General features: G+C 42.6%; 7 protein-coding genes across 25 annotated transcripts; 5 read left to right on the plus strand and 2 right to left on the minus strand.

Moving 5' to 3' along the window:
- Positions 1–7,477: 7,477 nt before the first annotated feature.
- LOC118393411 (electrogenic sodium bicarbonate cotransporter 4-like) lies at positions 7,478–68,390 on the plus strand. 2 transcript variants are annotated; one of them, XM_035786056.2, is made up of 27 exons: positions 36,580–36,669; positions 38,775–38,904; positions 39,321–39,481; positions 40,014–40,169; positions 40,459–40,539; positions 42,937–42,992; positions 44,390–44,547; positions 44,987–45,074; positions 45,200–45,354; positions 45,533–45,661; positions 49,664–49,838; positions 50,413–50,546; positions 52,681–52,861; positions 52,962–53,052; positions 53,722–53,786; positions 55,586–55,777; positions 60,099–60,212; positions 60,364–60,525; positions 60,998–61,176; positions 61,342–61,414; positions 61,676–61,744; positions 62,427–62,600; positions 63,077–63,244; positions 63,338–63,396; positions 66,468–66,564; positions 66,643–66,713; positions 67,679–68,390. In XM_035786056.2, exons 1-26 carry the CDS (start codon positions 36,654–36,656, stop codon positions 66,694–66,696), a joined length of 3,117 nt encoding a protein of 1,038 aa, XP_035641949.1. In that variant the 5' UTR covers positions 36,580–36,653; the 3' UTR covers positions 66,697–66,713; positions 67,679–68,390. The 2 variants fall into 2 exon arrangements, with proteins under 2 accessions (XP_052317718.1, XP_035641949.1); XM_052461758.1 differs by lacking the exons at positions 36,580–36,669; positions 66,468–66,564; positions 66,643–66,713 and adding exons at positions 7,478–7,541; positions 9,140–9,379 and having other exon boundaries at positions 67,679–68,388.
- A 3,132-nt stretch (positions 68,391–71,522) lies between these two features.
- Positions 71,523–76,132, minus strand: ogfod2 (2-oxoglutarate and iron-dependent oxygenase domain containing 2). Of its 3 annotated transcripts, none has more exons than XM_052461768.1 (7): positions 75,989–76,132; positions 74,339–74,395; positions 74,137–74,247; positions 73,919–74,018; positions 73,680–73,804; positions 73,286–73,543; positions 71,523–72,997 (listed from the first exon to the last, which is right to left on the minus strand). In XM_052461768.1, exons 4-7 carry the CDS (start codon positions 74,007–74,009, stop codon positions 72,740–72,742), a joined length of 732 nt encoding a protein of 243 aa, XP_052317728.1. In that variant the 5' UTR covers positions 74,010–74,018; positions 74,137–74,247; positions 74,339–74,395; positions 75,989–76,132; the 3' UTR covers positions 71,523–72,739. The 3 variants fall into 3 exon arrangements, with proteins under 3 accessions (XP_052317728.1, XP_035641954.1, XP_035641953.1); XM_035786061.2 differs by lacking the exon at positions 75,989–76,132 and adding an exon at positions 75,130–75,251; XM_035786060.2 differs by lacking the exon at positions 75,989–76,132 and adding an exon at positions 74,503–74,772.
- On the plus strand, positions 75,177–93,453 carry abcb9 (ATP-binding cassette, sub-family B (MDR/TAP), member 9). Of its 10 annotated transcripts, XM_052461760.1 has the most exons (18): positions 75,177–75,325; positions 75,459–75,652; positions 75,759–75,870; positions 76,653–76,676; positions 76,847–77,308; positions 77,626–77,739; positions 77,992–79,426; positions 80,573–81,312; positions 82,405–82,519; positions 82,708–82,838; positions 86,925–87,130; positions 87,334–87,531; positions 87,781–87,909; positions 88,059–88,247; positions 89,382–89,555; positions 89,802–89,961; positions 90,344–90,480; positions 90,944–93,453. In XM_052461760.1, exons 8-18 carry the CDS (start codon positions 80,625–80,627, stop codon positions 91,178–91,180), a joined length of 2,364 nt encoding a protein of 787 aa, XP_052317720.1. In that variant the 5' UTR covers positions 75,177–75,325; positions 75,459–75,652; positions 75,759–75,870; positions 76,653–76,676; positions 76,847–77,308; positions 77,626–77,739; positions 77,992–79,426; positions 80,573–80,624; the 3' UTR covers positions 91,181–93,453. The 10 variants fall into 10 exon arrangements, with proteins under 10 accessions (XP_052317720.1, XP_052317719.1, XP_052317721.1 ...); XM_052461759.1 differs by having other exon boundaries at positions 75,759–76,976; positions 77,064–77,174; XM_052461761.1 differs by having other exon boundaries at positions 75,759–76,791; positions 77,064–77,308.
- A 156-nt stretch (positions 93,454–93,609) lies between these two features.
- Positions 93,610–119,292, plus strand: LOC118393415 (vacuolar protein sorting-associated protein 37B). Its single transcript, XM_035786062.2, has 4 exons — positions 93,610–93,819; positions 101,264–101,435; positions 115,669–115,751; positions 116,093–119,292. The coding sequence occupies exons 1-4, from the start codon at positions 93,715–93,717 to the stop codon at positions 116,552–116,554; spliced, it is 822 nt and encodes a 273-aa protein (XP_035641955.2). The 5' UTR covers positions 93,610–93,714; the 3' UTR covers positions 116,555–119,292.
- A 6,989-nt stretch (positions 119,293–126,281) lies between these two features.
- Positions 126,282–202,072, plus strand: LOC118393418 (serine/threonine-protein phosphatase 2B catalytic subunit gamma isoform-like). Of its 7 annotated transcripts, none has more exons than XM_035786067.2 (14): positions 126,283–126,993; positions 146,819–147,016; positions 150,248–150,372; positions 176,858–176,969; positions 181,376–181,521; positions 183,042–183,181; positions 185,511–185,588; positions 187,260–187,354; positions 188,093–188,218; positions 188,448–188,525; positions 189,132–189,219; positions 191,421–191,518; positions 196,749–196,775; positions 198,813–199,091. In XM_035786067.2, exons 1-14 carry the CDS (start codon positions 126,924–126,926, stop codon positions 198,953–198,955), a joined length of 1,524 nt encoding a protein of 507 aa, XP_035641960.1. In that variant the 5' UTR covers positions 126,283–126,923; the 3' UTR covers positions 198,956–199,091. The 7 variants fall into 7 exon arrangements, with proteins under 7 accessions (XP_035641958.1, XP_035641960.1, XP_035641957.1 ...); XM_035786066.2 differs by having other exon boundaries at positions 126,286–126,993; positions 189,129–189,219; XM_035786069.2 differs by having other exon boundaries at positions 126,286–126,993; positions 189,129–189,219; positions 198,822–199,091.
- Positions 202,073–202,342: 270 nt separating this feature from the next.
- Positions 202,343–215,843, minus strand: LOC118393416 (zinc metalloproteinase-disintegrin-like brevilysin H2a). The gene is made up of 22 exons (XM_035786063.2): positions 215,679–215,843; positions 214,418–214,497; positions 214,146–214,222; positions 213,778–213,856; positions 213,599–213,675; positions 213,322–213,505; positions 212,990–213,052; positions 212,671–212,742; positions 212,168–212,337; positions 210,336–210,417; positions 209,017–209,150; positions 208,565–208,742; positions 207,610–207,699; positions 206,940–207,135; positions 206,158–206,263; positions 205,879–206,035; positions 205,668–205,754; positions 204,818–204,911; positions 204,467–204,575; positions 204,219–204,306; positions 204,022–204,111; positions 202,343–203,910 (listed from the first exon to the last, which is right to left on the minus strand). The coding sequence occupies exons 1-22, from the start codon at positions 215,734–215,736 to the stop codon at positions 203,881–203,883; spliced, it is 2,301 nt and encodes a 766-aa protein (XP_035641956.1). The 5' UTR covers positions 215,737–215,843; the 3' UTR covers positions 202,343–203,880.
- Positions 215,844–231,820: 15,977 nt separating this feature from the next.
- On the plus strand, positions 231,821–232,852 carry LOC118393419 (transcriptional and immune response regulator-like). Its single transcript, XM_035786072.1, has one exon. The coding sequence runs from the start codon at positions 231,952–231,954 to the stop codon at positions 232,255–232,257; it is 306 nt and encodes a 101-aa protein (XP_035641965.1). The 5' UTR covers positions 231,821–231,951; the 3' UTR covers positions 232,258–232,852.
- The last annotated feature ends 55,506 nt before the right edge of the window (positions 232,853–288,358 follow it).

Genomic DNA, 288,358 nt, shown 5'->3' on the forward strand with positions numbered 1-288,358 from the left:
CAAAGTGCTGTACAGAAACCCAGCCTAAAACCCCAAACAGCAAACAATGCAGGTGTAAAAGCACGGTGGCTAGGAAAAACTCCCTAGAAAGGCCAAAACCTAGGAAGAAACCTAGAGAGGAACCGGGCTATGTGGGGTGGCCAGTCCTCTTCTGGCTGTGCCGGGTAGAGATTATAACAGAACATGACCAAGATGTTCAAATGTTCATAAATGACCAGCATGGTCGAATAATAATAAGGCAGAACAGTTGAAACTGGAGCAGCAGCACAGTCAGGTGGACTGGGGACAGCAAGGAGCCTTCATGTCAGGTAGTCCTGGGGCACGGTCCTAGGGCTCAGGTCAGTTGAAACTGGAGCAGGAGCATGGCCAGGTGGACTGGGGACAGCAAGGAGTCCTCATGTCAGGTAGTCCTGGGACATGGTCCTAGGGCTCAGGTCCTCCGAGAGAGAGAAAGAAAGAGAGAAGGAGAGAATTAGAGAACGCACACTTAGATTCACACAGGACACCGAATAGGACAGGAGAAGTACTCCAGATATAACAAACTGACCCTAGCCCCCCGACACATAAACTACTGCAGCATAAATACTGGAGGCTGAGACAGGAGGGGTCAGGAGACACTGTGGCCCCATCCGAGGACACCCCGGACAGGGCCAAACAGGAAGGATATAACCCCACCCACTTTGCCAAAGCACATCCCCCACACCACTAGAGGGATATCTTCAACCACCAACTTACCATCCTGAGACAAGGCCGAGTATAGCCCACAAAGATCTCCGCCACGGTACAACCCAAGGGGGGCAACCCAGACAGGCCGACCACAACAGTGAATCAACCCACCCAGGTGACGCACCCCCCCAGGGACGGCACGAGAGAGCCCCAGCAAGCCAGTGACTCAGCCCCCGTAACAGGGTTAGAGGCAGAGAATCCCAGTGGAAAGAGGGGAACCGGCCAGGCAGAGACAGCAAGGGCGGTTCGTTGCTCCAGAGCCTTTCCGTTCACCTTCCCACTCCTGGGCCAGACTACACTCAATCATATGACCCACTGAAGAGATGAGTCTTCAGTAAAGACTTAAAGGTTGAGACCGAGTTTGCGTCTCTGACATGGGTAGGCAGACCGTTCCATAAAAATGGAGCTCTATAGGAGAAAGCCCTGCCTCCAGCTGTTTGCTTAGAAATTCTAGGGACAATTAGGAGGCCTGCGTCTTGTGACCGTAGCGTACGTGTAGGTATGTACGGCAGGACCAAATCAGAGAGGTAGGTAGGAGCAAGCCCATGTAATGCTTTGTAGGTTAGCAGTAAAACCTTGAAATCAGCCCTTGCTTTGACAGGAAGCCAGTGTAGAGAGGCTAGCACTGGAGTAATATTCTTCTCTGGAGATCCTCTCAAGCTCTGTCAGTTTTGATGGGAAGCGTCGCTCCACAGCTATTTTCAGATCTCTCCAGAGATGTTCAATTGGGTTCAAGTCCGGGCTCTGGCTGGGCTACTCAAGAACATTCAGAGACTTTTACCGAATCCACTCCTGCATTGTCTTGGCTGTTTTCTTAGGGTTGATGTCCTGTTGCAAGGTGAACCTTCGCCCCAGTCTGAGGTCCTGAGTGCTCTGGAGCAGGTTTTTAATCAAGGATCTCTCTGTACTGTCTCTCTGTTCATCTTTGTCCCGATCCTGACTAGTCTACCAGTCCCTGCCGCTGAAAAACATCCTTCAGCGTAGGGATGGGGCCAGGTTTCCTCCAAACGTGACACTTGGCATTCAGGCCAAAGAGTTCAATCTTGGTTTCATCAAACCAGAAAATCTTGGTCTGAGAGTCTTTAGGTTCCTTTTGGCAAACTCCAAGCATCCTGTTATGTGCCTTTTACTGAGGAGTGGCTTCCGTCTGGCCACTCTACCATACAGGCCTGATTCCCCCTTCCCCAGATCTGTGCCTCGACACAATCCTGTCTTGGAGCTCTACAGACAACTCCTTCGACCTCATGGCTTGGTTTTTGCTCTGACATGCACTGGTGTGCACAGGTGTGTGCTTTTCCAAATCATGTCAAAATCAATTGAATTTACCACAGGTGGACTCCAATCAAAGTGTAGAAATATCTCAAGGATGATCAATGGAAACCGGATGCACCTGAGCTCAATTTTGAGTCTCATAGCGAAGAGTATGAATAAATATATTTGATTCTTTATGAATTTGCAAGAAAAACAATTAAAACCTGTTTTTGCTTTGTCATTATGGGGTATTGCGTGTAGATTGAGGACGTTTTTAAAAAAAATCCAATTTAGAATAAGGCTGTAACGTAACAAAACGTGGAAAAAGGGGTCTGAATTATTTCCAAAGGCACTATATGTTATGCCCTGGTCAGCAAAAAGTTACAGTATGTGTGTGAGTGAGGAAATTCCCATGGTCACATGTAGAATAGTCATATAACTCATGAATGTTGATCAGTCAACCCTATCACCACTCAAACCAGCCCCAATACCAGTTGTCCTGTTATTGAGCCATCAGAGGGGGAGAGGGCAAGGTTTCAAAGAGAAAGAGGGGGTTAGGAAGAGAGGGTCAGAGAGAGAGAGAGAGGGTGCGAACTGAGAACAACTTTTCCCCATTGTTCGGTTTGGTGTTGTCAATAGTTCATTCGAGATACAGTGATAGGCTATGTTATCATTGATGCATTCCTGCAATTAACAGAAGACCTCTCTTTCTCTCCATTTGCTCATTTCAGGCCAGGAAACTACGCCAGGTAAGACATCTTATTGTACATATATTAACCTGTGTTCTAGGTGTAGTTTAGTATGATTCCATTTGCAGAATCAAGACTTCCCTGCTGGAGATGGCAAATAGAAACAAACGCAACTCTGGCTGTTACTACTTGCTGAAGTATAGACAAGTGATGATTTCCTGAAGTCTGTATCAATTGTTGAAACTTGATGATTTATGAAATGCATTTTGGAATAATGTTTTACTTGTAGACTTTGATTTCCCATTACATAAATATACACTGGCGTCTGTCAATGGATCATATCTTTTTAATGTTCTTTTGGAAATAATGTTTGAACAGAAAATTGTTCTGAAGCAAAGCGTCTAAAGCAATTTGGTTTAATGGAATTGAATTGCTGCTAACTGATTAAGAATGTACTCAACCATTTTCATCTCAATTACTATATATTATAATATTGTAAGCACTTCTCATGATACTTTTTCAACAGAATATTTTTGGGGTGATAGGTTTGTGATTGTTTCAGAAACAGACATTGTAGTCTGTTAGGCATATGTGACAATTGAATGTACGCCAGAGAGAGGTGGGGTGAGATAGGAGGGGGGGAACTGTGACAGGACTGTGTGTGTGGTGCACGTGTGAGAGAGAGAGAGAGAGAGAGGGGGAATGATGGAGAGACAACGATAGACAGAGAGCAGGAGGGCGAGAAAGAGAGAGCCAGAGAGAGAGAAAAAGAGGGGGAGAGAGAGAAAGACACATCGTTACAACATTGTACATATACATACTGACATTTGAAATGTCTTTATTCTTTTGGAACTTCTGTGAGTGTAATGTTTATTGTTCATTTTATTTTATGTTTATTTAACTTTTGTATATTATCTACTTCACTTGCTTTGGCAATGTTAACATATGTTTCCCATGCCAATAAAGCCCCTTGAATTGAATTGAATTGAAAGAGAGATGAAGGGAAAGAGAGGCAGAGGGATCGAGAGAGAAACATAGAGAGAGGGGGGGGGGCATAGGGAGGGTGAGTGAGAGAGAGACCAAAGACCTATTGTTTGTATCTATCAGTGTGGCTGCATGTCCACATTAAGTGGGTTTGCAGGCCCATCGATCAGGCTGGCAGAGCAAAGAGGTGATGGCCTGTAGGTCCCACTCATCCTGCCCACTGGGTGTGAAGGACACTGATGTGACAGAACTAATTACACACACAGGAAGCCAGCAATAACAAGAGCCACACAAGCTCAACACGGCCTCAACACAGCCTTAACCACCTACGGCCATAACAAACATATTCCCCTAATCCACTTAAAAATTATATATATAGATTTTTTAAATTCGTCCAGTGTTGTAACATTCCCAAACTGTTTTGCATGACAGCAATCAAGTTTAAGATATAGGACTTTAAAAAAGCTAAATGTAACTTGTCTTTATCATTGTGATAATGCAAAACGCATCATCATAATGAAGTGGCATCATGATGATGTGTTCTCTGGGAATACTATGCCACAGTAACATGAGTAGCCTAAGTATTGCAAATAGCTTTCCCAGTTTACCCAATATCTAGTGGTATGTCATGTGCTGAAGTACTCTGCTTATCTGTTTTAATTATGCATCTTTCCATTGAGTTAGCCTCCAATTTAATTATTTCCTCATTGATCTGTGATCATCAGAAGTCAATGCAGCTGGGTCTCTCTCTCTCACACACACACACATGCACAGACACACACACAAACACAATAGCAGTATGCACACGCACACAAATACAATAATTGTACACACACACACAAAAGTTGTACACACACACAGACACACAAACACAATAGTAGTATATAGTCAGTCACAACCGGACACTCTTCTACATATACAGTATCTACACTCCCCTCCATATGTATTTGGACAGTGAAAATATATATTTTTCAATTGTCTCTATACTCGTTGGATGCATTTGCAGTTTGTTGTGGGTTATGTTTTGTGCAATAGGAGCTGAATGGTGAACGATGAGTGAAGTAAAAAAATAAAAATAAGTAAGTAGATACAATGTTTCTGAACACTGCTAAATGAATCCTAAGAATGCCATGATGAAGAAAAATCATGAATTAATAGTGATGTGGGAGAAGGTTACAGAGGCTACAACAAAACATGCTAACCTCTCACCATTACCAATAACAGGGGAGGTTAGCATTTTTGTGGGATATGATCTTTATGCCTCTAACATTCACATCCATCATTAATCACTATTCATTCTTGGTAATCCAAAATGTTCCAAAATATATTATATTCTTACTTCGAATAAAGGTGACTCCAAATGAAACATTATTCACCATTCAGTCGCTATTGGGAAAAATATAATCTGAAACACAACTAAAACAAAATGCAAATGCATCCAACATGTAAACTTGATGTAGTCATTGAGTGCAAGGCATATTGGGACCAAATACTACACGTTTGACTACTGTAGTGCACTATAAGTGAATTTGTCCAAATGCCTACAACTTCACATGGGGGGACTAGATACAAGTGCATTCATTTCTAAACAGGACCACAGATATGTATGAAAAGAACTTGAAATAAAAGGTGACATTTTGTACTTTTGCCTCATATGAAACACTGATCTCAAATCCAAAATGCAGGAGTATCTAGCCAAATTGAAAATGTTTTCTTCACTGTCCAAATATATGTGGAGGGGAGTGTATTTAAAAATATATATAAAAATATACATGTATATATAAACTCAGCAAAAAAAAAAACTTTTTCAGGACCCTGTATATCAAAGACAATTTGTAAAAATCCAAATAATTTCACAGATCTTCATTGTAAAGGGTTTAAACACTGTGTCTCATGCTTGTTCAATGAACCATAAACAATTAATGAACATGCACCTGTGGAACGGTCGTTAAGACACTAACAGCTTACAGACGGTACGCAATTAATGTCACCGTTATGAAAACTAAGGACACTGAAAAAGCCTTTCTACTGACTGAAAAACACCAAAAGAAAGATGCCCAGGGTCCCTGCTCATCTGCGTGAACGTGCCTTATGTATGATGCAAGGAGGCATGAGGACTGCAGATGTGGCCAGGGCAATAAATTGCAACGTCCGTACTGTGAGAAGCCTAAGACAGCGCTACAGGGAGACAGGACGGACAGCTGATCATCCTCGTAGTGGCAGACCACATTGTAACAACACCACAGGATCGGAACATCCGAACATCACACCTGCGGGACAGGTACAGGATGGCAACGACAACTGCCAGAGTTACACCAGGAACGCACAATCCCTCCATCAGTCCTCCATCAGTGCTCAACAACAACGTCGCCAATGGGCACAAACCCACCGTCGCTAGACCAGACAGGACTGGCAGTGCTCTTCACTGACGAGTCATGGTTTTGTCTCACCAGGGGTGATGGTCGGATTCCCGTTTATTGTCGAAGGAATGAGCGTTACACCGAGGCTTGTACACCTTGTACTTGGAGGTGGAGGGTCCATCATAGTCTGGGGCTGTGTGTCACAGCATCATCGAACTGAGCTTGTTGTCATTGCAGGCTATCTCAACGCTGTGCGTTACAGGGAAGACATCCTCCTCCCTCATGGTACCCTTCCTGCAGGCTCATCCTGACATGACCCTCCAGCTTGATAATGCCACCAGCCATACTGCTCGTTCTGTGCATGATTTCCTTTAAGACAGGAATGTCAGTGTTCTGTCATAGCCAGCGAAGAGCCCGGATCTCAATCCCATTGAGCACGTCTGGGACCTGTTGGATCGGAGGTTGAGGGTTAGGGACATTTGTTATGAGATTTTGATGAATAATGACTAAATTAGGTATACATTATTTAGCTTAAAACTACACCTAAACAGAATACTACTATGTTACTGTATGGATGTATGAATCTTATTATAATCATAGTACTGAATATAATGTGTGTAATTATAATCAAGGATTAGAATAAAGACTCTCTGTTCCTTGTTAGAAATGAATGAAGTTCTTGTCAGACTGGCTAGAATGCTGTGTTCCTTACAGACATCTTATCTCTACACAGGGAGAGGAGAGACCTTGGGCTAGTAGTAAATTATTTAACAGGTGTTGGTCGATGTGGGAAGGCTTGTGAACTATACTGCCATTGTATCGGAGTGGAGGAAGGACAGTTTAGAACCTATGACGTCATTTTTAGTTTATAACCTGTTGTAAATTGTACCATGATCAGTACTCTCGAGAATAAACGCTATTGATTGATTTTGAGACTGGCCTCTGTCTATTTTATGCAAATAAGTATCTTCTAAAATTCTTAGAAATGGGCAGAGTGGTTTAATTTAATTGGTTAATAAATGTATAGGAATCAAATTCCTTTAACACCATTCCCCCCAGAAAACTTGCAGGTGCCTTGGTGGAAGAGTGGGGTAACATCTCACAGCAAGAACGGGCAAATATGGTGTAGTCCATGAGAAGGAGATGCACTGCAGTATTTAATGCAGCTGGTGGCCACACCATATCCTGACTATTACTTTTGATTTTGACCCCCCCTTTGTTCAGGGACACATTATTCCATTTCTGTTAGTCACATGTCTGTGGAACTTGTTCAGGTTATGTCTCAGTTGTTGAATTTTGTTATGTTCATACAAATATTTACCCATGTTAAGTTTGCTGAAAATCAATGTGTTTTTTTGTTGCTGCTGAGTTTATGTACATTTTTGTTAACGGAATGGTTGTGTAAGTTGTGCTTAATATACACTGTTATTTTGCTAATCTTTCCCTTAGTCTTTTTTGTCCTCCAGGATGGACCATGAGCGAATGGGAGACCGGGGAATGGGGGGCATTCACCATCGATATGAAGAGGAGGGTGAGTGAGATACAGGCTTTCATCCTAATCTAAAAATACATTGCTGTTCCTCTTTAAATCAAACATTATGTATATTGTGCAATGGGCCTATCATAATGGAATAGGTCAAACTTTTTCTTGCTTACAATTTTTTATTTTACCTTTATATAACCAGGCAAGTCAGTTAAGAACATATTCTTATTTTCAATGACGGCCTGGGAACAGCATGTTAACTGCCGGTTCAGGGGCAGAACGACAGATTTGTACCTTGTCAGCTCGGGGGTTTGAACTCGCAACCTTACGGTTACTAGTCCAACGCTCTAACCACTAGGCTACGCTGCCGCCCCTCAAGAAGACATGAGAGATGTTTTAAAATAATCGACAAGACAGTTCAGATCAGTTACTTTTAATTGCATAGCATTCATCATTTTACTGTATTTAAACATCTAATGTATATTTATTAGATCAATCATTTGTGTAAATGTGCAATTTATCTCAATGAGGAATTCTCTATTTTCTATGTGATGATAATTGGCGATAACAAAGATTAAAGATCAACATGATTGGGATCGACATTGGATACCATTTTATATGCAGACATGAGTTTGCATGTGTGTGTCTGTGTGTTTGCGTCTGTGTGTGTGTGTGTGTGTGTGTGCGTGCATGCATGCGCGCGTGTGTATGCATGTGAAAGATTGTGTGTAAACCTGTGTGTGTGTTTGCATGTACTTTCAGTTTGGGTCACTGTGTCCTGAGCAGACCTGTGTCTATCAATTTGCCAGCAGGCTGTGTGTTGTTCCAGCAATGATTTCACTGTATTCAGCGTTGCACTGAGGAGGATGTCCCCGAGTTAGTTAGGACTAGGCCTCGCATGCTAGGATAATTTTTGTCTAGCTTCCGGGCTCCTTCAGGCAAATAATATTCCATTATTGAAACTTTTTTTTTTGTTGCACCATTGGTTTAGAACAATGTTCTAATTGCCAATAATGTTTAATTGTAGTTGTTGCCTCAAATGAACTTGATCATGCACTGACATTCAAAAAAGCATCCCATTGGAAAGCGACAGTACAGTCGCTATCAAAGTAATATACAACAACACAAAAGTTGACATGGTTGTGGTTTGTAGCTGACAGGAAAACATGACAAAGTATGTCACTTAGGAAAGATCAGATGCAGAAGAAGAGTGATCTTTTACAGTATGCAAATCATTAACAACAATGCATTTGATTTTGTCATTCATTATGTAAGTGAGTGGCTTTTTCATTAGAGAAACATACACGAACACTGTATCATCATTTATTCATTGTTTGTTTCAATGACTGAACATTCATGGAAATGTTCCTTTGTGTACCAGGGGTTAATGAATAATGTGATGGGACTCAGTTATTATGTGCTGGTTGTTGCTTGGCTTTTCTAGGTATTGTACTGTACAACTTTTATCAGGCCTTGCTTGATGGATTTTTAATGATGTTCTGTTTCATGTTTTGCAGTGCATTTCCCTCGATGACATGTTCATGTACTTTAATACCGTTTCTTTCCAGACCATTAGTCCAACTGCATTGGTGTCCCAGTACCCAACGTTGTTGTTAACTTAACTTTGGATTACCGTTTGTCCACAGACCAGCAGAACATCTACATCGGTGTCCCGGTGCCTCGTGGGTACAGACGGAAGCGCCGGCGAAGACGTTCTGCAGGGGGCCATGAGGCGGGGAACATGGAGAGCGGGGACAGTCACTATGACCAGCACAAACAGCATGACCACGAGCATGATGACAGGGACAGATACAGAGACATAGACATTGAGGAGGGACTCGTGGACCAACACGACATCCAAGTCCCTCAAGACATCAACCGCACAGGTAAGTCATGGGTCTGCATCCCAAATGGCAACCCTATTTGCTATGTAGTGCACTTATTTTTTTTTATCAGGTCCACAATCACATTACACTTCAGTGCCTATGCACCATAACAACCAATGGTCAGAGGTGATTTTAGCATGTAAATCTTGGTGGGGCAAACTCAACTGTTTTATTATCAGGCATGCCAGCAAAGCCACAACACAACACTAAACAATACATTAATTGCACCATAACGGTGACAAACGGTGCCCAAAAACTGTTAGGGCCTACATAATGCTGTCCCAAAAGCAGAGCTTTCTTTTCAGCACCATGGAGTGAATCCTTACCACCGCCACACCCAACTATCAGCGGAGCCTTGTCTGGCAGCGAAACTGTTCATTCAGCCTCATTTAGTGCCTTTCTAAAAAGCATAGCTGACTTTTTTTTCACGTTTATTTAACCAGGTAGGCTATCTGAGAATAAGTTCTCATTTACAACTGCGACCTGGCCAAGATTTTTTAAAAAGCAGTGAGACACAAACAACAACACAGAGTTACACATGGAATAAACAAAACATATAGTCAATAACCCAATAGAAAAAAAGTATATATACAGTGTGTGCAAATGAGGTAAGATAAGGGAGGTAAGGCAATAAATAGGCCATAGTGGTGAAATAATTACAATTTAGCAATTAAACACTGGAGTGATAGAGACTGGAGTGATAGGTGTGCAGAAGATGAATGTGCAAGTAGAGATACTGGGGTGCAAAGGAGCAACAAATAAAATAAATAACAGTATGGGGATGAGGTAGTTGGATGGTCTATTTACTGATTGACTGTGTACAGGTGCAGTGATCTGTGAGCTGTTCTGACAGCTGGTGCTTAAAGTTAGTGAGGGATATATGAGCCTCCAGGTTCAGTGATTTTTGCAATTTGGCAGCAGAGAACTGGAAGGAAAGGCAGCTAAGGTAGTAATTGGCTTTGGGGGTGACCAGTGAAATATACCTAGCTGGAGCGCGTGCTACGGGTAAGTGCTGCTATGGTGACCAGTGAGCTGAGATAAGGCGGGGCTTTACCTAGCAAAGACATATATGACCTGGTGCCAGTGGGTTTGGCAACGAATATGAAGCGAGGGCCAGCCAACGAGAGCATACAGGTTGCAGTGGAGGGTAGTATATGGGGCTTTGTTGACAAAACAGATGGCACTGTGATAGACTGAATCCAATTTGCTGAGTAGAGTGTTGGAGGCTATTTTGTAAACAACATCACCGAAGTTAAGGATCGGTTGGATAGTCAGTTTTACGAGGGTATGTTTGACAGCATGAGTGAAGGATGCTTTATTGCGAAATAGGAAGCCGATTCTAGATTTAATTTTGGATTGGAGATGCTTAATGTGAGTCTGGAACGAGAGTTTACAGTCTAAGCAGACACCTAGGTATTTGTAGATGTCCACATATTCTAAGTCAGAACCATCCAGAGTAGTGATGCAGGATGGGCGGGCAGGTGATGGTAGCGATCGGTTGAAGAGCATGCATTTAGTTTTCCATGGTTGACTTGATTAAACCTCTTAAGGATCCGCCCCTTTTTTTCAATTTTCGCCTCAAATGACATACCCAAATCTAACTGCCTGTAGATCAGGCCCTGAAGCAAGGATATGCATATTCTTGGTACCATTTGAAAGGAAACACTTTGGAGTTCGTGGAAATTTGAAAGGAATGTAGGAGAATATAACACAATAGATCTGGTAAAAGATAATACAAAGACAATAAACAACTGTTCTTTTGTATTGTTTTGGTACCATCATCTTTAAAATGCAAGAGAAAGGCCATAATGTATTATTCCAGCCCAGGTGCACCAACTGGGAACTCTGGTAAAGAAAACATGGTTGAATCATGACGTCAGTGATCTTCAAGTCGACGCTCTAGAAAGAGGCCTGAGTTCCCAACTTGGAATTCCGAGTTGGATGACCATTCAAAACATATTTTTCCAGTCGTAGCTCATTTTTCTTCCCGAGTTCCCAGGTGTCTTGAAGTCTAAGCTTTTCCAGTTCTGAGTTTCCAGTTGTTTTGAATGTGGCAGAAGTCATGCTGGATTGACAGCATGACCAATATATTCAACCTTTTCTGGCCCATGGTGTTGCATGTGAATGGTTATCCTTTTAAGTTTGGAAAAGAGACCCTTAAACCCAGACTTGGACCACACACCCTCTTCACTGAATAGCAGGCTAGTGATTGCTTTGTAACACTTGCAGTTAACCACTGATTCGTTCCAAACCACTCATTGTTGAATTTGCGATTTTCAACTTGTTGTGTAATGTTTATGTCCAATAGCCAAAGAGCAGCGATACTTTTTATCTGTAATTTCTCTTCAAATGACAACAATTGCAAGGATTTGGCAGAAGATTGTCGATTTGATTCATGATAAAGACTACTTGTCTATCTTGCTACCTAAGATTTTGAAAGTATGATGTTGACATGATCAGTCCAATCACAGCTACGGTAGATACAACGTGATTTGATGTCATTTTGTCTGTGGCCAATGACCTTGAGCCTTCTTGGATGGGCACTTCTAATGTAAATCTATGGCAGCACCCAAGGGGTTTGAATTTTCGAGCTCTCCCTGTAGATTTTGCGGTGAAGTAGTGTCCCCATGAGTGACAGAACACTGAGCCAATCACGGCGCAACTAGAGAACAGTACCAACCGCTACGCTCTGTATTTTCCGCTGTCTGGCCCACCACCACAGAAAACACTAAGCAAAGCTGAAACACCTGAATTTTGGAGATGCATTACTCTAGAACGCAAAAAAAGAGACCAGGTTTGCCCCCCTTTTTTAATTGTTTAAAAAAAATGTTTTATTTTATTAATATCAAATCAATACTATGTTTGCCCCACCTGTCCTGAACGACGGGTCATTGACAATGATGTATACTGTATGTATGGGCAATTCCATGGTTATGCTGAAACTCAGATTTTTCACTTATAATGTATACCAAACATTTTTTATTTTATTAAAAGCAAACCATACAAGTCTATGCACAATGACTCATTTTAACAATTTCCACTGAACATTTTACAAAAACACATTTATTGGAAGAACTGTGCAGATGCAAAGTTAGTGAAGTGGATTTACACCCGGGAACGGAATTGTGGTAACGCAATTTCATCATGTGTCCCTGATCTGTACTACACAGAAATGCATAATTAAAGATATGAATATCATTCTCTTCATGGTTATGTATCCTAAATAGATAGGCACACAAAAATGTATTTATATGCATTATCCTTCTTTGCATATTTGTGTATTATTCTACACAATGGCTATTATTTTAATGAGCTCTGGCCCCAAACAAGACCCAATTTGGTTGGTCTGGACCAAATCTGAAAAAATCATAGACGTGTATGTTTCACAAGTTTGGACATCAACGTACAGCACAGTAAGGCTCAGTAGAGTACAGCATAGAACAGTATAGTAGAGTTCAGTTCAGTACAGTAGAGTAGACTACAGTACAGTACACTAAATTAGAGTTCAGTGCAATACAGTAGTACAGTAGAGTATAGTTCAGTAAAGTACAGTGCAGTAGAGTACAGTACAATAGAGTACACTATAGTGTGCTCAACTCGAGTGTGCTCTACTGTGTACAGTACTGAACTCTACAGTACTGTACTATACTCTACTTTTCTTTACTGTACTGAACTCTACAGTACTGAATAGGAGTATCCATTTATCCAGAGGCTGCATTCATTGTATCTGGGGATTTTAACAAGGCTTATCTGAAAACAAGACTCCCTAAATTTTATCAGCATATCGATTGTGCAACCAGGGGTGGAAAAACCTTGGATCATTGTTACTCTAACTTCCGCGACGTATATAAGGCCCTGCCCCGCCCCCTTTCGGAAAAGCTGACCACGACTCCATTTTGTTGATCCCTGCCTACAGACAGAAACTAAGAAAATAAGCTCCCACACTGAGGTCTGTCCAACGCTGGTCCGACCAAGCTGACTCTACACTCCAAGACTGCTTCCATCACGTGGACTGGGATATGTTTCGTATTGCGTCAGATAACAATATTGACAAATACGCTGATTCGGTGTGCGAGTTCATTAGAACGTGCATTGAAGATGTTGTTCCCATAGCAACGATTAAAACATTCCCTAACCAGAAACCGTGGATTGATGGCAGCATTCGCGTGAAACTGAAAGCGCGAACCACTACTTTTAATCAGGGCAAGGTGACTGGTAACATGACCGAATACAAACAGTGCAGCTATTCCCTCCGCAAGGCTATCAAACAAGCGAAGCGTCAGTACAGAGAAAAAGTAGAATCTCAATTCAACGGCTCAGACACAAGAGGCATGTGGCAGGGTCTACAGTCAATCACGGACTACAAGAAGAAAACCAGCCCAGTCACGGACCAGGATGTCTTGCTCCCAGGCAGACTAAGTAACTTTTTTGCCCGCTTTGAGGACAATACAGTGCCACTGACACGGCCTGCAATGAAAACATGCGAACTCTCCTTCACTGCAGCCGAGGTGAGTAAGACATTTAAACGTGTTAACCCTCGCAAGGCTGCAGGCCCAGACGGCATCCCCAGCCGCGCCCTCAGAGCATGCGCAGACCAGCTGGCCGGTGTGTTTACGGACATATTCAATCAATCCCTATACCAGTCTGCTGTTCCCACATGCTTCAAGAGGGCCACCATTGTTCCTGTTCCCAAGAAAGCTAAGGTAACTGAGCTAAACGACTACCGCCCCGTAGCACTCACTTCCGTCATCATGAAGTGCTTTGAGAGACTAGTCAAGGACCATATCACCTCCACCCTACCTGACACCCTAAACCCACTCCAATTTGCTTACCGCCCAAATAGGTACACAGACGATGCAATCTCAACCACACTGCACACTGCCCTAACCCATCTGGACAAGAGGAATACCTATGTGAGAATGCTGTTCATCGACTACAGCTCGGCATTCAACACCATAGTACCCTCCAAGCTCGTTATCAAGCTCGAGACCCAAAATGTAAATGTCTCGACCCCACTCTGTGCAACTGGGTACTGGACTTCCTGACGGGCCGCCCCCAGGTGGTGAGGGTAGGCAACAACATCTCCACCCCGCTGATCCTCAACACTTGGGCCCCACAAGGGTGCGTTCTGAGCCCTCTCCTGTACTCCCTGTTCACCCACGACTGCACGGTCACGCACGCCTCCAACTCAATCATCAAGTTTGCGGACGACACAACAGTGGTAGGCTTGATTACCAACAACGACGAGACGGCCTACAGGGAGGAGGTGAGGGCCCTCGGAGTGTGGTGTCAGGAAAATAACCTCACACTCAACGTCAACAAAACTAAGGAGATGATTGTGGACTTCAGGAAACAGCAGAGGGAACACCCCCCTATCCACATCGATGGAACAGTAGTGGAGAGGGTAGCAAGTTTTAAGTTCCTCGGCATACACATCACAGACAAACTGAATTGGTCCACTCACACAGACAGCATCGTGAAGAAGGTGCAGCAGCGCCTCTTCAACCTCAGGAGGCTGAAGAAATTCGGCTTGTCACCAAAAGCGCTCACAAACTTCTACAGATGCACAATCGAGAGCATCCTGGCGGGCTGTATCACCGCCTGGTACGGCAACTGCTCCGCCCACAACCGTAACGCTCTCCAGAGGGTAGTGAGGTCTGCACAACGCATTACCGGGGGCAATCTACCTGCCCTCCAGGACACCTACACCACCCGATGTTACAGGAAGGCCATAAAGATCATCAAGGACAACAACCACCCGAGCCACTGCCTGTTCACCCCGCTATCATCCAGAAGGCGAGGTCAGTACAGGTGCATCAAAGCTGGGACCAAGAGACTGAAAAACAGCTTCTATCTCAAGGCCATCAGACTGTTAAACAGCCGCCACTAACATTGAGTGGCTGCTGCCAACACACTGACACTGACACTGACTCAACTCCAGCCACTTTAATAATGGGAATTGATTGGAAATGATGTAAAATATATCACTAGCCACTTTAAACAATGCTACCTTATATAATGTTACATACCCTACATTATTCATCTCATATGTATATGTATATACTGTACTCTATATCATCTACTGCATCCTTATGTAATACATGTATCACTAGCCACTTTAACTATGCCACTTTGTTTACATACTCATCTCATATGTATTTACTGTACTCGATACCATCTACTGTATCTTGCCTATGCTGCTCCGTACCATCACTCATTCATATATCTTTATGTACATATTCTTTATCCCCTTACACTGTGTATAAGACAGTAGTTTTGGAATTGTTAGTTAGATTACTTGTTGGTTATTACTGCATTGTCGGAACTAGAAGCACAAGCATTTCGCTACACTCGCTTTAACATCTGCTAACCATGTGTATGTGACAAATAAAATTTGATTTGATTTGAGTATAACGGTACACATATTCAACCTTGGTTCTGTGTGCACCGTGAACCCAAATGAACGAACACACACACACACAAACACACACACACACACACACATACACACACACACACACACACACACACACACACACACACACACACACACACACACACACACACACACACACACACACACACACACATACATACATACATACATACATACATACATACATACATACATACATACATACATACATACATACATACATACATACATACATACATACATACAAACATACAGTACCAGTCAAAAGTTTGGACGCACCTATAGTTAGAAGTTTACATACACCTTTGCCAAATACATTTAAACTCAGTTTTTCAAATCCTGACATTTAATCAGAGTAAAAATTCCCTGTCTTAGGTCAGTTAGGATCACCACTTTATTTTAAGAATGTGAAATGTCAGAATAATAGTAGAGAGAATGATTTATTTCAGCTTTTATTTCTTTCATCACGTTCCCAGTGGGTCAGAAGTTTACATACAAATCAAATCAAAGTTTATTTGACACGTGCGCCGAATACAACAGGTGAAATGCTTACTTACAGGCTCTAACCAATAGTGTGAAAAAAATGTGTGTGTGTGTGTGTGTGTGTGTGTGTGTGTGTGTGTGTGTGTGTGTGTGTGTGTGTGTGTGTGTGTGTGTGTGTGTGTGTGTGTGTGTGTAAGTAAAGAAATAAAACAACAGAAAAAAGACATTTGAAGATAACAGTAACAAGGCTATATACAGACAACGGTCATTCAGGTTTATTAAGGTAGTATGTACATGTAGGTATGGCTAAAGTGACTATGTATATATGATAAACAGAGAGTAGCAGCAGCTTAAAAGAGGGGTTGAGGGGAAGGCACACAATGCAACTAGTCTGGGTAACCATTTGGCTTGGGGGTAAAAATTGTTGAGAAGCTTTTTTGTCCTAGACTTGGCACTCCGGTACCGCTTGCCATGCGGTAGCAGAGAGAACAGTCTATGACTGGGGGGGCTGGGGTATTTGACAATGTTTAGGGCCTTCCTCTGACACCGCCTGGTGTAGAGGTCCTGGATGGCAGGCAGCTTATCCCCAGTGATGTACTGGGCCGTACGCACTACCCTCTGAAGTGCCTTGTGGTGCAACCGGTCAGGATGCTCTCGATGTTGCAGCTGTAGAACCTTTTGAGGATCTCAGGACCCATGCCAAATCTTTTTAGTTTCATGAGGGGGAATATGCTTTGTCGTGCCTTCTTCATGACTGTCTTGATGTGTTTGGACAATTCTAGTTTGTTGTTGATGTGGACTCCAAGGAACTTGAAGCTCTCAACCTGCTCCACTACAGCCCCGTCGATGAGAATGGGGGCGTACTCGGTGGTCCTTTTCCTGTAGTCCACAATCATCTCCTTAGTCTTGGTTACGTTGAGGGATAGGTTGTTATTCTGGCACCACCCGGCCAGGTCTCTGACCTCCTCCCTATGGGCTGTCTCGTCGTTGTCGGTGATCAGGCCTGCCACTGTTGTGTCATCTGCAAACGTAATGATGGTGTTGGAGTCGTGCCTGGCCATGCAGTCGTGGGTGAACAGGGAGTACAGGAGGGGACTGTGAGCACGCACCCCTGGGGAGCTCCAGTGTTGAGGATCAGCGTGGCAGATATGTTGCTACTTACGCTCACCACCTGGGGAGGGCCTGTCAGGAAGTCCAGGATCCAGTTGCAGAGGGAGGTGTTTAGTCCCATGGTCCTTAGCTTAGTGATGAGCTTTGAGGGTACTATGGTGTTGAACGCAGAGCTGTAGTCAATGAATAGCATTCTCACATAGGTGTTCCTTTTGTCCAGGTGGGAAAGGGAAGTGTGGAGTGCAGTAGAGATTGCATCATCTGTAGATCTGTTTGGGCGGAATGCAAATTGGAGTGGGTCTAGTGTTTCTGGGATAATGGTGTTGATGTGAGCCATTACCAGCCTTTCAAAGCACTCCATGGCTACGGAGCATTTGTGTTCTTGGGCACAGGGACTATGGTGGTCTGCTTGAAACATGTTGGTATTACAGACTCAATCAGGGACATGTTGAAAATGTCAGTGAAGACACCTGCCAGTTGTTCAGCACGTGCCCGGAGCACACGTCCTGTTAATTTGTCTGGCTCCGCAGCCTTGTGTATGTTGACCTGTTAAAAGGTCTTACTCACGTCGGCTACGGAGAGCGTGATCACACAGTCGTCCAGAACAGCTGATGCTCTCATGCAGGCCTCAGTGTTGCTTTCCTCGAAGTGAGCTTTGAAGTGATTTAGCTCGTCTCGTAGGCTCGTCTCACTGGGCAGCTTGCAGCTGTGCTTCCCTTTGTAGTCTGTAATAGTTTGCAAGCCCTGCCACTTCCGACTAGCGTCGGAGCCGGTGTAATATGATTCAATCTTAGCCCTGTATTGACACTTTGCCTGTTTGACAATTCGTCGCAGGGCATAGCGGGATTTCTTGTAAGCTTCCGAGTTAGAGTCCCGCAACTTGAAAGCAGCAACTTTACCCTTTAGCTCAGTGCAAATATTGCCTCTAATCCATGGCTTCTTGTTGGGGTATGTACGTACGGTCACTGTGGGGACGACGTCCTCTATGCACTTATTGATAAAGCCAGTGACTGATGTAGTGTATTCCTCAATGTCATGGGAAGAATCACGGAACATGTTCCAGTCTGTGATAGCAAAACAGTCCTGTAGTTTTGCATCTGCTTCATCTGGCCACTTTCTTATTGCCCGAGTCACTGGTGCTTCCTGCTTTAATTTTAGCTTGTAAGCAGGAATCAGGAGGATAGAGTTGTGGTCGGACTTACCAAATGCAGGGTGAGGGAGAGCTTTGTATGCGTCTCTGTGTGTGGAGTAAAGGTGGTCCAGAGTTTTTTTCCTTCGGTTTGCACATTTAACATGTTGATAGAGATTTGGTAGAACTGATTTAAGTTTCCCTCCATTAAAGTCTCCGGCCACTAGGAGCGCCGCCTCTGGGTGAGTGGTTTCCTGTTTGCTTGTTTCCTTATACAGCTGACTGAGTGAAGTCTTAGTGCCAGCATCTGTTTGTGGTGGTAAATAAACAGCCCCGAAAAGTATAGCTGAAAACTCTCTAGGCAAGTAGTGTAGCCTGCAATTTATCACAATATACTCTACTTCAGGCAAGCAAAATCTAGAGACTTCCTTAGATTTTGTGCACCATCTGTTGTTTACAAATATACACAGACAGCCCTCCCTTTGTTTTACCGGAGTGTGTTGTTCTATCCTGCCGATTCAGCATATATCCCGCTTTCTGAATATCCATGTCGTCATTCAGCCACGATTCCGTGAAATGTAGGATATTACATTTTTTTTGGTAGGATATTCGTGATCGTACCTAGTCTAATTTATTGTCCAATGATTGTACGTTGGCGAGTAATATTGACGGTAACGGCAGCTTTTCTACTCGCCTTCTGCCGGTCCTGACGAGGCATCCGGATCTTCGTCCTCTTTACCTGCGTTGCTTCCACTTGCGAATACCTGGGATGTCAGCCCTGCCGGGTGTTTGGAGAATATCATGTGAGTCTTGCTTCTTGTTGAAAAAATCTTTGTCTAATCCGAGGTGAGTGATCGCTGTTCTGATATCCAGAAGCTCTATTCTGCCGTAAAATATGGTTGCAGAAACATTATGTACAAAATAAGTTACAAATAACGCCAAAAAAACACATAATAGTACAATTGGTTGGGCGCCTGTAAAACTGCTGCCATTTCTTCCGGCACCATTTTTTAACACTCAATTAGAATTTGGTAGCGTTGCCTATAAATTGTTTTGAGTAGCCTTCCACAAGCTTCCCACAATAAGTTGGGTGAATTTTGGCCCATTCCTCCTGACAGAGCTGGTGCAACTGAGTCAGGTTTGTAGGCCTCCTTGCTCGCACATGCTTTTTCAGTTCTGCCCACACATTTTCTATAGGATTGAGATCAGGGCTTTGTGATGGCCACTCCAATGCCTTGACTTTGTTGTCCTTAAGCCATTTTGCCACAACTTTGGAAGTATGCTTGAGGTCATTGTCCATTTGGAAGACCCATTTGCGACCAAGCTTTAACTTCCTGACTGATGTCTTGAGATGTTAGTTCAATATATCTACGTAATTTTCCCTCCTCATGACGCCATCTATTTTGTGAGGTGCACCAGTCCCTCCTGCAGCAAAGCACCCCCACAACATGATGCTGCCACCCCCGTGCTACACGGTTGGGATGGTGTTCTTCGGCTTGCAAACCTCCCCCTTTTCCTCAAAACAAAACGATGGTCATTACGGCCAAACAGTTCTATTTTTGCTTCATCAGACCAGAGGACATTTCTCTGTCCCCATGTGTAGTTGCAAACTGCAGTTTGGCTTTTTTTATGGTGGTTTTGGAGCCGTAGTTTCTTCCTTGCTGAGGGCCTTTCAGGTTATATCAATACAGGACTCGTTTTACTGTGGATATAGATACTTTTGTACCTGTTTCCTCCAGCATTTTCACAGCATTTGCACTTTTCGCACCAAAGTACATTCATCTCTAGGAGACAGAATCGTCTCCTTCCTGAGCGGTATGACGGCTGTGTGGTCCCATGGTGTTTATACTTGCTTACTTTTGTTTGTATAGATTAACGTGGTATCTTCAGGCATTTGGAAATTGCTCTCAAGGATGAACCAGACTTGTGGAGGTCTACAATTTTATTTATGTTTCTTGGCTGATTTCTTTTGATTTTCCCATGATGTCAAGCAAAGAGGCACTGAGTTTGAAGATATGCCTTGAAATGCATCCACAGGTACACCTCCAATTGACTCAAATTATGTCAATTAGCCTATCAGAAGCTTCTCAAGCCATGACATAATTTTCTGGAATTGTCCAAGCTATTTAAAGGCACAGTCCACTTAGTGTATGTAAACTTCTGACCAACTGGAATTGTGATTCAGTGAAATAATCTGTCTGTTAACAATTGTTGGGAAAATGACTTGTGTCATGCACAAAGTAGATGTCCTAACCGACTTGCCAAAATAATAGTTTGTTAACAAGAAATTTGTGGAGTGGTTGAAAAACAAGTTTTAATGACTCCAACCTAAGTGTGTATGTAAACTTCCGACTTCAACTCACTCAATCAAGGGCTTTTCTTTATTTTTACTATTTTCTACATGTAGAATAATAGTGAAGACATCAAAACTATTAAACAACACGTATGGAATCATGTAGTAACCAAAGAGTGTTAAATAAATCTAAATATATTTTATATTTGACATTCTTCAAAGTAGCCTCCCTGTGCCTTGATGACAGCTTTGCACACTCTTGGCATTCTCTTAACCAACTTCATGAGGTAGTCACCTGGAATGCATTTCAATTATCAGGTGTACCTTGTTAAAAAATTAATTTGTGGAATTTCTTTCCGTCTTAATGCGTTTGAGGTAATCAGTTGTGTTGTGACAAGGTAGGGGTGGTATACAGAAGATATCCCTATTTGGTAAAATACCAAGTCCATATTTTGGCAAGAACAGCTCAAATAAGCAAAGAGAAACGACAGTCCATCATTACTTTAAGAGATGAAGGTCAGTCAATCCGGAAAATTACCAGAAATTTTAAAGTTCCTTCAAGTACAGTTTCAAAAATCATCAAGCGCAATGGTGAAACTGGCTCTCATGAGAACCGCCACAGGAAAGGAAGACCCAGAGATACCTCTGCTGCAGAGGATAAGTTAATTAGAGTTAACTGCAATTCAGATTGCAGCCCAAATAAATGCTTCACAAAGTTCAAGTAACAGACACATCTCAACATCAACTGTTCAGAGGAGACTGTGTGAATCAGGCATTCATGGTTGAATTGCTGCAAAGAAACCACTACTAAAGGACACCAATAAGAAGAAGAGACACGAGCAATTGACATTAGTAGGGGTCCAACCTCCATGTCTTCGTGAGACACAAAGTAGGTGAACAGATGTTCTCCGCATGTGTGACTCCCACCGTGTAGCATGGAAGAGGAGGTGTGATTGTGTGGGGATGCATTGCTGGTGACACTGTCAGTGATTTATTTAGAAATCAAGCCATAAGTGTGCCAGCATGGCTACCACAGCATTCTGCAGCAATACGCCATCCCACCTGGTTTGCGTTTAGTGGGACTATCATTTGTTTTTCAACAGGGCAATTACCCAAAACACACCACCAGACTGTGTAAAAGTTATTTGACCAAGAAGGAGAGTGATGGAGTGCTGCATCAGATGTCCAAACCTCCACAATCACTCATTTGAGATGGTTTGGGATGAGTTGAACCGCAGAGTGAAGCAAACAAGTACTCAGCATATGTGGGAACTCTTTCAAGACTGTTGGAAAAGCATTCCTAATGAAGCTGGTTGAGAGAATGCCAAGTGTGTACAAAGCTGTCATCAAGGCAAAGGGTGGACACTTTGAAGAATCTCAAATATATTTTGATTTGTTAACACATTTTTTAGGTTACTACATGATTCCATATGTGTTATTTCATAGTTTTGATGTCTTCACTATTATTCTACAATTGAACTTTTGACTGGCACTGTATGTAAAGTGAATAAAACACTCGGCCTATAGGCTATGTCTACACTGCATTGTATGCTTTGAGTAAATCTGAGATGAAAAACATTGTAGGCTATTCCGTTAAAATAAACTAGAGCCTATGAACACGTTAAATGTAATGTAATGTAATGTAAAAATGTAAATCTTAATTGGCACATTTCAAACTATCCTTTTGTGAAGCATAGCAAGGGATCTAGTTCTGTATGATGACTAGTGATGGGGTTGATAAACCGGAATTGGAGGATCCTCTATCATCATTTAAATCTTCAGTTTGGGAAACAGTAGCAGCCAAAATGGATTGAACCTAGGTAATCAACTAAATATATTGAATTTATTAGAACATGATAAGATGATAGGACATGAACAACATGCATAAATTCTTTGTATTTTCTTCTACTTTCTGAAGAGGCAACAGCGCGGGATTGACCCATCTGTGTGTGATTGTTCTACTGCCACTACAGTGCATTTGGAAAGTATTCAGACCCCTTGACTTTTTCCACATTTTTTTTATGTTACAGCCTTATACTAAAATGGATTAAATAAAACGTTTTCCTCGTCAATCTACACACAATACCCCATTAATGGCAAAGAGAAAACAGGTTTTTAGAAATGTTTGCAAATGTTTTGAAAATACTAAAGTATTCATAATTATTCCGACCCTTTCCTATGAGACTGGAAATTGAGATCAGGTGCATCTTGTTTCCATTTATCATCCTTGAGATGTTTCTACAACTTGATTGGAGTCCACCTGTGGTAAATTCAATTGATTGGACATGACTTGCAAAGTCACACACATGTATGTAAGGTCCCACAGTTGCCAGTGCATGTCAGAGCAAAAAAACAAGCCATGAGGTTGAAGGAATTGTCCGTAGAGCTCAGAGACAGGATTGTGTCAAGGCACAGATCTGGGGAAGGGTACTAAAACATTTCTGCAGCATTGAAGGTCCCCAAGAACACAGTGGCCTCCATCATTCTTAAATGGAAGACGTTTGAAACCACCAAGACTAGAGCTGTCTTCCCGGCCAAACTGAGCAATCAGGGGAGAAGGACCTTGGTCAGGGAGGTGACAAAGAAACTGATGGTCACTAACAGAGCTCCAGAGTTCCTCTATGGAGATGGGAGAACCTTTCAGAGGGACAACCATCTCTGCAGCACTCCACCAATCAGTTATTTATGGTCGATTGATCAGATGGAAGCCACCCCTCTGTAAAAGGCACATGACATCCCGCTTGGAGTTTGCCAAAAGACATCTAAAACTCTCAGACCATGAGAAACAAGATTCTCTGGTCTGATGAAACCAAGATTGAACTCTTTGGCCTGAATGCCAAGCCTCACGTGTGGAGGAAATCTTGCACCATCCCTACAGTGAAGTATCATGCTGTGGGGATGTTTTTCAGTGGCAGAGACTAGTCAGGATTGAGGGAAAGATGAACGGAGCAAAGTACAGAGAGATCCTTGATGAAAACCTGCTCCAGAGCGCTCAGGACCTCAGACTGTGGGCGTAGGTTCACCTTCCAACAAGAGAATGACCCTAAGCACACAGCCAAGACAATGCAGGAGTGGCTTTGGGACAAGTCTCTGAATGTCCTTGATTGGCCCAGCCAGAGCCCGGACTTGAACACTATCAAACATCTCTGGAGAGAACTGAAAATAGCTGTACAGCAACGCTCCCCATCCAACTTGACAAAGCTTGAGAGGATCTGCAGAGAAGAATGGGAGAAAGTCCCCAAATACAGGTTTGCCAAGCTTGTAGCTTCATACCCAAGAAAACGTGAGTGTAACGGCTTTCTTGTGGAGAAGGAGAGTCGGACCAAAATGCAGCGTGATGATGATTCATGATATTTTAATGAAGGAAAAAACTATACATGAAGAAACTACAAAATAATGAAATGTGAAAACCGAAACAGCCCTATCTGGTGCAAACACAAAGACAGGAACAAAGACACTAAGGACAATCACCCACGAAACGCACAAAGAATATGGCTGCCTAAATATGGTTCCCAATCAGAGACAACGATAAACACCTGCCTCTGATTGAGAACCACTTCAGACAGCCATAGACTTAACTAGAACACCCCACTAAGCTACAATCCCAATACCAACACACCACATACAAAAACCCCATGCCACACCCTGGCCTGACCAAATAAATGAAGATAAACACAAAATACCTCGACCAGGGCGTGACAGAACCCCCCTAATGTGCGGACTCCCGGACGCACCTCAAAACAATAGGGAGGGTCCGGGTGGGCGTCTGTCCATGGTGGCGGCTCCGGCGCGGGACGTGGACCCCACTCAATCACTGTCTTAGTCCTTCCTCCTCGCGTCCTTGGATAGTCCACCCTCGCCGCCGACCATGGCCTAGTAGTCCTCACCCAGAACCCCACTGGACTGAGGAGCAGATCGGGACTGAGGAGCAGATCGGGACTGAGGGGAAGCTCGGGACTGAGGGGAAGCTCGGGACCTAGGGGAAGCTCAGCACTGAGAGGAAGCTCAGCACTGAGAGGAAGCTCAGGCAGGTAGCTGAATCCGGCAGATCCTGGCTGGCTGGCAGTTCTGGCAAATCCTGGCTAACTGGTGGATCTGGAAGAGTCTGGATGATTGGCGGATCTGGAAGAGTCTGGTTGACTAGCAGATCTGGAAGAGTCTGGCTGACTGGCGGATCTGGAAGAGTCTGGCTGACTGGCGGATCTGGAAGAGTCTGGCTGACTGGCGGATCTGGAAGAGTCTGGCTGACTGGCGGATCTGGAAGAGTCTGGCTGACTGGCGGATCCTGGCAGACTGACGGATCTGGCTGCTCCATGCTGACTGGCGGCTCTGGCTACTCCACGCTGACTGGCGGCTCTGGCTGCTCCATGTAGGCTGACAGCTCTGGCGGCTTCTTACAGACTGGCAGCTCTGGCGGCTCCGTGCAGACTGGCAGCTCCGTGCAGACTGTCAGCTCCTTGCAGACTGGCAGCTCCTTGCAGACTGGCAGCTCCTTGCAGACTGGCAGCTCCTTGCAGACTGGCAGCTCTGGCTGCTTCATGCAGACTGGCAGCTCTGGCTGCTTCCTGCAGACTGGCAGCTCTGGCTGCTCCATACAGACTGGCAGCTCTGGCTGCTCCATGCAGACTGGCAGCTCTGGCTGCTTCATGTAGACTGGCAGCTCTGGCTGCTCCATGCAGGCCGGCAGCTCTGGCTGCGCTGAACAGGCAGGAGACTCCAGCAGCGCTGTAGAGGAGGATGGCTCTGGCAGCGCTGAACAGGCGGGAGACTCCAGCAGTGCTGTAGAGGAGGAAGGCTCTGGCTGCGCTGAACAGGCGGGAGACTCCGGCAGCGCTGGAGATGAGGAAGGCTCTGGCTGCGCTGAACAGGCGGGAGACTCCGGCGGCGCTGGAGAGGCGAGGCGCACTGTAGGCCTGATGCGTGGTGCTGGCACTGGTGGGACTGGACCAAGAACACGCACAGGAAGCCTGGTGCGGGGAGCTGCTACCGGAGGGCTGGGGTGTGGAGGTGGTACTGGATAGACTGGACCGTGCAGGCGCACTGGAGCTCTTGAGCACCGAGCCTGCCCAACCTTACCCGGTTGAATGCTCTCGGTCGCCCTGCCAGTGCGGCGAGGTGGAATAGCCCGCACTGGGCTATGCAGGCGAACCGGAGACGCCGAGCGCAAGGCTGGTGCCATGTAAGCCGGCCCAAGGAGACGCACTGGGGACCAAATGCGTAGAGCCGGCTTCATGGCATTTGGCTCGACACTCAATCTAGCGTATCGCGGAGCTGGAATATACCACCGTGCGCACCACAGCATAACACGGTGCCTGCCCGGTCTCTCTAGCCCCCCGGTAAGCACAGGGAGTTTGCGCAGGTCTCCTACCTGGCATAGCCTGTGAGCCCCCCCCAAGACATTTTTGGCGCTGACTCTCAGGCTTCCATCCGCGTCGCCGTGCTGCCTCCTCATACCAGCGCCTCTCCGCTTTCCCCGCCTCCAGTTCTTCCTTGGGGCGGCGATATACTCCAGGCTGAGCCCAGGGTCCTTCACCGTCCAGTTCGTCCTCCCATGTCCAGTCCTTCTCTCGCTGCACCTTGGGGCGGCTACACTCCCCTGGTTTAGCCCAGGGTCCTCTCCCGTCGAGGATTTCCTCCCAAGTCCAGAAATTCTTGTCGCGCTGCTCCTGCTGCTGCTGTTGCCTGTTACCACGCTGCTTGGTCCGGGTGTGGTGGGTGATTCTGTAACGGCTTTTTTGTGGAGAAGGAGAGTCGGACCAAAATGCAGCGTGATGATGATTCATGATATTTTAATGAAGGAAAAAACTATACATGAAGAAACTACAAAATAATGAAATGTGAAAACGAAACAGCCCTATCTGGTGCAAACACAAAGACAGGAACAAGGACACTAAGGACAATCACCCACGAAACACACAAAAAATATGGCTGCCTAAATATGGTTCCCAATCAGAGACAACGATAAACACCTGCCTCTGATTGAGAACCACTTCAGACAGCCATAGACTTAACTAGAACACCCCACTAAGCTACAATCCCAATACCAACACACCACATACAAAAACCCCATGCCACACCCTGGCCTGACCAAATAAATGAAGATAAACACAAAATACCTCGACCAGGGCATGACAGTGAGGCTGTAATCGCTGCCAAAGGTGCTTCATAAAGTACTGAGTAAAGGGTCTTAATACTTGTGTAAATGTAATATTAAATTTCTAAAATCCTGTTTTTGTTTTGTCATTATGGGGTATTGTGTGTAGGCTGATGAGGGAAATCCATTTTAGAATAAGGCTGTAACGTAAGAAAATGTGGAAAAAGTCAAGGGGTCTGAATAATTTCCAAAATGCCCTGTATGTATCCGTTAGCAATGATGCTCATGACAACGCCTTCTGGTAGATGAAAGGCTTTCTCAAAAAACCTTCTAAATTATATGTTAACTACAAAGTAGTCTATGCATACCTGGCTGAATGGTATCATGATTATTTACATCAATCCAGTGGTGATTTGTTCAGCAAACTCTGCAAATCACATGTGTGCTTCAGAAACATCACTAACCAAGCAAGGCTCTTGCTGGTAGCACCTAAATTAAAAGGTATCTACACCCATAAATCTACATTTCTGAGATTCTTCCCAGACCTAAAAAATAAAATGTCTCCTGATGTGGTTTAATCATTGTTGTGGACTTAGAACCTCCAAATGAGTTGTTTTTCTCTTTTTTTAAGTGTGATTTTGAGACTGAAAACCAGAAAAACAGGGAAAATCTGAAACATCGAAAACCAAAATGGAGAAAACAGAATAACGCAAAAAATACAAATGGTTTTATAGGACCCTACATCATATGGCTCAAGATCTATTCCTGGGTTAGTTTTACTTCTTTTGCCAAAACAAAAATGAACTACAGTAACTGTTGGCATTTAATTTTCCCACTGTATCGAAACCGAACAGTAACCTCCAAAAACCACAATACGTACTGAACTTTCAGTTTGGTTAACGGTTACACCCCTAGTACTGAACCAACTTTACTGTACTGTACTCTTCTGTGCTGTGCTATGCTGTACTGTACTGTACTGTACTATACTCTACTTTTATTTATTGTATTCTATTTTACTGTCCTGTACTGCACTGTATGGTACTGTACTGTGCTGTCCAAACTTGTGAACCCAACTGTGGTTTGTGACTACTATGATTTTCCATTGTAGCCAATTCAATTGCAAAAATTCCGTTACCAATTTTTTGGGGAAATTCTTTTACCAATTTGTTTTAATCACTTAATAGTTCATAAATACAATTTAAATAAGTAAAAACACTAACTAATTGATACGTCTACCTTTACTTGGTACTTCTGTGAACTTTCATTATCCTTCTTTCTCGTGAAGGAGAGAAATCAGAAAATATCATAAAGATATGTGGGTTTCTGGTAACGGAATTTTAAGGCACACGAAAATGTTTGTTAAACTTACAGAAGGCAGAAAATGTAAGACCCCCTTTCCATCTGTTTGACCAGAAATCAAAGCCTTTGTTAATTTCTCATTTTTAGGATGGAAAATAAGTTGAAAGAGTTATGTATGCCTTAATTTCTCAAAAATATAGACTATTAGCATTTTCATTTGACACCCAATTTGACATGCTCCTATGAACTTCACGTTGGTGCTCTTGGGTACTTTTACATGGAAATGTCTGTATGTCTAATCACACATTACATCACAGGCATGTCATGATCACATCAAACACATGGTTTCCATTTGTTTGATACCATTGCATTCACTCCACAAATGAGTCACATCACACTTCAGTGACGCTGAGTGCATCATAACAACGCTAGCCAGCTGTTATCTCCCTTGCGAAAACTGCAAATGTTGTCTTGTTCAGGGGAGTGGATCTGTGACTCTTACAGTAACCAAAATAGAGAGACTAAAATATCAAATAAATCAGGTGGAGTTGAAATTGCATCCCTTACCCAGAACACTCAGCTAGTTGAATGGAATTGAGGATGTTTTCACTATGTGAGGATGTACACATTGCTCAATGTGGTGTAAATGAGTTCACTGCAGCACAATAGCTTGAATACACAGTTGTTCTTTTCAGTCAGCTTGTTAGCTGATTTAAGAGGGCACCTACACAGCTGCAATCTTAGCAGAGGGCTATTATACATACAATAATAATAGGAACAGTAAGTTTGAATATTTGAGAGAGTAAATACAAAGACCTTCAGGACAATAAAGTGTTAGGAGATTATATTTTATTTAACTAGGCAAGTCAGTTAAGAACAAATTCTTATTTACAATGATGGCCTTGAAAAAGTGGGTTCAGGGACAGAAAAAACAGATTTGACCTTATCAGCTCAGGGATTTGATCTAGCAACCTTTTGGTTACTAGCATAACGCTGTAACCACTACGATACCTGCCACCCCTCAATGAAAGCTTAGAAACCTTAAATAAAGAACATTTAAAATCATTTTGATGTAAACCAATCTCTCTTGTGTGAATTAAACTACTATTTTATATTATTTATGTGTTTTTTTTATTTAACCTTTATCTAACTAGGCAAGTTAGTTAAGAACAAATTCTTATTTACAATGACGGCCTACCAGAAGGCAAAAGGCCTCCTGCGGGGACGGGGGTTGGGATGAAAAATGTAATTCAATTAAAATATAGGACAAAACACACATCATCACAAGAGAGAAAACACAACACTACATAAAGAGAGACCTAAGACAACAACATAGCATGGCAGCAACACATGACCGCACAGCATGGTAGCAATACAACATGACAACAACATGGTAGCAACACAACATGGCAGCAGCACAACATGATAGCAGCACAAAACAGGGTACCAACATTATGGGGCACAGACTACAGCACAAAGGGCAAGAAGGTAGAGACCCCCATACACCACGCAAAGCAGCAAGACACTGTGTTTGTAAACTGTTTGTGTCTACAAGTTTCTTAGAGTTGCTTACAGTTGGTTAGGGTTTTTCAAAGTAACATATGAAATTAAGTTGACTTTGTTGTACCAAATGTTAGTAGCCTACTTTGTTCTGCCTATTAATCGTACCTAACTACTTTGTTAAATGAGCCCTCTAACCTCTCAACCTTGTCCAATGCAAGTGGATAGGGAACAGAGCACACATCCAGGACCTCTATACCAGGCAGTGTCAGTAGAAGGCCCTAAAAATTGTCTAAGACTCCAGCCACCCAAGTCATAGACTGTTCTCTCCGCTACCGCATGGCAAGTGTTACCGATGCACCAAATCTGGGACCAACAGGACACTGAACAGCTTCTAGCCCCAATCCATAAGACTGCTAAATGGTTTGTTAAATAGTTAACCAAATAGCTACCCGGACTATCTGCATTGACCCTTTTTCACTAACTTTTATGTCACATCACATAAGTTGCTGCTAATGTTTTTCATTCATCATGCTACCGAGTCACTCTATCCCTAGTTATATGTATATATCAGTGGCGGTTGGTGCCGTTTAAGATATATATATTTCTTTCATGAGCATGGCCTTATTTCTATTACAGCATATTGGACTGTCATTCATATTCCATTCACCCAGCTCAATGTAACATCAATAGGTTTAGGCGGTCCTTCTGTAGCTCAGTTGGTAGAGCATGGCGCTTGTAACGCCAGGGTAGTGGGTTCGATCCCCGGGACCACCCATACGTAGAATGTATGCACACATGACTGTAAGTCGCTTTGGATAAAAGCGTCTGCTAAATGGCATATATTATTATTATTATTATTATTAGGCTACTACATGATTCTTGAATTTTCCCAATACCCATCAAGAGGTTGCTACAATCTAGCATATGAATGAAAGTTTACAAGTCGAGAGAAATTTGAGTAATCAAGGTGACAGATTCAATACCGCATTGCACAATCTTGCCTGCATCTAGCTGATCTACGGTCTAATCATTAGTCTAACCTGTTCAAATGAGATTTTCAATTGGACAAATTCAGATTTGTTTATCCCCGTTTCGCTCAGTTTGCTTCCGTTTAAGAAACGTGTTTCAACAGAATCGGCGGAATGAATACACCCCTGATCACACGCAAACACAGTTCACTTTCACAGCCGCCACATACATACAACATGATCCCTTTAATTCTTATATAATTCCTTCTGATATCTACATGCTCTCCTCCTCTCTCCTTTTCCCTTCACTTGTGGACTTCAGTGCACAACACCTCAGCTGTCAGTGACCAGGTGAAAAAAACCTTTCCAAGCCAAACCTTCGTATCATAATCGTTAACCGCTACACACAGCCTACGTTGTCACCATATTAGCTAACATCATAGTCAACATAGCTACTAGAACTAACACATTAGTAAACCAGCTACAATCATGCAGTACAGTCAGCATGCAGTTTAGCAGTTACACTGGCGGGCCTCGGAAGCAATAAATGTGGATAGGTCAAATAAAAAGGAGCAGACATTGAATATCCCTTTGAACATGGTGAAGTTATTAATTACACTTTGGATGGTGTATCAATACACCCAATCACTACAAAGATACAGGCATCCCCTCCTAACTAATTTGCCAGAGAGGAAGGAAACTGATCAGGGATTTCACCATGAGGCCAATGGTGATTTTAAAACAGTTACAGAGTTTGGTGGCTGTGCTAGGAGAAAACTGAGGATAGATCATCAACATTGAAGTTACACCATGCCCAAACCGGATGTGCGTGTGTGTGTGTGCGGTATCGTGCACAAATTGATTTTGTCCACCCAAACCAAACGTGATCACGACACGCAGGTTAAAATATCAAAACAAACTCTGAACCAATTATATTTATTGGAGACAGGTCGAAAAGCATGAAACATTTATGGCAATTTATCTAGCTTGCTGTTGCTAGCTAATTTGACCTGGAAAATACACATTGAGTTGTTATTTTACCTGAAATGTACAAGGTCTTCTGCTCCGATAATTAATCCACACATAAAATAGTCAACCAAATCGTTTCTAGTCATCTCTCCTCCTTCCAGTCTTCTTCTGCTTTGGACTTTATATGGCAATTGGCAACTAACTTTCATAATAAGGTGTATTACCATAACCGACTTCAGTTCATCTGCCCACGTGGGTATAACCAATGAGGAGATGGGAGAGGCAGGACTTGCAGCGCGTTCTAACCTAAATGACAGAATGAAAAAAGGAAGCCTGTGCAGAATAAAAAATATTCAAAAACATGCATCCTGTTTGCAATAATGCATTAAAGTAAAATGCAAAAAATGTGGCAAAGAAATTAACTTTATTTCCTGAATACAAAGTGTTACAAAACATCACTGAGTACCACTCTTAATATTTTCAAGCATGCTGGTGGCTGCATCATGTTGTGGGTATGTTTGTCATCGGCAAGGACTAGGGAGTTTTTGGGGGATAAAAAGGAAGGGAATAGAGTTAAGTACAAGTTAAATCCTAGAGGAAAACCTGGTTCAGTCTTTTTTCCCAACAGGCACTGTGAGACAAATTCACCTTTCAACAGGACAATAACCTAAAACAGAAAGCCAAATATACACTGGCGTTGCTTACCAAGACGACATTGAATGTTCCTGAGTAGGGTTGTAGGGGGTCATGAAATTTTGTCAGCTGTCATGCAAAAGTCTGCCAGTCTCACGGTAATTGATCGTTAGTTAACATAAACAAGTTTAGCATCTCCAGGCCTCCATGCAGACAAGCTGCTAATGTGCGCCTTTGGAATATCTACATTTAAAAAAGTCCAATAAATTAATTTATCTCAATAAATCCATCATTCATTTTAGTCAGGTCTAAAGAAATATTATTATATGAAGAAAATATATTTCAGAAGAACAGAATATGAGTTGGCCTATTGTATGTTATCTGGCTATGTTCTATGCCATAGGCTGTAGACTTGTTCATTTAGCTGACAATACAGTGCCTTGCAAAAGTATTCACCCCCCTTGGCATTTTTCCTTTTTTGTTGCATTACAACCTGGAATTCAAATGTATTTTTTATTTGGAATTCATGTAATGGACATATACAAAATATTCCAAATTGGTGAAGTGAAATGAAAATAAAAAAACTTGTTTCAATTCTAAAAAATAAACAATGGAAAAGTGGAGGGTGCATATGTATTCACCCCCTTTGCTATGAAGCCCACGGAGCACCATTAAATACATTAATAAAAAATGGAAAGAATCTGGCACCAAAACAAACCTGCCAAGAGAGGCCCCCCACCAAAACTCACGGACCAAACAAGGAGGTCATTAATCAGAGAAGCAACAAAGTAACCAAAGATAACCCTGAAGGAGCTGCAAAGCTCCACAGCTGAAATTGGAGTATCTGTCCATAGGACCACTTTAAGCCGTAAACTCCACAGAGTTTGGCTTTACGGAAGAGTGGCCAGAAAAAAGTAATTGCTTAATGAAAAAAATAAGCAAGCACATTTGGTGTTCGCCAAACGGCATGTGGGAGACTCCCCAAACATATGGAAGAAGGTGCTCTGGTTAGATGAGACTAAAATTGAGCTTATTGGCCATCAAGGAAAACATTATATCTGGCGCAAACCCAACACCTCTCATCACCCCGTGAACATCATTCACACAGTGAAGCATGGTTGTGGCAGCATCATGCTGTGGGGATGTTTTTCATCGCCAGTGACTGGGAAACTGGTCAGAATTGAAGGAATGATGGATGGCGCTAAATACAGGGAAATTCTTGAGGGAAACCTGTTTCATTCTTCAAGAGATTTGAGACTGGGACGAAGGTTCACCTTCCAGCAGGTCAATTACCCTAAGCATACTGCTAAAGCAACACTTGAATGGTTTAAGGGGAAACATTTAAATGTCTTGGAATGGCCTTGTCAAAGCCCAGACCTCAATCCAATTGAGAATTTGTGGTATGATGTAAAGATTGCTGTACACCAGCGGAATCCATCCGACTTGAAGGAGCTGGAGCAGTTTAGCCTTGAAGAATGGACAAAAATCCCAGTGGCTAGATGTGCCAAGCTTATAGAGACATACCCTAAGAGACTTGCAGCTGTAATTGCTGCAAAAGGTGGCTCTACAAAGTATTGACTTTGGGGGGTTGAATAGTTATGCAATCAAGTTTTCAGTTTTTTTGTCTTATTTCTTGTTTGTTTCATCCCCAAAAATGTTTTGTATCTTCAAAGTGGTAGGCATGTTGTGTAAATCAAATCATACAAACCCGCAAAAAAAATCCATTTTAATTCCAGATTGTAATGCAACAAAATAGTAAAAATGCCAAGGGGGTGAATACTTTTGCAAGCCACTGTATATGCTTATAAGTCCAATGCCATTATTTTATATTATATGATTTTATAGGAAGAAGAATAAAATGTTCCTCATCAATCAACACACAATACCCCATAATCACAAAGCGAAAACAGGTTTTTAGAAATGTTTGCAAATGTATAATACATTTTTAAAAAACCAGAAAAAACGTATTTACATAAGTATTCAGACCTTTTGTCATGAGACTCGAAATTAAGTTCAGCTGCAGCCTGTTTCCATTGATCATCTTTGAGATGTTTCTACAACTGGATTGGAAATTCAATAGATTGGGCATGATTTGGAAAGGCCCACACCTGTCTATAAGATTCCACAGTTAACAGTGCATGTCAGAGCAAAAACCAAGCCATGAGGTCGAAGGAATTGTCCGTAGAGCTCAGAGACAGGATTGTGTACAGGCACAGATCTGGGGAAGGGTACCAAAAAATGTCTGCAGCATTGAAGGTCCCCAAGAACACAGTGGCCTCCATCATTCTTAAATGTAAGAAGTTTGGAACCACCAAGCCTCTTCCTAGAGCTGGTCGCTCAGCCAAACTGAGCAATCAGGGGAGAAGGACCTTGGTCAGTGAGGTGACTAAGAGCCTCTTAAACTCTTACATAGAGCCAAATGAACTTCTTTCAGGGCTGTCGATGTGTCGGCTTGGGGGGGATATACACGACTGTGATTAAGATCGAAGAGAATTCTCTTGGTAGATAATGCGGTCGGCATTTTATTGTAAGGAATTCTAGGTCAGGTGAACAAAAGGACTTGAGTTCCTCTGTGTTGTTATGATCACACCACGTCTCGTTAATCATAAGGCATACACCCCCGCCCTTCTTCTTACCAGAGAGATGTTTGTTTCTGTCGGCGCGATGCGTGAAGAAACCAGGTGGCTGTACCAACTCTGATAACGTATCACGAGTGAGCCATGTTTCCGTGAAACAAAGAACATTACAATCTCTGATGTCTATCTGGAAGGCAACCCTTGCTCGGATTGCGTCTACCTTGTTGTCAAGAGACTGGACATTGGCGAGTAGTATGTTCGGGATCGGTCCGTGATGTGCCCGTCTACGATGCCTGACCAGAAGACCGCTCCGTCTGCCGCTTCTGCGTCACCTTTGTTTTGGGTCTTTGGCTGGGATCTGATCCATTGTCCTGGGTGGTAAACCAAACAGAGGATCCACTTCGGGAAAGTCGTATTCCTGGTCTAAATGTTGGTGAGTTGACGTTGCTCTTATATCCAATAGTTCCTCCCGACTGTATGTAATAAAACTTAAGATTTCCTGGGGTAACGATGTAAGAAATAACACATAGAAAAACAAAATACTGCATAGTTTCCTAGAAACGCGAAGCGAGGCGGCGCAGGAGGTTATACCGTATTCTATCTATTTCATCTTAGCCTATGCCGCTCTGTCATTGCTCATCCATATATTTATATTTATATATTCTTAATCAATTCCTTTACTTAGATATGTGTATTAGATATCTGTTTTGGAATTGTTAGATATTACTTGTTAGATATTGCTGCACTGTCGGAACTAGAAGTACAAGCATTTCGCTACACTCGCAATAACATCTGCTAAGCATGTGTATGTGACCAATACAATTTGATTTGATTTGGATTTTATGTTTTTCAGCAGCAGGGACTGGGAGACTAGTCAGGATTGAGGAAAAGATGAACGGAGCAAAGTACAGAGAGATCCTTGATGAAAACCTGCTCCAGAGCTCTCAAAACCCCAGACTGGTGTGAAGGTTCACCTTCCAACAGGACAACAACCTTAAGCCCACAGTCAAGACAATGCAGGAGTGGAATCGGGACACGTCTCTGAATGTCCTTGAGGGACCCAGCCAGAGCCTGGACTTGAACCCGATCGAAAATCTCTGGAGAGACCTGAAAATACCTGTCCAGCGAAGCTCCCTTTTCAACCTTACAGAGCTTGAGAGGATTTGCAGAGAAAAATGGGAGAAACTCTCAAAATACAGGTTTGCCAAGCTTGTAGCTTCATACCCAAGAAGACTCGAGGCTGTAATCGAGGCTGAGGCTGAAAGTACTTATGTAAATGTAACATTTCCGTTTTTTTATACAGTTGCAAAAGTGCCTTTAAACCTTTTTTTTTGCTTTGTTATTATGGGGTATTGTGTGTAGATCGTTTCCAAATGCACTATATATGTAGAGTTATTTGGCAACGTTAGTTGTGAAAAACAAAACATATATGGATGGTCTGAATGATGCTACTATGGGCTATTGATAATTTGAGAAAGTCAGAAAAAAAGCTTGTGCTTTGTTCCCTGTTCCTCAGGCTGCACAGATGTTTTCTCATCAAGTGATCATATTTTCACCCACCAGGCTATTCTGAATTTAATCTTGTCTTTGCTAATATGTCATCTGAATGCACTCCAACATCAAATGGAGGCCGCAGGTCCGTTTTTCTATTAATTTGGGAAACCAAGTGAAATCTGTTCGGGAACATCGATAGTAGCATGACAAAATGTCACTATTGTCTGCGTGCTCGTGGAAGGAATAAAGGTGAACGAAGGAATACTGTAAAGGAGAGAGAGGAGGAGATGGAAACGCGCGGTGGTGAGATATTCTGTGGCTAAAGGTGTCTGTCCATTAATTATGAAAATATACTAATTTCCCTAGTAGGCAATTCAAAATCAAATTCACTATAATTTCTAATTGTAAACCGCCCTACACAATCAATGAACTAACAGTATCCCCTAGGGCTGGCTGTTCTCTCTCAGACTCTTGGATAGAAATGTTGGAGTGTAGCGTAAGGTAACCAATCCATCCAATGTGAATAATAATACAGTCCACACTCAAGGCGAATACTCACATTTGTTTACTTTCGGAGTAAAGGATAGACCAAGTTTGTAGCAAAGACATCTTAAAGCAGTTTTGTTGTGTGCTTTTCTGCTATGCGTAATATGTTGTAGGTTATGTATTGTGTAACAGCATCACAATAATCATTTGAATTCATGTTTTTCTTTCGTGCTTGGGCTCACAAGTCTATGCATATGCATAAGCTCCAATAGGCTATGCATGAGGTGTATTTAATTAATCATCACCTTAGAAAGCGCTGTCCATTTCGTTTTGTTGTGTTAGACTTTGAAACAACATCCGCAACGACCATGTTTTTCACTCAGTTTCAACCTGCTTTCGAACTTTCTTCAAATTGATCATCACAGTGAGGTGAGTTTTTAAAGCATGATACTTTTGCTTTGATGTCAGAGTGGTTAGAGGGACAATAGAGCACTGAGTACCAGGCCATTAACAACCCGATGGTGGTTAGGGTACTATCAATGCATGTCCTGAGTGCATAAGAGATTACCTTAACTCGCGTGGAATTTTACTGCGGTCATGACTCCCGGTGTGATGGTAATACTGTCAATGCAACAGCCCTATTCTTATGTGGCCTAGTTACAGTTTTGACATAAATCGGCTTGAAAATCTATGGCAAGACTTGAAAATGCCTGTCTAGCAATGATCAACAACCAACTGATCTTGAAGAATTTTTAAAGAATAATGTGCAAATATTGTACAATCCAGGTGTGCAAAACTCATAGAGATTTACCCAGAAAGACTCACAGCTATAATTGCTGCCAAATATATTGACATGTAGTGGCTAGGGTTCATTATTCTAAATGGCCACTTCTATAAACACCTAAACACAGGTTTGGTTCCTTATGGGTTTCCATAGATGTGGCATTTTATCATCTGGAACCTTAGCGACTACATAAGTAGAAAACTATAGCTCTACTAGGTGTCTTACATCAAGCGCCATCACCTGTCCTAATGAGATACTGACACCATTTTTACCCATAACCCCTCATTCTCTATTCTTACAGGTCAACCATAGGTGTCCACCTGGTGTCACAATAGCATCCATAAAAGGCTTCTAATATACATACTGTATTTAACATAATGAACAGTTTACATACATTCCTCTACAATAATAAGCATTCTCAATAGATTTCTATATCTTTCATAAATCAACCCAAATAAGTTGCTAACATCGAAACGGTTTTTTAACACATTTTAAATTAGATATTTCTGTATTTCATCTTCAATAAATGTGCTAACATTTCATTATGGGGTAATGTGTGTAGATGAGTGAGGGATTTTAAATCAATGTAATCCATTTTTAATTCAGGCTGTAACACAACAAAATGTGGAATAAGTAAATGGTATTTGAATACTTTCTGAAGGCACTGTTTGTCAGGTTACTGAGTTAGCCTGAGCATTGACACCTCGTGGTAGAGATCAAGCCCTCTGGTCACAGATGTTCCTGTAGGATTGATAGAAATGCTGTCACGCTCAAGATCAGATCACTGCCATTGAAGTGAAGGGTAAGACAGAATGACACATTTTTAAACTTGCTGGTCCAGTTGATCAGCTTCATTTTTCAGTTTACCACCCCTTCATCCCTGTCTGTGAGGAATTATAACAACCCAGTAAAAAAATTCAAATATTCAGCTTGACCTTTTTAAATATGAGGAAATGTAATCATCACCATCTGTTGATGCCCCACTGCTTGAAACTCCCCGCTTAATAAGTGGGTTCACAGGGAAGAGATTAAGCATGTTTATATTTCAGAGCCATAAAAGTCAAAAAGTCTCCAGAGTAAATATGAGTCTGTCAAGCAGTGATGATTTCTGACGTGTGTGTGTGTGTGTTTGTCCCAGTGTCCCCTGCAGCGGAGCGTCTCCGCTATATCCTGGGAGAGGATGATGACATGCCCAACCCCACCCTCTTCACTGAGATGGACACGCTGCAGCAGGACGGGGACGAGCTGGAGTGGAAAGAGTCTGCTAGGTGACTTCTGACCCATAAATTACACACACACAGACATACAGACACATAATAGAAACACACGCCAAAAGCCAGCCTTGACAGCCAATATCAACTGTCAAGTTCGTGCCAAGAAGTTGACTGTCTATGTTAAAGTTATAGCTATGAACTTCTGAGTCGCCTGTATTGTAGACTCATTTATATTTTAACGTGCGTATGGTGATACCAAAAGTACATTTCGTAGAACAAATGATCCCATTCCTTCAGCATAGACATTCCAGAACCAACCAATTTTGTCATGCATTTCATGTTTATTATGAATGTCTGATTGTTAGCATGTGTCATTCCCAAGACAAGCAGTCAGTGTTTACATCATACCAGTTTTGACTTGAGTGATTTGTCCCTTCCAACTCATGCCCTCTTTCTGACCTGGGGTCCAGGTGGGTGAAGTTTGAGGAGAAGGTAGAGGACGGAGGGGAGAGGTGGAGCAAGCCCCATGTGTCCACCCTGTCCCTGCACAGTCTGTTTGAGCTCAGGACCTGTCTACAGACCGGCACTGTGGTGCTGGATCTGGAGGGATACTCACTGCCTCAGATAGTTGGTGAGCATCACAAATTCCCCTTTACAGAGCGCTAATGCATGTGTAGCCGATGTGAAATGGCTAGCTAGTTAGTGGTGGTGCGCGCTAATAGCGTTTCAGTCGGTGACGTCACGTGCTCTGAGACCTTGAAGTAGTGGTTCCCCTTGCTCTGCAAGGGCCGGGGCTTTTGTGGAGCGATGGGTAACGATGCTTCGAGGGTGACTGTTGATGTGTGCAGAGCGTCCCTGGTTCGCTCCCAGTTTGGGGCGAGGGGATGGACGTAAAGTCTATACTGTTACACATGCCAAATAAGTGTTGTGTGATTCTTACCTAATGTTTAGAGATAGTACTGTTAACAATTTCAAGTCTCTGTCACAAATGACAAGGAGAGTTTTTCCCCTTCTAAGAACAGTTAGCCTCGTGTGTGCAGTGTAGTTCAGTGAGGCAAGCAGCATCCAGTAGTTGACAGGAAAGGCATTATGGTACCAACAAGGAAATAACTGTTGGTTGTGAGTGATACTACAAACAGTACTAAGACAACGTTCTCCTGCAGATGAAATCATTGAGCGGCAGATAGACGAGGGCATGTTGTCTCCTGACCTGAGAGAGAAGATCAGCTTTGTCCTCCTGAGGAAGCACAGGCACCAGACCAAAAAGCCCATCCACCGCTCTCTGGCTGACATGGGCAAGGCCAGCGGTGGTGGTGCCCGTGAGTGTCCCTCTGCTCTATGGTCAAGAATGGCCATCGGTATCCCTACACATTATAGTACTGCCGAAGGTTTAAATTTGTAGCCTACGTATACACATAAATATATATATTATGCCCACTGCACAGGCTTTCTTACACTTTCTTTAATTGCAAATTATCAACCACAAAAAATGTATGCAGTCCTCTCAGTTTTATTCAGTTGAATTAAATAAACTTTATCCCCAAGGATAAATTATAGTCTATCTTCTTAAACAGTCTTCTGTCTTCCTTACTTGAATTTCCTCCTCAGCTCGTAGTCCAGGGGCAGCGGCCGCATTCAACCGCTCCACAGAGGACCTACGCATGAAATCAGGAGGCTATGGTCGTCTGCGTGAGTCTCTCTCTCATCTTTCTAGAGCCTGTCTGTTTCTTTTTCTCTTTCTATTACGCTCTCTTCCTGTGACTTCTTGTATCGCTCTTAAAGATGCACTCTGCAGAAATCGCTCCTCCATTTCCTAGTTGCTAAAATTCTAATAGTTTGCTTAATTTCAGTTTATATGACAAAACAAGCAAGGATAGTGTAGAGAATCATTGTTCATTCTAAACGCTATGAAATATATTTTCCATAACTGAAAATATAGTATTTTCAGCTGTTTGAAGCTGGTGTACAAAACCAAAAGTAAAAGACTCAAAAACAAAACTTAAGAACGGGAAGCATATAGCATATAGAAACTTGCTTTCAATGAGACTAACAGATCTAGAACATACATTTCTTTCTGAATTTGGTCGGGTCACCCAAAAAGTGACATATTGCAGCTTTTAATATCAAATTATTTGCCGCTCTCTTTTTAGATGTGTTTGAAGCGATATAGAATACTACAGGGTTCTCCCTAAAGAATGTACGAGAGGCGTAAAAATATACAGTACCAGTCAAAAGTTTGGACACACCAACTCATTCTAAGGGTTTTCTTTATTTTTACTATTTTCTACATTGTAGAATAATAGTGAAGACATCAAAACTATGAAATAACACAGAATCATGTAGTAACCAAGAAAGTGTTAAACAAATCAAAATATATGTTATATTTTATATTCTTCAAGGTAGCCACCCTTTGCCTTGATGACAGCTTGGCACACTCTTGGCATTCTCTTAACCAGCTTCACCTGGAATGCGTTTCAATTAACAGGTGTCCCTTGTTAAAAGTTCATTTGTGAAATTTCTTTCCTTAATCTGTTTGAGCCAATCAGTTGTGTTGTGACAAGGTAGGTCTCAACACAACAACACACAAATAGATTGGTCTTCACCCTATTTGGTAAAGACCAAGTCCATATTATGGCAAGAACAGCTTCAATAAGCAAAGTGAAACGACAGTCAATCATTACTTTAAGACAAGAAGAACTTTGAAAGTTTCCTCTAGTGCAGTCGCAAAAAACACAAAGCACTATGATAAAACTGGCTCTCATGAAGACCACCACAGGAAAGGAAGACCTCTGCTGCACCTCAGATTGCAGTCCAAATAAATGCTTCACAGAGTTCAAGTAACAGACATATCTCAACATCAACTGTTCAGAGGAGACTGTGTGAATCAGGCCTTCATGGTCGAATTGCTGCAAAGAAACCACTACTAAAGGACACCAATAAGAAGAATAAACTTGCTTGGGCCAAGAAACACGATCAATGGACACTAGATCGGTGGAAATCTGTCCTTTGATCTTATGAGTCCAAATTTGAGATTTTTGGTTCCAACCTCTGTGTCTTTGTGAGATGCGGAGTTGATGAATGGATGATCTCCGCATGTGTGATTTCCACTGTGAAGCATGGAGGAGGAAGTGTGATGGTGTGGGGGTGCTTTGCTGGTGACATAGTCAGTGATTTATTTAGAATTCAAGGCACACTTAAACAGCATGGCTACCACAGCATTCTGCAGCAATACTTCATCCCATCTGGTTTGCGCATAGTGGGACTATCATTTGTTTTTCAACAGGACAATGACCCAAAACACACCTCCAGGCTGTGTAAGGACATTTTGACCAAGAAGGAGAGAGATGGAGTGCTGCATCAGATCACCTGGCCTCCGCAATCACCCGACCTAAACCCAATTGAGATGGTTTGGGATGAGTTGGACCGCAGAGTGAAGGAAATGCAGCCAACAAGTGCTCAGCATATGTGGAAGCTCCTTCAAGACTGTTGGAAAAGCATTCCAGGTGAAGCTGGTTGAGAGAATGCCAAGAGTGTGCAAAGCTGCCGTCAAGGCAAAGGGTGGCTACTTTGAAGAATCTAAAATATTACATATATTTTGATTTGTTTAACACTTTTTTTGGTGACAACATGATTTCATATGTGTTATTTCATAGTTTTGATGTCTTTGCTATTATTCTAAAATGTAGAAAATAGTACAAATAAATAAAAACCCTTGAATGAGTAGGCGTGTCCACACTTTTGACTGGTACTGTATTTTTATTTTATTTGTTATCATATAAGGCCATCTTTTGCTCTAGATTGCAGGAAATTGCAGTTACAGGTGTTAAAAAAATGAAAAAACCTCGGAGTCCAAAGGGGGGCATTGACCCCTCCTGGCCTCCTCCCCAGCCATAGTCAGCAGCACCTGCTTGTTAAAAAAAATCCAGAGGAGAAGTGATAATATGTAATCCTCTTCAGGTCATGAATTCATTTCATTTGAAGAAGAAAAACTCAGTTGATTTGCACGTGTCTTTGATACATAGAACACTCTCCATATCCTCAACATTGATATGATCAATTGTTCATATGTACTGTGTTGCTTTACAGGTCATGCCCATAGTAGGAGTATGAATGACATTGCAGACACTCTGAGCACAGACCAGGTGACCCACTAATGCAACATTACAACTCAGCAGGCTCAATTCATTCAAACATCCTTGCAGAGCGAAACTGCAGGTTTTACAGAATTATTGTCATAAAATAATTTAGGTCTTATAATTTAAGTTAATTTAGGGTAGTTACATTACTTAAAATGTGCACTTCCTCTGTGCAGAAATTAGATTAGTTTTCCGCAACGATGTTTGATTGAATTGCAACCAGAGTGTTTGTAGGAATTCATATTCCTTCTTTTGCAATGGCAAAACGTGTTGAGTTTGCGTATACATACAGTATGTGTTTGTGCCGAATTTTCAATATCCATTTAACCAGTAAATGTGCTGAATTTTACATGTACATTTTAATTAAGTGTGGCAAGCAGCTGTATGCTGCAGAGGATTTCTATTGCAGTTGTATTTCATTGTTGCCATGGGAACCCGATGAGAGTCAGCATTGTTATAATTCTCATAACATATTTGATTGGGTTCGTTTTAAGTGTTGGTGTCACAGAGCAGTTGGGAGCATGCTGCTTCACAATTCAGTCTTTTCTTAGGGTGATTTAAAAGGAGAATTTAAACCCAGTGAGACAGACGGTCTCTCTTTAATTCCATTGTTAGCAGGGTTATTATGCTGTGAATGATGGAGGATGGGTCAGGCGTGTTGTGCTAAGCATTGGGTTAAAACGGATGCCTCTGACAATATTTATGCCCAAATAATTGTCTTGAGATAATGTTCTGGACAAATACGGCGAGTTTAGCTCAGTAGATATGCAAATTAATACATCTCTGGGTACTTGACTGTTTCTGCATCTATTTGGCTAGCGTAACGCAAAAACAGACTGGCTTCCAGGCTATCCCAATGTTTTTAAACTACCCTCACTGTTTAGTCTTTTTTTGAGTGGTTTATACTACACGTAGGGGCATACATACATGCAGTAAATCATGTACCAGTGTGCTAGTGATACCGTTGGCCACGCTTCCTTCACACATTCAAGTCCCAGGCTACATTAATTAGAATTGACGCTCAGAGACCAATTTTGTTATCCAGCAAAAACATATGCTGCCAGAAGAGTTGTGAGGTGAAATGTAATTATGTTTTTCAAACAGATCATGGAGTGGATAGATAGAAGCCTAAAGGCATTGTTAGAGCACAATGGCAATGTCAAGAAGGATAAATCTATTATATGCACATATTGTATGGTTTCACTGTCATATTTGAATAATTTATTAGTGTCATATGGTGATATTTATCTGGCTATATAAAAAAACTAGGACTTGAACTTGAAGATATGATGCAATTTCACCTCAAATGTGTTTTGTCAGTTATGCTGACAAGAAATCCAGTGTCCATACCAAACAGTATATGCCATGATGTATCATCTATTTTTGACTCCCTCCCTCCATAGCTAAGGAATAAGTTCATGAAAAAGATCCCTAGAGATGCTGAGGCATCAAATGTGCTAGTGGGTGAGGTGGACTTCCTGGATAAACCCTTTGTAGCCTTTGTCCGCCTGGCACAGGCCACCACTCTGGGAGGACTTACAGAGGTTCCTGTGCCCACCAGGTAATGGCTCTCTGCCTGCCTGTCTGACACATTACCATGTCTATTCATATTACCCTTTACTCCTCTCTGTCTGTCTATCTGTGTGTTTCTCTCGCTCTCTCTCTCTTCTTGTCTGTCTCTCGTCTTTTTCTCCGTATTTGTTCTTATACCCATGCAAATGTATTTTTTGAGCCCGAAACCATTTTTGAGGTGTCTGTTTTATCCACACTACCTAATCTAACCTTAGTTGAATGCACTGACTGTAAGTCGCACTGGATAAGTTTCTGCTAAATGACAAAAATGTACAAAATGTGGTCTGTGGTCTAACATACTTTACACATACTGTAAATAGTTGCTGCCTTACTTTCTCCTTTGCGTCTGTTCTTATGCCCAAGCGAGCACATCTTTTGACATTTTGTGAGCCGTTGTTGAGGTACCTTTTTTCCCCACACTACCACAGATTCCTGTTTATTCTGTTGGGGCCCACAGGAAAAGCCAAGTCCTATAATCAGATCGGTCGAGCCATAGCTACTCTAATGGTGGATGACGTAAGTGTCTGTCAATGCTTCCTTTTTTTTTCTTGAATACAGATGACATGGAAATACAGGCTTGATTGTCTGGCAACTTGAGTCAGACAAAAATGTGTGGACTTCACATACCCCCCCTCCCACAGCTCTTTAGTGATGTGGCGTACAAGGCTAGAGATCGAGAAGATCTGATTGCAGGTATAGATGAGTTCTTGGATGAGGTGATTGTGCTGCCGCCCGGCGAGTGGGACCCCAAAATCCGTATCGAGCCACCTAAGAAGGTGCCCACGGCTGACAAGAGGTTGGAGTCATATTTAGGTTTTATAATCTAGTTTAATCTATGTTAGTTCCATTACCTAATCATTTCCCCACATTTAAAAAAAGTCACCTCTAAGTCCCAGATATGAGGTCCTTCTCAGTATTTCTGTCATCAACACTTCCCTTCCCTCACTTCCTGTGTGTATTCCCTCTGTTTACAGGAAGTCAGTGCACTCTCTGAATGAGCTGGGTCAGCCGAACGGTACGGCGGGAGGAAGTGGAGGCCACGCTGAGGATGAGGAGATGCCAGTGGCTCACGAACTGGGAGAGGAGCTGGCACACACAGGGAGGTAGGCTACTGGTTGAGGACTGGGATTGACATCTTTTTCATGTACGTTAGGAGACTAGGAATAATGATAACATGAAATGAACTGGGTCTGAACTGGAATATCGAGAAATGCCACTGAGTGAATTGAGATATGAGGTAGAGTACTTGAGTGGAACTGGTACTAGAGTTGGCCTTTAAAGAGACATTTGAACATCTAAATGTGCTTGAAAACTTCCTGTCTCTTGTTAATTCACATTGGGAACATTCACCCAGTGGATGGATTAGGGACAGATCACAATTACTGGGGAGGGGGAGTCCAAAATAGGGGAGGGTTGTCAAACGTTTTTTTTTTGCTTTGGGGAGGGTTGTGTATTTTTTTTTGTTGGGCACAGGGGAGGGTAGTGTGTTTTTCCCTGGTTTACATTTGCTCCTTTGGAGGTTTTACTATGTAATTTATTCCATCATAGACACATTTCCTCATCCGCTTGCATGCGCCTCCCCAATAGAAAGGAAGGTGTTTTGGTACTTCCCATATGCATTGTGCTTTTCCGTGTGCAAATTTGTACTATACCACAGGTCAGTATATTCTAACAGTCTAATGGTCTATCCTGTCCTCTATCCACCATTCATAGTGACAATAGTGGTAGGTGGATCATTGTCCAGATCTGAAATAGGCCAACGAGCAATCATAACACACATAAAAACATTCAAGTCTGCATCAATTTTTTTATATGAATCGACAGGAGCAAATAGGAATAGCTGTCACGACTTCCGCCGAAGTTGGTCCCTCTCCTTGTCCGGGCGGCGTTCGGCGGTCGACGTCACCGACCTTCTAGCCATCGCCGATCCACTTTTAATTTTCCATGGGTTTTGTCTTGTCTTCCATCACACCTGGTTCCAATTTCATCAAGTACATGTTGTGTATTTAACCCTCTGTTCGCCCCAATGTCCTTGTCCGTAATTGTTTGTTGTAGTGCTTGTGCACGGTATGCTGGTATGTACTGGGTTTTGTTTGACCCATCTATTGTATTATTCGGTATTATTCTGACGGTGGTTTATGGTTATTAAACACAACCGTTGTGAATCCGTTTCCGCTCTCCTGCGCCTGACTTCTCTGCCGCCAGTAGCGTCGCATTACAATAGCTGATAGGCAGTGCAGAGGCCAGGTGCATCATTGCGCATGAAAGAACAGTGAAGACATGAGACACACAGCTAAAAACATCTCCCCTGTTGATCTTGTTTAGGGACAATACAATGCAATGAATAATTGCATTATTGTTTAAAAGTGAGTACAACATTCTATAGCCTACTCTCGGCTGAAGTGAAAATGGAATTTGAATAACAGACCAGTTGTGGGTCCACTCAACAGTTTAGAAGGTCTAGAAAGACACAGTAGAAGGCCAGTCTGGCTGTATTTTTTACTTCTGATACTGAATATGCTGTCTGTTTCACATCATCATTCTCCCAAGTTGTCCTATAATAATGTGGCCACGTATACTCCCAGCAGGCCCAATTATTCAGGAAAACTTATCACATGCTCAGCCTCCTCTCCAATCCGAGCGGCTATTCCTCGCACACCTAGAACCTAACACTTCAATAGAGCCTAAATATTTATCATTTTTAAAATGTATGACTTTTTATATGTGGCATAAACACAGCCAGTCTCAATGTTTTAATCCGAGTAGGCTACTTCAAAAGTCTCCTGTCCGGCATGTCCACAATCAACCAAAATGTAATTCCAGCGTCCTCAAAATGGCTCGACATTAACCAGGTTTCCATCCAACCTTCTTATGCGAGTAAAGTAGCCTACGTGTCTGATAAATGTCACTACACCATGGGAAAGCATGCGGTTTATGAGGCTACAGATTACATCAATTATGATGAACTTCACAGGGTGGTGAAAGTGCACAGTGATGAGGTCGATGCTCCTTTCAATAAATATTGAGGGTCTTATTTGATGTGCACTACGTATTTACACACAGACTTTTATCTGCAACAAGTCAATTTGACGGAAACACAAGTCTGATGGGAAAATGCTCCAGGGTTTCCCTTCGCTGGTAATTGCTGGCATTTGGCTGATAAAAAATAAAAAGCTGATAAATAACATTGTAGCAGGCCAAATTGTCCAGGAGAGGTTGTCTATCATAGCTGACACCCCGAATTTGCGCTTCTGCGCCATTCTCTCATGCCTTGCGTACACATGTGCCTGCTTCTGAGGAGAGAGAGCGCAAGAGAGGAGCCTTGGCCTAGGCCACCGTTGATTGCAAAGATGGAGGCCTTTTTCATTGACGTAAAACCAAAGTTAGAGAAAGAGAATGCCTATAGTGAAGAGGGGGATATAATGTTTTAATATTGTAGTGGACTAAGATGAGAAGAATGCAGTGTACTGTACAACTCCTTATTATTAGGTAGGATTACATTTTAAAACTTACATTTATTTATAATAATTCTTTTTTTATCCTTTTTATTATTATCATTGTATGTCATTGTTATTATTGTAAGCCTATTTACTGAACAAAAATATAAACGCAACATGGAACAATTTACACAATTTTACTGAGTTACAATTCATATAAGGAAATCAGTCAATTGAAATAAAGTAATTAGGCCCTAATCTATGGATGTCACATGACTGGGCAGGGGAGCAGCCAGGGGTGGGCCTGGGAGGGCATGGGCCCACCCACTTGGGAGCCAGCCAGTTTTTCCCCACAAAAGGTCTTTATTATAGACATAAATACTCCTCATATTCATCAGCTGTCCGGGTGGCTGGTCTCAGATGATCCCTCAGGTGAAAAAGCCAGATGTGGAGGTCCTGCGCTGGCGTGGTTTCACATGATCTGCGGTTGTGAGGCCGGTTGGACATACTGACAAATTCTAGCCTAATTACTGCAATATAGCCTGTTCAAAACTTTTATGAAGGTTTAAATCAGTTCACAAGTTTGCAATTTGATGAACAGAAATAGATAGACATCTGTTACAAAACACCAAAACGTTTAATTACATTCCGAGATTGTCAAGCCAAGCCTTTGATCCTGGTTAAGCCTCCAAGGTAGGGAGGGATGTGTTTTCTGTTTGTCTATTTATTGTGGTGTTGAAAACGCAACCCATGTCGGTATGTTTTTCGTTATTGGTTGTGTTGGTGGAAAATTTGTTGCAAACAGTATATTTTATATCATTATAAACATGCCATCAAAAAGTTGAAAATCTGATTTTCCCCATAGCTGTTCATTGTCTGCAACCGGCTCTGATTATGAAGTAATGAAACATGCAGGGAGAGTGAGCTCTTGTGGTGGTCGGCGAACCCTCAATCTTCTGGCTCATAGCCCTGCGTGGCATCGACTGTCATATGAAAATATTTTTGACGCTGGGGAGGGGGGTGCAATTTATTTTATAACACCTTGAGTTGGACCCCTCCTGGTCAGAGAGGTTCTTCGGCTGTCCCCATAGGATCATTTTTTGGGGGGTTCCAGGCAGAACCCCTTTTGGTTCAATGTAGAGGCCTTTGTGGAAAGGGTTCCACATGGAACCCAAAAGAGTTCTACCTGGAACCGAAAGGGTTGTACCTGGAACCAAAAAGGGTTCTTCAAAGGGTTTTCCTATGGGTAGAGCCGAATAACCCCTTTAGGTTCTAGATAGCAAAATGCAAGAGTGTAGCCAAGATAATCTCGTCTCCATTCCTCATCGGCCTGATATTATAGTTTTAAATCATCATCGGTTCAATTGGCCCATCCTGTCACACTGTGAAACGACAGACAGACTGAAATGAAAGTGAGTCCGCGTAAAATGATGCATAAAACAGGTGATAATGAATTTCAAACAGAGTATGTGCACCATCCTTACCAAAGTGTTTGTGTCTGTGACAAGCACTTTGTGACAATTGCTGATGTATAAACTGGCTTTATAAAATATATTTGATTGATTGACTGTGTCTGTGCCTGTGTCTGTGACAGGTTATGTGGAGACCACAGTGATTGTAGCTGTGTCAGGGTCTGCATCATTACCAGAGTGTCTGTGTTTTTGTCAGGTTCTGCGGAGGTTTGTTCCTGGACATGAAGAGAAAGCTGCCCTGGTTTCCTAGTGACTTCTACGAAGGCTTCCATATCCAGTCCATCTCTGCAGTCCTCTTCATCTACCTGGGCTGCATAACCAATGCCATCACCTTTGGAGGCCTGCTGGGGGATGCCACAGACAACTATCAGGTAGAGCTGATGTAGCCTGAACTCCAGAACTGTTGTGCTAACATTCTACCCCTTGTAATCTGTGTCAAATGACAATAGGTTTGGCATATTTACGGAGTAAAATGAGTGAAACGTTAGCACAAACAGACTGGTACCCGAGTTAGGGCTTATGACCCTTGAATTAATTTAAATGGAGTTAATTTACTGATTAAAAAAAATGTATCTGAGTCGGTGATTTGCTAAAGAATGTTTTTAGTATGGAACATGAACCAAAAAAATGGTATGGTAGCTAACTCACTCTAGGTGATATATGTGTGTGACGGATGGGAACAGTGACTGCACTAAATCCATTTGTTCAGCTCAACACATACTGAAACCATTTAGGATAAGTGCTCTGGCTGGCTGCTACTGATGATTCGCACAGACTGTCTGTCAGATTGAAATATAGCAGGCTCATACTGCCTTTCTCTAACACATTCACAACCACTTCTCTCTGTCTGTCTCTCTTCATTTTCCCACTCCATCTCTCTCTCCCTACTCTCTCCCCTACCCTGTTTCTCCCCCTGCCCTCCCTTCTCTCTCTCCTCTATATCAGGGTGTGATGGAGAGTTTCCTGGGCACAGCGTTGTCAGGAACAGTGTTCTGTATGTTTAGTGGTCAGCCCCTCATCATCCTTAGCTCCACTGGACCCATCCTCATCTTCGAGAAACTGCTCTTCGAATTCAGCAAGTGAGTGAGAGCTCAACCCCACTTCAAAGTCAGACACTGTAGCCAAGGGGTGTCGAACTCATTTTGCCCTGGGGGCTGCATTCATTCTTCAACAAGGTCCGGAAAACCGCACTGACATTTTTTAATATTTCCTTGCTGTCAGAATTTTCAAAACATTGTCCTCTATCCATTGTTTTTTGAATTTTCGATGCTCCCTGACTGTTTATTGATTATTAGTGAGCTGGACAGTCAAGAAACTGTATGAACGTACAGTGGGGAGAACAAGTATTTGATACACTGACGATTTTGCAGGTTTTCCTACTTACAAAGCATGTAGAGGTCTGTAATTTTCATCATAGGTACACTTCAACTGTGAGAGACGGAATCTAAAACAAAAATCCAGAAAATCACATTGTATGATTTTTAAGTAATTAATTAGCATTTTATTGCATGACATAAGTATTTGATACATCAGAAAAGCAGAACTTTTGTATTTTGTATAAACCTTTGTTTGCAATTACAGAGATCATACGTTTCCTGTAGTTCTTGACCAGGTTTGCACACACTGCAGCAGGGATTTTGGCCCACTCCTCCATACATACCTTCTCCAGATCCTTCAGGTTTCAGGGCTGTCGCTGGGCAATACAGACTTTCAGCTCCCTCCAAAGATTTTCTATTGGGTTCAGGTCTGGAGACTGGCTAGGCCACTCCAGGACCTTGAGATGCTTCTTACGGAGCCACTCCATAGTTGCCCTGGCTGTGTGTTTCGGGTCGTTGTCATACTGGAAGACCCAGCCACAACCCATCTTCAATGCTCTTACTGAGGGAAGGAGGTTGTTGGCCAAGATCTCGCGATACATGGCCCCATCCATCCTCCCCTCAATACGGTGCAGTCATCCTGTCCCCTTTGCAGAAAAGCATCCCCAAAGAATGATGTTTCCACCTCCATGCTTCATGGTGTTCTTGGGGTTGTACTCATCCTTCATCTTCCTCCAAACACGGCGAGTGGAGTTTAGACCAAAAAGCTCTATTTTTGTCTCATCAGACCACATGACCTTCTCCCATTCCTCCTCTGGATCATCCAGATGGTCATTGGCAAACTTCAGATGGGCCTGGACATGCGCTGGCTTGAGCAGGGGGACCTTGCGTGCGCTGCAGGATTTTAATCCATGACGTAGTGTGTTATTAATGGTTTTCTTTGAGACTGTGGTCCCAACTCTCTTCAGGTCATTGACCAGGTCCTACCGTGTAGTTCTGGGCTGATCCCTCACCTTCCTCATGATCATTGATGCCCCACGCAGGGAGATCTTGCATGGAGCCCCAGACCGATGATGATTGACCGTCATCTTGAACTTCTTCCATTTTCTAATAATTGCACCAACAGTTGTTGCTTTCTCACCAAGCTGCTTGCCTATTGTCCTGTAGCCCATCCCAGCCTTGTGCAGGTCTACAATTGTATCCCTGATGTCCTTTACACAGCTCTCTGGTCTTGGCCATTGTGGAGAGGTTGGAGTCTGTTTGATTGAGTGTGTGGACAGGTGTCTTTTATACAGGTAACGAGTTCAAACAGGTGCAGTTAATACAGTTAATGAGTGGAGAACAGGAGGGCTTCTTCAAGAAAAACTAACAGGTCTGTGAGTGCTGGAATTCTTACTTGTTGGTAGGTGATCAAATACTCTTGTCATGCAATAAAATGCAAATGAATTACTTAACAATCATACAACGTGATTTTCTGGATTTTTGTTTTAGATTCCATCTCTCACAGTTGAAGTGTAACTAACTAAAAATTACAGACCTCTACATGGTTTGTAAGTAGGAAAACCTGCAAAATCGGCAGTGTATCAAATACTTGTTCTCCCCCTGTTGGTCCATTATAATTTCTACACAGTTTCAATTTGTTTTCTTCATTTAAAAATATATTGAGTTCTCCCCCCCCCCCAAAAAACACCCCTGTTGTAGCCTATACAGTATATAATATATTGATACATATGGTTCCTCCCTTTGATTTGAAAGACAATTCAAACACCCACATCAGACATGATATACTATGAAAGGCACAATGGTGAGATTTGATATGCCATATTGGAGAGCTTGTCCGTACCAGCTTTATACCACCTTTCACCTTCTGCCCTATATCAATGTTCTTATTTCTAAGGAACAATGGTATAGACTACATGGAACTGCGTCTGTGGATAGGGATCCACTCCTGTATCCAGTGCTTCCTCCTGGTCGCCACGGACGCCAGCTACATCATCAAGTACATGACCCGCTTCACAGAGGAGGGCTTCTCCAGCCTCATCTCCTTCATCTTCATCTCTGACGCCATCAAGAAGATGGTGAGTCACACGCAGGCATGCGGACGCACACAGCCGCAGCCACGCTCACACTTAGGCACACACGCGCACACTTAACTGTTGATGTAATGTGCTGCTACAGATGGGCTCCTTCAAGTACTATCCCATCAACACCGACTTCAAGCCAGACTACGTCACTGCCTACAAGTGCGAGTGCCTGGCCCCAGACCCCAGTGAGTCCATCCTTGGCTGTATAGTATATCATTATAGTACAGTAACAATCAAGTTAGCCAGAGTTCCCAACAGGGGTCATAGTGGTTGTCATATGGTTGGAGGGGTAGTAATGGGGAATTAGGGCCTAGTAGCTTGGGTGCCAATCTGTTTCTGCTCTCATGTCAAATCCTTATGGAATTGTCATGCCAAACATGGCAAAGGTTTGACTTGACACTGACAGAAATGGAGTTGGCAAGAGCACAAACAGAAAGGATTATAAACAGGACCTGGCTACCTCTAATGATTTGGGGACATAAAGATTATCGTATGGTTTGGTAATATAATGAGGTATTATACCTTTATGACTCTCTGGAGATGTTCACTGCATTGGGAAATCGTTATGAGAATTGACTTAAGGTATTTGAATAATGTAACTGATTTGTCTTATATTTGTTTTTGCTGCACTCACAAATGGCTGCTGTCTGATGCGAGTGAGTAACACTGTATGCATGAGCTTCAACTAGCTACTTTCTCTGTTCAAGGTCTCCAAGTCTACCTGATGAATTCTTATTCCATTTCTCTTGTCCCTTGACTCTGCCCTCTCACTGTTTTCACTCTCTGCATCTCAATTTTTCCTTTCATAACCCTCCTCTCTCCTTCTGTCTCCCTTCTTTTCACTTATTAAACAGTGGCTTCAATGATCTTCAATGGTTTAGTGCCCGTGCCAACTGATAACACCTCTAGTCTCTTTGGAGTAAGTGATTTTTGAAATTACGTTTTTACTTTGTCATGTCCAGCAACAACAACTGGGACCTAAGCCACCCACCACAAGGCCCCTAAATTTGCCCAAGAAAGGCAAACAACTTTCAAACCCACACCAAACTTAAAGACAGGAATCAAAGCAAAAAGTGGAGAAAAGCAAAAAACAAGGAAGATCAGATAAACGGCAACGAAATGAGTTAACCCTCCACATCTGTCAAGCCAACTTGTGCACTGGGCCAGCTGCTCTTAAATATAACCTGTGCCAGCACAGGGGAAATACCTTCTGACTAACGAGGTGACTCCAATCGGTGTGCCGACCGTGCTAACGTGCTAACATCCAACCCCAAAATATAAATGGAAAAACCAAAGCCTGTAACACCTTCCCCCTTAAGGCAACAAACATACCCTATATTTACACTACCGTTCAAAATTTGGGGTCACTTAGAAATGTCCTTGTTTTTGAAAGAAAAGCACTTTTTATGTCCATTAAAATAACATAAAATGATCAGAAATACATTGTTAATGTTGTAAATGACTATTGTAGCTGGAAACGGCAGATTCTTTTTTTAATAGAATATCTACATTAGAATGTCAAGTTTGACGAATAGAAGCCTCACAAGTGCTCATCTGGCAGCTTCATTAAATAGTACCCGCAAAACACCAGTCTCAACATTAACAGTGAAGAGACGACTCCGGGATGCTGTCCTTCTAGGCAGAGTTCTTGTGTCTGTGTTATTTTGCCCATTTTAATATTTTATTTTTATTGGCCAGTCTGAGATATGGCTTTTTCTTTGCAACTCTACTAGAAGGCCAGCATCCCGGAGTTGCCTCTTCACTGTTGAGACTGGTGTTTTGCGGGTTCTATTTAATGAGGCTGCCTGTTGAGGACTTGTGAGGAGTCTGTTTATCAAACCAGACACTCTAATGTACTTGTCCTCTTGCTCAGTTGTGCACCGGGGCCTCCCGCTCCTCTTTCTATTCTGGTTAGAGCCAGTTGGCGCTGTTCTGTGAAGGGAGTAGTACACAGCGTTGTACGAGATCTTCAGTTTCTTGGCAATTTCTCGCAAGGAATAGCCTTCATTTCTCAGAACAAGAATAGACTGACGAGATTCAGAAGAAAGTTATTTGTTTCTGGCCATTTTGAGCTTGTAATCAAACCCACAATTGCTGATGCTCCAGATACTCAACTAGTCTAAAGAAGGCCAATTTAATTGCTTCTTTAATCAGGTCAACATTTTTCAGCTGTGCTAACATAATTGCAGACGGGTTTTCTAATGATCAATTTGTCTTTTAAAATGATAAACTTGGATTAGTTAACACAACGTGCCATTGGAACACAGGAGTGATGGTTGCTGATAATGGGCCTCTGTACACAATCAGTCGTTTCCAGCTACAATAGTCATTTCCAACATTAAGAATGACTACACTGTATTTCTGATCAATTTGATGTTGTTTTAATGGACAGAAAATGTGCTTTTCTTTCAAAACAAGGACACTTTATCATGTAGACACTTTATCAACCAATTGGGAATTATTTGTTTACAGCAAATGGCTTTCCTTTGAAGAGTCTGAAAAATAAGTCGATTAGTTCCCATATTACTATTTTCGTCGCCCTTATGTTCTCTTGCACTCTCTTTCCTTTTATCTTCTCTCTCTCGCTCTCTCTCTCTCTCTCTCTCTCTCCCAAGAAACCTCACATCCTCACAGCCATTACTCTCCCCTTCACCTTATTCTTTGACCTCTAAAACGGTGTCCTACTCCCTGCCCTCCTGCATCCCTCTCTCCTCTTAGTTGAACATCACAGACCTGGACTGGAGCCAGCTCAGTAAGAAGGAGTGTGTGAAGTACGGAGGCTCTCTGGTGGGCAACACCTGTAAGTACGTCCCTGACCTGGCCCTCATGTCCTTCATCCTGTTCTTCGGGACCTACTCCATGACCGTCTCCCTCAAGAAGTTCAAGTTTAGCCGCTACTTTCCTACCAAGGTGAGACTAGAACGAACTGAAGAGGAGCTGGATGTTTATTCATTGACATAGAGGCTGCATCGCAAATAGCAGCCTGATTCAGCCACAGTTTCATACTTTTTCAAGGCAAAGATGATCTATTTAAAACACTTGAGGCAGATATGATTAGGTGTAATCTGTGGTGATTTGGGGTAATCTCCATGGAGATATGGTGTAAATAAGAGCAATGACCGAAACATGCTTAGATCTAAACTTTTGTATACAATTGTCTCCCCAAACTCCTCAATGTACATATTACAGTAGATCCCATGGTATCCTGAAACTGCATGTTACTCACAGACAGGAATATTCTATTTCACCTATATTATAGCTGAATACAGCTTCAAATCAAATTTAATAGTATTTGTCACATGTTCCAAATACAACAGGTGTAGAACTTATTGTGAAATGCTTACTTACAAGCCCTTAACCAACAATGCAGTTTTAAGAAAATACCTTTAAAAAAAGTAAGAGATAAGAATAACAAACAATTAATGAGCAGCAGGGAATAACAATAGCGGGGCTGTATACAGGGGGTATTGGTACAGAGTCAATGTGTCAATGTGCGGGGGCACCGCTGTTGTCGAGGTAATTATGTACATGTAGGTAGAGTTATTAAAGTGGCTATGCATAGATAATAACAGAGAGTAGCAGCAGCGTGGGGGGTCAATGTAAATAGTCTGGGTAGCCATTTGATTAGCTGTTCAGGAGTCTTATGGCTTGGGGGTAGAAGCTGTTTAGAAGCCTCTTGGACATGGTGCTCCGGTACCACTTGCTGTGCGTTAGCAGAGAGAACAATCTATGACTAGGGTGGCTAGAGTCTTTGACCATTTTTAGGGCCTTCCTCTGACACCGCATTGTGTAAAGGTCCTAGATGGCAGGAAGCTTGGCCCGATGATGTACTGGGCCGTACGCATTACCCTCTGTAGTGCCTTGCGGTCGGAGGCCCGAGCAGTTGCCATACCAGGGAGTGATGCAACCCGTCACTGTTGTGTCATCAGTAAACTTAATGATGGTGTTGGAGTTGTGCCTGGCTGTGCATTCATGAGTGAACAGAGAGTACAGGAGGGGACTGAGCATGCACCCCTGAGGGGCCCCCGTGTTGAGGATCAGTGTGGCGAATGTGTTGTTACGCACTCTTACCGCCTGTGGTGGCCCGTCAGGAAGTCCAGGATCCAGTTGCAGAGGGAGGTGTTTAGTCCCAGGATCCTTAGCTTAGTGTTATGAGGGCATTATGGTGTCGAATGCTGAGCTGTGGTCAATGAATAGCATTCTCACATAGGTGTTTATTTTGTCCAGGTGGGAAAGGGCAGTGTGGAGTGAAATAGAGATTGCATCATCTGTGGATCTGTTGGTACGGTATGCAAATTGGAGTGGGTCTATGGTTTCTGGGATAATGGTGTTGATGTGAGCCAAGACCAGCCTTTCAAAGCAATTCATGGCTAGAGACGTAGTGTTCTTGGGCACAGGGACTATGGTGGTCTGCTTGAAACATGTTGGTATTACAGACTCAGACAGGGAGAGATTGAAAATGTCAGTGAAGACATTTGCCAGTTGGTCAGCGCATGCTCAGAGTACATGTCCTGGTAATCCGTCTGGCCCAGCAACCTTGTGAATGTTGACCTGTTTCAAGGTCTTACTCACATCTGCTGTGGACAGCGTGATCACACAGTCGTCCGGAACAGCTGATGCTCTCATGCATGTTTCAGTGTTACTTGTCTCGAAGCGAGCATAGAAGTTGTTTAGCTCGTCTGGTAGGCTCGTGTCACTGGGCAGCTCTCACTGTGCTTCCCTTTGTAGTCTGTAATGGTTTGCAAGCCCTGGTTTGCAAGTCCCTGCCATGGTTCAACCGGGTTAGAGTCCCGCTCGAAAGCGGCAGCTCTAGAGCATGCGGTGTAGCCTCAAGCTCATTACCATAACGATTAGCGATTTCTTAAATGAAATCCTGTCTCATTATCATTTTCTTAACAATCCTGTCGTCTCAGATTTTCAAAATATGCTTTAGCCTGTTTGATGGTGATAGCTAGCTTAGCATTTAGGTTAGGGCAACATATTCACAAAAACCAGCAAAGGGATTTAATTTACTTTGAAGAACTTCAGATGTTTCAATAAGGAGACTCTCAGTTACATAGCAGATGTCCAGTTTGTCCTGAAAGATTCTTGTCCATTGTTCCGTTTGTTACTATGCATTTGGCTACCGAAACTAACCGAAAGTCACCTACACGGCAGCTCATGGAAAACGTTGTTTGAATCAATCCTCAAGCTCTCTTCATTGAAATGCGAATGCATTCTTCTCTGCCTGTAATCCATGGCTTCTGGTTCTTATGGTCAATCTTCCAATGATATGGCTATGTACATACAGTCACTGTGTGGACGAAAACGTCCTCTATGCACTTATTGATAAAGCCAGTGACTGATGTGGCGTACTCCTCAATACCATCGGATAAATCCCAGAACATATTCCAGTTTGTGCTAGCAAAACAGTCCTGTAGTTTAGCATCTGCTTTGTCTGACCAATTTTTTATAGACCGAGTCACTGCTGCTTCCTGCTTTAATTTTTGCTTGTAAGCCGGAATCAGAAGGATAGAGTCAGATTTACCAAATGGAGGGTGAGGGAGAGCTTTGTACGCGTGTGTGGAGTAAAGGTGGTCTCACATTTTTTCCCCCTCTGGTTGCACATTTAACATGCTGATAGAACTTAGGTAAAACTGATTTAAGTTTCCCTGCATTAAAGTCCACGGCAACTAGGAATGCCCCCTCTGGATGAGCATTTTCCTGTTTGCTTATGGCGGAATACAGCTCATTGAGTGTGGTCTTAGTGCCAACATCGGTCTGTGGTGGTATGTAGACAGCTACAAAAAATACAGATGAAAACTCTCAAGGCAGATAGTGTGGTCTACAGCTTATCATGAAATACTCTACCTCAGGCGAGCAAAACCTTGAGACTTACTTAGATATCGTGCACCAGTTATTGTTTTCAAATATGCATAGGTCCCCGCCCCGTGTCTTACCAGAGGCTGCTGTTCTGTCCTGTCCTACAGTTTAATGTCCCGTACAGTCGCCCCATTTATTTTACAGTGATTGAACGTTAGCTAGCAGAACGGAAGGCAAGGGCAGATTAGCCACTCGTCGCCTGATCCTCAGAAGGAATCCTGATCTCTTTCCGCGAAACCTACATTTCCTTTTCCAGTGAATCACAGGGATCTGGGCCTGGTCGGGTGTTTGTAGTATATCCTTCGCGTCCGACTCATTGAAGAACTCCTCATCCAATTTGAGGTGAGTAATCCCAGTTCTGATGTCCAAAAGCTCTTTTCGGTCATAAAAGACGGTTGCAGCAACAAAATGTACAAAACAAGTTACGAACAACCTAAAAAAACAAAGAAATTGCATGGTTGGTTAAGATCCGATAAGATGGCAGTCCTCTCCTCCGGCACCATCTTGAACAAGCTTAAAAAACAAGTGTTTTTTCTGTGTTTGTGTCTCTGCATTTAAAGAGTTTAATTCCAAAACACTATATATCCATTTTCAGAAATGTTGGTAAATTAGCTTTTATTTTTTAAAAGAAATTATCAAAGTGATTGGTGTGTTTTTTCACTATCTAATCATGGCATGGGGCTATTCAATGATAGACATGTATTTGTTTAAAATCTAGAACTTGATGGTTTCATTTTAGACAGACAAATATGTTTTTTTTTTGCTAAATGCAATATATCCGCCTCTCTCAAAGAAATAAGTAGTACTGCTAGGTTTTACAGTCAAATGTAGCAAATAACTACATTTTCTATAAAGAAATTTACAAATGGTACATTTGTGACATCAATATTTTATAATTCAATACAATAATATGAGATATACTGTACATGTACATTTTTTGTCATTTTGCCGATGCTCTTATCCAGAGCAACTTACAGTTAGTGCATTCATCTTACGATAGCTAGGTGAGACAACTACATATCACAGTCAAATATGCAGGATATGAACATTCCATTCCAGCAAATCAATGGATATAGCGTTTTGCAAAAAAACATATTTTTTTATAAAGATCTATAGTCTTTGAATTGAGAACAGAAATATTTGACAGACATGAAGGTAAGCAATCATTTCTGATGAAAAAAAAAAGTTAAATGTGTGAACGTAGTGTTTTGGAAATAAACTGTGTATTTCTTTGAGAGATGATTTATGTTTCTCGCTAGACATATTTTCAATTCTTTTCATTTGCTTTGTTCTGTGTCTGTCCGTGTCTCTGTCTATTATGTCTGTCTGTGTGTCTGTCTCTTGCTCTGTCTGTGGCTTCTGTCAACAGCTGCGGAAGCTCATCAGTGACTTCTCCATCTTCATGGCTATTATGACCTTTGTGGGTCTGGACAGGTTAATCGGGCTCAAAACCCCCAAGCTCATTGTTCCCACAGAGTTTAAGGTAAAGGAACAGGTTCAAAATAGCTACTCTTTTTTATTAGTTATATTCCTGACCGTACCCTAAAACAGTTGTGTATCATTATACATGTATGTACATGTCCTTTAATCAATGAATGGTCACTCGGACACTGTCCCTTACTGACTCCCTTTAGCCCACACGTCCCGACCGGGGTTGGATAGTGCTGCCGTTTGGGAAGAACCCATGGTGGGTGTATTTGGCCAGCTTCGTCCCTGCTCTCCTGGTCACCATCCTCATCTTCATGGACCAGCAGATCAGTGCTGTCATTGTCAACCGGAAGGAGAACAAACTGAGGGTACTTTGAGGGGTGTTTTTATTGATTGATTTAACCTTTATTTATCCTGGAAGTCCCATTGAGTTCAGGAGACCTCTTTTAGAAGGGACACCTGGATGTTCTCTATTATATACACAGCCAAGCCTGTTATAGTGCAGACATTGATAACAAGTTTAACCTCAGTTTTTTGGAGATCACAGTGGGCATCACACATGTTGTTTGCCATAATCTCGGTTAACCCAGAACTAAATCTTGTGTAATTTGTGCAGAATCTGTCCATGAGAGAGGATGTTTGCCACAATGAGCCATTTATATTGTATATAAGAGATGTACTTGTAGAGGTAAACTATAGTTCCTAGAACCTTATTTGGGTTTTGGTGTCATGTTGGGGCCTACATAATGCATAGGACAATTGCCTCAATGTCATCCCCCATTGTGAGTTTGTCCTACTCTGTTCTGTATGTCCCTCCACCTGTGTGTTCCTCCCTGGCAGAAAGGGTGTGGCTACCACCTGGACCTGTTCTGGGTGGGGGTGCTGATGGCTGTGTGCTCCTTCTTGGGCCTGCCCTGGTATGTGGCTGCCACTGTCATCTCCATCGCACACATCGACTCGCTGAAGATGGAAAGTGAGTCCAGCGCCCCTGGAGAGCAGCCCCAGTTCCTTGGTGTCAGGTGAGGGAGCACTGAGCAGTGACCGTAGACTTTGACTATGGATGATGTACTGGACAGTATAGTCCAGGCAGGGCTTGTCTCTTGTCTGCTGTCTATTATAGATGGAAAGGTTTGCTGGTAGTCATCCCTTCTCTGTTTCTCTCTCGCTTTTTCTCTATTGAACAGGGAGCAGAGACTGACAGGGATTCTGGTGTTTGTTCTCACTGGAGTCTCCATCTTCCTGGCTCCCGTTCTACAGGTCAGTAAAATGTATTCATTTCCTCTGACCGAAACAAGGATTATGGATGAAGGATAAAAAGTATCTGCGCTCCAAATGGCACCCTATTCCCTATGGGCCTTGGTCAAAGGTTGTGCACTGAACAGTAGTGCACTGGCCATTTGGGGTGCAATCAGTGTTTTCTATACCACCACGTAACATTATCAAAGGGGATCAACAAGATAATGTGCTGATGTTGTCTGTGTGTTTAAGATGTGTGTTCTCCCTCTCTTTCACTCACAGTTCATACCCATGCCAGTACTTTACGGTGTGTTTCTCTACATGGGCGTAGCATCTCTCAGCGGCATTCAGGTATGTATATACCAGAAAACAAAGTAGACAGCCAGTGGTTGTGTCAATTGAAAGTCTCATGGTATGCCGGTTCTTCCTCTGACATGAATTCAAATCTCCAAATGAAGATGCATTCTCTGTGATGTCGTTCTTTTCCTTATCAGAAACCGTGTGTCTGGAGGGAAGGTGACTGTATTCTAGCCGCGTCTAAAGCAATTTGGAGATGCATTCTGATGAGGGCATTAGCTAGGCTGCTCAGAGCGGAGCTAGGATTTCAGTGAAGGGCTCAGTGAGTCTGTTTGTGCTCTGTGTGTTGTGCTTTTTGGCTGCACCCTGCCAATCAAAGGGAAATGTCACAGACGAAAGAGTAAAATGTCAACAGCGAGGTGAACAAACATTAGACAGGGTCCATGAATGTATACATGGAAATACAGTATGTCACAAGCCTATTGTGCCTATCCATAAACAGCCTATCCATAAACAATTGTGTGTGGCTCAGTTGGTAGAGCATGGAGCTTCCAATGCTTTGGTTGTTGGTTTGATTCCTGCTGGGACCACCCATATAAAAATGTATATACACATTACTGTAAGTTGCTTTGGATAAGTGTCTGCCAAATTGCATATCTTATGGAGATAAAACATTGGAAATTGAGAATAATGCAGACAGTGATGAATGTGTGTTCTCATTGTCACTCCCCTGTAGTTCTGGGAGAGGATCAAGTTGTACATGATGCCGTCCAAGTATCAGCCTGACTTCCCTTTCCTGCGTCACGTGCCTCTGAGGAGGGTCCACCTCTTCACCCTGGTCCAGATCATCTGTCTGGCTGTCCTTTGGGTTCTCAAGTCCACCGTTTTGGCCATCCTCTTCCCTGTCATGGTATTATTCATGACTCGCTTTTGATTGGAACAAGCATTAATACATAGCTGTCAAACCCATTTGAGTGTCTGCTGTTTTTTGTCTTTCCTTTCAATTTGTGTCCAATTAAGACCTAGACAACCAGCTGAGGTGAGTTTTTACCAATAAATCAGCTTAACTGATCAACAGTGCATGGGAGGAGCAAAACCTGCAGACACTCGCCCCTCAATGGAATGTGTATGAAACCCCTGCATTAATGCATAAAAAAAGATGGGCAGCTCTCACAAGCTAAAGTTTTACTTAGATTTATAACCAGAAATCACAACGGACATAATTTCAGCTATACATTCAAGCACACTTCAACATACAAATGACCTGATGTGATGTAAATGTTGGTTACTTATGAAGAGTTTAACTTTCATCTTCTTTCCTGTTGATGTTATTTTCTTGTCATGGAAGTTATGTAAGCTGGGATAATGTGCTTGTGTGGTGAACAGATCCTGGGGTTGCTGGTGGTGCGTAAGATGCTGGACATGGTGTTCTCTCAACACGACCTGGCCTGGATAGATGATATCCTGCCTGGGAAAGATAAGAAGAAGGGCGATAAAGATGACACGAAGAAGAAAGACAAGAAGAAAGGGAGAGCAGACGACAGCAAAGACAAGGTGAGAAACGTTAAGATTTACTGCCACCAACTGGCTGGTTTAGAGCAAAATAATGTATTTCTGATGGCTGTGTGTGTGTGTGTTTGTACGCAGGAGAAGTACCGCGCTTACTCCAACTGCTCGCCCAGCTCTGAGTCTGACCTGGACCGCAGGTACTGTGTGCTTAAACTACATGTCCCCTACAGAGACCTCCTTCAGCCCGCTGACGCCCAGTCACAGTGGGCCGCTCACTGCCAGCCAGGCAAATACATCCCCTGATACATAGATTACATAAACACGAAACATCAGCCTGGCAGATTTATGCAGACCCAAAACATGGACACACACACACACATGGGCGCCTGACTTTGTCTTAAAGTAAAAAAAAATAATAAAAAGAGTTAAACATTTTAAAAACATTTCCTGCAATTGTACACTGTTTCTTTACAGGTGGAATCTATATTTATGAACAGAACACACCTATTTGTCTTAAGTTCTGCCACAAGTTATATTGAGGTCGACTACTCAAGTGTTTTTTAGAACACAAGGCCAGAAAGGAATATGTGCACATTTATCTAGGCCTATATGCCAACAGTGCGCAACAATGCCTAATTTATCATAATCATTACAGATTGCAAAACCTCATTTCTAAATTGTCAATAAAAAAAACAAGTGCCATTTAAGATTTTTTTTAAAAACCGCAACATCAACTGGTTATATTATGTGATGGAATACAATCTTCAAAATGCAGTAACCTCAGCAGTGGAGCTTGCTTGTAGAAGCCTATGGCTGTGCAATGGCGTAGCCTTGTTTTGTTAATTTATCAGACAAGACGCTCTTATTTCCCGAGCCATTATAACAGTCAAGGCACCTATTTTGTAGTAAAAAAACCCATAATGTATTATAACAGAATAAAATACAACAGAATATTTTTCCAAATGAAAAAAGTGTGAAGTGAATTGCATCTCGCGACTCAATTTGGCGTGTTGAAAGACATTTTTTTTTCATTCAGATGTTCGATTTAGTTTATTCTGCCTGTTTGGAATTTTCTAAACGAACAGTTCCACGTAGCGAATTACGGCCACAACATATATTTACAGTAGGCATAGGCCTAATGATTCTGATGAAAATACAGTCTTTGTCTTTGTCAAACTAATGTTTTTGCATATTTTCAGTGAGGAACCTGTGTAGCCTAGCCCTAGACTAACCAACTCAAAGGGCACTAGCAGGTCACAACGTAACCAAAGCGGAAAATAGAAGGAACGCAACTGTCATCATTTGACAAGGAATGTAGCTTGTGTATCCCATCGTTTAGATACTTTTTCTCTAGGCATGTATTTCTAGGCCTAATGGGAGAAGAAATGCTTGATGCTTGGCTTAGTTTATTTTTAGTTGTGCCCCGCAAATACACACGTAGGCCTATGGAACACTGGTGTCAAAGCAAATTAACATTGTCTTTCAAACCACATTCCACTAAATAGTACTGTATTTAATTATTTTTTATCTGGTTAAAGATTGAGAGAGACTGATGCCCATCCATACCTACCTCCGACCTCCGTTTTTTTGTCACTGTGTCACCATGACGATGTTTAAAACTTGTCTCAGCAACAGAAATATTCTATGCAACGGGAGTCAATTTTACTTACCAAGCAAAGTAGAGCTGTTCTATCGGGGTACAAATATTATGGGTTTTTTAATTTTGCATTGTAACTGTGAAGCGGCCACATGTGCACTCGCACCGAGCACTCAACCAGGACTGTTACTTTTGTAACTGAATTAAAACATTTTATCTATGTGATTTCACCGATTGATGTTGGGGAAATAGATGGCAAAAATGCAGAAGCGTGTTAAATACCTGTAAACAGCTTGGGGAGAAACATTCTTTCACAGATTTAATCATGTAATATGTGCCATTGCTCAGGCGCCTATGCACACACACACACACACACACACACACACACACACACACACACACACACACACACACACACACACACACACACACACACACACACACACACACACACACACACACACACACACACACACACACACACACACACACACACACACACACACACACACACACGGTCTTATACAAATAACCTTGTGGACACACACTATAAAGTCCCATTCAAAATCCTATTTTCACTAACCCCTAACCGTAAGCCGTACCCTAACCCTAACCTTAACCCTAACCCTAAAACTAACCCTAGCTCCTACCCCTAATTCTAACCCTAACACTATTTCTAACCTTAACCCTAAACCCCCTCGATATAGCATTTGACCTTGTAGGGACTAACAAAATGTCCCCAGTTGGTCAGATTTTGGTTTGTTTACTTTTCTTGTGGGGGCTTTTGGTCCCCACAAGTATAGTTAAACATGTCCACGCGCACACACACAGCTATAAATACACACATAATTTATCACAGACAGTGTTCCATATTGTTCTCAGAGAATATACCTTCACACCCTTCTCTCCATGCACTTTGATACGATGCAGATAGTTTTTGCACGTGTTTTTTACCCCCTAGTGCCAAGGAAAAAACTAAATGTCCACTAAGGGGCAGTCCCAGGACCGAGTTTGGGGAAGCCCTGTGCTAAGCAACATTTGCTGCTATTTTTAAGGCTGCGTTATGCTGCGTTAGGGAAGCTAGTTGTGTCATTTTGTGTCAGTGTCTCTCGATATGTGTACACACACCACAGGCACAAGCATGTGCATAATTCCAGCATGCTAGCCAATAGCTATACACTATCTCCTATGTATTTTCACTTTCTACGGCACGGTTTATATTCTGTAGAAACGTTTGACATATTGGAATAGATTCATAAAAGTTTACGATTATATTTGAATGTAGTGGATGCACAGTATTTGAGTATTTGAGAGTGAACAGCGTTTGGCCCACTGTATGTGTGCATCCCCATGCCACATGCATCAGGCTTTTCTCACAGTGTTGGTTGTTTCTTTTTCCTCCATGTGTTGTATCGTCTAGTAGCCTATCTATGGGTCCCATTCACAAACACAAATGTTTAGTTTAGTTGTGTCGTCATCCCACATAGTTGCGTATTCTTCCCCTTCTATCCTGTTAGTCATGCCTACCTCTGCGTGGTATTTTTGAATAGGAACTATGACAACAATTTGTGTCTGCGTTACGTTTAAGGAAGCATAGTTCAGAATAGACTTATTGAAGATTAAGATCAAGGACCAACTGAAACTTCTGCTTTATCCCAACCCCTCCGAAAGACACACAGGTTATAGATGTTGGACCAGGGGGCTGCCACACTGGGCGCACGTGGAGCAGTTGTTCTGGGTGTTAAGTGCCTTGCTCAAGGGCACAACTGTAGGCAATGGCATCTAGGGTTTGATACCAGCAACCCTCCAGTTACCAGCTCACTTCCTGACAGATTTTTCCCATTAGGTATGGGTTTCGAACTGGCAATCCTCCGGTCGCTGGCTCGACTCTAACCGCTAGGCTACCTGCCGCCCAAGGTCAGACCTACGTCTTTGCTTGTGGTTTTTCTAAATAAATTAGGAAAGGAAAAACTGCAAAGTAAGGACAAACTTTCATTAAGTGAAGTTTTGCATTTATTCTTCACAAACTGTACATTGCATTCATTCCCACCCCTCACATTCCAAATAGGGTGTGACCTGATCAAGAAGGGTGCAATTGCAGACCGCAATTAGAAGCATTGTCTGATATAGGCGTTTCTTGATATCAAGTTACACCCATTGATGCTCGCCATTGGTCTGTGGCCATTTTTTTCACGTAGAGGACAACAATTGTTGGCAACTGCTAACCTTAACCTCAGTCTCATAACCTTCCACGCTAATTCACCTAACCTGCCACATTAAGTCGCCTAACCTGACACGTTATTTATCCAAACCTGCCACGTTAGTTATCCTAACATGTTATGTAATCAAATCATCTGTGTCGAGAAACCATCAGTCTCACAACACCAGAACTGACCAATGGCAGGTATCAATGGGCGTTTCCTGATATTAGGGAACTAATATCAGTTTGCAGTTTGCAATTGCACCATATTCAGATGATCCACAGAAAGGCTTGAAACACTATGGCATAAAGAACAGACATCAATCACAGTTGACAGCCAGCCTAACTCTCTGTCCTGTTGTTTCACATTAGTTTGTCCAACCTCCCCTCTAGTCTAATTTACTCTCTGGTACTATGCATCAGATCCATATTACATCTAACAACTGACTACCTCCCTGTCTAGCCCAAGGTTACCTTACCCCTCTCCCGTCCCTCCTTCCTTCTGTGTTTCTTGCCTCTCGTTGTGTATGTCATATATTTAATTTAACAGAATATTTTATCCAAAGCGACTTACAGTAGTGGATGCATACATTCTTGTATGTGCGGCACAGCGGTAATCGAACCAATCTGAGCCACGCAGGACCACATGTATGTATGATAACTGGAACTTGCCGTTCCTCAGCATCACCCTGCATCTGAAGATCTCCTGTCCCTCGTCCCCGACGGTCCCTATGGCCCACGGCCGTGGCATGGCCTTCCCCGTGCCCCAGGTGAAGATCGAGATGGAGTCAGACTAGGACACGGACACTGATCACCCCCGCCACAGGGACTTGGTCAGCGAAACAACGCTGTAGGCGATTGACAGACCGAGTTGTCACCTGTAGGCACTGACTGCTGTGTGACAGAGCACAGGCAAACGTGGGTCCACTGCGGACTCTGTACAGTACATAGATGTAAAATGCTGACCCACTTACACACCAAGACTCTTCTAGAATGCCTGCAGAGGACAGTACAAGGTGGCGTGGACTAACAGCTGACAGCATATGACACCTAACATAAATGAACTGGGAATACAACATGCATATGGAGCACTACATTTCCCATAGCTGTCAATTTCAATGTGTCCAAAATCCCAGCAACAGTTTCTGCTTTTAAACTAGGAGGCACTTTGCTGAACTGTCATGGATATCTCTGTTGAGAACATGTTGACTGTATAGTTTTCAGGATATGCATAAGGTTAGAAACACAATGGAGGTATATAGGAGAAAGGTGAGTGAAAGATCTGGTATGTGCTGTATATGAGAGTATTTTGTGTCAAGATATTTATTTAGATTATAAAAGTATATAGTATGTATTTTTCACTGTTCATACAGATATATATATATATATATATATATATATATATATATATATATGTATGTGTATATAGTAAGTATGAAGTGTGAGGTCCAGAATAACTTGAAGTGAAATCCAGAATTTCAATGTCAGTAAAATTGGCCTGCCCTTTCATCTGATAAATGAGTTCTTGAATATCCTTCTTCAGCAAATAATTGTGTTTTTTTCTGTGTGTATGTGTGTTGTGAGGTTGTATGGTGCCTCTTCTTGTAGAAAACTAGCTTGCCTATTCCCTCGTTCCTATTCCCTCTTGTGTTTTAAAGCCACTGGGGAAAAAAGAAAGACAAAAAATGTGAATAGCCTACTTGACTGAATATTGTTGTTTTTGAAAAATGATTGATTTGTTAATAACATGGTTGAATACAGCGTTTTCCAATCGTTATATTATCCCATACTGCAGGGGTCATCAACTAGATTCAGCTGTGGGATTATTTTTTTCTTGGGGGGTGTTGTACATTTGTACTCTGCAAATTGAAAAAACAAATACTCTACAGGATGAAGCAAGAAGCCCAAACCTGGGTTCATACACATTTTGACAGATGGATTTTCATGACTTTTCCAGGACTTCTCCATGACATTTAAACTAATTTCAATGACAAAAAAATGGCATGCTTAAATGTGGTATCGACACTGGGAGGCACTTACAAAAGCATGCACACCCAGTAGCTCTCCATCTTCCAAAATATTTAATAATTGTAAAACATTGCAACTTTACAACCAAATACATTTATGCCTTAATAAAACAATTCACTCATTCAATATATCTAAGATCAAATGGCTATGATAGGCCACAAATCTTTAGAGCTGTGCTTTTGGCTTAGCCCACATATTTCTTCAGGAAATGTACTTTTTTTAGTTTAGTCATATTTATTTTAGCTATGCCTACCTTAGAAGTGTTTACTTTGCAGGCTGACAAGCATCTATAGAGTTGCAATGTCCACATACATTTGATGCCCAAATCCACTGGAAGTACAGTTGAAGTCTGAAGTTTACATAACACTTAGGTTGGAGTCATTAAAACTTGTTTTTCAACCACTCCACAAATGTCATGTTAACAAACTAGTTTTGGTAAGTCGGTTAGGACATCTTCTTTGTGCATGACACAGGTTATTTTTCCAACAATTGTTTACAAGCAGATTATGTCACTTATAAATCACTGTATCACAATTCCAGTGAGTCAGATGTTTACATACACTAAGTTGACTGTGCCTTTAAGCAGCTTGGAAAAGTCAAGAAAATTATGTCATGACTTTAGAAGCTTCTGATAGGCTAATTGACATCATTTGAGTCAATTGGAGGTGTACCTGTGGATGTATTTCAAGGCCTACCTTCCAACTCAGTGCCTCTGCTTGACATAGGAAAATCAAACGAAATCAGCCAAGACCTCAGAAAAAAATTGTAGACCTCCACAAGTCTAGTTCATCCATGGGAGCAATTTCCAAATTCCTGAAGTTATCACATTCATCTGTACAAACAATAGTATGCCAGCATAAACATCATGGGACCACGCAGCCGTCATACCGCTGAGGAAGGAGACGCGTTCCGTCTCCTAGAGATGAATGTACTTTGCTGCTAAAAGTGCAAATCAATCCCAGAACAACAGCAAAGGACCTTGTGACGATGCTGGAGGTAAAACGAGTCCTATATCGACATAACCTAAAAGGCCACTCAGCAAAAAAGAAGCCACTGCTCCAAAACCGCCATAAAAAAAGCCAGACTACGGTTTGCAACTGCACATGGGTACAAAGATCGTACTTTTTGGAGCAATGTCCAGTCTGATGAAACAAAAATAGAACTGTTTGGTAATAATGACCATTGTTATGTTTGGAGGAAATAGGGGGAGACTTGAAAGCCGAAGATCACATCCATAACCGTGAAGTATGGGCACCCCCCGCAGCATCATGTTGTGAGGGTGCTTTGGCGCAGGAAGGACTGGTGCACTTCACAAAATAGATGGCATCATGGGACGGAAAAATTATGTGGACATATTGAAGCAACATCTCAAGACATCAGTCAGGAAGTTAATGCTTGGTCTCAAATGGGTCTTCCAAATGGACAATGACCCCAAGCATACTTCCAAAACTGACTCTGTTACACCAACTCTGTCAGGAGGAATGGGCCAAAATTCACCCAACTTATTGTGGGAAGCTAAAAGCTTAAATAAATAATTCTCTCTACTATTATTCTGACATTTCACATTCTTAAAATAAAGTGGTGATCCTAACTGACCTAAAACAGGGAATTGTCAAAAGGGGTAAATGTCAGGAATTGTGAAAAGTTTAAATGTATTTGGCAAAGGTGTAGGTAAACTTCCGACTTATCTACAAAAACAAGTTTTGCAGCCACATAATGCAAAATGAAGACTAAATCTAATATTTTTCCTAAAATTAGTTTTCGCGATTCACAAATGATTATTTTGATTCACATGTCTCAATTCACAACGATGGAACAGAAGCCCAACTAACACAATGGTGAATTAGTGAATCGTTCATTTCTTCAATAAGTTTCAAATATTAATTTGTGTGGCACTTTGTATGGCTTTGTTCACAATCCTGGCTGTTCATTATATATATATATATTTATAAATTGATAAAATATTTAATAATTTTCTAAATAAAGTACATTAAGAGAAATTATTCAATTCAATTCCATTACTTTTTCCATACTTTTCGGATTTGATCATTTTCCTAAACTTTTCCAGGCCTGGAAAACACAATATTAAATTTCCATGACTTTTTCAGGATTTTCAGGATGTACAAACCCTTTCAAGAAAAAATTGTATTTGACAAAAACAATAATTTCAAACCTTGATTACATTGGTACATGATCATACATAGAATCATTTTAAAGTCATTTATGTCAAAAAACTGTAATTTAACAAAATAATGAGTAATAATTTTGTCCGCGGCCCGCCAGTTGACGATCCCTGCCCTATTGTGTGTAAATGACTGCGGACACTTACTGAGCAGACACCTAACAATAACCCTAAGACGATGTACAAACTGTATTCTTGTGATATTTTCTTTGTTGCTAAATGTTGATCCTTTCAACATGATAGATTTTATCAACAGAGAAATGCCTGTGCATTATTTATTTTTTGTATGTATTATTAAAGAATTAGTAAGACCATAACTAGTTATGTATTTATTATTATACTGAAAAAATATTTAAACACAACATGCAACAATTTCTATTTTACTGAGTTACAGTTCATAGAAGGAAATCAGTCAATTCAAATAAATTCATTAGCCCCTGTTTGAAATCTATGGATTTCACATGACTGGGCAGGGGCGCACTCATGGGTGGGTCTGGGAGGGTGTAGGTCCAACCCTTGGAAGCCAGGCCCAGCCAATCAGAATTAGATTTTCCCCACAAAAGGGCTTTATTACACAGAAATACTCCTCAGTTTCATCAGCTGTCCAGGTGGCTGGTCTCAGACAATCCCGCAGGTGAAGAAGCTGGATGTGGAGGTCCTGGGCTGGTGTGGTTGCACGTGGTCTGCAGTTGTGAGGCCAGTTGTATGTATTGCCAAATTCTCTAAAACGATGTTGGAGGCGGCCTATGGTAGAGCAATTAGCATTCAATTCTATGGTGGACATTCCTGCAGTTATCATGCCAATTGCACACTCCCTCAAATCTTGAGACATCTTTGGCCCAGCATAAGGTGCACCTGTGCAATGAGCATGCTGTTTAATCACCTTCTTGATATGCGACACCTGTCAGGTGGATGGATTATCTTGGCAAAGAAGAAATGCTCACTAACAGGGATGAAAACAAATGTTGTGCACAAAACTTGAGTAATAAGCTTTTTGTGCATATGGAACATTTCTGGGATCTTTTCAGCTCATGAAACATGGGGCAAACATTTTACATTTCATGTTTATATTTTTGTTCAGTATATTTACATGATTTATAAATTGTACAGATTAAAAATCTTGTCAACTTTCTGTGAACAAGAAACAGGAGCAAGGCCACTAAAAGTAAGCCATAAAGGGGAAGGCAAAAGCTCAGGTTCTCCCCCAGTGTCTATAAACACTGGCATTTGAATATGAAATACCCCTACCTGTACAAAATACCATTCAATTCACTAGCTACACATTTTTTTGTATGGACATGATGTTTTAGGAAATATAGGAATAAATGTGACACTGCATAATGAAGTTTGTAGTGAGGTGTTTTGTAGAAGTAGTGATGAGCCTCCCTATGTTCCTAATGTCTCACGTTTCCTCTCCACAACTGTTCTTTGGCACATGCGATAATCTCTACGATAAGTAAACATCCAGACAATAGTTACACTAACATACACAAATACAGATGGACCAGCAACATTAAGTTAATGCAGGACACATTATACATTCTGTAGAAGAGACATCCCTATGTCACTCGTGAAGCCGTCTGCGAAACCCTCTCCTTCGACCAGGGTGGGCATCTTGTTGCACATGGGGCACAGTTTGTTCCTCTCCTGTGAGGCTCTCATCCAGACAATGAGGTTCCAGCGCTGCCCAGAGGAGATGGGCAGGGCACCGTGCATGTGTTGTCCTCTGTGGAGGATACCCTCCGTCACTTTGTGCTCTACCTCTGTACATGCTGTCTCACTCAGAGGCACCTGCAGGGGCAGCAAAAACACCATCAGCCACTGAACCATACTAGACTAACAATGAGAATGTTTACTAAAGTGCTGTGGTGACTTTTGTTCATGCAACTAATAAATCTGTGCGATTTCACAACCTAAAATGTAACAGTGTGTAACCTGGTATGGTTTTTAAACCACAGTGTGTGTGGAATTAATGAGAGATAGTATGAATCTAAACCAAGAGCACAGCTCCATTTATTATTTAATTCTATATAACACTATTGTGTTATCACACGTCCCCATCTGGCTCTAACGAGGCACCTGTCTCATGTCACCAAAGTAGAGATTCCCCTCCGTAAACTCTTTCCCCAGAGACACGTTGAGAGTGACCTCTGCGTTGTCGTAGTGGTAGCTGAGGTCCAAGTCTTCATGCATGTCATATTTCACCATGAAGGCCTTGTGGCTGTCCAGGTAGCATCCCCCACAGTCATGGTAGAGCAGAGATGTGAGAGGCTGCAGATACTGCTCACGGAGAGGGATGATGAAGCCTTCGTCAAACCCTAACTCGTTCAGGAGGATCTGTGTGGACAAAAGAACATCACCAACAAAAGGAACATGAGTTACAACAGGTAACACTTTATACATTGAGCATTTTGCCTGAAATCTCCAAATCGAATATTCTACAGAGTTCTCTCATATATAAGAGGACGTGTACCCCATAGTTATTCATGGTATTCGGTCTGCCCTTGGGCGATCTAGATTGTTCAAAGTGTTCCATCTCTTCTATCAGCTCATCACAGAAGATTTTCTTGAACACAGGAAAGCGGAAGACCCTTGCCGCTTCAAGAAATAAAAAATAATGAGTTAGGCCCTAATGTGGACAATGGAATAAAAATGCCTATGAAGTTGAACAGTTATGACAGGCACCACCTATGAACTCTAAGGAAAACTCACCTGCTTCAGTCTGCATTAAACTCAACAGTCCCTCTTTACTGGCCTCATCACTACGACAATAATCCACCATCTGTTTAAACTCTGGTGCCATATAGGACTCCTAAAGAGATAGACAATCTAAGTAAATTACAATGTACAGTAATACCCCAGATCAAAGGGTTAATTAACAGTATATGTGTATGGATTTGAAGACTGCAGTACTATTGTATGATTCCTACATGGAGAAGGTAGACATGGTCATGGAGTGGTTTATAAATCTCCTTAATGGCTGCAGCTCTCTCAGCTGACTTCACACCAAGGCACCTGCGCCTTTCAACTTCTTTCTCAATCTAGATAAGAAACATTCAACCCATACATTAAAATATAATGAAAATTCAGTCCGATTTTAACAAAATACTTAAAATACATGGGTCTACTTGCCTTTTTCAGGATGACCTTGAATTCTGTGTCAGTGGAGCAGCCAAGATTTCTTAACACCTGGAATGTAAACAGAAGTAAGGTTGCTAACTTTACACTCATCTAACAAGATGTTGTAACGTGACAACCGTCTGTAGATCTACTGCCTAGCTAGGCCAGATACCCACCGCTTGATAATCAGATCTAAACTGGTGCTCGGATAGAAATCTGACATGAAGTTTGAACTCCTCGAGGAAAATATTGTCAGTGCTAAAACAACTACAAGTGTAAAATGTTGCCTTGGAATCCTTGTCGTGTTGCATGACTTGTCATATAAAGATAATACAAATCAAAGTATTATAGGACAATTCATAATAATATTGGCTAATATAGCAGTTAAACGTTGGGGATATCGCCCGAGGAACTGCAGTTGTTTGTTGTGATCCAACTATGTTATGTGTCCGATGTGAAATGATACTCTCAGCATTTAGCTTCCATGATTTGTAATCAACAAAAGAGCTCAAACAGAGATACATTGCTGTATATAAAATATATAAATATCAAACGGTACTCTATTATTTAAATATGTGGCCATTTTTCTATCTGTTGATGTAAAATGGATTCAAGAGGAAAGGTAAACTTCGAGTTGCGTTTCCGGGTCCGTCAACATAAATCGTCCGTTCGCAGAATACTAAGGAAACATACGAATCTCTCATCCGTTGATTCATTATTTAGTTGTTATTTTGTCATGTTAATATTTTTTTGCTCGTACATCGGTTTCTCCTTGTAATATATCATTTGTCTCGCATATTTACAGTGGTTTTAGGTCCCTTTTTAGCTGCTGAGATGTTGAGTGTGGATTCGTTGCAAGTGGTGGCTAGGTGGTGGAGTCGAGCTCAAACCGACCGGGTGACATCTACACGTTTGTGGCCGAGGGCTGCTACCCCCAGACTATGAATCCTATACGAAAGAAGAATCTCAAAAGATATGCTCAGAAATTCATAATTGATGGTAAGAGAGTGAATAGATAACAAATAACAACAAGAAAATTCTTAATGTGTAGAGGGCCGTTGAAATGTGTGTTGTTGACTAGAATAGCATCTCTTTCTAATTGCATGTTGTCTGTGTGGTTTTGTTGTTCTAGAGGGTCGACTGTATTATGTGGGGCCCAAGAAGGAAGAGAAGCGAGAGGTGGTGATTGAAGCGGAACGTAAGAGGCATATATTCCTAGAGTGCCACTTCAATGACGTCGGTCATCACTTTGGACAAAAGAAGACTGTTCACAAGATCTAAAGCAAGTATTACTGGCTGGGTATTGTGAAGGACGTCGTGGACTGGGTATGTGCGTCTCTTTGGACTTCAGTGTAATGCAATAATACAACTTGGAGGCATATCATTGATTTATTCTTCTTACAAATTGTGTTTGTGCATTTGTCTGCCTTAGATAAAGGTATGTGAAACCTGTCAACGCTCGGAGAGGAACAAAAACATGACAAGGACTGTTCGGCCAATCAAAGTGGAAGCTCCCTGGGAAATTCTAGGGATTGATATATTTGGTAAAAAAACTCAGAAAACTTCTTAGAAAATTAAACTACTCATCTAGTGTAACTGGTGTAAAATGACTAGCTAGTTAGCTGTGCACGGTAGTAGTAGCGTTTCAATTGGTGTCGTCACCTCAGCTGAGAAGTTGTAGTTGTTTCCCTGTTTCCCGCGGCTTTTGTGGAGCGATTGGTGATGATGCTTCGTGGGAGGCAGTTGTCGATGTGGTGAGAGGGTACCTGGTTCAAGCCGAGGGTGTGGCGAGGAGAGGGACAGAAGAAACACTATTACACTAGTCTCAGAACAATAGATAAAAAGTTCAAACGCTTGTCTGACTTAGTTGAATTTGCTCTTCTTTAGAAGAAAAGGAAAAGCCACACACTAATCGCGCCGATGGCAAATAAAATATGGCAATATTTTGACAGCTAGCTGTCTTCATCAGGGTTTCATGTCAAGCACTGCAGGTCACCAGTGTATATATAGGTTTCCATTGGACACACACAGGTGTTTGCAATCATGGCTGGCTATGGCATGACATCATTGGTCAATTTACACATAACAATAATATCGAGAAAAGCATGAATGGATACACAATGCTAATATCCTACAGTAGCCTAGAGTACACAATTTAATTTACAATCAATGGAAAAAAAATCACGAATAGCCTACATCTTAAAAAGCCTTTATAATTTTTTTCAAATAGATAGAAAAATCAGAAGAGTGACTGATCAAACCTAATTATTCAGACCAAAGGAAGCGAGGGTCTTTAAATTAAAGAATCGGTTCTTCTTTTCACCAGGACCCTTCCCAGAAACCCAGCAAGGTAATTCAAGCGTGGTAATCATCACAGATTACTTCAGCAAGTGGGTGGAGGCATTCCCCATTCAAAAGAGAGATTGCCTCTCTGTTGCCAGATGTATTTCTACATCCATTTACAGGTAGCCTAATTAAACATACATACATTTCAATACTAATTTGAATATGATCTGCAAGGTACAACAACAATCATCAACAACATGAGTTGTCATGAGATGGCGCTCAATCACCATATCCCCCCCCTCCTACCAGGTTTGGGGCAGCAAAAACAATTATCTCCACACAAAGCGTTGACTTTTGTGGTGAGGTGAGAAATTATTAGCCTGTGTCTATTTACAAACTTAACGAAGTGGATAGGCCGATATCAACATTTCTCCTGTAATGTTACTTCCAGGTAACCAAGCACCTGTGTGACAGGTGGAACATAGTGCAGAGTGTGTCTGCTGTGGAGCTGAACCCGCTACACGACCGCAGCAGTGGCCTGCTGAAGGAGGCCATCACTCAGGTGGTGGCAGAGAAACGGGCAGAGTGGGACGATTTCCTGGACCCTGTTTTATATGGGGCGGCAGCGTAGCCTAGTGGTTAGAGCGTTGGACTAGTAACCGGAAGGTTGCGAGTTCAAACCCCCGAGCTGACAAGGTACAAATTTGTCGTTCTGCCCCTGAACAGGCAGTTAACCCACTGTTCCCAGGCCGTCATTGAAAATAAGAATATGTTCTTAACTGACTTGCCTGGTTAAATAAAGGTAAAAAAAAAAAAAATCTGTTTAGGATGACCGTTGACCCCACAACCAAGTTCACACCCTATTCACTCATGTTCACCAGGGAAGCCATTTTGCCCAGTGAGGTGATATGTTTTCTTTGTGTCTCTTTGTTTGGTTTAAAAATGCATCAAATTGTGTTATTACTATGTAATTGTTCATGTTTAGTTACTCATTTTCGATTCCTTTTGTCAAGACAAAAGCTGCTCCTTTCAGTTACGACCAAGAGACGGATTTGTATCACTCAAAGAAAGAGGCCTCTGCTTGTATGACAGTGATGCAGGAACAGCAGATCTCTGTCAAGCAGCTGGTGAGTTTGAATTGGAAATGCAATATCTTCACTTTTGGAAGATGCTGTGCTACACCACTAAAGAGAGCCTGATGAGCTTGTTTCATGGCTGCCACTTAATTTCTACTTCACTGCTGACTCACTTGACTTCAACCCACTTGCTCTTTGGGAAGCATAATTCATCAGGACATACTGTGGGTCAATGTATGACGTTCCCATGTGAGCTTTCTCTGGATTCCATTGGAAATGGTAAATAATTGTTTGTGCTTACAGGTGATCGCCAACATGAATGCGGCCTACAAACAGGAGAAGAAGAATGCCAAGAGAAGATCTCGGAACATGCCCTCCATCACGTTCAAAGTCACCGACCCTATGTTTTGCTCTGGAGAGTCACCCTCCCAGAAAAAACTGAAACCGAGCATTTACTTGTCTTTCCCTGTAGAAACAGTCCTCGCCACTAGGCAAAGCTGCTCAGATGACAAAAAGAGTGACTTGGAATAACCCCTGGTTTCTGATGTTCATTGAGGCCTGCTATGCTGGGGTTATGGTATACAGGGTACAGAATTGAGACTCATACAGTGACTGTATTGATGGCTCAATTATTTGTCTCGCTTCAGTGCTGCGATGGAGACATTCTGTCCACATAGGTAAGCAGCTTCACCCCTGAGAGAAGATTGGTAAACATAGAGGCAACCAACATCAAGAATCCTGACCAAAAATATTGATGAATTATTGGGTTGGTCACATGTCCAAATACATAGGATCCCCCTCGCAGTGCCTGGTGGATTTGTGGTCTTGTCATTGCTATTGTGATGCCTGTAGGTGCTAAAGGCCAATTTGTTTTCAGCAAGAGGTGAACGAAATTAATACTTTTACACTAGATCATGTAGAATACACCTAGATTTCCACCTCTTTTCAAAATCGGATATGAAGTCGCATTGATGTCATGGAGCAGTGCACTTGGAGCCAGCATCAGTTTTTTGGGGGCCCACACTTGGGATACTTCATATCCACAATCAGTCATTCATGAATACTTTGAATTTCAGCTCTGCTACATGCTTTAGGGAAGAAATGTTATTCATTGGCTTGGGTCCATACCAAATGATGGCTTAAAAGTTTATTGCTGTGCATAGATTCAAAATTCCCCATTGGCCACACATTCTACTGACTAATCTTTGAATAGGGACATCACCACACAACAAAGTGTTGTTAACAGACTCGGTACCCCTAAAGTGATAAACATGACTTTCACATGGAAATTACGAGTCACTTAATGCACATTGTAATAAATAAATATATCAGTTATCCTATGTTTGTCCAAATTATCTCTCTTACACACAAAACACACACAATCTCTGAGACTCTTTGAATAAACCTCATAATAATACACCGCAGGCTCTGGCTATTTAGTCCGGTTGACGAGACTCACGTGATTTAGCGCAGGGAGCACTGTGTCAGAAGGACCGGCTCTCTGGATTGCCCCGCCAGTTCCGTCCTGGGATGATCTTGTAGGAGGAGCCTCGCACACCATTTATATTACCGGTTGCCATATACATTGCATAAAGGATCACCAGTGCAGTTTGAGTGCAAATCGATATGAACTCAGAATGCGACAGAGTGGCGATTAGGCCATGTCGCCTAAAATATAATAAATTACTGTATCAAGGAAAGTGATCGAATATCCGAGAGGAGATAAGAGCGCCGCACGGTAGGTCAATGTGATACAGTAACCTTGTCGAAACCTGATGTCACGGGTGCATTTGTGATCATTGATCACGGTAGGCATTTATACTGAACAAAATATAAACGCAACATGCAACAATTTCAAAGATTTTACAGAGTTACAGTTCATATGAGGACATCCGTCAATTTTTATAAATTCATTAGGCCCTTACCTGGGGATTGCACATAACTGGCAATACAGATATGCACAGATACCTTTAAAAATGGGCCTCACTATGGGCCTAAGGATTTAGTCGCGGTATTTATGTGCATTCAAATTGTCATCGATATTGTGTCTCTAGTTTATGCCTGCCCATACCATAACCCCACTGCCACCATGAGGCACCCTGTTCACAATGTTGACATCAGCAAACCATAAGCCACATGATGCCATACATGTGGTCTGTGGGTGTGAGGCAGGTTGGACATACTGCACAATTCACATAGGAGGTTGGCTTATGATAGAGAAATGAACATGAAATTATCTGGCAACAGCTCTGGTGGATATTCCTGCAGTCAGCATGCCAATTGCATGCTCCCACAAACTTTGAGACATCTGTGGCATGTGACAAAACGACACATTTTAGAGTGGCCTTTTATTGTCCCCAGCACAGGGTGCACCTGTGTAATGATCATGCTCTTTATTTAGCGAGGCAGGTCAGTTAAGAACAAAATCTTATTTTCAATGACAGCCAGTGGGTTAACTGCCTTGTTCAGGGGCAGAACGACAGATCTTTACCTTGTCAGCTTGGCGATTCAATCTTGCAACCTTTCAGTTACTAGTCCAACAACTAGGCTACCTGTTGCCCCTATCAGATGGATGGATTATCTTGGCAAATGAGAAATGCTCACTAACAGGGATGTAAACAAATTTGTGTGCCAAATTTGAGAGAAATAAGCTTCTTGTGCGTATGGAACATTTATGAAACATGGGACCAGCACTTTACATGTTGCATTAATATTTTTGTTCAGTGTAGTTCAGTGAACTTCCATTTGGGTTGAATTCAAAACACTTGTTCGAAAAAAAACGTCATATAATTGTAATAGCCTATAAATGTATTGTAATAACAACAATATTAAAACAAAACAATAGGCTACAGTTTTAGCTTTTTGTATTCTTGTTTCTCCCCAGACTTGTTCATTCTTCACAGGACACTATCTCCCCACAGATAGACTGAAACGTAATGGGGGTCATAGTAGTGGTGAGCTGTATCTTGTTATTTATCCTGGTGGATGTTATTGTCACCACTGTCCTCTACTTACATGGTTGCCAGACTGCAATATTCACAGAGGATGTGCAGAACTTTGACATTCTCCACTCCGTCCTGGACCTCTGGGGGACTATGCTGGTCAGAGTCTGCCTTCTGCTTGGGGCCTCCATAGGGGTGTTATGGAACAGAGTGGACGGCCCATGCAGGGTCTCTGCCCTGGGGACCCTGACTCTCCTAATCTGCCTGACCGTCAGCACCTACGCCTTAGCTAAGCTCCTGATGCTCTCAGAGCAGGGCGATCTGGCTCACCAACCCTGGTTCCTCAGTCTGTTTTCCTGGACCTGTGTGTCAGTGCTGGGGACCGTGCTCCTCTGGAGGCTCCTGGGAAGGGCTCCTAACATTGTGACTGACGGAGAGGGAGATGGTGGAGGAAATGTCTGTGAGGAGACTGAGAGGCTAGTGGAGGCAGCAGGAGAGAATGGCACTGAGGAGGTGGAGGAGCAGCAGAAGCATGGGGAGAAGAAGAGGAGTAGGGCGAGCAGGAAAGGAACAGAGGACCAGAAGAACTCAGGGGCCACACTGGGGCGTCTGCTGTCCTACTGCAGTAAATACGCTGGGCTGCTCTCTGTAGCCTTCCTCTTCCTCCTCATCTCTGCTGTGTGTAAGTGGCAACTTGTTTAATTACAATGCACAGATGACTAGGGCCCTGCGTTTTTCCTGAACACATGACCTGACCAGGAACAACGCAGGGCTCTAGGTACAGACAATAACTAGGGAACTGAGGATTTCCATGGTCAGGTCATATCAGTTATTTGGCCTGGCCATGGTCAGGAAGAACTCGTGGGCCCAACAGATGACAAGTCAAGTTGATTAATGTAGAGATCATCACCATTGTGAGGCTGGCATATTACACAGTGTTGCATGAGATAGTTACACAGAAGATGTGTAATGAAGAAACATAACCAGCCTCTTGGAAGTTCTGTTTGGATCCCATGCATTTGTATTTAAGACTTTATTACTGAACTCATAGCAGCATGGTATTGAATTCAGGGTTGCAAGGTTGCTCTACTACTCATTATAAACTGGGTGATTCGAGCCCTGAATAGTGATTGGCTGATATACATTGTATATCAGACCGTATACCACATGTATGACAAAACATTTATTTTTTACTGCCCTAATTATGTTGGTAATCAGTTTAAAATATCAATAAGGCACCTCAGGGGTTTGTGATATATGGCCAATATACCACGGCTAAGGGGCTGTGTCCAGGCACTCCGCGTTGCATTGTGCATAACAACAGCCCTTAGCTTTGGTATATTGGCCATATACCACACCCCACCGGGCCTTATTGTTTAATTATAGGAGTGACAAATTACATTAATGACTCATGTACCATGAATAAAGCATGATGGGGTTCCTGAGTGGCACAGCGGTCTAAGGCACTACATCTCAGTGCAAGAGGCATCACTACAGTCCCTGGTTTGAATCCAGGCTGTATCACAATTTGCCCAGCATCGTCCGGGTTTGGCTCGGGTAGACCGTCATTGTAAATAAGAATTTGTTCTTAATTGACTTACCTAGTTAAATGAAGGTTAAATGAAAAAAATACTCTAACCTACTCATTTCATTTCATTATAGACAAATCAAAATATATCTATAAACTGTATTTCTATTTTACACAATTGTGCTATTATTATTATTAGTATTATTTTTCATAACATTTAATGGTACTCTGTAATCCACTTTATAGGTGAGGCCTTCATCCCCTACTACACTGGGCAGGCTATAGATGGCATTGTTATTCACAAGAGTATGGAGTACTTCACCAAGCCCCTGATCACTCTCACTGTGTTGGCCTTAGTCAGGTAAGCCATGCTGAAGTGAACAGTGAACAGTTTGTTAACTGGTTGTCCTTGTTGTGTGCCATATCTTCTTTGATGTCTTGCACATGCTACATATCTATTATTGATTCGACAATATATACATTGATCTTGTGTGTTTGTGGCGTATAATGTATCTCTGACTGCGTTTCATTTCTTGCGTCTCTCCTTAGCTCTATAGCTATTGGAGTACGAGGTGGCCTCTTTAATCTAACCTTTGCCAGACTGAATCTTCGCCTGCGGAATCTTCTCTTCAGATCTCTGATGCGTCAGGAGGTGGGCTTCTTTGACTCAAACCACACAGGTGAGCTCTCAAGATTTCTCTTTATTCCTTCCTTTCATGCTTTTCTCTTGTTCCTCTGATTAAATCAAATCAAGCAAATCAGATTTTCTCAGTCACATGCGCCGAATACAACAGGTTCCGAGTCTCTAACCAACAATGTGGATAATAATATGAAATAAAAGTAACAAATAATTACAGAGCAGCTGTAAAATAACAATAGCGAGACAATATACAGGGGGGTACCGGTACAGAGTCAATGTGCGGGAGCACCGGTTAGTTGAGGTAATATGTACATGTAGGTAGAGTTATTATTGTGACTATGCATAGATGATAACAATAGAGAGTACAGCGGTGTAAAAGAGGGGGAAGGAGGGGACAATGCAAATAGTCTGGATAGCCATTTGATTTGGTGTTCAGGAGGAGTCTTATGGCTTGGGGGTAGAAGCTGTTTAGAAGCCTCTTGGACCTAGACTTGGCGCTCCGGTACCGCTTGCCGTGTGGTAGCAGAGAGAACAGTCTATGACTAGGGTGGCTGAAGTCTTCGACAATTTTTAGAGCCTTCCTCTGACACCGCCTGGTATAGAGGTCCTGGATGGCAGGAAGCTTGGCCCCAGTGATGTATTGGGCCGTTCGCACTACCGTCTGTAGTGCCTTGCGGTTGGAGGCCGAGCATTTTCCAAACCAGGCAGTGATGCAACCAGTCAGGTCTCGATGGTGCAGCTGTAGAACCTTTTGAGGATCTGAGGACCCATGCCAAATCTTTACAGTCCTGGGGGGGAATAGGTTTTGTCGTGCCCCATTGATGAGAATGAGGGCATGCTCGGTCCTCTTTTTCCTGTAGTCCACAATTATATCCTTTGTTTTGATCACGTTACCTACCCTCACCACCTGGGGCAGCCCGTCAGGAAGTCCAGGATCCAATTGCAGAGGTGTTTAGTCCCAGGGTCCTTAGCTTATTGATGAGCTTTGAGGGCACTATGGTGTTGAATGCTGAGCTGTAGTCAATGAACAGCATTCTCACATAGGTTTTCCTTCTGTCCAGGTGGGAAAGGGCAGTGTGGAGTGCAATGTAAATAGCATATTCTGTGGATCTGTTGGTATGGTATGCAAATTATAATGGGTCTAGGGTTTCTGGGATAATGGTGTTGATGTGAGCCATGACCAGCCTTTCGAAAGCACTTCATGGCTACAGACGTGAGTGCTATGGGCCGGTAGTCATTTAGACAGGTTACCTTAGTGTTCTTGGAAACAGGCCCTATGGTGGTCTACTTAAAACATGTTCGTATTACAGACTCGGAGAGAGAGAGGTTGAAAATGTCAGTGAAGACACTTGCTAGTTGGTCAGTGCATACTCGCAGTACATGTCCTGGTAATCTGTCTGGCCCTGCAGCCTTATGAATGTTGACCTGTTTCAAGGTCTTACTCACATTGGCTGCGGAGAGCGTGATCACACAGTCTTCCAGAACAGCTGTTGCGCTCATGCATGTTTCAGTGTTATTTGCCTCAAAGCGAGCATAGAAGTTGTTTAGCTCATCTGGTAGGCTCGTGTCACTGGGCAGCTCTCGGTTATGCTTCCCTTTGTAGTCTGTAATGTTTTGCAAGCCTTGCCACATTCGACTAGCGTCAGAGCCGGTGTAGTATGATTCGATCTTAGTCCTGTATTGACGCTTTGCCTGTTTGTTGTTTTGTCGGAGGTCATAGCGAGATTTCTTATAAGATTCCGGATTAGGGTCCCGCTCCTTGAAAGCGGCAGCTCTAGCCTTTAGCTCAGTGCGAATGTTGCCTGTAATCCATGGCTTCTGGTTTGGGTATGTACGTACAGTCACTGTGGGGACGACGTTATCGATGCACTTATTGATGAAGCCAATGACTGATATGGTGTACTCCTCAATGCCATCGCAGGAATCCCGGAACATATTCCAGTCGGTGCTAGCAAAACAGTCCTGTAGTTTAGCATCTGCTTCATCTGACCACTTTTTTATTGATCTTGTCACTGATGCTTCCTGCTCTTCTAGCCAAAGAGAGGAGTCACAAAAAGCAGAAATATAGATCAAATTAATCACTAACCTTTGATGATCTTCATCAGATGACACTCATATGACTTCATGTTACAAAATACATGTATGTTTTGTTTGTGCATATTTATATCCAAAAATCTAATTTTACTTTGGCGTCTTATGTTCAGTAGTTCCAAAACATGCAGTGATTTTGCAGAGAACCACATCAATGTACAGAAATACTCATAATAAACATTGATAAAAGATACAACTATTATACATGGAACTTTAGATAAACTTCTCCTTAATGCAACCGCTGTGTCAGATTTCAAAAAAGCTTTACGGAAAATGCACACCATGCAATAATCTGAGTATGGCGCTCAGAGACCAAACAAGCCAAAAAGATATCCGCCATATTGTGCAGTCAACAGAAGTCAGAAATAACATATAAATATTCACTTACCTTTGATGATCTTCATCGGAATGCACTCCCAGGAATCCCAGTTTCACAATAAATGTTTGATTTGTTCAATAAAGTTAATAATTTATGTCCAAATAGCTCCTTTTGTTAGGGCATTTGGTAAACAAATCCAAGCGCGTGTGCAAGTCCAGCTGAAAGGTCGGACGAAAAGTTCAAAAAGTTATATTACAGGTCGTAGAAACATGTCAAATGAAGTATAGATTCAATCTTTAGCTTGTTTTTATCATAAATCTTCAATAATGTTGTAACCGGAGAATTCCTTTGTCTGTAGAAAAGCAATGGAATGCAAGCTAACTTTCACATGACCGCGCGTCACGAGCTCTTGGCAATCTGCCAGACACCTGGCTAAATCCCCTCTCATTCGGCCCCACATCACAGTAGAAGCATCAAACAAGGTTCTAAAGACTGTTGACATCTAGTGGAAGCCTTAGGAAGTGCAACATGGCCAATATCCCACTGTATCTTCGATAGGCTATGAGTTGAAAACTCATATGGCAGGTTTTCACCTGCCATATGAGTTCTGTTATACTCACAGACATCATTCAAACAGTTTTAGAAACTTCAGAGTGTTTTCTATATCCAATATACAAATTAATCTGCATATTCTAGCTTTTATGGCTGAGTAGCAGGCAGTTTACTCTGGGCACCTTATTCATCCAAGCTACTCAATACTGCCCCCCCAGTCACCAAGAAGTTAAAGACCCGGCTACTAGGAGCGCCGCCTTTGGTGAGCGTTTTCTTGTTTGCTTATGGCGGAATACAGCTCATTCAATGCTGTCTTAGTGCCAGCCTTTGACTGTGATGGTATGTAAACAACATCGAAAAATACAGATGAAAACTCTCTAGGCAGGTAGTGTGGTCTACAGTTTATCATGGCTATTGCTCTACCTCAGGCGAGCAAAACCTTGAGACTTCCTTAGATATTGTGCACCAGCTGTTATTTACAAAATACATATTCTGATGCCCCTTGTCTCACCAGACGCCGATGGTCTATCCTGCCGGTGCAGCATATAACCAGCCAGCTGTATGTTAATAGTGTTGTCGTTCAGCCACGTCTCCGTGAAGCATAAGATATTACAGTTTTGAATGTCCCGTTGGTAGTTTAATCTTCCACTTAGGTCATCTATTTTATTGTCCATCTATTGCACGTTTGCTAGCAGAATGGAAGGAAGTGGGGGTTTATTCGATCACCTACGAATTCTCAGAAATTCTCAGAGACGGTAGTGGCAAAATGATGTACAAATTAAGTTAAAAAAATATGTTTAAAAAAAGGCTAAATGAGAGATAAGGGGTACTTGGCTCCACTTTAATAAAGCTTTGTACAAGCTTTGTACAAACAAGAACAGGTTCTAACCAGTTCTTACAGTATTCAACTCAAGCCTTTACATAACATTAGACTGTAACAGAACCATTTTTCCCCAACACTATGTTAAAGCCTGTGGGGTTTAAGTGTTGTAGTGTAAAAGCTTTTCTCCTAAGCTCGGAGTCTCATCCCCAAATGCCCAAAAGCCCTACACATTTCTCCCTCTACTCTGCCTTCATATTTCTGCTCCTAACCTGTCATTAAATAATGAAAATAATTCAGAAAGAGTTTGGAAAAAATACACAAAAAAAATGTTTGTCCTGCAGGTGACATCACCTCTCGCCTGACCTCTGACACTACTCAAGTGAGTGACCTGATCTCTCAAAATGTCAACATGTTCCTGAGGAGTATGGTTAAGGGCATAGGGTTCTTCATCTTCATGTTCGGGATGTCCTGGAAGCTGACTCTGGTCACCATCATGGGATTCCCCTTCATCGCAGTCATCTCCAATGTGTATGGGGAGTACTACAAGGTATTCACTCTGCTGCTTGTATACACACATGCACAAGTATGCACACCCACACATGCACAAGCTCTCACGCACACACGTACACACATACACACTTCACCCCAGCCCATGTATTAAATTTGAACACTTGTTTATTAAAAGCTTCATTCATACAGTATTTAGTTTGCACTTTTACTTGTTAAACTTTCCACGGTTCTCATCATCAGAGATTGACCAAAGAGGTCCAGACTGCCCTGGCTCAGGCTAACCAGGTGGCCGAGGAAACTGTTTCATCCATGAAGACGGTGCGCAGCTTTGCCAATGAGGAACAGGAGGCTGATTCCTACTACAGCAGGCTGCATGTCATGTTTCAACTGAACAAGAAGCAAGCGTTGGCCTACGCCCTCTACATGTGGTCCAGTTGTGTAGGTATCACCAATGTACAGTAGCTACCGCCTGTAAGACCGTCAATGTACATAAGAATGAAGAACTTGTTCTTAACTGACTTGACTGGTTAAATACAAGTTAAATAAATAAAATAAAGCTCAGATGAGGACTGAGTGTTAAGGAGCTCTCTCATGTTTTATGTCTTGTGTGTTTTATTGCATCCACTGTATCTGCTCGCTTTACCTTGGTTGTGGGGCACATTCGAATGTGTTTCTCGCTTGCTCCAGATCTCAGAACTTGTTCTTCAAGTGGCAATCCTCTTCTACGGCGGTCACCTGGTCATTACTGAGCAGATGAGTGGAGGCACCCTGATATCTTTTGTCATATATGAGCTGGAGCTGGGAGAGTGCCTGGAGGTATTTCTGACTCATTCATATACATCTCTAACTGTACACATGGCAATCACAACCTATCCCTTTAACCACCTTATATTACCGTAAGTAAGACAGCTACCTAGCTAATTCTATTATCCTTTGTCCCCTGTCTTGAATAACTTGTGTTACAGAGCATAGCATCGGTCTACACAGGTCTCATGCAGGGAGTGGGAGCAGCTGAGAAGGTGTTTGAGTATATCGACAGGGAGCCCAAACACCAACATGATGGGAAAGAGGTCCCCGACACCTGCAAAGGACTGGTCGAGTTTAAAGATGTCACGTTTTCCTACCCAACACGGCCCGAAACAGACATTCTAAAGGTATGTGTCAGCTGACCATTAGGTTTGGGCTCAAAGCTAGACTGATGAGTGAAGCTATAGACAGAAACACTGTTGTCAGGCAATTCTGTATCGTTTCATGCCAGTAGTAAGCTTTTATATCATCCCCATGCAGCAAAGCCAGCCAGTACACTATCAATCATACAAGAAAGCTACTGCATTGATCAACGTCGGAACTGTTAGGTTCTAAGTTCCGGTACAAATTCCAGTCGTACTCCGAAAAAAGCTTGTGCAAGATTTATTCGCCACACTGGGTCATACAGCTGCAAAGACAAGATATGAAGTCACAAGCCCATATATTTATGACCTCCAACTAGGCCTCAACCCCGCCCCCCTTTCCAAACAGACCCCCTTCTGTGTGTAGGAACAATTCATCTCTGTGGCTAAGCATGTGGTGCTATCGTACCAGCTCAAATCTGGAACCTTTGCTACACCTCCACGCATCTCACGGTCTTCTTATCAGTGAGGAGAACCCAGTCCGAAAGATAATTATCCTCATACACAAAGAGCTATTTCTGTGAATAAGCAATCTATTCATAATATAAGGACGCAAAACATATTGAGAGGATACAATGATATAAAACAGTAAAACTATAAGACCGTGTTATAGGGCAGTAGTTTACAATCTATTAGATCTAACATATGGCTCCTATCTCACCCTTATGGAAACTTTTTGTTTCAAAGACAGGCCTCTTTTGAACTTTACCTCTAGCAAAATACAACTGCACATAGATCATTCCATCTAACCCATAACACGCTAATCACTATTGCTAGGTTACTTTTATGATTATAAACATGCTAAAACGTGCTCACGTCAATTAGTCAGTTTCACAACAGTGCTTTTTATCATGTCTAAACTTATATTAAGGATATATGTATGCCTATGATATGATGGTTGGGTATATATGAACAGATGGTTTGTCTTCTTCTTGGTGGTCCTCTGTAGCTCAGTTGGTAAAGCATGGCTCTTGCAATGCCAGGATAGTGGGTTTGATTCCCAGGACCATCCATATGTAAAAAATGTATGGACGCACGACTAAGTCACTTTAGATAAAAAATATCAGCGAAATGGGATTTGAAATGGGATTTGACATTAATCTTCTTCTTCTTCTCCAGAGTGTATCCTTCACGTTGCGGCCTGGAGAGGTGACAGCCTTGGTTGGACCATCTGGCAGTGGAAAGAGCTCCTGTGTGGGTCTCTTAGAGAACTTCTACGCCCCACAACAAGGCCAGGTGCTGCTGGATGGCCGGCCGGTGCACACCTACCAGCATGGCTTCCTCCACTCGCGGGTCAGTGCTCCACATGGCTCCTCTGGCATTTTAACTCGTTGTTTACAATGTGTACAACTAAGCCTCTGCGTTAAATCACAATCACTGTCTACCTGAGAAGTTTTCCATGAAATCGAAATATTCCGTCTCGTGCTAGATAGCTTATTCCTTTCAACCACCAGAGGGCATCAATATTCATTTTAAGATGAAGACTGGTAAAGATCCCTGTGCAGAAAGACTGAGCCTCTCTCTGTGTTGTTGTTGCAGGTAGCACTAGTGGGCCAGGAGCCTGTCCTGTTCGCCCGTTCTGTAGAGCAGAACATAACCTATGGACTGACTGACATCCCTATGGAGGCTGTGGTGCAGGCTGCCACCGAGGCAAACGCACACGACTTCATCACCGGTCTAACCAACGGCTATAACACAGGTGACATTAATGCTATTGCCTAAACTAATATTTACCAACCTTTTTTGGTTACTATACCACTATCTGAATTTTGATCTGTCCAGAGTACATCTGAAGTACCCCATCATGTGCATTTTACCAGTAAGCCTATGGTCTCCTGAGTCTTCTCAAGGACCCCCTGTGGATAGGCCAAGCACCCCCAGGGGTCCTAGTAGTGAATCTAAAAAAATAGCAAACTAAAAACTGCAAAATGTTATGTTTACTGCAACATACTGTATGAACATTGGCCATATAATTTTTGAGTAACACAAAATAACAGCCTCTCCTCACTATTTGCATATGATTTTGCATTTCTATTTTAAGATCTCGAACGCAATGAAATTGTTCCTCGTTCCTCTCTTAGGAGTGGGTGAGAAGGGCACCCAGTTGTCAGGGGGGCAGAAGCAGCGGGTGGCCATCGCACGGGCACTCATCCGCAACCCACATGTTCTCATCCTGGACGAGGCCACCAGTGCACTGGATGCAGAGAGCGAACATGTTGTAAGGAGACAGGCTAAATCAGTGTTCTGTGACTGTGATCTGGGTTTAATCAGATCAAGTTGTGAATTATAGATAAAGATACCGTATGGATTTAGAGAGGAAGGGTGTATATTCTGTAATATGCAGCTCCTCAAGTTTCATGACAATAACCTAGTTCATTAAATGCAGTATAATATTATTATAATAACTCTCAGCTGCTGGTGACCTCTCTGCTGTCTTTAATTAGACCAAGTCTTCAACTATACTAGATACTATTAACCCTGGATAATCCTTTTTAGTATAACCAAACTCTCTGCATTGTAACTATGCTGGCTTAAAAAGGCCAGTATTATTATTTAATCTTTGACATATTCTCTTTATCGGTTGTCTCTCATTTGATGGCACTTTATCTCGTTTTCTGAATGCTATATCATATTTGACTTTTAGTGTCGCTTAGGATCTTCTCTCTGTTCTCTCTCCCCAGGTCCAGCAGGCTCTGAACAACATCATGCGTCAGCACACAGTGCTGGTGATCGCCCACCGCCTCAGCACAGTGGAGAGGGCAGACAACATCATAGTCATCAACCGCGGCTGTGTGGTAGAGCAGGGACCACACAGCCAACTGATGGCCAAGGGGGGGCTCTACTGCAAGCTGGTACAGAGGCAGGTCCTGGGCATCGAGACGGGGGCCGTTCTTAACCCTCCAGAGGTGGACATCTGAGGGTGGTAGTCAGCGGAGGCAGAGCGGACATGATAGCAGCAGTGCCAGCGAGTCAAAATGTGAACACCACGCTACTGAGAGAGGTTCCTAGGGCTTTATTGGTAGCTAACACTGACTGACTGGCACTGCTGAGCAGTGCCTCGAAACCAAGGCATTACATTACTCTTGATGTTTTATTTGCACATTATGTTGTCCTGTAGCTCAGTTGGTAGAGCATGGCGCTTGTAACGCCAGGGTAGTGGGTTCGATTCCCGGGACCACCCATACATAGAATGTATGCACACATGACTGTAAGTCGCTTTGGATAAAAGCGTCCGCTAAATGGCATATATTATGTTGAATAGATTCAACTCAAGTCTATTTTACAGTGTTCAAAACCTTGAATATTTGCTATTGAATAATCAATAAGAGTAGTCATTTGACCAGTTCTTCTGGACATGAATGAGCAACACGCTAATTAGTTAATCCTAGTGGTGATATTACACTAAACAAAAATATAAACACAACATATAAAGTGTTGGCCCCATGTTTCATGAGCTGAAATAAATTATCCAAGACATTTTCCTATACGTACAGTAAGCTATTTTATTTAAAAATGTGTTTACATCCCTGTTAGGGAGCATTTTTCCTTTGCTAAAATAATCCATGCACCTGATTAAACAGCATGATCATTACATTTACATTTTACATTTAAGTCATTTAGCAGACGCTCTTATCCAGAGCGACTTACATTACACAGGTGCACCTTGTGCTGGGGACAATAAAAGGCCACAAATGTGCAGTTTTGTCATACAACACAATGCCACAGATGTCTCAGGTTTTGAGGGAGTGTGCAGGAATGTTCACCAGAGAAGTCAGAAAATTGAATATTAATTTCTCAACGATAAGCCGCCTCCAATGTTGTTTTAGAGAATTTGGCAGTACAGCCAACCGGCCTAAACCGCACACCACATGTAACCACCCCTGCCCAGGACATCCACATCTGGCTTCTTCATCGGCAGGATAATCTGAGACCAGCCATCCGGACAGCTGATGAAACTGTGGGTTTGCACAACCAAAGAAATTCTGCACAAACTGTCTGTGTGCTTGCCCAAGTCTTCACCAGGGTCTTGACCTGATGGTAGTTTGGCATCGTAATGGTCTTCAGTGGGCAAATGCTCACCTTCGATGGCCACTGGCACGCTGGAGAAGTGTACTCTTCACAGATGAATCCAGGTTTCAACTGTACCGGCCAGATGGCAGACAGCGTGTATGGTGTTGTGTTGGCGAGCGGTTTGCTGTTGTCAACATTGTGGTGCCTCATGGTGGTGGTGGGGTTATGATATGGTCAAGCATAAGCTATGGACAACGAACACAATTGCATCTTATCGATGGCAATTTGGATGCACAGATACCGTAACAAGATCCTGAGACCCATTGTTGTGCTATTCATCCGCGTCATCACCTCATGTTTCAGCATGATAATGCACGGCCTCATGTCACCAGGATCTGTACACATTTCCTGAAAATGTCCCAGTTCTTCCATGGCCTGCATACTCACCAGACATGTCACCCATTGAGCTTGTTTGGGATGCTCTGGATTGACTTGTACGGCAGCATGCTCCAGTTCCCGCCAATATCCAGCAACTTCACACAACCATTAACATTCACCAGGCCACAATCAACAGCCTGATTAACTCTATGTGAAGGAGATATGTCGTGCTGCATGAGGCAAATGGCGGTCACACCAGAGAAGTATCTGTGAACAACAGATGCAGATCTGTCCCAGACATGTGAAATCCATAGATTAGGGCCTAATTAATTAATTGCAGTCCATAGATTAGGGCCTTATGCATACATTTCAATTGAATGATTTCCTTATATGAAATGTAACTCTTTGAAATTGTTGCATGTTGCGTTTAGATTTTTGTTCAGTGTATGAATATCGTTAATATAATTGATTGTATGACGTACAAAACAATAATAGTATTGTGATACTTTATTTGTAATTGCAATATTAGGTGGAAATTGTAAAGTTATCTCTGTGTGCATCTAGGCCTTTCTGTATCTGGTTAATTTGTAAACGTATACTGTATACAGGACAGAGAGGTGCCTTCACTGGATGAGAATGTGCAGACTGTATTTATTCTATGCAATGGGAAGTGCAATGTCTTGAAACTATATGACACTATCATTGCTGAATAGATTAGATTTCATGTGGATGCTGTCCAATACTTGATTTTGCACAAGTAAAAGTGAATGTACAGAATTAACAAAGACATGACTGCAACCAGGCTACTGAAAACATATTGTTTGTTGTTGCCTGTTGGTTTTATTGTAGCAGAGGCCTCTTCGACTGTATTACATTCAGTATGACGTCATATATTCCCACCTCCAATCCTGTGCCAGAGACACACAGCTTCCGGTTACAGTCTGGAGCTTGCTCGTTTTTTTCAGCCAAGCTGTTTAGTCTTCCGAGCGCGTGAGAGTGAAGGTGCTTCAACGAAGGGGGTCTGAGGGGAAGAAAGAATCGTAAGAAGACAGATGTGACAGAAATGTCTGGTTTTTGGAACAAGTTTAGCTCTTACTCGATGACGCAGCTCAACGAAATGCTTGAAGATGATGACAAACTTAACAAAATTATTCAAGAAATGGAAGAGGTAAGCCACTGTAACAAATTCACTTGGGTTTACTGCCGCAATGTTTACATTTTTCAAGCCTTTTGTTTGCCTTTTGCCAGCATGCAGGGTAGGTACGAAGCATTTAGTGAATGTCGAGAATTTGCGGATTTATATTGCATACCTTCCAATACATCGTTTTTCAGCCTTTGGTGCGTGGACAGATAACGTTACCGTCAATGTCAGGCGTTTAAATTTATATATATATATATATATTAAATTCTTTGAAGAACTTTTAGAATTTTGCTGTCTAACTCGAAATAGCAAGCCTTCCTGGAACTCGACATGCTTTGCCATATTGTTGCCATAAAATAAACAAACACTGTTACATTGTCAGCGAGTGACGGCAACATAACAATATTGCTGCAGAGAAAATGTATAGTATCCATGCTTCTCTTCTCTTAATCAGCAATACATTTTGGAAGAACGTTACTTGCAGATGGATATGGACATGAAAATAGTAAGAACACTTCCTCTCTGGGAGTGTCAACTGGTATTATGGTAGGTGACGAAGCAAAAATACCTATGTTTACCAAGCTGCAGTAATGACACGAAATACCGTTCAGGAGGTCAGAGTTTCCGTTTATGAAAATTAAATTACAAGACCCAATAAGGGCAGGTGTTCATACATTTATTTTTGTTTCATTTGGCACAATGTCAAGGTCATGCACCTCCTCGCCTGTTTTACAAAATAACATGTTATCTTGTATAACCAGCTGCCTTTTTAGCCATAAGGAACCTTGAATGAGGTTTGGTAACACAATTGGCTATAAAGTCACTGATGACGATAATCATGAAATTGTCAGCTGCTGAATGAACTTTTACTGCCAGCTGTGCCGAGTCATTACACTCAGTATTGGTAGTTTATTTGTTATTATCTTTAATATAGCCTAGTGGTTAGAGCATTGGGCCAGTAACCGAAAGGTTGGTGGATCGAATCCCTGAGCTGACATGGTAAAAATCTGTTGTTCTGCCCCTGAACAAGGCAGTGAGCCCACTGTTCCTAGGTTGTCATTGTAAATAAGAATTTGTTCTTAACTGACTTGCCTAGTTAAATAATAAATCAAACAATTCCACAGACTATGTTCTCAGAGTTCTCCTCCTTGGGCAGGACTTCTACTAGCACACCTGAGAGAAGAACAAGCTGTGAGGGTGAATTTACATAGTTGTTCCTAGACAATTCCATAGATCCATCAGTAGGGGAAAGGACAATTGTAAGCTGTAAGGTCTTTAACTGACCTTGTAAATTAATAAAGGGAACCAGCTAGCATTGATTTGCATGTGTCTCGATACCAGAGAACTGCTTTTTATAGTCCCAGTTCCGATTTTATTCCTCCCTGTATCTGATTCTAGCTGCCAATGGTTTCGTTTTCCTCACGTTGTGGCAGTTGAATGGAATGACGAAGGGCTTGATATCATAGCTGATTGCTGTAGGTTACTTTTTTCCTCATAGATCTACACACAATATCCCATAATGACAAAGCAAAAACAGGTTTTTTGAATTTTTTGCAAATGTATAATTAATAAAAATAAAAGACAAATAGATGCCGTATGTAAGTATTCACACTAGGGATGCGTGATATATCGGTGAGCATATCGGAATCAGACGATATTACCTAAAAATGGTGACATTGGCATCGGCCCAATGTCTAGTTTATCGGCAATGTGCAAATCCAATGTCAAAGCTGATGTGCATACGTGTTTAATGTAGGTAGATTACGTAATGACGCCACGAAAAATACAGCGCTACACAGAACAAAAGCAGAAAAATACTAAGCGCACACTTCCAACAAGTTTAAGTTGAGCAGTCATTTAAGAGGCGAGATAATGGAATTCATTATGCTATTTGCTAAGGGCGTCACAACTGACATATGGACCAGCGACATCGGCCCCATGGGCTTGCTGAGTCTGACAGCACAGTGGGTCGACGGTGATTTCGTACTGAGGAAAGCCGTGTTGCATGCTCAAGAATGTGCTGGTGGTCATACCACTGCTGCCATTTCAATGGCATTTGAGAACATGTTTGAAACATATACACACTTCTAGCGCCATTTGAACAACTCACTTGAGAAATAAGCTAGTCAACTGCTTCTGCAGCAGATGCGATACCTCTGTCATGGCATTGAAACGCCTGCTCAACAATCACCTGCTCAACAAAACTACTGACACAGACCGTGGGGTTAAAACTTACAAAAGTACTCGAGGCTGTGAACAATCGATTGGCTGGTATTCTGTCTGGCGCTTCGTTACTGTGTCACCACCATGCTCTACATATGTAAATGAGGGACATAATGTAGGTAAATGCCAACAAAATAACCTTTTGTTCAGTGTGGTGTGTGTGTAACCTTTTATTTAACTAGGCATGTCAGTTAAGAACAAATTCTTATTTACAGTGATGGCCTTTGAACCAGGGACTGTAGTGACGCCTCTTGCACTGAGATGCAGTTCCTTAGACCGCTGTGTGTGTTAACTATTTAACTGTACTAGAATGCTTAAAAGCCGCTAAAATAAAAGATAACGGTGCGTTATTTGGGGTGGGGAGGGGGTTTGGCAAGGAAAATATCTGATTTTCGGTATCGGCCAAAAATGTAATATCGGTACATCCCTAATTCAGACTCTTTGCTATGAGCCTTGAAATTAGACGTGATTTGTAAAGGCACACGCCTGTCTATTTAAGGTTCCACAGTTGACAGTACATGTCAGAGCTAAAAACCAAGCCATGAGGTCAAATGAATTGTCTGTAGAGTTCCAAACTGAGCAATTGGGAGAGAAGGGCCTTTGTCAGGGAGGTGACCAAGAACCCGATGGTTACTCTGACAGAGTTCCTCTGTGGAGATGGTTGCCCTTCTGGAATGTTTTCCCATCTATGCAGCACTCCACCAGACAGAAGCCACTCCTCAGTAAAAGCACATGACAGCCCACTTGCAGTTTGCCCAAACGGCACCTAAAGAACTCTCAGACCATGAGAAACAAGATTCTCTGGTTTAATGAAACCAAGATTGAAGTCTTTGGCCTAAATGCCAAGTGTCACATCTAGAGGAAACTTGGCACCACCTCTACGGTGAAGCATGGTGGTGGCAGCATCATGCTGTGGGGATGTTTTTCAGCGGTAGAGACTAAGCGACTAGTCAGGATTGAGGGAAAGCTGAACGGAGCAAAGTACAGAGAGCCTTAAAGAAAACCTGCTCCAGAGCGCTCAGGACCTCAGACTGGGGTGAAAGTTCACCTTCCAACAGGACAACGACCCTAAGCACACATTCAGGACAATGCCAGAGTGGCTTCAGGACAAGTCTCTGAATGTTCTTGAGTGGCCTGGATCTAACATCTCTGGAGTGACCTGAAAATAGCTGTGCAGCGACGCTCCCCATCCAACCTGACAGAGCTTGAGAAGATCTGCAGAGAAGAATGGGAGAAACTCCCCAAATACATGTGTGCCAAGCTTGTAGCGTCATACCTAAGACCTGAGACAGTAATGGCTGCTAAAGGTGCTTCAACGAAGTACTGAGTAAAGGGCCTGAATAATTATGTAAATGTGATATTTCCGGGTTTTTTCTTTATACATTTGCAAACATTTCCAAAACTGCTTTTGCTTTGTCATTATGGTGTATTGTGTATAGATTGAGGAGGGGGAGGAATGGTTTAATCCATTTTAGAATAAGGCTGTAACGTATCAAAATGTGACAAAGGTCAAAGGGTCTGAATACTTTCCCGAATGCCTTCTGTTTTCCCTGCTGGTCACATGGATTCGTTAGAAGGGAGTGTGACAAAGAAACACACCTTATGACTGAGAGAAATTCATTCTCAACATACTTCCTTCAGACTGGAATTTGGCATTACCTGATTTGACATAGTATCTTTATTATTTGAGATGCTTAGTCTTCAGGTTAAAATGACGTAATTACTTTTAGGAATATTTTAATAGTTGTGTCCTTGACAACGATTATGAAACAAAATTGGTTGCAGCTTGACTCACGTTGGTTGAGCACCCTCTGCTTCTTTCCTAATTACTGAGCAACATTTAATTTTAAGGAAAGTTCTTTATTGGTGTGCGTGTTGCTTTTTATACAGTTCTTCCGAAGAATAATAGCATGTGGAAAATGTCCACCCCCCGTGCAATTAACCTTTTTTACGTCTGGCCCCTGTGAGAATATGGTTGATTAGCCCTGATGTACACAATGTGATCTGAGCAGGTACCGTATGTAAGTACACTGTACTGCTCCGGTATGGAAATGCATACCTGTAAATATGGACACTTTAAAAAAAAATGCTTTATGCTAGCTAACTAACCACTCTTTTTTTTCACATTTGGAATACACACTCGCACACCTACTCACTCTTTGTATGCAAATGGTGTTCAATGGGTGTGTTCCTATCATTTCAAATAACCAGAACAATGTTTTGCCTCTCGCTGGAATCACATGAATCTCTTCTCTATGGCCAACCTTGGTTAATATCATGGCTACATACTGACAGTTCATATTTGTCTGTCAGTCCTGGCATGTGTGTGCTGTGCCAGGAGATATAAATCCCTGGTTTCAAGTTAACAGCAGTGCGTTATCATTTTACTGCACTCTCTAATGGCATGTTTGGATTTTGTGCCTGTGTGCGTGAATGTACATGGCAGTCAGGGACAGACATGAGCAATAGCTGCCAGACTGGTCTTGGTTAGTGCAGTTGCTGGGCCTGATCATTCTTCAATTTAACACAGCCAGCTAAGAATAGCATATCAAGCAACTAAAGTTCCTTTTCAGCAAATGTAACCGGTAGAATCTCAACACTGGGTAGCGGTTGGCCTAGTTCTCCATCACGACATGATGTGTCCGCTGATTAACTTTGTGTTTTGACATTTCACATGTGAAGTAAATGTGAGATTAAGCTGACTTTGTACAGTCATTCAGCCCCTCTGTGAATTCCTTCCATGATAAGTCAGTCTCAGTAGGCAAATCCTCCCTCTCAATAGAGTGCTGTAGAGCACTGTATTGTCACTTTGAAGTGATTGTGGTTCAAAAGAGATGGAAGGAAGGAAAATAACAACCACTGGTATGAGCCAGTGTCACTTAGTTGGGAAACTGTGATTTGCAGATATGTAGCTAGACCTATACCAGGCATGACATTGAGAGATGTAGCCCTCTATATATTGCTCCCTGTTTGGCTGAGCTCTAGAATAGAATCATCTCTTGGACTAAGTTCCAGAGGAGGCACTGAATGAAAACCCTCTGTTTGGGTGTGGTGCTGGCTGCTGATGCTGCCTCTGGCCCTCTGAGCTGTGGTCTTGTATTCATAAATCATCTAAGTAGCAGTGCTGATCTAGGATTAAGTCCTCCCTGGCCATGCCTTCTTATTTCAAAATAACTTTATTATGTTAGTTGGAGGGGTGACTTAAATGTGAAGAAAAAAGGAATGTATTGAACACAGTTTGTTTGTTTGTGACGATTTTGGTGTTCCCTCTAGTATTTTTCCCTCGGGTACTGTCACTGTGAACAGAGAAAGTGGAGAGTTTTTCTGAATGCATTTCCTTCCCCCGCAAAATGTGTTTGGTTGGACAGAATAAGCCTGCAGTTATGGATGCTATTTAAGGGCCTACTTTTTTTTTCAGTGCATGGCGTTGGAGTGGCTAATTGAGACGTGGTTCTGTTCTTCGGAAGTTAGTTGTATGGCTTTGTTTGGTCAGCTCAGGACATGGCAGTGCAGTGGCGGAAGCAGTAAAGCACAGTGGCACTAAGTGTATTTAGCCTCTGGCCTTGTCTGAAATGTTGTTTTCTCTCTGTCACCCTCTTAACCCACAGCCCAGCGGCCAAAGCCCACACGGCTGTCTGGTTTCTGTCTTTCTGTTATAAGATAATCCGTCTTGGAAGTAGTGTTCTACATGGTAGGTTAGTTTATGTATTTGCAGAGCTGGGTCACATGATTCTATTCACGCCCAAGCCACTTGCTATTTCTGTCCTTGGAGAAAATGTAGCTTGATGCGACTGAATTTGAGTCATGTGGGAAAAGCTCTTGAATAGTTAGTTAGTCATCAGCCACTGTTTAGATTCTTGGCTCATATTAAACTCCATATTCATATTTTCTTCACGTGACTAATTTGAGTTTAAAAAAATATATCTATTTTCTTTACATAATCCACATGCCGTGGGCTTGTTTTGAGAAGTCACACAGCGGGTTCTAGTTGAGTGTTGACAGGACAGGCACAAGATCTGATCCCTACCCATCCTGGTGTTGCCTTACATTGTGTTTGTGTATCCGCATGTCTTACCATGTGTGTCTTTATAATGTGTCACAATGTATCTCTGTATGTCTTAAAATTGAACTGACAGCGTTTGAACTACTTTGCAGATATGAAACACAGGCAATCAGTCATATCAAATTCCCAAATATCAAGTTCCCAGTTAATGCTACAAAACCAACTTTATACAAGGTTTTAAAAATAGTTTCTATTTGATTCAAAATTCCATGATGTAGAGTAATGCATTTTTGGCAGAATAGATGGATACAGTTCAATGCATATAATTCACCTATACATTATTTGGAAGTCCAAAAAGTATTGCTATCAGGTTGTAATTCACAGCTGACCTGGTGCATTGTTTGCTGCCTCCACCCATTCAAGATGCATGGTTTGTTTCAATGACTGAATAGTTTGGACAAAAACTGACAAATGTAACCAAGGCTGGGAATGTCAATACAATCAAACAGCAAGGACAGTGACCACAAGTCAATCATATCATGGCCAATAGGTTAGCGTATCTATTCATGTCGGTCTTTATTTAGCAAGCTTGATTAAAACACAAAGCCTACTTTAGCTACCTAGCTAGCTTTCTAATGGGAGTTTGTCAGCTTTTTCCCCTCATTGTTTTTCGGTGGCTACAGCTAGAGATCCAGGTGTCATTTGGTTAGCTAGCAAGAAATGGGTATCACTTTGCTAGCTAGCTATGCTGAACTTGAAAGACTATTCACAGTTGGCAAGCATATCTCTTAGTTGTCAATCAAATGTATTTGGCATCGGACAAATGGCCAGGCAGGCATTTACCATTCAGTTGTCACTGCCTGTAAACACACAGTCCAGTTCAAAGTGAATGATGGCAGGTCCGTGTGGCAACTAGCTTATTTGCATATCTGCCTACTGTAGCTCTGATTGGATATGGCACACCGGTCTGCGTAGGGTCTGGTCCTGGACAAGACTAACAGTTTTTATTAGGTTTTATTTACTGCAGTGTCTATTGATTGTCCGAACGCATGGCCGCTTTCCCAAAATATTGCTGTAGAATTTAACTTACTCTACGTGAACATGAAGGTGTCTTAAGTGCTTGCTTGTCAGAAAGCAGTCATATTCTTCCTGGGGGTGTACTGTATCTGAGAAGATTTCTATAAGATTTCATGTTGCTTAAACACTGTCAGTTTCACTGTGTGTGGGTCTTAATGTGTATTGTAGATGCAGGATGTGCAGCAGATCAAGGAGATGATCCTGGCCAGTAACCGGAGCCTGGCAGAGCAGAATCTTCAACTGCAGCCCAGCTTGGAACACCAGAAGACCCAGCTCACCAAATGCTACGGCTCACTACAGGAGAGCTTTGAGGCATACCAGGTCCACAAGTCCAAACTAGGTAACGCACGTTCACTTGTCTGCAGAATTTGAGTACATTTCATTATACCCTGAGTGTACAAAACCGTAAGAACACCTGCTCTTTCCATGGCATAGACGAGGGGGGTTGCGCAACTCCATAAGGGAAGTACCAAAGACCCTTACTATAGGGGAGGTGCATGCAAGCAGATAAGGACATTTGGCTAGGATGGAATAAATTATATTGTAAAACCTGCAAGAGAGTGAATGTAACCCCCCCCCCCCAAAAAAACACAATCCTTCCCAATGCAACAAAAAAAAAGTTTGACAATCCTCCCCTATTTTGGACCACCCCACAGACAATTGTGATCTGTCCTTTACAATGAAAAAGCAAGGTATTGTTTTGTAAAAATGATGCATGGCCATCATATTTTTAATGTTTATCATAGGAAGAATGTAGCCTGCTACATTTCCTAATGTTTTGCTTAAAGTTAATCTTGCATTTTAAGTACCGGAGAAAAGTACAGTGCGAACCCTTTGGAATTACCTGAACATCTGCATGAATTGGTCATACAATATCATCTGATCTTCTTCTAAGTCACAACAATAGATGAACAGTCTGCTTAAACTAATAACGCACAAAAAATGATACATTTTCATGTCTTTATTGAACGCACCGTGTAAACATTCACAGTGCAGGGTGGAAAAAGTATGTGAACCCTTAGATTTAATAACTGGTTGACCATCCTTTGGCAGCAATAACCTCAACCAAATGGTTTCTGTAGTTGCGGCTCAGACCTGCACAACGGCCAGGAGGAATTTTTGACCATTCCTCTTTACAAAAGCATTTCAGTTCTTATTCTTAGGATGTCTGGTGTGAATCGCCCTCTTGGGGTCATGCCACAGCATCGGGTTGAGGTCAAGACTCTGACTGGGCCACTCCAGAAGGCGTATTTTATTCTGTTGAAGACATTCTGTTGTTGATTTACTTCTTGTGTTTTGGGTCGTTGTCCTGTTGCATCACCCAACTTCTGTTGAGCTTCAATTGGGGGACAGATTGCCTTACATTATTCTGCAAAATGTCTTGATAAATTTGGGAATACATTTTTCCGTCGACGATAGCAAGCTGTCCAGCAAAGCAGCTCCAAACCATGATGCTCCCTTCACCATACTTTACAGTTTGGATGAGGTTTTGTGTCTTTTATTTCTCCACACACAGTGTTGTGTGTTTCTTCCAAACAGCTCAACTTTAGTTTAATCTGTTCACAGAATATTTTGCCAGATGCTCTTTTGCAAATTTCAGACGTGCAGCAATGGTTTTTTTGGACGGCAGTGGCTTCTTCCGTGTTGTCCTCCCACGAACACCATTAGTGTTTTACGTATCGTAGACTCGTAAACGGAGATGTTAGCTGAAGACTTACAGAAATCCCTGGAACATGCTGACACTCCAGGATTCTTCTTAGGCTCATTGAGATGTGCTGTGCTCTTGCAGTCCTTTTGCAGGATGGCTACTCCTAGGGAGAGTAGCAAGAGTGCTGAAATTTCTCCATTTATAAACAATTTGTCTTACTGTGGACTGATGAACATCAAGGCTTTTAGAGATACTTTTGTAACCCTTTCCAGGTTTTTGCAAGTCAACAATTCTTAATCTTAGGTCTTCTGAGATCTCTTTTGTTCGAGGCATGGTTCACACCAGGCAATGCTTCTTCTGAATAGCAAACTCAAATTTTGTGAGGTTTTTTTTACAAAGCAGGGCAGCTCTAACCAACATCTCCAATCTCATCTCAATGATTGGACTCCAAGTTAGCTGACTCCTGACTCCTATTAGCTTTTGGATAAGTCATTAGCCTAGGGGTTCACATACTTTTTCCAACCTACACTGTGAATGTTTAAATGATGTATACAATATAGACAAGAAAAATACAATTTGTGTGTTATAAGTTTAAGCACACGGTGTCTGTTGTGACTTAGATGAAGTTCAGATCTAATTTTATGGCCAATTTCATGCAGAAATCCAGATAATTCCAAAGGTTCACATACTTTTTCTTGCCACTGTAGCTACACATCACTCAGTGTTGTCTGCTGATTGAATACCCTTTTATGAATTCTCCCCCGAGTGGAGAAGTGCAACTGAACATTTTTCTGATGCTGAGAAGAAATTACAATAAGAAGCATTTTAGGTCTGCGTTTACAAAACGTATCATGATATTTCTTATGTGTTTTATATATGCTTGTGTTGTGACACATTGGAAAACCTCCCTGGTCTTTGTGGTTGAATCTGGGTTTGATATTCACTGCTCGATTGAGGGGCTTTAAAAATATCTGTATTCGTGGGGTACAGAGATGAGGTAGTTATTCAAAAATCATGCTAAACACTATTGCACAGAGTGAGTCCATGCAACTTATGTGTGACTTGTTAAGCAAGTTTTTACTCCGGAACTTATTTAGCTTTGCCATAACAAAGGGGTTGAATACTTATTGACTCAAGACATTTTCATTGTTGAAATTTGTATTAGTTAATTCCACTTTGACATTATGGGGTATTGTGTGTATGTAAGCCAGTTACATTTTTTTCATCAATTATAATTTCAGACCATAAGACAACAAAATTAGCAAAAAGTCAAGGGGCGTGAATACTTTCTGAACACACTGTAAGTTTCACTTTAGGAGCTTGATTGCCTGTCTATGCAATTTGTTTATTTTAATTTGTGCTCGCTAGCATATTTAGCTAGCAGCCTCCATGGAAATGTGCTAAATTTGTTAGCGTTCTAGTAATAGATGCCTAATGGGCATATTTTGCCAGGGGTTTTGGTGCCCCTTTGTGTAGTAAGCTGATAATACCGTAAATCATGGATGACAGAAGGACGATATGAAAATCTGTATATCGTCCAACCCTATTAATTGTGATTGCTTAATGGTTTGAAAAGGTTATGCCTATTATCTGGATTACCAAATCAGTTGACAACTCACTCTGAACTTTTGAACGTTGTTTACTGTCATGGGTAGTTTGAGACGGTAGTTACAATATTTTTCTATTGTTTGTTCTTCCATTGACACGCAGACCTGACCAGTTTCTCCATTTCCTGATTATTATTATTAAATAGTGGCCCTAGTGCATTTGTCATTTTCCTTCCCGCAGTAGCTGATCTCTGCCAGTATTGAGCAGAATACAGCATTGACTTCGATACCAGCTATACTGCAGTAGGCGAGAGTTAGAGAGTAGTGTATACCCCCATAATGGCACACCTTAGCAGCACTTTGTGTGGAGTGAGTAATAAGTTGAGTGTACCTATGACCTGGTATGACTCAACGGTTGCCAGTGAAGCCACTCTGAACAGCATGCCAACATTTCATTACTTACTTTGTTCTAGTGGGTGTAGTTTAGCACTCACTGATGAAGTTGGTTTAACCTTGTATTCTCCTGTAGTCAAAGCGCCTAGCCTCCTGCCATTTGTTTGTTGAATTCCGAATTCCATTTAGTCAAATGTAGATTTCCCTGTGTGCTGGCTGTCCTAGCAGCAGATGCCTGTGAAGTACAGAGCAGAACAGCATAACTGCATCCCAAATGGCAGCCTATTTTCTATGTAGTAAACTATAAATAGGAAATAGGGTGCGTCATTTGGGACGCATCCCATAGCAAAAAAAATCGATGTCTCCAAGCAGAATCAAACCAGTATTGTTTGATTTGTGTGTTTCCTTTTGTATACAGTGACTCTCCCACCAATCCTTCAAGGCAATGCCAAAGGGGGTTCTTCAGAAGAGACTCCCAGTCTAGCAGTGAGTGGGAGCCAGGATGACAGAACAGACTCTGCTCCCCTGCCCCTTATTACAGCAGTCCACAGTCAGCCATTGTGCTGCTGGGCATGTGAGAGCCAAACGGTGCTAGAGGGAGGTAGGGATAGAGAGGGGGAAAGAGCGAGGTAGAAAAACCAAAAACTCTCATGATCCCTGGGTCCAAGGGGTGGGTGGGTGGGTGTGTATGTATGTGTGTGTGTGTGTTTGTTCCTGTTCCTCGCGGGTCTTTTAGAGGTAGAGAATCATTCCATTGTGTGGAGGAGTGCTGATACTCCTGTGAGTCTGTGTCATCATTTTGCTGGGGCCTTTGCTGGAGCCATAGTGGGTGGAGAGACGCTTGCTGTGCCAGAAGAGGAGCTTCTATCATCCTGACACCTCAGAATCAACTTTATTTGCCAAGTACATTTACACATACTCAGAATTTCACTTGGTGGTATGGTGCTGCTAGTGATAGACAACATTTAGAGACCGAATACAAACAGTGGAGTTTAAGCAAATTTAAACATGCATTATATACAACTAGGTAGAGTGAGCATAGAGCTATAAGAGAATTAACAGATATTCAAATATACAGTGGGTATACAATTGATATACAGTGTATTGGATGTACAGAGTTACAGTATAAATATTAATATATTTTATCTAAATGCAGAGAGATAAACAGAATGCAAATGCAGTGTACACTGACATGGTAACTAGGCTTCTCAAAGCTCTGATGCCTCTGACGGTCATTAGTAGCCTACCAAACTTGCTGACTGCCTGGTACTCAACACCCTATTATCCCTCTAATCACTCTGATATCAATGCAAATGTAATCGAAAATCAAATAAACGTAATGAGAGCCCATGAGCTTACGTTGCGCAACATTTCTATAGGCTATGCAATTGCATGAGAATTGTTTTGATGGCCTCTATTAAAAAGAGAATTCCATCAGCTTTCTAGGCCTTGTGTGTGTGTGTGTGTGTGTGTGTGTGTGTGTGTGTGTGTGTGTGTGTGTGTGCACATACATACAGTGGGGAGAATAAGTATTTGATACACTGCCGATTTTGCAGGTTTTCCTACTTACAAAGCATGTAGAGGTCTGCATTTTTTTTATCATAGGTACACTACAACTGTGAGACGGAATCTAAAACAAAAATCCAGAAAATCACATTGTATGATTTTTAAGTAATTAATTTGCATTTTTTTGCATGGCCGTGTTTGCATTGCTGCACTTATAATGTGAAGAAATAAACTATTAGGCTATCAAACTTTTTTAAGCTAAATGTTCTTATCTATTGCATCAGCCTCATTGCTTTTAAAAAATTGTTTTGGTGTGAGTGGTTGTATTAATTTGGGATCTATCACATCCCACAACTGTCCCAGAGTATGTTTGGAATATTTATTTATTGCATAGAAGGACAAGTTGACCAATAGTACAAAAATGTACCTATTCTATGGGGGATAGTAGATTGACATAGGCTAGTGCTTCTACTGTTTGTTAGGCCTACTCATTTGTTGGCTGACAAAGTAGGCTAAATGTGGACATCTTCAATATGCGCCCTGGAATTCGATAAGAGGGACGAGCGCATTTGTGTCTTAATTCACTTGTAGCATACTTAGCTGAATGCCTGTGAGAAGGACCAGATGACGTGATGGGGATTTGCTAATAAGAATTGAGATATCTGAGAGTGCTTTGGAGCACGGCAGCCACGAGAAAATAATTATAACTGTTATATTCAGCCCAAGGGCACAATGGCCCCTTTAGCTGCAAAAGACAGATTTTTTTTAGCGGGCATTACGGCCACAACCACTGGGAAATTCAAGTCCTGGTGAGAATATTATCAAGTGCTTGTCAAATTGTAAATGAGAGACTGATGAAGTGTGCAGCTTGAACAAGAAACAAATCAGAGCTCATGCCTTTCATGCAACTTTTTTCAAACCATCATTAGAGTTCCCATCATGCAACCTTAGACTGTATTACAAATCTAAACATATAGCCCAGCATTTTGTATCACCATAGAAGTTGCATAAATAACTCAAAATGAAGCATATAGGAGTACCAGTTTCTTTGTTAGTCGCTCAACACAGAATAGAAGTATGTGTGCACTTCCTTTGAAATCGGTTTGAGAAAATATCCTTTGTATTTTATTAAGTTATGTTCAATTGTATTCTTCATATTATAAAATAATTACAAGTAATGCCACGGAATTCTAAGCAAATCTTGTCTGCTAAATGAACTCAAGTAGCCCACAGCCATATTTCATAGCTAGATCAGGACCTAACATAAGGACAACTCATAGTATGCTAGTCTGTTCTTCTGAAATATACATTTTCTTTATATCATGTTTCTTTAGACCTGTCTAAAATGTATTTATTGTGATGACTATATTCAATTGATTTATTGTATATATTATCTTAATGAACGCCACAGCAATGTTCGCTCTAATAATCCATGAATGGCTATTTGCATATAGGTCTACTGCAGCTCTGATGTTTTTAAGGTGCACCGATCTGTGTAGATTACGGGCCTGAGTCATGCCTGTCAATGCAATAGAATCATACTCCAATGTACTCTTGCTACAAGAAAATCTCTTGCGCAGTTAGATATGCATGCTAAGTTTTCCATAGTTGTTTTTTGTTTCTGTATGTTACATTGAAAGTGGCTAATATTGCGTTGATTCGAGCACAATTCCCACAGTAGAGCGAAATGTTGATAGTGTTGACTGAAGGGAAAAACTCTAGAAAGTTGAGTGAATCTCGTTCTTCTCTGCGCAGGCTGATATTACTTCTGTGTGGCTGTCTGAGGGGAGTTGCGCGCAGCATAGACGGAACATGTGTGCGTGAGGTGCAGGAGGTTTTTGTCATGAGTGACATGGACCGCTTGCCAGAGGTACATTTTTCGAAGAGGGTGTGACCAGGGTGGGAGGTTCAGCGATGACCTTTCCAGCATGCTTTTTGCAGTACTTTGATGGAGGGCAGGTGGCAGCCGACGACCCTCTGCAGACTGGACAACGCGTTGCAGTTTGCCATTGCAGCGGGCAGATGGATGGACTCAACGATTGATGTGTAAAACCGGAGCAGGATTGACTGGGAGATTTCAAGATTTTTCATATGCCGCAAGTAGTACATCTGTGCATGTGTCTTCTTGGTGACCGCCGTGATGTCTTCCCACATGAGGTTGTGGGAGATGATAGTCCTCGGGAATTTGATTGATTCAGCCCTGCCAAAAGCTGAGCCATCAATCTCTCGGGGGGGGGGGGTGTTTTCTGAAGTCAACCAACATCTCCATGGGTTAGTCTGTTGAGTTCCAGGTTATTGAGACTGCACCAGGCCACCAGCCGGTCGATCTCTCCACGGTACATGGACCCATCGCCGTCGGTGATGAGACTGACCAAACTTGAGTAGGTTGACAGATTCGTTGATGCGGGTGCAGTCATTGGTGTAGAGATGATAGCATGCATCCTTGCGGAGCTCCAGTGCCGAGGAATAAAGCGTTCAAAATATGTTTTCTCAGCTTCACGTGTTGCATCCTGTTGGTCAGGAAGTCAGTGATTCACTGAGAGATGGTGCTGGACATGTTCAGCTGGGAGAGTATACCTCCGGCGCCGACAGAGATGGCCGCCTTGCATCGCGTTCCTAGGAAACTATGCAGTTTTTACATTGGTACCCCAGGTAATCTTAGGTTTCAATACATACAGTCGGGAAGAAATACTGAATATAAGACCAACGTCAACTCACCATCAGTACGACCAGGAATATGACTTTCCCGAAGAGGATCCTGTGTTCTGCCTTCCACCCAGGACAACGGAATGGATCCCAGCCTGCGACCCAAAACAAAGACGTCGTAAAAGAGGGAAACGAAGCAGTCTTCTGGTCAGGCTCCGGAGACGGGCACATCGCACACCACTCCCTAGCATACTTCTCGCCAATGTTCAGTCTCTTGACAACAAGGTTGATGAAATCCGAGCAAGGGTAGCATTCTTTGCTTCACGGAAACATGGCTCACTCGAGACACTAACGGAATCGGTGCAGCCAGCTGGTTTCTTCACGCATGGCACCGACAGAAACAAACATCTTTCTGGTAAGAAGAGGGGCGGGGGCGTATGCCTTATGATTAACAAGATGTGGTGTGACCACAACAACACACAGGAACTCAAGTCCTTCTGTTCACCTGACTTAGAATTCCTCACAATCAAATGTCGTCCGCATTATCTACCAAGGGAATTCCCGTAAATTATAAATCACAGCCGTATATATTCCCCCCCAAGCAGACACATCGATGGCCCTGAACGAACTTTATTTGACTCTTTGCAAACTGGAAACCACCTATCCTGAGGCTGCATTCATTGTAGCTGAGGATTTTAACAAGGCTAATCTGAAAACAAGACTCATTAAATTGTATAAGCATATCGATTGCGCAACCAGGGCTGGTAAAACCTTGGATCATTGCTATTCTAACTTCCGCGACGCATATAAGGCCCTCCACTGCCCTCCTTTCGCAAAAGCTGACCACGACTCCATTTTGTTGCTTCCTGCCTACAGACGGAAACTAAAACAAGAAGCTCCCGCGCTCAGGTCTGTTCAACGCCGGTCCGACCAATCTGATGCCACGCTTCAAGACTGCTTCGATCACGTGGATTGGGATATGTTCTGCATTGCGTCCAACAACAACATTGACGAATACGCTGATTCGGTGAGCGAGTTCATTAGAAAGTGCATTGATGATGTCGTTCCCATAGCAACGATGAAAACATTCCCTAACCAGAAACCGTGGATTGATGGCAGCATTCGTGTGAAACTGAAAGCGCGAACCACTGCTTTTAACCAGGGAAAGGTGACCGGAAACATGAACGAATACAAACAGTGTAGCTATTCCCTCCGCAAGGCAATCAAACAAGCTAAGCGTCAGTATAGAGACAAAGTAGTCACAATTCAACGGCTCAGACACGAGGTATGTGGCAGGTCTACAGTCAATCACGGATTACAAAAAGAAAACCAGCCCCGTCACGGACCAGGATGTCTTGCTTCCAGGCAGACTAAATAACTTTTTTGCCCGCTTTGAGGACAATACAATGCCACTGACACGGCCCGCTACCAAAACCTGCAGACTCTCCTTCACTGCAGCCGACGTGAGAAAAACATTTAAACGTGTTAACCCTCGCAAGGCTGCAGGCCCAGATGGCATCCCGAGCCGCGTCCTCAGAGCATGCGCAGACCAGCTGTCTGGTGTGTTTACGGCCATATTCAATCAACCCTTATCCCAGTCTGCGGTTCCCACATTCTTCAAGAGGGCCACCATTGTCCCTGTTCCCAAGAAAGCTAAGGTAACTGAGATAAACGACTACCGCCCCGTAGCACTCACTTCCGTCATCATGAAGTGCTTTGAGAGACTAGTCAAGGACCATTTCACCTCCACCCTAGACCAACTCCAATTTGCTTACTTACCCTGGGTCTCGATCCCGCCCTAAATACTTTATTTTAATCATTTGTCCCAACTTCGTCAAATACACCTACCATAAATGTCGTTCTTGATAGCATGTTTCATGTTGAACGACAACCATTATTTTTAAAACTCTCCATGTTGAATCATATATCATTCAAAAGCTTTTTTCCGGAGCATATTGTTAGCTTCGTGCTGAAAGATTAGTAATTTCCTGGCATTCGATTGGTTACTGGCATTTAAAGGCCCTTTCCACCAACCTGATTGGTTAAAATGCCTCACGTGCCGCGCAGCACTTCCTTGTTTGAAAATATCTTCCGTGAAGAATCAACGTAAATGAGAATCTCGATGGATATACCTAATGTATGTGAATAAATAGGCAATCTCAGTTAGCCAATGCAAGAAAAGCAGTGATTGAAAAAATGTGCCTGATCCGCCAATCGAGGCAGTGGCAGTACAGGTAGAGGAGGAAAAGGAGGTCGCCCGCAGCAGCGTGTTGAGACACAAATTAGTTGAGATGAAGATGACAACTAGCAGCAATCAACCAGACAGCAGCTGGCCAACAGTGGCTTTTATTACCGCAAAGTCCACTATTGTGGCTAGTCCTTATTGTAGCTAGCTTCACATAGATGGGTCTGACCACCATTAATCAAATAAGAACTGTCTTATAAATTAGGGCTATTTTAGATGACAGCTAACTATAGCTACTGAAACAGATGGTGTGTATCTATTTTGACACGCAAAGACTCAAACGGCGTTCTATAGAAATCCGGGTTGAGAATGAAATGACTGAACAACGAAACAGCACAGCCATTAAGTGAAAGAAATATGTTTTGATTATGTTTTACTGGTAAAGGGGACATATCTAAATGGCAATAACTTTTGTGCGTGTGACCTTAACTAGACAAGTCAGTTAAGAACAAATTCTTATTTACAATGACGGCCCAATTGTGCACAGCACTATGGGACTCCCAATCACGGCTGGATTTGATACAGCCTGGATTCGAACCAGGGACTGTAGTGACGCGTCTTGCACTGAGATGCAGTGCCTTAGACCATGTCCGTGTGTGTTAACTATTTAACTGTACTAGAATGCTTAAAAGGCCGCTAAAATTGTAAATATCGGGTATCAGTATTGTTTTTTTTTTTGGCAAGGGAATATCGATATCGGCCAAAAATGTCATATCTTTGCATCACTAATGCTAATATTTACAAGGGGTAACATGTTGATATTTAGTCCTGCAGTTATGTTTGTAATGTTGATCAACATAAGTACCCCCCCCCCCCTCCACTTAAGATGCAAAGATTCAGAGAGGGCTACAGTCAATGGAGAGTGCTGCAAAGATCATTACAAGAGCATACGCAGATATATACCCAGACATAGCAGAGTTGCTGAAGGAGGATGAGGATGCCATCATAGACATTCGTGTATCCTTTGATGGCACTTAGCACAAGAGAGGATTCACTTCCAACAACGGGATAGGTGTGTCTATTGGTGCTGGTACCAGCGAGCCCTAGAATATGGTGAAGATCCACCCAGTCAAAAAACATTTTTAATAGAGGTTGCACAGAAAATGGTACCTGTATATCATAGGCTCTCAAATTATAGCATCCTCAAAATAACGGAGCATGGAGGAACCCAAAATGCAAATTAATGTCTGAACTCTATGGTCTCGATGCCCCAAAACTGTCTTTATGGGAAAATGCCTTATTGATGCAGAATCCGTATGGCAGTAGCCACATTCAATGAAGGAGCCACTACTATAATAAATTCGGAACATATTGTGGCCTGACTGAATTTGGATTTGTGAGCTAAACGCGCAAACAAGGAGGTATTTGGACATTAATGATGGACTTTATCGAACAAAAAAATATTTATTGTGGAACTGGGATTCCTGGAAGTGCATTATGATGATCATCAAAGGTAAGTGAATATTTATAATGCTATTTCTGACTTCTGTTGACTCTACAACATGGCGGGTAGCCTTTTTGAAATCGGACACTGTGGAGGGATTAACAACAAGTTTATCTTTAAAACTTGTATGTTTGAGGAATTTTAATTATGAGATTTCTGTTTGAATTTGGCGCCCTGCACTTTCACTGGCTATTTTCATATAGATCCCGTTAACGGGATTTCAGCTGTAAGAAGTTAAGGACGTTTTGCCTCTTTGCATATTTTAATTTAGAAATAAATAATACTATGTAATACAATAATATATTGTGCTTATGTATACTTTCAACTGGAAAAGTTTCAGCCAGAGTAAAGAAAAACAAATTCCCAATTAACCTGTGTTCTTGAGCAAATTAAGGCAGCGATGCAGTTTTAAAGTTAATTTCCAGCAATTCTTTGCATTTTGCCTTGGCTAATGCTGTTATTTTACTCAAATATAATAACAAAATATATACTGCTACAATTTTTTCTCTCTGACTGTCTAGCCTTTATTTTAGTGTTATTATTTGAAAGTAGTGTTTTATTATTTTTTAAATTTTTAATTGAATCTATCTCAAATGTTTTATTTTTTACTGTTTTTTGATTTACCTGTTGAATTAGTCCACCCACACCAGACACTTTCTTTTTGTTTGAAATATCAAAATGAACTCTGAAACAACTACATTAATTTAGGGACCGGTCGAAAAGCATTAAACATTTATGGCAATTTAGCTGTCTTGCTGTTGCTAGCTAATTTGTCCTGGGATATAAAGGTACACAAGGTACTCTACTCTGACAATTAATCCACAGACAAGTGTTAAAGAGTTTACTAGAAACAATCTCTCCTCCTTCAGGCTTCTTTGGACCTCATATGGCGGCTGGCAACCAACTTTAAGGTGCATTAGAACTACCATCTGCACTGGAGTGTGAACCTCAGTTTATCTTTCAATCACCCACGTGAGAATGCTATTCATTGACTACAGCACAGTGTTCAAAGCTAAGCACTAAGCTAAGGACCCTGGGACTAAACACCTCCCTCTGCAACTGGATCCTGGACTTCCTGACGGGCCGTCCCCAGGTGGTAAGGGACGGTAACGACACACCCGCAACACTGATCCTTAACACTGGGGCCCCTCGGGGATGCGTGCTCAGTCCCCTCTACTCCCTGTTCACTCATGACTACACAGCCAGGCACGACTCCAACACCATTAAGTTTGCTGATGACACAACAGTGGTAGGCCTGATCACCAACAATGACGAGACCGCATATAGGGAGGAGGTCAGAGACCTGGCTGTGTTGCCAGGACAACAACCTCGCCCTCAACGTGATCAAGACTAAGGAGATGATGGTTGTGGACTACAGGAAAAGGAGGACCGAGCACACTCCTAAAAACCAATGAAGAGATGGGAGAAGCAGGACTTGCAGTGCGTTAAGTATCACAAATAGAAGCAAGTTCAATTGTAGCGCAAGACTTTCCAGAGGTGTGGGTGCTATGATTGAATAATGTATGTGTACGTTTATTTCGCAACGCTTCCCCCTGCGACACGAGTGGTGTAGTCAGCATGTTAGGCGACCAGAGGAAAATAAAAACGCTTAGGTGGCCCGCCCAAGGTTTTAAATGGCAGAAAAAATCCTTTGACTGGCTGGATCAACTGTGAAAAGCCTTGTGTAATGCTGGTTAAATTAAGCCTCTTATTTGGCACTGAGCGGGGAGGTGTGTGCCAGGGCTTTGTTGCTCGCTCTCTTCCCCCCACTGGTGTTGCCAACTTTAAACGTTAGGAGCATAACATTTAGGAGCACCCATTTAGGAGCAGCCTTTACTGTATGAATTCATGTTGTGCCCTAGAAACAAATGTAACCCTGTAAATACATCTGATTTATTATAAACAGCAAAAATGTTGATTCATACACCTGTCATTGAAATTCAAAGTCATTTGTACAATATTGATATTTTTGCATTGTGTAAAAAGACAACTTTCCTATTGAGATGTATTGTTCCATAGAGAATTGTACACTGTCTTCAAGAGCGTCAAGGTTGTTATAATGACATCTGCTATTCAGTCATTGCTATGATCATTGATCTCCTGAAGAAGCTATCCCTTTCTGTACCCCCAAATGTTTGGATATCATTGTAAACTAATGGTTGTTAGGAAACAAACATGACTGAACAAGGTGTGAAACAAATGCAGAGCACGAGTAGTTTTACAACAGCCGACAACATGGTTTATGAATGTAAATCCCAATCTGTGACAGGAAGAAAAAAAAACGTTGCGCCGGTAATATGAGTCGGATCTTGTGAACTGTGAAATGAGCAGTTTTCAATGTATTAATGGTGCAAGCATGACTAATGAATCTGTGCTCGGGAAACAACTGTACAGCCAGGCCTTATAACACAAGTATTATTTTTTCTTCTCATTGGTGCTCCCAAATTTAAAACTCCAGGTCCCACAGCAAAATATTTTAGTCGCACTTTATAGCCCTGACTGTATGGCTCAGATCTTCCTTATATTCGGACAACAGCGAATGGGTTTATGCATATACTTATTTTGTTATTACACATTGTACTACACGATAAGAGTATAAAACATACACTTTTCTAACCATTTAATGCCCACATCTTCTAGGCTACATGAGCTCTGTGCCTGTGAGCTTTGATTTGTCCAGTGTTGTTGAAATCTTAGCTGATTTTGCTTTGACACGACAATTGAGTGAACAAGGGGTAGAGGAGGAGTTGTTGTTGTGGTTGCTGGCCTCGGTGTAGAAGGGAGTAGGGTTCCATTTTCAGATGCAGGCTCCAGTCTTAGTTTACCACTCATTGTGAAAGAGTCTTTTTGCTCAGATGTTCTGTCCTTGGTTTGGGTGTCAGAGGTTGTTGTAGACAATGAGTGACTGATGGAGATTTAGCTCTGTGTGTGCGCGCGTGTTTTCTCTCACTGGTTGACTACTCCCTCATTCTTCTGAAGCAGTCATCATGTGATTTAGTGTCATGTTATTAAGGCCTGCTAATTATATTCATACATTTTCAACTGTGACTGAGGCGACTGAGAGGATGAATTATAGTTGCGGTCATAAACAAACAAAATGCTAACTTTTGTCTTTGTCTTTTTTTCTTTCTCTTCTGCTCACAGACCACACCCCTGGGAACAGTTCATTGGACACATTGCTAGCTCTACTGCAGGCAGAGGGAGCCAAGATTGAAGAGGAGACTGAGGTAAGCAGCATGAAAATATCTCTCTCTTGCGCACACACACACACACACACACACACAGTGTCCTGCCTTTCCTGTTTTTTTTTATTTGCACTTTGGCCCAGGGGGCCTACTATGGTTTATTAATCTAACTCTATGGTCCCTTTTGTTACAAGTAAGGTGGACACCTCTCAGATTTTCTTTATAGTTATTTTACTGTCCAATCCTCACATTTTTTCATCATATTTGTATTTATTTTTTAGAAACAAGTGTTTAAAAAAAGGGGGGAAAAGGCTTTTGCATGGAATATCCAGAATGTGCTTTTATTTTAACGTTTTAAACTGTTCCTGCTTCTTCCTAAACAGAACATGGCCGACTCCTTCTTGGACGGCGATGTCACCCTGGATACCTTCATAGACTCGTACCAGAGCAAGAGGAAGCTGGCCCACCTGAGGAGGGTGAAGATTGACAAGCTGCAGGAGATGGTGCTGAAGGGCCATAGGCTGCCCCAGGTGCCAGTCTCTTGCTCCCATCCCCAGGAGGTCTCAGCCAGGCCAGCCCCCCTCTACACAGAGGTCAACAACCACTCCCCTGTGCCCCAGCCCAGGAGAGCTCCCCCTCCACCTCCAGCCCAACAACCCCCAGGTGTAGCCCCCCAGCCTGCTGTCTTCTCCTATCCTGCCATCCCATACCCCCCTATCCCCCCCAGGGCAGCCCACCTTTTGCCCAGTGCCAACCCGGACCACCAGCACCACTTCATGTCTCAGTGCCCCCCTGTCCTTCCTCAAAGGCCTCCCCTCGCATGGCCCCGCAGTCTGGCTTCATGATTCAGTAGTGAAGGGGGTACAGTACATGCAGTGGACTTGCACTGCAATCTTGCTGGAACTATCTTCTGTATTGTGTCAGGCTGTGAGCCTCTGAATATGGCACAACGTAATGCAAAGGTGGTCGACGAACTTAGATTGAAGGCTGGTCTGGGCATGTTCAACTGAAAAACAGAATCGAGTTTGATTTTGCACTCTTCTCACCAGAATCAGCACTCCATTGCTACAACACCCCAGAAAGGACTTGACTGACCAGTGCTTGCGTCTGCAAAGTTAAATCTCTCAGCGATAGGGCTTTAGATGTAGTCTAAAGTTAAATAAATGTCAATTTATGGTTAGCTGGCCTCTTAAAACTGGGCTTGGCCATGACCCCAGTCAGATGAGGCCTATTTTTTTCAGCACTTTATGCCCCTCAGGTGTTTCCTCAGTCCTCCCTCTCCTCTTCCTGCCCGTTACAGTGAAGGTGCCTGTCATCTGTGGTGTCTAAAGCCGAATGGGGACTAGAGCCATTCATTGTTTCTCATTTGATCTACAGTGTCATTTGAATGTTGTTTTTTATATTGTGTAAAAAGAGACTTCCCAGAAGACGATGGTAAATCATATGCAATAGATATTTAGAGTACTTATGTCATACAGCATTATTGTTGCCAGGAAAGATTAGACAGACATTTTGAAATAACTAATTTGTGAGGTGTGTGCATCTCTTCTCCAGCATGGACAGTTGTCAAAAAAGAGTGTGGATCTCATGCCCAATCCAATATGGAGGACAGTCGAATTGGTCACTGTCGCTCAGGGCAGACATGTGCAAACATGCACATAGTAGGGGTGGGTGGGGGTTGGTGTCACAAACACTCTGAAACCTTGGCCTCTTGGTCTTCCCTGCGAACGATCTGTCATTGCCATATAATCAATTTACCTTTAAGTGTTGTTTTAGTCAATAGCATACTTGATGCGCAACAGTTTTGGAAAAGTATTTTTTTGTCCTTCCGTATATCCACTCCTTTAATCATTGAATGCCGTTTTCTCTTGGGTACGTTATAAAGCTGATTATCGTCAATGCTGTTGAAACACGATTAGTCTATTTAAGTTCATTCGGTGATATAACCATATACAGTCCATATCAAATCAAGTATATACTGCAACTAAGCCAGTCATCCACTGTTGTGTGAACAGTAATACCCTCTGTAATTGAAGGTAAGTATCACATTGACTGAACAAAGACTATGTTATCTTAAAGAGATTATCCGGTATTTTTATATACTTAGCCAGTAGATCTGAAAGTAGTGCTCATGAGCCAGAAGTGGTCTGCGAAAATTGCGTACTATGTCACATATGTGCACCACGTCATTGCTCTGCTGTGTATGCATCTTGCTTGCTGTCTTGCAACTGGTGAGTGGCTTCAGCTCATTGGCTAGAACTCTAATTGCTAGGGGGCTGGTCCACATGTAGGGAAAATGTTGCACAGCTTCCAGAAAAACGTTCTCTTTCAAACTAGGGATTTTGTGGCTAATTGAAGTAAGACAGTAATTCTGCTCATAGATTATGAATGTATGAACTACACATTGACACATTAATATTCCAAAGCCGTTTGAGAAACCATTGTGTAAAATTACTATTTTCATACTTTCCTGCATCCATTTGTCAGGTTTATACCCATGTTATGACAGTAGTTTGAGGAGTGCACACTTTTGATCCATATGGATGAAATGTGAAAAATAATACAGTACCCATCTAAAATGTTTCTTGCACCATTTTTATTACAAGTACTAATCCTAAAGAAGTCACGTATCATAAAAGAGTGTTTGGTTACCTTGGCCTAAATGCTGCAGTTGTGCACTGTTCGAGCCACTGAGTGCCTTCACTGAACTGGACTGATATGGAAGATCACACTGCTGACTGCTCTATGCCTCTTATCTGTGTAAACTGACCAGGCTTGACTGCTCTTCTGGTCTGGATCACCTTAGTTAGCCTCACCATCAATGTCTACTTCCCCAGCCTCTTATCATTTGCTGTCTGCAACCGATGTGATGGTGGTGCATGCCCGGGGGCAGGAGAGGCTCGAGTCAGTCTGTCTGCCAGGCTTCTTCGCTACAAACTGGTGCTATGGGGCCGGTGCAGTTTTCTTCTGAAAATGTGCCAGAGAGATATGTCCTTGGGGTATGTGCCTAATGCTTGTGGTACTCCTACAGCTTCTTTGTACCATCAACACAAACTGTGGTTTGCCTGCCCTGAGGTGGGTGACCACCATTTATATTCTTATGCATATCGGTGGTTTGCCAAGACAACGGGGCTCCTATATTTTTTAAATGTATCTTAAAATCAAACAGAAATGCATCTTTCTGAGAAATTGGCCAAATCGGCGCAATAACAGTTTGCCGTAAGTTAGGTTGAAGAAAAAGCCATGTTCTCAAATGCAAGAAATGTTATGTATTGAATACCAATTGTTTTGATATACTTTAGCCTACCAGCATTTCTAAATGAAACTAATCATTGTGTGCATATTTTTATTTGATTGTGATTCATTTGAGTTTTTCTGCTGTAGCAGTTTGTTTATAACTGGCACAATTTGGCTGTTTGGGCTGCTTTAAAATACAGGTTTATTTTCAATACTCATGTTCATACATGTTGTTCATTGTAAATGTAGGTATTTTGGCTTATGAAGATTGTAGAGGTGGTTGATTAGAATTATGAAACTATTTTTTTAAGGACGGGACAGTGAATAAAGAAATTGTTTTTTTGTATTGATGTCTTTTGAGTTGCCTCACTCAATCACAGAGCTTGATCTCTGGTTGTTAGGAGTCAGTTGGCCATTTCAAGTTATTTTTGAATATGAAGGCATATTCCTACATTTTAAGTACAAACTGGCGGCTGGGGTGCAATATTAGGAAGATGTTCCTAATGTTTGGTATATTCTGTGTACGTTTTGAATTGTCAATCGTTTTAATTGGGAAAGCAGATGGTGTTTATCAAAATAAATCACTTTGCATGTGAAAACACAGAATCCTACTCATTACTCCACATTCTTAACCTGTCACTTTTGTTTTGAGACGACTTCGCTGTCAAACAGAGCGCGGCACAGGGAGGCAGCCTGCTTCCAAAATGAATGCAATCACTTTTCACACGGTACAAACTATGCCCACCTGGGCCAGATTAATCAAATCCCCTCATTGAATGCAACTTCACAACAAAATACATTGTCACATTTATCTTGATTATGTTAAACGTTATTATAATGAACATTGCAGTTCACTGATGAAGGTTTTTTTCAATTAATCCAAATTACAATACAGGTTCCAGCCTTGATGGTAAAAGCAGGCTCTGCAGGGTAAATTGAAACAAGACCGCCATCTAGTGTTGATTTACTGACATTGCTCGTTCTACTTTTGAGGCAAAGGCTAGAGGTTATTATGATCAGTGGTGTAAAGTACTTAAATTGTTATTTTAAAGTATTTTTTTACTTAAGTGGATGTTTTGGGTGTCTGTACTTTACTATTTAAATTTTTACTCCAATAGTATTCTACTGGGTGACTTTTACTTTAATTTTATATTCATGAATCTTTACTTTTACTCAAGTATGACAATTGGGTACTTTTTCCACCACTGCATATGATGTCCCACCCTGGGAGAATATTTAGGTGTATATTTTGATGTTCCTGAAATGAAGATATTCTCACCTTCCCAAAAATGAAATTGATTAGGACAGGTGGGCTGCCTGGTAGACGTGTGCATTGAATATAGCAAATGTATGATTAAGATAAACAAATGAATTGTTAAACCCAAGGACCTTATAAAACAGGTTAAACCAATGACTGTATATATGAAAACGTTGCTGGATCAAACCCCCGAGCCGACAATGTTCAAATCTGTAATTTTGCCCCTAAGCAATTGCTGTTATGCCACATTCACATGCTAGTTGGAACCAAGAAACTCACATTTTCGACTTGCTAACTGGTTGTAGTTATACAACGCGTTCAGCAGGTCAGAAATGTCAGAGTTTCCTAGTTCCGACGAGCATATGAACACGGCATTGATGTGTTCAAAACAACTGGTAACTCAGAAAAATATGAGGTAAAATCATGACGTCAGTGATGTTCAGGTTGGAAAGTTAGAGCTCTAGAAAAATGCCCAAGTTTCCGAGTTGGAATTCCGAGTAGGATGATCGTTCAAATAGATTTTTCCCAGTCAGAGCTTGTTTTTTCCCTGAGTTCCGAATTGTTTTGAACGCACTGAAATCGGAAGTCAGAGATTTCCAAGTTCCCAGTTGGTTTGAATGTGGCATAACCCCCAACAACAACTGCTCCTCGGGCGCCGATGACGTGATGTTGATTATTAAGGCAGCCCCGCGCACCTCTCTGATTCAGAGGGATTGGTTTAAATGCGGAAAACACAATTCAGTTGAATGCATTCAGTTGTACAACTGACTAGGTATTCCCCTTTCCTTATCCCTTTATGATACATCCAACACGTTGTGGATTTTGAATGCACCTCAAGTGACCTGCACGTGTACATACTCCAACCAAAAGCCATGGATTACAGGTGACATCAGCACTGAGCTAAAGGGTAGAGCTGCCGCTTTCAAGGCGTGGCACTCTAACCCGGGGGCTTATAAGAAATCCCACTATACCCTCCGACGAACCATCAAACAGGCAAAGCGTCAATGCAGGACTAAGATGGAGTCCTACTACACCGGCTCCGATGCTCGTCGGATCTGGCAGGGCTTGCAAACTATTACGGACTACAAAGGGAAGCCCAGCCGCAAGCTGCCCAGAGACACGAGACGACCAGACGAGCTAAGTGACTTCTATGCGCGCTTCAACACTGAAGCATGCATGAGAACACCAGCTGTTCTGGATGACTGTGATTACATTCTCCGTAGCCAATGTGAGTAACACCTTAATACAGGTCAACATTCACAAGGCCCAGGGCCAGACAGATTACCAGGACGTGTACTTCGAGCATGCACTGACCAACTGGCAAGTGTCTTCACTAACATTTTCAACCTGTCCCTGACCGAGTCTGTAATATCTACATGTTTCAAACAGACCCCCATAGTCCCTGTGCCCAAGAACACCAAGGTAACCTGCCTAAAGGACTACGTCTGTAGCCATAAAGTAAAGTGCACCATCATTCCAGAAATCCTAGGTTTTTCTTTATTTTACTATTTTCTACATTGTAGAATAATAGTTAAGACATCAAAACTATGAAATAACACATGTGGAATCATGTAATAATCCAAAAAGTTAAACTAATCTAAATTAATTTTATATTTGAGATTCTTCACAGTAGCCACCCTTTGCTTTGATGCTTTGCACACTCTTGGAATTCTCTAAACTAGCTTCATGAGGTAGTCACCTGGAATGCATTTCAATTAACAGGGGTGCCTTGTTAAAGTTCATTTGTGGAATTTCTTTCCTTCTTAATGCATCCAAACCAATCAGTTGTGTTGTGACAAGGTAGGGTTGGTAGACAGAAGACAGCCCTATTTGGTTAAAGACCAAGTCCATATTATGGCAAGCTCAAATAAGCAAAGAGAAACAACAGTCCATCATTACTTTAAGACATGAAGGTCAGTCAATGCGGAACATTTCAAGGACTTTGAAAGTTTCTTGAAGTGCAGTCGCAAAAACCATCAAGCGCTATGATGAAACTAGCTCTCATGAGGACCGCCACAGGAAAGGAAGACCCAGAGTTACCTCTGCTGCAGAGGACAAGTTAACTGCACCTCAGATTGCAGCCCAAATAAATGCTTCACAGAGTTCAAGTAACAGACACATCTCAACATCAGCTGTTCAGAGGAGACTGTGTGAATTAGAGGTCGACCGACCATGATTTTTCAACGCCGATTCCGATTATTGGAGGACCAAAAAAGCCGATAAATCGGCCAATTAATCTGTATTTATTTGTAATAATGACAATTACAACAATACTGAATAAACACTTATTTTAACTTAATATAATTCATCAATAAAATCAATTTAGCCTCAAGTAAATAATGAAACAGGTTAAATTTGGTTTAAATAATGCAAAAACAAAGTGTTGGAGAAGAAAGTAAAAGTGCAATATGTGCCATGTAAGAAAGCTAACGTTTCAGTTCCTTGCTCAGAACATGAGAACATTTACATTACATTACATTTAAGTCATTTAGCAGACGCTCTTATCCAGAGCGACTTACAAATTGGTGCATTCACCTTATTACATCCAGTGGAACAGCCACTTTACAATAGTGCATCTAAATCTTTTAAGGGGGGGGGGGGGATGAGAAGGATTACTTTATCCTATCCTAGGTATTCCTTAAAGAGGTGGGGTTTCAGGTGTCTCCGGAAGGTGGTGATTGACTCCGCTGTCCTGGCGTCGTGAGGGAGTGTGTTCCACCATTGGGGTGCCAGAGCAGCGAACAGTTTTAACTGGGCTGAGCGGGAACTGTACTTCCTCAGTGGTAGGGAGGCGAGCAGGCCAGAGGTGGATGAACGCAGTGCCCTTGTTTGGGTGTAGGGCCTGATCAGAGCCTGGAGGTACTGAGGTGCCGTTCCCCTCACAGCTCCGTAGGCAAGCACCATGGTCTTGTAGCGGATGCGAGCTTCAACTGGAAGCCAGTGGAGAGAGCGGAGGAGCGGGGTGACGTGAGAGAACTTGGGAAGGTTGAACACCAGACGGGCTGCGGCGTTCTGGATGAGTTGTAGGGGTTTAATGGCACAGGCAGGGAGCCCAGCCAACAGCGAGTTGCAGTAATCCAGACGGGAGATGACAAGTGCCTGGATTAGGACCTGCGCCGCTTCCTGTGTGAGGCAGGGTCGTACTCTGCGGATGTTGTAGAGCATGAACCTACAGGAACGGGCCACCGCCTTGATGTTAGTTGAGAACGACAGGGTGTTGTCCAGGATCACGCCAAGGTTCTTAGCGCTCTGGGAGGAGGACACAATGGAGTTGTCAACCTTGATGGCGAGATCATGGAACGGGCAGTCCTTCCCGGGAGGAAGAGCAGCTCCGTCTTGCCGAGGTTCAGCTTGAGGTGGTGATCCGTCATCCACACTGATATGTCTGCCAGACATGCAGAGATGCGATTCGCCACCTGGTCATCAGAAGGGGGAAAGGAGAAGATTAATTGTGTGTCGTCTGCATAGCAATGATAGGAGAGACCATGTGAGGTTATGACAGAGCCAAGTGACTTGGTGTATAGCGAGAATAGGAGAGGGCCTAGAACAGAGCCCTGGGGGACACCAGTGGTGAGAGCGCGCGGTGAGGAGACAGATTCTCGCCACGCCACCTGGTAGGAGCGACCTGTCAGGTAGGACGCAATCCAAGCGTGGGCCGCGCCGGAGATGCCCAACTCGGAGAGGGTGGAGAGGAGGATCTGATGGTTCACAGTATCGAAGGCAGCCGATAGGTCTAGAAGGATGAGAGCAGAGGAGAGAGAGTTAGCTTTAGCAGTGCGGAGCACCTCCGTGATACAGAGAAGAGCAGTCTCAGTTGAATGACTAGTCTTGAAACATATGAAAGCTGGTGGTTCCTTTTAACATGAGTCTTCAATATTCCCAGGTAATACGTTTTAAGTTGTAGTTATTATAGGAATTATAGGACTATTTCCCTCTATGCCATTTGTATTTCATTAAACTTTGACTATTGGATGTTCTTATAGGCACTATAGTATTGCCAGTGTAACAGTGTAGCTTTCGTCCCTCTCCTCGCTCCACCCTGGGCTCGAACCAGCAACACAACGACAACAGCCACCATCGAAGCAGCGTTACCCGTGCAGAGCAAGGGGAACACCTGCTGAAGGCTCAGAGCGAGTGACGTTTGAAACGCTATTAGCGCGCGCTAACTAGCTAGCCATTTCACTTCAGTTACACAAGCCTCATCTCGGGAGTTGATAGGCTTGAAGTCATAAACAGCGCAATGCTTGACGCACAACTGTTTGAATGAATGTTTATGCGCCTGGTTCTGCCTACCACCGCTCAGTCAGATACTTAGATACTTGTATGCTTGTATGCTCAGTCATATTATATGCAACGCAGGACACACTAGATAATATCTAGTAATATCATCAACCATGTGTAGTTAACTAGTAGTTATGATTGGTTGTTTTTTATAAGCTAAATTTAATGCTAGCTAGCAACTTAACAGGCAGTCTCTTTGTGGAGTGCAACGAGAGAGAGTTATCGGGTTGGACTAGTTAACTGTAAGGCTGCAAGATTGGATACCCCGAGCTGACAAGGTGAAAATCTGTCGTTCTGCCCCTGAACAAGGCAGTTAACCCACCGTTCCTAGGCCGTCATTGAAAATAAGAATGTGTTCTTAACGGACTTGCCTAGTTAAATAAAGGTATAAACAAATTATGTAAAAAAGAAATCGGCAAATCGGCGCCCAAAAATACCGATTTCCGATTGTTATGAAAACTTGAAATCGGCCCTAATTAATCGGCCATTCCGATTAATCTGTCGACCTCTAGTGTGAATCAGGCCTTCATGGTCGAATTGCTGCAAATAAACCACTACTAAAGGACACCAATATTAAGAAGAGACTTGCTTCGGCCAAGAAACACGAGCAATGGACATTAGACCAGTGGAAATCGGTCCTTTGGACTGAAGAGTCCAAATTTGAGATGTTTGGATCCAACCTCCATGTCTTTGTGAGACCCAGAGTAGGTGAACGGATGATCTCCGCATTTGTGGTTCCCACCGTGAAACATGGAGGAGGAGGTGTGATCGTGTAGGGGTGCTTTGCTGGTGACACTGTTAGTGATTTATTTAGAATTCAAGGCACGCTTAACTAGCATGGCTACCACAGCATTCTGCAGCGATATGCCATCCCATATGGTTTGCACTTAGTGGGACTATCATTTGTTTTTCAACAGGACAATGACCCAAAACACACCTCCAGGCTGTGTAAGGGTTATTTAACCAAGGAAAGTGATGGAGTGCTGCATCAGATGACCTGGCCTCCACAATCACCCGACCTCAACCCATTTGAGATGGTTTGGACCGCAGAGTGAAGGAAAATCAGCCAGCAAGTGCTCAGCATATGTGGGAACTCCTTCAAGACTGTTGGGAAAGCATTCCAGGTGAATCTGGTTGAGATAATGCCAAGAATGTGCAAAGCTTGTCATCAAGGCAAAGGGTGGCTACTTTGAAGAATCTAAATTATATTTTGATTTGTTTAACATTTTGGGGGGGTTACTACATGATTCCATGTGTGTTATTTCATAGTTTTGATGTCTTCACTATTATTCTACAATGTAGAAATTAGTAAAAATAAAGAAAAACCCTTCAATGAGTAGGTGTGTCCAAACTTTTGACTGGTACTGTACCTATTACCTCAATTACCTTGACTAACCTGTACCCCGCACATTGACTCGGTACGGCCTGTATGTAGCCTCGTTATTGTTATCACATTTTTTTACTTTAGTTTATTCAGTAAATATGTTCTATTTTTCTTAAAACTGCATTGTTGGGCATGTAAGTAAGCATTTCACGGTGGAGTCCAAGCCTGTTGTTTTCGGCGCATGTGACAAATCCAATTGGATTTGATTTGACGTGTACGCATTACGTTACCATAGCTACGTCATTTCGTTAGGGAGTCAATTCCGCCTCCGCCATATTGTAGGAAATCCGTCTATTTGTTGCCACTAGTTACCACAGTCACAAAGGCGACATTTCCTATAATCGTAAAAATGTATTATTAATATTGTGTTGCTTTGTTTGTCTTAAGTAAAGTTTAGGCATAAGGTTAGCATTGTGGTTAGGGTTAAGGTTAGGTTTAAAATCAGATTGTAAGAAGATACATTTTAGAAATAGGAGGGGTTTATTGCTTTGTGGTTGTGGTAAATAGGGACGACCGTCTGTGTGCGCTGTCAGATTAGAGTTTAATCCGTGGGGTTACGGTCAGAACGGGAACAATAGCTAGTTACACCTGGAACAGGGCTCGATAACCGCGAGGAAACGCTGGTTTAAAAGCGACAGGTTTTATGGATGAGTCATCTAAGTAAATCCAAGCAATTTGATGATGAGGTTACTGACTAACGTTTATATTAGCATTCAAATGGATTGCAAGTGATTTGTCAATTTTATACCCAGCTAGTTTGCTAGCTAACTCTTAAATTCGAATTAAGTTTATCCACTAAGTAAATAGTGAAGACTTTTGCTACACGGGACAATCACCACTTCTCTGTTTTCTATGGTCCATATCAATTTGTGACATTTTGACACGGATTAACGCTGTTAGTAATCGAACCTAATCAAATCAATCCTCTCGGAAAGAAAACAAATCTCTATTCACTCTCATAACTTCAAGACGGAGTAACCAGCTAGCGCTGCAAACTAGCTAGTAAGACTAGCTCATCAAACTTGGTCCTGAGTGGAGACCAGACGGAACTAACATGTCTGGAAAAGACAAAGACAAGGAGAACGCCGGAGAAAAACAATCTACAACTGAGCGGCTCGTAAAAGGTGAGTCGATTTTGCAAACGCAGCTAACTACAGTGCCGTTAGCTCGCTATGTAAATTACCTAAAGTTCTGTTTTAACATTCCAAATGTTGGCTAGCTGACAAATTAGGTAACGTTACTGTAGTTACACCAAATGAAGCTGCAAGAACATGCTTCAGTAATTATCTAGTTAACGTTATATTGAACCAACCAGAACTATATCTACTTGGCTGCAGTAACTAGCTTAGTTTAATTTAGTTCTGTCACAATGTTCAATTTCGCTAAGTAACAGTAGGACACAAGTTAACTTGTTTATATATATATATAACTCACTCCCCACATGTAGAAGTCAACAGGCACGACGACATACACATAATGGTTTGAGAAAGGATTGATAGTGGCCAGTATATTTTCAAGACATGGTTTATAGCAGGCCTGCCATGAAGCTTTACTGTGACCAGAGGTGAATCAAGAGGCACATGTGACCCCTGGCTCTAAATCACCAGGGCATAGCTTTGTGGTTGCGGTCTGACACGTTCTTCCAGGAGGTCTACTTAGTCTATGGTCATGGAAAGTGATGTAAGGTACTTGGTATCATTAGGCATGTTTCAGTGGGGTAGTCTAGATAGGCCAATGATATCTCATCATGAGAAATGTAGTGACTGTGTGCAGTGTGCAACACAAGGGCCACTGAGGGAGAGTGGGCCGTGAGAGGTTTGCTATTGCTGTGATTAGGCTGGCAAGGTGGATTTCTTAACTCGGCTCTTGTGGACCTTGTTAGCACTGCCTGGCCTGAAGGGTCTGTGCAGCTGAGCACAAGCCAGCTCTCCCCCTCGGCCAGCCCAGCGCTACCCACCAATTCAGGTTGAGAGGGCCAGGAGCAAGAGAATGCCCTGGCAGGGGATCAAAATGTATATGTATGCCAGTAGGGAGAGGGTGAGTTAATTGCGGAAAGAATCTCCCCAGTAATGTGGCCGACATTGTCTTGCCACGGGGTGTGGGATTGTGGGAGAAAGTGCAAAGTAGGGAGGAAGAGTGGGAGAAAGAGATTTGTTTGTACATCCAGTCAGGACCAGTGGGGTCCCGGCATGGCAGTTTTAACTGTACCAAGGCTAAGGAGAGGCTTGATGAGTAGAATGATGCTGCTAATCTTCCGATAGTGGTACTATCCACCATTTTCTGTTGTCTTACACTAAAACTGACACTTTCTGTTTTCAATATGAAATCCTCTCCTTTGTGTATAGCCTACATTATTAAAGAGGTGGATGGGATGTGTTGTACAAGTGCTCTACTTGTACCACAACTTTAGTCCAGATGGAAAATGACAGATATTCATAATTTTTTCTTTATTGGTGAGTTGATATTTTGCGCTTCACTTCATTTATGTGATTTAGGGGTAGTCTCAAATATCAGGAATTTGGTAATTGAACCAGTGTATGCTAACCATGTCTGCCTGTCTGAAAGGGAGAGGCCCAGTTTGGTCCTGTGCCATGCACAGAGCATGTGATGTCACTGACTCAGTGGCAGAGAGGACCACCACTCTGTGTTAGAGCTGGGACGATAAGCCAGAAATGATCGACACTTATCGCAGGCATTTTGCTCATATAATTTATTACGATAAGTAGCCTATACTAGAGAGATGTGAAGTTCGAAATGAAGTAAGTATGGTAATATGGGTTATTGTTAATGGGACAATCAATGTCTAAAACCATGAAACTAGTAGTAGTAATTTAAAGGATATTTTAGGGCCCTATAAAATCCGTTAATGTATCAATTCTGACAATTTATGGTCATTTGGATTTTTGTCCATATCTACACTGTAATTATCTAATTTGGCTGAGTAATGTGTTCAGTGATTAGGGCAATTCGGATGGGACATAATGTCTAACACAGCTACCTGAGCCATATTTTTAACCAGGAAAGTTGACTGAGAACACGTTCTCATTTACAGCAACAACCTGGGGAATAGTTACAGGGGAGAGGAGGGAGATGAATGAGCCAATTGTAAGCTGGGGGTGATTAGGTGACCATATGAGGGACAGCTTGGGAATTTAGCAGGACACCAGGGTTAACACCCCTACTCTTACGATAAGTGCCATGGGATCTTTAATGACCTCAGAGAGTCAGGACACCCGTTTAACATCCCAGCCGAAAGACGGCACCCTTCACAGGGTGGGATATTATTTTTTTTTGCCCAGAGGAAAGAGTGCCTCCTACTGGCCCTCCAACACCACTTCCAGCAGCATCTAGTCTCCCATCCAGGGACTGACCAGGACCAACCCTGCTTAGCTTCAGAAGCAAGCCAGCAGTGGGATGCAGGGTGGAATGCTGCTGGCATCCTGATTCTATAGCCTAATCATTCAGTGTGCCATTGACCCCTTTTGTGAGTGTTTGATACAATTAATAGAACGACTATTTCTATACGAGCAGGATCCAAATCTGAAACAAAGATTGAATAAATATTGGCCCTTTTGTCTTGTTTGTTATGCCAATTTGGGTGAGATGTAGGTCTTGTTTGTCATTAAGTCGTATGTCTTGTTTGTCATATAAAAGTATGTGGACACCCCTTCAAATTAGGAGAATCTGCTTTTTCAGCAACACCCATTGCTGACACTGGTGTATAAGCTCGAGCACACAGCCATGTAATCTTCATAGGCAAGCACCGACAGTAGAATGGCCTCACCGAAGAGCTCAATGACTTTCAATGTGCTGCTGTCATAGGATGGATTCCAACAAGTCAGGTAGTCAAATTTCTGCCCTGCTAGAGCTGTCCCTGCCAACTGTAAGTGCTGTTATTGTTAAGTTTAAATGTCTAGGAGCAATAATGTCTCAGCCGCGAAGTGGTAGGCCACACAAGCCCACAGAAAGGGACCGCAGAGTGTGTAAAAATCGTCAGTCCTCGGTTGCAACACTCACTGCCAAGTTCCAAACTGCAAGCAACGTCAACACAAGAACTGTTCGTCGAGAGCTTAATGAAATGGGTTTCCATGGCCGAGCAGCCGCACACAAGCCTAAGATCACCATGCACAATGCCAAGCGTCGGCTGGAGTGTTGTAAAGCTCAACCACATTGGACACTGGAGCAGTGGAAACACGTTCTCTGGAGTGATGAAATCACACTTCACCATCTGGCAGTCCAATGGACTAATCTGGGTTTGGTGGATGCCAGGAGAACGCTACCTGCCCGACTGCATAGTGCCAACTAGAGGTCGACCGATTATGATTTTTCAATGCCGATACCGATTATTGGAGGACCAAAAAAGCCGATACCGATTTAATCGGACGATTTATAAAAACTAAAAATGTATTTGTAATAATGACAATTACAACAATACTAAATGAACACTTTTAACTTAATATAATACATCAATAAAATCAATTTTGCCTCAAGTAAATAATGAAACATGTTCAATTTGGTTTAAATAATACAAAAACAAAGTGTTGGAGAAGAAAGTAAAAGAGCAATATGTGCTATGTAAGAAAGCTAACGTTTCAGTTCCTTGCTCAGAACACGCGCCTGCTTCTTCCTACCACCACTGTCAGATACTTAGGTACTTGTATGCTCAGTCAGATTATATGCAACGCAGGACACACTAGATAATATCTAGTAATATCATCAACCATGTGTAGTTAACTAGTAGTTATGATTGATTGTTTTTTATAAGATAAGTTTAATGCTAGCTAGCAACTTACCTTGGCTTACTGCATTCGCGTAACAGGCAGTCTCTTTGTGGAGTGCAACGAGAGAGAGGCAGGTCGTTATCGCGTTGGACTAGTTAACTGTAAGGCTGCAAGATTGGATCCCCCGAGCTGACAAGGTGAAAATCTGTCGTTCTGCCCCTGAACAAGGCAGTTAACCCACCGTTCCTAGGCTGTCATTGAAAATAAGAATGTGTTCTTAACTGACTTGCCTAGTTAAATAAAGGTATATAAAAAAAAATATATATAAAAAAAAATCGGCACCCAAAGATACCGATTTCCGATTGTTATGATAACTTGAAATCGACCCTAATTAATCGTTCGACCTCTACTGCCAACTGTAAAGTTTGGTGGATGAGAAATAATGGTCTGAGGCTGTTTTTCATGTTTCAGGCTAGGCCTCTTATTTCCAGTGAAGGGAAATCTTAACGCTACAGCATACAATGACATTGTAGACAATTCTGTGCTTCCAACTTTGTGGCAACAGTTGGAAGGGCATTTCCTGTTTCAGAATGACAATGCCCCCATGCACAAAGCAAGGTCCGTACAGAAATTGTTTGTTGATCGGTGTGGAAGAACTTGACTGGCCGGCACAGAGCCCTGACCTCAACCTTGTCAAACATCGCTGGGATGAATTGGAACGCCGACTGCGAGCCAGGCCTAATCGCCTAACATCAGTGCCTGACCTCTCTAATGCTCTTGTGACTGAATGGAAGCAAGTTCCCGCACCAATGTTCCAGCATCGAGTGGAAAGCCTTACCAGAAGAGTGGATGGAGGATGTTATAGCAGCAAAGGAGGTACCAAATCCATGTTAATGCCCATTTGTGGAATGAGATGTTAAACAAGCAGGTGTCCACATACTTTTGGTCATGTAGTGTATAAACTCAGTTTAGGCTTATCCTAACCTATGATTTTGTTTCCAAACTCTTGGTCCTCCTGACCAATAGCAGTTTGAATCTCATCTCCAACACTAATTTTGCAGTGGATTTAGTCACCACCACTGTAGACTGGGATCATGTGCAGGTGACCCTAGAATACTATGGCTGATCTGTGCGACGTGTGATCCAGCCCTCTTGCTCCAGTCAGTTTCACTGAGATGGTGTTGTTGTTCCCAATAACTGGCCAATAGGCCTAGCCCTTGACACATGCTAGCTACTGCCTGCCTTGCCTTCGCACCTCACTGAGTTGCCATCCATCCATATTTTCTTGGATCCTTGCGGCCAGGATCTTGCCATCAGTGGGGCTAGCTAGCTAGGCTTCTAAATAAACAGTCTGAACTTCGAATCCCCTGCTAATAGAGGCTTTGCCTAATCTCTTAACGCTTGTACCCAGCTTACAGTTCCTTTCATTGCTTGCCTTGTAGGTCCAGGAACGCTTACTGTTTATTTATACCACACTTGTCAGAGCATGACAGCTTGTATTGATCATAGGCTGACCAAGTTGGAGCTCACTATGTGTTCTGCTGGTGCAATCCCACTGCAGACCAGCCAGGTCCGTGCCAGTAATCCCCCTCCCCCATTCCCCATCCCAAGCCAGCTCATCACACAGCCAGCCTACACCCTACCTGTGCTGCACACCAAAACAAGGCTGCTGGACTCATAGTAGGCTATCCACAAGGCTCTGGTCAAAGGTAGTGCACTATGTAGGGAATAGGATGGACTTGCATTTGACTGATTTGTTGCTCCAAAACCTGTCGAAGATGCCAGTGGAGTAAAGAGACCTGGCATTTTGTTTCAGCATGACAAATGGTGTGTCAGACTGCTTCTCAGACAGGTAATATTATCAATTGATTCTGCTGCTGACACATTGCACAAGTCAACCAAACCCCTCATCTCTCCAGACCGGCCTCAACCTCCTGGAAACCTGTGACTGATGATAGTAGGTACGGTTAGGCTGTAGCCTAATGCATCAGGCTGCCTCTGGTCCTCTGGACAGTCAGGTGCCGCCACACTGATTTAAACACACCCGCACAAAAGCTCAGTAGAGGTCACTCATATTCCAGCCATTGGTTTGTGTGGCTTTCGTGAGCCTGCCATGTGGCCTCGAATCTCTGATGTTCTGTGTGGTGCTACAACCTGAGCCATGTGGAGACTAAGTGGCCCCTGCTCCGGACTTTAACCCCGCCTGTGCCCTCTTCTCAGGCACCTGAGGTAACAGTCTGGACAGTGGTATGGATCTAATGGCACAGATTGTCAGGGGTGTGGTTTAGCAGACAGTTGTTCATGAACCCACAGTTAACTTCTTGTGTCGAGCAAATCCGGGATCATGAATAAAGCCTCAAGCTCATTACCATAACGCAACGTTAACTATTCATGAAAATCGCAAATGAAATGAAATTAATCTATTTGCTCTCAAGCTTAGCCTTTTGTTAACAACACTGTCATCTCAGATTTTCAAAATATGCTTCTCAACCATTGCAAAACAAACATTTGTGTAACAGTATTGATGGCTAACATAGCATTTAGCGTAGCATTTAGCATTAGCATTCAGCATGCAACATTTTCCACAAAAACCTGAAAAGCATTCAAATAAAATAATTTACCTTTGAAGAACTTCAGATGTTTTCAATGAGGAGACTCTGTTAGATAGCAAATGTTCCGTTTTTACAAAAAATATTATTTGTGTCGACGAAGCGCTCCGTTTTGTTCATCACATTTGGGGGGGAAAAAATATATATATTAAGTCATTAAAACGCAAACTTTTTTCCAAATTAACTCCATAATATCGACAGAAACATGGCAAACCGATGTTTAGAATCAATCCTCAAGGTGTTTTTCACATATCTATCGACGATAAAATCCATCGTGGCATTTTATTTTCTCTTCTGAAGAAATGGAACGCGCATGGACCTACAGATTACGCACACAGGACACCGGGCGGAACACCAGGTAAATGTAGTCTCTTATGGTCAATCTTCCAATGATATGCCTACAAACACGTCACAATGCTGCAGACACCTCGGGGAATAGACAGAAACCGCAGGCTCATTCCTGGCGCATTCACAGCCATATAAGGAGACATTGGAACACAGCACCTTCAGAATCTGGGGCATTTCCTGTATGAAACTTCATCTTGGTTTCGCCTGTTGCATTAGTTCTGGGGCACTCACAGATAATATCTTTGCAGTTTTGGAGACATCAGAGTTTTGTCTTTCCAAGGCTGTCAATTCCATGCATAGTCAAGCATCTTTTCGTGACAAAATATTGCGCTTAAAACGGTCTTTTTATCCAATAATGACATAGTGCCCCCATAGGTTGAACAGTTAACCGGTTTGACGCTGACAATACATTATCGGTCTATATAGGTTTAAACTTTTTTGATGGCCACGGTTTAAAAAGAGCTACTATTCTTATTTCTCAACTTGTAATTAAAGCTTGCTTCCTATTTGTCGTTAGCGTGCATACCTGCCTACCATACACCTGTCAGCGTATCACCCACCACTTTCAATGTGAGCTGGATGCAGTATAATTGTTTGAAACGTGAACGTTTTGCTTTACCTCAAATAATGAGGAATGTCTTGCCTTGCTTCAAAGTAGCCTTGCCAAAATCCAACCATAGAAATGTGGAGGCAGTCTGTAGCAACGTTGACAGAAATGTGCATCCCTACACCCCAGACATGGGGCCTGGAATGTGTATGTGATCCTAACACATTGACCAAACCGTCTCTGTGCATGTGTCATTGTACACATTTTGATTCTTGTCCATCCCCACCAGACGCATTCATGGCACGTAAGTTAAAATGGCGAGCTGGGCGCAGGCACGCTGACACGGTTGCCAGTTGTAGTGCTTCCTTCGACACATTGGTGCGGCTGACTTCCGGGTTAAGTGTGCAGTTTGTCAAGAAGCATCGCGGCTTGGCAGAGTCGTGTTTTGGAGGACACGGCTCTCGACCTTTCCTCTCCCAAGTCCCATCGCTGCAACTCCAGTACGGACAAGACTGTAACTACCCATTTGGATATTACAAAAAAGGAGTAAAAAAAAAAGGAGTAGATGGGAGATGCCGGACTTGCAGGGCATCAATCGTCTAAAAAAGAACCGATTTCTATTTTAGCGCCTGGCTACGCAGAATCCTGTAGAAGCGCGCATGAGCAGTTTGGATGAAATTACTGAATAACATGTACTGTATGTGGGCAATTCCACGGTAGAAAATGACATTTTTTTTATCGTAATCTTTATTTTACTAGGCAAGTCGGTTAAGAACAAATTCTTATTTACAATGTCGGCCTACCCCGGCCAAACCCAGACGACGCAGGGTCAATTGTGAGCTGCCCTATTGGACTCCCAATCACGGCCGGATGTGATGCAGCCTGGATTCGAACCAGGTACTGCAGTGACACGCCACTCGGGGAGCTTTGACTCAGTTTTTTTTTACTTTAAAATGTATGCCAAACAAAAATCATTGATTTCAAGTTTAACTATGCACAAGGACTACTTTTAACAATTTCCTCAGAAAAAAAGTCTAAAACGTATTTAGTGCAAGAACTGTGCAGATACCAACTTTGGTAACGGAATGATGGTTAATAATAATAATAATAATAATAATAATAATAAAATTGTCTGCAGAAAGAATGTGTCAACAATGACATGGCACCTTGAGTTTGAAAAAAATCTCTTTTGGTTATTGAAGAGAAGTGGATTTACACCCGGAAACGGAATTACGATAAAGGAATTACATTATGGGTCCCTGATCTATACAACACATAAATGCATATCTTCTCATGTTTCACAAGTTTGGACAGCACAGTAGAGAAAAGTGCAGTACAATACAGCACACCAGAGCAGAGTATGGTAGAGTTCAGTGTAGTTGAGTACAGTACAATAAACCTTACTTTTCTGTGCTGTATTGTACTGTGTTATTGTATTAGAATGTACTGTACAGTGCTGCACTGTTCTAGTCACTGTAGAGTACTGTATTATCCAAACATACAACTATGATAGGTTCAGATTTGGTCCGGTCCATCTGTGGACATTATCAAGGCCAGGGTGGACTGACCAGATTTCAACATCCATGGACATACGGTGTCGGTCAGTGCTCAGTGGGTGACGATGCTGGTTACAGTAAATGGAAAGCGAGGGGCCTCATGGGTAGGTGTCAAAGAGCTGGGAGAGGTGGCATTAACTGGAGAGAGAGGGGGGTTGTCCATACTCAAGACTGTTTTAACACTCTTGGTTTGACCACCAGACAACAGAAAGACAAAGAAAACCGCTATGAGTTGAAAATACTGTGCATTTGGAAAGTATTCAGACCCCTTGACTTTTTCCACATTACAGCCTTATTCTAAAATGGTTTAAATAAAAATGTTTCCAATCTACAGACAATACCCCATAATAACAAAGCGAAAAGTTTTTATTTGTATTTTTTTTCAAATGTATTTTTATTTTTTTAAAATAGAGAAATACCTTATTTACATAAGTATTCAGACCCTTTGCTATGAGACTTGAAATTGAGTTCAGGTGCATCCTGGTTCCATTGAAAATCCTTGATGTTTCGACAACTCGATTGGAGTCCACCTGTGGTAATTTCAGTTGATTGGACATGATTTGGAAAGGCACACACTTGTCTATATAAGGTTCCACAGTTGACAGTCCATGTCAGAACAAAAACGAAGCCACGAGGTTGAATGAATTGTCTGTATATCTCCGAGACAGGATTGTGTACAGGCACAGATCTGGGGAAGGTTACCAAAAAATGTCTGCAGCATTGAAGGTCCCCAAGAACACAGTGGCCTCCATCATTCTTAAATGGAAGAGGTTCGGAAACACCAAGAATCTTTCCAGAGCTGTCCGCCTGACCAAACTGAGGAATCGGGGGGAAGGGTCTTGGTCAGGGAGGGACCAAGAACCTGATGGTCACTCTAACAGAGCTCCAGAGTTTCTCTTGTGGAGGTGGGAGAACCTTCCAGAACGACAGCCATCTCTGCAGCACTGGTAGTGGCCAGACGGAAGCAACTCCTCAGTAAAAGGCACTTGAGAGCCCGCTTGGAGTTTGCTAAAAGGCACTTAAAGGACTCTCAGACCATGAGAAACCAGATTCTCGGCTCTGATGAAACCAAGATTGAACACTTTGGCCTGAATGCCAAGCGTCACGTCTGGCGGAAACCTGGCACCATCCCTACAGTGAAGCACGGTAGTGGCAACAGCATGCTGTGTGGAAAAGAATTGAATCAAATTTAAAATGTGTAAAAAGTCAAGGGGTCTGAATACTTTCCGACTGCACTGTAACAGTATGCCACTGGAAGGGAGGCCAGTAGTTGGTGACCAAACTGTGGTTTATGACTTATTATTTCCCATTGTAGCCAATTCAGTTGCATTAATTCCATTACTGATTTGTTTGGTAATTGGTAGCGGAATTGCACATTTATCACTTGTTTATGTATTATTATCAGTAAAATCACCATTTGGTAGCTCTACAGTTACTTGTTACTTCTGTGAACTTTCATTATTCTCCCTCATGAGAGAGGTAAATTAGAAATATCTTGTGGGTTTTTGGTAATTGAATTACAATGAAATATTTATTAAACTTACTGAAGGTAAACAATGTATCCAAAACAAAATATAAGTGTTATTAGCTGGCAGGGTTCATTCTGTCAACATTGTGTTTTGGTGTATTTCTGATACCTTTTTAAAACTTCATAGGGATCAAATCCCGTTAGCGGGATCGATTTGACAACATCTGGTGAAATGGCAAAGCGCCAAATTCAAATATTATAAATATTTAACTTTCATAAAATCACAAGTGCAATACACCAAAATAAAGCCTAACTTCTTGTTAATCCAGCCACCGTGTCAGATTTGAAACAGGCTTTACGGCGAAAGCAAACAATGAGATTATCTGAGGACAGCACCCCATCATACAAACACATTAAATCATATTTCAACCAAGCAGGTGCGACACGAAAGTCAAGAAATAACGATATAATTCATGCCTTACCTTTGAAGATCTTCTGTTGGCACTCCAATATGTCCCAGAAACATCACAAATAGTCCTTTTTGTTTGATAAACTCCTTTTTTTATATCCCCAAAATGTCAATTTATTTGGTGTGTTTGATTCAGAAAAACACCGGTTCCAACTTGCCCAACATGACTACAAAATATCTAATAAGTTACCTGTAAACTTTGTCCAAACATTTCAAACAACTTTCCTAATCCGTCCTTAGGTATCTTAAAACGTAAATAATCTATTACATTTAAGATGGAAAAAAGTGTTCAATAGAGGATAAAATCAACCTGGCGCGCGAGACCTGGCGCGCTCACCAAACACTTGGCTCTACACTCATTCTGCTTCTTCATTTCTCAAAGGAAAAACATCAACCAATTTCTGACATCTAGTGGAAGCAATAGAAACTGCAACTAAATGCCACAAATCTAGTTTCTAGTTTCCTATAGGAAATCTAATATAGTTTCTAGTTTCCTATAGGAAACCAATAGAAACCGTGATCAATTTTTTTTACATTTTCCTGGATGCTTTCTCCTCTGAGTATCGTCTGCCAATTTAAGTTCTGTTTATGCTCTGACATTTCAACAGTTTTTAGAAACTTTAGAGTTTTCTATCCAAATCTACCAATTATATGCATATCCTAACTTCTGAGCCTGAGTAGCAGGCAGTTTACTTTGGGCACGCTTTTCATCCAGACGTCAAAATACCGGCCCCTATCCCAAAGAAGTTAAGACATTTTCTGGTAAATGTTTTCAAAGATCCCTTTTCCATCTGTTTATCCAGAAACCAAAGCCTTTACTTATGCCTAATTTTTAAGCTGGAAAATGGTTGAAAAATGTATCCATGCTTTCATTCTCCCAAAATATAGACTCTTCGCTTTAGTTTGACACCCAATTTGTATATGCCCCTATGAACTTCACATGTTTATGCTCATGGGTCCTTTGACGGAAATGCCCATGTGTACATTTATTTTGCAATGCTCACGCACCCAACGTGGCTGGTTCCAGTTTCTAGTAAGTGTGTTAAGCAGGGTTCAAAGCTGCGTCCCTTTAACTTGGCAGTGCAACACCAATGTTTTTTTTATTGGTTGCCAGTGATTTACATTTTGTTGCTGGTCATGTTAGTTTTTGATTCACAATTAGCCTTATTTTATTATCAAGTTTTATTGAAACTGCAATGTGTGCCACAATTTGTATGCAGACCAGGTAGCTTATTAAAGAAGTTTGGTCCGAAGTGTTGGTTGAATCTTGTGCAATTGTCATCATGCGCTGTTTGAATGAACATTTCTAAAGGCTTTTCCAAAACACCTTCCCAATTAAATGTTTTCTAAAAAGTAGGGGTACCTGGCAGAATGATACCATGATGATTTGTATCAATCGCGGGGCATTTGTTTTCAAACTCTGCCATCGCATGTAGTCTACACTAGAGGTCGATCGATTATGATTTTTCAACTCTGATTATTGGAGGACCAATAAAAGCCGATACTGATTAATCTGCCGATTTTTATTTAAAAAAAAATAAAAATAATTATAAGTAAATAAATAAAATTGATTTGTAATGACAATTACAACAATACTGAATGAACACTTTTAACTTCATATAATACATCAAAATCAATTTAGCCTCAAATAAATAATGAAAGATGTTCAATTTGGTTTAAATAATGCAAAAACAAAGTGTTGGAGAAGTAAAAGTGCAATATGTGCCATGTAAAAAAAGCTAACGTTTAAATTCCTCGCTCAGAACATATGAAAGCTGGTGGTTCCTTTTAACATGAGTCTTCAATATTCCCAGGGAAGAGTTTTAGGTTGTAGTTATTATAGGACTATTTCCCTCTATACCATTTGTACCATTTCATTAACCCTTTGACTGCTGGATGTTCTTATAGGCACTATAGTATTGCCAGTGTAACAGTATAGCTTCCGTCCCACTCCTCTCCCCTACCTGGGCTCAAACCAGGAACACATCGACAACAGCCACCCTCGACGCATCGTTACCCATCGCTCCACCAAAGCCACGGCCCTTGCAGAGCAAGGGGAACAACTACTTCAAGGTCTCAGAGCGAGTGACGTCACCGATTGAAACGCTATTAGCGCGCACCCCACTAACTAGCTAGCCATTTCACATCGGTTACACCAGCCTAATCTCGGGAGTTGATGTTTTTAATAACCTGCCCAGGGACTGCGGTTGAAAATTAGCCGGCTGGCTAAAACTGGCACTTTTACTGAAACGTTGATTAATGTGCACTGTCCCTGTAAAAATAAACTAAACTAAACTCAATGCTTGAAGCACAGCTACGAGCTGTTGGCAAATGCACAATAGTGCTGTTTGAACGAATGCTTACGAGCCTGCTGCTGCTTACCACCGCTCAGTCAGACTGATCTATCGAATCATAGACCAATTATAACTTAATAACACAGAAATACGACCCTTAGGTCATTAATATGGTCAAATCCGGAAACTATATTTTCAAAAACAAAACGTTTATTATTTTAGTGAAATACAGAACTGTTCTGTATATATTGCCGTTACATTGCACAACCTTCAATGTTATGTCATAATTATGTACAATTCTGGCAAATTAATTACATCTTTGTTAGGAGTAAGTGGTCTTCACACAGTTCGCAACGAGCCAGGTGGCCCAAACGGCTGCATATGCATATACCTTGACTGCTTGCACGGAACGCAAGAGAAGTGACACAATTTCCCTAGTTAAAAGAAATTCATTTTGGAAGGCAATATTAACTAATTATGCAGGTTTAAAAATATACATCTGTATTGATAAAAAAAAAAAAAAGGCATTGATGTTTATGGTTAGGTATGCATTGGTGCAACGAAAGTGCGTTTTTCACGAATGCGCTTGTTAAATCATCACCCGTTAGGCGAAGTAGGCTGTGATTCGATGAGAAATGAACAGGCATCGCATCGATTATGTGCAATGCAGGACAAGCTAGGTAACTACATATGGTTGATGATATTACTAGTTTATCTAGTGATTATGTTAAGATTGATTGTTTTTTATAAGTTTAATGCTAGCTAGCAACTTACCTTGGCTTCTTGCTGCGCTCGCGTAACAGGTAGTCAGCCTGCCACGCAGTCTCCTCGTGGAGTGCAATGTAATCGGCTACAAAAAAGCAGATTACAGATTGTTATGAAAACTTGAAATCGGCCCTAATTAATCGGTCGACCTCTAGTCTACATTGTACAGTACAAGAACACTGCTAGCCAAACAAGTCTCTTGCTATGCGTGCAATTAAATTAAAGAGCAGCTACACCCTCCACATGTTTGAGGGGGGATTATTACCAGACCTCAAAAGTGGTCTCCTGATCTGGTTTCGGCATGGTTGTGGACTATTTTATGAATTATTTTGAGAGCAAAAACCTGATAAAACTCTGAGATCTGGAGAAAAATACAACAAAATTTACCGAACTATCAAACTTATTTTATAGGGCCCTACAACTGTAGAGTGACTGTTCAAAATCGCTAACAATAACCTCCTTTTTTGAGATTGCAAACTTTTTCTGCCAAACAATCAATTGTAAATATGATATTGTCAAGTTAAAATGTAATTGTGTGTATGGAGGGTAGGTCATTACAGGCTACTTGCTCAGCCCACAAATTAAACATACATTTAAATGCTGCAAACTTTCCGGGGCAGTATATATATATTTTTTTTCATTCTGGGCAATAGCTTTCAGTTGGCACTGGCCTGGGTTGCCACTGGCAAATATACCTGAATGTCAAGCCCTGCAAGGGCATGCTAATTTAAAATATGGCTTGTCATAATTAGCCTGGTTTTGTATGGAATGCAGGCACATTATGGGACACAGGTGTCTGGTCTCCACCCCGCTGATCCTCAACACTGGGGTCCCACAAGGTTTCTCAGCCCTCTCCTGTACTCCCTGTTCACCCATGACTGCGTGGCTATGCACGCCTCCAACTCAATCATCAAGTTTGCAGAAGACACTACAGTGGTAGGCTTGATTACCAACAACGAAGAGACTGCCTACAGGGAGGAGGTGAGGGCCCCCAGAGTGTGGTGTCAGGAAAATAACCTCACACTCAACATCAACAAAACAAAGGAGATGATCGTGGACTTCAGGAAACAGAAGAGGGAGCACCCCCCTATCCACATCAACGGGACAGTAGTGGAGAAGGTGGAAAGTTTTAAGTTCCTCGGCGTACACATCACGGACAAACTGAAATGGTCCACCCACACAGACGCAGCGTGGTGAAGAAGGCGCAACAGCGCCTCTTCAACCTTAGGAGGAGGCTGAAGAAATTTGGCTTGTCACCGAAAACACTCACAAACTTTTACAGATGCACAATCGAGAGCATCTTGTCGGGCTGTATCACCGCCTGGTACGGCAACTGCTCCTCCCACAACCATAAGACTTTCCAGAGGGTAGTGAGTTCTGCACAACGCATCACCGGGGGTAAACTACCTGCCCCCAGGACACCTACACCACCCAATGTCACAGGAAGGCCATAAAGATAATCAAGGACAACAACCACCCGAGCCACTGCCTGTTCATCCTGCTATCGTCCAGAAGGCGAGGTCAGTACAAGTGCATCAAAGCTGGGACTGAGAGACTGAAAAACAGCTTCTATCTCAAGGCCATCAGACTGTTAAACAGCCGTCACTAACATTGAGTGGCTGCTGCCAACTTACTGACTCAAATCTCTTGCCACTTTAATAATTAAAAATTGGATGTAAGAAATGTATCACGAGTCACTTTTAACAATGGCACTTTATATAATGTCTACATACCCTACATTACTCATCTCATATGTATATACTGTACTCTATACCATCTACTGCATCTTGCTTATGCCGTTCGGCCATCGCTCATCCATAAATGTATATGTACATATTCTTATTCATTCCTTTACACTTTTGTGTATAAGGTAGTTGTTGTGAAATTGTTAGATTACTTGTTAAATGTTACTACATGGTCAGAACTAGAAGCACAAGCATTTCGCTAATCACCTTGCAGTGGTGAAAAATTGGTGCGACCATATCATGTGCTGGTGCCATCAACTGAAAACCATTGTTGGAAAAAGTCTAGAGCCCTGTTAAGCTCATTGTTGATGCATTGTATGCTCATGCTTTGTCATACTAGGTGGGACAGTAATACAATTTCCATTCACCTGCAGGCTAGAGTTGAGAGACAGAAGATCTAAGATTGATTCGATGTGTCTGATTTGGTCATTGTTTTCTAAAGAAGACCAATGTCTCTAGTCTTTACTCCCCTGTGCTAGTAGTAGGTTAGATGAATAGACTGTGGCTCTATGAAAGCTTCGAGGTCAATTGACCTGCTACCAATGTAACAACCAGGACGAAGGGAATGTTAGGCCCTACCTACAGTACCTGCCACACTGGAAATAATAGCCTGGGCACAAATATGTGGTAAAAGCCTTATCACGACCCTGTCTGTCTGGGTGGCTGGCTGTTGAATTCTAAAATGAAAACACACTGCTTTTTTGTTTTAAGGAATGGAGATGGTTGCTTCCTGTATTCCAACTGCCGACCCACTTCCAAGTTCCATACGTATAGTAGTAGTATAGTCTACACCTAAAAGCAGCATCATTGTCATAATTTTTTCTAATTGCTTGCAGGTGTTGCTACTAGAGGTCGACCGATTTTAATCCGAATAGACGATTAATTAGGGCCGACTTCAAGTTTTCATAACAATCGGAAATCGGTATATTTGGGCGCCGATTTGCCAATTTTAAATTATTATTTTTATTTAACTAGGCAAGTCAGTTAAGAACACATTCTTATTTTCAATGACGGCCTAGGAACAGTGGGTTAACTGCCTTGTTCAGGGGCAGAACGACAGATTTTCACATTATCAGCTCGGAGGACCCAATCTTGCAACCTTACAATTAACTAGTCCAACGCAATAACGACCTGCCTCTCTCTCGTTGCACTCCACAAGAAGACTGCCTGTTACGCGAATGCAGTAAGCCAAGGTAAGTTGCTAGCTAGCATTAAACTTATCTTATAAAAAACAATCAATCATAACTACTAGTTAACTACACATGGTTGATGATATTACTAGATATTATCTAGCGTGTCCTGCATTGCATATAATCTGACTGAGCATACAAGTATCTGACTGAGTGGTGGTAGGCAGAAGCAGGTGCGTAAACATTCATTCAAACAGCACTTTCGTGCGTTTTGCCAGCAGCTCTTCGTTGTGCGTCAAGCATTGCGCTGTTTATGACTTCAAGCCTATCAACTCCCGAGATGAGGCTGGTGTAACTAAAGTGAAATGGCTAGCTAGTTAGCGTGCGCTTAACTACAGGGACGGAAGCTATACTGTTACACTGGCAATACTATAGTGCCTATAAGAACACCCAATAGTCAAAGGTTAATGAAATACAAATGGTATAGAGGGAAATAGTCCTATAATTCCTATAATAACTACAACTTAAAACTTATTACCTGGGAATATTGAAGACTCATGTTAAAAGGAACCACCAGCTTTCATATGTTTTCAGCAAGGAACTGAAACGTTAGCTTTCTTACATAGCACATATTGCACTTTTACTTTCTTCTCCAACACTTTGTTTTTGCATTATTTAAACCAAATTGAACATGTTTCATTATTTACTTGAGGCTAAATTGATTTTATTGATGTATTATATTAAGTTAAAATAAGTGTTGTTGTAATTGGCATTATTACAAATAAATGCGTAAAAAAACAACAACAATTGGCCGATTAATCGGTATCGGCCTTTTTGGGCCTCCAATAATCGGTATCGGTGTTGAAAAATCATAATCGGTCGACCTCTAGTTGCTACGCAATTTAGCAAGGCTGGGAATTGCCAGGGACTTCACAATTCGATATTATCATGATACTTAGGTGGCAATACAATATGTATTGCAATTCGTCGGGGCATGGACCATGGGCAACTGTTGAGCGTGAAAATAACAACTACCATCCCCCGTTCAAAGGCACTTAAATCTTTTGTCTTGCCCATTCACCTTCTGAATGACACACATATCCAATCCATGTCCCAATTGTCTCGAAGCTTAAAAATCATCCCTTAAACCCGTCTCCTCCCCTTAATCGACACTGATTTAAAGTGGATTTAACAAGTGCCATAAATAAGAGATCATAGCATTCACCTGGTCATTCTGTCATGGAAAGAACAGGTGCTCTTAATGTTTTGTATACTCTGTCTGTGTTTGTCAGCTGCCGAGACACGAGAGAGGCATAATTTAAAACGAGTTTTGATCAGTCATGGAAATAAGTGCTGAAAACATGTTGGCTCACTATTTAAAGAGAACAAGCTATAGGATGAAAAATACCAGTGTATTGGTGCAGGTACAGTCGACTAGCACTAGCTAATGCTATTGATAGTCAAAGTATCTATATAATATTGTCCAAAATAATATTGTGATGTAACTGTGTATTTTTACCCTCATCACTACAATTTCCCCTAGTTAAAAAAAAAAACAAAACAAAAGATGGACATTTCTCTCTTATAATTGTTTTGACAGCTGAGAGTCCAGTATCTAAAACAATAAAGGGTTTTACACGATAGCAACCTTTTGCACTATGCAAAGGATTGTGGGACTGTAGAACAGATTACCGCCCGGGCCAGGTGTGCAATTTGACACTGACTGACAAGCCTACCACGGGATGCGGCTGCCTGCTGCCATAGAATCTATTAATGGCTGGGGTAGACACTGGATGCAGATGGGAACGGTTTTCCATCAGTTTGTCTTAAATTACTACATGATGGGTTATTGTTGTTTTATTGCCTTAGATGTGGGCTCCCTAGGCGAATTTGTGTTGACGTATGTATGTAAACTCGGCAAAAAAAGCAATGTCCTCCCACTGTCGACTGCGTTTATTTTCAGAAAACTTAACATGTGTAAATATTTGTATGAACATAAACAAGAATCTACAACTGAGACATAAACTGAACAAGTTCCACAGACATGTGACTAAAAGAAATGGAAAAAATGTGTCCCTGAACAAAAGGGGGTCAAAGGAGGAGGGGGATGTCTTCACTTTAACGCAAATCATTGAAATTGCCTACAATGACAACAAACTCAGTCCGATGATGCTGTGATACACCGCCCCAGACCATGACAGACCCTCCACCTCCAAATCGATCCCGCTCCAGAGTACAGGCCTCGGTGTAATGCTCATTCCTTCGGCGATAAACGTGAATCTGACCATCACCCCTGGTGAGACAAAACCGTGACTCGTTAGTGAAGAGCACTTTTTGCCAGTCCTGTCTGATCCAGTAACGGTGGGTTTGTGCCCATAGTCCCGTTGTTGCTGGTGATGTCTGGTGAGGACCTGCCTTACAACAGGCCTACAAGCCCTCAGTCAAGCCTCTCTCAGCCTATTGCGGATAGTCTGAGCACTGATGGAGAGAATATGCGTTCCTGGTATAACTCTGCAGTTGTTGTTGCCATCCTGTACCTGTCCCGCAGGTGTGATGTTCGGCTGTACTGATCTCGTGCAGGTGTTGTTACACGTGGTCTCCTACTGCGAGGACAATCAGCTGTCCCTCCTGTCTCTCTGTAGCGCTTTCTTAGGCGTCTCACAGTATGGACATTGCAATTTATTGCCCTTGCCACATCTGCAGTCCTCATGCCTTCTTGCAGCATGCCTAAGGCACATTCATGCAGATGAGCAGGGACCCTGGGCATCTTTCTTCTGGTATTTTTCAGAGTCGGTAGAAAGGCCTCTTCAGTGTCCTTAGTTTTCATAACGGTGACCTTAATTGCGTACCGTATGTAAGCTGTTAGTGTCTTAACGACCATTCAACAGGTGCATGTTCATTCATTGTTTATGGTTCATTGATCAAGCATGGGAAACAGTGTTTAAACCATTTTACAATGAGGAGCTGTTTAGTTATTTGGATTTTTACACATTCTTTGAAAGACAGATTCCTAAAAAAGGGATGTTTCTTTTTTTGCTGAGTTTAGATAGTATGCGGTTTGCCAGCACAAATGAGCAATCTGTAGAACACTGTCAGACATAATGCATTGTAGATCACTGCACTCTGACTGACTCATGGAGGTATTAAAGCTAAATGCAAGAGAAATCTCTGTGGGTGGGACCCAGTGGACCTAGGTTGTACCAAAGCCCTGCTCAAAAGTAGTGCACTAAATAGGAAAAGGGTGCTTTTTTTTGGGACACATCCTTAATATTGTTTACCCTCTTTTCCCCTGTCAAGCCGTGCCGTACCCTCCCCAGCAGCGTCTCTCTATGAAGGAGCTGTTTGAGGATGGCAAGCCCAACGCGGAGACGCTCCGCACCCACCTAGTGAAGGAGGGCCGGCTGGAGGAAGAGGTGGCCCTCCGGGTCATCAACGACGGCGCCAACATCCTGAGACAGGAGAAATGCATGCTGGAGGTAGAGGCACCCATCACAGGTAAGGGAAGAATAGTACTTTATTAGTCCGTTTGAGACATACAGTAGGGAGAACAAGTATTTGATACACTGCCGATTTTTGCATGTTTTCCTACTTACAAAGCATGTAGAGGTCTGTAATTTTTATCATGTGTACACTTCAACTGTGAGAGACGGAATCTAAAACAAAAATCCAGAAAATCACATTGTACGATTTTAAGTAATTAATTTGCATTTTATTGCATATTTATTGCACATTTTATTGAAGCATGAGGTCTGATACCAACAGGCTCAGAGACAGTTTTGATCTACAAGCCATAAGACTGCTGAACTCTTGAACTGGACTGACCACCTGATCTGATTCTCCACACGTTAGCACGCACACACACACATCAACTGCTGCAACCAGACTTATGATTGCTAAATAATTTCCCCAATTTCCCCTTCCCCAAAAGACATGTAAATATTGGACTATAAATTGTGCCTTCCTGTATTACACTTATGCACAAAAATGTACAGTTGAAGTCAGAAGTTTACATACACTTAGGTTGGAGTCATTAAAACTCGTTTTTCAACCACTCCACAAATTTCTTGTTAACAAGCTATAGTTTTGGCAAGTCGGTTAGGACATCTTTGTGCATGACACAAGTCATTTTTCCAACAATTGTTTGCAGACAGATTGTCACTTTTACCCAGTGGGTCAGAAGTCTACAAACACTAAGTAGAGTGTTTGAGTCAATTGGATGTGCGCCTGTGGATGTATTTCAAGGCCTACCTTCCAACTCAGTGCCTCTTTGCTTGACATTGTGGGAAAATCTAAAGTAATCAGCCAAGACCTCAGAAAAAGAAATGTAGACCTCCACAAGTCTGGTTCATCCTTGGGAGCAATTTCCAAACGCCTGAAGGTACCACATTCATCTGTACAAACAATAGTACGCAAGTATAAACACCATGGGACCACGCAGCCATCATACCGCTCAGGAAGGAGACACGTTCTGCCTCCTCGAGATGAACGTACTTTAGTGCGAAAAGTGCAAATCAATCCCAGAACAACAGCAAAGGACCTTGTGAAGATGCTGGAGGAAACGGGTACAAAAGTATCGATATCCACAGTAAACGTGTCCTATATCGATATAACCTGAAAGGCCGCTTGGCAAGGAAGAAGCCACTGCTCCAAAAACCGCCATAAAAAAGCCAGACTACGGATTGCCACTGCACATGGGGACAAAGATCATACTTTTGGAGAAATGTCCCCTGGTCTGATGAAACAAAATAGAACTGTTTGGCCATAATGACCATTGTTATGTTTGGAGGAAAAAGGGTGAGGCTTGCAAGCCAAAGAACACCCAACCGTGAAGCACGGGGGTGGTAGCATCATGAGGGGGTGCTTTGCTGCAGGAGGGACTGGTGCACTTTACAAAATAGATGGCATCATGAGGGAGGGAAATTATGTGGATATATTGAGCGACATCAGTCAGGAAGTTAAAGCTTGGATGCAAATGGGTCTTCCAAATGGACAATGACCCCAAGCATACTTCCAAAGTTGTCAAAAATGGCTTAAGGACAACAAAGTCAAGGTATTGGAGTGGCCATCACAAAATCCTGACCTCAGAACTGAAAAAGCGTGTGCGAGCAAGGAGGCCTGCAAACCTGACTCAGTTACACCAGCTCTGTCAGGAGGAATGGGTCAAAATTCACCCAACTTATTGTGGGAAGCTTGTGGAAGGCTACCTGAAATGTTTGACCCCATGTTAAACAATTTAAAGGCACTGCTACCAAATACTAATTGAGTGTATGTAAGCTTTTGACCCACTGGGAATGTGATGAAATAAATAAAATATGAAATAAATCACTCTCTCCTATTATTATTATTCTGACATTTCACATTATTAAAATAAAGTGGTGATCCTAACTGACCTAAGACGGGGAATTTTTACTTGGATTAAATGTCAGGAATTGTGAAAAACAGTTTTTAAATGTATTTGGCAAAGATGTATGTACACTTCTGACTTCAACTGTATTCTATTCTACTGAGGCTTTTACTTTATGTTCGTACTATCCTTTTATTATTTCTTATTGTTTCATTGTTGAGAAGGAACCCCGCAAGTAAGCATTTCATTGGACAGAATATACCATGTGTATACCGTACATACGACTCATAAAACGTAACTCTCCTCGGCTGGTGAAACCATCTCTCCATTGTTTTACTGCACAAGTGAAATAGAATGGTGAGAACGCAGGGATTAGACTGGTTCCATCAGGGTTTTATTTTTAAATGTATTTTACCAGTTGAGTTGACTGGGAACACATGCTCATCTACATCAACGACCTGGGGAATAGTTACCGGGGAGAGGGGGGGATGATTAGGTGACCGGGATGGTATGAGGGCCAGATTGGGAATTTAGCCAGGACACCGGGGTAAACACCCCTACTCTTACGATAAGTGCCATGGGATAGTTAGTGACCACAGAGAGTCAGGACACCCGTTTAACGTCCCATCCAAAAGACGCCACCCTACACAGGGCATTGTCTCCAATCACTGCTTGGGGGCATTGGGATAACAAAACATTCACCAGTGGAAAGGGTGCCTCCTACTGGCCCTCCAACACCATTTCTAGCAGCATCTGGTCTCCCATCCAGGACAAACACTGCTTAGCTTCAGAAGCAAGCCAGCATTGGGATGCAGGGTGGTATTCTGCTGGCTAGCCTGCTCCCTCTGGCCTACACACATGCTGAGTGAGTGAGGATAGTACATGCACAACTCTCTTTCTCTGTCACCCAGCAGACAGACATTCACACAGTGCCATGGAATAGTGCCCAACCAGGCCCAGAGTAAACACAGCACATGCCTGGGCACTATGCCATGGTACCACACAACTGTTAACTGTATCTGTTGACAGAAGGTGTATTGGAGTGGACCCATTTTGCTGGCCTGAGTTATGGGTGTCATCAAATGCCTTTGAACTGAACTCCCAGTTTCACACAGCTGTCCTTACTGTCCTGGTCCAGCTTAGCATCTCTGTTCTGCACCATGCTAGTGCTCACACACAGCCTCAATCACATGCAAATAGGCCTACATGTCTTTGCTGTATATAAATAGATTACTTTGTCATAGACAGAATTGGGTGACTCTGAAATTACTCTCACTCTTGTGCATATCAAAGTATTGTCATATCAGACCATGTCTCTCCTGTACTAGAGGATAATGACCTATTTGTTTCCTTCCCTAACAGTGTTGTTTGTTTGTCCTTAGTGTGTGGAGATGTCCACGGCCAGTTCTTTGACCTAATGAAGCTGTTTGAAGTGGGAGGCTCGCCCAGCAACACACGTTATCTTTTCCTTGGAGACTACGTAGACCGAGGCTACTTCAGTATTGAGGTGATTCTACCCTACTGACCCAATTTCCCCCTCTCCTTGAGTCTTCCAATGAAAAAGGAGAATCGGAATTGGGGTGAAGCGGAGGAGTGAATAAAAAGTTGGGGATCAGGTTTGGCGACTGCTTGGTGAGTCTATTCCAGAGCACTCGAAAGGAGAGGATAAATACGATCGGCCTTATTTAGATCCTGCTGCAGGAGGACATTCCCTGTGTTGTGTTTGAAGGCGAGCAAAGCGGCAGAGGTACACTACCGTTCAAAAGTTTGGGGTCACTTAGAAAATTCCTTGTTTTTGGTTCATTTAAAATAACATCAAACTGATCAGAAATACAGTAGATATTTTTTATGTTGTAAATGACTTGAGGCTGGAAACGGCTTTTAATGGAATATATACGTAGGTGTACAGAGGCCCATTATCAGCAACCATCACTCCTGTGTTCCAATGGCACGTTGTGTTAGCTAATCCAAGTTTATCATTTTAAAAGCCAAATTGATCATTAGAAAACCCTTTTGCAATTATGTTAGCACAGCTGAAAACTGTGGTTGTGATTAAAGAAGCATTAAAACTGGCCTTCTTTAGACTAGTTGAGTATCTGGATCATCAGCATTTGTGGGTTCGATTACAGGCTCAAAATGGCCAGAAACAAAGCACTTTCTTCTGAAACTCGTCAGGCAATTCTTGTTCTGAGAAATAATGGCTACTCCATGCGAGAAATTGCCAAGAAACTGAAGATCTGGTACAATGCTGTGTACTACTCCCTTCACAGAACAGGATACAGAACGCGTCTCCTTCCTGAGCGGTATGACAGCTGCGTGGTTCCATGGTGTTTTATACTTGCATAATATTGTTTGTACAGATGAACGTGGTACCTTCAGGCATTTGGAAATTGCTCCCAAGGATGAACCAGACTTGTGGAGGTCTACAACGTTTTTTTCTGAGGTATTAGCTGATTTCTTTAGATTTTCCCACAATGTCAAGCAAAGAGGCACTGAGTTGGAAGGTTGGCCTTGAAATACATCCACAGGTACACCTCCAATTGACTCAAATTATGTCAATTAGCCTATCAGAAGCTTCTAGTTCCATGACATAATTTTCTGGAATTTTCCAAGCTGTTTAAAGGCACAGTCACAACTTAGTGTATGTAAACTTCTAACCCACTGGAATTGTGATACAGGGAATTATAAGTGAAATAATCTGTCTGTAAGCAATTTTTGGAAATATGACTTGTCATGCACAAAGTGGATGTCCTAACCGACTTGCCAAAACTATAGTTTGATAACAAGAAATTTGTGGAGTGGTGGAAAAACAAGTTTTAATGTCTCCAACCTAAGTGCATGTAAACATCCGACTTCAACTGTATAACATGGTGATGTGTGTCTGACCCTGCTGGACTAGTGTGCCATGTTTAATTTAGACATCTCTCGCTCTGTATTTACCTCTCAAGCCCATTGAGGGACATCCACTCTGCTGTGCTCTCACGTGGAATTATGTCATGTCTGAATGTTGCTCAGGGTCAAGTTTGCTAAGTCTTTTGTTACATCGCATAGTCAAAACCTTAATAATAGCTGCCATTTTGGTTCGTGGTCATACCTTTGCTCTTCTCAAGGCAGAGCATGTGAATTGGGGTCAGTGTCCTCTAGTTAGTTAGCTAGATTATTCTGGGTAAACTGGGTGTGTAGACCACAAAAATGGCCTACAGTGCCTTATTAAGAAAGTATTCACACCCATTGACATTTTTTTGTTAAAGTTTTTTTTTTTAACGATTACACCAAATACTAATTTGAAACTGGAAGAAAAATGATAACGTTTGTAAAATATATAATACTATCATGCTGACCAGACCGCTCACGTGCGTGCGTCCACCATCGAGCGCATGTTGATTTTGTCCACCCACACCAGACGCGATCAGGACACGCAGGTTGAAATATAAAAACAAACTCTGATCCAGCTATATTAATTTGGGGACAGGTCGAAAAACATTTATGGCAATTTAGCTAGCTAGCTTGCTGCTCTAAGATCATTTGTCCTGGGATATAAACATTGGGTTGTTATTTTACCTGAAATGCACAAGGTCCTCTACTTGGACAATTAATCCACAGATAAGAGTAAACCGAGTATTAGAAATTAAATCTCTCCTCCTTCAGGCTGTTTCTTCTTTGGACTTTATATGACAGTTGACAACCAACTGTAAGGTGCACTACTAACTGGACTGGTGCTTCTATAAACCAAAGAGGAGATGGGAGAGGCAGGACTTGCAGCGGTTCTTGCGTCACAAATATAACCAGGTTCTATTTTAGTGCCTGGCTACGCAGACGCTTCTTCACGTGTGCGAGCAGTGTGGGTGCAATGATTGAGTAACATTTATTTTGCTATGCGAGCGGTGTGGTCAGCATGTAATATATCTTGATTTGACAAGTATTCAACCCCCTGAGTCAATCAGTATATCTTAGAATCACCTTACCCAGAGTGTTTCTGGGTAAGTCTCTAAGAGCTTTGCACACCTGGATTGTACAATATTTGCACTTTAGAAAAAATATATATTCTTCAAGCTATTCTTTACATTTACATTACATTTAAGTCATTTAGCAGACGCTCTTATCCAGAGCGACTTACAAATTGGTGCATTCACCTTATGACATCCAGTAGAATAGTCACTTTAAATTAGTGCATCTAAATCTTAAAGGGGGGGTGAGAAGGATTACTTATCCTATCCTAGGTATTCCTTAAAGAGGTGGGGTTTCAGGTGTCTCCGGAAGGTGGTTATTGACTCCGCTGTCCTGGCGTCGTGAGGGAGTTTGTTCCACCATTGGGGGCCAGAGCAGCGAACAGTTTTGACTGGGCTGAGCGGGAACTGTACTTCCTCAGTGGTAGGGAGGCGAGCAGGCCAGAGGTGGATGAACGCAGTGCCCTTGTTTGGGTGTAGGGCCTGATCAGAGCCTGGAGGTACTGAGGTGCCGTTCCCCTCACAGCTCCGTAGGCAAGCACCATGGTCTTGTAGTGGATGCGAGCTTCAACTGGAAGCCAGTGGAGAGAGCGGAGGAGCGGGGTGACGTGAGAGAACTTGGGAAGGTTGAACACCAGACGGGCTGCGGCGTTCTGGATGAGTTGTAGGGGTTTAATGGCACAGGCAGGGAGCCCAGCCAACAGCGAGTTGCAGTAATCCAGACGGGAGATGACAAGTGCCTGGATTAGGACCTGCGCCGCTTCCTGTGTGAGGCAGGGTCGTACTCTGCGGATGTTGTAGAGCATGAACCTACAGGAACGGGCCACCGCCTTGATGTTAGTTGAGAACGACAGGGTGTTGTCCAGGATCACGCCAAGGTTCTTAGCGCTCTGGGAGGAGGACACAATGGAGTTGTCAACCGTGATGGCGAGATCATGGAACGGGCAGTCCTTCCCCGGGAGGAAGAGCAGCTCCGTCTTGCCGAGGTTCAGCTTGAGGTGGTGATCCGTCATCCACACTGATATGTCTGCCAGACATGCAGAGATGCGATTCGCCACCTGGTCATCAGAAGGGGGAAAGGAGAAGATTAATTGTGTGTCGTCTGCATAGCAATGATAGGAGAGACCATGTGAGGTTATGACAGAGCCAAGTGACTTGGTGTATAGCGAGAATAGGAGAGGGCCTAGAACAGAGCCCTGGGGGACACCAGTGGTGAGAGCGCGTGGTGAGGAGACAGATTCTCGCCACGCCACCTGGTAGGAGCGACCTGTCAGGTAGGACGCAATCCAAGCGTGGGCTGCGCCGGAGATGCCCAACTCGGAGAGGGTGGAGAGGAGGATCTGATGGTTCACAGTATCGAAGGCAGCCGATAGGTCTAGAAGGATGAGAGCAGAGGTGAGAGAGTTAGCTTTAGCGGTGCGGAGCGCCTCCGTGATACAGAGAAGAGCAGTCTCAGTTGAATGACTAGTCTTGAAACCTGACTGATTTGGATCAAGAAGGTCATTCAGAGAGAGATAGCGGGAGAGCTGGCCAAGGACGGCACGTTCAAGCGTTTTGGAGAGAAAAGAAAGAAGGGATACTGGTCTGTAGTTGTTGACATCGGAGGGATTGAGTGTAGGTTTTTTCAGAAGGGGTGCAACTCTCGCTCTCTTGAGGACGGAAGGGACGTAGCCAGCGGTCAGGGATGAGTTGATGAGCGAGGTGAGGTAAGGGAGGAGGTCTCCGGAAATGGTCTGGAGAAGAGAGGAGGGGATAGGGTCAAGCGGGCAGGTTGTTGGGCGGCCGGCCGTCACAAGACGCAAATTCTTCAAGTTGGTTGTTGATCATTGCAAGACAGCCTGTTTGTATTTATTTATTATGGATTCCCATACTTTTCCTGGGGTCCAGCATAATTAAGGCAGTTATATACAATTAAAAAAACATTACATTACATTTCACAATAGATTAAGTGTGTGCCCTCAGGCCACTACCCTTCTACCACATATCTACAACACAAAATCTATGCTATCGTGTGTCTCTACACAGTCGCTATTTAATTTTTACATTTTTATTTTATTTAACTAGGCAAGTTAAAACCAGGGTCTGTGGTAAGGCCTCTAGCACTTAGATGCAGTGCCTTAGAATGCTGCACCACTCGGGAGCCCTACTGTTCGATAACGTGTGTTTTTATATATATATATATATATATATATATATTATATATTTTTTTGTTCTTGCTGTGTTTACTGCTTCCATGAGTTTCTTGATGTGGAATAGAGTTCCATGTAGTCGTAGCTCTATGTAGTACTGTGCACCTCTCATTGTCTGTTCTGGTCTTCGGAAATGTGAGGAGGCCTCTGGTGGCATGTCTTGTGAGGTATGCATGGGTGTCTGAGCTGTGTGCTAGTAGTTTAAACAGACAGCTCGGTGCATTTAACATGGCAATACCTCTCACAAATACAAGTAGTGATGAAGTCAGTCTCTACTCTATTTTGAGCCAGGAGATATTGACATTAATAATATCAATGTTAGCTCTCTGTGTACATTTTGAAGGCCAGCCATGATGCCCTGTCTGGGGCAATTGTAATTTTCCCTCTTTGTGGCACCTGACCACACGACTGGACAGTAGTCCAAATGCGACAAAATAACAACCTGTAGGACCTGTCTTGTTGTTAGTGTTGAGCAGCGTTTTATTATGGACTGACCTCTCCCCATCTTAGCTAATGTTGCATCAATATGTTTTGTCCATGACAGTTTAAACCCCAGGGTTACTCCAAGCAGTTTAGTATCCTCAACTTGCTAAATGTCCACGTTATTCATTAAAAGATTTAGATGAGGTTTAGGGTTTAGTGAATGATTTGTCCCAAATGGAATGCTTTTCATTTATGAAATGTTTAGGACAAACTTATTTCTTGCCACCCATTCTGAAACGAACTGCAGCAAAGATTTCATGTGCTGTGGCAGCTGATGTGTTGAGTCATCAGCATACATGTACACAAATGCTTTAATCTGAGCCAGGTCATTAGTAAAGATGGAAAATATTAAGGGGCCTAGATAGCTGCCCTGGGGAATACCTGACTCTGCCTGGATTGTGTTGGAGAGGCTTCCATTAAAGAACACCTTGTGTGTTTTGTTCAGACTGGTAACAATATAGCTGTTAGTGTAAAGTCAATAAGTTTTTCCAGCAGCAAATTGTGATCAATGATGTCAAAGCATGCACTGAAGTCTAATAAAAAAACTCCCACAATTTTTGTATCATACCTTACCTTGATTGTAAGGTATACCTTTATCATACCTTACCTTGATTGGTGGAGGTCTGCAGAGATTGTTGTACGTCTGGGAAGTTCTTCCATCTCCACAGATGAGCTCTGGAGCCCTGTCAGTGACCATTGGGTTCTTGTTCACCTCCCTGACCAAGGTCCTTCTCCCCCGATTGCTCAGTTTGGCCAGGCGGCTAGCTCTAGGAAGAGTCTTGGTTGTTCCAAACTTCTTCCATTTTAAGAATGGTTGATGCCACTGTTCTTGGGGACCTTCAATGCTGCAGACATGTTTTGGTACAATTCCCCAGATCTGTGCCTCGACACAATCCTGTCTCTGAGCTCTACGGACAATTCCTTCAGCCTGGAGATGGGAGAACCTTCCAGAAGGACAACCATCTCTGCAGCCATCCAGCAATCAGGTCTTTATGGTAGAGTGGCTGACTGAAGCCAATCCTCAGTAAAAGGCACATGAAAGCCTGCTTGGAGTTTGCCAAAAGGCACCTAAAGACTCTGACCATAAGAAACAAGATTCTCTGGTCTGATGAAACCAGGATTGAACTCTTTGGCTTGAATATCAAGCGTCATGTCTGGAAGAAACCTGGCACCATCCCTACGTAGAAGCGCGGTGTTGACTGCATCATGCCGTGAGGATGTTTTTCAGCAGCAGGGACTGGGTGTTAGTCAGGATCGAAGCAAAGATGAACGGAGCAAAGTACAGAGATCCTTGATGAAAACCTGCTCCAGAAGGCTCAGGACATCAGACTGGGGTGAAGGTTCACCTTCCAACAGGACAACAACCCTAAGCACACAGCCAAGACGACGCAGGAGTGGCTTCGGGAAAAGTCTCTGAATGTCCTTGAGTGGCCCAGCCAGAGCCCAATCAAGCATCCCTGGAGAGACCTGAAAGTAGCAGCGACGCTCCCCATCCAACCTGACAGAGCTTGAGAGGATCTGCAGAGAAGAATGGAAGAACCTCCCCAAATACAGGTGTGCCAAGCTTGTCGCGTCATACCCCAAACGTCTCAAGGCTATAATCGCTGCCAACGGTGCTTCAACAAAGTACTGAGTAAAGGGTCTGAATACTTAAGGAAATGCCATATTTGTCTTATTTTTAATTAATTAGCAAACATTTCTATAAACCTGTTTTTGCTATGCTATTATGTGGTGTTGTGTGTAGATTAATGAGGGGGGAAAACAATTTAATCAATTTTAGAATAAGGCTGTAACATAACCGAATGTGGAAAAGGGCAAGTTGTCTGAATACTTTCCGAAGGCACTGTATATACAAAGCTCATGCCTTTCAAGCAACTTTTTTCAAATCTTTAGTCTCATCATGCAGCCTTACAATGTATTAAAAATCAAAACATATAGCCCAATGTTTTGGGGGGTATTTTTTGTTGTTTTTAGAACAACTAAAGTTACATTAATAACTCTAAATTAAGCATATAGGAGTACATATTTCTTTGTTAGCAGCTCAACACAGAATAGCCGCATGTGCGTACTCTCTCATCGTTTGGAGAAAAATATATATTTAAAGTTTTGTTTAATTGTATTCATACTATAATGCCACAGATTATAAGCAAATATTGTATGCTAAAGCAACTGGTGTAGCACACAGTCATTTGGCATAGCCACATCAGCACCTAACATAAGGACATTTTTTTTCATATGTTTCTTTAGACTTTTCTAAAATAAATAATGGATTTATTGTGAAGGTGTAGGCTATATTACATGGATTTATTTGCCTTTTTAAAATGGCTTGTAGGCTATTTGTGGAAGCCAGGAGATGCTAAATGTGTTTGTTAATTAACGGTGAATTAACGTGAGACTGACCGTTATTTGCTTGACAATCACCAGCAGATGGAATTTCGTTAAAAATATCACTTTGTAGAATAACTGCAATTCCATGCTTTCCTCAAATTGAAAAATATATTTCAATTTCATTCAGTTATATTTTACTATAAGTAATATGACAATTAATAGAACTCATTAATCTGCACAGAAAGTAATTTTGTAACGTAGCACGTTACTTTGAAGTAATGTGTAATATGAAGCTTTAGGAAAATAATTCCAGCACTAGAGGGCATAGGGTGCCATTTGGGATGCATGCTTACAGCCCAAGCTTACTATTGAGTGCTGATTTGACATGTTTTGCCGTGACAGATTTGGTTAATGTAGATCAGACCCATTTTTGTATCCCCATATAGCTTTTGTGGCCTCCTGAAATTGGGTCTGCTGAAACTAGAAAAAAACGAAAATGAGACTGCTGTTGGATTTTTCTTTTAATGGGTTTTCTTTCTGCTGATTTCCTGTGCTCTCTGAATGGTCATCATGGTAACTGCATGATTTAGCATTTCTGTTAGTTTGAAATTAGTGTTAAACGAACATTTCTATCCAGGAGCCGTTGTCATGTAAAGTGGATTAAAACATTTCCATTATTACGTTGATAGAGGATTTAAATAATGGATTTTGCAGCCACTACTAAGAAGAGCAGAAACGGTTAGACTTGACCCCTAGAATGGAAACCTGGATCCTCACAGCAGAGTAGTGTTGCACTGTATGCCGAAACGTCTTAACTGTTTCGATACTAGAACATGAAAAACAGTTTGGTGCTAGACGTTTTGTTACTTTGATACTTATGTCAAATGTTTCATGTCGTCTACTGATTTGAGAGAGGATCAAGTCTGTCTACCATCACAGCCAATCTTCACTTTTTACAACGCAAGCACAAGGGTTGAATGGCGGGAACGCGGTAACTGAGATTTACTGCCCAAAACCACTCCCCTTTCCCAGGATAAATAACTGCAAGAAACCAATACATTATAATGTATTATTAATATGAACAGCATGGCGTGAAATGGAACTGTTAAATGATATGGGTTGTCTAAATCTGGCCGTGCTGCTGCTCCAGTTTCAACTGTTCTGCCTGTGATTATTATTATTTGACCATGCTGGTCATTTATGAACATTTGAACATCTTGGCCATGTTCTGTTATAATCTCCACCTGGTACAGCCAGAAGAGGACTGGCCACCCCACAGCCTGGTTCCTCTCTAGGTTTCTTCCTAGGTTTTGGCCTTTCTAGAGTTTTTCCTGGCCACCGTGCTTCTACACCTGCGTTGCTTGCTGTTTGGGGTTTTAGGCTGGGTTTCTGTACAGCACTTTGAGATATCAGCTGATGTACGAAGGGCTATATAAATACATTTGATTTTATTCTCTACGGCCTCAGCATGATGAATCCTCAATGCTCAGGGTGGGGACAGACAGCCCATCTCAGATTGGAGCGCAGTTCATAATGTGTCGATCGATCATCTCATCATGGTAACATTTTTTTCTTGTGGCAGGTAGTCCAACATTTGTTGCAGCATAGTCTTTAATACACTGCTCAAAAAAAATAAAGGGAGCACTTAAACAACACAATGTAACTCCAAGTCAATCACACTTCTGTGAAATCAAACTGTCCACTTAGGAAGCAACACTGATTTGACAATAAATTTCACATGCTGTTGTGCAAATGGAATAGACAACAGGTGGAAATTATAGGCAATTAGCAAGACACCCCCAATAAAGGAGTGGTTCTGCAGGTGGTGACCACAGACCACTTCTCAGTTCTTATGCTTCCTGGCTGATGTTTCGGTCACTTTTGAATGCTGGCGGTGCTTTCACTCTAGTGGTAGCATGAGACGGAGTCTACAACCCACACAAGTGGCTCAGGAAGTGCAGCTCATCCAGGATGGAACATCAATATGAGCTGTGGCAAGAAGGTTTGCTGTGTCTGTCAGCGTAGTGTCCAGAGCATGAAGGCGCTACCAGGAGATAGGCCAGTACATCAGGAGATGTGGGGGAGGCCGTAGGAGGGCAACAACCCAGCAGCAGGACAGCTACCTCCGCCTTTGTGCAAGGAGGAGCACTGCCAGAGCCCTGCAAAATGACCTCCAGCAGGACACAAATGTGCATGTGCCTGCTCAAACGGTCAGAAACAGACTCCATGAGGGCCTGACGTCCACAGGTGGGGGTTGTGCTTGCAGCTCAACACCGTGCAGGACGTTTGGCATTTGCCAGAGAACACCAAGATTGGCGCCCTGTGCTCTTCACAGATGAAAGCAGGTTCACACTGAGCACGTGTAACAGACGTGACAGAGTCTGGAGACGCCGTGGAGAACGTTCTGTTGCCTGCAACATCCTCCAGCATGACCGGTTTGGTGGTGGGTCAGTAATGGTGTGGGGGGGCCGCACAGCCCTCCATGTGCTCGCCAGAGGTAGCCTGACTGCCATTAGGTACCGAGATGAGATCCTCAGACCCCTTGTGAGACCATATGCTGGTGCGGTTGGCCCTGGGTTCCTCCTAATGCAAGACCATGCTAGACCTCATGTGGCTGGAGTGTGTCAGCAGTTCCTGTAAGAGGAAGGCATTGATGCTATGGACTGGCCCGCCGTTCCCCAGAACGGACGGGCTAATTGAGCACATCTGGGACATCATGTCTTGCTTCATCCACCAACGCCACGTTGCACCACAGACTGTCCAGGAGTTGGCGGATGCTTTAGTCCAGGTCTGGGAGGAGATCCCTCAGGAGACCATCCGCCACCTCATCAGGAGCATGCCCAGGCGTTGTAGGGAGGTCATACAGGCACGTGGAGGCCACACACTACTGAGCCTCATTTTGACTTGTTTTAAGGACATTACATCAAAGTTGGATCAGCCTGTAGTGTGGTTTTCCACTTTAATTTTCAGTGTGACTCCAAATCCAGACCTCCATGGGTTGATACATTTTTGATTTCCATTGATAATTTTTGTGTGATTTTGTTGTCAGCACATTCAACTATGTAAAGAAGAAAGTATTTAATAAGAATATTTCATTAATTCAGATCTAGGATGTGTTATTTTAGTGTTCCCTTTATTTTTTGGAGCAGTGTATAAAGATTGAATATGTGTCTAATTTACCCGTCTCCATCTGGCTTTTGGGGGTCACCTAATTTGTTTATTGTAAATATTTTTTTTTAAAGCGTTATTTTAAAACAGTTTATCACTCGAATATTGTTGCTTTAAATCAGTGCACACACGCAATCACTCTTTCACAGTCTTGTGCTCTCATCAATTCCATTCAAATTGCATCAGAAATAGATAATTCTGTTCTAGTTGATATACTGTATAACCCTATATACAAATGTCCCAGCCTACCTCTTCCTGGTAATCTATTCAATTTTGTATTAGGCTTATTGTTAGCTAATTAATGATGGGTTATGCATGATAAGCTTCTAACTTATAGCCTCTGTCTCTTGCACAAAATGCATGCACATGTGCTCCACAGGCCTCTCTCCTTAGCTCTTGAAGTCCAATCAAATTTTATTGGTCACATACACATGGTTAGCAGATGTTATTACGAGTGCAGCTAAATGTTTAGTGCTGCACTGTCGGATCTAGAAGCATATCTATCAAATAACACAACCAAACTAATACACAATCTAGTGAAGGAATGGGATGAGAATATATAAGTATAAAATATATGGATTAGCAGTGACAGTGGCTAAGATGCAATTGATTATAAAGAATAGATGGTGAAGGATACAGTATACATTATATACATATGAGATGAGTAATGCGAGATATGTAAACATTCTTAAAGTGACTAGTGTTCCATTCATTAAAGTGCCCAATGATATCAAGTCTGTAGGTAAGCAGCCACCTCTTTGTGCTATCTGATGGCCTTGGGATAAAAGCTGTTTTTCAATCTATCTCTCCCAGCTTTGCTGCACCTGTACTGACCTCGCCTTCTGGATGGAAGCGGGGTGAACAGGCATTGGCTCGGGTAGTTATTGTCCTTGACGATCTCTTTTGCTTTCCTGTGACATTGGGTGCTGTAGGTGTCATGGAGGGCATGTAGTTTGCCCCCGGTGATGCAATGTGCAGACCTCACTACCCTCTGGAGAGCCTTGCGGTTGAGGGCCGTGCTGTTGCCGTACCAGGCTGTGATACAGCCCGACAGGATGCTGTCAATTGTGCATCTGTAAAAGTTTGTCAGGGTTTTTGGTGATGAGCCAAAAGGTTGAAGAGGCGCTGTTGCGCCGCCTTCACCACACGCTGTCTGTGTGCATGGAGCATTTCAGTTTGTCGGTGTACACCGAGAAACTTAAAACTTTCCACTTTCTCCACTGCTGTCAGGTCGATGTGGATAGGGGGTGTGCACCCTGAAGTCCACGATCATCTCTTTTCTTTTGCTGACATTGATTGAGATGTTATTTTCCTGACACCATACTCCGAGGGCCCTCACCTCCTCCCTGTAGGCTGTCTCATCATTGTTGGTAATCAAGCCTACCACAGGTGTGTCGTCTGCTAATGTGATTATTGAGTTTGAGACGTGCATGGCCACTCAGTCGTGGGTGAACAAGGAGTACAGGAGGGGGCTGAGAATGCACCCTTGCGGGGCCCCAGTGTTGAGGATCAGCGGAGTGGAGATGTTGTTTCCTACCTTCACCACCTGGGGAGGCCTGTCAGGAAGTCCAGGAGCCAATTGCAAAGGGCGGGGTCGAGACCCAGGGTCTCAAGCTTAATGATGAGCGTGGAGGGTGCTATGGTGTTGAATGCTGAGCTGTCAGCATTCTTACGTAGGTATTCCTCTTTTCCAGATGGGATTGTGCAGTGTGATGACAATTGCATTGTATGTGGACCTATTGGGGCAGTAAGCAAATTAAAGTGGGTATAGGGTGAATGGTAAGGTGGAGGTGATATGATCCTTGACTAGTCTCTCAAAGCACTTCATGATGACAGAGGTTAGTGCTATGGGGCGATAGCCATTTAGTTCAGTTACCTTTGCTTTTTTGGGACAGGAACAATGGTGCCCATCTTGAAGCATGTGGGGACAGCAGACTGGGATCGAGATTGATTGAATATGTCCGTGAACACACTAGCCAGCTGGTCTGCGCATTCTCTGAGGACGCGGCTGGCAGACTTGCAAGGGTTAAGACGTTTAAATGTTTTCCTCACATTGGCCACGAAGAAGGAGCGCCCACAGTCTTTGGAAGCAGGCTGCGTCAATGGCATTGTATTGTCCTCAAAGCGCGCAAAGAAGTTGTTTAATTTGTCTAGAAGCAAGACATTGATGTCTGCAACGGGGCTAGTTTTCTTTTTGTAATCTGATTGTCTGTAGGCCCTGCTACATACGTCTCGTGTTTGAGTCGTTGAATTGCGACTGCACTTTGTCTTTATACTGATACTCTGCTTGTTTGATTGCCTTACATATGGAATAACTACACTGTTTGTATTCGGCCATATTTCCAGTCGCCTTGCCATGATTAAATGCTGTAGTATGTGCTTTCAGTTTTGCGCAAATGCTGCCATCAATCCACAGTTTCTGGTTAGGGAAGGTTTTCATAGTCAGTGGGTACAGCATCTCCTATACACTACTTTATAAACTCGCTCACCGATTTTCAGCGTATACGTCAATGTTATTATCTGAGGCTACCCGGAACATATTCCAGTCCACGTGATCTAAGCAATCTTGAAGCGTGGAATCCGATTGGTCAGACCAGCGTTAGATAGACCTAAGCACGGACGCTTCCTGTTTTAGTTTCTGCCTTTAGGAGGGGAGCAACAGAATGGAGTCATGGTCAGATTTGCCAAAAGGAGGGCAGGGGAGGGCATTATATGCATCACAGGAGTTAGTAGCAATGGTCGAGCATGTTATTGGCTCGTGGAGAACAATCAATATGCTGATAGAATTTAGGTAGCCTTGTTCTCAAATTAGCTTTGTTAAAATCCCCAGCTACAATAAATGCAGCCTCAGGATATATGGTTTCCAGTTTGCATAAAGTCCAGTGAAGTTCCTTGATGGCCGTCTTGGTTTCCGCTTGTGGGTGGATGTACGCGGCTGTGATAACCGAGGAGAGTTCTCTTGGCAGATAATAAAGTCTGCATATGATTGAACAAAAGGACTTGAGTTCCTGTATGTTGTTATAATTACACCATGACTCGTTAATCATGAAACATACATCCCGCCCTTTTTACAGGAGAGATGTTTATTCCTGTCGGTGCGATGCACTGAAAATCCTTTTGGCTGTATGGACTCCGATAGCATGTCCTCAGCTAGCCATGTTTCCATGAAACGGAGTATGTTACAATCCCGGATATCACTTTGGAAAGCAACTCTTGCCCTGATTTCGTCTGCTTTGTTAACTTGGGACTGGAAATGAGCAATTAGTAATATACTCTGAAGCCTCACCAGAAGACCGCTCCGGCACCCCCTCCTCCGGCGGTGTTGTTTTGGGTCGGCCTCTGGAATCCGTTCAAATGCCCTGGGCGGTGCAGACAAAGGATCCGCTTTGGGAAAGTCGTGTTCTTGATCGTAGTGCTGTTAAGTTGACGCCTCTCTGACACTTAATGTTTTCTGGGCTAACAATGTAAGGAATAATACATAAAAAAAATACTGCACAGTTTCCTAAGGACTAGAAGCGAAGCTGCCATCTCTATTGGTGCCATCTTGTCATTAACATCAAGTCCCATGCAGGAAAAGCGAGACCTTGTTGGACATAATATTTTAGCATTTCTTATACCAATAGACTCAGAGGTACACAAGCTCATTTGCTGAATGTTAAATACAGCAACCACTAGAAATCACTGGTAGTTTGAAAGAGTGAACACGTGATGGAGAAAGGCAAAAGCAGTTATAATTTCAGACCCATAACCATTCAATCTTCGTGAGAAGGGAAATACTTCTGCATCTGATTCTAGTCCTATAATAATTAAGGATGTCATTAGAATGATGAAGATCAGGACAACTTATTTCATTTAGCTGTTGAAAGAGAGGAAGAAATTAAGCAACAATCTAGAGCAAAAGAGCCTACTAGGCTAAGAACATTAGGGGAAATATTATTAAAACCTTTTTATATTTGATTTAACATTTTATTTAACTAGGCAAGTCAGTTAAGAACAAATTCTTATTTACAATGACGGCCCAACCCATGTGCTGCACCAGAATCCCATGTTCTCTCCTTGTTTTAGAATGGTTTGAACAATGTGCGTAATTCCAGTCCATATAATGCAGTATAATACAGTTCAAGCTCAAAATATTAGCCGACTAGTATAATCCATGACACAAATATAAATTTCCACAAAGTTGTATGCTTCAGTGTCTTTAGATATTTTTTGTTGGATGTTACTATGGAATACTGAAGTATAATTACAACCATTTCATAAGTGTCAAAGGCTTTTATTGACAATTTACATGAAGTTGATGCAAAGAGTCAACATTTGCAGTGTTGACCCTTCTTTTTCAAGACCTTTGCAATCCGCCCTGGAATGCTGTCAATTAACTTCTGGGCCACATGATTGATGGCAGCCCATTCTTGCATAATCCATGCTTGGAGTTTGTCAGAATTTGTGGAGTTTTTTGTCCACCCGCCTCTTGAGGATTGACAACAAGTTCTCAATGTGATTAAGGTCTGGGGGGTTTTCTGGCCATGGACCCAAAATATCGATGTTTTGTTCCACAAGCCACTTAGTTATCACTTTTGCATTATGGCAAGGTGCTCCATCATGCTGGCAGTAGGAATTGTTCATCACCAAACTGTTCCTGGATGGTTGGGAGAAGTTGCTCTCGGAGGATGTGTTGGTACCATTCTTTATTCATGGCTGTATTCTTAGACAAAATTGTGAGTGAGCCCACTCCCTTGGCTGAGAAGCAACCCCACACATGAATGGTATCAGGATGCTTTACTGTTGTCATGACACGACTGATGCTAGTGCTCACCTTGTCTTCTCCGGACAAGCTTTTTTCCGGATGCCCCAAATCGGAAAGGGTGTCATTTACCCCAGTCCTCAGCAGTCCAATCCTTGTGCCTTTTGCAGAATATCAGTCTGTCCCTGATGTTTTTCCTGGAGAGAAGTGGCTTCTTTGCTCCCCTTCTTGACACCAGGCCATCCTCCAAAAGTCTTCACCTCACTTTGTGTGCAGATGCAGTCACACCTGCCTGCTGCCATTCCTGATTCCTGAGCAATCTCTGTACTGGTGGTGCCCCGATCCCGCAGCTGAATCAACTTTTGGAGACGGTCCTGGTGCTTGCTGGACTTTCTTGGGTGCCCTGAAGCCTTCTTCACAACAATTGAACCGCTCTCCTTGAAGTTCTTGATGATCCGATAAATGGTTGATTTCGGTGCAATCTTACTGGCAGCAATATCCTTGCCTGTGAAGCCCTTTTTGTGCAAAGCAATGATGACTGCACGTGTTTCCTTGCAGGTAACCGTAGTTGACAGAGGAAGAACAATGATTCCCAGCACCACCCTCCTTTTGAAGCTTCCAGTCTGTTATTCGAACTCATTCAGCACGACAGAGTGATCTCCAGCCTTGTCCTCATCAACACTCACACCTGTGTGAATCACTGACATGTCAGCTGGTCCTTTTTGTGGCAGAGCTGAAATGCAGTGGAAATGTTTTGGGGGGATTCAGTTCATTTGCATGGCAGAGGGACTTTGTAATTAATTGCAATTCATCTGATCACTTTTCATAACATTCTGGAGTATCTGCAAATTGCCATCATACAAACTGAGGCAGCAGACTTTGAAAATTTAATATTTGTGTCATTCCCAAAACTTTTGGCCACGACTGTATATCTAGCTACATCTATGGACTTTTCTGTTTTTCTGTTGTGTGTAATGTGAAATAGCCTATATCATACACTACTGGCCAAAGTTTTAAATACCTACTTATTCAAGGGTTTTTCTTTATTTTTATAATTTTCTACATTGTCGAATAATAGTGAAGACATTAACTATGAAATCATGTAGTAACCGAAAAAGTGTTAAACAAACAAATATATTTTAGATTCTTCAAATAGCCACCCTTTGCCTTGATGACAGCTTTGCACATGCTTGGCATTCTCTCAACCAGCTTCATCTGGAATGCTTTTCCAACAGTCTTGAAGGAGTTCCCACCAGTGCTGAGCACTGCTTTTCCTTCACTTTGCGGTCTGACTCATCCCGAATCATCTCCACTTGGTTGAGGCTGGGGGATTGTGGAGGCCAGGTCATCCGATGCAGCACTCCATCATTCTCCATCTTGGTAAAATAGCCCTTACACAGCCAGTTTCATCATAGTACTTGATGGTTATTGCGACTGCACTTGAAGAAACGTTCAAAGTTCTTCAAGTGTTCCGTATTGACTGACCTTCGTATCTTAAAGTAATGATTGACTGTTGCTTATTTGAGCTGTTCTTGCCATAATATGGACTTGGTATTTTACCAAATAGTTCTACCTTCTATATATCCCCCCCCCACCTTGTCACAACACAACTGATTGGCTCAAATGCATTAAGAAGGAAAGAAATTACACAAATAAAAATTGAAGAAAGCACACCTTTCGAATTGAAATGCATTACAGGTTACTACCTCATGAAGCTGGTTGAGAGAATGCCAAGCTGTCATCAAGGCAAAGGGTGGCTATTTGAAGAATCCCAAATATAATATATATTTTGAATTGTTTAACACTTTTTTTTGGTTACTACATAATTCCATGTGTTATTTCATGGTTTTGATGTCTCCACTTTTATTCTACTATGCAGAAAATAGTAAAAAATAAAGATGTTAAATGTATTTTAATATAGGGCTCATGAAATGTATTTATTGTATGGCTCATCAGGCTCAGTTAACATCAGGCATGCATTTTCTATCAATGCTCTAATCAAATCCAGACAGGCCTATTTATATGCTTTAGAATGACACTTCAGGTTTTTAGCAAGAATAGAGGGTTACCCGGGAGGAAAGTGATTTATTGTCGGGATGGAACATTTGTAAAATACCGGGAAAGTATTCAATCCTAGCGAGTGCACCGTGCCTGCTCCTCTTAGTCGTTGCTAGCTCTAGCCTGTCCTGATGAACCACTACACTCCCTGGGAGTCTGGGCTGATTCACATTCAACACTTATTCAAGTGTGTTAACTGCAGCATAATGTAACGCTGTGTTTATTATTTTTATTATGGAATTACTGTTCACACAAGCATATCCATTACAGGCTAAAACACTTAATGCAAGAAGATACAGGTAGCATCCAGCTTTGTAGGCTAACCTTCCTTGCTTGCATACAGCTGAAGCTAACACCAATTCACTACCCTCGTATCAGCAAAATATTGCTGATTTTTAAAGATGATTGTCATCAAACTTTATTCATTCACTTAGTCTCCCCCGCCTCGCATCTTTACCTTTCAAGATGATCTTTGTGCGAGCCTCGAACTGACTGCATGTGTGAATGCATGTGTGAATGAGACACTTTCATAAAATAAGAGATTTATGCAAATATTGTCGATCAGTACAATAAATAAGTTCCAAATGGAAAGGAAACAGGTTGTTTCATCTATAGCCCATGAAATCAGCCAAAACGAGCTCAATAACTCACTACATGTACTCACACCTGTATTGTGAATAGGCCTAGGCTGGCCTACAGCTTGATTTACTGAGTTTATCATTAGAGATGTACTATTCAAATAAGTGATTACCATTATGTAGTTAGATTGGTAAATAACAGTAATATTGATTATACATTTCAAATGTAATGATATTCAACTCAAAAGATCTGTCTGGCTCAAGCACCATTCTGTAACTTTGTCTAATAAGCCTGCTCTTTTTGGTTTTGAGTATTGTAATTGTATTGAGTATCGTGACACTAAACCTGGTATCGAATACAAAATTCTGCAGAGTTTGACTAGTCCTCAGGGTGCAGAACTGGGCTGGCTGAGTTATGACCTGTGGGTGTTGAATGGAAGAGTCGACGGGGCCATAGGGCTGAGGGGGGTTGAATGGAAGAGTCGACGGGGCCATAGGGCTGAGGGGGGTTGAATGGAAGAGTCGACGGGGCCATAGGGCTGAGGGGGGTTGAATGGAAGAGTCGACGGGGCCATAGGGCTGAGGGGTTGAATGGAAGAGTCGACGGGGCCATAGGGCTGAGGGGGGTTGAATGGAAGAGTCGACGGGGCCATAGGGCTGAGGGGGTTGACTGGAAGAGTCGACGGGGCCATAGGGCTGAGGGGTTGACTGGAAGAGTCGACGGGGCCATAGGGCTGAGGGGGTTGACTGGAAGAGTCGACGGGGCCATAGGGCTGAGGGGGACTGGAAGAGGGGGGCCATAGGGCTGAGGGGGTTGACTGGAAGAGTCGACGGGGCCATAGGGCTGAGGGGTTGACTGGAAGAGTCGACGGGGCCATAGGGCTGAGGGGTTGACTGGAAGAGTCGACGGGGCCATAGGGCTGAGGGGGTTGACTGGAAGAGTCGACGGGGCCATAGGGCTGAGGGGGGTTGAATGGAAGAGTCGACGGGGCCATAGGGCTGAGGGGGGTTGAATGGAAGAGTCGACGGGGCCATAGGGCTGAGGGGGGTTGAATGGAAGAGTCGACGGGGCCATAGGGCTGAGGGGGGTTGAATGGAAGAGTCGACGGGGCCATAGGGCTGAGGGGGGTTGAATGGAAGAGTCGACGGGGCCATAGGGCTGAGGGGGTTGAATGGAAGAGTCGACGGGGCCATAGGGCTGAGGGGTTGAATGGAAGAGTCGACGGGGCCATAGGGCTGAGGGGGGTTGAATGGAAGAGTCGACGGGGCCATAGGGCTGAGGGGTTGAATGGAAGAGTCGACGGGGCCATAGGGCTGAGGGGGGTTGACTGGAAGAGTCGACGGGGCCATAGGGCTGAGGGGTTGAATGGAAGAGTCGACGGGGCCATAGGGCTGAGGGGGGTTGACTGGAAGAGTCGACGGGGCCATAGGGCTGAGGGGGGTTGACTGGAAGAGTCGACGGGGCCATAGGGCTGAGGGGGTTGACTGGAAGAGCCGACGGGGCCATAGGGCTGAGGGGGTTGACTGGAAGAGTCGACGGGGCCATAGGGCTGAGGGGTTGACTGGAAGAGTCGACGGGGCCATAGGGCTGAGGGGGTTGACTGGAAGAGTCGACGGGGCCATAGGGCTGAGGGGTTGACTGGAAGAGTCGACGGGGCCATAGGGCTGAGGGGGGTTGACTGGAAGAGTCGACGGGGCCATAGGGCTGAGGGGGGTTGACTGGAAGAGTCGACGGGGCCATAGGGCTGAGGGGGGTTGACTGGAAGAGTCGACGGGGCCATAGGGCTGAGGGGGGTTGACTGGAAGAGTCGACGGGGCCATAGGGCTGAGGGGGGTTGACTGGAAGAGTCGACGGGGCCATAGGGCTGAGGGGGGTTGAATGGAAGAGTCGACGGGGCCATAGGGCTGAGGGGGGTTGAATGGAAGAGTCGACGGGGCCATAGGGCTGAGGGGGGTTGACTGGAAGAGTCGACGGGGCCATAGGGCTGAGGGGGGTTGACTGGAAGAGTCGACGGGGCCATAGGGCTGAGGGGGGTTGACTGGAAGAGTCGACGGGGCCATAGGGCTGAGGGGGGTTGACTGGAAGAGTCGACGGGGCCATAGGGCTGAGGGGGTTGACTGGAAGAGTCGACGGGGCCATAGGGCTGAGGGGGGTTGACTGGAAGAGTCGACGGGGCCATAGGGCTGAGGGGTTGACTGGAAGAGTCGACGGGGCCATAGGGCTGAGGGGGGTTGACTGGAAGAGTCGACGGGGCCATAGGGCTGAGGGGGGTTGACTGGAAGAGTCGACGGGGCCATAGGGCTGAGGGGGGTTGACTGGAAGAGTCGACGGGGCTATAGGGCTGAGGGGGTTGAATTGAAGAGTCGACGGGGCTATAGGGCTGAGGGGGGTTGACTGGAAGAGTCGACGGGGCCATAGGGCCTGGACGGCTAACTGGGCTAAGCATCGACCTGCTTTGTCTGTGGTTCTGGGGGGCTTTTGATGGGAGGCGGTAGGTGAAATGTCACAGATGAAAAGGTGTCTGTGAAAGAGCATAGGGAATGACTGGTGACTCCTGGGCCATTGATCAGCTATTCTAGATTAAATGTTCTCTTCCCCTCATAACCAGACAGGACTCACAGGAAATAGGTAGGCTAATGTCCATCACTGACTCCTATGGAAGCACAATGGAGTTATGTGCCTGTAAAAATCAAGGCTCATTTCACTCACCAAAAAGTTTTTGAAACGCTTATTGTGTAGTCAAGCCTGCGTTGTTTGGCGTTCACTTGATTTTCACTTTACTCCCAGGAAAACAGTGCGAGGCCCTATTAAAATCTATTTTATTTTGCCGACTTCGTTTTGTTTTTTCCAAATTTCCAAAATCACACTTTAATAGAAAAACAACAAAAGTGGATGTTCAAGTTCACAACAATGCTTAAACCACACCAGGAGACTACTTTTGAGGTCTGTGAAAACAGACATTTTATTTTATTTTAGGTGTTGTTAACCTTTAATGCAACTGAGCACCAGCCAGAGACTGTTTGGTTAGCAGTGTTTCTGTAGCGCTTGTGATTGCAGAGTTTGCAAAACAAATGGCCACTGGATTGATGCAAATAATCATGATATCATTCTGCCAGGTAGGCATAGGCTACTTTGTAGTTATCATTTAATTGAGCATGTTTTTGGGAACCTTTTACCAGAAGACGATTGTCATTAAATTAGCATCATCGCTATAGGCTACACAAAGTAGTAGACAAACAAACTAGGGCATTCCTGTGCTGTTGCCTCTTCACAAAGTTGAAGTAAAATATGATGTATTTTGTTCATGTCTTATGATAAACTTGGGAACATTTGTTAATTAAAATTCCGTTTTAATGTCTTGATTCTGTCCACATTCTCTGCAACACAGATTTTCTAGGGCCCTAACAGTGGCAAGTGTTACTTAGTTGACTATCCTGGTTAAAATGACAAGAATGAAATGACTCCATGTGCTTTCTGTTACACATCAAATATCTGCTAATATGATGACCGACTGTGCTTTAGTCTAGGGGTAAGGAGGAGGGTACTGCCAGTGCCTTGCCCTCTTAGAAGGACTGGCAAAGAAAGAGAAGCTCTCTTTGATGTGCTGCGTAAATTAAACCAGTGTGTTGACTAGGCCAGTAATGAGATCTACCATTGGACATGGGCCAGAGGTGGACCACATCATAACTCACTGGATTTATGGGTGGATGTGTCCCAAATGGCACCCTTTTCTCTTATGTAGTGCACTACTTTTGACCAGGGCTCATAGGGCTCTGGTCAAAAGTAGTGCACTACATATGGAATAGGGAGACACATGGTGAGCTCTACACGTAATTGCCAGAATAATGGATACTTGAGTAAATAAAGGATACAAAGTATATTGGAAGCAGGTCCTTCCATACAGGTGTGGTTCCTAAGTTAATTAAGCAGTTAACATCCCATCATGCTTAGTCATTATTTTGGCTACCAGACAATGCCCCCATCCACAGGGCATGAATGGTCACTGAATGGTTTGATGAGTGTGAAAACGATGGAAACCGTATGCCACGGCAGTCTGTCACCAGATCTCAACCCAATTAAACACACAGGCGATTCTGGAGCGGCGCCTGAGACATTATTTTCCATCAACCAAACACCAAATGATGTAATTTCTCATGTAAGAATGGTGTCGCACGGAGTTCAAGACACTTGTAGAATCTATGCCAAGGTGCATTGAATTTGTTCTAGCTCGTGGTGCCCCAACGCCCTGTTAAGGCACTTGGTGGTATGTTCTTTATTTTGGCAGGTACTTGTATCTGTACACCCAGATTGATTTTGATTTAGTGGAAATGGGCTCAGAAACCTGTGTTTTAGTTCCATATGAAGGCCAAGAATGGAAAGATTGACCTTATCCTTTTGTAGAAGGTAGGTAGCTTTACCATTTCAGGCCAGACATTTGCTCGGTCTAAATTGAGTATGTGTGAGCCATCCATTTTGATTCTCCTGTTGGCCCTCCTTTGCATCACCGCCTCCTCATTCCTTTCTCCCTCTTTGATGCAGGAAAGTGCTCTAACCTATAGACCCCTCCCAGCCTCCAGCCACCACCAGGCAGCACACTGCTGTCTGAAGTGAAGTGTGTGTGTTTCGAGGTGAGGGAGGTAGCAGCCACTTGTGTCTGACACACAACGTGCTGTTCTGCTGCCTTTGTCTGCCTCCCCCGCTCAACGCACGCAGGCAGGAAGGGAGGGAGAGAGGGGGGAGGGGGGGGGACTCATTAAATCGCCCTTCAGCCTGAGGCACTCCACTCAAAGCCCCTCACTCAGACTAGAGGTCCTTTCACTGACTCTAAACTGCCCCTCTCCTCACCCTGGCTCCCTCCCTGGCTTGAACCTCTCCCCATGGTCAACCAGTCCCCTAGTCATAGTTAACTGATGTTTGACATGCCAAAGAATGACAAGGAGTTGGCATGATGATGACACAAACAATCCCAAGTCCCTACCTGCGCTTCGCCGCTTCGGAACACCCCATCCTTCCTAGAAACTCCGGAATTATGGGTAGCGCAATGCCCACTTCTCTATTGTGTATTATTTGAATGGACACCTGCTGGCCTTGGTTGCCTTGCCATCCTGTTCTAGGGACTTAATGTAGGGCTCTGGTTGTGTTCCTGCCTGGCTGTATTTTAAAGTAGAGGTTGAAGAGTGAGGGGGCTGAGATCGAGGGAGACTGAGAGTGGCAAGCCAAGTGGAGACTAATGAGTGCTGCTACCTTGTTTGTCTGTCGTCTGAGGCTGGAAAGTGGAAGGGGAAGCAATCTCATTTGGATTGTAAATGTAGCCCGCTTTTCATATTGTCGTCACACATTAAATGCGGCCCGAACTCTATTTGGGTACTGCATCAAAGAGTGTCTGAGGATGAATTAAATTAGATTGAATCTAGTGTTTTTTTTATCCTCTCTCATTGAAAGCCCTAAACGGGGAGAGAATGACTAGTCTGTTGTTGCTTTTCAGAGGAGACCTGGGCCCGTAGTCACAAATCAGCGCAAAAAAAGGTCCTTTGAATCCTGTTAACCTGTTTTGACAAAAAACATTTTTTCGCCGAGTAGATTTTAGGACGATGTTAAGACACTGCCCAGGCCAACTCTGAGCCAGGACTAAAATCAACTCATGAATGTGTATCTCAGGTGGTCACTGTAGTTTGAGGCAAAGGAAAGATTGTGATGATGCTCATTGTCATTGTTTCAAATTATGGGGAATAACGAATTGTGATGAGGCATCGCCAGCTGGGAACTCTATAGCACGCTTCAGCCAACCACAGTAAATGTGACTACATCAAATTTTGCAATGGTTAAAGGTGCAATGCAGTTGTTTTTATCTCGATATCAAATCATTTTTGGATAACAATGAAGTACCTTACTGTGATTTGTTTTCAATTGAAATGGTAAAAAATAAACAAAAATAGCTTCTTAGCGAAGACTAATTTCTCAAGCAAAAATGTTGTTAGGACTGTCTGGTAGTGGTCAGGGTGGGGAGCGGGAAACTAGCTGTTATTGTCAGAGCGATTTGTAACTCTTTCATATCGGTCTATTAACTCATTTTACCGCCTGGTGATGTCACTAGCAGGCCAAAACTCCATCCCACCAAAACAGGCTGCTGTTTCAGGCGGTCTTTTCAAATAAACAGCTCTTACACTAAAAGGGCATTATCATAATTTTCATAATTTCACAGTACTAGTCCAACCTCATAGTGTGGAAATATATTTAAAACACATGAAAATCATGTTTTCGACAGCACTGGCCCTTTAAACATTTGATATAATTTTCACCTGACATAATCACTTTGCCTACTCTTAATAATTGACAAACTTTTTGTTTAACCTATTCTGGTGGTTGTTAAAAGCAGAATTTTGACTTTGACTGTTATATCAACACATTAACATCAAGTCACTAGCTGATAATGTTGCATACAACATTGCATATAATGTGAAATAGGCCTCGTGAAATCGTTGTTAAAGTGCAAGAGATACTGTTGCATGTAGATCTAGATTATTTATGGCTTGATCTAATATAGATATCAAAACATTATTTTAAAGGCCCAGTGCAGTCAGAAATGTGATTTACCTTTAGTTTTATATACATTGAGTATACATAACAGGCTGACCAGGTGAGTCCAGGTGAAAGCTATGATCCCTTATTGATGTCTCTTGTTAAAATAGACTTCAATCAGTGTAGATGAAGGGGAGAAGACAGGTTAATTAAGGATTTTTAAGCCTTGTAAGAATTGAGACATGGATTGTGTGCCATTGAGAGGGTGAATGGGCAAGACAAAATATTGAAGTGCCTTTGAACGGGGTATGGTAGTAGGTGCCAGGTGCACCTGTTTGTGTCAAGATCTGCAAGGCTGCATGTTTTCTCACACGCAACTGTTTTTCATGTGTGTATCAAGAATGGTTCACCACCCAAAGGACATCCAGCCAACTTGACACAACTGTGGGAAGCATTGGAGTCAACATGGGCCAGCATCCCTGTGGAATGCTTTCGACACCTTGTAGAGTCCATGCCTTGATGAATTTAGGCCTCTTCTGAGGGCAAAATGTGCGCGACTCAATATTAGGAAGATGTTCCTAATGTTTGGTGTACTCTGTACATTTCCACACTGAGGTTGGAATAATTCAGTGAAACTGTAAAAATTATGATAATGCCGTTTTAGTGTAAGAGCTGTTTGAAAATAACTGAAATTTCAGCCTGTTTTAGTGGGATGGAGTTTTGGCCTGTCTGGCGACATCACCAGGCGGTATAAGTTGATATACCAATAACAAAGAGTTTTAAACCTCTGCCAATATCAGAGTTTCCTGGTTACATATCCCTCTCATTAGGCTTGTCCAATTAGGCCCATCACTCAGACCACTCTGAGGTTGACACAGGAGTGAAAATGAATTATTGTCCATCTTGTCCTGTCAAATGTTTTCACATACTTGTCTGTCCCATCCCGATAAAAATCACTTCCGACCCATGCAAACTTTTATACGCAGCCTGGTTGTAGCGAGATACTTTCGAGTCGCGTTGGAGACAGTTTTAGCTAACCCTAACCTTTTCCTAACCTTAACCTAATTATCCTAACCTACCACGTTAATTCTCCTAACCTGCTACGAAAAGTCACTTTCTTATAGTCACAACCGAAAGATATTCCTTGGTAAGTCTTCGTTTCCACTAATGCGATACAGGCGCTCTGCGTGTGAGTAGCCTAGCAACTGCTCGTTTTGGCTGCTGCTCAGCGTTCACAAGACAGTTGCCTGTACACAACTGATAACAACCAAATGAGAACCTGCAGGAGTCCTCTTCCCGATTGTAGCAAAATTCTTGCTTAAGAAATTGCTCTTTGCTAAGAAGCTATTTTTAACAATTTGAATAATTAAAAAAATAACACTAAGGCACTAATTATCCTATATTGAGATAAAAATTGGCCCTTTAACAATTCCAAAGCATTTGTGTGTGGCACACTGCTCAGGAGGTGTCCTAAAAACAGTATCTGTCGCCTAGATGGGACTCTTACGACTAAAGAGGCTTAACGTATTGCTTTTATTTTTACCCATAAGGATAGGTGTAAAGTCTTTATTCTCAGCACTTACAACCGATTTCTACTCTGAGGCACTTTGTGGATACGACCCCAGTTTTAATGCGCTGTTTTATTGTTTTTATTTTTGCACTGTACTGTAGACACAGGCCATCCTGGTTGGTTGAAGAGGTGTAGGCAAACCTTTTGGCTGGAGCGTATCCGTTTTTAAACTACCTGTTGCAGTTGACAATTCTCCTCGTCCTTACAATCTGAGGGGCCTGGTCCTGTGGTTCTTCTATCATTTTGTGTTTTTTGAACTTCTCAGCCTCAACAGAATGTAAATCTTTATTTTGTATAGAGATTTGTGATTTATAATTCATGTTGGGCATTCAGGATCTACGTTGGGGTTGTGTGCTTGACTTTCATGCCCTGGTTGCCTTGTGTCCCTCACTCGCTCTCTCCTCTCACAGTGTGTGCTGTACCTCTGGTCACTCAAGATCAATCACCCGACCACACTCTTCCTCCTGCGAGGGAACCACGAGTGCCGGCACCTCACAGAGTACTTCACCTTCAAACAGGAATGTAAGTATACTGTCACTGCAGCATGATGCGTCACACCAATGAGGGCAAGCCTAATGTGATGCAACACCATAGGGTACTACTTAGAGATCAAAGGCCCTCTGCAACCTAGAGAAGCAGACTTGGCCCTACTCTGCAAACAGACATGAAGTACATACTTGAAGGGGACATTCTTCCCCCTAGCTCTGTGGCTTATTGATGCTCTTATTATAGCGCAGTATTATTTTTGGCTGGTGAGCTTAGCAACCGGTCAGTGACAGATAAAGAGTCAAACCAAGAGATAAACAGACAGAGAGACGGAGTCATTCACGGAGACAGACAGACAGACAGACGCACACAGGCACAAAGAGACAGACAGACCCCTCCCTGCCTGTGCCTGATGGCTGGCTCCTTGATTTGAACAGCCTCCCTCTACTCTGACACATCAGGATCAGGAAGCCTGTCTGCCACAGTTCCCAATAGGAACATCTCATTGTTCAGGTGTCTTTATCCATCGTGCATAGAGACCATGTCTCCTCTTCACGGTGCAGCCAGACGGCGAGCTGCTGAGGCATGGAGAGCAGCCAGCCATGCAGATGACGTTATTCAGACCGTTACACACAATGAAAGAGAGCTGACACACCCACAAGGTGTGTGTTTGTGCACGAGTATGGGTATGTGTGAGTGAACACTTATCGCTGTGCATTCAAGTGGCGGCACAGGTGTTAGGCATTAGTATGCAAGCCTCATCAAAGAAACAAACCTTGCGTTGGCGGACAGGACAGGACAGGAGAGGCAGCAACAACATTGGCAAACAGCATTTGAATGGGAAGAACCTATTGGAAAGAAAGATGCTTCAGTCTAATTAGTTTATAATGAATGCATTCATTAGCATGCATTTAAACTAATTGACAAGCGCTGGGCTGACAGAGGCAGTTAGCCTTAAGCAGCAGATGGCTCCACTGATAAGTGTTGCTCTTTTCTTCAGGATGAAAGTCAACATACTGTAAAAATAGACTGCTCCCCTCCTGCTTTAGATTTAGGTGGCGTTCCAGGTCGTCGTTTAGCAGTCACGCTGCACAGCCGAAGATTTCTAGATCATGTTAATGTGGTTTCTGGGATGTTTCTCCAGGTGTCGTGAGATCGAATCATCTGAAAAAATATGACCTCGAACACTCCCGGAGAGAGTAGGTGTGCCTGTGTGTTTCTCAGGCATTTTGAGAAGCGACAGGTCTAAGACACTGTGCACGTTCTAAATGGCACCCTATTCCTTATGTAGTGCACTGCTTCTGACCCGAACCCTACGGGTTACATTTGGGACACAGGCTGCGCCTAACCGTTGAGCCCAGTCAGTCCGTGTCTGTCTGTTGTTACTAAAGCCTGGTCTTGTAACGGCAGCACTGATCCACCCTGGTCCAGCCCCATCTGTCAGGACCTTATTATTTCTCCTCTCCGGATGTCCTTCTTACGCAGCCAGGAGTTCATGTAACTGACCGTTTGTCTCTGGGTCCTTTATGCACCTTGGGGAGATACATGACTTTTTCACTTGATCGGTTACATCTTCAGCTGTAGATTAAATTAGCTTGGCTATTGTCTAGCCCTAGTATTTCAAAGAGACTTGCTGTTTGACTGTTGTTGTTTTTGGTTGGTTCTTCAACCTTTGGGTTTGTGCAAGGCTATTGCAAGACTGATCAATTAACTTCTGTGTTGCTAGAAAGGCCTCTGAACACGTTATCGGGAAGCATGAGTTCCATACTAACTGACTTCAAACCCTGAAGGCCAAATGAAGGGACTGCGCTGCAGTGCCGTGCTCTCTCACTTCCCTACCCTTGGAATCGTTTGAATGCTAGCTACTCTCTCTCACCCCAGGGACTCACAGATTATCTTGCTTTCCTTGAGCTCTCAATGAGAATGGCCCTTGTCCAGCACTAAGCATTTTATGCTGAACAAAAATATAAACGCAACCTGTAGTGTTCGTTTCATGAGCTGAAATAAAATACATTTTAGATACACACAAAAAGCTTATCTCTCAAATGTTGCGCACAACTTTGTTTACATCCCTGTCAGTGAGCATTTCTCCTTTGCCAAGATAATCCATCCACCTGACAGTTGTGGCATATCAAGAAGCTGATTAAACAGCATGATCATTTCACAGGTGCACCTTGTGCTGGGGACAATAGGCCACTCTAAAATGTGCAGTTTGATCACACAGCACAATGCCACAGACGTCTCAAGCTTTGAGGGAGCATGCAATTGGCATGCTGACTGCAGGAATGTCCACCAAAGATTTTGCTGTGGGTGGAAACAAGTGTTTTAACTCGCCAGTTGTCACATTCGCTGAGGTTTCCGATCTTTGGCAGTTTGACGATAAGGCCTTTTCTCCAGTCTTGCGGCTCCCAGATCTTGCTGAAGAGATCAGTCAGCACCTTGGTAGCTGTGTTGTAATCAGCTTTAAGTAGCTCAGCCTGCTGAGAGAATCCCTGGTGCTTTGCCACTCTTCATAGCCTTGATGGCTGCTTGGACCTCTGCTTCAACTGGTGGGTCGGTGTCTATACCATCAATCTCATCCGAGGGTGGTGGGTCTGCTGGATCATTTGGCTTTGGCCAGTTGAGGACCTCTCCATCTTGCAGTTTGTTCCTCTTTGGTTGTTAACATTTTACCTGGTCTTTGACTGGCATTGTGTGGTTGCTAGCTTGGCCACAGAGATGTCTTGTGATCTTACATACAGTGCTTAGTTCTCCTCTTGCTGCAGCTTGTTCTGCCTTACAGGCCAATTCCTGGACAAAGGCTCTCTTATCCCTTCAAGCACTCATTTTACGTCTTTGTCCATGGTCTTGTATTCTTGCTGTGCTCGCACAATCAGCCTGGGGGATTTTGCACTCAGCAGTTTTTTGCCCAGCCTTCTCATCTATACTGAATAAAAATATAAACGCAACAATTTCTACGATTTTACTGCGTTACAGTTCATATAAGGAAATCAATCAATCAATTTAAATAAATTCATTAGGTGCTAACTATGGATATGGATTTCACACGACTGGGCAGGGGTGCAGCCATGGGTGGGAGCCCGGCACAGCCAATCAGAATACATTTTTCTCCACAAAAGGGCTTTATTACAGACAGAAATACTCCTCAGTTTCATCAGCAGTCCGAGTGACTGGTCTCAGACGATCCCGCAGGTGAAGAAAGATGGATGTGAATGTCCTGGGCTGGCGTGGTTACACGTGGTCTGCGGTTGTGAGGCGGGTTGGACCAAATTCTCTAAAATGACGTTGGAGGCGACTTTTGGTAAAGAAATGAACATTCAATTCTCTGGCAACCGCTCTTGTAGACATTCCTGCAGTCAGCATGCCAATCTGTGGCATTGTGTTGTGTGACAAAACTGCACATTTTGGAGTGGCCTTTTTATTGTCCTTAGCACAAGGTGCAATGATCATGTTGTTTATTCAGTTTATTGATATGCCACGCCTGTCAGGTGGATGGGTTATCTTGTCTTTTGAAGTTTTAAACATGGTGTGGATCACCTAGGAGAACACGACATCCCCTGCGAAATAGCTAGTAACTGTGGAGTTAGTGGTTGAAAACATATAGGTTACCACCATATAGGTTATAAAAACAACAGCACCCTCTGAAAATCCAGGCTATAGCTAATTGAGATGATTCCCTAGCAGTTATTTTGGCATGCATGGTTTTTCTGGATCAAAAAGTGGCTTAGGTGGTGAGTGGGGGCAATGGTCAGCCCCAATTATTGAGGCCCCCCATCTTGGCTGTGGAGAGCATTTCTGTGTTTTAAAGCAAACCTTTTGCAATTTTATACATTTTGCCATGGAGCTGAGAGAAAATGTTGCAGTTTTAAAGCAATTTTTTTCTGAAATTCAATGCTTAAACATTATAACAAAATCAATACTCCTGAATTCAGGCTCACTGGTTTGAGTTTGTGTGTCAAGAATGGTCCACCAGCCAAACGACATCCAGCCAACTTGACACATTTGTGGAAAGCATTGGAGTCGGGGCCAGCATCCCTGTGGAACGCTTTCGACACCTTAGAGTCCATGTTCGACGAATTGAGGCTGTTCTTAAGGCAAAAAAAATCATAATATTAGGAAGGTGTTCCTAATGTTTTGTACACTGTATCTAGGTCCATTATCTTTTCTACGTACATTATATATGATTTTAGTCAAAGTTTACACTGAAATTGTTTTCCTATCCCGAAAATGTATTCCTAAAAAATAAATATATATATATATATTTTTTTTTTACACTTTCACTTATGCAGAAAAAACCTGGCATGTAGTGAAGCTTAGTTTGACCTTGGTTACAATTGAAGTGGTACTGCCTCATTTAATCAGGAGTTTAGCAAGCGCAAGCAGATGTGCTCTGAAAGTGATAGTGAACCATATCTTATGTGAATCCCCTGTTCCATGTTTAGGTAAGATCAAGTACTCAGAGCGCGTGTACGATGCCTGCATGGAAGCCTTTGACTGCCTGCCGCTCGCTGCTCTCCTCAACCAACAGTTCCTGTGTGTACATGGTGGGCTCTCACCAGAAATCAACTGCCTAGACGACATTAGGAAAGTAAGTCCGTGTTTGACTACAAACTAAAGTTTGGATGAATTTAAACTCAGCAAAAAAAGAAACGGCCCTTTTTCAGCACCCTGTCTTTCAAAGATGATTCGTAAAAATCCAAATAACTTCATAGATCTTCATTGTAAAGGGTTTAAACACTGTTTCCCATGCTTGTTCAATGAACCATGCACCATTAATGAACATGCACCTGTGGAACGTCGTTAAGACACTAGCAGCTTACAGACGTTAGGAAATGAAGGTAACCGTTATGAAAATCTTAGGACACTAAAGAGGCCTTTCTACTGACTCTGAAAAACGCCAAATGAAAGTTGCTCAGGGTCCCTGTTCATCTGTGTGAACGTGCCTTAGGCATGCTGCAAGGAGGTATGAGGACTGCAGATGTGGCCAGGGCAAATAAAATGTCTGTACTGTGAGACGCCCAAGACGGCGCTACAGAGAGACAGGACGGACAGCTGATCATCCTCATAGTGGCAGGCCACGTGTAACAACACCTACACAGGATCGGTATATCCGAAACATCACACCTGTGGGAAAGGTACAGGATGGCAACAACAACTGCCCGAGTTACACCAGGAACGCACAATCCCTCCATCAGTGCTCAGACTGTCTGCAATAGGCTGAGAGAGGCTGGACTGAGGGTCTGTAGGCCCTCAAATAAAAGTGCTCTTTGCAGACGAGTCACGGTTTTGTCTCACCAGGCGTGATAGTCGGATTCGTGTTTATTGTCGAAGGAATGAGCGTTACACCATGGCCTGTACTCTGGAGTGGGGTCGATTTGGAGGTGGAGGGTCCGTCATGGTCTATGGCGGTGTGTCGCGGCATCATCGGACTGAGCTTATCATTGCAGGCAATCACAACGCTGTGCGTTACAGGGAAGACATCCTCCTCTCTCATGTGGTACCCTTCCTGCAGGCTCATCCTGACGTGACCCTCCAACTTGACAATGCCATACTGCTCTTTCTGTGCGTGATATCCTGCAAGACAGGAATGTCAGTGTTCTGCCATTGCCAGCAAAGAGTCCTGGATCTCAATCCCATTGAGCATGTCTGGGACCTGTTGGATCGGAGGGTGAGGGCTAGGGCCATTCCCCCCAGAAATATCCGGGGACTTGCAGGTGCCTTGGTGGAAGAGTGGGGTAACATGTCACAGCAAGAACTGGCAAATTTGGTGCAGTCCATGAGGAGGAGATGCACTGCAGTACTTAATACAGCTGGTGGCCACACCAGATACTGACTGTTACTGTTGATTTTGACCCCCCCCCCCTTTGTTCAGGGACACATTATTCCATGTATGTTAGTCACATGTCTGTGGAACTTGTTCAGTTTATGTCTGTTGTTGAATCTTATGTTCATACAAATATTTACACATGTTAAGTTTGCTGAAAATAAACACAGTTGACAGTGAGAGGACGTTTCTTTATTTGCAGAGTTCAGTGGATAAAAATAAATCTGTGATCAATCAACTTTCTTTGACTCATGGTGCTGTGCGTGTGTGTGTGCGCTCCACAGTTAGACAGGTTTAAGGAGCCTCCAGCATTCGGCCCGATGTGTGACCTGATCTGGGCTGACCCAGGAGAGGACTACGGCAGTGAGAAGACAACAGAACACTTCAACCACAACTCTGTTCGAGGCTGCTCCTACTTTTTCAGGTATGCTACCTGCTCTATATCAAGGTTCAGCTACATAAGAAACTTATATGGCCAATAATACTGGCCATAAGTTGAAAATAATAAGGTTTGCTACTTGAAGAGCTACTGGTGACCCACCAGGGATAGATCTGTGTTTTAGTTAGTTGAAGTATAGGCCTCTGCACTGTCCAGTTTGGGAGTGTACTGTAAGGTATTGACCATAGGAAGCGCCAGTCCATTGCCTCCCTAGCAGTACTAGCATTCAGAATTTTTTTCCCACATTTTATGTTACAGCCTTATTCTAAAATTGATTTTTTTTAAATCCTCATTAATCTACGCACAATTCCCTTAATGACAAAACAAAAACTGGTTTTTAGAATTTTTTTCAATATATTCAAAATAAAAAACTGATATCACATTTACATATGTATTCAGACCCTTTACTCAGTACTTTGTTGAAGCACCTATGGCAACGATTACAGCCTCGAGACTTCTTGGGTATGGCGCTACAAGCTTGTCACACCTGTATTTGGAGAATTTCTCCCATTCTTCTCTGCAGATCCTCTCAAGCTCTGTCAGGTTGGATGGGGAGCAGCTATTTTCAGGTCTCTCCAGAGATGTTCGATCGGGTTCAAGTCCGCGCTCAGAGACTTGTTCCGAATCCACTCCTGCGTTGTCTTGACTGTGTGCTTAGGGTTGTTGTTCTGTTGGAAGGTAAACCTCCCCCCAGTCTGAGGTCCTGAGTGCTCTGGAACAGGTTTTCATCAAGGTTCTCTCTGTACTTTGCCTTGTTCGTCTTTCCCTTGATCCTGATTAGTCTCCCAGTCCCTGTCGCTGTAAAACATCCCCACAGCATGACACTGCCAACACCATGCTTCACCGTAGGGATGGTATTGGTCAGGTGATGAGCGGTGCCTGGTTTCCTCCAGGCATGACGCTTGGTTTCATCAGACCAAATAATCTTGTTTTCCACGGTCTGAGTCATGTCGGTGCCTTCTGGCAAACTCCAAGTCCGCTGTCCTGTGCCTTTTACTGAGGAGTGGCTTCCGTCTGGCCACTCTACCATAAAGGCCTGATTGGTGGAGTGCTGCAGAGAGGGTTGTCCTTCTGGAAGGAGCTCTGTCAGAGTGACCATAGGGTTCTTGGTCACCTCACCGACCAAGGCTCTTCTTCCCCAATTACTCAGTTTAGCCTGGCGTCCAGCTCTAGGAAGAGTTGACGGTTCCAAGATTCTTCAATTTAAGAATGATTGAGGCTTCTATGTTCTTGGGGACCTTCAATGCTGCAGAAATGTTTTTGTGCCATTCCCCAGATCTGTGCATCGACACAATCCTGTCTCTGAGGTCTACAGACAATTCCTTCCACCTCATGGCTTGGTTTTTGCTTTGATGTGCACTGTCTGTCAAGTGTGGGACCTTATATAGACAGGTGTGTGCCTTTCCAAATCTTGTCCAATCAATTGAATTTATCACAGGTGGACTCCAATCAAGTTGTAGAAACAACTCAAGGATGATCATTGGAAACAGGATGCACCTGAACTCAATTTCGAGTCTCATAGCAAGGGTCTGAATACTTATGTAAAGAAGGTATTTCAGTTTTTTTAAACCTTTTTGGTTTGTCATTATGCGGCATTGTGTGTAGATTGATGAAGGGAAAAATAGTATTTAGTCCATTTTAGAATAAGGCGGTAATGTAACAAAAGTGAATGAGTCTGAATACTTTCCGAATGCACTGTATATCTCTTTCCGCTGTTGATGGGTTTTTGCCACGCTAACTAAATGCAGGTGTCCGGCTAATTGCCCGAGCAGTCTTTGATGAGAGGTGGAGTAGGCTGGTGGGGTCATTGTAGAAACCCAAGTAAAAGCCGGTCAGCCACATAGATGGACTGCTTCCCAAATGGCACCTTATTGCCTATATAGTGCACTACCTTCGGCTATGGCCCATAGAGCTCTGATCAAGGAAGTACACTGTTTAGGGAATAGGGTGCCATTTGGGATTCACACCAGGTCTGCTCTCCTGTGGCTGTGGCCTACTGGCTGCCTCTGGAGCAGCTATAAGAGTCCATAAATACCACAGCCCTCCTTGGCACTGTTCTGCTCTGGCCTCAGTGGTTCAATTAAACCCTCCATACCTCCCAGGCCAGAGGGCAAGATACTGACAGGAATTCCAAATGTATTTCCAAAAGTAAAGAACAGCCAGAAAATGCTTCTAATAGCCACACGCTGTTCCTCAAAGAATTTCGGTCATATCTCACACTACATGGCTGCCAAGACTGACTGTGAGGTCCAGCTTTAACCTCACTCCACTGGCTGTTCTAATTGGCTGTTTTTCTCTCTCTCTTGCCTTGCAGTTACCCGGCAGTATGTGACTTTTTGATAAATAATAACTTGCTGTCGGTAATTAGAGCACACGAAGCACAGGATGCAGGGTAAGTTTCACTGTTTACAGAGTAATACATTTAACCGTATAACGGATTTTTATTTAAAGTGAGGCGGAAAAAATAATAATAATATAAAAAAATGTATAAGTTGTACCCCTTGTAATAATATTAAACAATCTTAGGACAACACCTAGTGACCTCAAGAGATTTGAGCCTTTTGGTATTGCAGTGACTGGAGGGGCAAGGAATAGAACATGGGATGCTGTCTGTGAAAGGCAAAGACCCTACACATCGCACCAATAGGGTAAATCTAATTGGTGGGAATTATAAAGTAGCTCATATAGCGAGCATCGCTACAGTGCCCTTCTCCGAACGGGAGGCACGTCCCTGCGCTTTGACTACTCGGCACCCTAAGTACGTCCTGGCCGTGTGTTCTGATACCCTCACGGCAGTCTTCCCACTTCTGCACCAATGTAGCAAACGGCGTGGCAGGGAATCAAAACCGGGTCAAAGGCCAGAGGGTAAACCCTCTAGGTGGGAATTGTAACGCTGCTCATATAGCGAGGATCATGATAGTATAATGGTTTTGGAATGACTGATCCACTAACCCAGTTTTAGTCACAGATGCATAGATCTACCATTTTTAATAATTGATGTGCTGCTGATGGCAGTCTACTAAACTAATTAGGCGTATTCTTACTATACTGAACTGCTTCAGTTTCTGCTAGAACTATTTAGCTTGAGTTCTACACGTCTCCCACTACCATACAAATAAGACGGCTGAAGCAAGCGCACACCTTTTTCTTCAGCGAATGTAGTTAGTCTGTAGTGGTTCCCCTAACCACGCAGGTAGCCTAGTGGTTAGAGGGTTGGGCCAGTAACTGAAATGTTGCTAGATCGAATCCCCGCGCTGACGAGGTAAAAGTCTGTCGTTCTGCCCCTGAACAAGGCAGTTAACCCACTGTTCCTATGCCGTCATTGTAAATACGAATTTGTTCTTAACTGACTTGCCTAGTTAAATAAAGGTTAAATAAAAAATAATTGAACTGCCTCCTGGCAAGAGACCATTGTGTGACTATTAGCAGAAATAAAGGCTATTGCGCACCCGATTTGATCCCAAGCATCATGATATCATTCTGCAAGGTAGGCCTACATTTAATTGGCATGTTATTTTTTTTTTAGGTTAACCTTTAGAATTGACTGTTTTGGCATGCTTTTCCATATTGCAGATTTTATATGGCCCTATATATACACTGTATCTTACCTAAGAAGTGTTTACCTCAGGCTGACTTCTGGCATCTATTGGTGCAATGTTCCATAAATGTCCAAATCAACTTAAAGTATCGACAAAATATGTATTTTTTTTTTTGCAGCGACAACAATCTGTAAGGCGACAGCTAACATGTTTTCCTTTTACCGTTTGCGATTCACAAATTATTTGATTCACCTCGATTGAACAGAACCCTATTACAATGGCAAAGCGAATCATTTGATTTCTCCCCCAAAAAATGTTTTAAAGAATCGATTCATATTAATTAAATGAATCACTCAATATATTAATATATACACAATTATTTTTTTTTTTACTATTTTGAGAACTGTGAAGCAGCACATCTGTTGTACAGTGCATTACATTTGTATGGCCTTACCAAAAAAAATGTTGCTCTCTCTTCACCATTTTATTTCTCAAACTTAAGGTCATTTTGTCTCTCTTCCCAGGTATCGGATGTACAGAAAAAGCCAGACTACAGGCTTTCCTTCATTAATTACAATCTTCTCAGCACCAAATTACCTAGATGTATACAACAACAAAGGTGTGTGTGTGTGTACTCTTTATATCAAGACTGTGATGGGTTATATGCATAGTGTAGTACGTGCCTTTGTGCTTTTGTAAAGAGCCATTTTCTGTTTACCATCAAACGTCACGTTCGAAGTGAGGCGTGTATCCCTACATCAAACATCTCTGTAACAGGATAGCTAACGTTGATGTCGGGACCTTTGACAAACGTCCAGTGAGTGAGTGAAGACCAATGAAAACATGCAAGACTGGTGGCTATATAGCTATGTTCGACAAGTATACTATTCTTCTGGCTTTATCTAGCTCTGGTTTGTGATGTTTTACTTTGCGTTGCTGGCTTGCTATGTAATCAACCCTTTTGACGACGTCTGCGATGTTGTAGATGATAACCATCTGAGTACGTGTTTGTTGACTTGCACGAGCTGAATTTGAAGTTGCATGTGATCGTATCCTCCTTCCATGTAAACAAACTTTCTGATACACACGTGTGGGCAACTATTCATGACCGGGCCGGGAAATGGGTCTATAGCTGTTGTCTGCTGGCTGGCATACAACCACGGGGGTCAGGTTTCACAAATCTGGGATTTTGATTCCCGTCCCTCTGACCTTTCTGCCCCTCCAGGTCCACTTGCGCTGTCCCCAAAATATGACAACAATTGGCTAGTATTGTTTGTCAGTGATACATTTAGTCTTGTTAGTCAGAGTGGCTAACTTGATCATTCTTTTGTTCTTTACATCTCACTCCAACTTCCAGCTGCTGTATTAAAGTATGAGAACAATGTGATGAACATTCGGCAGTTCAACTGCTCCCCCCACCCCTATTGGCTGCCCAACTTCATGGACGTCTTCACCTGGTCTCTGCCCTTTGTCGGAGAGAAAGGTATGTATGTGCTCCCTGTCCATATCAGTGTTTTTGTCAGAGTTAAGAATGTGCCAGTAGAATTCCAGGAATGAGCATTGGAAAATTCTCGCATGAGAGGGGTGTGTTTTGGTGCTAAAAATGCAACTACAAAAAAACATTACTAGGTCTGCACCCTAAAAGATGTAGCAAAGAGCGTTTTGGTGGTGGTGCTAGCTGAGTTGTGGTGGTACATCCCTTCTCCGCACAGTGACAGAGATGCTGGTGAATGTGCTGAACATCTGCTCAGATGATGAACTCATGTCAGAAGGAGACGACCTGTGTGAAGGTAAGAGGAACAGCCAGAATTTAATGAGGCATGTTAAGACCCCCGCACGCACCCCTCCTAACTCCACATTATCACTCGTGTTAAGAAGGTAAAGCCGGTAGCTTCATTTTTCATGACAGCTGGTTCATCCACAGCATGTCATAATAGCTCTGTCAGACAAACACACACAGTCTCATGTCTGGAGTTCATCTAGAACATCTCAGGAGTCACTAGAGATCTGACGGAGCTCAACTCGACATCCCACTGTACGCTCCTCTCCTTTACTCCTCTCCCTCTCCTCCGCTCTCTCCCCTCCGCTCCCTCTCCTCCGCTCCCTCTCCTCCGCTCCCTCTCCTCCGCTCCGTCTCCTCCGCTCCCTCTCCTCCGCTCCCTCTCCTCCGCTCCGTCTCCTCCGCTCCCTCCCCTCCGCTCCCTCCCCTCCGCTCCCTCTCCTCCGCTTCCTCCTGTTCCCCTCTTTACTCTCCTTTCTTCCCTCCGTTCCCTTACTTTTCTCTTTTTTTTCCACCTTCCTCTGCTCTGTTGTTCACAGACTATTTAAAGCAGTAGAACGCATTACAATGCCCAACCAAATGCTTAGAATATTTTATTGTTGTATTTTATGAGAAGATGGTGGAATCCCAGCAGTGCGCAAGGAGGTGATCCGGAACAAGATCCGAGCCATCGGGAAAATGGCCAGAGTCTTCTCTGTTCTCAGGTGAAAAAGCCTTTCGCTCTCTCTGCCTCGTCATCACACACGACAGCATAAAGGCTGACCTAAATGGCACACTATTCCCTATGTAGTGCACTGCGTTTGACCAGGGTCCATAGGGCTCTGGTCAAAAAAAAAGTTGTGCACTATACAGGGAATAGGTTGCCATTTTGGACTCAACCATACTGAAAAGGGAAAGTCAGACTTGGAGTGAATGGAGCAGAGAGGGGTGGGAATAGACTGGAGTGTCTATTTTTAGTTGAGACTAGAATGAGTCTAGTTTATGAAATGAGTGAAGTCAATTTGAAAGTGCACAATGACTTCGTGTTTGAAAACACAGTGCCGCTTTTCGATAAGGATGAATGAGCAGGCAACAGTGAGTCACGAGGCAGCACACGGTGAGGCTGCATAATGCCATTAGACATGATTCCAGATTAATGCTGTCTCTGTGATTTAGCCTGCCACACAACTGCAATGGGGAAAGGGATATATGTAGATCAGCACAGAGATCCTAGAATTCAAGTTTGTTCTAGAAGTAGGCCTATTTCTATATAGAGCAGTCTGTCTTTCACAGTGGCCCATATACAGAGATATCATGGGATGCTGCAGCTGCTACAGCTCTGTATGAGCAGAAATGATGAGTGTTTTAACATATGTAAACTCAGCAAATAAAGAAACGTCCTCTCGCTGTCAACTGTGTTTATTATCAGCAAACTTAACATGTGTAAATATTTGTATGAACATAAGATTCAACAACTGAGACATAAACTGAACAGGTTCCACAGACATGTGACTAACAGAAATTGAATAATGTGACCCTGAACAAAGGGGGGGTCAATATCAACCGTAACAGTCAGTATCTGGTGTGGCCACCAGCTGTATTAAGTACTCCAGTGCATCTCCTCCTCATGGACTGCACCAGATTTTCCAGTTCTTGCTGTGAGATGTTACCCCACTCTTCCACCAAGGCACCTGCAAGTTCCTGGACATTTCTGGGGGGGATGGCCCTAGCCCTCACCCTCCAATCCAACAGGTCCCAGATGTGCTCAATGAGATTGAGATCCGGGCTCTTCGCTGGCCATGGAAGAACAATGACATTCCTGTCTTGCAGGAAATCACACACAGAACGAGCAGTATGGCTGGTGGCATTGTCATGCTGGAGGGTCATGTCAGGACCAGGAAGGGTACCAGAATGAGGGAGGAGGGAGTCTTCCCTGTAACGCACAGCGTTGAGATTGCCTGCAATGACAACAAGCTCAGTCCGATGATGCTGTGACGTACCACCCCAGACCATGACGGACCCTCCTCCAAATCGGTCCCGCTCCAGAGTACAGGCCTCGGTGTAACGCTCATCCCTTCGATGATAAACGCGAATCCGACCATCACCCCTGGTGAGACAAAACCGTGACTCGTCTGTGAAGAGCACTTTTTGCCAGTCCTGTCTGGTCCAGCGACGGTGGGTTTGTGCCCATAGGCAACGTTGTTGCCGGTGATGTCTGATGAGGACCTGCCTTACAACAGGCCTACAAGCCCTCAGTCCAGCCTCTCTCAGCCTATTGCAGACAGTCTGAGCACTGATGGAGGGATTTTGTGTTCCTGGTGTAACTCAGGTTGTTGTTGTTGCCATCCTGTACCTGTCCCGCAGGTGTGATGTTCGCATGTACCGATCCTGTGTAGGTGTTGTTACATGTGGTCTGCCACTGCGAGGACGATCAGCTGTCCGTCCTGTCGCCCTGAAGTGCTGTCTTAGGCATCTCACAGTACGGACATTGCAATTTATTGCCCTGGCCACATCTGCAGTCCTCATGCCTCCTTACAGCATGCCTAAGGCATGTTCACGCAGATGAGCAGGGACCCTGGGCATCTTTCTTCTGGTGTTTTTCAGAGTCAGTAGAAGGCTTCTTTAGTGTCCTCTATGTTTTCATAACGGTTACCTTAATTGCCTACCGTCTGTAAGCTGTTAGTGTCTTAACGACTGTTACACAGGTGCAAGTTCATTAATTGTTTATGGTTCATTGAACAAGCATAGGAACCGGTGTTTAAACCTTTTTCAATTAAGATCTGTGAAGTTACTTGGATTTTTACGAATTGTCTTTGAAAGACGGGGTCCTGAAAAATGGATGTTTCTTTTTTTGCTGAGTTTAGTTACTGAAAGCTTTGTTAGATCTCTAAGGTGTTTGTGTCTCTCGCTCCCTCTCTTTCTTCAGGGAGGAGAGTGAGAGTGTGCTGACACTCAAAGGACTGACCCCCACTGGGTCGCTGCCTCTAGGAGTGTTGTCAGGGGGCAAAGAGACCTTGCATACCGGTACGTGTCTCTCTCCCCCTCCTCACCCCCTCAAACTCCCCTCTCCTCCCGCACCCTGCTGTCTCTGTCTTTCTCTCTCTCTCTCTGAAGCCCCCCTGTCCCCCTTGCCCTACCCCCACAGAGGACCTTGGGGTGTCATTTAACACTGACGTTCTCCCTGCTCTAACAACACAGGCTTAGCCCAACCGCACGGTAAACTGAAGGATGTACACTTCACTGAACGTTTTTAAATTTTTACATTTCATTATGGAAAACAAATCATAGACCCTGCTCCTCTGTGTTCCGTTTTCAATTATGCAGTTGAGAGGGAAACGATCACTGCCACTGAAGCCTACATATGGGACGCAGCCTTTGTCTGTTTGGGGCTCTGTGTCAAGCCAGCTGTCCGCTTTGGGTAGTAGTCTTGAAAACCCGACCCGAGGCAACAGAATGGTTTCAATGACTCTCTTGGCAAAGAGGAACTACGTCACTGCCTAAAATACACTGCCTTTTCGTTAAGGTAGCGGATGTGCCATCTAGTCAAATGGCTACCCAGCAGTTCACTATAAGATCTATTCAGCGCATGTGACAAATTTGATTTAATGCGAACTAGCCACTTAATGCACTCGTTAAAAAAATAACCTCTTTGTTCTCCATCTTGCTAGCTATTATTTAGTATTTTATTAAAGCCGATAAAGTAATAACGAAGGCAGTGTCGTAGTTCTTCTTTGCCAAAAGTCATTGAAACCAGACCCTAGTCACTGTTGCCTAGGGCCAGGTTTTCGAGACTAGTTGGGTAGAAGGTTAGGGAGACTGAGCTGTGGGCGGGCGGGCAGTTGGGAGGGGGGCTGGACCAAAGTGGCCTGTCACTGATGTGGTCAACCAACCCAGCTAAAGGTCAACCAGCTCAGCCAGCTGGGGGAATGCACACACACGGCGCAGGAGGACCTGGTCTGTCAGCAGGGAGGAAGAGAAGGGAATGCTGGGGGTTGGGGGCTGGTCTCCTCCCAGGCGAGGCAGAGGTGTAGCGAATAGAGTTAGAGCTGTGAGCATTCGGACGGAAACCACATGACATGACCTTTACCAGAATGCCATTGTCTGTATGCGTCCCAAATGGCATCCTATTCACAATAGAGTGTACGACTTTTGACTAGAGCCCTGTAGGCAATGGTCAAAGGTATTGCACTGTATATAGAATAGGGTGCCATTTAGGGGACGCACCCTGTGTCTGTCAGTCCCTCCAGTCAGATGTGTGTTCTGGTTCATTACATCCCGTTTGTTGTTTCTCTTCACTGCTTCCTAGCAGTACTCTAGTGACATTTTAGGGATACGCTGTCCAGTTTTGACTGCAGTGCTCTTTAAAATCATGCCGTGCCAAATTAAGAAGGGAAATGCCTTAGCCTAGCTATTTCTATTCCACTCCTTCGAAGATGTTTTATTGTCACACACACCGGATAGCTGCGTCAAAATTGCCTTGCTCAAGAGTACATCAACCGATTTTTCTGTTACTGATTTTGAGGGACGCATTTTTTGAGGGACTAATTGTTTGTTAAATCAATTTGCGGGGGCCACCCGTGTGGCGCAGCAGTCTAAGGCACTGCATCGCAGTGCTTGAGGCATCACTAAAGACCAGAGTTTGATCCAAGGCTGTGTCACAGCTGGCCGTGATTGGGAGACCCATGAGGCGGCACACAATTGGCCCAGCGTCGTCCCGGTTAGGAGAGGGTTTGTCAGGCAGAGAGGTCCTTGTCCCATCGCGTTCTAGCGACTCCTGTGGCGGGCTGGGCGCATGCACGCTGACACGGTCGCCAGGTGCACGGTGTTTCCTCCGACACGTTGGTACGGCTGGCTTCCGGGTTAAGCAGGCATGTAAAGAAGAAGTGCGGCTTGGCTTGATCGTGTTTCAGAGGACGCACCGCTCTCGACCTTCGCCTCTCCCAAGAGTTGCAGCGATGGGACAAGCCTGTAACTACCAATTAGATACCACGAAATTAGGGCGGGAAAAAGGGATGTCTTGCGGGCCGGGTTGCGGTGCCCGGCGGGCTGTACTTTGCCCCCCCTGCTCTATCCGCTAGGCTACCCGATGCCTGTATGACTATAACAAATGAAAGATGGTCTTATAGCTAGATTCACCACCAGTTATTCTGTGAGTGACACCAGTAACAAAGCACCTCATTAAGAACAACTCAAATAGAAAGATTAAATCTGTCATCTCACCACAGTTCTCATCGGTCTTCATCACATCCTTTTGAAAACTGAGCCTAAACACACTTCATTATGACAATGTGAGACGTAGTGAGCTGCCTTTATTGACTTCACAGGAAATCAGTTCCCTTCTCCTCCCAGCAGACTTCATCAATTGATTTGGTTCCCATAACAAGATCCAGAATAACCCTATATAAAGGCCTGTGTGTGTGTGTGCTCACTGCGCAGCAAAATCCCCCTCATCTCTTTGTCCGCCCACATCTAAGCCCCAATGGCTCTTTAACGCCAGAAAGCACCATCTTAAGGACTCCAGCAGGCATCTCTCACTCTAGGTGTGTCCTTAATTACACTCTATTCCCGATAGTGGACTTCTTTTGACCAGAGCCCTATGGGCTCTAAAGGAATAAAGTGCCATAAAGGATGCAGATGATTTTATCACACTTAAAAGAGTTTGAGGTGTATTTAAATTGTACGGTCTCTCTGTAAGTAGCCTTTAGAAGCATTTATAACGTGTGTAGATGCGGCAGGTAGCCTGGCGGTTAGGAGCGTTGGGCCAGTAACCGAAAGGTTGCTGGATTGAATCCCAGAGCCGACAAGGAAAAATCTCATTCTGCACTTGAGCAAGGCAATTAGCCCTTATTGCTCCAGGATCGCCGTCAATAATGTCTGATCCCTGGCCGTGACCCCAATCTCCGAGGATGTCTCAGGGGGAGTGGGATATGCAAGATAAACATTTCCATTTCACACCTGTACAGGTTACCCACTTGTACATACAGTGAAACAGAGCTATACAGTCAGTGGTGTAAAGTACGACTTTAAGTAGTTTTTTTTTGGTATCTGTACATTACTTTACTATTTATTTTTTACAACGTTTACCTCACTACACTCCTAAAGAAAATAACATACTTTTTACTCCATATAGTTTCCCTGACACCTAAAATGACTCGATAGGTTTTGAATGATTAGCAGGACAGGAAAATGGTTTAATTCACACACTTGTCAAGAGAACATCCCTGGTCGTCCCTACTGCCTCTCATCTGGCGGACTCACTAAACACAAATGCTGTGTTTGTAAATTATGTCTGAGTGTTGGAGTGTGCCCCTAGCTATCTGTAAAAAAGAAGGAAAAAAAGAAAATTGTGCCTTCTGTTTTGCTTAATATAAGGAATTTGAAATGATTTATACATTTTATCAATTATATTTACTTTTGATAATTAAGTATATTTAAAACCAAATACTTTTAGACTTTACTCAAGTAGTGATTTACCCAGGTGACTTTTACTTGAGTAATTTTTTATGAAAGTGTCTTTCTCAAGTATGAAAATTGGTACTTTTTCCACCACTATACACAGTGCATTTGGAAAGTATTCAGACCCCTTGACTTTTTCCACTTATTGTTACGTTAAAGCCTAATTCTAAAATTGATTTAAAAAAATGTTTCCTCGAACAGTACCCCATAATGACAAAGTGAAAACAGGTTTTTTGAAATTTTTGCAAATGTATAAAAAAATTATACAAATAAATATGTTAATTACACAAGTATTCAGACACTTTGCAATGAGATTTTAAATTGATCTCAGGTGCATCCTGTTTCCATTGATCATCCTTGAAGTTTTTTTCAACTTGATTGGAGTCCATCTGTGGTAAATTTCAATTGATTGGACAGGCACACACCTGTCTATATAAGGTCCTACAGTTGACAGTGCATGCCAGAGGTCAAAGGAATTGTGCGTAGAGCTCAAGAGACAGGATTGTGTTGAGGCACAGATCTGGGGAAGGGTTCCCAAAAATGTCTGAAGAATTGAAGGTCCCCAAGGGGACAGTGGCCTCCATCATTCTTAAATGGAAGAAATTTGGAACCACCGAGACTCTTCCTAGAGCTTGCATGCTCGGCCAAACTGAGGAATCAGGGGAGAAGGGCTTTGGTCAGGGAGGTGATCAAGAACCCAATGGTCACTCTGACAGAGCTCCAGAGTTCCTCTGTGGAGATGGGAGAACCTTTCAGAGGGACAACCATCTCTGCAGAACTCCACCAATCAGGTCTTTATGGTAGAGTGGCCAGATGGAAGCCACTACTCAGTAAAAGGCACATGACAGCCCGCTTAGAGTTAGCCAAAGGGCACCTAAAGACTCTCAGACCATGAGAAACAAAATTCTCTGGTCTGATGAAACCAAGATTGGCCTGAATGCCAAGCGTCACGTCTTTAGGACACCTGGCACCATCCCTACAGTGAAGCATGATGGTGACAGCATCATGCTGTGGGGATGTGTTTCAGCCACAGGGACTGAGAAACTCGTCAGGATCAAGGAAAATATATACGGAGCAAAGTACAGAGAGATCCTTGATGAAAACCTGCTCTAGAGTGCTCAGGGCCTCAGACTGGGGCGAAGGTTCACCTTCCAACAGGACAATGACCCAAAGCACACAGCCAAGACTACGCAGGGGTGGCTTTGGGACATATCTCTGAATTGCCCAGCCAGAACCCAGACTTGAACCCAATCAAACACCTGACAGAGCTTGAGAGGATCTGCAGAGAAGAATTGGAAAAACGCACCAAATACAGGTGTGCCAAGCTTGCAGCGTCATACTCAAGAAGACTTGGCTGTAATCGCTGCCAAAGGTGCTTCAACAAAGTACAGAGTAAAGGGTCTGAATACTTCTGTGAATGTAATATATCATTTTGTTTTTTGCTAAATTTTCTAAAAACTTGTTTTTGCTTTGTCATTATGGGATATTGCGTGTATAGATTGATGAGGGGGGAAAAATGTGGAAAAAGTCAAGGGGTCTGAATACTTTCCGAATACACTGTAAGCAGCAACCTAATTCTATATTATTAGAATTATTATTATATCGCCTATGTTTGTCAGGGATGTTTTTCTCCTGCCTGCCTGTGTTTTCTCTGATCGTGATGTTGATAATGGGGGGGTCTCTCATCTATGATTGGTTGTTTGGATGATTCGGACTGTCTGTTCTGTGGTTGATGATCTCTGGTTCTCTGCATTGATGACTCACTTTTCTCCTCTCACCACTACTCACATTTACATAGCCGCCGCTGAGGCAGCGGAGGCAAAAGGTACGCAAGCGGTCCCCGGATCCCTCCCTCAGTGTGTTGTTACTTTTAACCCTTCCAACAGGGCCCTCATTCTTTATGCACCCCTGTTGTCCCTTTTTAAATGTTCATTTTGTTATTGTTGTACATTCACTGTGTGTGTGTGTGTGTGTGTGTGTGATTTGTGAGTTTTGCCATGGATTGGTGTACTTCACTTTGCAAAATTGCTGCTCTTGCATTACCAGTTCCTGCTACTACTGTACATGCATGATAGGACTCAAATGCAGTGGGCACTCCATTTGGTAGGAAGGACTTTAGCTTGAACCTCAACAGGCACTGTATAGTTACATTGTTCCTGGGTCCTAATTACACTATGTTGACCATTGATAACATAAGGGTAAAGCCTAAACACAGTCTTCACAGATATAGATACCGATACAGAGAGTCGGGCATTTGGCCTAACAGTGACATGTTGAGAAACAGAGACTTGTTAACAAACAGCTGTAGGCAGAGGTCACATGGGTGGGAGCTAGATTCCTTGCCACTGCTGCAGGCAGCTCGTCCCTGAGCAAAGCCAGCTAAGACTCTGCTAGCCTAGGGAGCACCTCCTTCCTCCTCCTGGCTATCCAGGGATATATTCAGGGTCTAATCCTGTTACGCTGCTTGGCTGTTGCTACTCTGTCACCGTCTGCTTCTGTTGGCATGTTACTGTTCTAGCATTCAGATACACTCTTTGATCGCATACACATTTGGAGTAGTAATAGGTAGTTTTGGTTTCTGTCCAAATATATTTTGTTGATGTTAGAGCATGTTTAATAGCAGGGGTGTCAAGCTCATCTTGGCCCGGGGCCCACATTCGGTCTTCAACGAGGTTCCGGAGGGCCGCACTGAAAGTTTATTTCCTCTCTGTCAAAATGTTCTGAAGAAAGTACTCTAGCCATGGATTTTAGAATTTCCTATGCTCCCTGACTGTCTGACTTTCATTTAGGTGATTATTAGTGAGCTGGACATGGTCAAGAAACTGTATGAATGTAGTTAAATTATTGTCATTCTTTTACTCAAACCACCCGCGGGCCGGATTGGGGAGACCCCTGATTTATAGCCACCTATTAAAGCTGCAATATGTAACTTTTTGGGCAAGTTGACCAAATTCACATAAAAATGTGAGTTATGGATCTGTCATTGAAAGCAAGTCTAAGAAGCGGTAGATCTGTTCTAGGTGACTTATATCTAGGCTTCCAGATTATTATTTTTTTTGCGTTTTTTACCTTCGGTTTTGTACATTAGCTGAAAATACTATATTTTTGTTTATGGAAGAGATATTTCACAACAGTTCAGATGGTACAATGATTCTCTACAATATACTTGCTTGTTTTGCCACCAAACGGAAATTAGGCGACTATTAGAATTTTAGCAATTTCAGATTTCTGCGTAGTGCACCTTCAACCACAACTAATGTTTGCCTTGCTATGATACATTTCTCATTAACAAACCAACTAACTTAAGATGTTATTTAAAATTGCAGATCTGTTTTCTATGAGTGCAGTGTCATTGATCACATTCTCCTATTGTCAACTGTAAAATGTCCATATTTTCCTCTTATTCTAAATGTTTGCCTTACTGATTTTGTTGTTGTTGTTGAATAGTTACTTACAGTATATCTCTCGTTTGCCCATGTTTTCTTTGTGGTTTTTACTTGGCACTTGGAATTTTACAGTAAGTCCCACATTCACTGTGAGGTGTTGTACTGTAGCTTGTTCTGTGGTTTTGTCAACAGTACTAGGACTGTGTATTCACCGTACGTACAGCTGTTGTATGTCTGCACTGTTTGTCTAAGGACGGTCAGCTATTACTTGCATTTGTAAGCATAAGGACCTGGAGTTTACTAAGGACATACAATAAAGGCAAAACACAGGTTAATTTTTGCAGTTTTTACCTGAAGATCCTTATTGCAGATCCTTAAAAGAGATGGCTAAATATCTTTCACAAACATTTCAAGTTGAAGCATTCAAACCATTATTTCCTTTGATTTCTAATTTCCCCCTCTCCTCTTCCTTCCAGCTATTCAAGGCTTCTCTCCCACGAGGAAGATCAAGGACTTTGCGGAGGCGCAGAGCCTGGACAAAGTCAACGAGAGGATGCCTCCACGCAAGGATGGCCAGCAGCCGGTCAACCCAAATGCCCCCAAGAATGGCACAGACTAGGCCCGGAGAGTGACCCCCCTCTCATCCTCACCAGACACAGGCCATGGCCCTGTCTCATACACCAAAACTATCTTCTCTCGCTCTCTGTTTTCTATCTCCCTCATTCTCTCTCTCTATCTCTCTATCTCTCTATCTCTCTATCTCTCTATCTCTCTCTCTGTCCCATTGTGACTCTTCACCCAGCTGGCCTATAGTTGGACAAGCACAGGACATGTAGGTAGGGAAGACACCACCACACTGGGAGAATGGTTTCAGCCACCACAGAGTACAACCATGAAAATAAACAAAAAACCATTTTATTTATTAATTGAATAATATTAGGTATATTATGTAATGCTACAATTGAATGAACACATACATTTCTAAGATGTTCAAATAAGCATATAACTATGGTAAATGTCAAAGATAAAGACCATTTTGTAAATTTGAGTTGAGGATTGAGGTAGCTAGTAAAGGAGACCTTATCCTTTATTAGTCAATGCAAGTGTTAATACTGTTATTTTATGTGCTTTGCAAGGGAAGGTTGACTGAATCTACAGATATACATGTTGTCCATTTAAAAAAAAAAATGTGTTAAGTAGAGAGAAATAATGAAGGGAACGATTTGACACCATTGCAGAAGATTATTTTATACCTCCAGCAGAAGTTCAGTAGAACTGTTTTGTTCTTTCGTCCAATTTCTTTGGTAAAAACCTTGAAACCACTGAATGCTATTTATGCTGCTTTGGGTCAACTTGTTGCTCCTATATTTTATCGTTAGGTTAAACAGGATTTAATTTGACAGCCTTTAGTCAATCCTTGAGAAACTGCACAGAATTTCCAAATGATAATGTCAAAGAATGGGAAAAAAAGACCATGACAGAATTGATCCTAGTTTGCTACGATCATTGATGCGATGTATCAATGGGCGGTGATTAGTTTTTCTAGTGCTAGGTGTTCTAAATAGTGTTTTGATAGTTGTTGTTTGCAAGCTGTCACTAACCAACCGTTACTAACAGTGTGTTTAACTGAGGTCAGTTGGGGGGGGTTTATATAATACATACACTGTGTGTACAAAACATTAGGAACACCTTCCTAATATCGAGTTGCACCCCCTTTTGCCCTCAAAGCAGCATCAATTCGTCGGGGCATGGACTCTACAAGGTGTTGAAAGCGTTCCACAGGGATGCAGGCCCATGTTGACCCCAATGCTTCCCACAGTTGTGTCAAGTTAGCTGGATGTCCTTTGGGTGGTGGATCATTGTTGATACACATGGGAAACAGTTGAGCATAATAAACCCATCAGTGTTGCAGTTCTTGACCCACTCAAGCCGGTGCGCTTGGCACCTATATTACCATACTCTGTTCAATCCATGTCTCCGTTGTCTCGAGGCTTAAAAATCCTCCTTTAACCTGTCTCCTCCCCTTCATCTACACTAATTTGAAGTGGATTTACAAGTGACGTCAATAAGGGATCATGGCATTCACCTGGTCAGTTTATGTAATGGAAAGAGCAGGTGTTCTTAATGTTTTGTACATTCTGTGTGGATATTCTGCAAAGGCTAAGTTTGATTCAAAAGGGATATAGGCCGACAGTATGTATTGAAGACAGCCACCAGTACCTTGGGTGTGTGGTGCCCCCATTTGGTTAGCTTTTCTGGGACATTGAGCGGGGAGCGGCCTACTATTGTTGAGTGATGTGCTGAATGTGGAAGGAAGAAAGTCCTCTTGGTGAAGAAACATACTAAACACAAGGGAAGAACAACCAGTGGGGTCGTCTTCTCAATGACCTCCGTGACAAGATGGTGGAGAAATCTTTCCCATGGAGCAAATGGTAACGCCACAGATATGTCCCTAAAATGAACTGAAACTTCTTCGTGTTCATTATTTTATGTTTTAAGATACAAATTTCTCTGTTGAAATAATAATGACGCTTAGTTTGATTTCATATTGCTTTCCTTGTCAACGCTACATAAAGGAAATATTTGGGGCGTTTCTTGACAAACGCTATGTCAATGTCTCCATCTACTGTTGATTTGATGCAGATGCGTTCAAATGACTCCAATGTTGGAAACGTAAGGGAAAGCTGGCCTCAATTGGCTCCAATTCAATGTTTTAGTTGCTAGCAGTTTGAGGAAAGCAGTACCCTGAAGAGGAGTGGATTGAGTCATCCAGTGAGACGCTGTGAAGATTGATGTTATCTGAATTTCCATTCTCTTTAGTGGCTCTTTGTCCATCCTATGAGTTATCTCCCCCTATGACAGTTTTCACTATCTGTGGTAGAATCAAAGCTGTGGACCTACAGTGTCTCTACATTGATCATGTAGTAATGTCTGATGGTTCTTCTGAATTAATTTGATTGTGAGTATTATATGGTCTTAACATATACATAGTAATTGTTCCTCCATGGCAGGAACTGACCCTCCATGGCAGGAACTGACACTACTTTTATAACACCCGCTCTCAACCCTTTAAGGTTTGACTTGATTCTTTAGGACTTGTGACTTAATGAACCGGTGCTTAGTTTTAGCCCTAGATTTTTGGGGGCTACAACTGCTTGTCTGACACTCCTCCCGTCGCGCCACATGTAGTTATTCTATTGTGTTTTATCATTCAAGAAGAGCTTTTAAGATTTTTATTCTCATGTGAATTTTCCCTTTTATAATATATATTGTAAGGCTTTTAAACGAGTTGCATTCAATGTGCCATGCCACTACCAAAACACACGCCAACACCTGTGTGTGACTGGTGAGGAGAAGGGAAATCAGAATGTCCCTTTTCTTGTGTTCAGCAGTGGTCATGGAGAGATCTTGGCGCCTGTTTCAGCTCGACATGGGTCAGGTTTATCTGAGTTGTGTCACGGCCCAGATACTTTTGTTTTGTATTTAAATGTGATTTGTTTCTCTTCCCTGTATTGTGCTCCGAGTTAGGGGATGTACAGGCCCCGTAGGAGGGCCGTATTTCTCACCTCTTGCCAGTTTCTAAACATATCTCGAATGTACAAAAATATTTGTAATTTAAAGTCTCTTAATAGCTGTAAAAAAAGGGTGAGGAAAAATAAGTCCAGTGCTTGTCATGCGAGGCCATGAAATCTATGTAGATGTATCACTTAAAAAAATAAAATTTAAATGAAATGTTTCTTGTTTTCCCTGTTGTGGCTGTCTGGAGTTTTTAGCTCTGCAGGTTTGAGGACAGTGTGCCAGATACCTTCTTGCTTCAGTTGCTCGTGTTAGGCCTACATTCTAGGTATCTCTTGATCTGAATTATACTACATGTTGCTAATCTATTCTCTACACGTCTGGTTGAATGGGTGGATGCATGTCCTCTGGTAGACTTCAGTGTCTAAAATGTTGCGCGCCGAATAGTTGTTTATAAATGTCAAAGTTCGACATAAGCAGGACAGTCGTGTCAAAAATAAAAACATTTTATGCCTGACATGTTAATCAGGTGGCATATTTTTACAATCCGGGAGAGAGATTGTGGTTACAGAAAAGGCTGTTCAAGTAATGGTATACTGTAATAGCAAATCAGACATGTTCACACACAGATACAGTGCCTTGCAAAAGTATTCAGAACCCTTGGATTTCACTTCATTTTCTTTTAATACATTCCGTACTAAATATATTGTTGCATAAGTATTCAGCCCCTTTGTTTAGTCAAGCCTAAATTAGTTCAGGAATACATTTAGGCTTAACATGATTTTGGAATGACTAACCCTTCCTCAGTCCCCCATACATACATTTTCAGGTCCCTCAGTCAAGTATTGAGTTTCAAGCACAGATTCAACTACAGAGACCAGGGAGCTTTTGGAAAGCTTTAAAGAAGGGCAGTGATTGATTTGTTAGTTACCAATCTACCAGACATTGAATAAGTCTTTTAAAACATGGTTAATATAATACTGTGGATTATGTATTAAATCACCCAGATACAGTCATCCAGGTGTGTAAATATCTTAGACTTCCCCAAGAAGACTGACAGCTGTAATCTATGCCAAAGGTGTTTCTACCATGTAGTGACTCAGGGAGCTGAATACTTGTGCAACGACTATTTTAGTTACATTTTTATTCATCTTAAAAAATACTTGACTTTGACCGTGTATTTTGTGTTGATTGCCAAAATCCAAGGGGTCTGGATAGTTTTGCAGTTGTATTCTCAGTCAGACTGTGGCTGCAGAGTTGCAGTTAGTTGTGCAGCATTTAAGAATGTTCCATAAAAAAATATTTTAAAAAACTGTAAATTCTTGCTCACTAGAATTCCTAAATCTAAAATTGAGTTACTTTATCAGTATTGAGCATGTGTATTTTTTTTTTTATACTGAACTTTAGTCAGCAATGGCTGTGCTCAGGAAATCTTTGAATTAATACAAAATATTTACTTTAGACTCAGTACTCAGTCAAAGTCAGGACTATACAGTCACCATTGATAAATGTAATAGTACGAAAATAAATGGCATATTATCACATACTGAACACTCACTCCCTGACATGGCAGTGACAAATAAATGACAGGTATAAAATTAATACTAAAAAGTGTCATTTTTTAAGACGTTCCTCGTAAAGAGGACTCCTCAGTCCATTCCATATTTGTGACTATACTGAGTTTACCCATCATGCACATCATTGGCACAAACACATTCCTTGGGCTTCATAGGTAGCCTGAGTGCCAGTCTGTTTGTGCCATCATGCCAATTCCTTGTCACTCGTTGTCATGCCAAACACTGAGCAATGGAGTTGGCCAGAGAACAAAGAGATCTGGGACCAGGCTTTTTCAGAAGTGGTGGCAGAGCCAACTTGTCTCTAGTCTAGGGTTCTGTCAAATTATCCCAAAGAAGTGAAGTCTCTGGACTGACTGTGCACTGGCTGGCCTAGCAGTTGTGGCCCTGCATTTGAGGTCTTGGTAAGGGTTGAGATCCTCATGTTTCCACTCTTCTCCTTTAGATGTTGACATCAGACACGTGGTGGTGGTGGTCTCAGAGCCTGAGAGAGAAATATTTACTTAATACTAAATGTTATTCCCATTAATATCTAAATGGATTAATTCACCTATGTGCCATTGTAATATCTAAAATTATGCTAATAGTCTCTTACCTGTCGTGCGGCCCTGAAGTCATAGACCGGGACTTGTGATTGGTTAGCAGCTGGAGGGGGTGGGGGCGGAGCTACTTTTGGTCGCTTGGGCTGGAAATAGTAAAGCTATTCATAAATAGGCAACAGTGCACGGACACAAGAACCGTATCAACGAAGACCAACATTGAGATGATATAAATTAAAAGGTATTTCATTACCTGCTGTGGCATAGCTTTATTTTGGCTGGGAATTGGCAGTTTATGGATGTGGTTGTCCACGTCATGGCTTTTCTTCTGGGTATGGTGGCTGGTGGATGAGCAGACAGATTTGTATTTTTATCCAGGAAGTCCCAATGATGTCAGAATACATATTTTACAATGGAGACCTGACAATTGAGTACATCTTAATGTATCAAAGAATTCTCTTGGCAGTGAATGTTTATATATGCCCCGCGTGGTGGACTAACCTAGGCAGAGTGGGGGACTGTCGTCGCTTCTTTAGGAACACAGCCACTGCCCCAGCAATAGCAGCCAGAAGCAGCAGAGGGACTGTCACCGCAATGCCAATCACTCCTTCTACAATCACACAGAGAGGTTGGCAAGGTTAAGGAAAGGTCTATACAGAAGTTGAATACAATGAAAACACAGACCAAACCTATTGGCAAAACTATACATAAAGATGCTCAAATTCCTGTAGTAACATAAATTACTCTAGCAATATTGGAGTAACATGTAAATAAAGTAAAGGCTTATCCCTTGTATCAATTGAAACTTTTTTTTTTAACACGATTTTCTGATTTATGTCTTTAGGGGCCTACCTCTGGAGAGGCCCGTGAAGCTTCCATCCTTTGTATCACAGCCTGGAAGTGACCATCCAGGGTCACACTGGCACTCCATTCTGTGATTACACACCTGCGGTGTCACAACACAGAAATGCATACATTATAATAAAGGCAGGGGTCTTCAACCTTTACTTGCCTAGGGAACCCCCTCCCAGGCAAGCCGGCAACACCATAATACATTAACAAAAAGGTGAATGATAATGTAAAGACGAAGTAATCAACATTTTAAAATGAATAGATTTGGTAGATAGTTTTGTTATTTTGACCTTCCCACATACATTTTTTTTTTAGAGGAAGTGTAAATTCTAACAGCCTATCAGCATGAAAGGTAACCCCAAACACATTTTTGCTAAGAGCAGCTGTTTAGCTGGTTAAACAAAGGTTAGCCATGTGTTGGCAAAAATGTATGTCCAAGTCAAGAAAGCTTACCAGCAGCAAATTGCCGTAATGGTTGCGCTTTCAAAGCCTATGTCAAATAATCCAGACAGTGCAATTGGCTCCAATGAGTAATTTGCTCAATATTTGGAGTTGAGAATTTAAAAATTGACATCATTAGAAAGAAAATATTATCCTTTTCCTACAGTAGGTATGTAATTCAAAATTAGTTTGGCTTTTTCACCAAAAAGAAAGCGCAACCAAGAAACACTTGGAGGAGAGACGTCCAAGCAGAGATGACAAAAAGCAGCCTCAACTGGTGAGGCCTGGAAAATCTTGCCTCAAACCGAATGAGATGGAGAACATTTGTCAATGGCCTATGCTCCTTATTAGCAGTGTTTCTTCCTGAGCTCACAAATACCAAACCAGAGACAGGGGGTGCTGTACTCACAGCATGTCCTTTGCACCGTGCTGAGCAGTTGGTGGCTTTGGGTCCGTAGGCCGTCTCGAGATCCACACACTCGTTCTCGCTGCACACCTTAGAATAGAAGACAGGAATGGGCACAAGAATAAATGAGAAAATAACAAGGTACACATTCAATTTGATTTCATTTCTAAAAACTAGAGGTAGCCCCAGTAGCAACAGACAAAAGTAACCTTACCTTCCCATCATTACACTTGGTCCCCGTGTTCACCTGTCCAAAGTCACTGGTGTGATCACCGTAGAATGTGGCTTTGCAGTCGGAGAATTTCACCATGCGACCATAGTTGGGGTCATCATTACCGTTCTTGCAGAAGAGTTTCCCGCACTGCACATCTCTACAGAGGAGAGCCACAGGAGGGAGTCATATCAGTGGCATGCCGCTTAAATAAGCAACACCACAATCTGAGTAGTAAAAGCAGCCTATTGAAATAACATGGTATTGCTCGTTAGGCCTCACTGGCTCTGGCAGGGGATGAACTGGTCCTGTGAAGGCCGTCTGCAGTAGGCATAGTACAGTCCTCTGGTGTTCTGGTTATAGCAGTACGTTGTTGCCTTTTCAGCAGCTGAGGAGGGAATAACACCCAATGTTACACAATGCATTAGAGTATTTCAGCAAGAAAACACCCAAGTGTACGTTTAACCATTTATTAGAACATATTACAAAGCATAGTCTAGGCGTTAGGGCGCTGCTCCTTCAGGGTATCTGCCAGAGCGAAGCGTCATATGAAGATGATAATATAACTACAGGCAGTGAGCACAATATATATCAGATACCCCGATGGAAGAAACAGAACCCACAGGTGGAGGCTGGGGTGGTGGTGGGATATCAGAAACCGTAAGCATAGCGAGTAACAGCTAGTTACAGCAGCAAATGTAGCAAGAGACACCAGGGCATGGTTGCGCATGACATCCGGCATTGAAGAAGCATTTTTATAATTGGTGAAATTTAAATAGCATGTAAGTAGAGTTTGAATCAAATTGGTGCAATATCTGCTGATACGACCACGCTCGTGTTTCCCTTCTGGGCTGAACCACCAAGGGTCAAAAAGGCTGCAACAACAAAAGTTAATTTTTTCCAGACTTTAAACATTCGCATTAGAATACACTTGACTTGACCATTTCATGACAAAAAAATTGATCTAAAAAAAAAAAAGACCAGAAGAGCTAGCTACCTCCATCACCTGATCTGATGAGAGGTGACTCCGTGATGACGAGAAAGGGAAATGCTTTCACACTTACATGGGCCATACATTTTCACACACTGGTCATGATGCTGTGGACACTGGCCGTTGCGGCAGTAGCCCCTCCCTCTGTCACAGGAGATCCCATTGACAGAGAAGACGTCCTCAGGACAGACGGCTGAATTCCCTGTGCAGTACTCCGCTAGGTCACAGTCGTCATGTTTCCTTCTGCACTCTGTGGACGAGGCCATGATCTGTGGAGAGTGGTTGTTGCTATGTTCACTATCACTAGCTTGTTAGTCTCCCGACAGTCATGAGTATAGAATGTATAGTCTATTAGCTTGGTGAAGGAGATGTGAAGCTGCATCTGTACTCTGAATCCACTCCGATTGCCGAAATAGAAGATTAATTTAGCCTGGCTGACGCGCAGATCCACGTGTACACCGCGAGTTGCTTTTGCCAGACTAGTTCTAAACAAAATACGCATTCAAGAGGATTTGTTTTCAAGTGATGACATGGAAAATATTCTGCTTCCACTAATTCCATTCCTTTTTAAGTTTGATCAAATAAAGGAATGCAAGTGAAATGCACTTCGAGTATTAAAAAGCCTTTGACATAGTTATTACGTGTCTGCTGCATGTTCCCGAGAGGGCTGTAAGAATCAAAGGAACACATCCGGATGTCTAGAGCAGACGGAGAGGCATGGTGGCTATGTGGTCGGGTCTCACCTTACAGTCTTCACAGCACTCTCCTGCAGCACACTCTGAGCCTTTGGTCAGTGTGCAGCTGGTGGCATTACAGCAAGGGTTTGCACACTCCTATAACATCAACATCCTACATGTCATTATGATGATGCTATGAGGGGGATCAGAAAGTTATTAAGGAATGGAGAACATAGAGTACGTCCATCCAGTGTGTAAGTTGTCTCAAAGTCAAGCCACTACGTATGTGTAGGCTTTAACTAGATAACTTGGGGTTTCCCCCACTCCATGTTTACCTCTAGAGTATTATACCGAAGTAAGACACGTTAACTAAAACAAACATTATACCCTAGTAGGCTGTGAATAGGAATTACAAGCATCTGATACAAACACGACTTGGCAGGAGAGGTGTAGTTTAGCAAGATAGTTACACAAAAATATGGTATCTTGTCCGACTGACTTAACAGGTCTGGACAGATTAACGTGAATGAACTGCTCTGCACACGTAACTCCCTCTGACTGGAATGTAAACAGATGTTCATGGATTGTTACTTTCAAAATGTCCTTTACCAGATCACCATATAGCCATGACTATCGTACTATGTGTGGAAATGTATAGACTGCAATGTCTGGAAATGTGAATCATGTAGTGAATTTTATCATTGCATTACTGCTATGTTAGTACTCATTTGAAGAGACATTCCCAAACTGGGTAAATATGTATGTTTTTCGAAGGCTGGTGGTGGTGGATATATATATCAGGATAGGCCTGTGCTTGTTAAAGGCATTCTCCATTTTGCCCCTAGCTAAGGAAAACAGGCAAGACCATGCACGTAAATCTGAAATGTTATTCCCAGAAATTTAATGTAATCACTTGACATACTTGTATTAACTCCACGAGAACAAACTTTTGTCTGATTTGATTGCTACATTGTTGATCTAAATGGTGGGTAGATGGAATAGAATGAGAAGGTTAATTCACCTCCAGGGAGCCACAATCACACTCCTCTCCTCTCTCCAGAAAGCCATTCCCACACACTGGGGTCGATTCCACATTTCGGTAGTCTGGCTTGTTCAGTAGGCACTCAGGGTTACGATTATTCAGGAACTGGTCATAGCTCAAACTACTGCAGCTACTGAATGACTTTGGGATATCCCAGCTGAAAGGAAAAACTGTTAAGTTACCCATAAGGTAATTTACTGGCTTTCAATATAACCACTGTAGCACAAACCACTGTGCTGTCCAAGGGGTCAGTACTGTATGGCTGCTCTGTGTGTGTTATGAGCAGAGAAAACAATGCCCGTAAGTATTCTTTAATACAAGTTCCCTCTTGCTTGTAAAACCGCAATTAATCATATGGTTTATCATTGACAGCATTCCAATCTAGTCACAACATTATATATCTTGAAACTTTTCATAATAACAGTCCTTACCTGAGGGCCCCAGCCATTACACAGCTATTCCCAGAACAAGCACAGACACTGGAGTCATCGTGGTTCATGCCCAGGTTGTGGCCCATCTCGTGGGCCAATGTGGCCCCCACAGCTATGGCCCTGGGGTTGTGATCCTGTAAGGAAGTAAATAGTTAACATGAAATAGAATTGACTGTGTTTGATGACATGTTCTATCAGTGAAACTAACCTGGATGAATAGGTTAGAGATTAAATTGATATAAAATGACTGCCACTGTCTCATTCTATCAAAATGCGCTAAGATCTAATCGAGCTTCCTTTTTCTGATTTAGACATCTTGTTCTGCATGTTGGTTGATTAGATAGTTAAATAGCAAAAAGCAACTTCTCCTTTTGAAAATTCCTAAGTGGCTTTGATATGAGTCAGAAACATTTATTCTACTGTCAAACTTTACTACAAAGTGTAAATAGGATACTTTTGCTCATAAAATCTGTCTCGTCCTAAACTGAGATTAGGGGAAAAAATTGTGTGTTACAGAATAAAGGGTACGCAACTTTTCCCCCCTTGGGTTGGGTTTGTTTAAATCCTGCACAAAAGCCCACAGCACCGAAATAATCATCAATTAATAGCGCAGCTGCGTGCAACCCGATCGCAATGCCCAATGACATTCGATATCCCTATGGGGCTATTTAGGGATCATCAGTAAATTACACAATGTACATGGGAAATAAAAATGATGTCAATAGCTCCAAATTTCAATGACTTAAAAACCTCGAACCAACTATAAGTTGTAGAAATTCATACACAAATATTGAAAACATTTAATGAGACAACTAAAGTTGTGCAACATGAAAATATTGTCCCATTTACATTGTGTAATTTATTGATGGTCCCTAACTAGACCCAGAGAAGTCTTTAATGACTTCTCTGGGGCTAATGATTACACTTTTCATAAATGTTTTCCACATGAGTCATTTAGTAGATGCTCTTATCCAGAGCGACATAAAGTAGTGAGTGCATATATTTTTTGTACTTTTTTGTATTCCTGTGGGAATTGAACCCAAGAACCATGCTCTACCAACTGAGCCACATGGGACCGTAAAAATACATATCATTACCGTGCCATTTTTCTCACGACTATTTCTAAAGAAATTAATCTTGCAATTCAATCTCCTCCCTTTCTGCTTTGTAAATGTCACATTTTGAATACTTGGTAGAACCTCTCCATTGTCCCATTTTACTTATTCAATTCCTCAAGCAAAAAACGATCCTACGTCCACATTTCAAATAATGGCAACTTATTGTGTCGGCAAAATGTACACCTAATGAATGTACTTTACCTGCACCACCCCAGCAGAATGACCTGAACATAGAGTCCCGATAAAGGCCAGACCCACCGTCGATCCCTCAAAGTCAATGCCACTGAAACACAGGGAACAAGAAACATGTCAACCCCACATACGTATGTATTCATGTCAGCCACAGTGTTTTTGTGCTGCCCATTTATTCGTTGTTTTTGTTTGTTTACTCATGGATTTGCGACGAATGGGGATTACTTTTACTCAGGATGAGCTACTGAATATTAGAGACACATTGCCAGCTGTTTTTGTTCACAAACTTTTGTCCTCAGTCACCAAAATACTGATATTGTATCTGTATGATGTCTGTGGACTGGGTATGTGTAATTATGTACTGGGTGGTTCGTGCCCTGAATGCTGCTTGGCTGAAAGCTGTGGTATATCAGACCGTATTCCATGGGTATGACAATTATTGGAATTTTTTAACTGTTCTAATTATGTTGATAACCAGTTTATAATAGCAATTAGGCACCTCGGGGGTTTGTGGTATATGGCCAATATACCACGGCTTAGGGCTGTGTGCAGGCACTCCGCATTGTGTCGAGCAATAGAACAGCCTTAAGGCGTGGTATATTGGCCATATACCATCCGTCCTCAGGCCTTATTGCTTTACATTTACATTTACATTTAAGTCATTTAGCAGACGCTCTTATCCAGAGCGACTTACAAATTGGTGCATTCACCTTATGACATCCAGTGGAACAGCCACTTTACAATAGTGCATCTAAATATTTTAAGGGGGGGGGGGGGGTGAGAAGGATTACTTTATCCTATCCTAGGTATTCCTTAAAGAGGTGGGGTTTCAGGTGTCTCCGGAAGGTGGTGATTGACTCCGCTGTCCTGGCGTCGTGAGGGAGTTTGTTCCACCATTGGGGGGCCAGAGCAGCGAACAGTTTTGACTGGGCTGAGCGGGAACTGTACTTCCTCAGTGGTAGGGAGGCGAGCAGGCCAGAGGTGGATGAACGCAGTGCCCTTGTTTGGGTGTAGGGCCTGATCAGAGCCTGGAGGTACTGAGGTGCCGTTCCCCTCACAGCTCCGTAGGCAAGCACCATGGTCTTGTAGCGGATAATATACTTGGTGAGTAAAGAAGATTATGATCCTGATGTCAAATACCCATGTTATGAATTCTTCAATATGAGTCTATCAAGAATAACAATGTTCCAAACCAAGATGGCCTAATCAGGTGACCATCAGCTGACCCTATAAAGGTGTCTGACAAGCACACACTAAACGAGAAAAACAATTTTTACGCCACTTCGATACCGCTACGAACAGAAGTTACCTTTTTCGTAGCATGTTAGGAGAATTAGGGTTAGCAAAAAATGATCACCTAACCTGCTACGAAAATCACTTCCGGTCGTAGCTGTATCGAAGTGGTGTGAAAAGAGTGTCCCCAAACCAAACATTTCATGGTTTGGCAGACATTGGAGGACTTGCGTTCATGTCCAAAGTGAATATCTGCCTCTTATTTTATACTCACTGTTTACCTTATATTCAACCATGAGTGACTCACAGAGATGAAACACTTAAACCAGTCAGAGATAGAGGTGAGGACATTTAGACAAACAATTCCATTTCTTTGGCTGAATCCTATAGTTACCTGATTAGATCTGTGTTGTGGCCTACCTGATGACGTGTGTATGTCCAGGCCTACCCAATGAGGTGTGAGTTGGGGCTTACCTGATGAGGTTTGTGTTGGGGCCTATCTAATAAGGTGTGTATGTCCAGGCCTACCCAATGAGGTGTGAGTTGGGGCTTACCTGATGAGGTTTGTGTTGGGGCCTATCTAATAAGGTGTGTACGTCATGGCCTACCTGATGAGGTGTGCGTTGTCGTGGGGCTTAGTCTTGACCAGGACATTGTTCCTCCACGTGGTAAAGGCGTCCAGGGTGGCGCCAGCAGGGGCGGTCACTGATATCTTATCACTGTCTGACCACACCTCCAGACCAACCAGGGCAATAAAGGTGTTGAGGGGCTTATACACCTGCAGACAGATTTGTTTCATGGTTAGGTTCAACTTTTCCCATTAAAACAATTAGGGGTGGTTTAGCAGAACTAGGTCTAATCGGTGTCCTGGAAACCATTACAGTTCATTGGAAAGCAATGAAAACATCGAGCGGTTTGAGTTGAATGACCTTCATAAGGCAGAGAAGCAAACAAGTACTGTCCAAGCAGAGCCAGAAGATCAAAAAGTTGTGGTGATAAACGGATTAAATGTGAAGGTGTTTGATATTCGGTTACCAGGCCAACAGGGACACGGTGCTGTAAGGGGATCTCGTAGGTATGTAAAGCTGGCATCACCATGTGACTGACTCACCATGTTGACAAAGTTAACCACTTCAAATATCCTCTTACGCAGCTCTCCCCGATTACTCTCCATCTTCTTGAACTGAAACGGTATGGATGCGATATGTTTTAGTGTGCACGCGAGAACAACGGACACCCTGTCACGATGCATTGCTCACCAATTAGATATGATTATTAACATTATTTTATAGATATTACGTTGCTTTCCTAAATATTATTTGGTCAAAAATATTGGCCAAATAAATGATAAGAATGAAATGTTGAAGTTTATTGTGTTGATTCGGGTAGAGGTGAGGCACTTGTGTTTCTGGTGTATTGTCAGTTCTTACCTCACGGTTGTCTGCAACGAGGACAAGCTCAACATATTTTTGCTGTTGAAGTATAGATTGACCCTAGTAAACAGGAAAACGTTGTGGTTAGAAGTGGAGGGCGCTAAAACCAACGTGAGTTGAGGTGCAACCAAAAAAGGATTGGGATCATCATTGAAAAGGCTCAACGCTCGCTCACCACTAAAATCTCCATGTTACATTCACGCAAAGTTAAAAAGGTGTTGTTTCGGTCATCATTGGCCTTCATCAGAACACATCATTTCCTGTTAGGGAATATCAGACTGTATTTAACTAGGGACATTTTAGGCGTATTCATGGATTGGATGTCTTACTGAGGCTCGAGAACGGCTCCTGCTAGCAATGAAAGGGTAGTCTTCGTTCCAGGTAGAATTAGTGACTCCACACAGCATAGGCTTGGAGCTCTGGTCCTCGTATTTTAGCACTGCGTGATCCCCATCATCCCCCCCTGACAGGGGCTCAATCAGGTACCTTTGGGCGGCCGTTCTGAAATATCCACTAAAATAAAAACACACAATAGACATTATACAATCGATTTAGGCGATGAAATAGTGTTTCACTGTGGACTAATAGAAATGTAGTGCTGCCTGCCTGAGTCCATCGCAGGTGCTCATGCTGACCGTAGACTCACTGTCATCCACAATACTGCCATGATAGTAGCAGTGATCCTGGAGAAGAGAATTAAGTAGAAGGCGAGGTTAAAGGGCATTAATCAAGACACTTATAAACAGCCTACGGCTACCTATCAAGGGTATGTTCTAATCACTTACCATATCCTGAGGCGTAGAGGTGACTGGTGTGCCATCCTCAGTGTAGTAAGTCTCACTATAGTCTTTCGTGAGTAATTCCCTGAGGGGATTTTTTTGTTAAAGTTATTTATTACATCATTTCCTTAGACTGACCTACATGTTCAAAGGAATTCATGAGGTGATAACAAAATTCATGTTTTTAAAAAAATATATATTTGAGGATGCAGTGTGTGGCTACAAATGGCAACTAAGATAAGACTGCGGAAAGACAGTTCTCCACATAGTGCCGTTCCTTATTTAGGGGAAAGAAGAAGCATGTGATAATCCTACTTGTGTGAGAGGTCAACATTTTGGAGAATGAGATAGGAGTCTTTTGCCAGAGTACATACCTATTCTTCTCCAGATGCATCTCAATGTCTCTCCCACCCACTCTCATTGCATACTTCAACATTTCTGGCCTGGATGACTGAGAGAGAGGATTAGGATTAGTTGATACCATAGATATAATCTCTCCTCAGTATATTAACATGGTCTCTTATACCACTTTGTTACAAGCAGTAAACACAATTGTTAACAAAGAATAGGTTGGCATTGATGTCTACAGAGTACTTCACAGCAAAACAGCTCCTGTGCAGGAAGGAAGAACAGGAGACGAATGTACCTCGGTTTCTCTTTTCCGCAGAGTATGTAGTCTGATGGGTCGGACTACCTCATAGTCTCCTTCAAGAGGACCATGACTCACTGTGGGGAGAGAACGTGAGGGATAGAGAGAGTTCAAGAATGGACCCTATTTGTCTGTTTCCATTCTATTCTAAACGTGTCATAAACTGAACCTTGTTTTCAGGCATTGACTGGTCCATTGGTAAGGAACAGTCCGATGGCAGCATAGCAGTGTTTTAACCCTTGAACTACAGCAGTATGACCCCAGCTTTCCTTATATTCAATGCATTTCATTCATGTTTACACATTGTCTAATAAGACTACAGTATGAATACCTCAGGTACATGATGAACACGGGCTGTTTGACCCTCGTTAATGATCATTATACTAGGTGCTGTTTTGTTAGAGAGTGTTTGTCAAGGGCTGACACATGGACAGATGTTTTTTTGTTTTTCCTCATTACCCTTTCTTGTACTCTGTCAGGCCTGTTTGATTTGTACTTGACCTTGGCCCATTGAGCCATGATTGGGCCATAGAGGAACATTGGGAATTATGTCATTAAATTGGTCATCTCGTTTCCAGACACTTCCACAGCACAAGGTTTTGACATATGGGCGATGTCCACCACAATCAGTTTGAGTTTACCAGATAATGCCATAATCTCTGTCTTGTCATTCCATCCATACTGCACCCGGTGTGTCATAATTGACTAACACTACTAAAGTGATGTTTCCCAATAGTCGCTTTGAGAAGGAGACTTGGCTAAGGATTTATCACTATGAATCAGTGATTCTTGACTGTTGTAGTGGGAGGTTTTGAAAGGGTTGAGGGTGCCTGAGTAAAAAATAAATCACTTAAACTGTAAAAACACAGTAGAAAGTGATTAAATAATTTAATCTCTGAACAATTCTTCTTCAGTCAGTATTTTGAATATAGTGCTATTTGCTGTGCTGTTCAGCGGATTTGGTTGATTTGTGGTCTCTAACTTATTAACATCAAGAATATGGGCATAATGGAATTATTGACAATGAAAAGGTGGGAATGTTGTTCCCTTGTTATACAATTGCTACATTTACTATCAATATAGCAGTAAATATTTTAGCGACTTTTCTCTCTGTATCTATATACTCACTGTATACTCACTGTATACTCACTGTACTGTTAATGCAACCAGTCTGAATAAAGTGCCCTTTGAATATGGCTGACTAGGGCTTAACCTGTGCCATTGTGCTGTGAGGAGACGGGTGTATCCAATGACTTACCTGAGAGATTGAGGGAGGCAGTTAGGGTAAAGATCCACAATAGACGTGTATGTGTCATTGTCGAAGTGCAGACAGCTACTGAAACACAAGTGATGGTCTGAGGGGCTTAATGGGTTACCTGGTTGCATGCTCATGTGATACCATCTACAGGCCACACCTTATTGGGCGGCCCCAGCATGTCAGTGATGGAGTTTGTTTTTCATTGCCCAGTGGTGTTCATGGCCACTTCCTGTTAGTCATAGCTAGTGTACACACGACTTGCCTGTGTTTCCCAAATGGCACCCTATTACCTATAAAGTACACTACTTTTGACCGGTAGTGCACTATAAAGTGAAAAGTACTGTATGAACACATGTATTTACTTAGTTAATCTCTGTAATGTTGTGACTAAGGGTACAATGAGAATATATATATATATATGGCGCGTATGACAAATAACATTTGATTTGGTATCTATCTCGATATATTTTTCAAAACATCGTACACATTTAAACAGAAAATTTAAATGACATGTAAGCAATATTCACCACTTACCATACTTACCAATCAATGAGTCATCATCATGTTATTATATTATTTTACTCATGTGAGTCCTGTTGTCCTCATGTAAGGTGTTTTTGTCTGTTAGGAGAAACTAACCTTTGAAAGTAAAATAAATACAAAATTGTGAGGAAAATATAGCACCACAAGAGGGCAATCTCTCCTCATAATACCTCAGGCTCTCATGCCAAGTGAATCACTGCAGTCCACAGTGGAGCTCAGCTCAGCTGCCTGCATGCTCTGACTGCCTTTCTTCCTGCTCTGCCTCCCTGCCTGCCTGCTCTGCCTGCCTTTCTTCCTGCTCTGCCTCTCTGCCTCCCTGCCTGCCTTTCTTCCTGCTCTGCCTCTCTGCCTGCCTGCTCTGCCTGCCTGCTCTGCCTGCCTTTCTTCCTGCTCTGCCTCTCTGCCTCCCTGCCTGCCTGCTCTGCCTGCCTTTCTCCCTGCTCTGCCTCCCTGCCTGCCTCCCTGCCTGCCTCTCTGCCTACCTTTCTTCCTGCTCTGCCTCCCTGCCTGCCTCTCTGCCTGCCTCTCTGCCTACCTTTCTTCCTGCTCTGCCTCCCTGACTGCCTCTCTGCCTACCTTTCTTCCTGCTCTGCCTCCCTGCTCTGCCTCCCTGCCTGCCTCTCTGCCTGCCTCTCTGCCTACCTTTCTTCCTGCTCTGCCTCCCTGACTGCCTCTCTGCCTACCTTTCTTCCTGCTCTGCCTCCCTGACTGCCTCTCTGCCTACCTTTCTTCCTGCTCTGCCTCCCTGCCTGCCTCTCTGCCTGCCTTTCTTCCTGCTCTGCCTCCCTGCCTGCCTCTCTGCCTGCCTTTCTTCCTGCTCTGCCTCCCTGCCTGCCTCTCTGCCTGCCTTTCTTCCTGCTCTGCCTCCCTGCCTGCCTCCCTGCCCAGGCAGGTCACCCGTGATACAAGTCAGTATTCGACGTCCGTTCATGTCTGAGGACGTCGGAAGTTGATGTGGAATTCAGCAACTAGGGGCATCAGTGGGTGCTATTACCTTCAAGTAAGTTTTGGCGTTGCGGACAGGGATGAGGTATGGGTGTAAGCAAAGGTTGCACGTTCAAATCCAGTGATAGAAAGTTGTTTTCATATTCTTGCTTTAAGCCTGTCCCAAACCTTAGCCCTTACCATAACCATTCGGAGTGAATGATTAACCTTAAAAATGAGGAGATCATGCCTAAACATAACCTTAACCACTTTGAAATTTGACGTTTGAGAAACATGGATGAACGTCTAATTTTGACGTGAGACTGTGAGAGTTTGTAGCTCTGCCTACCTCTCTGTCTCTCTGCCTGTCTCTCTGCTCTTCCTGCCTCTGCATGCCTTCTCTGCTCTGCTCTGCCTGCTCTGTTCTGCCTACCTCCCTTCTTCCCTACCTCTCTGCCTGTCTCTCTGCTCTGCCTGCCTGCCCGGGGCAGATATGAGCACAGGGCAAAAAGAGGACAGCTGGCTGGGTTTGTTTGCGCATCTCTGTGGTTGGAGCCTTGCCAGGGACATGGCAATCTGTTCTTTGTTTTTTTGTCCTTGATGACAGAGGGAAAGTGTGTGGCAGGACTGTGCACCACTGTTTTATAATTGGATTTGTATGCACCATTTACAATGCATGTCACCAATAAAGAAAGACAAATCAGACAAATCTCAGACAGTTTTGGGAGACGGGGAGATTATGCTCGAATTTGCGATTGGATCTTTTTATGCGGAACTCTTTCTCCAACACGCACCATGTTGCATGATTCATGATTCCCTGTCTCTGAAGGAGGTTAAATCTGCCTTCTGAAGCTGAAGCCTGTCCTGTAAAATGGATTGCAGTGTTATGCCTATTGCTATCATGACAAACGAGAGCTGTCTATGCATGCATTTTATTGCTGCTTGGTTTAATGCGTGTTGGTGCAGACTGCGGTGCTGAAAGTCACTGTGAGGAACCATACAAACTGCCACTGCAGAAAACATTTGCATGTGTGGTCCAGGTTGAATTCTTAATAGAATACAGCTTCAATATAAATAACTGAGGCATCCTTTTAAAGCTTTGAAACTAGGGGATTTCTAATATAACCTACAGAATTTGCATGATTATTAATGATATGACTGAAGCTCAGTAGAGCCTTCATTTGTATTCACTGTCTAGTTATTTTTGTGGAACACAATGCTGTGGGCTGAGCCGTAAAAAAAATGAGGCTCTGTGGTGCTTTGTCTTATGTCAGACAGCATGACTTTTGTCAAAACGCGACTGAGTTATTGAGGATGCAAGGTGACGTTTTGTAGATGTTTTTCAGTCTAATGTGATTTGTCGATCCGCCCATTCTACAATGGATGTTATCAAACACCGCTTGTGTCTGTCTATCTGTGGTGCTGGTCTGCAGACGCGGTTACCGTGGAGTTTTGCTAATGTCACCAGATTGGAGGATGCAGCCTTGACCAAGATGGCTGAAAAGGAGGAACTACAGAACAACGCAAACTACAGAAGTCAGCTGAGAGATTGAAAGTTCATGCTAGACTGGAATGATCCACTGGGCTAGAGTAGCCGACTGCACGTGTGGGACTTAAACAACAGAGCAGGGATAATGTTGCCTACTACAACACATGGTCTATTCTGCTCCAAAACACTGTCTCTTACAATAAGCCTCCTGTCTTCTCGGCTAAATTTAGAAAGAGTTAAACACCCGTGAATGGTTTTATAGAATTAGTCTCATTGTGGAGTTGGAGAGTCATGTCTCTGGATAAGAGCGTCTGCTAAATGACTTAAATGTAAATGTAAATGTAATGTCTGTTTGACCTAATTCTGTTCTTCTCCTTCCTCACTGTCCGTCATTCTATGATACAATTCCAGGAGAGCTTGTGCACTTTCTAATCATCCTTGAGATGCTGGGAGAATAATTGTTGGTATGATTGAATGTTATTCCCGGCCTTTCTCTCTCTGTATGGTGAGCTGCTGATACTGATATTGCTGTACCTCTCTGACCTGCTTTCTCCATGTTCTGGCCCTAGAACTGATGCTATGCTGGTGGATATCCAAAGCCCTGCCTTGTAGTGAGTTAAGTCATCTGCAAGATTGGTTTATTTTTCCGGCTGACCAGTTTGAACCGGCATAGAACCGACTGCACTAGGCCCTGGCTAGTCCATGGCCGAGCTGTCGGCTCTCAGTTCCTCATCCAAGCAGCCACGCTAAGCACAATAAAACCTCTCTGAGCTCACACTGTTTCCTGCGGAGCCAGTCGCAAGACAGCTCTGTTGTGGTCAATCCTTCTGTTTTTATTAGTCGCCTATTGTTACGTATTACTATGTGTAAATCTCATTGGTGTTTTGTAGGATTTGCATTTTAATAAATACACCCCACTGTATAATATGAGGTACTGTCTGGTTGGATGACCTATTTATTTTAATGATCATATTTTGGCGTGGAGAATGGTAATAAATGTTGGTCATATTCATTCATTCTTTATAGAAACAATACAGACACTAACATTTGTCACACTTTCCGTTATGCTGTAGAACAGCTGTAGATTGTCTGACGTGACTTGACCTCCTCTACACTAGCTTTGCTCCACTTTGATCGTTGCCCGATTGTAAAAGGGGATTTCCAGGTGGACAAGGAGAGCAGTCGTTGATAATATCAATCAATAAATAAAAAGTGGTTTATTACAAGTTGCGACTGGGAGACACCTCCAGAACAGAAGCCGAGAACATGTCTAACGATCCTTCTCTGAGAAGACCGTTATATATTAAACGCACAGTCCCAAATGTTCTGTAAACACCAGCCCCACCAGCCCCGAGAGGAAGTCACAACATCAGCTGCTACAGAATCACACAGTGTCACAGACACATTATCAGTGTTCCCTTGAATCCAGTCGGGCGTCAAACTTCAACCACAACATTCAACACAGGCAGACATTTGATACCGGCAGTTAAACATGTCAAAGGTCAAAGGTCGAGCATCAGTACTTAGTTCCAACAGATTTTTGTAGACTAACAAGTGCAAACTACTTGATTAAATATGGTGCGTAAACATACATGGTTAACTCCTGTTTTCCTTCTCCCAGGGGGATGCATCTGTCTGCGTCTTCCCGCACATACGTTCATGTTTAATACGTATCAATCCATATCAACAGTAAATCACATACAGGAAAATAATGAATAATAATTTCCCATTACACCAATGAAAACCACACATTGGTTTTGTTTTGTAGTACCGGGCAACCCTACTCTTTAGAGTTCAGAAGCGCGAGCTTGACCATTGAAAGTGCTAATGTGGATATCCCAAGCTTTATCCAGGGTTTCCGTCAAAGTCTGCAGATAGTGACTGTAAATAAGTGCTGTAATGATGTCCCTTAGCCAATCTGTTGGTTCTAGGGCCCTTGGCCCAGTGCTCCCAGCATGCCCTGCTGCTCTCAGTAGGTAGGGGCTACCACAGACACTTGCAGATGATTAAAGGCATCTGCATTCTTCCCAGCCGAAACATTTAGTGTATTTTTTTATAAACTAGGCAAGTCGTTTAAGAACAAATTCTTAGTTACAATGACGGCCTAGGAACAGTGGGTTAACTGCCTTGTTTAGGGGCAGAACGACAGATTTGTACCTTGTGAGCTCAGGGATTCGATCTAGCCACCTTTCCATTACTGGCCCAACGCTCTAACTACTAGGCTACCTGCCAGCCCATATATGACCAATAGTGGAAAAGGTACCCAATTGTCATACTTGAGTAAAAGTGAAGATACCTTAATAGAAAATTACTCACGTAAAAGTGAGTCACCCAGTAAAATACTACTTGAGTAAAAGTATTTGTTTATAAATATACTTAAGTATCAAAAGTAAATGTAATTGTTAAAATATACTTAAGTATTAAAAGTAAAAGTATGAATCATTTCAAATTCCTTATATTAAGCAAACCAGACAGCCCAATGGTCTTGGTTTTTAAATTTACGGATAGCCAGGGGCACTCTCCAACACTCAGACATCATTTACAAACAAAGCAGGGATGCCCAGGGATGTTCTCTTGATAAGTGTGTTAATTTGGAAAAATGTTCTGTCCTGCTAAGCATTCAAAATGCAATGAGTACTTTTGGCTGTCAGGGAAAATGTATGGAGTAAAAAGTACATTCTTTTCTTTAGGAATGTAGTGTGTAAAAGTAAAAGTTGTCCAAAATATAAATAGTCATGTACAGATACCATCAAAAACTACTTTAGTAGTACTTTAGAGTATTTTTACTTAAGGACTTTACACCACTGAGTGAGGAGGGAGCTAGTCAATGGCCCCAGCTGTGGGGAGAGGGAAATGGAGAGTATAGGGAGTTGGGAGGCTCTAGTCGTGAGGACAGGGGGAGGGAGCTCCAGGAGCGGAGAGTGTGGAGGCCCCAGCCATGGGGTGGAGCGAGGGGAGTCGGCAAGACTGAGCCCTGGGGAGGGAGCACCAGCCTCAAGTCTGCCTGCTCTGACCTTGTCCTCCAGCCAGGATGAACAATGAGCCTGTCCCTCCCAGAGCCTCTCCCACTCTCCTCTGGAACTTTCCTGTCCTTCACCTGGCGCCAGTCCAAACGACTCCCCATGGGATTGTAGACTCAATGTTAGGTCGGCAGGGCCAATAGGACAGATCAAAGATAAAATTGTTCTTGGCAGGACCTATGCTGTCAGTTTGATTGTTACTCAAGTAATTGTGTCCATCGCTATTGTAACTGGCGTTCCTGTGCGTGCCTAACAGTATAGCTTCCTTCCTAAAAAGTCCTTACTGGTACTCGATCTCAGATCCTCTGCCTTTCAAACACACGTGACCGCCCACTTGCCAACATCTTATCCAAAACCACTTACATAATAAGTGGGAAGAAAGGGATGCCATATCCCTCTGATGTGGTCGGACAAAATGGCCAAAACCATTTGCCACTGTGACAGGAAGCCACATTCTAATGTACTAACCATTCTGACTAAGCTGTGAGTGGGACTGCATTACTATAGTGATTGTTGACACAGTCGAACGTGCTGATGTCATTCACCCTGCCCTCCTACCCTCCTACTCCCTCTCGCCCCCCCCTCTCACCTCTCCCCCATTCACCTGATCTTGTTGTCACCTCAGCGTGTGGTATTGTTGGAAATCCCTTCCCCCTCACCTTTCCTGTTCGTGTCCCTGCATTGCCATGGAGATGGTAAGTAAGGCACATGACCCACGGGTGATCTCAAAGACACAACAACAGTGTTCGTCACAGGTAACCTAACCTAACTTAGCAGGTGTAAAAGAAAAGCCTGAAACTAGATCCCCTACATACTGGTCTTGATGCGAAGAAAATAAATGTTGGGGGAGGTTCTCGTCTGCACTGTTCAACCAATCCAGTAAATGTGGAGGAAAAGTTAAGATGGAGTGTCGCCTTGTTAACATCCATAAGCAAAAGTCGTGTCACAGGCTCTCTTTCCATTTCCCCTGAAAACCGGAACATCTGTAGTGATACACATAGACGGCAACAATGTGTCGGTTTTTGTTCTGGTTTTAGTGGTTATTATGTTGTAACTGAAACTGTATGATATCAAGAGACATTACGTTTGACTGATACCTATTTATGTTCTTGTGTGTTCCATGCAAGACAAAGCAAACATTTTTTTTAAAGATATATATTTTTACTTCTGACCCGATTTGGTACAGTCCTACGCTATTCACACCTATAATTATAGCATGCATCCTAAATGGCACCCTATTCCCTACATAGTGCACTACTTTGGACCAACGATGCCATTTGGGATGGTGCCCTAGTCTGGAATGTCACCTTGACCCCCTAGGACCATGCAGTGACCCTAATGAGGTACCTGATCATGTGTTGCCTTGATGTGTCTTTGGCGTTCAGACTCTGATTGGATAGTGATGTGAAGACAGATGCGCCATGGCCCTCGTGGCCGTCTTAGTGCAACCAGCCGTGATCAGAGGTAGAGGCGAGCCGGCAGCAGCCGGTTTGAGCCGGTTCTGTGTAATGCTGCCTGCCTGCCTGGGTGCCCAGGCTGTGTGTGGGAGCGATGCACAGTCATTTAATCTGCATGTTCAGGCCTGTCCCTGGGGGAGAGGAGGACAAAGGGAGAAAGAGGAAACAAGCTCTATAGCTCTGCCTGCTCTGTGCGTGCCAGTGCTGCCTCCAGAATCTCTGGCCAAAAGTTGCCCGATCTCTCTTGCATGCCTTCTGCGCCAGGCTCCCTGGGGTTTATGAAACTCATCCCAGAAAAACTGAAAAAGCTTATTAGTTTTTTTTTCCCTTTTTGTCATCGAAAACACAAAACCTTTTCTGGTAAACCCTACTCCGCTAGATGATTTATTAAGCCTATTTCCCATAACTGTAGGTATTAGACTTTTATTGACACTAAAACTGGATTGCACCCCCCTTGAAGAGCTCCTCTTTATAATAGGCTTTAAAAGTCAGTCAAGCGTTGCTGTGTGTTTTTCAGTCACAGGCCAATGAGTGAACTGATGAATGCACCTGTGTTACCGTCAGGAGATCACGCACACGCACACACGCACACACACACACACACACACACACACACACACACACACACACACACACACACACACACACACACACACACACACACACACACACACACACACACACACACACACACACACACACACACACCAGTAATGTTGGTTAACCCTGATAATGTTTATATCCCTCGGTAGTGCAGTGCTCCGGTGTTCCAGTGCCCTGTTCCGTGTTCCATCCCTCTGAGCCACTGCCTGACTGCCAGTCAGAAGCAGGAATATGTCTGGTATGCCGGCCTGGTTCATACTATGAGTATTGATGTGTTGCTGCCATGCTATGTTGTTGTCTTAGGCCTCTCTTTATGTAGTGATGTGGTGTCTCTCTTGTCGTTATGTGTGTTTTGTCCTATATTTGAAAAAAAAAAAACTTTTTTTAAATCCCAGCACCCGTCCCCGCAGGAGCCCTTTTGGTAGGCCGTCATTGTAAATAAGTATTTGTTCTTAACTGACTTTCCTAGTTAAATAAAGGTTAAATAAAAAATGTAAATAAAAAAGATGCTGGCTTGCCACTGCCATTGGAGAGGTGCCATGGGTAAGATCTGTTATAAACACAGCCAGGGCCCAAATTCACTTCTCAGAATTGCGTAATAAGGTGGCATTGGGTCATGGTTATGGGATGATTTCTGCCAGCAACACAGATTCCTGTAAGGCAGGGATCATCAACTAGACACATTTTTTCTTGATCGGATGGTCGGGGGGCCGCAACATAATTACTAATCATTTGTGTACGGAAAATGTACTGCAAGAAGCCCAAACAGATATAATATCTGACTAAAACATAATAATTTCAAACCTTAATTACATTTGTATATGATCACGTGTCTCTCTATTATGCGTGGAAATACCTGGGAACAGATTTCCAAAATGAAAATCCTGGTGTTCTTACATACAGTTTTTTTATGTCCAACAATGAAAATGCAACCCCTCCCCCCAGTGAATACAGTAGAACTGTAATTGTCCCACCCTATATGATAAGAGGACTGTGTCGTTCAGTACAGAACAACCTGGTCTCTCACACACCTGGCCCCAATTCCCAGTGATTAGTAATTGAATAAGTATGTCCTTGGTTTACCATTGTCCTGTCGATTATTGTTACAATGTCCGTTGGTGTGTGTGAGTACCTCTGCGGTGTGTTTTGGCTTTCGTGCCATTGTGGATTGCGCAGATGATTACGGGTCTCGTCCCATGTGTTAATCATTGTGCGCTTGTGTTATTTATTTGAGGTACTCCTTGCTCTTTTGTTTTGGATTTTTACCCTGTGTTTGTTTGGTCTTTGTCCCCGTGCCTACACGGCACGCCTTAATTTTGGTGTAGTAAAAAAATATATTACGCATTCCTGCGCCTGTCTCCCAAATCATTCATACCAACGTGACAATAACTGTGCCCGTCAGAACGACAGTAGCCGAGTAAACAACACACAGCTTGACGTACCTATTTGACAAAGTTATCTGAGTGCCACGCAATAACCTGCGCTAAATAGGTAATGGGGTGCCATTTGGGACGCAGAAGTGTCCTAGACTGCTCAGTCTGCCATAAAGCCTCACTAAGATAATACTGGATAGAAATATCAACACCCACACCCTCCCTACATTATTAATATAGGACATGGCCACGTTAACTGGCTGGTTGACATCATATGCCAAACTACAATGCATGAAATCATCCACTCCAGACAGAGCTCCAAGAATATCCGACAATGGTGCAACTCGAACTCCAGCTGTGACAGAGTTAGGTAAGACATGCACACACAGACAGGATGGAGAAGAACTAAAAGAAAATCAGTTTACCTCATTTAAACCACTAGAATGCCAGCTCATAGCATTGGCCACAACGCCAATATTATTGAATTTGACTGATATTAGTGATAGAGGAGATTGTGGTTATCAGTGGCACTATATACTGTCATATAATGCATCTTAGAATCCATCATAAAACAAGATGCAGACAAGATCAAGACATGGGGATAGGGGATAGAGTTAGCTACAAAAGGACATTGACCCTGTTGGTCTAGTACACATTTATGATTCAGACATGAACAAACTGTTCTGCCAAGCAAGCGGAGACAGTTTATGTCTGGAAAAGGAGTCTCCACAGAGTTGACCCCAAGGGGAAGAATGATGACAAGACCTTTGACCCTTGCTAAATTTAGCGCCCTTTTGTTGTGATTAATACGGGACACTTGTCTGCATGAGAGAACGGGGTAAATGGCCCGAACCCCCCTACTTCCGTTTCCCCGCTGGCTGCACCAAGAGATCTCATTGTGCAGCGCTGGCTGTCTGTGACTGTGTCTCACAGTCGAAAATGATCCTCACTCACCCGCACAGTCATGAAGAAGGTGCAACAGCGCCTCTCCCCCCTCAGGAGGTTGAAAAGGTTTGGCATGGGCCATCAAATCCTCCCAAAAATATACATCTGCGCCATTGAGAGCATCTTGACTGGCTGCATCACTGCTTTATATGGCAACAGCAACGCCCTCGATCACGTGGCGCTACAGAAGGTGTTGCGGACAAGCTCCCAGCCTTCCAGGACCTCTATATCAGGCGGTGTGAAAGGAAGGCCTGGAAAATGGTTAAAGACTCCAGCCACCCAATGCTGTTCTTTCTGCTTCCGCATGGCAAGCGGTACCGGTGCATCAAGTCTGATACCAACAGGCTCCTGAACAACTTCTATCCCCAAGCCATAGCTAACAAAATGGCTACGCGGACTATCTGAGTTTACCATATTTTGGCACTGTCTCTATGCACACTAACAGGACTCTACACGCTCGCTCGCTCTCACACACACACACACACACACGCACACACACACACACACTTCATTTGCTCACACACACATAACATGCACACACATTTATACTGATTCTATACACATGCACACACACTCACATACAATCATCATGTACGCTGCTGCTACTCTGTTTATCATATATCCCAATGCCTAGTCACCTTACCCCTATACATACATATCTACCTCTATCTATTTTGTTCTACCTCATGATATTTTTAGTACTATATTCATATTGATTAGTGCATTGTTGGGTTTAGAGCTTGCAAGAAAGGCATTTCACTGTACTTGTGCACATGACAGTGTCTCTGCTCTGAAGGCCAAGGCAAACTTTTTTATTAACATCATTTGTGAAGCAAAAGGAAATTCTAAACTGATCTGGGAGAATCTAAAAAAAGTTAACAGGGAAAGAGCATAGTAACACTGCAAAAAGACTAGAAATCATAGTGAATAACAATCTAACACAGGATGCAGTCGAAATAGCAATAGCCTTCAATTCCTACTTTATTGACTCTGTCAGGGTACTTGAATGACGCTCAACCTGTCTTCATCATAAGGGAGGTTTCTGAGTCAAAGGTGAACAAGGTGATTAGCTCACTAAATAACTCTAAAGCCAAAGATGTGTTTGGGCTGAACTCTACCTTTCTTAAAAACTGCAAAGAGTCATTCATTGGCCCTATGACTAAGGTCACCAACACATCTATTGGTCTCGGGGTGTTTCCAAGGGTATGGAAGTCGGATATCTTTAAATCAGGCGACCCTGCTGACGTGAGTAACTATAGGCCCATTAGTATACTACCTGTGATGTCAAAGGTTGTTGAAAAGTGTGTAGCAGAACAACTGATTGCCCACCTCAACAACAGCCCCTTCACATTACGCTCCATGCAGTTTGGCTTCAGAGCGAAACACTCCACAGAAACGGCCAACTGCTTTCTTCTGGAAAATGTGAAGTCAAAGATGGACAAAGGGGGCGTTGTTGGGGCTATGTTTCTGGACATAAGGAAGGCTTTTGATACTGTTAACCATGAGATTCTCATCACAAAATTGTCCAAGTTCAACTTTTCCCCTGATGCCTTGAGATAGATGAAATCATACCTTGAAGGCGGAACCCAGCGTGTCAGAGTGAGCAATGAGCTGTCGCCCACTCTTAGCTATGATGTGGGCGTGCCCCAAGGGTCAATACTGGGGCCCCTCCTGTTCAGCCTGTACATTAATGATCTGCCTTCTGTCTGTACTGGGTCTGAAGTTCAAATGTGTGCAGATGATACAGTGCATGCAAAGAGCAAACAACAAGCTGCACAATAACTCACTAATGTAATGGTCCAGGTTACAAAGTGGCTCAGTGACTCGTGTTTGCATCTCAATGTGAAAAAAACTGTTTGCATGTTCTTCACAAAGAGGGCAACAGATGCTACTGAGCCAGATGTACATGTGTCAGGGGAGAAGCTACAGGTGGTATCTGATTTTAAGCACCTTGGCATCATACTTGATTCCAACCTCTCTTTTAAAAAGCATGTGAAAAAGGTAATTCAAATAACCAAATTCAACCTAACTCATTTCCGATTTATACGAAATTGTTTGACTGCAGAGGTAGCAAAACTGTACTTCAAATCTATGATACTCCCCCACTTAACATACTGCTTGACTAGTTGGGCCCAAGCTTGCTGTACAACATTAAGACCTATTCAGTCTGTCTACAAACAGGCTCTCGAAGTGCTTGATAGGAAGCCCAATAGCAATCATCACTGTTACATCCTCAGAAAGCATGAGCTCCTGAGTTGGGAAAATCTTGTGCAATACACCAACGCATGTCTTGTATTCAAGATCCTAAATGGCCTGGCTCAGTATTTTTGTTAAACAGAAAACCCAAACATATGGCAGCAGATCCACAAGGTCTACCATGAGAGGTGACTGTATAGTTCCCTTAAGGAAAAGCACCTTTAGTAAATCTGTTTTCTCTGTGAGAGCTTCCCATGTCTGGAATACACTGCCATCAGACACACATAACTGCACCACACATCACACTTTCACAAAATGCTTGAAGACATGGCTAAAAGTCAATCAAATTTGTGAACATGGTCCCTAGCTGTGTGTTGCCGCTTTCCATGTTGTCTGTTGTCTATGGCTTGTCTTGCTGCTTTTTGTTCTATGTTGCTATGTCTGTATGCCAAGTCTTGCGTGTCCTATGTTGCTCTGTCTCTATGCTACGTCTTGCTTGTCCTATGTTGCTATTGTCTATATTGTAATTGTTTTTAATAACCTGCCCAGGGACAGCGGTTGAAAATTAGCCGGCTGGCTAAAACCGTCACTTTTACTGAAATGTTGATTAATGTGCAGTGTCCATGTAAAAAATAAAATAAGCTCAACTCAAGTACTTTTGGGTCATAAATATGCCATTTTGCTGACTCAACCTTTCCGGAACCTGGCTAATATTCTGTGTCCTCAGTCATAACTCGCATGCCAGCTCGAGACAGGCAAGTATCCTGTGGCGAGACAGTGTACAGACAGCCCTGGGGCCTCAGTACATAAACTGAGTTTAAGTGAGGGGTTCTGTATTGTACATTGTTTCACTCAGCACAGACAGACAATGACAAAATAACCAGCATTCCATACCTTGGCACAACTCTCTAAACAACTTCTCTAGAGACACATACCAGAACAATTGCGGAGAGAGGTAACAGTCTCTAACCTTTGTTTCCATATAAGGGAGTGTGTACATCAATGAGGGGAGTGAACTACATAACAAAGGGCAGTGGGAACTTTCCCTCAGTCCAGGCAGGGCAAACATGCTAAGGAATGGGGGGCAGCTTGAGGGTTCAAGCTCAATGAACATTCACAGTGAGTATTTACAAGATATGTGCCCTAGACGATTGTGTATGATGTGGAGTTTATACATTCCAAAGTTTTTAAAGAGGAACGCCTTTCTCTGGCTCAGTCCCAAAAGCCACCCTATTCCCTATATACTACACTACTTTTGACCAGGGCCAATTGGGAATAAGGTTCCATTTGGGATGCACACTCTGTTATCATCAGTAGGGAGCTGGGTCTCAGGATGCACCTCTTCCTGCCAGTCAGACCTGCCAGTAAAAACAACAACAACATCCCCCCTGGTTTGGAAAACGTAACGAAGGGTATTGATAGTGCTACTAACTGGAATGTTTAAATGTAACCTGTTTTTATATTTTAGGAAGTAAAGGCAGTAATAATACTGACAGCAACAGTAATAGGTTGAAGAGACTGAACTGCTGGGTGTCACCCTAGATAGCAAGCTATCATGGTCAAAACATGGAGACTCAATGGTTACTAAAATGGGAAGTGGTCTGTCCTTGATAATGCATTGCTCTGCTTTCTTAATATCTCAGTCAATCAGAAAAGTTCAACAGGCACTAGCGTTTTGTCGCTCCTGGACTACTGTCCAGTTGTGTGGTCAGTTGCCGCAAAGAAGGACAAAGGCAAATTGTAGTTGCTCAGCAGACACTCCCTCAGCAGCACGTATTGCACGTAGATTTACATGGAGGGTGAATGTCAATGACATGCATGTCCATCTCTCCTGGCTCAAAGTTGGGGAGAGATTGACTGTAACACTTTTGGTCTTTGTGCGAGGTGTTGATGTACTGAAGGTACCGAACTGTCTGTTCAAGCAGTTGGCACACAGATTGGACACTCATCGGTATCACACAAGACATGCAACCAGAGGTCTCTACACAGTTCCTAGGTCCAGAACAAAGGCTGGGAAACACACAATATTAAATAGAGCCATGACTAAATCGAACTCTCTGCCACCCCAGGTAACTCAAACTAGCAATAAAACCATATAATTAAAAAAAAGATTCACTAGCTGTGGGTCGCTCTGGAAGGGAGTGTCTGCTGAATGGCTAAATTGTAATGTAAATTCAGTGCTATGTATGTATATTTATGAATATTTTGTATTTTATTTGTTGTGTTGTTTCCTGTTTGGAACCCAGGAAGAGTAAAATTCAGACATTTTCCAGCCTTGCCATAGATTTTCAAGACGATTTAAGTCAAAACTGTAACTAGGCCACACAGGAATATTCAATGTCATCTTGGTAAACAACTGTAAATTTGGCCTTGTGTTTTAGGTTATTGTCCTGCTGAAAGGTGAATTTGTCTTCTAGTATCTGTTGGAAAGCAGAGTGAAGCAGGTTTTCCTCTAGGATTTTGCCTGTGCTTAGCTCCATTCCATAATTTTTTTATCCTAAACAACTCTCTAGTCCTTGCCGATAACAAGCATACCTTTAACATGATGCAGCCGCCACCATGCTTGAAAATATGAAGAGATGTACTCAGTGATGTGTTGTGTTGTATTTGCCCCAAATATAACGCTGTGTATTCAGGACATAAAGTTAATTTATTTTTTTGCAGTTTTACTTTAGTGCCTTATTGCAAACAGGATGCATGGTTTAGAATATTTTCATTTGGTACATGCACCTTTTTTTTCACTCTGTCATTTAGGTTAGTATGGTGGAGAAACTACAATGTCGTTGATCCATCCTCAGTTTTCTTCTATCACAGCCATTAAATTCTGCTACTGTTGTAATAAAGTCAGCATTGGCATCATGGTGAAATTCCTGAGCGCTTTCCTTCCTCTCCGGCAACTGAGTTAGGAAGGACACCTGTATCTTTGTAGTGACTGGGTGTATTGATATACCATTCAAAGTGTAATTAATAACTTCACCGTGCTCAAAGGGATATTCAGTGCCTGCTTTTTTTTACAAGGCATTGGAAAACATCCCTGGTCTTTGTGGTTGAATCTGTGTTTGAAATGTACTGCTCGACTGAGGCACCTTGCAGAAAATGTTATGTGCAGGGTACAGAGAGGAGGTAGTCATTAAAAAAGTTACAAATCATGTTAAACACTATTGTTGCACACAAAGTTAGTCCATATCATCTTATTATGTGACTGGTTCAGCACATTTTTACTCCTGAACTTATTTAGGTTTGCCATAACAAAAGGGTTGAATACTTACTGACTCAAGACCTTTCAGCTTTTCATTTCTTATTAATTTGTCAAACTTTCTAAAACACAATTCCACTTTAACATTATGGGGTATTGTGTGTAGACCAGTGACACACAATCACAATTAAATCCATTTAAAATTCAGGCTGTAAACAGAACAAAATTAGGAAAAAGTCAAGGGGTTGTGAATACTTTCTGAAGGCTCTGTAAGTAGCTTACTGTTGCAGTCGGTGTAGAGAGTCAGTCGTTCCCTGGAACCAGTGACGTCACTTCTGTAACTGGGGCTTGACTGCACGAGCTCTCCTATAATCCCTTTAAATAGCGCAGGCAGCGCTCACAGCGTTCACTCACTGCAATCCCTCTCAGGCGAGTAGTGCTCTCTCTCCCCCCTACAACACCGGTCAAAGGAGTTGCTGGACCAGTTTCTGAGACTGCACCGCAGCCGTTACAAGAGAGTCATCAAGATGACTAGCTACATTGTATCCTCCGACTCTCGCCGTGTCAGCCCATCGGTCCACGGGAACAAATTCGACACTGCCTACCGCAAGAAGGCCGTGCCCAACATATTCGAGAACGTCAACCAGGACGCGGTGATGAGGCTGTTCGAGAAAACCGGGGACAAGAAAGCGGAGGAGAGGGTGAGGAGCATCTTCTCCTTCACGCAGGACCCAGCGGAGACGGCCAAAGCTCTGATGGCGCTCAAGCAGCGAAAGAAGGACAAGTTCTTCCAGATCGTGGGCCTGGTTCGCCACATGCTGAAACTGCGTTGAACATTCTCTTTAGGCTCTGCTGAACGAGTTGAATTGAAGTGCCCAACAATGTCGCTGCAGCGGTTGGTCAGGTAATGCCGACCTGTCATGGAGAAGAAACGTCCTCGAATGGATTTTGCCTAAATTCAAGCCACTTGCTTCGAAGGCAACAAAGTGAGACTATTCCATGAATATGCACTCCATGCGTAATGGTATGTTCGTTTGGATACGTCGTGCTGGATGGAGAAAGAAGGAGGTGAATGGAATACCGAGGGTTGTTGTCCCGAACAAAGAAACATGGAGACACGATGCTCTCCCTGACTGACTATGCATTCTGTCGAATGCTTCACATTCAATGTGTACCTTATAAGGTGCCTGTTTGCTGGTACATAGTAATTATAAGAAGAGACTGCCGAAGAAACTGTCTGAAAATGCCTGTTCCGGTGAAAACATATGCCTTGTCTCTGTACCATTTTAACTTTGTGATACCTGCTATAAACACGGTTTATTAGTGGCCACAAATGTATTTGTAACAAAAATGTTACAGCAATATAATGACATGCATTTATGAAATGTCCTTTTGCAATTTCTTTAATAAATTATTATTGAAATATAATGTCCATTCTCTTTGCTTTCATTTCAAATGACTCCACATCACATTACTTTGTTTGAATCCTCTCTGATAGACCTTAGTTTGTAAATACACTGTAATTATTTCAGGCTTCATTTAGTCTAAAATGGGGTTCATCCTTTATTAATAAATCGATTAAGTTACACCTTTATATAAGAAAATGACTGTTTTTCAAGATGGAACTTCACTTGTGGCAAGTTGGATAAGATAAATATATACATAGTAAACATATAAACAGCAACATTCACACAGAGATAAAATGCTTATAAGATATATATATATATATTATTAGACCTAAGTCTACGCCCTGATGGCAGGACTGTATATTACCTGATGCAGTGCTATATAGTACCTGATGGCAGGACTGAAACGAGAGGGGGGTTTACACATTGCTTGATGTGGTTAACCTTCATCGGTTTCCCCTCTGTTGTGGCTTACTCCAGACCGGTGCAAACCAGTTCTGCTGGGGAGATTTGCTGCTGTGCACAGCAGTGTTTGTCTAAGGTGTATCTCATCATCCCCGCTCTGCAGATAAGAGCTTGTTTGACTAGTATTACAGGGTTTAGGTCTGCTGTGTTAAGAGGTTCTACAATACGCTGCCTTTACCTGTCTTTCATCAGACAGTACAGTGACAATATCACCTATTAAACTGTCTAATAACAGTTTACATCTTTTCACACACTTTTGGGGTCTTAATCAGTTCTGTCATTTTTATCAGGGTTTTGTTACGGGTTGGATTAGCTGGCGTCATAGGGATCAGTGAGAGTCTGCTAATCTCATTGCTTTGGTAGTCTCAAACCAGTTCAAACCAGAGTCGATGGATGATTTGTCTGACATCTGAACATGTACTTGGCCGCTGCTTGCCACAGACATAGGAAACCCTGCCTCTAGCCCGAGGGTGGGGATTTCTCAGGAAAATATATACCTGTGCCAGACCCTTCAGGCACGGTGGCGCTAGGTAAAACACACCATACAAACTTTCTCTCTCTCTTTCTGTCTCTGTCTCTCTCTCTCTCTTTTTCTCACCCACACACAAATGCACACACTTTCACTCTTTCACTACACTAGTGTCCGGATTCGGTCCGTATCGCAGAAGATCTGCGTTAAAATATAAAGGTAATTTCCGATTGAGCCAACATATGCAGCATTTACTGTTAATGCAGTCTCCGTGACCGTGGGAACAATGACTTGGATTGTCAATCGCACTATAAATCAGATCTTCAGCGCTACGGATGAAATAGAGCCCTGACTAGATCACGTTCTTTGTGTCTGCGCGATCTGCTTTTTAAACCTGTGAAAATCAAACACAGCTCTTTGCTTCATAAACACACTAAAAAGTAACTGGCCATCTCGGTTTGAAAAAAAGTGCCTGACATGATTGTTATAGGTTTATGTTCAAATTACTCTTCCTCCCTTTCATACAGCTCAGTGCTGCATCACTTTGATGTCAACAGACACTGTGGCAGACGACCATCGAGCCTCTGTGTTGGTGCCATTGCTATGGTGACAGGGAGTGAGAGAGTGAGAGGGGAGTAGAGGCGCGGGTTTCTGATCAGAAGGATGGTCCTCTGATTCCAGTGTGGACCGGTTTTAATCATGCTCTTTAGAAGAGGAACTAAGAGTGAGCTGGATGTTAATATTAGTCAGCATGAGCTGGGAAGATCCTATCTATAACAGCCGCAAGTTACCCACATGACTCATATTTTCTCTCTTGATAAAGGATTGAAAAAGCTGGTTTGTTCTGGTATTTGCTCTGGTAACTCTGTGACCCATGCATCCCATCTACTGAAAAACTCATTTGGTTTCAAGTGTTCCCCACAACAAAGCAGTTACATATTTACTGGCGTCTACTGGAAACAGACTCAATCACCCCTTTTTGTCAACCTCGGCCAACAGCTCCGCCCCCCGTAGTTCCTCACCCAAGCCTCTCCAGGTTCTCCTTACCCAAATCCAGATAGCAGAGAGCTGCAAAACCTGGACCCGTACAAATCAGCTGGGCTTGATAATCTGGACCCGCTATTTCTGAAACTATCTGCCGCCATTGTCGCAACCCCTATTACCAGCCTGTTCAACCTCTCTTTCATATCGTCTGAGATCCCCAAGGATTGAAAGCTGCCGCAGTCATCCCCCTCTTCAAAGGGGGAGACACCCTGGACCCAAACTGCTATAGACCTATATCCATCCTGCATCTAAGGTCTTTGAAAGCCAAGTCAACAAACAGGTCACTGACCATCTTCCCACCGTACCTTCTCCGCTGTGCAATCTGGTTTCGAGCCGGTCACGGGTTCAGCCACACTCAAGGTACTAAATGATATCATAACCGCCATGATAAAAGACAGTACTGTGCAGCCGTCTTCATCGACCTCGCCAAGGCTTTCGACTCTGTCAATCACCAAATTCTTATCGGCAGACTCAACAGCCTCGGTTTTTCGGATGACTGCCTTGCCTGGTTCACCAATTACTTTGCAGACAGAGTTCAGTGTGTCAAATCGGAGGGCATGCTGTCCGGTCCTCTGGCAGTCTCTATGGGGGTGCCACAGGGTTCAATTCTCGACTCTTTTCTCTGTATATATCAATGATGTTGCTCTTGCTGCGGGCGATTCCCTGATCCACCTCTAGCAGACGACACCATTCTATATACTTTCGGCCCGTCATTGGACACTGTGCTATCCAACCTCCAAACGAGCTTCAATGCCATACAGCACTCCTTCCGTGGCCTCCAACTGCTCCTAAACGCGAGTAAAACCAAATGCATGCTTTTCAACCGCGCTGCCTGCACCCGCATGCCCGACTAGCATCACCACCCTGGATGGTTCCAACCTTGAATATGTGGACATCTATAAGTACCTAGGTGTCTGGCTAGACTGCAAACTCTCCTTCCAGACTCACATCAAACATCTCCAATCAAAAATCAAATCCAGAGTCGGCTTTCTATTCCGCAACAAAGCCTCCTTCACTCACGCTGCCAAGCTCCCTAGTAAAACTGACTATCCTACCGATCCTCGACTTCGATGTCATCTACAAAATGGCTTCCAACACTCTACTCAGCAAACTGGATGCAGTCTATCACAGTGCCATCCGTTTTGTCACTAAAGCACCTTATACCACCCACCACTGCGACTTGTATGCTCTAGTCGGCTGGCCCTCACTACATATTCGAGACCCACTGGCTCCAGGTCATCTACAAGTCCATGCTAGGTAAAGCTCCGCCTTATCTCAGTTCACTGGTCACGATGGCAACACCCATCCGTAGCACGCGCTCCAGCAGGTGTATCTCACTGATCATCCCTAAAGCCAACACCTCATTTGAGTACTCTGCTGCCTGTGACTGGAGAGAAGTTGGAGACTTTTATCTCCCTCAGATCGCTGCAGCTGACATAGTCTATTGGTAAATAGCTCACCCTTTTCACCTACCTCATTCCCATACTGTTTTTATACTGTTTTTATTTATTTACTTTTCTGCTCTTTTGCACACCAATATCTCTACCTGTACATGCCCATCTGATCATTTATCACCAGTGTTAATCTGCAAAATTGTATTATTCGCCTAAACACATTGTATATAGACTTTTTTCTACTGTGTTATTGCCCTCTTTTTTCTACTGTGTTATTGACTTGCTAAAAATAAAGGTGTTAAAAAAATAAAAAAATAGCCTAAATGCTGACTCACTCTCTCATACCACTCAGTTCTTACTCTCACATGTCTTGACTCTGACCTGATTAACCTCCTCATGCCTTTTGCACACATTGTATATAGACTGCCCATTTTTTCTACTGTGTTATTGACTTGCTAAGATGTGTAACTCTGTGTTGTCTGTTCACCTGCTATGCTTTATCTTGGCCAGGTCGCAGTTGCAAATGGTGCTAGAGGTCAAAGCATCCATCTATGGCCAACCTTTCTTTTTCTCAGTCAATATCTTGTGTGTCAAAAGCAGCTGGTGAGAGAGAGAGAGAGAGAGAGAGAGAGAGAGAGAGAGAGAGAGAGAGAGAGAGAGAGAGAGAGAGAGAGAGAGAGAGAGAGAGAGTGTGTGTGAGAGAGAGAGAGAGAGAGAGAGAGAGAGAGAGAGAGAGAGAGAGAGAGAGACCTCCTAAAGGTCAAATGGGATGAAGAAGTGGGCTCCATGCAGGAAAGACATGAAGAAGTGGGCTCCATACAGGAAAGTCAGAGGTACAGATGGAGACGAACAGGAACTGACCAATACTTTTCCTTTGTGTGTCTTACAGTCTGACTCATTCATTTTTCCCAAAGGGGGTCAGCCAGCCAGCCAAGCGCATCAGCAGTACTGACAACCTCATAAAGGGTACACAAAACAATCACACAGAAATGACTCGGTTCCAGTTCTGGAATATCTGAGATATCTAGATTTTGGCACATTCTTGTGGTTGTTAATCACTGGCATTATGTCGTAGACAGCGACACACAACTAACTCTAGTCTGAGTTCCTCTTTTGTTTTTGGATGAATCAGTGTATTGGTTGTGTTTGGTGCAATTTGTGTAGGATTGGTCCTGCAGGGCTGTAGATTGAGGCCAGTGTGTGTGTGTGTGTGTGTGTGTGTGTGTGTGTGTGTGTGTGTGTGTGTGTGTGTGTGTGTGTGTGTGTGTGTGTGTGTGTGTGTGTGTGTGTTGCGTCAGTCAGTTCCATTTGAGATGACCCTTGCTGGCCCGTCATGAGCCCAGAGGAGAACCATGGAGACACACTGATGCTTCTTTCACTTCCCAAACAAAACATCACTCTACTGTCTCTTCCTGTTGCCATGGGTTTATTACGGGTGTTGACATGACAAGTCCATTGACAGTGGGGACACATACAGTGCATTTGGAAAGTATTCAGACCCCATTACTTTTTCCACATTTTGTTATGTTAAAACCTTATTTTAAAATGGATTAAATTACATTTTTTCATCATCAATCTACACACAATACTCCATAATGACAAAGTGAAAACAGGTTTTTAGAAATGTATTAAAAATAAAAAACTGAAGTACCTAATTTACATAAGTATTCAGACCCTTTAGTATGAGACTCAAAATTGAGCTCAGGTGCATACAGTTTCCATTGATTAGAGTCCACCTGTAACTTCAATTGAATTTGACATGAATTGGAAAGGCACACACCTCTCTATATAAGGTTCCACTGTTGACAGTGCATGTCAGAGCAAAAACCAAGCCATGAGATCAAAGGAATTGACGGGTAAAGCTCCGCGACAGGATTGTGTCGAGGCACAGATCTGGGGAAGGGTACCAAAAAATGTCTGCAGCATTGAAGGTCCCCAAGAACACAGTGACCTCCATCGTTCTTAAATGAAATAAGTTTGGAACCACCAAGACTCTTCCTCGAGCTGGCCGCCCAGTCAAATTGTGCAATTGTGGGAGAAGGGCCTAAATTCAGGGAGGTGATAAAGCTGATGGTCACTCTGACAGAGCTCCAGAGTTCCTCTGTAGAGATGGGAGAACCTTCCAGAAGGACAACCATCTCTGCAAAAGGCATCTAAAGGACTCCCAGACCATAAGAAATTATCTGGTCTGATGAAACCAAGGTTGAACTATTTGGCCTGAATGCCAAGTGTCACGTCTGGAGGAAACCTGGCATCAGCATGTTAGTTGCAGCATCATGCTGTGGGGATGTTTCTCAGCAGCAGGCACTCAGAGACTAGTCAGGATCGAGGGAAAGATGAACGGAGCAAAGTACAGAGAGATCCTTGATGAAAACCTGCTACAGAGCTCAGGACCTCAGACTGAATTGCATGTATTTTATTTATTTAACTTTTATTTTCATAACCAGGTTGTCCCATTCAGGTCAGCTTGTCAAGTGCTTGACTTGGACTTAAATAGGTGCCGGTACTGTTTATATTTAGGTGCAGGTGCTCCACAATACATTTGAGCTTATATTCTACAAGAGGAACAGGAGCTCAAGCAGTAGAAATTTGAGGTTCCAGTACTCAGCTAATGTTAGCTCCTGCCCAAATCAAGCACTGTGCTTGTCCCCATTATTAAAGGCTAGGCCTTTAAACCTAACACAATGGGTTGAATAACTATTTTCTAAACTCACAGATATTGGGTGTTGATATGAGCAGTAATCTTGTACACCTCAGCACTACATCAACGCCGAACAGGGCTTAGTGGGGGATCTCTCCATGCAGAGCAGTTCTTCTAAGATTTTGTAACCATTTCTCTCCTCCCTCCCCTCCCTCTCTGACAGAACTTCCTGTTCTTTCGGTTGTGTGCGTTAAGTCCCTGGAGCTGGAGTTATGTTCGGGGCCGCGCTTGTAGACCTGGGATGGCTGTGTGTGTGTCTGTCTGTCTGTCCTGTCTGTCTGTCTATGTGTGTGGGGGGGGCTGCTCCAGAGAAGCCTTTTCCTGTGTGGCGCGGAGGTTGCTCCTGGGGCTGGGTTGGCCAGTACGCCAAGCAGACTGGCTGTCTCGCTCCAGTTCCACCATGCGGCCTTGCCATTGTTCTCTCCTTCACTCCCTCGTCCTGTCCCCTCCGCCCCTCACGCCAACCCCCCAGTGCCCCTTCCCCACCTTGCCCTGCTCCTGGCCCTGCAGGTGCAGCTGGACTATAGGCCTGAGGAGGAAGCTAAGCCAAGACATAGACAATGGCAGATCCCAGCTTCTATTTATATATCTCTTTTAGGTCCACACTGATGAAGATTTTTGTAACAATGGGTTATGAAAAGGTTCTTAGGTGAATGATAAGTATTTCTTGCCCCACTGCACTGTGGATGAAGAAGGCCAACAGTGTCAGGAATTTCCCAATGTCATCTTTCTTAGGTTGTGGCGTACACACTGTATATGTTACACTGTGATACTTCTGTCTTTCGATTGTCTTTGATCTTTGAAAAGCAAAACCCACCATGACTGACATGTTGTAACATTCTCTCTGGAAAGTGAACACAAGCTACAGTAGCTTTGATGAAATGGCTGAATATAGGTGCGTTGTGGGGTTTTAAAACAAGTTTTCTTTATTTCTACACATTTTGTCATGGGGCGGAGAGAAATGTTTGCAGTTCTGAGAATGATATCTGAGTGAGAGTGACCAACAAAATCAATGGGGGCCCCCAATCGGTAATTCGACCATGGTTACTGTAAGTTTAGATAGCTGGCTAGACTACCTTAACAATTAAAAAATGTTAGCTGGCATGGGCTAATTGGGTGATTGTCAGTGACTGACATAACAAGAGTAAAACTGCTGATGCACAACCAAATGTAGAAATTGTACCTCGTGCAGAGGCATCATGCCTGCTGGAGAATATTTTGGGCCCAGTTATCCCTCTTGCTTCGCCTCTTCCTGTCTGACCAGACTCAGCCTCTATAGCGTTAGTGTCTATGGGAGAGCACTCCCCTTAAGTAGATCGGAACTTCACTGATAAATGGCCTGAGTCGACTATCTTTACAGAGTAAGAGTATACTATCCACCATCTTTGTAGTAGACTAGAATGAGACCTACCTCATTTGATTTTATTTCAACTGTCGGTGAATGTGATGGGTAGGACTCGTTGTTTGTAAATTAATTTGATCAAGCTTGGGGGAGGGGCGGGGTTGCCTGCACTACAGACGGCTATATCAGTCCGCAAATACAGGATTTGTAAAGGCCCAGTCCATTACTTTTGTGAGAATTTTAAAAAAAATACATAAAATAATATATTTTTTACATTTCCTATTTTTCAGGGGGTGCTGCAGCACCCTCAGCACTCCGACTTCCTGTGGCTACCACTACCTGTGGCTAATTGACAAAAATTGCTTTAATTCTTATCGTTATAATACTATCTACCAGTGTGGCAGTTGTACTAAACCCCTAAGGCATAACAGTTCTTAAAGATATATGTGGATCATTAATAAAATTGCAATCAAACAGGTAAAGTTTAGATAACCTATGCAGAAAAATACACATGTACAGTTGAAGTCAGAAGTTTACATACACATAGCTTGGAGTCATTAAAACTCGTTTTTCAACAACTCCACAAATTTATCGTTAACAAACTATAGTTTTGGCAAGTTGGTTAGGACATGTACTTTGTACAAGACACAAGTAATTTTTCCAACAATTGTTTACAGACATATTATTTCACTTACAATTCACTGTATCACAATTCTAGTGGGTCAGAAGTTTACATACACTAAGTTGACTGTGCCTTTAAACAGTTTGGAAAACTCCCGAAAATGATGTCATGGTTTTTGAAGCTTCTGACATCATTTGAGTCAATTGGAGGTGTACCTGTGGATGTATTTCATTACCAACCTTCAAACTCAGTGCCTCTTTGCTTGACATCATGGGAAAATCCAAATAAATCAGGCAAGACCTCAGAAAAACATTTGTAGACCTCCACAAGTCTGGTTCATCCTTGGGAGCAATTTCCAAACACCTTAAGGTACCACGTTCATCTGTACAAACAATAGTACACTATTATAAACACCATACGACCACGCAGCTGTCATACCGCTCAGAAAGGAGACGCGTTCTGTCTCCTAGAGATTAACTTACTTTGGTGCGAAAAGTGTAAATTAATCCCAGAACAACAGCACAGTAAAACAACATTATGAAGATGCTGGAGGAAACAGGTACAAAAGTATCTATATCCACAGTAAAACAAGTCCTATATAGACATAACCTGAAAAGCCACTCAGCAAGAAAGAAGCCACTGCTCCAAAACCACCATAAAAAAAGCCAGACTACAGTTTGCAACTGCACATAGGGACAAAGATTGTACTTTTTGGAGAAATATCCTATTGTCTGATGAAACAACAATAGAACTGTTTCGCCATAATGACCATCGTAATGTTTGGAGGAAAAAGGGGGAGGCTTGCAAGCCGAAGAACACCATCCCAACTGTGAAGCACGGGGCTGGCAGCATCATGTTGTGGGGGTGCATTTGCTGCAGGAGGGACTGGTGCACTTAATAAACTAGATGACATCATGAGGGAGGAAAATCATGTGTTGATATGTTGAAGCAAACAGGAAAATAATGGTCCTTTTTATCAGCGATTCCCCCACTCCCCTCTGTTTTCCCATCTATTAGATCTTTGGAGTGACATAATGTTAATGTTGACTGTCTTACTGATACAAACTATATTATGTGTAAGTATTTCATTTTCATTTTCAAAAGATTTTAGTTCATTAGATTCCTTCGTCAGATGAAACCTAGTGATTGGACAGGGACACAGTCTAGGAAATTTGTGTCAGCGCATGCGACGAAGAGGAGACGCACCTGGTAATATTGTTTTTCTATTGAACATAATTCTTTGCATGTGAAATATTATAGTTTGAGAAAATGTTAGGGTATCTGAGGAGTCAATAGAAACGTATTTTTACTTGTTTTAACAAAGTTTAGCGGTAGATTTTTGTATTCCTTTCTCTGCATGTTAAACGAGTGGATTACTCAAATCAATGGCGCCAATTTAACAGTCTTTTTGGGATATAAAGAAGGATTTTATCTAACAAAACGACACTACATGTTATAGCTCGATGTCTTGTTCCTCGAGCCACTTAGTTATCACTTTTGCCTTATGGCAAGGTGCTCCATCATGTTGGAAAAGGCATTGTTTTCCACCAAACTGTTCCTGGATGGTTAGAAGAAGTTGCTCTCGGAGGATGTGTTGGTACCATTCTTTATTCATGGCTGTGTTAGGCAAAATTGTGAGTGAGCCCACTCCCTTGGCTGAGAAGCAACCCCACACATCAATGGTCTCAGGATGCTTTACCGTTGGCATGACACAGGACTGAAGGTAGCGCTCACCTTGTCTTCTCCGGACAAGCTTTTTTCCAGATGCCCCAAACAATCGGAAAGGGGATTCATCAGAGAAAATGACTTTGCCTCAGTCATCAGCAGTCCAATCCCTGTACCTTTTGCAGAATATCAGTCTGTCCCTGATGTTTTTCCTGGAGAGAAGTGGCTTCTTTGCTGCCCTTCTTGACATCAGGCCATCCTCCAAAAGTCTTCGCCTCACTGTGCGTGCAGATGCACTCACACCTGCCTGCTGCCATTCCTGAGCAAGCGCTGTACTGGTGGTGCCCCGATCCCGCAGCTGAATCAACTTTAGGAGACGGTCCTTGTGCTTGCTGGACTTTCTTAGGCGCCCTGAAGCCTTCTTCACAACAATTGAACCGCTCTCTTTGAAGTTCTTGATGATCCGATAAATGGTTGATTTATGTGCAATCTTACTGGCAGCAATATCCTTACCTGTGAAGCCCTTTTTGTGCAAAGCAATGATGACGGCATGTGTTTCCTTGCAGGTAACCGTGGTTGATAGAGGAAGAACAATGATTCCAAGCACCACCCTCCTTTTGAAGCTTCCAGTCTGTTATTCAAACTCAATCAGCATGACAGAGTGATCTCCAGCCTTGTCCTCATCAACACTCACACCTGTGTTAATGAGAGAATCACTGACATGATGTCAGCTGGTCCTTTTGTGGCAGGGCTGAAATGCAGTGGAAATGCTTTTTGGGGATTCAGTTAATTTGCATGGCAAAAGGGAACTTTGCAGTTAATTGCAATTCATCTGATCACTCTTCATAACATTCTGGAGTATATGCAAATTGCCATCATACAAACTGAGGTAGCAGACTTTGTGAAAATTAATATGTGTCATTCTCAAAACTTTTGGCCACGACTGTATGTAAACTTCTGAACCGCTGGGAATGCGATGAAATAAATTAAAGCTGAAGTAATCATTCTCTACTGTCTACTGACATTTCACATTCTTAAAATAAAGTGGTGATCCTAACTGACCTCAGACAGGGAAGTTTTACTCAGATTAAATGTCAGGAATGGTGAAAACTGAGTTTAAATGTATTTGGCTGTGGTGTATGCAAACTTCCGACTTCAACTGTATTTCATACAATTATAATGATTATGCCAAAATTCTATGACCACCTCCCTACAACAACACCTACTTTGTGCCCCCCTCAGATTGTTGGGGTGCATGATGCCCCTGACCTTGTGTATTCAACTATTTTAACTCTCAACACTACGTTGAGACCCTGACTGCGTTCGACCAAAAAATATGAATCGCATGCCTACAAAAGGGGGAACTGGCGGATAGTTGTCGATCCCTGGCCTAGATTAAATCAGATCAAGTGTTAACCGATAATAGCCAACACACCATGGGGCTGATGTTTTGGCAGTGTCAGAGGTGTAACGGCACTGTCAAATCGGTGAGCAGATGCTCTTGTGATCATTGTCACAAAGCCACACCCATCCCACTCGCATTAGAAGTTGGGAATGAGAAAATATAGGCTATATAGAAATAATGACGCTTAATTTGAAAATCGTTGAACAAAATATTGACGATTTCTATCAGTCTAATTGGGGTGTAGATTACACTTCTCACATTCCAGTGTTCGCACTTGTAAACAAGGCTGAATGGGGCTTCTCTTAATGTGACTCCATACAGCCAATGGCAATGTCCGCTTTAGGTATAATGCCGGGAGCCGCTTGTGGATTTGACAGTTCTAACGCAGTTCCACTTCCGACACTTCCAAAACAACCACTATGTGAGTGTCGGCTGGCATGAATCGGATAGAATCTAGCCCAATGGCTCTTTCCCTGTGCAGACTCGCCTCACATCCATCAGCCCAGACAGGAACTTGATAAGGGAAAGGGAAACTGATAAGCCTCTATTGCTTCGCGGCTTGATCCGTATCAGGCCTGGCTAACCTCAGGAGCTAGGCCGACGTTAGCCTCTCTCTGGTCAGATCTTTAAGGCCCGTAAATGACTGCTTCCTAATCTGTTGTGCGGTCATGAAGGGTCAATCATTTGTGTGTTAAGATTACTATTCAGTGCATACATCCAAAGGTATTTTAGTGGAAAACACAGTTCCTTGTGTCTATAGGATTGATTTGCAGTCTATAATACAGCCACAGCCACTATCTGGGCCTCCATATTGCTCATCACACGATGTCTCTTTGACTGAACAATAAACAACTCAAGTACTTACTGAACTCTTTGTACTATAGGATCTTTCTATTCGTGGAATGCACTTCCTCTTCTGTATATCCTCAGTCTACATAAAGTGAACCAGTAATGCAGGAAACAGCGAATGAAACAGTCTCTCTCTTTCCCTCTCAGTCCTTTTCCAATAGCGCACTACTTTTGATCAGAGTCTAGGGTGCCGTTTGGGGCACACCCATGGGGTAACGTACAGTACTGTGAGGAAAGGGGTTAGTGCTCAGTATGCTGGGTCAATGCAACTCAACTCAATTGCAGCCCCCCACCCATCAATATAACACTAACACTAAACTAACACCTGAATTCCAGCCAAGGAGGACAAAAGGGTAGAGTCAGTGTAAAAGCTCCATATGTCTACATACTGTGTGCAAACCAGGGCAACTTTAAATCCATAAATGAGAGCAAAGATGTCATTGGCGATTTGATTTCTTCTGTCTCACTGATCTTTGTTTCACCACTCCTATACTGTTTCAGCGGCTCTTGCTGTGTGGCGATGAAAAAGTACATGTTGGTTTCTGCACATTTATTGAAGAAACAATGGATCCATCTCAGTACTTTTCTCCCAATGACACGCTGTCAATACTGGAGTAGAGTTCATCATCACATCAACATTGGTTGTGTAACAAGGCAAAAAACTCCCAAAGTTTTGAAAGAGTTATTTGAACAAGTTCCAAATAACAGAAACATTGGAAATTATGATATTTGGATAAACTTTTGAGGGGATGGCAAAAATAACAAACACCAGAATAACCTCGGGGTCTGACAGATAATAACATCAGAGAGCTTCTTAGAAAAGGACCAGCAGATGTCCAAATAACATCTAAGACACAGACACCCAGAGCTGAGTAGACAGTAACTACACATCTGGCTGTGCAGAGAGAGAACACACACAGTATCACACTGTATCTGGCCCAAGTAGTAGCAGCAGTCAGTACCCCAACCAGAGCTGCCTGGGCTTGGGTACCGCAGCCAAAGAACCGGTTTGAAACCTGTTCAGATTAACACAGCAAGTCAAGTCAGAGTGAGTTGGAGAGGGCGCTGCGTCAGAGAGTATGCCAGCTAGGCAGGCCACCTTATCACGGGCGGAAGCCTAACACTTAAAGCCCATAAGCAGCTCATCTTTCAGCCTGCCAGGATGTATGACCGTCCCGTACCCAATGCCTGACCAAAACACAGATGACTCACTGCAACAGGTGAAATCGTGGTACAGTGACACAATTACCATCTAGCTAAGCACCTCCAAAATATCAACTGACTTAAAATGGAAAATATTTAATCAGGATCATTACGAGATGATTATAGTATATTATAAGTGGGTCATACATGCTTAGGAGGTCTTACGATGCATTATACACTGAGTGTACAAAACATTAAGGACACCTGCTCTTTCCATGACTTAGACTGACCAGGTGAAAGCTATGATCCCTTATTGATGTCACTTGTTGAATCCACTTCAGTCAGTGTAGAAGAAGGAGAGGAGACAGGATAAAGGAGGATTTCAAGTCTTGAGACGTGGTTTGTGTTTGTGTGCCATTCAGAAGGTGAATGGGCGAGACAAAATATTTAAGTGCCTTTGAACTGGGTGTTGTAGTAGGTGCCAGGCGCACCGGTTTGAGACAAGAACTTCAAAGCTGCTGGGATTTTCACACTCAACAGTTTCCTGTGTGTATCAAGAATGGTCCACCACCCAATTGACATCCAGCCAATTTAACACAAATGTGGGAAGCATTGGAGTCAACATGAGCCATCATCCCTGTGAAACGCTTTCGACAACTTATGGAGTCCATGCTCCAACGAATTCAGGCTGTTCTGAAATGAAAAGGGGGGTGGTGCAACTCAATATTAACAAGGTGTTCCAAATGTTGGTTTTACTCAGTGCATATTCCATTTTAATATAACATTTACATTGAGAACATTTGAGTATTATAAAGACATCATAATGCATTAAGAAAAGCGTAACCTCGTATTTCGTTTCAAGCTCTGGCTCGTTTTCTATGCAGAGCCATATCGTATGGTATTTTTGTCCTACATGTGCTTAGGGAGGCTGTTCTGTCACACTCTGGTGAGCAGATCCAATTCAGTGTCTCTCGTAACAATGCCTAAAGCACCTTGTGACTTGAGTTAGTCTCAGATCAATCCTTGCAAATTCCTATCAGCTTTTTCTTCAAATACCAAGGATAAAATGGATAAAGGTGTGACTGTGGATCAAGAAAGTTAATGCTGGAACGACTCATCTTACAAATGACTCTTAAATGGGGTAAATAAAAACAACAACACAAACTATAACAGGTAGCAGGAGCATGGATGGAAACGCTAAGCTGCTTATTGCTCAGAGTGAGGTGTCAGGTGGTTTCCTGAGTCAGGCAGGCAGGGGGTTATGTCACAACACTGGTCTGGCTGGGTATAAACTTCACCACCTATTGCCAATCAGTCGAGGGAGCGAGCAGTCCAAAGACCTCTCTGCATATACACACTATGGAAGAGCAGTCTGGGTAGAAAGCAACACAGATCGAGCTGCTGTGTTCTACATGTATTGTTGTCAACTAGTGGAATGACCCAGAACCCTCCAGCAGGCTAAATCAGACCTGCTTATCTTGTTTTATTTGTCAAAGTTGCGCTCTCTCACCAGACAGGGGCACACTGTCTCCAAGTAGTAGTATCTCTCCCCCCACCCACCGGCTCCTCCTCACAAATAGTGTTCATGTGTCATTTGACTAGAGTCTAATTGCCTGCATTTGTTTGTGTGTGTGTGTGTGTGTGTGTGTGTGTGTGTGTGTGTGTGTGTGTGTGTGTGTGTGTGTGTGTGTGTGTGTGTGTGTGTGTGTGTGTGTGTGTGTGTGTGTGTGTGTGTGTGTGTGTGTGTGTGTGTGTGTGTGTGTGTGTGTGTTTGCAGCAGAGAAAAAGATGGCTGAAGAAAGAGAGTGACAGAGAGAGAGAGAGAGAGAGAGAGAGAGAGAGAGAGAGAGAAAGACAGTGACACAGAGAGAGAGAGAGAGAGAGAGAGCCTAAGGCAGTGTGATGCTGCAGTCTGCAGCGTATTTGTGACAGCTGCTTTGTCTTGTTGTTGACGCACCAGAGCTTTGTTCCAGGCCCACACATTCTACCAACGTCTCTTACAGTACATCCTAGAGCCTGCTCACTATCGAACACGGGCTGGAAAATGGACTGGAAAACAAAGAAATGTCTATTGACTCTTTGATAACATCAGTCACAGTTCTTGCATCCCAAATGGCACCCTATGTAGTGCACAACTTTTGACCAGGACCCATAGGGCTTTGCTCAAAAGTAGTGCACTATATAGGGCCCATTGGGACGGAGCCAGTCTGCTTGTGCCCTGCTGAGTGTGTGTTTACTCACTTCACCTGATTGTATTTGTTCAAGTTTTTATAGCAGTGCACTGGACTGGGAAATCCCAACCAAAACTTTATATGTCAAGAGCTCCATCTACTGACCGAATTATGCATTTCCCCTACACATTTTATATATATATATATATATATATTTGAGTCAACTCTTATCCAGAGTTAAGTGTCTTGCTCAAGGGCACATTGACAGAATTTTCACCCAGAGCTCGGGGACTAGAGCCTGGAGCAGTTACTGGACCAACGCTCTTTATTTATTTGATTTATTTCACCTTTATTTAACCAGGTAGGCAAGGTGAGAACAAGTTCTCATTTACAATTGCGACCTGGCCAAGATAAAGCAAAGCATTTCGACACATACAACAACACAGAGTTACACATGGAGTAAAACAAACATACAGTCAAAAATAATGACTATAATGACTTCCCTACACTGTAGAGCAATACAGAACTCCAGCTCAGGCCATCTATAATCTAGTATGCTGTCAGTGCTCTTTTGGAGAATGTAGCACTATCTGTGTATTAGCGTATCTTGCTTTGCTACCGTTTTAAAATGAAAAACATCCTCTACTGGTGATAGACTAGGGTACAAACAAACCCTTTGTATGGAATTGTAGTTTAAATAAACAAACAAGTAAACAAACGAGTACTTGGCTGGATTTAATGAGTCCACCCGGCCGGAACAGATTGTGCTCCTGCCAGTTCAGGTCACCAGGACACGCTACAATGAACTCTGAACCCCAGGCACTCCTTCCCTCCCAGTGTTTGTGTGTGTTCTGTATGACATATTCATCCTCTACCCCCATTCTACAGTACCTCTACCTATCTTCTCCACCTTTTTTCTTTAATGTATTCATATATATATAGGCTATATAGTACATATTCATATACCTCTGAGTCTGTTCTTTTCATTCATGCAGGTTTTTGCCATATGTTCCTGATTAGTTAATATATCCCATCAGCCAGTGCAAAACAGCAGCTCCAGTGATAACAATGTCCACATTCTTCAGCATGCAGTCCTTATCTCCATAATTTCCCCATAAAAGAGCAGCTACTGCGTCCCAAATGGCACCCTATTCCCTATATAGCGCTCTACTCTTGTCAAAAGTAGTGGGAATATAGTGCCATTTGGGAAACAACCTTGGTGTTTTTGTGTAATTGTTGCAGGGCTAAAGGTCAAAGCATCATTCATCTACAGAGCATTTATAAAAGGATGTACTGTTATTGTATGTTCAGTTACTGTATGTTACAGTCGACTTCCGATGTAAAATCTCTAGTGATTTTTTTGCCCGATTTTGATCAACTATTAATAATTTACATACTAGCAGATGAAAGGGCAATGTCTAATGGAAGTTGAAATCCATGGGATGTACATCACTAACATTGGTAATAAACAAAAGTCAAAAGTCAAATAAAAACAAAAAAAAACAATTGATTGTGCTATATTCCCTCACACGTACTGTTTTCTCCATTTGCAACTTATTTTTCTTTGCACCATTCCTCCATCTTGTGGTCAAACTGCACACTGCATATTTAGTTGCAATGTACAGGAATTGGAATAGCAGGTATGTGCAGTACAGAAGTAGCATACATATTAACATCATTTGATCATATATTATCATGAAATTAGAATGGAAGTTTTAACATTGAAAAACAACACAAAATATCCCATCACTTGTTCTGAGCACATACTTCAGACTGTGGGCAAGACAATAAACAAAGTTCCCAGAAGAGCTGGGAATGGGAATGACATTTGTCTGTTTCTGACACTTTACACTTCAGTCAAGATGTTGTTGTGCTGTTTTCAATGGCCATTGTGGTTAGAACTTGACAATGACATACCAAGCATACAGAAGCACGGTATGCAAGAAAGAGCATTAAAACATCCACATGTGACTCACCCTTTTAATACACAGGAGAGGATATAGGAACAACCATGCTTTCTTCTATGTTTTATTCAACCTATCAAAAAGGGGGGTCATAATGACTTATTGAGCATGTATTGTCCACTACATCCATTATTTGATCCCAAGAGGTGACTTGCACTTCAGGTCATGTTTAGCACAGCTGGCTTAATGGACAATGACAATATGTTGACATTTGGAGACAAAAAATGAAATACACATGAAATACTAAAAGGTCACAGAGTAGACAGAGAGAAAAGGTGTACTGGAGCATCAGGTCTCGGACCAACAGGCTCAGAGACAGCTTCTGTCTCCAAGCAGACTGTTGAATAGCTAACCAATGGCTGCTATCTCCCCCATCTGCACTGATCAAATCTGCACGGGCTCCATGCACACTCTCAGGTCTCTCGATCCACGCACTCCCACACAAACACTTACACTGTCACACGCAACGCACACACACACTCGCGCATGCTGACGGCACACGCACACCTACACACACACTATCATACATGCACACACACTTTCACCGTATTTGATGCTGCTATAGGACTACGGCATGGACTGGGGCTGGGACAATGTTTAGGTCATTGTACTGCTTCCTGTACCCTAGGGCACGGTGTATTCAAGGCCCCAGCTAAAGGCCAGCTGTTCACAATGATTACTGAACACACACAACTGCAGGCAAGTGCCCTCTTTAAAAAGGAAAGGTCCTTTATAGAAGAGCTGAGCAACAGAGGGCCGAGGGAGGGTGTCTCGCTGGTTGAAGGTAGTGCACTATATTAGGGGATAGGATACCATTTCGGAAGTGGACAATGTTCACTGGTGGTTTGAAAGTGTTGGCCCACTGCCTGAGGCTAGCTATAGTAATACTATAGAGGTCAGATATTGAAGTCTTACTTATTGTTGGTGATTTAATGACAGTATTGGAACTCTTCTTTTATTTATCTTTATCTCCCTGTTGTCCTCTCCGAGTGCTTCTCACTCTGAAACAACACTGCCTCTTTGCTGAGCAGGCGGGATTGTGGGGTTTTCCAAGACATGAAATGATTATCAAGACGACCAGAAATATAGTCATTGAATTTGACATGGCTATTTTCCCTTAATTGCTGTTTTGCTGCCAGAGGCTGTGCCTGCCTAGTGGTGGATACCAATCACTGTGGGAGAGCTGAGCTTGTGAATGCATCCCAAATGGCACACTGTTCCCTAAATAATGCACTGCCTGGTCAAAACAAGGGTGCACTATATAGGGAATAGAGTGCCACTTGTGACGTTGCCTGTATCTCCAGCAGTCTCCAGCAACGCCATCTGTATGGAGATGAGGCATAGTGACTGTCAGATCTCAGATGTGAACACAGATATTCACTCAGAGGAAATGGATATAATTATGCTGTCTGTATAGTGGAGGCTTGATCCACATTTGTAAGATTCAGGAGAATTGTTAAGAGGGGTGAAAAGTGTTTTCCTCTGCGTGAGTGAGTGCTCAGCTGAAACAACGGCTGTTGTGACAAACACCCATTTTAAGGGACATCTTGATTATCCTTGTCTAGTCTCTGTGGAGGTAGTAGAAGCAGGATTGAAGTGCCTTAAACTCTCGGAGTGGTCTATAATGTGTTTTTTAAACCTGTACTAGGTATTGACAGTTGTGACATTGCCGCGTGTTCTAACTTAGAAGAGAACAGAATGTAACTAACAGGAGATGGGGTCATGTTAACATATTATTGATTATTTCTCAGTAGTAGAAGTACAGTTCATTTAGATGTCATGCAGCGAGGGATGATCATTTCAAGTCAAGACATCCACCCTGTATCTCAGTAACATTCAAACAAATCTCAAATGTGTCCCCTAGTCTGACCTCATTTCACATTTGACTCAGAAAAGATTGCCTGCATGCCCCTCCCCCTGCAGTGCTTCTGTCTAAGTCCATTATGCTGAGCCGCTCATGTAGCCATCAGCCACAGGAAGCAAAAACTCACAAACGCCTACAGGCTCAGGTCATCCTGCAAGGGCACTATGCACTCAACCGCTTATGCTTGTTCTCATGCCACTACCCTCAATCACACCAGGCTTTTAGCTTCACTAACACACGCAATGGGAAAAAATAACAACACACACACACCCACTCAGCCGAGCCAACAATATTGTCATGGAATGTGCACTGTATGCAACCAGATAAAACACATCTAAAGCCCTGCTGCATGACACTCGTCATTAACATATGTGTGCATTCCCACTGGGTAAAAACTGGTTGAATCAATGTTGGTTCAATGTCATTTCAACCAAAAATGCAATGTGATGTTGAATCAATGTGAAAAACTGATTGGATTTGCGAAAAGTCATCAGCGTAAGGGAATTTGGTATTTTTTCACCCAATTCTTTACCTAAATCCAATGACAGGGTGACAGGATCATTTTGGTTGATTTAACATTGAATTCCCATTAGTTGACAACTCAGCCAAATGTAAATCAAAATTAGACATTGAACTGACATCTGTACCCAGTGGGTTCAGATTGCTATCATGCTTTTAACATAACAGACATATTTTTCCTCATATAAGAGGCTGTAACGCGCTGCTTAGAGGATTGTCTTTATTCTCTAGAAGCAACCACCATCTCAATCATTTCATGTGACTGTTACGGTTTTCTTCCTGGGAAGGAGAGGCGGACCAAAATGCAGCGTGGTTATGGTTAAACATCTTTAATAAAGATGATACCGTGAACAATATACATATACAAACCGTGGAAAAACCAAAACAGTCCTAACTGGTGCAAAACACAGAGACAGGAAACAATCACCCACGAAATACACAAAGAATATGGCTGCCTAAATATGGTTCCCAATCAGAGACAATGATAAACACCTGCCTCTGATTGAGAACCACTCTAGGCAACCATAGACTTACCTAGAATACTACACTGAACACAAACCCATCAATCTACAAAAACCCCTAGACAAGACAAACACATAATCACCCACATCACACCCTGGCCTAACCACAATAATAAAGAAAACACAAAATACTAAGGCCAGGGCGTGACAGTGACAGATGATAATTTATAGGCCAGGCATTACTAATCAATTATCATGAACTCCAAATCTCACTTTTACACCCACTAGGCACAAACTGGTAGAATCAACGTTGTTTCAACGTAATTTGTCAATTTGGATTTGATTTGGAAACGTAAGCATTATGATATCATGGTAAATAATTTTTAACATAGACAAACCTTGTATAAAATATGTTGAATTTGTACCATTGAAATAATGTCGGATAAAAAAAAAAACAGTAGGCAGGGATGTCAGCGCCTCCTACTGGAGAGTTGTTGTATCTACAGCTATCCATTTGGACTCCCATCCAGGGTTTACACCAAGCCCAGCCAAGTTTAATTTGTCACTGACTACTTACTACCAATGTGCTATCATGAGAATGATTATTGAGAGATCTTGGCAACACTTCATTTCAAGGGGTCTTTATTACAGTGTGATTACATATGGAATTACACTGTAACAGGTATTGTAGTTAATTGAAATATTTTATAGTTACACTGTAACCACAAATGTGTGTTACCATGCTTGTTACAAATGGGCAAGATTCCACTAAAATCACCAATTCAGTTTTTTGCTTCTTCTCAGAGCTGCATCGGATTCAGTAACAACTATCACAAGGTTGTAATCTCTCGTGGACAGATAATCTGGGTGTCCAGATTATGTTAGAAAGATTGGTGGCTCAATAGGTTCTAATTGTTGCTACAGTAGCAGTAATCTGGGTTAACTTGGTTGAGTTTACTAAATATTATAATAAAAAAATGTACTTATACTGAATGTGTATGTTGCCCATTATGACAACCTGAACCTCCTTGCCATCCAAGCGGGAGGATAAACCAACTAGTACACCACAGAGTACATGTACTATCTGCATAAGTACGAGGTGTTACACAGGATTTGCAAGTTAAAAATAAATGTATCTTGAGGGGTACTTACTTTTAATAAAATTACTCATCCTTACATCCTGGCCCTCATTTTAAGGCTTCTGGAAGCACCATCCAAGTGGGAAGATAAACACACTAGTACACCTCAGAGTACATGTAATATCTGCCGAAGCACAATGTAGTTACCAGCTAGTAAAATGAACTGTATCTTGAGGGGTACTTGTAATTAGTGTTAAAAGTAAGTACATTACCTACAAACTGTTGATACAGTGCCTTGCAAAGTGTTCCGTCCCTTTATATATCTTCACAGTTTATTGTGTTACAAAGTGGGATTAAAACGGATTGAAGTGTCATTGTTTTGTCAATAATCTACACAAAATACTCTGATGTCAAAGTGGTATATTTTTGTTGTTGTTGTTGATTAATACAGCTTTTAAAACAAAAAATATAATCGTTGCAGCTCCCTGAGTCAATAGATGTTAGAAACACCTTAGGCAGTGATTACAGCTGTGAATCTTCTTGGGTAAGTCTCTAAAGAGCTTTGCAAACCTTGTGCAATATTTGCCAATTATTCTTTTCAAAATTCGTCAAGTTCTGTCAAGATGTTGGGGAGCGTGGCGAGAAAGGAATATTCACTGTCCTCTTGGTAACCAACTCCAGTGTAGATTTGGCCTTGTGTTGTAGATTATTGTCCTGCTGAAAGGTGAATTCCTCTCCCAGTTTCTGGTGTAAAGCAAATGGAAGTAGGTTTTCCTCTAGGACTTTGCCATGTCAAATAAGGAGGCAGTTACTCAGTGATGTGTTGGATTTGCCCCAAACATAAAGCTTCGCATTTAGACCAAAAAGTTTATTCCATTGCTGTTTTTTTGTTGTTGCTGTCTGATTTGTTACTGTTACCCATCTACTAATCACTGCACTTCTTTATGAGGCTTGCCTAAACAAAGGGTCTACATACTTGTGCAAAGACCATATTTTTGTTCTGTATATTTGGTTTTATGTATCAATGATATTAAATTACATTCAAGAGTATTTTGTATTTTGTGTAGTTTGTGCAGTTTGTAGAAGAAAAAACATCACTTTGTAACAAAATAAAATGTGAAGAAATCCAGGGGGTGTGAATACTTTTGCAAGGCACTGTAGTTAGGTAGCTAGCTAGCTAATTCAGAGAAAATGGGATTGTCTTGTTCTCCCCTTTATACAACATTACTTAGTAACAATGGAAATCGACAACATCTGTGTCTTCATCTGTTTCTTTCTTGTAAGCATTTTCCTATCCTGGAATCTGAAACCTCGTGGGAACCTGTAAAGTAGAAGAATGTTTGACAATTTAGGAAAGGACACTCTAAAATTAACCCACTGGCTAGCTATAATGAGATATATTATAGGGAACTTCCTCCAACGTCACGGATCCCCCCCGGTACTCTGTTCACCAGTTCCGGAGGTCTACGTCACCGGCTTTCTAGGCTTCACTGTACGGGATTCATCATCATCAACCCCGGACTCTCTTGTCAGATTACACACACCTGGTTCCCATTTCCCATGATTAGTATGTTATATATGTGCCCTCTGTTCCCTCTGTCTTTGTCGGTTTTTGTTCCCATGTCCGTCGGTGGTGTGAGTACCTATGCGTTGGTGCAGCTGTTATGCTGCGTGCTTTATATATTGTGTATTACGGGTCCCATCCCGTGTCATTCACTGAGGTTTACCCTCGCTCTTTTGTTTGGGTACAGCCCAGTGTTGTTGTATACGTGTTTGTTTTGGGTTTGTTTAAAAAAAAAACTATTGTGTATTCCTGCGCCTGTCTCCAAATCCTTTATACCGCGTGACATCCAATATCTCTGTTATCATAATTATCATGATTTCTATCGTTTAAGGCCTAGCTACCAAGTTGTTATCCAGCTAACGTTATACTAATAATAGTGCTTGCCAACGTTAATAAGCTAGCTAGTGTTTACATTGAAAATGAACTACTCATTGGTGTGTTGACACAAGTACCTAGCTAGCTAACGTTAACATGCTGGTTGTGTCTCACGTAATACTGTATCTCCACTGTGCTACTTCAGCACAATGGACAGGGTGCGCCACGGTGTCTGTAGGGGGCTATGGAAAGCCACTCGGCGGTTAGGTATGACTCCTTTGGGTTTCCATAAAAAAGTGTGGGGAAAATGCTTCTCATCTCTATTCTCTGTGGTAGGCTAAGTGAATAACGTGATACCTCTCCACCTGTAATATTTGATTTTGATTTTATACGGGCGGGGTCAAGTTAACCGTTGGAGCTTCTTGAAATGGAAAAGCCAGGTGAGTGCGTTGCACCGATGGGCAGATCTTGATGTGATGCCTTAATTCTTGGGCTAAATAAATACGTGCACCAATGCATCCCATCTAAAAGTGAGAATGTTCTTCAACTGTGAAACCCTTGCAAATTTACATGACGAAATAATAGGTTGCCTTATGACCATTTTAGGTGCAATTATAAATCAAATCAATTTATATAGCCCTTCTTACATCAGCTGATATCTCAAAGTGCTGTACAGAAACCCAGCCTAAAACCCCAAACAGCAAGCAATGCAGGTGTAGAAGCACGGTTGCTAGGAAATACTCCCTAGAAAGGCCAAAACCTAGGAAGAAACCTAGAGAGGAACCAGGCTATGAGGGGTGGCCAGTCCTCTTCTGGCTGTGCAGAACATGGCCAAGATGTTCAAATGTTCATAAATGACCAGCATGGTCAAATAATAATAATCACAGTAGATGTCGAGGGTGCAACAAGTCAGCACCTCAGGAGGAAATGTCAGTTGGCTTTTCATAGTGGATCATTAAGAGTAACTCTACCGCTCCTGCTGTCTCTAGAGAGTTGAAAACAGCAGGTCTGGGGTAGGTAGCACGTCCGGTGAACAGGTCAGGGTTCCATAGCCGCAGGCAAAACAGTTGAAACTGGAGCACCAGCACGGCCAGGTGTACTGGGGACAGCAAGGAGTCATCATGCCAGGTAGTCCTGAGGCTCAGGTCCTCCGAGAGAGAGAAAGAAAGAGAGAAAGAGAGAGAGCATACTTAAATTCACACAGGACACTGGATAAGACAGGAGAAGTACTCCAGATATAACAGACTGACCCTAGCTCCCCGACACAAACTACTGCAGCGTAAATACTGGAGGCTGAGACAGGAGGGGTCAGGAGACACTGTGGCCCCATCCGATGACACCCCCGGACAGGGGTTGTCATCAACCCATTCAAGTGACGCACCCCACCAAACAGGCAGGATATAACCCCACCTACTTTGCCAAAGCACAGCCCCCACACCACTAGAGGGAAATCTTCAACCCCCAACTTACCATCATGAGACAAGGCCAAGTATAGCCCACAAAGATCTCCGCCACGGCACAACCCAAGGGGGGGCGCCAACCCAGACAGGAAGATCACGTCAGTGACTCAACCCCCTCAAGTGACGCACCCCTCCTAGGGACGGCATGGAAGAGCACCAGAAAGCGAGTGACTCAGCCCCTGTTATAGGGATAGAGGCAGAGAATCCCAGTGGAGAGAGGGGAACCGGCCAGGCAGAGACAGCAAGGGCGGTTCGTTGCTCCAGATCCTTTCCGTTCACCTTCACACTCCTGGGCCAGACTACACTCAATCATGTGACCCGCTGAAGAGATGAGTCTTCAGTAAAGACTTAAAGGTTGAGACCGAGTCTGCGTCTCTCACATGGGTAGGCAGACCATTCCATAAAAATGGAGCTCTATAGGAGAAAGCCCTGCCTCCAGCTGTTTGCTTAGAAATTCTAGGGACAATTAGGAGGCCTGCGTCTTGTGACCGTAGCGTACATGTAGGTATGCATGGCAGGACCAAATTAGAAAGGTAGGAGCAAGCCCATTTAATGCTTTGTAGGTTAGCAGTAAAACTTTGAGATCAGCCCTTGCCTTAACAGGAAGCCAGTGTAGGGAGGCTAGCACTGGAGTAATATGATCACATTTTTTGGTTCTAGTCAGGATTCTCGCAGCCGTATTTAGCACTAACTGAAGTTTATTTAGTGCTTTATCCGGGTAGCCGGAAAGTAGAGCATTGCAGTAGTCTAACATAAAAGTAACAAAAGTATGGATTCATTTTTCTCCATCATTTCTGGACAGAAGGTTTCTGATTTTTGCAATGTTACGTAGATGGAAAAAAGCTGTCCTTGAAACAGTCTTGATATGTTCTTCAAAAGAGAGATCAGGGTCCAGAGTAACGCCGAGGTCCTTCACAGTTGTATTTGAGACGACTGTACAACCATCAAGATGAATAAACCATTATTCAACCAGTATTCTTTCATAGTTTTGATTATCTTCACTATTATTCTACAATGTAGAAAATAGTGCAAATAAAGAAAAACGCTTGAATGAGTAGATGTGTCCCAGCTTTACTCCTGTCAATTAGGTTAGTATTGTGGAGTAACTACAATGTTGTTGATTCATCCTCAGTTTTCTCCTATCACAGCCATTAAACTCTGGAACTGTTTTAAAATCACCATTCTCCTAATGGTGAAATCCCTGAGCAATTTCCTTCCTCTTCGGCAACTGAGTTATGAAGGACGCCTGTATCTTTGTAGTGACTGCGTGTATTGATAACCATCCAAAGTGTAATTAATAACTTCACCATGAACAAAGGGATGTTCAACGTCTGCTTTTTAAAAGATGCCCTTCTTCGTGAAGGTATTGGAAAACTTCCCTGGTCTTTGTGGTTGAATCTGTGTTTGAAATTCACTGCTCGATTGACGGACCTTAAAGATAATTGTATGTGTGGGGTACAGAGACAAGGTAGTCATGGTAAACATTGTTTTTGCACACAGAGTGAGTCCATGCAATTTATTATGTGACTTGCTAAGGACATTTTTACTCCTGAATTTATTTAAGCTTGCCATAAGAAGGGGTTAAATACCTATTGACTCAAGACATCAGCTTTTCATTACTTATTCATTCCTAAAAAAAATATTTTACATAATTCCACTTTGACATTATGGGGTATTGTGTGCAGGCCAGTGACCGACAATATTCTCTATTTAATCCAATTCAAATTTAGGCTGTAACACAACAAAATGTGTCAAGGGGTATGAGTACATTCTGCGGGCACTGTTATATCACCAATGATACTACTTAGGCCTACATAGCATTTGCGAAGTCATCAACAACTATTGTTTCAATTCAACCCAGGGTTCAAATAAAAATAGACAATGCATATAGGCATAGGGTTTCAAGCTTTAATTGATTTCAAATGTAATCTTGAAGTTAACAATGTATATGTCGGTTTAACGTCTCCATTTCAACCGGAAAAGTTAAAGAATAGAACTAAATCAAATCGAAATATATTTCAAGTGCATTTAAAGTATGATTGGATTTAGTCCTATTCTTTAACTTTGCTGGTTTGTAGACAAACTGGATATTGAATTGTGTTTGGTGGTCAATGCAACATTTGAAGGAGATGTATTGTCTGCTTAGATATTACCATCTGTGCCACTGACTTTATCTGTTTTTTTAAATTCCAGTTTGTCTGCAAAACATTAAAGAATAGGACTAAGCCAAATCAAATCAATCTTGAAATGCACTTTAAAAACAGTTTGATTTGATTTAGTACTATTCTTTAACTTCAATTCTTGGTTGAGATGGAGACGTGAATCCAATATATCCATTATATATATTTCTTTAGACAAACTGAATTAAAGCTAGACTAAGTCAATGTCACAAAAGATACATCTCCTTCAAAAATGTTGATTTTTGGTTGCGTTGACAACCAAACACACTTCAACATGGGGCGGAAGGTAGCCTCGTGGTGAGAGAGTTGGGCCAGTAACCACAAGTTTGCTTGATCGGATCCCCGAGCTGACAAGGTAAAAATCTGTCGCTCTGCCCCTGAACAAGGCAGTTAACCCACTGTTCCTAGGCTGTCATTGTAAATAAGAAGTTGTGCTTAACTGACTTACCTAGTTAAATAAAAACATAACTCTTACATTACTGTAAATGACCTATTACTTGTCGAAAAGTTAAAGGTCCAATGCATCTGTTTTTATCTTAATATCAAAATAATTTCTAGGTAAACAAACAAGTACCTAAACTGTGATTGTTTTCAATCGAAATTGTCAAAAAGAAACAAAAAGAGCTTTTAAGCGAATAATGTTTCCTCAAGCTAGAATTTTGCTGTGAGTATTCTGAGTGGGGAGAGGAAAACTTAAACTAGCTGTTGTTGGAAGAGAGGTTTGGAAACTCTCTTTCTTATTGGTCTATTAACTCATTTATGACTTGTTGATGTCACCAGGCAGGTCAAAACTCCATCCCACCAAAACAGGCTGAAATGTCAGTCTTTTCAAACAGCTCTTACACTATAAGGGAATTATCATAATTTTCACAATTTCACAGTATTATTCCAAGTATAAAATATACAGTCAGTTTATTAGGTACACCACCATGTTCACAAAAATGGAACGCCTCTACAGACACTGAGTCATGTGGCCATGGCTTGCTATATAAAGCAGGCAGACAGGCATTGAGGTATTCACTTACTGTTCAATTGAACATTAGAATGGGCAAAACGAGTGACCTATGCGACTGAGTATGGTATGATCATCGGGGCCAGGCACGTTTTCCTGACACACGCAATGTCCCTTGATACCAATTGAGAAACCATTCCCCTTGAATAATTCAGGCTCTTCTAGAGGCAAAGGGGGCTCTGACCCATTACTAGATGGGTGTACCAAATGAACTGTGTGTACCTAATAAAGTGCATAGAAAACAAGGAAAACTATTTTTTTTCCCCTGCACTGGGCCTTTAACAAATGATACGTAGAAATCTTCTCCAACTAAACCAAAAATAAATGTTAAAGAAAAGGATTAAGCCAGTGGCTCAAATGAAACTATCCAAGCATTAGGTATCCTTTAAATGCTTGTATTTGGTTGTGTTGTCAATGAAACATAATTCAACATGACTTTTGTAATACAGTAAATAGCCTAAAGTTAAGGCTATAATTACAAGCGAATGTAACAGTATTTATTCAACCTTAAAAGGAGTAACACATCCATGGCCACGTTTTGAGGTTACTAGAACTATAAATGTATGATTATGGAATCATAGAATGTGTGCATGTTCAATATAGCATGCAAAGGTCGCAGGTCTGTGGAGACTTTCACAATTGCTCTAGTAATCTGTACATGGATCACCTTCACTTTGTATTTTCATGTACTCTCAACTGCCATCCAGGCCATTCGGTTGTGTTATTAGATGAAGCACAGTGATAACACATTTAGATGTCAACTAAAACAAACATTCTGACATTGTTTTTCCATTGGAATTTGGTTGTGCTTTTAGAAGGTTGAAAGCATAGTGATAAAACATAGGGAATTCAACAAACTTCTGGCTGTCTTTCTGCGTGTGAATAAAGGTCTATCTCATTGATCAGTGTCTCAATCAAATATTACCCAAATGGTGTGCCCAGTGGGATGTGTTACTCACTTAGAAACAGTTTCTTAACCATAATAGAAAAACTGTACATGTCGTTTTAAGAAGCAAAATCCCCCCCCCCCGCTTGCCTGAATCCCCTTGCCTAATCAACCACCCTCATAGTATTTAATAAACGGTATCCATCTTCACTCCTTTGTACTTCTGCCTAACAAACAGTCGTACTGCAGGTTGTGCTGATCCTTTGACCCACTCCCCCCGTCCCCCCCATTGAGTCACCCTTCAGGCTTCCTGCACAGTGGCGGTCCAGCTCAACCTTGGTCCCCGCCTGTAGGAGGGGCAGCACAACCTTGCCCTACGGCTGAAAGCTGACCCCGCCAGCAGGCTCAGCACAATTACCACCCACATCAAAACCCTTCTACCAAACTCCATCAACTACTACCCCTTCCGACATGTTTGTCAGATGACGAGAAGAAGAACCATTGAAAAAGTTAAGACCAGTCAGAGGCAGCATAAAGGAGCTCTACAAAACGTGTCTTTATTCTGAATCATTTCACGCGACGACAGGAATTTACAAGACACAGGCCAGGCACGGCTAATCATTGATCATCAACTCCAATTCTCACTCTTACAAGGCAATCGATGCATAATAGCACTGTATGTGAAAAGAGAGAGAGAGAGAGAGAGAGAGGTTGTTGAAATTCCCCAGTGTGGTGGATGCCTGGGAACTGTTTTACATTGTTGTCGCTCAAACCTTTGATCGGCTTGAGTGAGGGAGAACTCGGGGGAGAATAGAGGAGCGCAGAGCAGGTTCATTCTCCTGGGCCCACAGAATGACAAGATCCAGGGGGCAGAGAGAAAGAGAGACAGAGGCGTGGATAGAGAAAGAAGGCGAGAGAGAGAGAAAGATGAGAGAGAAAGCGAGAAAGAGAGAGTAAGAAGCATGAAGAGAAGGAAAGATGGAGAGACCACATGCAGCCAAGTTTGGCACACCAGTGGGGGATAAATCTCATGCATCTTTAATGACCTGCTTTACAAGGAGAACACGCATGGAGGGGGTGTGGGACTCAATTAGGCTGGGGGAGAATATGGAGAATGTCACATCCCTGATCCCGACTGTGGAAATGAACAGAGCAAAACATACTGTCATGCTTCGCTGTCGTCTGTTCTTCGGGACGTTGCTATTTCAGGGTTGACCAAAGTGACTGGTGCAGTGTTAATATAACTGGTGGTACTGCATGGTACCGTGTGTGCTTGATTGAGCAAATGGACAAATGCAAGGGGCAAATGTGAATTCATTAGTCAATTCAGCATCTATTCCACATTGGTTCAACGTAATTTCCTTGAAATGATGTGAAATCCACGTTGATTCAACCAGCATACGCCCAGTGGGTTAGGTGCATAATTATCTGAGCATAGAACAACAACATAACGGTCACAGCTGGACCATCCGTTACTGTATTGTTAAAAATTGGACCCACATTGTCTACATACATGTACACGCAAGTTACCCTTCACTTTAAGAGAAACATCTATAGAGAGTCATGGTGGGCATGAAGACAATTGTGCTATTCATCTTAATACACAGCGTTCTGATTAGTTATCTGAATCTAATATATTCTCGCTCCTCTCGGACTGAATCATATTTTCATTTCCCCCCTGTAAAAAGATAGCTTTTGTTGTAATCCGATAAACAGTTTTATGATTAAAAACTCTGTGGGAAGCATACTTAGTGTAATTTAATAACTCTACGCTTTATTTGACAGCCCTGGGTTTTGGCACGAAAAGTAACTTAATGAGAGGGAAAAAGATTTGTCATATGAAATGTTTCTGTAAAACATTCATGTGTTTACCTTCTCTGAGACTCTCAAGAGTGATGCCACAATAAAGTGACACAGACCCCAGTGGAAGGCTGGCTTCAAAATGTGTGACTTTTTGCTGAAGATTACAATTAAGACCCCCGCTGATTAATTATAAAGGTAAGTGAATTCTGTTTCAGGCATTAAAGCTGAAGATAAGATCATATGGATGTCTGAATAAATAAAAAAAAATGAAATTGTAAGCACGGGTTAGATAGAGCCGAACAGTGTTATATTATAAAAAATAAAGAGATGGCCGCCAGTTAAGAGTGTATAGCTCTGAGTCTGAAGGCTCAACAGAATTACTCAGACTCAGAGTCTGTCCCGAATGCCTCCCTATTGCCTATATAGTGCACTATTTTTTACCAGGACCCATAGGATCCATAGGACCCATAGGACCTATAGGGCTCTAGTCAAAAGTAGAATGTTATATATAGGGAGCCATTTGGGACTCTCTCTGAGTTTGAGTAATCCTGGTTAGATCTGCTTAGCACCGTCACAATTGCTATATGCCCCCTGCAGAATGGCGATAAGGGGATGTTGAAGTTGCGCCTCTGCAATAGTCATCACTGATGTGCCGCTGATAATCTCCAGCACCTCAAAATGCTAAAAATAAATCCGTCAGAGATTAAAGTGCAGAGCCAGGAGGGGACACAATAGTGATTTGAAAGGAAGTCAATACACGTTTAGGCTACTTCTTGTCATATTCCACTGGGTATATAGTACCCTATTAACAACATGATGGATAAATGTACTACAAATAGCTGAAGGGATTGTACATCTTTAGGCAGGTGATTTAGCTGCATGAGAAGAAACACAGGCAACAATGAGGCCAGTAACAGTGACTTTGACATTCCTCAGCAGCTGAGAGAATCATTCACTTGACAGGTGTCTGTATTATCAGCCTGATCTCGCACACTGACATTGTCATTTAGCGAGGGACTGCCGCCTTCAGGGCACTCAATGTTTTTCAATCTGTCATCACTCATTCTCTCATTCGGCGTTCATAGGAGAAGAACAGAAGCTAAGCAGGACAATTATCTGTAGAAAAAGTCTGCATCACATGCTACATCATGTAGTTAGTTGTTCTTTCTTTGCCACAATATGGATATGAGAGATCAAACAGTTCATCTTTTTGCTGCTGTAAGACTGAGGTGTCAACCCCTAGCAAACAGGGGATGTCCTGACATTAGGCAACATTAGGTCACTTTAAATGCCCAGAAATCCACTTTTTCCAAGGTGAAAGACAATGGCCATAGCTTACCTATGATGTTGCACAACAATGTAAGTCAATAAGTCATTGTTTTAGTCAAAGTATGATATATTTTTGGCTTGAAGTGACAAATCCGAACTGCCCACTTCGTGAAAATCCGTATGAATGCGGTGTATTTTCCTAGCTAGCATTCACTTGTTTTTGCAGAGACATCTGATAACCTAATGTGGTGCGTGATGGGATGAACATGAATTTCTCCAGTCCTTCAATGTTGGAGACATGACGCAAGTGGTGCTATACTGTCAAATAATTGACATGTGTTTGTTGAAAACAGTAGGATAAATATACATGTAGGTAGGTACAGTCCATTCCATTTTTTTCTTCACTTTGTCTTTTAAGAGCTTTGTCACAACATGGAGGTTTTATCTAGTTGCCAGTTTGTTCCGGGGACGTCCCCGAGAATGTTTTTAGGACGTTCTTGGGATGTCGTGTCATGGTCCCCTGGAGGTTTTTGTGTAGGTCTCATTTGGTTCCAGAGACGTCCCCAATGAAGTTTTTAGGAAGTTTTTAAGATGTGTCATCATCCCCTGGAAGTTTTTGTCTAGTTGAATTTTTTTGTCTAGTCCTAAAAACGTCCTTGGGGATGTTCCCGGAACAAACCGGGAACTAGACAACATATCCAGGGAACAATTACACAACGTCCTGACTCCTTGGCACTTTAGGCAACCATTTTGTGATGTTCCGAGGACGTCCTTACGAATCATTTTTGTTTGCATGGTAGGACATCAAGTGATGATCCCAAGGGAACCTTTGTGTAGTTTCCTGTAAGTTACCAGGACATCATTGCAGATCTGGACAAACAATCCACCTGGCAGGATTGTCACTAAGAATGATGGATAAAGGGCGGGATAGATTGTTAGACTGGTCGACTATACTGACCTGTGGTATAGTAAAAGTTATCACACAGAAAAGCGTAGCGCGTAAGGGAAGTACCAAAACACCTTGATATAGTGGAGGCACATGCAAGCAGATGAGTAAATTTGGCAAGGATGGAAGAAATGATATTGTAAAAACTGCAAAAGAGCAAATGTTGAAGAGGATAAAAAATGCAATGCCCTTCCCTGTGTCCAATAAAAGACCACACAACCCTCCCCAAAGCAAACAAATAAGTTTCACAACCTTCCCCTATTTTGTACCAAACCTCCCCCCAGTAAATTGTGATCTGTCCCTAAAAATAATTCTTTGTTTTGGGTGTATTTTTTAAGAGAGCTGAGATTTACTTTGAAGTGCAAAGTGTAGGAGTACAGGTGAAATGTGTCATTGATACAGGCATGGTGTCATAGCAGGAAGATCGGAATGCCGTGAACCAAGAGGTTGTGAGTTCAAATCCCAGGCGCCTCATTTATAACCTTTGCATACATTTCACACTAAATGTCTGTGTGGGCCATTTCTGAAAAGAGATTTATGAACTTGGTGCACGCCATATATACGCATGTTTCCCGTTATAAATCAGACCCGTCCTGAGAACAAGCATTAAAACTCTGCCTGAAAAACGCCCATCATTCACCTTTTATGGTGACAATAACGCCCTTATTTGCTGTATACTTTTTAAGTATTGGAATTAGGCCCAGGCCTTTTCTAAAAGAAACAAAAATTGTGAACTCGATCAAATGTCTCTGGAGGCGTTGTCAGAATGTTTTAAACTTTTACAGTGACATTTGCTGTATCTGACAGTTTCTGAAAGAACCCATGGTTAATGTGCACTCTCATTTTAGAGTCAACCCTTTAGTGGTGTGCGCCACCAGGAAGCAATGATGATGACGGTACATGACAGCTATTCGACTAGACCATAAGGCTCTTTGACTTTTAAATGTTGTATAGACCTGCTTATCTTTTTTTCTGTAGAAGCACATGGATGTGTGTGAAACGGATGAGCAAAAACATTTGGGGATTTTGTCACATATGCGAAAACTTTGTGAATTTTGTTTGATGTTAGTAGATAGTAGCCTAGTAAATGATGTATTGTGCAATATTGGCGTTCTACAATTGTGACAGACCCTGTGGAAAAAAAGTAAACCTTGAATTTGGAAGTAGAAATTGCTTTGCAGAATTTGTTACAGGAAATAATCACGGCAACCTGCTCCGGTTAGCATTGGGATAAATGTGCCAGGTTATGTAATGGGAACAGCTAACGCTAACACGTTTGATCACGTGCAAATAAGTTGACCATTTTAATTGGTGGATACACCTATGGAGATGCAAACATGGTCCCAGCATGTTAAAAGCACTGTTTCTGATGTCCCTAAAATTGCAAACACATAAAGTGTTGTGAATGGATCAGTGGTTCACCAGTCACCAGCCTTGTTGGGCCTGGCAACAGTAACTCGGGGTGATGTGTAATGAAACTAGTTTGCAGGGGATCCTTTCTACAGGTGGACATGCAGTACAATATGCCAAGTCTGAGTACTTCCAGCTCATCTTCACAACTCCGCACACACACATAACACATAGGCTTCTGGTCACAAATGTTCTACTGGCTTTATCATTTGTTGCCATCTTTTTTAAAATTGAGAGCAAGTGTGTTAAAATGACTTATATATATATATATATATATTATATATATATCTCACTCCACAGGAGGCCTGCAAAAAAAGGCTTCAAATATTCAACAGGTTTCCCCTGGCACGCAGTATTAACTGTCAGAGGGTTCTGGAAACAAAGATGCTTTGCAGCAGAGATATTACACTTGGTGACAGGCTCTCATCAGCTAGCTCTTAGCTCATATACAGGCTCGGTAGACGTCTAGCAAAACAAAAGCCATGTTCCTGTGCTCTCAAGTGTCCTGCACCACATGGGAAATGAATTGAACATGGCCATTTCTCTGGGATCTGGTTGCAATGGGCGAGCTAGTGTTTCACAATGTCCAATCAGATTTAGCAACACAATACGTTTTTATCTCTGGGTGACATTCAGTGTTTTGCTGTGGGGTTCACTGGGAGTTAAACTTAATCCAGGATGTTTTCAGTGACAAAGTATTGGTAAAATGGGGCCCACGGACTGCATGTACTGTATAATGGTACAGTGAAATTGAAAAGCTTACCATGCAAACTAATGAAATCCCATAGCATACATTATGAGAATGAACTTTCCTCTGTAATGCCCCTTGTCTTCCTTTATAGCAGCCTTTACTGTAGATCTACCACACCTGTAACCACGTTTCAGTAATAAGTGAATTCCAGTCCTGGCACTGTGTCCACCTCTCCGTTAGAACTATATCGATTTGATAAAAAAAACTTCAACATAACTCCTGACAAACAAAAAAGGTTAGAATTCAAATCTCATTCAGAGCATGGGGAGCCTTCCACAAATCAAATCATGCCAAGCAGTCAGTTGGGATGAGAGGAGAATATTCATGCTAAAATGGCATGATCTACTACCAGAGGAGTCTATACATTTGGGTGCTTTTAAGTGGAAGTTCACCCACATCAATTTGAAAGATGAAGTGAACCAATCCCCATTACTCTCTCTCTCTCTCTCTCTCTCTCTGAGTTTATCCTTTAGAAGTCGATGGTTGTGTCCCAAGGTTCTGGTCAAAAGTAGTGTGCTATGTAGTGCATCAGATGCCATTTGGGATGCAACCAATGTCTAACACCCTGTTCATTGGATTCAAGGAGGAATCTGTCGACCAGCAACATGTTTCACTCCAATACATAAATAAACACGGGAAGCCTCACACTGTTGCGTGTCCGCTCCATTCATTATTCAAATTTCTACAACGGGTTAGCCAGAACAAGCATTGTGATTGGTTGAGACGCATTCTAAGCCATATTCAAAAACCTGTTTAGCACGGGCAAGCCTTTGAACCAAAAATGGGCATCTTGTTATCTGTTCCAAATGAGAAAACCCTGAGCATCCAATATCCCATCAGCCCAGCCAGCCAATTCATTAACTTGATCGCCACTGTAAAAAGCATCCAGACATTATTTCCCCTTGCTTCTAGCCTAACGTTTTTGTTTGCAAAAACGTGGGTTTGTACAAAAGTCGCTGTCTGTCTCTTGAGCCTTTGCAACATATATTGAATATTTCTGGAATTCAATCTCCACGGTCCTATTGACAATTAACGTGTCAGGACAAGACAGACATATTTTCTCAGCCAGTCGAAATCATTAATCAACATCATTTTTATGGATATATAGAAAGAAATGTTAATAGAGAAACTGGTCAAACAACATGAAATGCAGCTAGTCTGCTGTCTTATCAGCTTCAGTTGGAAGTGATTAAGTTATCTTTGTAGTTGGCTAGCTCCTCTGAACAGTGTCCTGACGAGAGAGGACCTTTTCTATGCCAGGCGATATCGCTCCTCATTCGCTCATTGTTATGGATGTATCCAAAACAGCTTAAACAAACACAAATGCAGCTACTTTGATGTTATTCTAGGTGGACTGTTTGACCTGACTGTGTTAGTTGTAGTTGGTTAGCTAGCAAGAAAGGGATAAGAGCGTTCCCAGCCAACATGGCAACGGAGCATTTAGAACCAACGACTGGGGTAACGTCCATAGATATAGAACAAAAAGAGTTCACGACTGGGTCGCGTCTCTAGCAACCTAACCTATAGAACGAATGGCCAGCCGGCTTGGCTAGCAACCGTAGATGTGTCGGGACTAGGCCTATATTTTTATTGAGGGATGAAATAGTAACCTATGAATACACTTATCAAAATTCAGTTACGTATTTAATTGGTGACCCGTTGTAGAAAAGCAATTGTACACTCGAGGTTGTGTAAAACAACTTTTTTTTAGCACGGCTGTGCTGATCTACGGAGCCCTCTTGTGCCCTCTTGTGTAGAGAAGCCACAAATCAATGACTTCAGTGTGTGAGAGGGCTGTAGAGGGAGAGAGAGCGCATTATAATAATGAATATGGTATATAAATATATATATATATATATACTCATCCAGAACGCCGCAGCCCGTCTGGTGTTCAACCTTCCCAAGTTCTCTCACGTCACCCCGCTCCTCCGCTCTCTCCACTGGCTTCCAGTTGAAGCTCGCATCCGCTACAAGACCATGGTGCTTGCCTACGGAGCTGTGAGGGGAACGGCACCTCAGTACCTCCAGGCTCTGATCAGGCCCTACACCCAAACAAGGGCACTGCGTTCATCCACCTCTGGCCTGCTCGCCTCCCTACCACTGAGGAAGTACAGTTCCCGCTCAGCCCAGTCAAAACTGTTCGCTGCTCTGGCTCCCCAATGGTGGAACAAACTCCCCCACGACGCCAGGACAGCGGAGTCAATCACCACCTTCCGGAGACACCTGAAACCCCACCTCTTTAAGGAATACCTAGGATAGGATAAAGTAATCCTTCTCACCCCCCCTTAAAAGATTTAGATACACTATTGTAAAGTGGCTGTTCCACTGGATGTCATAAGGTGAATGCACCAATTTGTAAGTCGCTCTGGATAAGAGCGTCTGCTAAATGACTTAAATGTAAATGTAAATATATATATATATATATATATATATATGTAAATGTAAATATATATATATATATATATATATATATATATACATACACATTGTTGTTGGTTTTTTTTTGCAAATGGATTAATAATTCAAAACAGAAATAGTTTATTTACGTAAGTATTCAGACCCTTTGATATGAGGCTCGAAATTGAGCTCAGCTGCATCCTGTTTCCTTTGATCACCCTTGACATGTTTCTACAACTGGATTGGAGTCCACCTGTGGTAAATTCAATTGATTGGACATGGTTTGGAAAGGCACACACCTGTCTATATAAGGTCCCGCAGCTGACAGTGCATGTCAGAGGGAAAAAAACAACCCATGCGGTTGAAGGAATTGTCCGTAGAGCTCCGAGACAGGATTATGTCGAGGCAAAGATCTAGGGAAGGGTACCAAAACATTTCTGCAGCATTGAAGAGAACACAGTGGCCTCCATCATTCTTAAGCGGAAGAAGATTGGAACCAACAATACTTTTCCTAGATCTGGTCGCCCGGCCAAACTGCGCAATTGGGGGAGAAGTGCCTTAGTTAGTGAGGTGACCAAGTACCTGATAGTCCCTCTGACAGAGCTCCAGAGTTCCTCTGTGGAGATGGTTGAACCTTCCAGACGACCAGACGGAAGCCACTCCTCAGTAAAAGGCACATGACATCCCTCTTGGAGTTTGCCAAAAGACACCTAAAGGACTCTCAGACCATGAGAAACAAGATTCTCTGGTATGATGAAACCAAGATTGGACTCTTTGGCCTGAATGCCAAGCGTCACGTCTGGAGGAAACCTGGCACCATCCCTACAGTGAAGCATGGTGGTGGCATCATCGTGTTGTGGTATTCTTTTCAGTGGCAGGGACTCAGGATCGAGGGAAAGATGAACGGAACAAAGTACAGAGAGATCCTTGATGAAAACCTGCTCCAGAGCGCTCAGGACAACAACCCTAAGCACACAGCCAAGACAACGCAGGAGTTGCTTTAGGACAAGTCCCAAGTCCTTGAGTGGCCCAGCCAGAGTCCGTACTTGAACGGAATACTTATGTAAATGTGACATTTCAGTTTTGTTGAAACATCTGCTTTTGCTTTGTCATTAAAAACATTTGTATCCATTTTAGAATAAGGCTGTAACGTAACAAAAATTGAAAAAGTCAAGGGGTCTGAATACTTCCCGAATGCACTGTACATGGTACTTTTTATATACAGCATTCACATGACAAAGATATTATATGTATATACAGTATATACACACACATACAGTACATACACACATATACCAACATACATTTACTCTGGTATACATTATATGTAGTGTTTCAAAAATACAATTTCGGATCATGAGCTCCTTAATCCTACCCCTCAGCTACTCTCAGCCCACCCACCTATCACCGTAGACCACCCTCATTTGGTTTCCATGTACAATATATGGAAACAATAAATTAGTTTTGCATTCTGAAGTTATTACCCAATAGGACTGGTTGTTTGTTATTTTCTGATGTTTTGACCCAGTTATTAATTCCAATCATTCTATTCTTTCGACGTTGCTATGCTAAACACATAATTGGCATGTGGCTAGCTAGCAGAGACTCAAAGATGATGAGAGACAATAACTTCAATAAATAATGATTTACTATAATTAACATCAAATAATAGCCTTACATAGGCAACTATTATGGTTGACGAATCCGAGTTAACGAAACTAGTTGGTGATGTTATTAGTGATTGTTCCCTTGATGGCACACGAGTGGAACTGTCTATCATCCTGGAGCTGGTTTGCGACAGCCAGCAAGCACTTGCTTCTTCTTTCGAGGAGAATAGGACGACCCACTCACATTGTTGCCAGTTTAAATGGCACTCCAGTGCTTTCTGTTCTTAAAGTTAGGGGCTGCCAATAACTATTGAGTGAGATCTCACACCGATTGCCACTCACAGCCATTATTTCTCTTCTCTCCAGGCCCGCATTGGATAGCTTTTGCATTCTGAAGTTGCAACCCAAGCGGGCTGGTCATTTTCTCATCTTTTGACACAGTCCTTAATTCTAATAATTGTATTAATTCGACGTTGCTATGCTAAACACATCGTTGGCATGTAGCTTAGATTCAATAACGATGAGAGACACGAATTTAAATAAACCACTTAGCTAGTTAATTGTTTACGGTTGTTTCCATGGTGAATTATTAGTTTCGCATAAATTTTTGGTCTAGCTAGTCTACCGGCAGACAGATAGGTTTATACAATCCCACATGGTTGCAAACCAAAGAGTAGCATGGAAAAATAATGTGTGAACACTTTTTTCCCGAGGGAGATTAAGTTCATGAATGTCCTACCTGGGCTGCGGGGACAGTGGAATTATGAGATTAACACACCGTGTATTTTGCGGGAGTTGTAGTCCCACAACTCCCACATATCAACCACTCCGCATCCATGATCCCCCCAAAAAAACGTTTTATAAACTGAAGTATACGACTTGATTTAGCACTCTAAATGATTCATTTTGTAACATTTATGTGATCAGTTTAATCTAATGGAGCTTTTCAGACACATGCTTTTCTTTTGAATAATGACAAACATTTTTGTCGCTCCTCATAATACTTAAACTGACGTCCATGGTCTTCACTTCCTCTCTGACGTATTTCATTTATATGTGTCTGATATATACGCTCAGTACTATTGCAAGATTTTACACCAGATGGAGATTTTCAGACACATGCTTTTCCTCACACAAGGCGATCTGGAACCCACTTTCTGAGCCCAGAAGGTAAACCAAAGTAAAGCTATAGCTCAACTTTACTGCGTTTCCAGCATATCTGAAGAATCTCCCAATCAGACAGAAGCGGCCCCTCACATCAAAGCAAAAGCATTAAAGTGTAATAGAGAGCAAATGTCAACACTTTCTTTCTCTATTGGCTTTCCATCTCATTGCCCTCCTCCGCAAGATTCTGCTGAGTCTTCAAAGCTTGATTAATCCACACATGACAGCGCTTCTCCTCTCCTCAGCTCAGTTTTGACTTGCTCTGCAATCTCTCCCTCATTTTTTATAATTAAATTCAATGTTCTTTCACAAATGCCTTGAGATAAAGGCATGACTCTCTACCGGAAAGTCAATGATAAGAACGAAGCCGGGTTAGGAGAAGAGAAAGAGTGAAGTTGAAATGCATTGGGAACAGAAATCTCTCCCACTTAATCCCATATACAAATCCCACAGTGTTTTACTCCATCCCTTTCTATTCCGCTATACATTTCTGATCCTACTTGATTTCCCTGTACTGGAAGGAGCAGATGACATATGCAAGGTTTAGTTCATTTGAGTCTTGGAGAGGCAGGAGAGGCAAAAGGTCTAATCAATCAAAGCAAGCTTGTGTGTTACACACTTGGTTATTATGTTTCTTGCTTTTGCTATGGCAATGAGAACAATTATAATAGCTTACAGTAGGATAAGGTCTCCTCAAATCATTGGCACCCTTGATAAAGATGATAAAGATGTGCAAAAATTGGTAAAATCATATGATTTTATTGTAATACATTTTCTCAGAGAAAGAGATTTAGTTAACAAGTGATACATTTAAAAAAAAAAAAAAACGATTTTTGTAAAAAAATATTGGCACCCCTGTTTTCAATACTTTGTGCACCTTCCCCATTACAAGGATAACAACACTGAACCTTTTTTATGATGTTTTATGAGATTGGAGAACATCCTTGATATTCTTTGGTCTGCACTTAAGGACTGCCCTCTTTAATTCAAACCACAGGTTTCTAATGGGGTTCAAGTCTGGAGACTGAGATGGCCATTGCAAATTGTTGATTTTGTGGTCAATTAAAAATGTCTTTGTGGATTTTGATGTGTGCTTGGGGTCAGTGTCTTTCTGGAACATCCACCTGCGGCCAAGATCCAGATAATTGGTAGAGTTCATGATGCTGTTGACCTTAACAAAGGCCCCAGGACCAGTGGAAGCAAAACAACCCCATAACATAAAAGATCCACTATCATATTTTAGAGTAGGTATGAGGTTATTTTCTGCATATGCATCCTTCTTTCGAAGCAAAACCCACCGCTGGTCTGCGTTGCAAAAGACCACATTTCATCTGACCATAGCACCAGGTTCCAAAGTGCCAATGCTGTTTAGAAAACGCCAGGTGTTTACGTTTGTTGGTTGCGCTCAATCAAGGCTATATTCTGGCAACTCTTTCACAGAGCCTATTGGCATGGAGGTGGCTCTAAATGTAGATTTGGAGACATGGTGACACCAACATACAACCAAGTTCTGCAATTCTCCAACTGTGGCCCCTTGGTTTTTTTTTTGCCTTCACCCTCACTGTGCCTGGGAACAAGATACACTTGTGTCCTTTACCAACAAGTTACTACTGTTCTATTGGTTTTAAACTAAATGATTGCCCTAATAGTGTTAAGTATTTGTTTTGTGTGCTATTTTTCTGTACCCATTGCCTGATTTTATGAAGGTCAACAAGCATTTGTTTCTTTTCATTTGTGAGTGCTTTGCCTTTCCCCATGGTGATGGATGACAAATTGATTTTGCAGTTCCCTCAATGTGTTACCTCATTTGTATACCCTAGTGAAACAGAACACCATGGAAGGCCACAATACAGTTCCTTAAACTGAGATACATTTTAAAAAGTAGAATGTTAATGCAGATTTGATCATGTTTGATTTTATTTAAAATAATCTTTAGGGGTGCAATCATTTTTGACACCTATCTTTCCTAGATTTAAAAAAAAAAACATTCTTAAACTAAATATTTTAATCTGAGCAATTGTATTATTATCAAATAATGTAATTTTCAACAAGTTTTGAGCATACAATATAGCTCCATATTTGTATTATATACAGTCTTTTTCAAGGTCGACAATGTCCTTGACAGGTGTCTGTCTGTTCTTTATTTTTTTTATTTTTATTTATTTAACCAGGCAAGTCAGTTAAGAACACATTCTTATTTTCAATGACAGCCTAGGAACAGCAGGTTAACTGCCTGTTCCGGTTACTAGTCCAATGCTCTAACCACTAGGCTACCCTGCCGTCCCCTACACCCTGACCATAGTTTGCTTTGTATGTTTCTATGTTTTGTTTGGTCAGGGTGTGATCTGAGTGGGCATTCTATGTTGTGTGTCTAGTTTGTCTATTTCTATGTTTGGCCTGATATGGTTCTCAATCAGAGGCAGGTGTTAGTCATTGTCTCTGATTGGGAACCATATTTAGGTAGCCTGTTTTGTGTTGGGTTTTGTGGGTGGTTGTTCCTGTCTTTGTGTTTGTTGCACCAGATAGGGCTGTTTTGGTTTTTCCACATTTCTTATTTTGTATTATACATTGTTCAAGTTATCATCTTTATTAAAGATGTTTATAAATAACCACGCTGCGTTTTGGTCCGCCTCTCCTTCCCAGGAGGAAAGCCGTTACAGTCTGTGCATAGGTTGAGTAATTATTTTACATCTGTGACTCATGAAGGTCACTTAGCACTATGGCAGGAAATTGAGGGAGGGTGTGATGCTTGGTGTTAGTAAAGAGACAACGGCACAGTGCAGTAATGTGCAACTATACGATGTTCATTCTCCCTAGACTGAGTCTCAAAGTCAAAAAGCGAGTGTGAAAACAAACGTGTGAATTTCTTTTTTTTGGAGCTTAATCGTGTCAACGGGGGTGTTTGAACGCAATTCTGAAAATATATTATGAGCAAATATCTATCTTTAAGATAGACTGGATAGGGAATATGTTTTGCCTCCTTCCATCACTGTGTACAGATACACTTGGTCTACACAATCCTCTCGGTCATCATGGGAGCTATAACATTTTATAATTACATCTCTTGGAAAGACTACAGAGCAATTTCCATATGAGGCATGCAGTTATCTTCATTTATAATGAGATGGTTCACTTTTTTTTTTCCATTATTTTCCTTGAATCCCTATTCAAAATATGGGCACGTGGCCAAACCCCATACAGTACATTCTATTAATGCAAAATTGTTCTTGTTCTTGCAATGTTTCCTGTCTTTCATGGCAGGACAAAATAAGTTAAACATTCTCACCAGCAGGAAGCTCACAGCAAACCAAAAAGTCAGACATCATAAACCATAATCAGTAACTTGATTATGCCATTCTTAGTGCAAATTTAGACAAATTATAAAGACCTAGCAAAGTCAAACAGTTCCTTTAAAAATTGTAATTAATTTTCTCAAATTATGTTTGTCCATTTCCACAGGTTTATAATGCATATTACCTCTGTCAGTGTTATACCACACCGTCCAATTCATCCCAAACCATCACAATTGAGTTGAGGTCGGGTGATTGTGGAGGCCAGGTCATCTGATGCAGCGCTCATTACTCTCCTGCTTGGTCAAATAGCCTTTTAGATTATTATAACTATAATCTAAAACGTCTTCTATCGTATTAATTATCAGGAAAACATTGGGCGTGTCGAATTTCACTCTATAATAAAGTCTGATAGCTCATTCATTGCTCTCTGAGTTCATTAGACTCTGGGATCCTTTTTCTCAGTCTCTCCATAACTCATCTCTGTATGAGAGACAGAGGCTGTCATGGTGGTGAAGGTGGGGGAGGCGAAAGCAGATCATCTGTCTGTCATAGTCTTCAGCTGATGGATAGGTCATCTCTCATAAGTGCGCGTTCCAAATAGCACCCAATTCCCTATACAGTGCACTACTTTTGACTAGTGCACTATAAAGGGAATAGGGTGCCATTTGGGACGAAAGTATAGTCTGCAGCTGATGGATAGGTCATCTATGTCAGACTGAGCAGATGGATGAAGTCATCGGAGGGCACAGATCTGTGTGTGATGAGCATACAGTAGATTAGGAGAAGGAGAAAAGGGCAGGTGGAGAGGCTTGAACTTCTGTTATTATTCTTCTCTCAAGACAGATGAGGTGGAGCTGTGGAGGTGCACCCAGATGACAACAAACGTTCCCACAACTTTAAAGGATGTTCCCTTAACCTGGGGTGTTGACTTAGTTACATAAAGTTAAATAGTTCAATAAAGGTTCAATAAAAATGTAAAACTGCAGTGGGCTAAATCAGGTTCACAAAGACTGTTTCTTGGTAGTCAAACAAATCTACTTTGAAACAAAAGTATACACCTCACACACATGATTATGGTCTTAAAAAATGTCAGATATAGTGTTGAAATGTATTCCATTTTGAGTTTGCATCCCAATGTTACACTATATAGACTTCACAGAAGACTGAAATATAACAAAACCGTTTGACATAAAAACACCAGGTTTTCGGCTGTTTTTTTGAAACACTTTATAATTTATGAAACTAAGAACAATATTAATACTGTAATATTGCACCCATGAGGCCACTAGGTCATTTGACTGCAGGAAAGGACTACGAGTCTCATTAGGTCATTAACTAACGGTTTCATAGGAATGCTCCTGTGATGTGCAAGGAAAGTTTCCAAGAGACCATTCCCTTAAAGTCAAATAGAACTTATCCAGAACTTTGTTACCATGTTCTCGGAACGTGATATTAATGTTCTAGACACGTTTCATGGGAACGTTGCAAGAACATTCATGTATCCAGTTTTCTGTGGGTTACGAGAATATTCCATCAACGTCCCAACTAACTTAAACAAAACGTGGTTGCTATGTTCTCAGAACACAAGATATTAATTTTCTAGACACTTTTCATGGAAACGTTGTAAGAACATATCGGTGTCCGAAAAAAGTTGAATAATACATCACGTCTTCTTACCGAGCCATACAAGGCCCTGATTGGTGACCCACTGATCCTTTCATAGCTCTTTGTCTGTTGGCAAGGTTAGGGATACTTAAACACACATTGTGCTTAACATACAGTGTTTTAAACGTACATACAGCGCATTTGGAAAATATTCCCCTTGACTTTTTCCAAATGTAGTTTTCGTTACAGCCTTGTTCTAAAATCAATCTACACATAATATCCCATAATGACAAAGCAAAAACTGTTTTTTTAGAAATGTTTGCAAATGTATTCAAAATAAAAAAAACAGAAATACCATAAGTATTCAGATCGTTTGCTAGGAGAAATTGAGCTCAGGTGCATCCTGTTTCCATTGATCATCCTTGAGACGTTTCTACAACTTGATTGAAGTCCAATTGTGGTAAATTCAATTGATTGGACATGATTTGGAAAGGCACACACCTCTCTACATAAGGTCCCACAGTTGACAGTGCATGTCAGAGCAAAAACCAAGCCATGAGGTGGAAGGAATTGTCCATATAGCTCCGAGACAGGATTTTGTCAAGGCACAGATATGGGGAAGAGTACCACACATTTCTGCAACGTTGAAGGTCCCCAAGAACACAGTGGCATCCATAATTCTTAAATGGAAGAAGTTTGAAACCACCAAGACTCTTCCTAGAGCTGGTCGTCCGGTCAAACTGAGCAATTGGGGGAGAAGGGCCTTAGTCAGGGAGGTGACAAAGAACCAGTCACTCTGATAGAGCTCCAGAGTTTCTCTGTGGAGATTGCGAGAACCTTCCAGAAGGACAACCATTTCTGCAGCATTCCACCAATCAGGCCTTTATGGTAGAGTGGCCAGACGGAAGCTACTCCTCAGTAAAAGGCACGTGACGTCTCACTTGGAGTCACTACAGTGAAGCATGGTGGTGGTAACATCATGCTGTGGGGATGTTTTTCAGCGGCAGCGACTGGGAGGCTAGTTAGGATCAAGGGAAAAATGAATGGAGCAAAGTATACAGAGATATTCTTGATGAAAACCTGCTCATGGCCTCAGACTGGGGCGAAGGTTCACCTTTCAACAGAACAACAACCCTAAGCAAAATAAGGAAAAAGTCTAGGGGTCTGAATACTTTCCAAATGCACTGTATGCACCGAATCCAATGGTTGTAAAGATGGGGAGAGGTCTGTCCGTAATAAAGCGATGCTTTGCTTTTTTGAAACCACACTCCACAAAGCAAGTCCTGCAGATTGTAATTTTTATCTTAATTATTGTCCAGTCATATGGTCAAATGCTGCAAAGAAAGACTTTGTTAAGCTGCAGCAGGCTCAGTTCAGAGCGGCACATCTTGATCTTAATTGTAATCAGAGGGCTAATATTAACACTATGCATGCCAGTCTCTCTTGGCTAAGAGTTGAGAAAAGGCTGACTGTCACTTTTAAAAATAAGAAACATTCATGTTTTGGAAATTCCAAATTGTTTGCATAGTCAACTTACACACAACACTGACACACACACTTACCCCACCAGACATGCCACCAGGGGTCTTTTCACAGTCCCCAGGTCCAGAATAAATTCAAGGTGCAGTATTATACAGAGCCGTGAGTGCATGGAACCCCCTTCCATCGCGCAAGTGAACGGCAAGCCTGGTTTAAAAAAACGACTGTAATAAAGCAACGCCTCATGGAATAACGCCTCCCCCCATGTGACCTACTTGTATGTATACTGACATGTATGTGTAACTGGTAGATACACACACACACACACACACTACATGTTAATGTTTTAAAATGTACGTCAATTGTAAAGTATTTTGTCTGTAATGTCTTTTTCGTTATGTGTCGGACCCCACCAATCAAACTCTACCTTGTAGGCCTACCCAGTATGTAAGGCTTGGCTTGACAGCAGCACACCACACTGCATACCACTGCTGGCTTGTTTTTGAAGCTAAGCAGGGTTGGTCCTGGTCAGTCCCTGGATGGGAGACCAGATGCTGCTGGAAGTGGTGTTGGAGGGCCAGTAGGAGGCACTCTTTCCTCTGGTCTAAATAATATCCCAAAGCCCCAGGCCAGTGATTGGGGACACTGCCCTGTGTAGGGTGCTGTCTTTCGGAAGGGACGTTAAACGGGTGTCCTGACTCTCTGCAGTCATTACAGAGCCCTTGGCACTTATCGTAAGAGTAGGGGTGTTAACCCCGTTGTCCTGGCTAAATTCCCAATCTGGCCCTGAAACCATCCCGGTCACCTAATAATCCCCAGTTTACAATTGGCTCATTCATCCCCCTCCTCTCCCCTGTAACTATTCCCCAGGTCGTTGCTGCAACTGAGAATGGGTTCTCAGATAACGGATAAATAAACAATCTCTGCAGTATTTAAACAACAAAATGAATGTGCCGCTATGAAACCGAGTGCAGACACAGGCAACTACACATAGACAATCACCCACAACCCACAATGACAAAACGGGCTACCTAAATATGCTTCCCAATCAGAGACAACGACTAACACCTTCCTCTGATTGAGAACCATATCAGGCCAAACACAGAAAGAGACAAACTAGACATCCAACATAGAATGCCCACTCAGATCACACCCTGACCAAACAAAACATAGAAACATACAAAGCAAACTACGGTCAGGGCGTGACACAAATGTTCCCACTCTGGATTTGGCACGTGCGCTCTAGCCAACAGCTTGCAGAAATGGTGCAGGTAGAGCCTACTACATGATGAGATTATTATGGAAGAGATCATTTTCATCTGTCAAATGTCAGCCAAGCATCGATCATAATGTCACCAGAATAAGACCCTCCATATTTGTTGAAAGGAGCATCAACCTCATCACAGAGCACTCTTTTACCACCCTGTGAAGTTCATTGTCATTTATTTCATCTGCAGCCTAATAAACTGCATGCGTTCCCATGATGTAGCGACATGTTTTATCCAACATGTATTTTACTCGCATAAAAAGGTGGGACGGAAACCTGGTTAATGTCAAGCTATTTTGAGGATGCTGGGGATTTGAGGACGAATGTGCACATGCCTACAGGGTAATTTTGAAGTAGTCTACATAGATTAAAACATCGTGACTGGTTGTGTTTATGCCACATATAAAAGGTAATACATCAAAGTGAAATGATAATAGGCTATATTGAAGAGATTAGCTTCTAGGTGTGCGAGGAATAGCCGCTCAGATTCGAAAGGAGGCAGAGAGCGTGTTTAACTTTCCTGGAAAACGGGGCCAGCTGGGATTACATGTGGCCACATTATTATAGGATGACTTGGGAGAATGAGGATCTGCAACAGACCGCACAGCTCAGTATCAGAAGTGAAAATACAGTCAGACGGGCCTGCTAATGTTCATTTCTAGAGCTTATAAAATGCAGAGAGTAGACCCACAACTGATCCAAACCAAATGATGAAACATTAAAATCACAGGACTTTTGTTCCATTATTCAATTGACATTTTGGTAACTCTTCACTTTTAAGGGGTACTTGTGTAATTACACTGTAACAAATATTGTTATAAATTGTAATACAGGGTTTCACTGTAATAGCAACATGTAACTAACTGGTGGTAATTGCAGTCTGTAATTACAGAGGTGTAACAATGAATGCTTGTTACCATGTTTGTTACAACTGTTCAAGTTTACAATAGCATCCCAAACATATATCCCAACTAGTGGCGACCCGTCATTCAGGGCAAACATAAATAACATTTTCATATTTTTTTTGTGGGGTGCTTGCCTGTTTTGTATGTTATTTTGATATTAATATGTGACATATATCAGTTTGCAAACAATGTAAAAATATATATATCATTGAGTTAATAAAGCCACGTAGAAACATGGTCTCTTTTTGTGGTGGTGGGGCAAGCCAGCAGAAAATACGGAGCCTTGCGCCTCTGTGTTCTCTCACTCATGGGGACACTATGTCACCGCCAAGTCTAAGGGTAGAGTTCAAAATTTCAAGCCGTTTGGGTGCTGCCATCCAAGAAGGCTCAAGATCATTGGCCACAGATAAAATTATTTCAAATCTTGTTATATCTACAGCATTTTTGATTGGACTGATCATGTCAATATCATACTTTCAAAATCTTAGCTAGCAGTCATCATCATGAATCAAGTTGACAATCCACTGGCAAATCCATTTTAAACACTGTTTCCCATGCTTGTTCAATGAACCATAAACAATTAATGAACATTAAGACACTAACAGCTCACAGACGGTAGGCAATTAAGGTCACCATTATGAAAACTTAGGACACTAAGGAGGCCTTTCTACTGACTCTGAATAACACCAAAAGAAAGATGCCTAGGGTCCCCGTTCATCTGCGTGAACGTGCCTTAGACATGCAGCAAGGAGGCATGAGGACTGCAGATGTGGCCAGGGCAATAAATTGCAATGTCCATACTGTGAGACGCCTAAGACAGCGCTACAGGGAGACAGGATGGATAGCTAATCGTTCTCGCAGTGGACGACCAAGTGTAACAACACCTGCACATGATAGGAACATCCGATTATCACACCTGCGGGACAGGTACAGGATGGCAACAACAACTGCCCGAGTTACACCAGGAATGCACAATCCCATCTGTGCTCAGACTGTCCGCAGTAGGCTGAGAGAGGCTGGACTGAGGGCTTGTAGGCCTGTTGTAAGGCAGGTCCTCACCAGACATCCCTGGCAACAACGTCACCTTTGGGCGCAAACCCACCGTCGCTGGACCAGACAGGACTGGCAAAAAGTCCTCTTCAATGACGAGTCACGGTTTTGTCTCACCAGGCGTGATGGTCGGATTTGCGTTTATCGTTGAAGGAATGATCGTTACACCGAGGCCTGTACTCTGGAGCAGGATCGATTTGGAGGTGGAGGGTCCGAAATGGTCTGGGGTGGTATGTCACAGCATCATCGGACTGAGCTTGTTGTCATTGATGGCAATCTCAACTCTGTGCATTACAGTGAAGACATCCTTCTCCCTCATGTGGTACCCTTTCTGCAGGCTCATCCTGACGTGACCTTCCAGCATGACAATGCCACCAGCCATACTGCTCGTTCTGTGCATGATTTCCTGCAAGACAGGAATGCCAGTGTTCTGCCATGGCCAGCGAAGAGTCCGGATCTCAATCACATTGAGCACATCTGGGACCTGTTGGATCGGAGGGTGAGGGCTAGGGCCATTCCCCCCCAGAAATGTCTGGGAACTTGCATGTGTCCTTGGTGAAAGAGTGGGGTAACATCTCACAGCAAGAACTGGCGAATCTGGTGCAGTCCATGAGGAGGAGATGCACTGCAGTAATGAATGCAGCTGGTGGCCACACCAGATACTGACTGTTACTTTCGATTTTGACCTCCCCCTTTGTTCGGGGACACATTATTCAATTTCTGTTAGTCACATGTCTGTGGAACTTGTTCCGTTTATGTCTCAGTTGTTGAATCTTGTTATGTTCATACAAATATTTACACATGTTAGGTTTGCTGAAAATAAACGCAGTTGACAGTGAGAGGACATTTCTGTTTTTGCTGAGTTTAGTATAGGGTAATGTAAATTGTCCTAGCTAAATTATTCTTCTCTAATGCTTACAATAAAGAAACAGATGAAGACAGAGGCAGAGTTATCTATTTACTTGTAATGTTAAAAATGGAAGAAAAAGATCATCCCATTTTTCTAAATGAGCCATCTGGACTACTGCTCACCACTGGTAGAATGGTTATTTTGATGTTATTGAGTAGGTCTATTTATTTATTTAATCTAATTAATCAAATTATTAATCTAACAATAATTATTTTTGTAAGAAATGTAAGGTATTTTTACATGTTGCAATAAAGTTGACTAAAGGACAATCTCATCTTGTGTTTGTAGGTATTTTCACTTGCTCGTAAGTAACTTTAAAGTTATACTTATCTTTAAATAACTAAATCGTATGTTACAACTAGCGACGGCCTTGTACTTATGCAGATATTACAGACATGTACTCTATGGTGTATTAGTGTGTTTATTTTCTCACTTGGATGGCGCTTTCAGGAGCTGAAGATTAGAGTGCCAGGAAGGGTAACATATTTTGTAGGTTCACAATAATTACAAGTAAGTATCCCTCAAGATTCACTTTATTTTAAATAGCTAAATCCTGTGTAAGACCTAATAAATACAATGTACGTGTGCAGATATTACATGTACTCTGGTGTACTTGTGTGTTTATTTCCTCATTTGGATGGTGCAACCATAAGCTTTAAAATTAGGGCCAGGTTGTCAGGATGGATAATGTACTATATACAGTGAGCACCATAATTCATTGGACAGTGACCCTTTTTTTGTTATTTTGGTTCTGTACTCTAGCACTTTGAATTTGAGAGGATACAGTGACAATGAGGGTGAAGTGCAGACTGTCAGCTTTAATTTGAGGGTATTTTTCATACATATCAGATGAACCGTATAGAACCGTATAGAAATTATAGAAGTTTTTGTACATAGTCCCCCCCCCCCATTTTCAGGGCATCAAAAACATTGGACAGTTTAACATAATGTAAAATAAAGTAATCATTGTTAATATTTGGTTGCATATCCTTTGCATGCAATGACTGCTTGAAGTCTGCAATGTATCGACATCACCAGACGCTGGGTATCTTCCCCGGTGATGCTCTGCCAGTTCCTGCTTGTTTCGGGGACTTGCCTTCAGTCTCCTCTTCAGCATGTTCAATTGCATTCAGATCCAGTGATTGACTCGGCCAGTCAAGGATTTTCCACTTTTTGGCCATCAAAAAACGCTTTCATTGCTCTAGCAGTATGTTTAGGGTCACGGTCTTGTTGCATGATGAAGTGCCGTCCAATGACTTTGGAGGAATTTGGTTTTATCTGAGCAGGTAAAATATTTCTGTAGACTTCAGAATTCATTGTTCTACTTCTGTCTGCAGTCACATCATCGATGAAGACAAGTGAGCCTGTTCCACTGGCAGCCATACAGGCCCAAGCCATAACACCCCCTCCACCATGTTTCACAGATGAGGTGGTATGCTTTGGATCATGGGCATGTCTTTTCTTTCTCGACACTTTCCTCTTTCCATCACTCTGGTACATGTTAATCTTTGTCTCATCTGTCCACAATACCTTTTTTAAAAGCAAACTGTAGTCTCACCTTTCTGTTCTTCAGGCTTATCAGTGATTTGTAGTGCACGCTCTATAGTCCTGCTGGTGTAGTCTTCTACGTATGGTAGACTTTGACACATCTACACCTGCATCCAGGAGAGTGTTTTTGATCTGTTGGGCTGTTGTCAGGGGGGTTTTCTTCACCATAGAGAGTATTCTCCGGTCATCCACTACAATGGCCTTCCTCAATCTACCCGGTCTTTTGACATAATCGAGTTCACCGGTTGTTTTTTTCTTGTTGAGACCAAACTGTTGACTTGGGCATGCCCAGGGTTTTTGCAATGTTCCTGATTGTTTGATTTTCATTTCTGAACCTTATGACGGCCAGCTTAATTTTCATCGACACTGCTGTCTTCCTCATGTTGTCACACCCCAACAACAACCTCCAAAGGCAATAGCAAAGTCTAGAATCAATACGATTCATCAACAGCTCTCCTGCATTCACTAACAACACGAATGAATACACCTGCCTAACGACACACATCTGTGAAGCCAATTCAACAAATATTTGTAGTACCTTAAAATGGGGGGGACCATGTACAAAAGGTGCTGTCATTTCTAAACGGTTCATCCGGTACGTATGAAAATGCCCTCAAATTAAAGCTGACAGTCTGCACTTCACCCTCAATTGTCACTGTATCCTTTCAAACTCAAAGTGCTAGAGTACAGAACCAAAATAACAAAAAATGGCCACTGTCCAATGAATTATGGTGCTCACTGTTAGTACACATTAATAACAAGTAGGTACCCCTCAAGATACAATTCCTTTTAACTAGCTAAATCCAGTGTAACACCTAGCAATTACTTTGTTCTTATGCATATTTTACATGTACTCTGTGATGTACTTGTGTGTTTATCCTCCCACTTGAGGATGACACCCGCTTGAGGATGACACCAGTATGTTAGACCCCAGTCAGTGAGGTTGACCTAGATCTTATCTGTTTTTGTAAACTCAACCAAGTTAACCCAAAGTGGTGCACTTTTGGGGGCAAGTGCTCAGCCTGGTCTCATAGACTTGATGTAAATTATTAAAAGTAAATCCGGGACACCCAAATTAGTATGGTATGTTAAGTTTGGTATGGTTACATAAGACAGATGGTTACTAAACTAAAGTAGGGTGGTTGGTCAGGGTGGATGGGTGTGCGTGACGCGAACGTCTAGCAACCCAAAGCTTGCGAGTTTCAATCTCATCACAGAGAACTTTAACATGATCAACTATTCAACTACTTACTACTTTTTAGCTGCATTGCAACTACTTAGCATATTAGCTAACCCTTCCCCTAACCTTAACTATTTTAGCCATGCCTTACCCTAACTCTAACCCTAACTGTAACCCTAACCCCTAGCCTAGCTTCTCTCCCAATCAAGCTGAAGCTAGTAAAGGAATGACTTAAAGCATTTTTGATTTTGGAAATAGTTGTGCTGATCTCCTATCCTTATGTCAGTCTATCAAAAATTAACAGAATTGGCAGAGCACATCACTTGAAATGAAACAATAATTATAATATAGTACATTCTTAACCTGAGTAATCTTAGGACAACAGAGATTCATTCATATTCTCATAAGGCCGAGTAAAGCAATCAGAGGTTATTGCCTGCCTTGTTTCAGCAGTCAAAATTAGTGCACTATAGGGAATAGGGTGCCATTTGGGATGCAACCAGGATGGATTTCCCTCAGATGTCAACTAGATCCCCAGGGAGCAAGGCATTTTAACAAGCAGAGGTGTCTGTGTCTGTCAGCTGCAAAAAACAGTGACTTCCAAATCAATATGATTCAAGAGGTCATTGGGCAGTGGTAATTACTGCTCCCCAGCTCCCAGTAACACAGTGTCCACATCCCAAACGGCTCCCTATTCTCTATTTAGTGCACTACTTTTGACCATGTCTCTGGTCAAAGGTAGTGCACTGTATATGGAATAGGGTGCCATTTGGGAGCCTACACTGGTTCAGTTTTTCCGCTCGCTGTGTTAAAACCAAATTTTGGCAGGGAGAGCGGAGCGGATAGCGGATGTCTCTCTTCAGTGGAAAATCTCTGACAAATCTAAAATCCATGAATAGCTGATTAGATAAGGCTGGTTGCTACTTTTTGTTCAGCCGTTAAGATCCTGATTACAACTGGATCTTTATTTGAACCGTTACTGATCAGAAGGCAGGGTTGTTTGCAGGGTATAACGCATGCAGTCATCCCCCTTCTCCAAAAGGGGGGACACTCTTGACCCAAAATGCTACAGACCTATATCTATCCTACTCTGCCTTTCTAAGGTCTTCGAAAGCCAAGTCAATAAACAGATTACCGACCATTTCGAATCCCACCATACCTTTTCCGATATGCAATCTGGTTTCAGAGGTGGTCATGGGTGCACCTCAGCCATGCTCAAGGTCCTAAACGATATCTTAACCGCCATCGATAAGAAACAATACTGTGTAGCCGTATTCATTGACCTGGCCAAGGCTTTCGACTCTGTCAATCACCACATCCTCATCGGCAGACTCGTCAGCCTTGGTTTCTCAAATGATTACCTCGCCTGGTTCACCAACTACTTCTCTGATAGAGTTCAGTGTGTCAAATCGGAGGGTCTGTTGTCTGTTCTCTGGCAGTTTCTATGGGGGTGCCACAGGGTTCAATTCTTGGACCTACGCTCTTCTCTGTATGCATCAATGATGTCGCTCTTGCTGCTGGTGAGTCTCTGATCCACCTCTACGCAGACGACACCATTCTGTATACTTCTGGCCCTTCTTTGGACACTGTGTTAACAACCCTCCAGGCTTCAATGCTTCAATGCCATACAACTCTCCTTCCGTGGCCTCCAATTGCTCTTAAATACAAATAAAACTAAATGCATGCTCTTCAACCGATCGCTGCCTGCACCTGTCTGCCTGTCCAACATCACTACTCTGGCCTCTCTGACTTATATGTGGACAACTACAAATACAGAGGTGTCTGGTTAGACTGTAAACTCTCCTTCCAGACTCACATCAAACATCTCCAATCCTAAATTAAATCTAGAATTTGCTTCCTATTTCGCAACAAAGAATCCTTCACTCATGCTGCCAAACATACCCTTGTAAAACTGACCATCCTACCAATCCTCGACTTCGGCAATGTCATTTACAAAATAGCCTCGAATACCCTACTCAATAAATTGGATGCAGTCTATCACAGTGCCATCCGTTTTGTCACCAAAGCCCCATATACTACCCACCACTGTACGCTCTCGTTGGCTGGCCCTCGCTTCATACTCATCGCCAAACCCACTGGCTCCAGGTCATCTACAAGACCCTGCTTAGGACCCTGCTAGTCCCCCCTTATCTCAGCTCGCTGGTCACCATAGCAGCACCCACCTGTAGCATGCGCTCCAGCAGGTCCTTCTGTAGCTCAGTTGGTAGAGCATGGCGCTTGTAACGCCAGGATTGTGGGTTCGATCCCCGGGACCACCCATACGTAGAATGTATGCACACATGACTGTAAGTCGCTTTGGATAAAAGCGTCTGCTAAATGGCATATATTATTATTATTAGGTATATCTCT

The sequence above is a fragment of the Oncorhynchus keta genome, chromosome 14 (assembly GCF_023373465.1).
Source record: "Oncorhynchus keta strain PuntledgeMale-10-30-2019 chromosome 14, Oket_V2, whole genome shotgun sequence".
Classification (NCBI taxonomy): Eukaryota; Metazoa; Chordata; class Actinopteri; order Salmoniformes; family Salmonidae; genus Oncorhynchus; species Oncorhynchus keta.

What these genes read in the sequence shown, in the direction of transcription:
- LOC118393411 (XM_052461758.1), top strand. Translation starts at nt 7,478, where the DNA reads ATGGACCATGAGCGAATGGGAGACCGGGGAATGGGGGGCATTCACCAT. An exon ending in CTGACGCCATCAAGAAGATG is followed by an intron (nt 52,862 to 52,961) that starts GTGAGTCACACG and finishes GTGCTGCTACAG; the next exon opens with ATGGGCTCCTTCAAGTACTA. An exon ending in CATCTCTCAGCGGCATTCAG is followed by an intron (nt 61,745 to 62,426) that starts GTATGTATATAC and finishes ACTCCCCTGTAG; the next exon opens with TTCTGGGAGAGGATCAAGTT.
- ogfod2 (XM_035786060.2), bottom strand. Translation starts at nt 74,637, where the DNA reads ATGCAACACGACAAGGATTCCAAGGCAACATTTTACACTTGTAGTTGT. An exon ending in TTTAATGCAGACTGAAGCAG is followed by an intron (nt 73,805 to 73,918) that starts GTGAGTTTTCCT and finishes TATTTCTTGAAG; the next exon opens with CGGCAAGGGTCTTCCGCTTT. An exon ending in ATACCATGAATAACTATGGG is followed by an intron (nt 73,544 to 73,679) that starts GTACACGTCCTC and finishes TTGTCCACACAG; the next exon opens with ATCCTCCTGAACGAGTTAGG.
- abcb9 (XM_052461759.1), top strand. Translation starts at nt 80,625, where the DNA reads ATGGGGGTCATAGTAGTGGTGAGCTGTATCTTGTTATTTATCCTGGTG. An exon ending in CCTCCTCATCTCTGCTGTGT is followed by an intron (nt 81,313 to 82,404) that starts GTAAGTGGCAAC and finishes TCCACTTTATAG; the next exon opens with GTGAGGCCTTCATCCCCTAC. An exon ending in ATGCAGAGAGCGAACATGTT is followed by an intron (nt 90,481 to 90,943) that starts GTAAGGAGACAG and finishes CTCTCTCCCCAG; the next exon opens with GTCCAGCAGGCTCTGAACAA.
- LOC118393415 (XM_035786062.2), top strand. Translation starts at nt 93,715, where the DNA reads ATGTCTGGTTTTTGGAACAAGTTTAGCTCTTACTCGATGACGCAGCTC. An exon ending in TTATTCAAGAAATGGAAGAG is followed by an intron (nt 93,820 to 101,263) that starts GTAAGCCACTGT and finishes TGTGTATTGTAG; the next exon opens with ATGCAGGATGTGCAGCAGAT. An exon ending in GGTCCACAAGTCCAAACTAG is followed by an intron (nt 101,436 to 115,668) that starts GTAACGCACGTT and finishes TTCTGCTCACAG; the next exon opens with ACCACACCCCTGGGAACAGT.
- LOC118393418 (XM_035786064.2), top strand. Translation starts at nt 126,924, where the DNA reads ATGTCTGGAAAAGACAAAGACAAGGAGAACGCCGGAGAAAAACAATCT. An exon ending in GGTAGAGGCACCCATCACAG is followed by an intron (nt 147,017 to 150,247) that starts GTAAGGGAAGAA and finishes GTTTGTCCTTAG; the next exon opens with TGTGTGGAGATGTCCACGGC. An exon ending in GGCTGCTCCTACTTTTTCAG is followed by an intron (nt 183,182 to 185,510) that starts GTATGCTACCTG and finishes CTTGCCTTGCAG; the next exon opens with TTACCCGGCAGTATGTGACT.
- LOC118393416 (XM_035786063.2), bottom strand. Translation starts at nt 215,736, where the DNA reads ATGACACATACACGTCTATTGTGGATCTTTACCCTAACTGCCTCCCTC. An exon ending in CCTCTACGCCTCAGGATATG is followed by an intron (nt 213,676 to 213,777) that starts GTAAGTGATTAG and finishes TCTCTTCTCCAG; the next exon opens with GATCACTGCTACTATCATGG. An exon ending in TCGTTGCAGACAACCGTGAG is followed by an intron (nt 212,743 to 212,989) that starts GTAAGAACTGAC and finishes ATACCGTTTCAG; the next exon opens with TTCAAGAAGATGGAGAGTAA.
- LOC118393419 (XM_035786072.1), top strand. Translation starts at nt 231,952, where the DNA reads ATGACTAGCTACATTGTATCCTCCGACTCTCGCCGTGTCAGCCCATCG.